This window comes from Pyrgilauda ruficollis, unplaced genomic scaffold, assembly GCF_017590135.1.
Source record: "Pyrgilauda ruficollis isolate IOZ18807 unplaced genomic scaffold, ASM1759013v1 scaffold41, whole genome shotgun sequence".
Classification (NCBI taxonomy): domain Eukaryota; kingdom Metazoa; phylum Chordata; class Aves; order Passeriformes; family Passeridae; genus Pyrgilauda; species Pyrgilauda ruficollis.
This window is the reverse complement of record NW_024525601.1, coordinates 6865897-7088555: the sequence shown is the minus strand read 5'-3', so window position 1 is coordinate 7088555 and position 222659 is coordinate 6865897. Positions and strand designations below refer to the sequence as shown.

At 41.1% G+C, this 222659-nt stretch overlaps 5 protein-coding genes across 7 annotated transcripts; 2 read left to right on the top strand and 3 right to left on the bottom strand.

The window, feature by feature from the left end:
* Positions 1–1264: 1264 nt before the first annotated feature.
* THOC1 (THO complex 1) lies at positions 1265–21832 on the bottom strand. 3 transcript variants are annotated; one of them, XM_041477802.1, is made up of 21 exons: positions 21720–21830; positions 20580–20653; positions 20412–20472; positions 19443–19509; positions 18279–18397; positions 15883–15931; positions 15251–15346; positions 14901–14983; positions 14315–14388; positions 13617–13725; positions 12050–12181; positions 11570–11670; positions 10253–10319; positions 10033–10083; positions 9311–9381; positions 7972–8067; positions 7611–7676; positions 5609–5692; positions 5238–5385; positions 3667–3745; positions 1265–1718 (listed from the first exon to the last, which is right to left on the bottom strand). In XM_041477802.1, exons 1-21 carry the CDS (start codon positions 21765–21767, stop codon positions 1423–1425), a joined length of 1971 nt encoding a protein of 656 aa, XP_041333736.1. In that variant the 5' UTR covers positions 21768–21830; the 3' UTR covers positions 1265–1422. The 3 variants fall into 3 exon arrangements, with proteins under 3 accessions (XP_041333736.1, XP_041333738.1, XP_041333737.1); XM_041477804.1 differs by lacking the exon at positions 3667–3745 and having other exon boundaries at positions 1544–1718; positions 21720–21831; XM_041477803.1 differs by lacking the exon at positions 1265–1718 and having other exon boundaries at positions 3667–3759; positions 21720–21832.
* Positions 21833–37259: 15427 nt separating this feature from the next.
* On the bottom strand, positions 37260–136158 carry COLEC12 (collectin subfamily member 12). The gene is made up of 10 exons (XM_041477682.1): positions 135957–136158; positions 124679–124729; positions 58164–58286; positions 51204–51302; positions 46486–47532; positions 44601–45089; positions 44344–44480; positions 43489–43598; positions 41666–41811; positions 37260–40488 (listed from the first exon to the last, which is right to left on the bottom strand). The coding sequence occupies exons 1-10, from the start codon at positions 135961–135963 to the stop codon at positions 40469–40471; spliced, it is 2229 nt and encodes a 742-aa protein (XP_041333616.1). The 5' UTR covers positions 135964–136158; the 3' UTR covers positions 37260–40468.
* Positions 136159–180014: 43856 nt separating this feature from the next.
* CLUL1 (clusterin like 1) lies at positions 180015–193830 on the top strand. Its single transcript, XM_041477744.1, has 8 exons — positions 180015–180101; positions 181032–181141; positions 182463–182611; positions 184274–184441; positions 186388–186838; positions 188080–188217; positions 192341–192555; positions 193663–193830. Exons 2-8 carry the CDS (start codon positions 181039–181041, stop codon positions 193828–193830), a joined length of 1392 nt encoding a protein of 463 aa, XP_041333678.1. The 5' UTR covers positions 180015–180101; positions 181032–181038.
* A 4102-nt stretch (positions 193831–197932) lies between these two features.
* Positions 197933–206647, top strand: TYMS (thymidylate synthetase). Its single transcript, XM_041477705.1, has 7 exons — positions 197933–198112; positions 198737–198810; positions 200086–200260; positions 202370–202471; positions 203699–203874; positions 205214–205285; positions 206154–206647. The coding sequence occupies exons 1-7, from the start codon at positions 197941–197943 to the stop codon at positions 206289–206291; spliced, it is 909 nt and encodes a 302-aa protein (XP_041333639.1). The 5' UTR covers positions 197933–197940; the 3' UTR covers positions 206292–206647.
* Positions 206648–208279: 1632 nt separating this feature from the next.
* ENOSF1 (enolase superfamily member 1) lies at positions 208280–221624 on the bottom strand. The gene is made up of 11 exons (XM_041477601.1): positions 221559–221624; positions 221053–221133; positions 217844–217954; positions 217379–217456; positions 215879–215960; positions 215687–215706; positions 214628–214781; positions 213989–214017; positions 209673–209822; positions 209416–209498; positions 208280–208298 (listed from the first exon to the last, which is right to left on the bottom strand). The coding sequence occupies exons 1-11, from the start codon at positions 221622–221624 to the stop codon at positions 208280–208282; spliced, it is 873 nt and encodes a 290-aa protein (XP_041333535.1).
* Positions 221625–222659: the final 1035 nt, after the last annotated feature.

Sequence of the window (222659 nt, the reverse complement as noted above, 5' to 3'; positions counted from 1 at the left end):
CTTCTGCCTTGCAATCGTTACTCCAGTGCCACCTTCCTGGCACAGCATCACCTGGGAGCACACCAAAGGCCTGGGGCTGTATTTTAAGTGGAACGATGCTTCATTGCAAGTTCTGCCCATTAAGGAAGGCCCCTGACAGTACTGGCTCTGTTCCTGCAGGCCCTGCAGAAACACTACAGCCTCCTCCAGGGTTAAATTCTTGTTCTGCATCCTGTTACAGGGGAAGGAGGGATCGTGTCCGTGCCTGGTTGCTGCGTTGTGGGACTACATCCTCCCACTGTCATCCTCGGCCTTCCCAGCACTGAAGTTGTCAGTCACACCTGCACAGCTCCACTCACAATATGCTCAAGTCCTGCTGAAACTGTTGAAGTTCATACCTTCTACAATCCCTACCTGCAGCAGGAACTAAGACCTGGGCCATTATTGCCAATAATTTTCCTGTATCTCTGCCCCTACCAACCTTCACTGAAGCACCCTAATCAAATTCCTAATCTCACTTAAGTGCGAAGTGGGGCAGCAGGCACGAAACCCTCAATGGCAGGCAGGAACTCTCTTTTGACATGGTAGCTAATCATGCTGGAAATTCACAGCTATCAGTGAATAGCTGAAGAAATACAGAAAAGAGTTCACTGACAGAAACACTACACAAACTAGCCACAGAACAAGTGGTAGCCAGCTGCCACTTAACACCACAAAAATCTCTCACAGTTTGAGGGAAAACAGCTTCTTGTACCCATCTACAGACAACCACGGCCTTAAAATGAAACCTTCACAGTAACCCGTGACAAAAAAAATTCTTTGTTTACCACTACTCAGGGGTGTTCCTACACAGGCAAAGAATGAGAAGCTAAAAATAATCACTAACAAAAATCAGTATGGAAATCTCATGATCATTGACTGAACCAGTGCTTCAGTGGGAGAGCAGGACAGGACTCCTTCCCTGGAAGCCTTGGAGCACCATCACAACCCTTTTATTTTACCTCTACCAGGTAGGTTTTGACAGTCCTCAGCTCCCATCACCTCAAAAGGTGAATCCAAAGTCCTTCACACACAGTCCTTCCCTGCTGTGAGGAACGAGCTTGCCAATTCTCTGTCCAGTGGGAGCAACCCGAGTTCTGCTGGTGCCAAACAGTCCCACAGCCTGCCCCAAAAGCTGCCAGGACTCTCCATCCTCCCCTTCATGCTCTACCACTAAAGATGAAGCTTCCTAGTTCCAGGCCAGGGCAACTAATCCTTTTCTCAGACAATCTGGACAATCCAACAGTAATATTAAAAAGCTTTATATCATTTACTGAACATAAAATACCTATCAGAAATCTGTTACCTAGTGACAAAAGTAACAATTATCAATGGCAAGCACCAGAAGAGTCACAATTACCAACATCCCGAGCCCCAAGTCAGTCAGTTGACATCTGAGGCGAGTTAGCTGCTGCCTTCGGTGTCGTTGGTGAGGCTTTCGGCCAGGTCCCCGAGCCCGGCTTTGGTCAGCGCCGTGATCAGGTTCTCGGGGGTGGCGTGAGTGCCCTCCTGATCCTGCCAGGCCACCAGCAGCTGCTTGGCTCTCATCTTCACATCCTCGCTGTCCAGCTCAATCTGCCGGATATCGGACTCCTTCATCTCCAAGTAGGGGGCCAAGGCCTTCCACTGCTCCCCCAGCCTGTTCGCGAAGGACTCGATCTGCTCGCCCGTCATGGCTTTGTCCCGTTGCACCTCTGGACCTGGGGAAAACAGAGAAGGAATCAGTGAGACACGGGGAACATCTCCAGACACTGCAAATGAATTTCCCTGATTTGTCCCATTTTAAATCCTCTGTTTATTTACTGACAGACTGACTTACACCTTTTCCGCAGCGTTCCAAACCTACCCAAGCTCCGAGAACAGATTTTTACCTGGGTTTCAAGAGCAATGTCCCTTCATACCCATAATAAGGAAAATCTTGCTTTTTATGTTATCTCCTTTTATATTGAGAGAAGTGCCCAAGTCTTAAATACATCAGAACTGTCTGCTCCAAATGAAAACAAGGATTTTGACAGACAGACTACAGTTTTCAACACAAGTCAATTATAACATTAAAATACAGAGTGATCTTTAACATTTAGCTGTGTTTTGGAATTTTTTAGTCACCTTACTCAAAGTCAACCCAGGCAAAAAAACCCAAACAAACCCAGTTTTATTCAGTTTTTTTCTCATGTTCCTATTGGCTATGACTGTAAATTTCATGTGTAGTCAGTACTTTAAGGAATTTTCTGTCATTCTGGCATTGACATACAAACCATGGAACACTAGGCTCTGCTGAGAAGCCAAGTGCTATAGGGATTACAGATGGGTTGCACATTCATAGCTTATCACGGTCTACAATCTATGGCTCACTACCCATGCTTATTTCACAATTTTAAAGAAAAAACCACCACAATTGAAATACATAGAGAAATTAATAATATTCCTAATTTTTAAATAAAATATATTTCATGAAAAAACAATCTTATTAAAAATTAGTCCCTTCTTGTGCCACCTGAAGAGACAGCTGGAATGGAGTAGAAATTTCAAGTCTCTCCAGCGCTTATCAGTCAGTCATTTATCTGAACTAAAGCCACATGGAGGGAAAGGACAAAAGATGCAGAACAACAAAGCAATAAAAGCCCTCAGATAATTTCCCTTATGTCTAAGCACAGCAGACCACAGCTCTGCCAGCACTGCTCTAAGACAAGATTTAAAGAAGGATGTAAATCCCACACAGTGACACCACAAAGGCTGTGTGAATTAGCAGTAAGCTGAAGAGGAAAGAACTTCTCTGCTATTGCAAAGGAGACTGTGGAGAAGGTCAAGTGATGGATGGAAAAGGGCAACAGGAGGGAGATCCAGAGAGGCCCACAGGTGGCTTCCCACTGACAGAAAACAGCTTGCAAGAGGTACCCTCAGCCGCCAGAGGTACCCTGCGTATCCCATCCACTCATGCTGGATCCAGGAGCTGGGACACATGGTTACAACCCACAAGGGAGAAGGTGCTGTGAGATGAAGGCATGAATGAGGATGGAAGAGGGCAGATTCACAGACAAAGGAGATGGGGCAGGACACCTAGGAGCAGGACATGCCAGGATTAAAGGCAAGAGACAAACAGACATGGATTGTGGAGAAAAATGAGCGAGATGATGTTTGTCAGGAAGGTTGCTCTTCTCCCAAAGAAACTTTTGCCTTTAAGGTATTTTAAATGAAGAGGAAGTAAAGACCTCAGAGTTGGAATATATGCATTTTTGAAAGTCCCACAGTTACCACCCCAGGATGGGCTAGGGGAAAGTGCGTATCCCAGTGATTAAAGGGCAGAGAGAACAGGAAAACGGGTGAGGAGCACTCACACAGCTTTTACACAGCTGACATTTCAGCCATGAACACCCAGTGACACTGGCAACATAGACCACATAGCAGAAAAGGTGAAAGAGGCTCCTAGTGGAAGTGCAAATCCAACAGGTTGGAAGCTTTCAGCATTGCAGGCCAGGACACTGGGAGGCTGCTCCTGGTGCCCTGTGTCCCAAAAAGGCTGTGCTTTTTGGTGCAAATGCACCGGGGTAAGCAGGACTGATGGCCCTCAGTGGAAACTATGTTAAAACACAGATTCTGCAATACACATCAAGAGAAAAACTGAAAAGACCGAGAATATGCAAATCTTACTTTCATTGTTTTCCTTTAATAAAGCATCATTATCTTCCTCATCTTCATCTTCACCTGTTTTTATTTCTTCAGAAGGAGGCTACAATGAAAGAACTAAACATCACCGGATGAATTTTGTGTGAAAAGAGAAATTCTACAGCTCTGTGCTTGTCTCTGGAATGAGTGTTAGAATGGAAAGCTTGACACAATCCCATATGAGAATTAAAAATTCCCCAGAGTCTCCTAAACACCAGTAACACCAGTAAGTTCTAATAAAATGTATTACTAACTAAAAAAACCTCATAAAAGCATCCACTGACTTATATAGGAGTCTTCCTTTTCATAGTAACAACAACTAAGTATTCCATAGGTAGCTTTATCACTTGCATAAAAAAAACGCCAGCCAACCAAATTGAAGATCACTAATGATGAACATTTAAAAAAAAAAAAATCATTATTACGTTATTCACTGATTTTATTCCACACTGGGGAATTCCCCAAAGTTTATGTACTTACAGACTTCTGGAAGGTGACACTCAAATATACAAACAACAAACTTTTCACTCCCTCATTCAGGTACTGATCAGCCAAAATGTTTAATCCTTTTCTACATTTCAGCCACGGGCCTTAGGTAGATAGTTGTTTCTTGCCATAGCCTTTGGCACATGACAGTAGTACCATCAGGAATATTGCATACAGCCATACCTTAATACATTCAACAAATTAAAATCCCCACATTTTTTCTGAACTTGCTCTTAGCATACAGTTAACTCTGATGGCTGGACAAACAAAACAGCCCTATATTAAACTCCAACTTTTAGACCTCACATTACACAACAGAAGTTCTCAGTAGAGAAGCAGGGGTTTGTATCTGCAAGACATTGCTGGGTTGTGTGCTAATTCAGAGGTGCAGAAAGTGTCCCTTCCCCATTGGCAGCCTCTCTTATCACTGTGTATAAAGCCACCTGAAAGGCCCTCCCCAGACTCAAATTTGTACTGTTGATCAAGCAAAGGGTTAATGCCTTAAATTTTACAGCTCCACAAGGTTTATTCTTGTTTTGGCTATTTTAGAAGTCAGGGAGCTGACAGAAGAACTCTGGCAAACCTTGCTGTAAAGCTCTGGTAACACTTAGCGCAGCACCATCAGCTGCACACGCTGCCTCTTTTCCTGCCATCCCTGTATATTCATGAGCCATGATTCTGACTTAGACCCTCCATAAAATTGGTCTGCACTGCAACATGGAACCCAAGCAGCTGGGTTAATGTATGTAAGTGTATATATTCACATACACATACATATAAATATACATATATACACCTGCCTACCAACAGGATTGCCACAGCTGTTGTTTTTTCAGAGGACAAGGCAGGGCTGAACAGTTACTAGGTTAATCAGTGTTACTCAGTTTATTGTTACTGGGATCTTCAGAGATTAGACCAATTTTGTTTGTAATTTTTACTTCAGTGTACAAAATTTTTTCCTGCCTATTTTTTTTTGGCCCCCTCTGTCCTCATGTACCAAATGGACTGCAGAGGGACAACCAGAAAGTGAACAAATTCAGCATTTATTATTAGAGGATAATATTACTTACAGGCAGCTCCTTGGCTAATTTGATTACCATGTTTTCTAGATATTCAGGTAAACTCTTGAATTGTTGGTTTGTTGGCTGGAAGAAGTGGGGACTTCTGCGCGCCAGAAGTCTCAGTGCTCTCCAGCCATAGTTAGAATTGTTCACAGCCCTACAATAAAACACAAGTTTGATTAGTAAAGTCTGGCATCTGTAAAAACACAGAGAAAGATTTGAGACATTTAGTAATACAATTCTGTCCAAATGTAATCAGTTTTTGTACATTTCTGGAGTCCTACACAGATACTAGTAATGCTGAGAACAGTCTGTTTTCTTTAACAATCCAAAAATGAAACAGATTAAAACCAAGTGAAACACAGCAGTGATGGACATACTTATACTTATTTTCAACCATGTTTTCAGGGTCTGCTTGTTCAATAGCTTCCTCAAAAAATTCCTCCAGTGTTGGCATATATTCCCTAAAAAAAAAATCAAATAAGGAGCTTAATATGCTTCACAAACTTCTCTAAAACAGACAGTCTTTGTTCCTTCAGACACGTCTCAAGCTCATCCACTGAAGAGAAAAATACAAATCCCAAACCAACCTACTCAAATTTAACAATTAAGCAAAGAAACTGTTTGATATATGTGGCTATAAAATTATTAACTGCATAATCACTAGAGTGTGCCAGCAGTTGCTAGCACTGCCTATTATACACATTTAAACCTCCTGCCATACCAAGAGGTGGCATCAACATCTGCCAACAGCATTTGCACAGCTCACAAACGCTCAGAAGTCTAAAATGGTTGCTAGTTTTGTGCCATTTGACAGCATCAAAACATGGCTGCCCCTGCCACCCCCCACCTCAGTTCCATCTGCTCTCAGAACTGCTTGTGGCTGGTTCTGACAGGCACTCAAAGCAGCACAAAAGGAACCCTGACCTAAAAACAGAACAGAAATGAAATTTCACACCATCAGGATGGTTTGCTGCTGAGAAGACTCTACCCAAGAAACACAGATTGTGTGAGAGCTGTAGGTTACTGAGAGCCAAGATTCACAGTGGTGCAAAGCAAGCTCATAATGATCTGTATTTCTCCTACCTAATGCCGACAGAGACACACCTGCTTCTGCAAGGGAGTCTAGTAAAGGGCTGGAGCAGGGGGTGAAGCACTGGTCTATAAATTCACTTCAATTTTGTTTTGAAAAAGGCATTTTGCCCAGGGCAGCTGTGCCCTATGCATCATCACTGACTACTGGCACCAAAGCCAGTACCTTGAAAACCCATTTGAGTCCTGTCATATTATCCCCAAAACAACCATCTACAAAGGGGCCAGCTAAGGAAGTATTACCCCATTTGAAGGGAGATGTGAAGAACCAAAGCAAAAGGCTACACTCACTTGACCATGTACAGTCACAAAACCCATAACAAAACCTTGCAACTGAATCCGGATGCTGTGGGATCTATTTCCTGTTTACCATGGCATGCATTTTCTTTGTTTATCTCCATTTAAGGGCTTTATTTATTTTTATTTAAAGACATTGCAGCACAATACAATCACACACACTGAACCAAACACAACTCCACCTTCATCCCTTGGCCTACTAAAGGCAAGTATCCTGCCAAAGGCCTTCCTGTACATCCCAGCCTCACAAGAAAGGAGGGCACTTCCTCTGCAAAGCTCTGAACCTCTAGAAAAGCAATTCCTCCACCCAGGATATCTGCACAGCTAGCACCTCTCCCCAGGCAACCAGACTTTGCAGCCACTACTAGCAGAGTTCTCTTTGGGAACTGTCCCATTCCTTCTCCAAATTTTCTTACTTTGTATCATGTTTGCACAGTAAAGAGATATTGGCATCTGTAACAAAGAAAGTTGTGCAGCAGAGTACATTTTAAGCATTTCCTACAATTGTGCAAGCATAAGGGACAACCAATAACTGTGTTTTTCTGTATCTGCCCCACGAACAGACACGGTATGTGCTGGAACAATGCCTGGTAGCCAATTTCCTCTTATCTAGCATTGTTTAAAGCACAGGCCTGCTCAAAAATCATAGCCAAGTAGCATGCTAACTTCATCAGAGCCAGACTTGGCAATCTTCCTTCATTATATAAGCTAATTAATTATACAATCATGTTCTACAAAAGGAGAGTTTTCATCTGGTTTTCAGCTTAGATTTTACTTTAAATGAAAATTACTGGCAGCATAAACACTCGAAGAAGTGAGGAAAACTGTAAAGAGATTTCAGGGCAAAGATTCATACAACCACGTTCTCTCAAGGTGTGAAATGCACACCTCCTAAGATCACCTTACACATCTTCCTTATGCCAATTTGGTAACTCTCTAATTAGAGTGCTAATTAGTTAGCTTTAAACAATGACACACCCATTTTTTACCTACCTACTCTCAGATTTACAGGCTTCCATGTTATCAGGACATAAATTCCAAAGGCGGGTTAGTTCCTCACTGAAAACAAAAGCATAAACACACATTGTTTATGTTCACCATTCTACCATGCCACACTTATGGACTGCTTTAAAGGGCTCTGTAAAAGATGGTTATAAGGAAAGAAAGCCTACTGCAAATTTTAAAAGAGTGATATATCTTTTGGCTGTTCTTTGGCAGTTCCAGAGTAAGGATGTTTGAAAACTAGTGTATAGAAAAATGAGTGGGGGGAAAAAACCACAAACACAAAATCCCCCAAACCAATTAACCAAGCCAAACCCAGAAATTTTGTAAAGGAAAAGAGAAACCAACATACTTCCCCATAAGGATTTTTTTGTTTGATCCTTTTCCTAAGAAGTCCTCTGGAGCTGGCCTCTTCCTCACAGGCCTCATTGGCTTAGAATCAGGAGGTCTAAAGAAAAAAAAAAGCTCTTTAGTATCAAACCAGTAATATCTCAAGAACAGAAAAAGCTGTTTCACCTTCACCTTTCACCGTGAGATGGTGCCAAGTTAAATCATAATGAAAGGACTGAGGGCCAGTGAGTCTAAGGGTAGAAGGAGGCAGTGGAGAAAAGGTGAGAGAAGGCAAAGTAGAGATAAAGGATTCTGCCAGACACCAAAATTAGTTCACTCAAAAATGTAAAGGTCTACCAGAGTCCCAATAAACAGAAGGAAGCAAATCACAATTGTGCCAGCAGCTTGTGATCTACCCTGCTGCTGGGATCATGGCTGCAAGGTCTCTTTCCCCAGCTGCACCTGATTTCATGGGATTAGAGAATGGAGATCCCAGAGCACTGAGGTTAGGCAAGACCTACCCAAGCTGAAACTCTGGATGAGATCTAAAGGAGACAGAATATTTATAAAAGTCAAATTTCATAATTTTACTTCCCCACAATCCCCCTGCAACAGTAATTTCTAACAGCCCCCCTCCCTTTTATTTACAAACAGCTTAAGTCATGAAGAGGTGGCTGCACCTCATCTCCCCAATAAAAGGGAATCTCCAAAGATATAATGACCCAGATGCTCCTTACCAAAAAGAGGCCACAGTATCTGTGTAAAATGAAGAAGGGTGGGAGACAAATGTCTGGTCATCCCCTCAAGACAGTCAAGCAGACACATGGAGTCAAAGTTCAAGTTTTGCCACTAGTTAGTAACACAGGAAACTTTCAGTGGTGAAAGCCATCTAATCGTCATTTCCTTTAAGGTAAGTGATCACCATCAAGTGGCAAAGTAACAAATAAATTGCGTAAGAGAACTGTTACACAAACTCCAGGTATGCTGCCCTGCCAAAGCCATTAATGCCAAAGGCTTCATTAGAGGCAGTCCAAAGGGATATATGGAAAAGTCAGGCACTAACCACTTCAAACTAGGATCCTCAGTACCACTGTATCTTCAGTACCACAAAATATTGCCCTGAGACAATGAAGAATGCTCTCCTGAGAGCCCACACACCCATAACCAGCTCTTCCCTGACACACTGCAAGCCTTACGACTTTTGGCAGAGATCTAAGAGTCTGCACTCACTGAAGGGACAGGCAACTGTACAGATCTCCAAGCTGTGTGAGTGGTTAACATACACCATGGGTACCAGATTCTGAAGTGGAACCACCATTTCAAACGAGCAGCAGAAAGCTTCTGTTTCATAACACAGTTACCTTTCTTTCACAAAGCTTGGGCAGCCCTCATTTTTCCATGAGTTCCAGTTTTCTTCAGTATTTAATATATGCTGCAGAAAGACAGAAAGTATTGCACATTATTAGGGTCATAAGCACTTTCAGAGCTGACCCCAAGGTTTTAAAGGGAGCTATTAAAATTAAGGGGAAAACTTTGTTCTAGGTTGTGTGTTTCAGTCACTATCTTGAAGATCATCAGTATAATCTTAGGCAACTGGTTTAATTTATGCAAAAATAGCGTAACTCCGCTCTTCAAAAATTGTGGGAAAAGGGAAAATTTATTTCTCCTAGACAAGAAAATAGATGTGGTCAAAGTAAAGGAAAAAAGGAAAGCAAAAATACAACTTCATAGGTTTTAATTAATTTCACTTGTATTTCATTTCCATGTCTTTGGGCACAGGACTCCTATCTGCAAAAACTTTTAAGTATTTTTTGCTTTCCAATAACACATCATCCTGTATCTGCACATGCACATAGAGGCATATCTCTGTTTCTCCCCTGAAGAAGGGAGAAAAGAGTATTAAATGAAAACATGGGATAAAATATGACTACAAAATAAAAAGACACTACAAGACCATTTTTAACTAGGATGAGGTAAAAAGTCTTCTCAGATATAATAGGTGTGTTCCAAAAGCTAGTATAAGCTGAAACTGCTTTTTTATGTGCTATATAGACTTTGTTCAGGCAGGCATCAAAATACTCACCTCTACCATTTTTGAGAATCTTTCCCCATCTGGAGGATTTTCTGAAAGAAGCTATGAATGAGAGAAAATAAGGTGAACTTTTTGCAGTGTATCTCTTGCAGAACATGTAGGAAAAGAACTCCAGAGAAAATGGTGGTTACTGCTTCAAAGGTGGCTGATACAATATCACATGCTTAATACTATTCCATGTAATTTTTATGAAAGTAGATACTGTACCAACCTGGTAGACTGCTTTTGTAGTATCTTCAATCCAAAGAGACTGTTCATCTGTTAGAACATAGTTTGAACTGGAATTGAAAAAAAACCAACAGATCAGAAAGTGTGCTGAGAAAACAGAATTTATACTACATACCTTCTGAGGGGTGTCAGAGGGGTTCTGAGGAAAGTGCTTTGAACATGATCTGCTCTGGTCCCAGGGCGTTTATTAGTTTGTGGAATTGATTAGATGTGCTTGGGGACTATACTTTCCAGGTGTAGATTCACCCAATAGGAAGCCCATTTGAGTGATTCAAGATCAAACCTCAATACTGGACCCAAAACACAGCAAGTGGGCGCAAGGAAAAGATTTACCTCAAAAACACTCACCAAGTGTTATACTACACCATTTGTATCTCATGCCATCCTTGACCACCACTAAGTGACCAATTATAATGAACATTTCAATGCAATGACATTGAAATGACTGTCACCTCAAAAGGAATGTACTGGAATTCAGAAGATCTGAATTCCATTCCTTCTCAACCACTAGACTGCCTTGATAAATGAGATGTAGAATTAGGATAATGATCCTGGTTTACAAAGTTCTTTGAGAGCTGTTTACAAAAAGCAATATATAGCAGGTGGGAAACAGCTGCCTTGTCAAGGATGTTAATTATTATGTGCACATACAGCCCAGGGCACAGGAAATGAGAGATGGGTTTTTCTTCAGAATAACATTAGAGACTAGGAACAGATGGGGCTTGGTTCTATCCCATGAATTTATAAAAGCAACAATCACCATTGTTATTTCTTGCCATTTTAGACAGAGATCTGCAGTACACTAAGAAAAAACAAATCAGCAACCAATGCCACTTTGCAAAGTCAGTGTAGACTCAAAATGATGCCACACACAAGTACCTTGAACTGGTCTTAACAAGTTGGTGCTGCCAAGGAGAGTCTCCTTCCCTCTCATGGCTAGCATTCATTGTAAGCAAGTTTTAATGGCCTCTACTTCTCTGAGGCCCCACAACTCACCAACCTGGCAAAAAACTTACTCTGCAAAGATGAGCAGATGGCATTTTTGCCTGTATAGTAAATGGCACAAGTTTGAGCAAGGCCAATCAACACTAGAGCACAGGAGGGCAAAGAATCAGGCAGAGGAACAGAGAAAAGATTGAGACCTCTGCTTTCCTGCTGTAAAATGACTTCAGCCACACCCTGTATTTACCAAGCCTTGGATGGGTTCCACAACCTCAGAATAAGTAGGAAAACTATTTTAAAATATTTTGGTTTATCTCCAAGTTCCTAGTTCCCCATCCCCAAAACATTTTCACATTACCTTTTAAATTTTACTTGTCCCTTTAGGTACTGAAAGAGTATTAGGTACTGCAACAAGATGTGACGACGGAAGTTACTGTCACTCAGCTGTAAATCCATCAGCTAAACAACAATAAAAAAGCAAAAGGTCTTTAAATATTTACTCTCTTTTAACTTATCTTTGTAAAGGCAACATTAGAAATGAAATCTAATAAACAAATGGCAGCGTTACTAAAGACTCTTATTCCAGAAACAGAAGCCCCCGAATCATTAATTAACAGAGGCAACCCACAAAGAATAAAACAGAAGAAGGAAGAGAACAAATCTATCTAAATAAAGCAGCCAAACAATGTAAAGAGATACCCAGAGAAACTGTGGAGTCTTGACTGGATATAGTGCTGATCAACTGCTCCAGCTGAGAGCTTTGAGCAGGGAAGCTGAACCAGACACAGGTTCCTTCCAACCTCAATAAGCCTGGAATTCTGGAAGGGAAACCACATACCTTTTCACTAGTCAGGAACTTAGCAAAATACACATGTTCTCCTCCTGTCTTTAGTTCTTCCAACTTTTTTCGGGAAGCCTGAGTGTCGTCCAATTTGTAACTTTTGAAAACAGCCAAAACTTCTTCTGAGTACTACAAAACAGAGTTATTTACCACATGAAAACAATACTGAACCTTTGTAGACTTAAAGCCAAGCAAGTAAAACACTTGGTAAATCTGCTATCAGCCCACTGAGACAACCCATTTGTTACCGATGTGTAGGACCGCTCTGAACACCACAAATGAAGTGAAAGCATTATCGTATCAGAACATGTAACCATACAGAATATTTAAAGTATGCTAAGAAAAACAGCGTTTTGGGTTGTGAACAGTGCTTTGTTGTTCAGACATCATGAAGAAAAATGGTTCACATGATGACAGTGCTACAGTAAAAAATTTCATCTGAAAGACTTAAGTCTGGCCTTGATCAGTTTCTGAACTGTACCTGTTGTGTTTTTTTTTTGTTTTTTTTGACTCCATTAGGCAGATGTCATAGATTTATATTAAAATGTCTGAGCAGATGTCACCTCTTACTATTAGAACACAGAGAATGAAGTCAAAAAAATAACTAAACTTCTCTGAATTAAATAAATATTGAGTGACAAATTTTGAAGAAACAGTACCTTAGCAATAAATCCTCACCAATACTCATAGTAAGCAAAACTGAAACAACTGGCTGAAGGGGACATTCAAGTCATTGCTTTTACTAAGAGATTTACTTTGTTAGAAACCGGCAATCTTTAGGATCCCACTGGAATCCATATGACTACTCAAAAATAACAACTAGGACTAGATAGAGTTATTTATGTTCTTGGGGTAAAAAAAACCACCCAAACCCACAACTTCTGCTTTTTACAGCTAAAAAAACATAAAAAAAGGTACTTCCGGCACTATTACAACATATGAAGTATTTCTGATATTGACATACATTAGAGGGTTTACTGTACATTTTAACATAATAACTAAACTTCTCTGAATTAAATAAATATTGAGTGACAAATTTTGAAGAAACAGTACCTTAGCAATAAATCCTCACCAATACTCATAGTAAGCAAAACTGAAACAACTGGCTGAAGGGGACATTCAAGTCATTGCTTTTACTAAGAGATTTACTTTGTTAGAAACCGGCAATCTTTAGGATCCCACTGGAATCCATATGACTACTCAAAAATAACAACTAGGACTAGATAGAGTTATTTATGTTCTTGGGGTAAAAAAAACCACCCAAACCCACAACTTCTGCTTTTTACAGCTAAAAAAACATAAAAAAAGGTACTTCCGGCACTATTACAACATATGAAGTATTTCTGATATTGACATACATTAGAGAGTTTATTGTACATTTAAACATAATATTCATTTACTTAAAAAGGCTCACTTTAGAAAACAGCAAAATGCATTTCCTCATGCACTATCATCTTCCAGCAGCCTGAGCCTTTGAACTGTTCCACGCTTAAGCAGTCACTGCTACTCGTGTAAACAATGACCTTTACTTAGGCTGAATGGCTGAAAGCTGAACTCAGATTACCTTAAGAAATGTTTTCCATGACACCTTCTCATAGCACTGCACAGGATTTCTAAAATAATCTTGAAGTGACCAGAATTTTCTATACAGGTTATAATCTATTGGAATGGAACTGTGGAAAAAAACAATGAGGAAAAAACCATACTGAAAAGCAATATATAATATTCAAGTTCACTCAGGAATGTACAACCCCACAAAATGTTATTCGTTTTGGAAGTAAATTAGCAAGTCAGTAGTGAGAAATCTGTAACTCAAAATTTGTCCTTGTAAGAGTTTTCCATTCAGTCTGTTGTTACTTTTGCACCATAAAAACAAAAATAATACATAAAAGGGATCTTAGGAGTTTTTCACCACCTGTGGTATTAAGAGGAACACAGCTTCTTCTCCTTAAGCATATACTCAAAATCCCTGAATACATCTTATCACAACAAGTTTTGTGAAAAGAATTTGGAAAACTGTCAAAACCAGAGTTGTTCTCAGCCAGGGTATACAACTTTTTCAATTCTCTAAATTTCTGTCTTCCAGGCAACTTAAGCAATTAAGACATTGCCAGGAGTCTTCCCTGATTAGATACATCTAATCTTCAGAGGGCAGAAGATGAGGAGAATTTGGATCACAACATGTAAAGATATTTCCCAAACAGCATTTATCCTTTCACTTTATAATGCTTTGCTTCAGCTTTTAAATTTCTGTCAACTCACCAACTTGTTGGTGCTTCATCATCTCCCATTTCACCTTCTTCTACATCCATTCCTTCTTCCCTCTCCTCGGTGTGCTAAATAGGAAAAAAATATTTAAGATTTATACAAAGGCCACTACAGTTTCCAGAGAGCTCTCACAGTGTTATTTACTGTAAACATTCAAATTACATATTAGATCAGAAAGCTTAAGCTGGTAACTCAAAAGATCTCTGAAGCATTATTACTGTAATCTGAAGTTTTATTACTGTAATATGTGCAATAAATTTCTGTCTTAATGCAATGGTAGCCTCACTTCTGAAAAAAGCTGAAGAGACAGCTCTGTCCTCTGCATACTGTGGGGAAAACTTTGCACAGTAGGTGACAGTACTCATTCATCACAATCAAATCCATCTTTTTCTCCCTCAGATGGCACAGTTTAATGTTCCAGGTACCATAATAGGCATCTGGAAATGCCTATTCCCAAAACAACATCTTAGTCTGGCAGAAGGACAACCAAATGATGAACCTATAGTCCCAAACACTTTTTGTGCAAACAATCTTAAACATTTACTGCAGAATCAATGAAAAATGACATAGGAATTTTCACCTTCTGTCCCAGAGTGCTCTCATGTTCATTGGTATTGAAAACAGTGACATTTTCCAGGTTAAACTGACTCTGTAGGTTAAGCCCTGTGAAAAACAAAGAGAAAGTCTTAAAAGCCGTGAAGTTCCCAAGTCTGTTTATGAAATACTGATACTCAATTCTCAGAGCATTCAAAACTTACATTTGAAATCAAACCAAATAAAAGTCACAACGTCAAGGACAGGCACAAGAACTAGGACGCAACTGCAAAGTGATTTGCTCCATCTGGATTTGGTCTGCAACCATCACAGACTTTAAAGATTCAGCTTATTCAGTCTTGATGTTAAGTGTGATGAAATGCAAAAAAATCTCACCTGACTTTTCTGAAAGTGGAAATAACCTAGCCAAGAACAGCTGAATTCTTCCACAGAAGACTGTGTTTTGTGACTTAGATAATCTTCTTAGGAGATCTAAATATTGTAAAAAGTAAAGAATATTAGTATTTATTCCTCTTTTCATTTCTCATGTAACAGAATTCAAGACCTGCTAATTACATGAACTACAGAGCTAATGAAAGGAAGCTCTTAATTGTAAATTTGAATGCCAGTGACTCCCTCTGACCAGACATATTTCTTCCGGATGCATTCTGCCAATTCTCCTAACACCTTCAACACCAATAAAAAAAAAATTTGAATGAATTCTACTTAAATATAGCCTTGGATACAGGCCTTGTCATTGCTGAGGAATGATATTCTTCTATAATAATCTCCAGTGATGAACAGTTACCAGTTACCTGAGGTCTGAATTACATTTACACATTCTTGCTTATTAATTAAAAGTAATGTAAAGTAAAAAGTAACGTACCTGTTGAGTGATGCACCTTTTAACTTCATTACTTATTGAATTTACACATCTGAATTTAAATCAAATTATTAAACTAATTTTCATCTGCTGAGATAGGAAGTTCTTTAATACTGCTCCACCCTCCCCAAAAATTACCACTCACCATTGCACATGCGCAGCAAGTAATTCTTCCCTGCAGAGTAAAATGTGTTCTGAAACAGAGTAAAGGTATTCAGAACATTAAGAGATCATAAAACCTTCTTGAGCAGATTTAATCCAATCACAAGATATGAGTAAGTCACTCCTACAGATAACTCTAAATTTGAGTCTTCCCTTACATAACAGGCAGGTTTCACAAAAAGGCAAGTCCCACAAATTCCAAGAAAGCATAAAATACATTTATATCCAGCCTTCATAAAATAAACCACACGTGACAATGAACTGTAAGAACACCATCCACTTTTTTTTGCTTGGAATGCACTAATTTTTACACTCATTTCCTTTATTATTCCATGCATGATTTATACAAATAAGCAAAGAGAACACACAAAAGATTTATAGTGTTCCCAATACTGGTGATCTGGAAGAAGAAATTGGTGGATACTTGAATTAACAAGTATCAACAATTATATCATGAATATATCAGGGGCCATAATGTTACCTGAAACAAACCAGCCTGAATGACTATGGGAGGAGGTTCTAGTTAGAAAATCCAGATTAGGAAAACACTGAGACAGTAGAATTCTTTCCAGGTGCTATCGCTGGAGTTCCTGACACTTATGTGTCAGCCACAAAGACAGTTAAATTCTGTTCATTAATATGGTTCTGGTAGACAAAAGCTTTGGCCAAACTGTACGACATTTTGCAAAAATACCTACCGATTTCCACGTAGCAACATTTTTCTCCACAAAAGTGAAAATTTTGTCACACTGATCCAAAGGGAGGCAATCCAGAACATCCCCCAAAAGCACAAAAGGAGTTGATGCAGTGCAGATACCTGTAAGGAACAGGGAATTTTTTATTCAACAAATCTGAACTGAAATACAAAACAAAGAGATGCACAGCACTTGAGGGACATTTTATTAGAAAAAGTAGAAGAAAGAAGTTCTTCTGAATTCCTACAAATCCTAACAGAAAACTTGGGCTAAAATGCAAGCTTTCATTAAAGCTATTTCTAAACATACTCAAATGAGATTTGCAAAAGCTTTGCACTAACATAAAACAAATATTAAAAAAATCACTGTTCTAATGACCTCAAAGTCTGAAACAATGTCACACCTTTTTGCAGACTGCAAGTGAACTCTTTCAGACTTCTCTATCCACAGTTAGTCCCACTACACACATCCATGAAGCCTGAGAGCCTTTGCAAGCCCCACTAAAACAGTGCTCCAAGTCCATCCACGCAGGCTCTGCAGGCAGTGCCCGCACTCCTCATAGCACAGCTCTTGTTATTCTACAGCTCATAAAACATACATGTAATTGACCTGCACTCACTAAAACAAACCATTTTTGATGAATAATGTGAACAAATAAACAAAAGGAAGAGAGCAAAAGCCACTTCAGAGGAGAACAGCACACTGATTTCTGACACAATCTGCTATTGAAACAGATTCAAGTATTTAAAAACCAGCCATATACTGACAGGAGATGAGCACAGATACCCAGGAGATGTTATTTCTGCCTCTGCCAAGTCATTTTACCTTCTGCCTCAGTGGTCTCATCTCTGAAATGATGATGGTTGGAAACTGCTAATCATTTTAGAGTGCTGGACAAAGAAACTGCTAATCATGCTGCAACCAAACCCATTCATCTTTCTTTATTAACAACAACAAAAAAATTCACAAAAAGACACAAATGTCACAAATATAACCAAATTCAAATATCTTATATTTAATTTCTCTTCTGAAACAAACCCAAGCTTAACCACTAGCACAAGAGCCATATATCATCAAATGTAAGCACAGTAGATGATTTACAGAAATCAAGATTTTAAAATTCCCCTACATGGCCCCCAAAACTGCCAAAAGATTTGAAACAGAGATGCTCACCCTCTGTGACTCCATTAATAGCAAGAGAAATAATTGCCAGGAGATTCTCACATGGAGCTTTGTTTATCTAAACAAAGAAAACAGTGTTGAAATTCTCCAGTCTGACTATAATGTTAATTTTTACACTCATTTCCTTTATTAGTCCATGCATGATTTATACAAATAAGCAAAGAAAACACACAAAAGATTTATAGTGTTCCCAATACTGGTGATCTGGAAGAAGAAATTGGTGGATACTTGAATTAACAAGTATCAACAATTATATCATGAATATATCAGGGGCCATAATGTTACCTGAAACAAACCAGCCTGAATGACTATGGGAGGAGGTTCTAGTTAGAAAATCCAGATTAGGAAAACACTGAGACAGTAGAATTCTTTCCAGGTGCTATCGCTGGAGTTCCTGACACTTATGTGTCAGCCACAAAGACAGTTAAATTCTGTTCATTAATATGGTTCTGGTAGACAAAAGCTTTGGCCAAACTGTACGACATTTTGCAAAAATACCTACCGATTTCCACGTAGCAACATTTTTCTCCACAAAAGTGAAAATTTTGTCACACTGATCCAAAGGGAGGCAATCCAGAACATCCCCCAAAAGCACAAAAGGAGTTGATGCAGTGCAGATACCTGTAAGGAACAGGGAATTTTTTATTCAACAAATCTGAACTGAAATACAAAACAAAGAGATGCACAGCACTTGAGGGACATTTTATTAGAAAAAGTAGAAGAAAGAAGTTCTTCTGAATTCCTACAAATCCTAACAGAAAACTTGGGCTAAAATGCAAGCTTTCATTAAAGCTATTTCTAAACATACTCAAATGAGATTTGCAAAAGCTTCGCACTAACATAAAACAAATATTAAAAAAATCACTGTTCTAATGACCTCAAAGTCTGAAACAATGTCACACCTTTTTGCAGACTGCAAGTGAACTCTTTCAGACTTCTCTATCCACAGTTAGTCCCACTACACACATCCATGAAGCCTGAGAGCCTTTGCAAGCCCCACTAAAACAGTGCTCCAAGTCCATCCACGCAGGCTCTGCAGGCAGTGCCCGCACTCCTCATAGCACAGCTCTTGTTATTCTACAGCTCATAAAACATACATGTAATTGACCTGCACTCACTAAAACAAACCATTTTTGATGAATAATGTGAACAAATAAACAAAAGGAAGAGAGCAAAAGCCACTTCAGAGGAGAACAGCACGCTGATTTCTGACACAATCTGCTATTGAAACAGATTCAAGTATTTAAAAACCAGCCATACACTGACAGGAGATGAGCACAGATACCCAGGAGATGTTATTTCTGCCTCTGCCAAGTCATTTTACCTTCTGCCTCAGTGGTCTCATCTCTGAAATGATGATGGTTGGAAACTGCTAATCATTTTAGAGTGCTGGACAAAGAAACTGCTAATCATGCTGCAACCAAATCCATTCATCTTTCTTTATTAACAACAACAAAAAAATTCCAACACAAATGTCACAAATATAACCAAATTTAAATATCTTATATTTAATTTCTCTTCTGAAACAAACCCAAGCTTAACCACTAGCACAAGAGCCATATATCATCAAATGTAAGCACAGTAGATGATTTACAGAAATCAAGATTTTAAAATTCCCCTACATGGCCCCCAAAACTGCCAAAAGATTTGAAAGAGAGATGCTCACCCTCTGTGACTCCATTAATAGCAAGAGAAATAATTGCCAGGAGATTCTCACATGGAGCTTTGTTTATCTAAACAAAGAAAACAGTGTTGAAATTCTCCAGTCTGACTATAATGTATCTAACAAAACTAAAATTCTTGTTTCCAAGTAGGCACATTTAAAACAAATACTGACATTCAATTTTCCAAAACAATCTATGAAATCTGACCTATCAGTTAACTGCAGTAAGTTTTTATTGAGAATTAAACCTTTCCTGACTGCTTCCAGCCACTAAAGACCCAAATGCACAGAGTCATTTACCTCTGAAAATTAATATCCCACATTCAGACTTCATTCAAATATTATTTGACCATACACTATTTGACTCCTTTTGTCATTCTTTTCTGCTGACAAGGCAGCTTTGTTGCATAAGTAACAAATCACAAAATAGTTTTGAGGAGGCCAAAACATCTCATTGTTCAAACCCCCTGCCAGGGGCAGAGACACCTTTCACTAGCCCAGGTTGCTAAAAGCCCCATCCAACCTGACCTTGATCCCTTCCAGGGATGGGACATCCACAATATCTCGGGGCAACTTGTTCCAGTGCCTCACCACCCTCACACTGAAGAATTTCTTTCTGACATCTACTCCAAACCTACCCTTTCCACCCACCCCTAAAGTACAGTTATTGAACAATGCATGTTTAAGAATTGTAATTTTAATATGCAGCAGACCTTCATAAACATTACAAAGAACTGCTAGAAAAGGCTCAGAAAACAGCTCTCACTACACTGTGATTCTGTAAAATACAAGATTCTACCAACCTCCTGGAATCATCTGTATTTAATCTCAATTACCTCACCATTACAAAGCTCCTGTTTTTAATAGTGTTTTCTTACATTTAAGTAAGTTGCTGTTACATTAATACACTAGCCTGCTAATAGAAATTTGAGGTTCAACAAGAGATAAGCTTCAGCAGTTTAAAATACTTACTATTTCTTCTTCTACAACAACTCTAAAAGCTTGATCCAAGGTACACTTCTTTTCATTTTCACTGCAAATGCAAACATTCCACCTTAGTTAGTAACAGCCCTCAGGCACAAGATTACTAAAACTTATCTAAACAGGCACTTTTTAAAAAATCAAGTGGCCCTTACTTACCTTCCAGGAACCTGGTTAAATGCATTCAACAACGGCTTGATGCTTTTGTTAATCAGAGCCTCTCTGGTGGACGTCTACCAAAACGGAAAGAAAGAAAAGCTGCAACACCAGTACAAAACTGAAAGGATCTTTCTCCTTCCTCTGACAGTGGACAGAAATAACAAGGAATCTTTCTGCCACACACCATGTGTTAGTTTACAGAGAGACCTTTGTAACATGAAGGGCAAACAACAAGCACACGGGATATCAGGCAGGTGAGCAGAGCATCACACCTCAAACCCGGGCTAACAGTGTGGTGAAAACACCATTTCTAAATGATACACAGAGAATCACGCTCTTGTGACCAACACTGTATCTGTCATTGTCTCTCAGGTGCTGCACTCACAGCCTCGGGTGGTTATGATGCTTTGGGACACAGATCAGAGAACACTCTGAGTCCAACTGCTGGTCCTGAAAGGTCACATCATGTGCCTGAGAGCCTCTCCCTGTCTTCAAGGGAGTTAACAGCTCCTCCCAATTATCACCTGCAAACCTGCATAGGATCCCTGCAAGTCCTGTGTTTATGAAGATATTAAAAAGCACAAGACTCCTGCTAAGAAGATGGTCTAAAAATTATTACTTCCTGTTACAAAATCGCTCTAATGGATCGAGCGCTTGTGCCTCGAGCACTTCTGTGCAAATCCCATCCTCTCGTCTGACAACCTGGGTGGCAAACGCCGGGATCCAGAGGCCTGGGAACACACGGAGCCCCCCAGCTCTGGGCGAGGAAGAGCATCCTTCAGCAGAGGCGGCAAGTGCAACACGCGGGGACCTTTTGCTGCGGGGGGCACGCTACACTTTCATTGCCTTTTACATTAATTTTCGCTGACCTGAAGACTGATGCCCCCACCCTTGGGGGAGCCGGCGTACAGCCCGCCCTCACTCCCACTCCCATTCCCACTCCCACACCGCCGCACCTCGGCCGCGCTCAGCGCTCCATAAAGGAGCGCCCGGGCCGCTCCCGGCAGCAGCCCCGGCCGGCCCGGGGGCCCGGAGGCGCCGAGGCACAGCCCGGCCCCGCAGCTTCCCGTGCGAGCGGCAGGGATGGAGGGAAGGCAGGAAGGACGGAGACAAGGCAGGAGGGAGGCGGGGGAGGCTCACCGTGAAGCGGAGCCGCGCCTCGGGCAGGCTGAAGAGCGGCGGCGACATGTTCCCGGGCGGGCGGCGCTGCGGGCGCGCGCCGATGACGCCGTGGCCCCGCCCTCCCTCCCAGCGGGAAGAGGGAGGAGCGCGCGCGCCGTCGGCTCGGGGAGCGGGACGGCCCCGGGAACACCGGGTCGTGGAGGGGTTTGGGGTGGGAAACGCCGCCGGGATGGTCGGGTCCGGCCGTTAAGCCGGCACTGCCGGCCCGCCACCAAAACACGGCCCCAAGGACCACATCCGCACGCTTGCAGGGATGGTGACTCCGCTGCTTCCCTGGACAGCCTGTTCCAATGCTTGGCAGCCCTTCCAGTGAGGCGATTGTTCCCGGTATCCGGCCGAAACCTGCCCTGGCACAACGCGAGGCCATTTGCTGGTTGCGGGGGACGAGGCCGGCCCCCAGCTGGGCACAGCCGCCTCTCGGTGGTGTGAGGGTGAGGAGGGCTCCCCGGGATGAGCCGGTGCTAGAGGGATAAACGGCGTGCCCGTGGAGTTGGCTTGTTGAAGTTTCGTGTTTGACACTGATTTTCAATGATCTCGGGCGCGGGGAGGTTCACAAAGCTTGGGGAGAAGGGGGACACAAAAGAATGCCGAATTCACAGGCCACCAGAACGTCTGGCAGAACTCCTGAGATAAGGATGGAATTTACAAAGTCAAATCTGCAGCTGTGCTGGAATGGGCTGGAGCTGGATAAAAGGTAATTCTGACAGGGAGATTGTGACTCATGGGCTCAAGAAACCCACCGACTCAGGAGAAGGCCTGCCCATACAGAATAATTAGCGTGAGAATAAAGGAATTGTTTAACCAACAGAAGACAGAATACAAATTAATTAAAGAGAACTATATAACTTGTAGCCAGTGAACATTAATACCTTTGTTTGCTAAAATGTATAAATAGTGAAACAATCAGCATGTAGGCTTTGTGGATTTGCCACTCAGCAGCCCTGTCTGCTTGGGACTGTAAATAAATAAAATTCCTCGACTCAGCTTGTGGATTGGCTTCTTGAATATCAGGTGAAATAACCTATTTTGAACAACAACCTGAGCCTCCTTTTCTCCAGGCTAAGCAACCTCAGCTCCCTCAGCCTCTCCTCATCAGACTTGTGCCCAGACCTTTCACACTTCACTATTGCCCAAGTGGAAATGACTCTACAGATGTAGCTATTGGGTTTTTTTTGTTTGTTTTTTTTTTTCCTGATAAACAACCCTCGACCACAGTCTGCCACCATTTTCAAAGTATCACTGAAGTAAAAATGACTAGGGACTTATTTATATCATCAGTAAAATCACCTCAGTGCTGACGATTTACAGGTTGAGCAATATCCTACAGCTACCTCCTGGGCGACAGAAATATTTCCAGCAGAAATTACATTTATCATGATCATAGAATGAGAATCATGGAATTGTTTGGGTTAGAAGGGACCTTGGTGTCTGGCCAAAAGCTCAGGTACTGCCAGACTCTTTTACAAAGGTGGGAAAAAGCTCAAACATCCAATATCCCGCTCACATGGGAAGAGGCGAGTAATATTAAAATCAAATGTATTATCATTATTAAATGCAAATATTTAAAAATAACGCATGAAAGGATAGATGGGAATGTGTGGGTGTTTTTTTTAAATGGTGTGGTGTGGCTGCAGTTAGCTTTTGTACCGGGAGAGGGAAGTGTTTGCCCAGCAAAGGAAGGTTTAGCGGGAGGTTTAGCTTGACCCGCGCTTGGGTGGCTGGCTCCAGGCGCTGCTCCGCTGATGGGGAGGTGGAGGCACCCTGCCAGCCCGGAGTTTGTCACCTCATCTGTCGCTGAAACCATTGTTTGACACTGTCTAAGGAATGTGGGCTGTGCCAGAGCCATGCCAGTTCATTTCAGACCATGGGGAAAGGGGCTTCATGACATGGAAAACAGGCTCCACATGATCTTTTTGAATGAGTCACCTGCGTGTGCTCTGAGACTTGCTGAATGTTCATTCAGGTTTGGAGGAAAGCCGATTTCCTCCCCCCTCCCCTGCCACTATTTCTCATCTCTTACTTTAATAAATCATATCAAGCTGAATCAAGGGCCATTCTAAATGAATAATTTGAGATTATTCTAGCCCCCATCTCTTGCTGTAAGAAAGAAAACCACAGAGCTCTCTGAATTGGTTATTAAAAAAGCTTTAAACTTTTAAAAGATGGTAAAAAATGAAAGTAGAAGTGTTCTAAGGAGATACTACTGAAGAAAATGGAGTCTTTTTTTGACTAGAAATATTCCTTAAGCCAAGGCTAATGTTTCAGACGAACATAGAGAAGAACTGCCAACACACTGAAAAAAAAGCAGTGCAGTATATTTGTTAATGAGTACAACATGACTGAGGAGTGTTTTTCGTTGATGTAGGAACAGATAAAGAGGAAGATCAATGGGATTTAATAGTGATTTATAGCCACTCTTGTTCTATACCGCATTTTTCCTGTTTGGAGCGGTGCTGGTTACTTTCTCACGGAGAGGTGGGGGTGAACGCTGGGCTGTCAGCGCTGGTGTTGGGTTGAGGCTGCAGTGCCTGAAGTTCTCGCCCCAGCAGCTGCTGCGCTCCCCGGGCAGAGCCCGCCCTTCACCGGCAGCGTGGCATTCCTGCTTGCCACGTGGTGGAGTCACCGCGCCACGTGTGACAGCATCGCTTAGGGCCATCCTCATCGCCTCCTTAACAGAGGTGCCCAGCTCTGCTCTGGGCTGCCAGGCAAAATCTGGTTTTGGGGATCAGAAACTCAATCAGAGGAGTAGTGCTGCGTACCTGTAAATTAAAATGCCGCAATTATCCTGCGTATAAAGAGGAGTCAGTGATATTATTAACGTAGCTAATTATGAATTAGATAGCAGTCTGTTACGTGGGAAGCTAAGGGGGGGAAAAATACGTAAATATTGCTTTCTGTAAAAGTATTGTAAGCAAAATAAGTTTTCAACCCAGATTTAAAGCTATCAGCAGCTGAAAGCTCAGATGGGTGAAAGCAATCAGCAGCAACAGTATCTGAGGACACCTCTGTAGTCAGAGGTCAGTTGATAGAACAACTGTGTTCTGTCATCTTATGTCAAGAGGCTGTGTAGCTGGAATTACAAAAAACTTCACCCAGATGCTGTCTTTTGGAGTAAAATCCTGTTCCAAGACCAATCTGAGTTTCCATTTTAATTTCTGTTATCATTCCTGCAGAAGGGTGTGTCTGGAGACTCTGAAGCCTCTCATCTCTTATGGCACGAGGGCTTAGTGGTTTGCTCTCCCTCCTTGCTGCCAGCCCTCATGCTTAACTGCTTTTCTTCTCAACCCACTTCCTTCCCCACCACCTTGTACACCCTCCAGTGTAGAACTACAGGCATGAAAGGTGGATAAATTGCCGTAGGAACCTGGTTTAAATAGCTTACCTGTTATTTCCACACCAGTCATGGGAAGTTGCACGAGGCAGTTTTATCTTTTAAACATTGATGAAGTCAAGGTGTCCTACCTTAGGCACACAATTTTAAGGTGGCATCCTGCCAGCCACTGCAGCTTGTTACTGACTGTGAGATACAATTAATAACGTGTGGACTGATGAAGGAGAAGCTAGATTAACACAAAGCACAGCCCTTCAGGAAAACTTAAATAACATTTTTGTAAAGTGAGTAATAGAGAATCTTTCTGCATTTTATTAGTGTATTACACTTTTCACCAGAATATACATATAACTTTTATGTTTGTTGAATCTCATGATGATGTTCTGGTGCATTTAATACTTTCAGGGTTTCCTCTTGATTTATTGAATAAATTGCTGGGGATTACATACCATATGATCCCATTTTCTCATACCAGTTACAGCAGAAATATTTTACTGATCTATTTTGTATTTTGGCGGCATGTCACTGTGATATTCTATGGAAAATCCCTTCTCCCAGGATTTTTCTCCTGAAAAGCCTCAGAGGAATAGAAAAACAATAATTATCTGCTGCTGTGGAATGCAACAGGTGCATCTTTGATTGGTCCATGTGAGATGTTTCTACTTAATGACCAATCATGGTCTAGTTGTGTTAACTTTTATGTTTGTTGAATCTCATGATGATGTTCTGGTGCATTTAATACTTTCAGGGTTTCCTCTTGATTTATTGAATAAATTGCTGGGGATTACATACCATATGATCCCATTTTCTCATACCAGTTACAGCAGAAATATTTTACTGATCTATTTTGTATTTTGGCGGCATGTCACTGTGATATTCTATGGAAAATCCCTTCTCCCAGGATTTTTCTCCTGAAAAGCCTCAGAGGAATAGAAAAACAATAATTATCTGCTGCTGTGGAATGCAACAGGTGCATCTTTGATTGGTCCATGTGAGATGTTTCTACTTAATGACCAATCATGGTCCAGTTGTGTGGACTCTCTGAGAGCCATGAGCTTTTGCTCTCCTCTCCTCTCCTCTCAAGGATCTTTTCTCTCTATTCTTTTTAGTATAGCATTTTAATATAATGTAATAAATCAGCCTTCTGAAACATGGAGTCAAGATTCTCATCTCTTCCCTCAAACATAACCAGAGTGGCATTTTTCAAATAATTTGGTAAGAGTGGCTTGGAGAGGTTAATTTACCTGGATTCACCTAGAAGACTGCTTCACATGTGTATGTGAGAATGACTGGTATTTCTACTCCTCATCTTTTATCTGGGACATGGGACTTGCTGGCATAGAACACCTGGAATACTGCCAGGTATTATACTTTATTTATATCAATTTATATCTGCAGATAGGTGGAAATAGGATCACAAACAGCTATAATTGTCAAATGGCCCACTAAGGACTTCAATGATCACGACCAGGGATTTGACCTTAGTGTCAAAACCTTGCAAAAGTGTTTACCATAAATTGTTTTATCACAGTGTAGAGAATGTCGGGTTTTTTTTGCCAAAAGAATTTACTAAAATTCATACCTGTGTGCTATGAAGACTATGGAAATCTGTTTTTTTTTTCAGAAGTGAAGTCTCACAATCTGGATGCTACTCACAAAAACCATGCTATCCACAGCTCTTCCCCTCACATAGCAATATTTTTTGGATTCTAACCTAACAATACTACTGTGATTTCAGCAGAGAACTTGGATTAGTTGGACATTTCTTTAGCTAGAATTTCTTTACAATGTGCCTCTCATTTTGAGCATGCTCTGACATGGAACCCCTTTAATTTAATTTGAGTACATTATAATGTCAAACTTAGTTATTAAAGAATGCAGGAAGGCGTCTTCTGGACCAGATACCTATGCTTCTATACCACAAGTGCCTGGGGTTACTTTCACCACTTTCTGCCAGTGGTATGAATTCTGAATGAATTCTGATATGAATATTGTTGTTTTGTGATTATGCTACTGAAAAATCATACAATTTTTGCAAATTCAGTTCCTTTGGATTGCACTACTGAAGCTCATTCCTTCCTCCTTGTCTTCTTTTTGATCTTCCTTGTCAATATTCAGGAAAAATACAGCTCTGCCCCAAAGAACTTCTAGTTCAAATATACACATAAAAAAACTATACAAAAGCCAGTGGAAGAGGTAGACAACTAATTCTGATCATAAGCTTTTGAAAACAAGCTTTTCTCTGACTATAAATTTGAAATGAGAGAGAAAAGACCCAGCAATCCAGGACTAGGGTAATAAGGAAGAAGTCAAGAAAGTTAGAATGACAAGAGAGGGAGAATCCCAGAAAGACACATGTGAATGGAAGGAGTGTCATGACCCACCTTCAAGGGGAAGGAAGTGGGAGTAAAGGGTAAGAAAGGCTTGGAGTTATGAGTGCTGGAGGGTGAGCTTGGGCTCAGTGGAGAGGGAGAGAAGGAACCCTTGGAGGAATAAAAGAAGCTAAAGCATGGAGAGCCCATCTTAACTCAAATATTTAGCCTGCTTTGGAAGAAATCCACCATGCTGCAAATGTTTTAATTTGGGTGCCCAACAGTTCTCTCTGTGGGGCTTGGTTAATGAGGAAATGGTCCCCACCAGTGTTTAGCCCAGTCCAAATAACATCTGACGTGCATAGGAAAGAGGAAAAGAAGGAATCAACTCTTGTATTTCAAGCTACAGAAATGCAATCAGAAGTCCTGCTGAGGCTGCATAGCAGGAATTCATCCAGAAATCTCCCCAAACAAGGAAAACTATCTAGGTGAAGTGGTTATGTCAGAAGTTGTTGCACTGTTCACTGCTGTATCTCTTCTGTACTTCAGCACAGGGTATAATTTACAAGAGGGGATCCTCTAGGACAATTATTACATGATCACTATGTGCTGTTCTCACATGTTGGTTCTCCTTAACAAAGAGTGAAGAAAGAATGGGAAAATATTTTAAAAATGGTAGTGAAATTCAGTATAGTATCTCAAAGCATGTAAGGCCTACAGCTAGCAATTTTATTAAAATACTTGGAAAAAAAACCCAAAAAGCATATTAAGAACCAGCAGCACACTGTACATGTCACATCTCCCAGCTCACTTTATGAATATGTTCCTTTCTACTAAATCTCTGGGTTTTGTTTTGGCTTGTTTTTTTTTCAATGCTGCAAAACCCATAAGTTCTCCATTCCCAAATGGAAGTTTGTAAAGTACCTTGCTCTTTGGGGACTTGTGTTTCACCTCAACCTCCTGCTCTCTAAATGTCATTCTAGATTGGCCATGCATGGGGGTTTTGTGTTCCCCTCTCAGATGGATTGTGGCTGGAAACTGCCAGCTTATGGCAACTGATGACATTCTTTAAGAGCCATCTGAAGACAAAGTGAAAAAATCCAGCCATGTTCGTGTGTAAATTCTAACTAAGGCATGTGTCATTGATAAACTTTGCTATTGGGGCTCTCTGTTATACTTTATTTATATCAACTTAAAGCCTGAAAGAATGTTGCTTTGGCTGGCTTTCAAAACCTGAGAACTGAGCATATGTGGATTCATTGAAAGGGAAATTAGTCACTCTTACTGCTTTAGAGAAACCAATCACTTTAAGATCCCTGCAATATCAATAAGCCTCCCCATGATATAAATGCCCCAGAGGTTTTCTTGTTTTGACAATTTCCTTAGTGCGACTGTCTAACTACTAAAACACAGTTCACTTACTGAAGTATGGAAAGGCATTTGGAAGTATAGCTTGTTCAATCAAAACATCTGAACAGACTTGGAATCTGCAGAGTGTTTACATTTTTGTCAGTTATCTCCAAGTGCTTGCTGCTATTAGAAACTGTCTTTTTCCAGGCTGGTTCCTCAGACTCTCACAAGTCTGGATTCTTTGAATATTCACAATTATTAACAATTTCAGTTTCCTCACTACACTGCATTTGGTATTGAATTCTTCATAATGAGACTTGAATTCTCTAACTATTCTAATAGTTTGGCATAGTTACTGGCCACTGGCCTTTTTATTGTTGAGGAATTTCACAATTATGTAATTAAAACAAGAGTGTTTGTATGACAGCATAGGAAACTGAGCCCCTGAGCTATGGTTTTGGATTTTAAACCAGTTGTTGGAGCTTGTGCTCAGAGGTGTGACAGCAACAGATTTGTAAAAAAAATTCAGAAACAAGGTTTCGCTAGATCATTGTTAGTAATACAGTCTGCTAGCATATATTTGAAGCATGGAGGTAGCTCCAAAGAAAAATTCCTAGACAAATTCCTGTGTTTTGCCGAACCTTGGGATCTGGGCAAACAGCTGAAGAAGAACATTGGCTACTACACAATAAAGTTCCCCTGGCTCTTGGAGAAGAAGTTGAAGGGGAAGGAGACACTGCAATTAGTCTCACTTTCTTTACTTTCCCTTGACTCTAAGTGCCAACTTAAGTGACATTGTGGTATATTTTCTCCTTGTTTTCATGTTGTTTTGCACTCCTTCAGAGCAGGTGGGAGAAAAAAAAAAAGAGAACTCATTGCATGGAGAAATATGTGCAAAGAGTTGCCTAATACAAAGTCAGTCCACCAAACAAAATATATTTCCCCCTGAATTTTTAGGTAGGATTAGTAATCTGAGGTGCTCCTGTGCTTCACAGCAGTAGGGGTGCTCAGGTAAGAGTGTGGTTTCTAACCTGAAGATAAAATACCCAAATGTCAAAATATAACACCTGACTACAGCTTTCAATCAATCACATTGTTTCATGTTATATATAACTCACCTACTTAAGTTTCACATATAAATTACTTCCCTGGGTTACCCAAGGGAACAGCAATCATTTTCCAAAGTATTCACCTGAAGGTTCCTAAGATTATTCAGGTATCTATTAGACTCTAGGGAGCCTAAATATAACCACATGGAGCCTTCCTTTAAAATCCAGGTCTGGAAGAGTAATTTCTGTAATAGCAGCAGGGCTATTTTCTTGGTGAAGCTGTGGATCTAAAAGTGTTTTAAAATCTCTGTGGCTTCTTCACAGGAGTAAAGTGTGAATCAGAGGAAGAGGTGTTGCAAGAAAGGCCATCTGAAGCGCAGAGCAAGGAGTACACACAAATCTTATCCCAGCTTTTTGAGCTGGAGGCATTTGGCAAAGGGGAAATTGGGAGGTGCTGGTGGTGGGATCAATCTTCCTGGAGCAGTGGTGATGCTGTTTGCAGCCAGTCAGTGTTGCCATATCTCACTGCTTCTGTTTCCCAGTTCTCACAGGCAGGGACTGGTAGACATTAGTTTTGCAGTATATATGGCAACAATGCAAGTTCATGTTTTTCTCTACAAATATAGCACAACATTTGTGCTGCTTTTACAAAAGGAGGGATAGAGTCAACATCAGAGAGTCTTGTTCTTAATTCCAACCTCCTAAATTCTGTCTACCTAGTCAGTATAGGCCTTTCATGTAAGGAGAAGCTGCTGTCTGTTTTGTAAATGAGGCAAAGGGTGGTTTTCCTTAGTCAGTTACAAATATCTTGTGAATTAGTGCATTTTTTCTGTGTGTTTATATTTCTACTCCACCTTTCAGCCAACTTCCTTAAAATATTTTGCAGGTGTTTCTGTGGGAATACTCACAAAACTGTTCTTTGGTTGAAAAAATGTATCAGCATCTGTAGTGCATAGTGAGAGAAACTGGGGTGAAGGGTCTTTTAGGCATTGATGAATAGGACCAGCGATCTGTTTAAAACCAAGCAAAAATTTGAGTGATTTACCACACCAGACCTTTAGATCTTTGCCAAACATCATCAAGAAAACTGATGGTAGTACTCATATCTCCTACAACTCTGCCAGCCTCTGACTAATTATTACAGCAAACTACTGTTTTATTTGGTAAAAATGAGATCTGACAAGCAAGGAGGAAAAATGAACTGGTTTCGTGACAGACTGCTACAAATAGAAATCTTGCGTGACAGTGGCAGGATTTAATCTGGTTGAGTCCCCTGGAGAAAGGACTCTATAGACTGAGTGTATTTGCAGAGAATCTGTGAATAGAGGGATGGACATCTGCTGGGTAAATCCTCTGTTATCAGGCTATAGAGAGTTTTCAAAACACAGGGCAAATTTCACCTGATTTCCTGGAAAAATATTGAGATACCTCTAACTTCTGTTGCCTAAACTACAATGGCATTGAGTTGGGGGCATGGAACAGTCTCTTTTAAAACTCATAATGATGGTATGAGCACTACTTCAAAAAACTGTTGCTCCATTAAATTTAAATTCTGAAGTTAAGTGTTATACTCACTACAATGCTTTCTAAGTTTTTTTCCCTTCTCCCTTTGGTTGGCATATAAATGACATAATTTGCTCTGATATATATATTTGATCTGCAACTATATATAGTTGCATGATTAGAAGGCAACTCAAAAGTCCTCTAGCTGATGTTTCAATTAGTATATATTTTCAAGTGCACACACTTCATGCACTAGAATTTTATGTTTATGCTATTATAGTTGTTATTATACGAACCACACCAAATGAGGTCCAGGTTGTATGTGGTGCTGCATGGCATTAGTGGTGTGTTTGGTGAGCACTTTTTGCTGTCACCTAATGATGCCGCAGGTTCTGTGGGGTGGCTGAGATGTTCACACAGCGTGGCATACCTGACACAGCTGGCGACCATGCCCTTGGCAGTGGGAGAAGATAGCCCTGAGCAGTAAAGCACCAAGGAGTAAATGTCTGAATAAATCCCTTCCTCTTGGTTTTTCATTCTCAGGCAGCAATCCCTTTTGAACAGAAGCAATGGGTCTGATTCTGTCCTCCCACAGGTATTATACTTTGTGTCCTCTCAGATGTGTCATCTCATGTGAAGGACAAGCATGTGGTGTGCACTCTCTCCCAGTGCTTGACAGCCCTGGTCACACTGACAATAAATGACAACAAATACTTTCTTTTCCCTAAGCTCTACTTAACACATGTTTTAGCTAATGATCAAAGAATTTACCTGTTCTAAGTTTGGTGTAGTTTCTGTTTTTGTTTTTGTTTTCCCAACAGAGCTTCAGCTTCTTCACCTGATTTCTTCAACTTCTTTTTCAAAATGTTCAAAAATTAGGGCTGTACCTTGCAAGATGCTGCATGTGCATTGGAAAAAAGATGACCCACTGTTATCTGGGGACTTTGAGCATGGGAACACCTCTGGCTGCAGCATCAGCAGTAAAGGGGGAGAGCTGCCTCCATCACCTGTGGTACAAGAGGCATGCACTTCTCAAATGGTGATTAAACTGTCAAAACAAGGCTTGCCTGGGCTCCAGGAAGCTTGTTCTTGGCGCTCCATGTGGAAGGACTGTCATTCCTCATCCCGTACCCATGGCTTGAGTAGCCCAGAGCATGGCCTGAGTGCTGTGGGAGTCAGTTCCAGATGGGTTTGTGCAGCCTATTACATGGTGTACACTCATTTTCACTGTCTCTCTGTGCTTGGAAAAAGAGCAGTGTTCCTGGCTCTTTTTTCTGCTTTCGCAGCCATATATTCCTACAAGGTTTTTACCCTGGCTGGTATGATCACAAAGGAAATAGTGCAGTAGCTTCTCAAATTAAGGGAAAAGAGCAAATCAAAACACATCAGTCTCCTGAGCCAGAGTCCCAATTACCACAGGGTTGGGAAAAATGCCACGCGCATGATTTTGCTGCATGCTAAAATAAAGGGAAGGGAAATGAAAAAATATATCACCATGTCCTTTAAAAATTTGTACCTACAGAGTTGAAGCAACCACAAGCTATGCTGTACAGATGGTTTTTCTCTTGCCAGGGAGAAGTGCAGTGAGGCCAGAGTCTTTTAATCTGTCATATATATAACTGAAGATTTGCAGTTGGAATCAGACTTGAAAATGTAAATGGCTTTTCAATTGCAGAGTCTGGTCCATCATAATGGCTTTAATTCAAAGCTTTGTCTGGGTACAGCAACAGCTGTTCTGCCTGTGGTTTTTCTTGCCTTATTTTTAGAATTTCCTCATATGTGAGATGCCGCAAGATGGACACAGACTGGGAGACCTTGTGAGACCTGAAATAAATAAAGTGCTCTCCTTATCCACAAAAAGAGTTAATTCAGCTAGTGAAGGGTCCTGACCTGGAGTTTTGACCACCTTGGCCACTCTCCCAACACGGCCACTCTCCCAACATGGCTAATCTGGATAAAATGGTATCCAGAGATCCAATCTGCCTTTGAAATTAGTTTTTTTCCCCCATGAAATGATCAGCTGGTGACTGCTGAGAGTCCCCAACTTTTGCATCTTAAAAATTGGGGAAAATCAGTGATTGGTCATTTAAAAATGCTACTATTAAAGCAAGTTCAAGGGTATTTAGAATTGAAGTGTCTCTGGTGTTCAAATTCAACAACTGTCTGTTTTTAAAAGCGAAGGTACCTCCTCTTTATATCCCCTTTTTCAGCATGTGTGCATTTCTGCAGTTCTTGTTTATTAAGGATCCATGTTTGACTTCATAAAGTGCACCTGTTCAAATGTTGATACCAATGAGAATTTAGTATAAAAATGGGAGCTGCAAGTCCAAATACTGCTGTGGACATATTTTCCACCGCAGACAGTGTTTTGTTGCTTGGAGACCTACTGTATGTTCTTGCTTTTGTTCTTTCTTCCAAAGTTGAGTTTTGTACTTCTAATACAGATGGAAAACTAGAAAATATTATGTGTTTCAAAACTTGTGTAGGAGGAAAAGGACATGTAGGAAAAACCAACCAACCACCAAAACAAAATCGTCAACTCAGCTCCCAGAAGACCTGGAGCCATCAGGAATCTTTGTTTGTGCTGGGAAAGTATTACATGACTTCAGGCACCAACTGAATGACATGCCTTTCTCGCAAGGCAGGGATGTGTTCTTTTCACAACTGAGAATGGGAATTACGAGAACCACGACACTGCCCCTGTTATGTTGTTTCTGACAAGAGAGCTCCTCTGTGGTTGATCTTACTAGAAACCACGATGAGGACATCAGGGTTCATTATGCTCCTCAATCATTCTCTGTGTTTCTTTCTTCTACTCCCTGAGCTGTCCCTTTCTATTTTTCTTTGCTCCCCTTCTGTCGTCAGCTCTTCTCACTTGACCTTTTCTCTTCCTTATCTCCTACAGTTTCTTTGAAACACAGCAGGAAAGCAGGGTTACCCCAGTCTGTCAGATGATGGGCCAGTGACAAGGCTGTGCCTATAGGTAAATTTGCTTCTGCAAGCAGATAGCATGAAGCTGTCTGTTGTTCAGATAGCAGTTTGTGCTGTTCTTCCAGGCAATAATCCAGGAACATTATTTGCCTGCTAGAGTGGGACACTGCAATGCCAAGAATGCTTTGTCTGATTTTAATTTCCAGGCTTTTATTTTGACAAAATAAACCAAAGTGTACAAAAATACATTGTTGCCATTCAGAAAAATAATTCATCATCTGTTTTATATGAGTGTGGGTAATAGAGATGGAATTAAAGAAATGTCATCTTTGCAATATGCCCAGACTTCTGAATGAGAAGGATTCCTAAACAAAATCCTTCCAAAGTCACATTTCAGACTTGTAGCTCTCATCAGCAGGATCTCTGGCAGGGCTGGCAGGAGCATGACTGCAAACACGGGAAGTTTGGAAGCAATCCTTTGAGCTTGGAATCACAATGATGCCTGAGCTGTGGATTTGTGCCTTGACAGATTGAAAAAGTAGAAGCCACACACTAATCTCTGAATTGGAGATTTTAATCTCTTGAAGAACAAGGACCTAGGTATAACTTGAACTTAGATTCTGCTCTGGTGTAAACCCAGAATAAGTGTGCTTAAGCTCAGATACACAGACTGATTTTTCAAATGCCTTATGAAAAGCCAGGCACTTTTAACCTGCTCTAATTCAGCGGGAAACCACCCTTTTTACCCATGTTGCTTTCTGCTCTCTTGCAGTACTAACAAAAAAAGAGTATGGAAACTTCCACCATTCATCAAGATGCCCAGAGTGTCCTCAGATAATCCCTTGTGGGCCTGGATGGTGGGATCAGAACCAGGCTTTGTCATCAGGGTTCCCCAGCTGGTCAGAGGGATGTGTTTGTTCCCAACCACCCCTTACTGTGTCTCAAGATGAATGGCTCCACACTGACCACTACAATTACTTGACAGTCCCAGGAGAAATGCTGTTTAAGCTAAAGGAGAGCACTGGAACCAGAACAAATGTGTCTAAACTGGACATAATTGCATTCACACTGGTTATTAAAAGAAGATTCCTAATAAAGTTTCCTAAAATTTTTAAAGTATAAGTTGGTATGTTTTTGGGAAGATTTGTTGAAGTTGAGCTGCAGAGGAGTCAAGGGGCTCAGCAGTCCTTTAACCTTCTTGTTTCTGACCAAGGGGTCTCTTGGTAATTTAGTGTCAGGTGTTAACTCTTACCTACACAGGACATTGCTCTATTCTGCTGGTGTTCCTCTGCTGTGATCACACTGAGCTCTGCTCTCCAAAAAGCAGCAGAAATGGCTGCCTCCTGTATGCAGGGTGATGGGGGAAGGACACTGCTCTGTTTAATTTAGCATTGGAAAGCTCACTCCCCTAACTAAGGTGTATGAAAAATAATTTGCTCTATGTCAATGTTGGTTTCACTGGAGAAAGTCACTTCTAGAAATCACCTCCCTGATAAACAAAAACAAAATCTCTAAAACGAGACATCAAAATGAATCACATTCTTGAAAATCTCCTTTTTCTTCCAGTCACAAAATGGGACTGGCAATACTTCCATGCCTCTGGGAAGTTCTCTGGGTAAGAAAATCATCATGGCATGCAAGATCTTCTCCAAAAAGGGCATTTTTTGCCTGATAATTTGCTTTTATTGTTTTGGTCTAAAAAATACCCAAAACATCTCCACACAAACTTCATAGCATTACACTGAGTTTATTTTGAAAAAGAAATCAAAGAATGTTTTTTTCATCTCTGAGCCAGATGGGAAGAAAAAACAAACGTATTCCACTATATGAAAGAAAGCAGATGAGAACTTTCAAAAAAATGTTTAGCCAAGTTTTTTTTTTTTAATTTAATTTTTTTTTTCCACTGAACAGCATGGAAAAAATGAAGTGGAGATGGTGAATGAACAAATAGGCTCTGGTTTTAGGAAGGCCTGGTTTCTCGGGAGCAAGGGCTTTGTCTGTAAGGCAGTTTACTATCCCATTTATAGATGCCCAAGGTATCTCTGATTGTGGGTAAGCACTGGGAACTTCCTTCTCCAGCTCCTGCCCAAGCCCTGGGGAGCCCAGGGTGTCCCAGCTGTGGGCAGTGCCAGGCATGGGCAGCGGTCACACTGCTGGCCTCTCACCTGGGTGAGCCCCAGCACCTGCACAGGGCAGTGCCGAGCCTGCTCTGGAGACAGCTCATGGAAGAGCCAACATCTCTGGGGAACACAGACACCTGCAGAAGTGAGGGAGGAAAAACAAAACAAGGCTGCAGACTGCTTGTTCCCTTTGGATGCTACAGATGTGTGAGCTGCTGTGCTCTTGGGCAGTGCAGAGCCTGCACTGGGGAAAAGTGGTTTTGTTTTCTCACGTGTGAATCAACTCAGCCACCTTTCCCCTGCTCCTTGCAGATCAGTTTCTTCCCACAGCCAGTGGCCGCCCTCCGACCAGCTCCTTGCCTTGCCACTGATCAGACACCAGTTCCTGCTACTTGCTAAAAGCAGAGTAGCTACTTGCCAGGAACAGAAAATTAAAAGAGGAGGTCAGCCGTCAGAGAGAGAGGAATAGCAAGACCAGATCAGCCATTATAAACAGACAATTTAAGCCATCATAATGGCTAATGTGGGGACTGATGCAACATAGTTCAGGACATCCCTCACCTGGAGGCCCATCTGAGGTGTTTGGTGTGCTAGGACAGTAAGCAGCAAAGGGCTCCAGCCCTTCTTAAAGGTCTTGTTCAGATCAGACCTTCAAATCCATGTTCCTATCCCCTACGTACTGCAAGAACAAGGCACTAAACCTGCAATTACAGGATAAGATAGCCCCAGTCATGCTCAGAACCAGGGTGGAGTAAGTGAAAAAGAAGGCTTTAATGGAAAAAAGCTTCATCAGTTTGATTTTTAATACCGATGAATGTTCTGGGTCCACATACCTCTGATTTCCACATCCCTCTCGGTAAGACACACATGCACAGAGTTAACAACATTCATTTCTGTGTCTCCACGTAGTGATTTCTTTATTGGAACATTTGCAAGTATTAATTATAGACAACAAAGGAAATGAGAGTTGAGATTTATAAGCTCTAATCAGCTGAAGGCATTTCCAAATAAATTAATGAAACAAGTCAGAAATGACATTAAGAAATCCAGAACTTAATGTAAATCACAATAACTTTGTACCTTCTCTGCCTTTCCCTCTTTTTTTTCCAACAGTCCCAGTGCTTACCAGGGTATATCAACTTGCATTTAATGTTATGTAAAACAAGAAGGATGATGAGAATGTGTGCTCAATATGACAAGCTACAAAACTCATGTATAAGAAGGAAAGCAAAATCAAGCTTGGACAAAATAATTTGCTATCACTCAAAACTTTCCATACAACCTGCATTATTACTCAAACCGTACAGAAAGATTTGATGGGGATTTTTTCCCATTATGGAATGGCAGGTGTGACTTTCATGACAATTTATTGGCCCATGCTGGTGTCCTGCTTGCGCTCCTGCCAATCATCTGTCCTTTCTGTGACATGTTCCTGAGCTGTCTTAACACTCTTGGTCCTCTCAGTGATTTCAATTCTTGTTGCCATTGGACACCTCTGTTTCCTTCCTGCAGGAATACTAGGTCAAAAGGAGGTCTGCCTCAACACGCCTGGCTGCTCAGGCCATATTTTAAGGATGACCGGACACGTCAGGCACGCAACTGCAGCATCCCTCTTCATCCAGTTTTGTCTAACAGCTGCAGTGTTTGATTCAAGTGTGTGAACAGAGGGTGTGAGCCCAGTCACGTCTCATTTCTCAGTGTCCTCAGCTTGTAATTCCTCTGGCTGGGGGGACACTAGATAACTCTTGGATAATCTGATCTCGTGTATGTACCATCACTGCTGTTGCTGAATGAAGAGAAGGATGAAATCTGGGCAAGGAAGCAATATAGCTTGGGCTTAAACAGATGTTTCTCATTCACTTCTTTTTGTGACACAAGTTGTGTGACATCAATAAAAAGCATGAAGAACGTAATTTTATGTGGTAGATGCTCAAAACAGGCTTATTTCACCTAAATAAGCCAACATTCAAAACAAAGGTAGCAGTGCTTTCACTTCAGTGTGGCTCTTCAAGGTTCCACTCACCAGGGTTTGTGAGGCTCTCGGGGCACACAAAATACTAGTTTTGTACCTCATTATCCAAAAATAGCAGTTTAACATTCTCTCCACAGACAATGTGTAAATATAGATGTAAACATTACAGCATGTGTCTACACACAACTCCTCAGTACAGCATGACAGTGCATGGCAGAATCAAGTTGTATTCAAAACTTTATGAAAAAGCCAAAAGAAAAGGCTCATGAAATCCAGACTGTCTGAAGACAAGCCCTGCCTCCATGATGGTGACACAGGGTTTCTGCAGCTGTAATACATAAACTTTTCACTTTTAATTAAGCAGATGCAATTTTCATGTTGTTCCTGTCTCATATCTAATGAGACACAGGACAGATTCCCAAATGTAACATTTTGTGTATTTTGAAAAAAAATTATAATTGAAATTTAAAATTTAAAAAAACCGGAGGGAGATGTAGGGAAACAGCAGTTTTTAACTGATTGATCTTAGGAGCAATACTTCAAAATCTGAAGTATAAAATCTTGTCTCTTTCCAACAGAGCTGGAGTATTTCAACAAACTTATCTGCATTCAGCCAAGGTAAATGGCAGGTCAGGAGGCAATGAAAAAACAGCTCTCCTTCCCAAAAAGCCAAAACAACTTCCTTCATTGTAGAGCATGTGGCCATGAGAAGGGTATAAAAACTGGAAACGAATACCAAGGTTTCTGTTAATGAATTAACCTACCAATTTTTTGAATTCCTGATAAGCAATATTGCTGCCAAGACAACAGCTCATGGGACTGTGGAGGGAACTGGCTGGGTAATGGTATAATCTCTTTCTGCTTTGCAGCATATTTTATTTTCTGTTTTGTTTGGGAGGGAAGTACCAGTCCAAGAAAAACAGAGAGATCGATTTACAAAGCACTTTGGAGAAGTGCAAGTTTATTAGACTTTTCTGAGTATGGCATGTTTTTCTCACCAAATCTTAAAATCTGTCTTAAAAACAAACATATTTCAGTGTATGCAGCTTCTTTGTTTCTCTTTTCATAAAGTCTCTCATCTGGGCTTGACCTGCAGTATGTGTGGCAACCACTGGGGTAGAATTCCTTACAAGAAGGGAGAAGGAATGAAAACATTTCAAAATGATTATTGAAAATTGGAGATTTACTTCCATGGACTTTTCTTCTGAGTGGAAGGAATAGGAGGGGAGGGAGGGAGGGAGGAAGGAAGGAAGGGAGGAAGGGAGGAAGGGCTTTTATTAAAATGGTCTTTCCATAGTACCCCAATGAAACACTGGCTGTGATCAGAGCTATAATGAGTATCTAGTCCTTAGTCAACTTAATTGTTACACATGCAGACTAGACTGCATACAGTAAGGAAAACACTATCTAAAATCTGCTTTAAAAGTTATTTAACCAGAACAAATCATCTGGGAAAGTAAAAATATTTCTAACTGGAAAAATATTTCTCTACAGCTGAGCTAGGCCTGACAGCAAACCTTAATGAATTATTAGTACCTTTATTGTTTTCTTTGGCCCCTGTGCACTATATTTGTAAAAAAAGTCAGTAAAAAAGAGAACAATTGTAAAAAGCAAATATTTTGTACAAAAATACAAAGTTTTAAAAGCTCTTAAAAGTATATTCCATATTACTGATAAGAGTTGGACTATATATATATATTTATATAAAATCTATATATTCGTGTATCTGTATAATTTTCCTACATTTGGGATTTTAGCAAATTAAGCAACTGTTTACACAGTTGCTTTATATGTTTTTCTATATGAGTGACCAACAGTCTTACTCAGATTGATAGAATGTCTTTTCTCAGAAGACACGAGCTGCTTATGGATGTGGTTACTGGTTGGGAAGAAAATCTAAAACAGAGTTAGTCCAACATTTCCTGATGCTGAGGGTCGAAAGGCCTTAAATAATTACAGGATGCTGGAGAAGAGTTATTGCTGAATTCCTTGATGCTTTTAAATCAGTTTTCAGTGCTTGCTTTTTTCTGTTTTCATATTTTTTTTCAATTTTGGAAGTCAGTGTTGCGCTTTCCCAGGATTTTCTTCTTCTTTACATAAATTTCCTTAATACAAAGGTATCTGTAAAGTTACAGCCTATTACACTCCAAGAATTTGCCCTGCAGTATGAGAGAAAACAAGAAAAACAAAGAGATAAAGAAATCCTGTAAAAAGCTTGCGAAGATTAAACAAATTTCCAAAAAGAAAACGTACAGAGGTCAAGGTATGGAAAAAATTTGAGCAGACTCGTATTCAGATCCTGTAAGTCCTGGAGGATAAATATTTGTAAACCTTTAAGTTTTCTTAAAATAACAAATGTATGTAGGAAAACCAGAGTAAATCATATTGTTGCTTACACATGGTCCTTCACTCTGGACATCCAAACAGAATTATACACGCAAAGCTTGTTCAGCACTTAGTTTTGACTTAGGGGACTATGGATGGGATGTAATTTTGGCTCTAGCTGACATTTATGTCTGCCTTCACTGAAATTCAACCAACAAGTTTCCAGCTGGAGAAGCCCGGCACCCTTGGCAAAGCAATGTTTAAACAGGTTGTATGGAGGAGATAACGTTTCAGGCAGAGCCCCAGCATGAACACAAACACCAGCTTTGACCACGTTCTCTGACGATGGGGCCGGGCTCTAAGCAGCCATGGGAACCACCTGCCCTCTGCTCCTGCAGAAATGCCTGTGTCAACAGAAAGAGATGCCCTGTGGCAAACTCCTGCCTGACTGCTGGCCACACCAGCAGCTTATGAGTCCTTCACTCCAGCTGCAAGGGATGGGATGCTTATGGCCTATGGACCCAGCTTCTCAGTCCCATGGGACGTCTCCTGGCAGCGTTGGGAATTTTAAGATCTCCTTAGCAGTCACCAAGTGCCTCCTATTGCACAAACTTTCAAAACAAAGACTTTCTGGTGTTTGAAGGCTGGTTCCTGAGCCACCCTAAGGCCAGTTTTCCCTGTTGTGTGGCCACTGACCCTATAAAGGCAGCTTCCAGTGTGGTAGGAGCTGGAGCATGTGCCAAATCATGCCCAAAATTTTAGACATGTGTAAAGCCTACAGGAAATGGTCAAGATTCTGGGCATTCCATGGCTATAGCCAGCTTCGAGGCTGCTTTTTCCACATGCAATAAATCCAGCACTTGCATCTGGATCTGAGTAGAAGTGTCCCACATGTGATTCCCCCTATTCCTCAACAAGGCACTGCTGCAGCATTTAGCCAAGATCTCACCTCTAGCTGCGGGACATTTACTATGGGCAAGATGGAATAATCAAACCAAGGGCCTTGCTTACCTTTGTCCATGTCTTTTTCACAAATGAAATTGTTAATATCTTCACAGTAGAAGTCATTCCAGAGCCCAGCATAGATCAGCCCAGCGCAATCTTCCCCTGGCCCGTGCTCGTGATCCCAGTTATCAGGCTGCCCAGGTTTCCAGTTACTTTCCACAAAAAAGCAAGAGATATGATTGCACAACACAGCACACATGGCAGGTTTTCACCACAAGAAATTAACGAAAACATCATGAGATCTGTTCTGAATGGGAAACACACATTGAAACAAACAATACATGACTCTTGCTGAAAATGGAAAACAGATGTATCACAGAGAAGGGAATCTATTCGGCCTCAGGCTGCCAAAACTCAGAGACCTAAATTTAGACCAATGAACTTTATTTTAGTTTCTGAGTGTACATGCACACACAGTGGGAGTGCTCCGTGCTCCAAGTGCATTGCTCCAAGCCTGTGAAACCTGCACACCGCATTCCCACTGGCAGATGGGACTCAGAAGAGCCCACGGGCTCAGAGGTAATGCCAAGATGGCAACAGCCTGCCCTTGCTCACTGCAAAGCTCTCTGACTGCACCAGAGGTGGGCATCTTGGGAGGAGCAGCAAAGATCCATGTGTTTTAGGGACACATGCTCAGATGGGAAGGGAATTCTATTGACTTTTAAGAAATGCACACAGTATATTTACACACGTCTTTCGAGATTGTTGTCTTTGATGGTGAAATTGAACGTAGCAAGTAAAAAATCTTGCAGCGTTTCCTCATCCTGTTTTTGTTTAATGAGTGAGAAATGCTTCCAAACTCAGGATTTAAATGCTCAATTTTCCTGAAGAAACAGGTTGTTGAAGGGAGCTTGTGATTGCTGGCTGACACAGTCCATGCTCAGCTAAAAAACATGCCTGCCTGACATAGAGCATCCAACCAGGCACCTGGGAGGACACACAGCTTTCCAGAAGTAATGAAATACTCCAAAAATCTGTAACCAACAGCTCTGAGGTTATGACAAAGCACCTAAAACCATGGTGCAGTGGAAATCTACTAAAAGCAGCACCTTAAGTAGGATCAGTCACAGTGCTGCCATGAAGAGGAAGAAAGATGAAAATGGGAAAGGAGAAAAAGGGGAAAATATTACAGCGTATTTGAAATGAATCTGACTTTTCCCATGTTTTTCATCTAAATGAACACCAATGAGATCACAGCTAATCATTTCGTAACATCTGACTGACTGTGTAGCCTGTTTTTCTGAAGCACAGCATGTTCAGATCTATAAACTCTTTAGTCTATTCCTCAGTATTAAAAATTTGGGTGGTTGCAATCTGCTCCATTAAGGAGAAATTAGGTGTAGCCCTAGGATTCCTGGAAAGCTGCCAATTCAGTTCTCAGCTGGCCAAAGCATAGACAACCTAATTTCATGCATTTTCCTTATGTTGAATGCTTTCCGCTTGGATTTGGGTTTTATCTAAAGACTGGTCATTTTGTATTAGAATGAGTACTCTATTTATAGCCAGTTGTAATGCAAATAAGGAAAATTCAAACCAAAACAGTAAAACTGTGCTTTCCATCTCAACTTTGTAATAAAAGTCAGAAGCAAAAGTTTTGGCAAGAAACACTGTGCTGCATAGTTATGTGATTCTTTCATTCAACATTCAGCTTTCTTTCTGGCAAGGAAAGGAATCCTTGTGCATGGAGAAGGCAGAGAGAAAGAACCCCAGCACCCTCAGTAACAAATTAAATTATTGGCATCTACAGCCATCTGGATTCATTAGATAATTTCTAGATGCTGCTTTTAGAAGTGCCAGCAAGAGTGAAAGCATTGCTTTTATTTACGTACGTGTAAACTGGTAAGGATCCATCCAACCATCTCCATTCATTTTCCTTCTCTGAATCTGTTAGTCCAATCCAGAAGCTGCCTTTCCCAACAATCTGCCTTTTTATCCATTGCTGTGAAAGAAAGATCTTAGTCCATAACAAGGACAACGTTTTTTGGGGTCAATAAACCCACACTGGTTTCATAAGCCTCTTGTTATTAGAATATGGTGGGCCAGAGAAATTTTTCTAAGCTGAAGGTATGTTTCAGCAGTTGGCCTTGGGACCCCTTGCCTAGACTAGAATCCCTTTCATTGTTTGCAATGAGGTAGAGAGAGCTAGGCATGAAAATTGGGTTGACATACAGCCACAGCTAATATCTTACAGACACAAATTGAAAAAACCCCTAAGAGTAAGGAATTGTGTCTTGACACCTCCACTGCCATGTTGAATAGTATTAAAAATATAGTTAGATTAAAGATACTTTTGGGTCATACTAGTCCTAGTATGGACTATTTTTATTAAATCAGCTATTTTAAAATTAAATTATATTCACTGCTGCAAAAAGTACTTTGATAGTACACAAGGCGTAATGGATTCCATCTTTAAAGGTTCAAAACTCCTACAATTCTCAGCAGCTTTTCTGACTGCTCTGCCCCACAACATTCAGGGTCAGCATCAGTTCTGCTCACACTACCCTTCTGCACAGGGAGAAGCTGCTGATCAGGCACAGGATGGACAAAATTCTAATGAGTCAATCAAGGTGTTTACTTCTAGTCTATGAATTCATGGTGCTCTCAGCTTCCCACCATCTTGTGGTTTCTACATGTTAAACAGCTTCAAACTTCCTCCTTGAAAAACAGCAAGAGAAGGTAATTACCTGCTCCTCTTTGTTGTTGATGATAACCAAGCGCGATGCTTTCTCTTCACAGAATAACTTGGCGTCTTCAAAAATTTCTCTTTCGACGGAAAAGTAGTAGCACTTTTCTGTATAGTTCTTCCAGCGGGGTGAACAACCTGTGATGTGAATTTTTTTGTGTTAAGCCTGTTATTGGTAATTCAACAGAGCAGTAATAGGGCCAGCAATAAAGGAGGAGCCCACACCCATCCACAGCATGCAGTGTGTTGATGGCTTACCATTAGCCTCGGGTACGGGCGTAGGCTGACTCTGGAGTGCCATGGGCATCCCTGGACCTGGTGGCCCTGGTGGGCCAGGTGGGCCCTTCGGACCAGGCAGCCCAGGGACTCCAGGGAGTCCAGTTATTCCTCGCGGTCCTGGTAGCCCTGGGCTTCCCACAGTTCCTTGCAGGCCTTGAAATCCAGGTGGGCCCTGGGGCCCTGGTGGGCCATCCTTGCCAGGTGGCCCTGGTGGCCCTGGGTCTCCGTTTGGTCCAGGCAGACCGGTCTTGCCAGGAGAACCTCTCTGACCTTTGGAGCCAGGCGATCCTCTTGAACCTTTCCCTCCTTTTTCTCCTGGTGGCCCGGCTGGCCCAGGTGGGCCCTTCTCACCTGCAGGTCCTGGTGGTCCAGGCTCTCCTTTCTCTCCTTTTGGTCCTTTTAGACCAGCAGGGCCAAGAGGACCCTGAGGGCCTCTGTCACCTTTAGGTCCCCTTGGACCAGGAGGACCTGAAACAATGTAAGCATGCAAAGTGGGGATATGCACAGAAAACAAAACAAAAAGCCCACGTGGGGTGGGCTTGTTTAATACATCTCAGACCAGCGCCACTGGATATTTAACAACACAGAAACTGAGCTTTCATCAGTGCTTGTAACAGTGCAGCTGCTTTCCTATATACTGTTGTCCTTTCCTTGACGTCCACAAAATACAGGATACAGAAAACACCCTGATACACCCAGCCATGTGAACTGGACATGCAGTGACACTGCGCCCCAGGTGACCAGCCAAGGTGCCAGTCCCTGCAAAACTCTGTGCTACTAGTTTATGCACTAGTGCTGTGTGTTGGTGGTACCATTCCCTCACTCTGCTACGCTTCCTTCTCCTTCTAACCTCATCTCTCTGCATGTAGTCCCAGGACTTTTTCTCCTGATCCTGGTTGCTGCTCTGTCAATAACAGGCTGTCAAAAAGAGACAAAATGATGGATAGTGAGCAAAAGGCCAACTGTGGGAAAGACCAGAAGCTGCAAATTGGCCAGCTCTAACAAGACAGGGAACAATAACCCACAACTGGAAATGGCAGTACTGTGATGGCAATAAACAACAAAACAATTTGGGATTCTGTTCATGGATGAGCAAATCCCTTGTCAATACCTTCCCACTCCCGGCACTAATCTATATAATTCAAACTCCTCCAGAGATAGATTTCCAAGCTGGAATCATTTAGACTGGTTGAAATGAGAATGGTTAAGGTTACTGACATGTAATCTTGGCTCTAATGCAGCCTTAGTTTATTTGGAGCGATGGATTTATATTTGTGATTAGAAGTTTAGGCTGGTTCACATCTGATTGGAAATATGAGTGTTCTTTTCATTTGGGATAATATTTGGCTGGGAGAAACCTCCTAAACCTGATGCTATTTATTTCTGGAGAAAATAAAGTATCCCAGGATTAAAAACTAAGCAAAGTAGGATGTTTTCTGGCAGACTAACAATTGGCTTAAAGTGAAATAGCAACTTGTTTTTCAGTAAGGGTGGACCTTTCTGGGAATAGTCCAACATATATTTTTTAGCCATTTCCTCCTTACTGAGGATTGGTTTCTTGAGGTTCCACACCTTCACTCACTTATTTTAGAAACTAAATCAAAAGCAGATCCAGTCAGTCAGTCAGACAGAATAAAATTCTGCTAAGTCAGAACCTTCTTTCATAACATCCCCATTTCAGCTATGTAAAAAAGGCATAGAAAAATTAGTACGGAAAATTCAAGCTACGTGTACATTTCCAAAGTTTAGGATTAGATAATGGAAAACCCCAGGACTCTGTACAGCATGCACTAACTTCCACAGAACTAAAGAAGTAATGCAAGCAGGAATTCAGCACACACTCATCGTTAGCGAAGCTGCATACCTTGCAGGATAGTGAAGTTCTTGATGAGCTGGCCGTGTTTGGAATCCACCAGCTTCATTTCTTCCATGATTACTGACAAATTGGCAACTTCAACATCTAACCTTGACCTCATCAAATCCTGTTGCACCTTGAGAGATGCAGAGTCTATGCGAATATTGGCTAGCGTGCTGTTCATAAAAATCAGCTCATCTGAGTGTTTACTTAAGGTGTCTGTGCAAGTTGTCCTGACTTCATTGAGATTGCTTGTCAGTGTCCGTAGGTGATGAGCAGTGTAGCTGATGTTGCTGATGATATTGACTATATCGGTTTCAAAGACTTGGAACCTTTCTTCTAGATGGCTGATTTTGGCAGCAGTTCTGTTTTCATCTCCTTTATGCTGTTCCTGGAGATCCTTTAGACTTTGTTCATTGGCTTGGGCAATTGTGGTGATGTTCTCCATCTGCCCACTGAAGGAGCTGAGCTGACTGTTCATGTCTTCAAGGGTATCATTGTTGGCTTTTGCCATTGCTGAGTTGTTGGCAGCCAAAGCCTGTAAATTGTGTACTTTCTCCTTAAGCCAGTCAGTGTCCTTCCGGGCCTGAAGGACAACCTGCTGCAGATTTTGGAAGTCATTCTTGATTCTTAGAATAGCTGAGCTTGTATCTTCCATTGACTTCTGTAAGACACTGATAAGATTTCTTTGCTGTATTTGAGTCAGGTTTAAGTTGTTAAGGCTCATGATGATCACATTTTGAGAATGCTCTTGGCTTTGCAGGTTTGCTTGTATATTACTTGTGTCTTGTTGGAGATCGTTGATATAGCCAGTATATGCCTGAAGAGTCTTATTAACACTGATGATTGTGAAAGAGTTACTATCTAAGGCACTTTTCATTTGATTCTGTCTATCATCTAATAATTTCCCAGACTCTTGCAGCTTCTCCAGTGTGTCTTTGTTTCTGCTAGTTTTCTCTGAAATGTCATGAAGTTGCTGACGAAGAGCCAGAATGTCAGATCTGAAGCTGGACAGTTCAGTGTTAGTATTCAAGGCTTTTTGTCCAGCTTGGTCATCTGTTGTACAGGGAGAAAAAAAAAAAGGAAAGGCTTTAGGGTTTTTTTTAAACACAGTATAAAACAGCACAGTGTATTTTAAGAACAGTCAGGTTGTCAAACTGTTCAGTAGAACTTCAATGCTATCTTTTCCAGAAAAGAGAAATCACTAAGCAAAGTTCTGGCTCTAGACAGAGGAAAAAAAGCAAAGAGGAATTGATGGAGACCTTGTGTCTTGCTGAGGAGAACAAAACAGTGATTCTGTCAACACAAATGGGAAAAACTGTGGTTAGAAACTGATGAGTATATGCAGTCAAGAATGCTGTGCTCTGAATGAAAACTGAATGGGAAAGAGAACTCAAAACATTAAACAGGTACCAGCAAGTATAGGTTTTGAAGTTACAACTGGATTTTGCTGAAAGATCAAAAGTTTATTTTATCTGTTCATGTTTTCTTCTTTCTTTTCATTGCAAGTGGAATACCGTCATTGTGATTTAGTACATATAGTTCCAATTTTTAAAATCTTTGGTTTAGCTTTAAGTAAGTTCTCATACTTTTTTTAAAGCAATCTGGGTTAGAGACAAAAGCTTTGCCAACAGGCTACTTCAGATATGTCAGGATAAGATATATTTCTGGTTGTCTCTCTAATACATTACTATTGCTTTTAATCACATTTATTTTGCCATTATTGTTTCCTCATGTTCTGAGTTTGAGGGAGGCAAAACCTGTAATCTTTGAGGAACATCTCTGCCTGTGCTTACATTGCCCTACGGAATACTTCTGAAAGCTTGTCCAAGTATGATAAAGCATTTGAGATTGCACAGCCTATCATCCAGGACACAGAAACCAAGGAAATAAGCAGTCAACACTTGCTCTCAGGGAAGACTCCCTTGCTTGACCTCAGTCACTCCACTATCCTGCTCACAGTCCATATATTTTTGTCCTCATCTACGTGTAGCTATACTTATGAATTAGACAGTCTCAAGTTCATAATTTCAGATGATGCCAAGAGAGAGCAGTATGGTTTTCATAAATTATAGTGAATACAGCTGTGTATGGTGCTTTTGTCCGGTGTGATTGAATGAGTCATGATGGCAAATGTCAAATAATGGCTTGTGAGACTTCAGCCTGAAGTGTTTATGGAATCTTTTGCGGATGGACATCTTCCTGAGCACAGTTCCTCTCCCTGCCACTTCTCTCACTCCCAGATCTTCTCAGCTCTGACTCTCTGTTTACCTCTTGGCTATAGCTCAAATTATACTGTGTTCCTCACACAGCTGCAACAACTGCCAGGTTCACATACAGCTAATCCCTGAAGGCCTGTATTCCATTCACCACACCCTTTTATCCTTCTGGCCCTACAGCACTTCTCTTACTTTTATGTCTCCTACTCAAACTGCTCCAGAACTTTCCTAACTTCCTCCACGGCAAGTCCACTTAAATGGGCATGGATGATCCTGAGCATCTCACTGAGCATCCATCCAGCAGTGTGTAAAAATGTGTGGCCATGAAAGAAGCAAAGGTGCTCCAAGTCGTGAAAATTTAATCAGCATAATATAATAACCCAAATAGAATCCAAAAGGTTGCATGAGCAACCTTTACAGAAGTGTAACATTTACCAGTAAATTTTTACAGTAAAAATTTTTTACAGTAAAAGAACGTATCACTGAATTGCCCCACGTCTTTGAACTAAATGTAGTGTGCGAATACTTTAGAAGCCAGCTCCTTTTTGAGGGAAAAAAGTTGTAAAAATTTACAATGAAGCTGCAAGCAAGGAAGTTTTCCTAGAAATATTTCTCAATATATGGTTTAAAAACTAGACAAAATTTATTTCAAGAATCACATGCATGTATGTGTATTAATACTTCTACAATAAAAGCTATATGTATAGGAAGAAAAGTAAACATGTACACATAGAGAGTAGAATCTTTATCCATGATTTTTTTTACATCTTCCTGAAAACGAAGAACTTTGATGGCACTTGGGAGACCCAAAGAGATATCAATCTTACGTCCTGTATTCTATGAGATGATCAGGAAACAATTATGGAAGTAATACACTTGCCTCAGACATAAGAATTTTGAATAGCTGATTATTTGTGCACCTTGCAAAGTGGTCTTCAGTTTTGAATCTTAATTGCTAAAACAGCATCAAGACAACTGGGTGACAGGTGCTCATTTTAAGTAGAATCTTTTGTGCTGTAGAACAACTTCTGTTATGTTTTAGATCTCTACCTCAGAGAAAATTCTCTCCTGAGGATAACATTTAAGTCTGTTTATTTAAGTATAAATGCTTTCAGAGTGAATTCAGTGGGAGCTGTAAATTTTGAAGTATTCTTAAAATGCTCTTCTAAGTAGAGCTGATCTGAACTATTTTTAAGTACTTTCCCAAGTGCTTGAGAAACTGGAATGGAAGTGCTGTATCTTGTCATTGGCAGGGATTTTCCAGACAAATTTCCTGCCTCAATCTGCCAGGAGAACATCCCAGGTCCATAATACAAAGGGGCTTTGCTTGTGTGTATATTACCTAATTTCTTCAGATCACTCTCCACTTCTGTGAGCTTTTCTGTGTATCTTCTGTGGGATGTTTCCAGGCCACCTGTCACATTGTCCATTTTTTCTACAACTAGGGGAGAGAGAACAGTGTGTTATGAAAAGAAGAAAAGAGAAATTATGAAAAAAGACTAGTAAACAATAAAGAAAACAAAACCCTTTCCCTACCAAACAGTAAAAAAAGAAAACACCTTAAAATTGCCTTGCTTGCCATTACACACTGCTGTTGCTCTGTGAAATGTTGGAAGGGTGAGCTCCTATTTGCTGGTGGACCCAAAATTCTTCTACTTCTTCAGTCTGCCAGCAGTCCCTAATGATTTTTTTGCTCATGAGTAATCTCTGTCCTGAATGAGGAAATCCCTTGTTGTGGGTTTTCCTCACAAACTAAGTAATTTTCTTTTAACAGTAGTTCCATGCTTCCAGCACAGTGCTGTGTGGCAAAGGAAAATGGATTGCTAAAGGCTCAGATGTGTGAAAGAAGTCTTCCTTTAATTTTGGTATGAGCCATTTCTCCTTAAAAAATAATTTTTTTTTAACTTTTGCCTTTTCATCATTAAAAGTTTCCACCTGGATAGCAAACTTAGGACTGAGATAGTAATTACTAAATGTTTTGGGGGGTTTAAACATATTGATAATGGTACAGATCACTCAAAGCAGTCTTGAAATGATTCTGCCTCATTAAGATTGAAAGGATGGTCATTCAGGAAGTGCAGACTTCAGAATTTATGACTGATGTGCCCTTCCTTTTGTAATGCCTGAGCACTTTTCTTGACACTGAAACATTCAATTATTTGATGAAATTAATATGGGAATGGAAAAAGCAGAGCAACAAATAAACAGCCCCGGGTGGCTTCCAGTGGCAAACATGCAAAATGCTTGCAAGGTTAGACGTGGCCTACAGCTTTCACACTAGACTTTGTCTAATTCAAGCCACAACTAGGGGTAGAAATTTTTTCTCATCATGAGATTATTTAGTCCTTTTGCTACACTGGGAGCAGAATGGGTCTGTAACAACACTGGGACTGGAAGTGCTGTATCTTGTCATTGGCAGGGATTTTCCAGGCAAATTTCCTGCCTCAATCTGCCAGGAGAACATCCCAGGTCCATAATACAAAGGGGCTTTGCTTGTGTGTATATTACCTAATTTCTTCAGATCACTCTCCACTTCTGTGAGCTTTTCTGTGTATCTTCTGTGGGATGTTTCCAGGCCACCTGTCACATTGTCCATTTTTTCTACAACTAGGGGAGAGAGAACAGTGTGTTATGAAAAGAAGAAAAGAGAAATTATGAAAAAAGACTAGTAAACAATAAAGAAAACAAAACCCTTTCCCTACCAAACAGTAAAAAAAGAAAACACCTTAAAATTGCCTTGCTTGCCATTACACACTGCTGTTGCTCTGTGAAATGTTGGAAGGGTGAGCTCCTATTTGCTGGTGGACCCAGAATTCTTCTACTTCTTCAGTCTGCCAGCAGTCCCTAATGATTTTTTTGCTCATGAGTAATCTCTGTCCTGAATGAGGAAATCCCTTGTTGTGGGTTTTCCTCACAAACTAAGTAATTTTCTTTTAACAGTAGTTCCATGCTTCCAGCACAGTGCTGTGTGGCAAAGGAAAATGGATTGCTAAAGGCTCAGATGTGTGAAAGAAGTCTTCCTTTAATTTTGGTATGAGCCATTTCTCCTTAAAAAATAATTTTTTTTTAACTTTTGCCTTTTCATCATTAAAAGTTTCCACCTGGATAGCAAACTTAGGACTGAGATAGTAATTACTAAATGTTTTGGGGGGTTTAAACATATTGATAATGGTACAGATCACTCAAAGCAGTCTTGAAATGATTCTGCCTCATTAAGATTGAAAGGATGGTCATTCAGGAAGTGCAGACTTCAGAATTTATGACTGATGTGCCCTTCCTTTTGTAATGCCTGAGCACTTTTCTTGACACTGAAACATTCAATTATTTGATGAAATTAATATGGGAATGGAAAAAGCAGAGCAACAAATAAACAGCCCGGGGTGGCTTCCAGTGGCAAAAATGCAAAATGCTTGCGAGGTTAGAGGTGGCCTACAGCTTTCACACTAGACTTTGTCTAATTCAAGCCACAACTAGGGGTAGAAATTTTTTCTCATCATGAGATTATTTAGTCCTTTTGCTACACTGGGAGCAGAATGGGTCTGTAACAACGCTGGGAGAGGCTACATGAGTTATTGTGCCAGCTGCTTTTTTCAAACAGAAGAAATAAAGTGTTTCCCATCTTTTGAGGTTCTGTAAACCTGTCTGGGGTAGGGGTACCTCTAACTTTCTGTCTGTGAAATGATCTGCAGCTAGAAAAGAGTCTCATAAAAATTGTTGCTATGCAAAGGTTTGGGTTTTCACAAGAAGTGAAATTTAGGGATCTTTTGCTGTGAGCAACCACACAAATCCCAGACCTTTCAAGTGTAGTCCATCAGGTGCTCCTTCTTTATTAATGTTTGCATTTGTTTTTCTGATTCTGGATACCACAGTTACACTGGAGGCTTTTACTGCTTCCCCAAACCCCAAAACCAACATGAGAAAAACAGACCAAGACTATCTGATGGAACATCACTGAGGAGTTACAACACAGAAAAAGTCTCAGGATCTTCAGAGACCATACACCCTTTGGTGAGTTGTCTGCCTGCTCCTTTCTAGGCTGCTAACAAGCCAGTAAAACAGACTCTACTGTATGTGCAGTCAGGGGGTGGCTTTTGGTATTTGAGATGATGACAGATTGCTTGCTAAACACCAGACCCAGGCTACAATAATGGCTTTTCATTTTCAGAGGCACAGTTGCTCAATATCTTCTGCTTTAGAAAGCATTTTCCTCCCCATTATAGCACTAATTTTTCACTGGTTGTTCTGCCCATTAAAATTGTCAAAATGCTATATGCAATTTTTCCTAAATGAAACCAGAGTTGATTCTCTGTTTGTCCTGCCCTGCTGTCTTCCAGGCTGGAGCCCAGATCAACAAAGGTCCTTCAGCTACTTCTGACACTCCACCACTGCATGTATATGCCCATGCATCACTCGCAGAGAGTGAGGACTTGGCTTTTCCTTCTGGCTCTAGGCTGCTCCTTGTTCAGTCTGTGGTGTTCTCCTTTGTCTACAGAGAGTCACTGCCAGGGCATGGCTCACTCTGGGCACTTGGATTATGAAATCATCTATATTTAAAAAGCAGGCCTAATTCAAGTGTTTTTGCTAAACCTATGCCTTGACTAGCAATGTCACGTCACCTACAGTTCTTGTTAATTCAGTTTTAGTGCGATATTCAACTGCTTCCCCAGTTATATAACACATTTGGAGTTAGCAAATGAATATATATTATCAGTAATTAAAAGAAAAATGTAATTTCTTCCTTTTGCTGTCCAAATGAATGCCAATTTGTACTTCAGATCTGAAGTCTGTAAAACTAAACTATCATGTAACAAGTATGTTTTCATGGTTGAATGAAATCTAACACTGGAAGCTTGAGTTAAAATTTAACCCTGAAGAGTCCAAAGCAAATGTAAACACAACAGTAGTAATCCTATCAATAAGTAGTTTTCTGGCAGTTAAATGAGACAACAGAAGTAATTATACCACAGCATATGGTATTTTCATTGTTCAAAGTGGAAAAAAAAACCCCAAACCACTGAACACCAGCAGCAGAAACAAACCTGCTGGTCTCTGCAAACCTGACTGCAGGGTTAGCTCAAGGGCTAAGCTGCCATCCCATAGATGAACCAATGCATGTATTTGCTTTACATTGGGATGGGATTTTAGCCTCCATGGTCAAATAAATCATGGGTTTGGGGAACTTGATCCCCTGACCAAACTCCTTCCCAAAGTAAGTTGTAGCTTATTTACTTTTATTGCTATTGCCCTGCAAGTGGAAAGGATGAATCTGGGAGAGAATGAGTAGCAAGAGGCCAGTGTTGGGTTTTGTTGCTCTTGATGTCAAAAGAGGTCATATAGACTGATGTCCTGTTATTGGGAATATCTTTCCTTCCCTGGTGGTAGCTCCCACCACCATCTCTGGATGGTGGTAGGTGAGCACATGGAACACTCTCAGAAGTGGAAGTCAGCCTCTAGCGAGTGCCCCAGAACTGAACAGCCCCTTTCCACCTTCTCCAGAAAAAGGCAAACAGGCAGATCAGCTGTAATATCCCACACAAAAGGCCACTGTGCTGCTCCCAACAATCTGCCTGCTCTTAAACAGACAAAGTTGTGTATGTCTTAACTTGCTTTTGGTTAACTTCATCTTAATTCACAGCTTGGTCTCTCTGCATTGTCATCTCAATTCCTGACAAGATCACAGTGGAAAATGTGGTAAAGATCCTCTAAAGGAAGCCCAGATTTCAAGTAGTTGCTGATCACAACAGTGAGGACTGTTTGCATCTAAGCCACTATGACAAAATGTGCCATTTCACCAGCATGTATTGGCCACAGGTAATGGCAGGCAAACTGTGTCTGGAAGACAGATAAAAGAAGCAGATGAAAGTCATGGTGGGCATTACTCAAGAAACTTAAAAACAAGGACTGACTAGAGAATAAAAACTACCAGAAATTCAAGCTGCAAGCATTCCCTTACTGGAATGAGCCACAGGAAGATCATTCATCTTCAACAGACTAATCTGACACCGGCTGGTACCAGAAAAATAATAACTTTGTATTTTTCATTTAATTTCATAAAGTATGTGCAAAAATTGCAGATTGCTTTATTAGTGTTTTAAAAAACAATTTGTCTTCTCAAAGCAGAAGAATACGAAACTTGCCTTGTTATTCCTTCATGTTGTTTCCTAGTTATTCATTCATGTTTTGGTTTCAGGGTTCTCCAACATACTATGTCATTTTTACCACTAGTTTGGAGGTTTGTGCTGTGTTGACTTTGCCTCCCATTGAGTTACTTCTTTGCTTGCCATATTTAATCCACTGATTAGTAGTTTTAACATTTTAAATCACAAAGGATATTTAAATGCGACGTAGGAAATTAAAGTTTTAAAAGTAGTTTTGGGCTTTATAAACACAAGTGTGGGAGGCAAATTTAATAGAAACTTAGCTAACAGACTGAAAGAATCCCTGATGCCAGCAGAATTCCTTCTTCCAGTGTAATATTGCAGTAAAAAAGAGAAGCCAAATTCTGATGCAGAGAGGAGAGTTCAGGAATAATATACTTTTATTCTGAGTTTTCTTCTTCCTTTAAGGCTGAATCCCTTCTAACAATCAAAACTGTTGCAGTAATTAATTTGAATATGTACTGTCAGCTGGGGTTTTATCTAACTTATGTTTTCCCTGCAAATTAGCACAGAGGTACCCTGAAGACAAAGCTCTTAAAATGCAGGTACAAAGGGCAGAATTAATGCCTGACATATTTGCTGCTTGGTGTTACAGAAGGAATACTTGGATTCAACAAGACTTTTTCTCTTTGCCTCTTTCCCTTGGCATTCAACTGTTGCAATCACCAAGTTGGTGAGCAGTGGGGCAGTGGTCACCAAAATGTCTTAGGGTCTGCGAGCAAGATATGCATTATCCACCTTCCTACAATCCCTTTTACATTTATTTTTGGAAGAGGGAATTCTTTTGTTCTTGTCCTGGATAGCTGTGATTTGGTACTGCTGTGACAGAAAGACTCATCCCTGATGAGTGACTGCTCATTCAAAGAAAAAAAGTTTAGAAATGAGTGAAGCAAAGTTGGAGCCTCAAGAAGAGAGCAAAGCCTGGGGAAAAGATGGGGGTCCCCATAGAGAAAGAAGCTTGGAAACTAGATTGAAATGAGGAACACGAACTCCTTCTCCCAAAGTCTTCTGGACAGCTTCCTTATTGCTACTGCTTCCTCCACACATGCAAATCATTTGCCAAAGCAAGATAAAGAGCAGTAAAAAAGAGAAGCCAAATTCTGATGCAGAGAGGAGAGTTCAGGAATAATATACTTTTATTCTGAGTTTTCTTCTTCCTTTAAGGCTGAATCCCTTCTAACAATCAAAACTGTTGCAGTAATTAATTTGAATATGTACTGTCAGCTGGGGTTTTATCTAACTTATGTTTTCCCTGCAAATTAGCACAGAGGTACCCTGAAGACAAAGCTCTTAAAATGCAGGTACAAAGGGCAGAATTAATGCCTGACATATTTGCTGCTTGGTGTTACAGAAGGAATACTTGGATTCAACAAGACTTTTTCTCTTTGCCTCTTTCCCTTGGCATTCAACTGTTGCAATCACCAAGTTGGTGAGCAGTGGGGCAGTGGTCACCAAAATGTCTTAGGGTCTGCGAGCAAGATATGCATTATCCACCTTCCTACAATCCCTTTTACATTTATTTTTGGAAGAGGGAATTCTTTTGTTCTTGTCCTGGATAGCTGTGATTTGGTACTGCTGTGACAGAAAGACTCATCCCTGATGAGTGACTGCTCATTCAAAGAAAAAAAGTTTAGAAATGAGTGAAGCAAAGTTGGAGCCTCAAGAAGAGAGCAAAGCCTGGGGAAACGATGGTGCTGGGGTCCCCATAGAGAAAGAAGCTTGGAAACTAGATTGAAATGAGGAACACAAACTCCTTCTCCCAAAGTCTTCTGGCCAGCTTCCTTATTGCTACTGCTTCCTCCACACATGCAAATCATTTGCCAAAGCAAGATAAAGAGCAGTAGTCTTTCCAACTTGATATGCTGCACCTGATGCTGAGTGAGGGCTCAGTCTCCTGGGAAGCCCCAGAACTGACAGTTCTATATAAAACTCTTGAGGGAAATTGTGCTAAATCCCAGTCATTTAGTGGCTGGGTTAAGTCTGGAAAGATCCCATTCTCATCTGATATAAGCAGATCTCTGCAGATTTATATCTGCAAAAGGCCTTTCCTAATCCATTTGACCAAATGATCTTATATTTATAGATCAAGAATAAGTTTTTGAATCCTGGAAGGCTTTTTGTCCCTCAAAATCTGACTTCCAGAGACCAGTTACTTCAGGAGATGCATTCACATAGATGTACTGCATTTTTTTTCACATTTGATGTAAATTTGCCACCTTCTGTCTGCTTTATCATGAAACAAGATTACCTAAGTCTCTCTATCTGTTCCTCACATTCTCTCTTCTCCCTGGATAAATCTTCCATCTAAACAAAACAGTTTTAATTGTCTCCCACTCAAAACTGTGCCAAATCCTCTTAAATAATTATTTATCCTTTCTATTTCTACAATTTCCTTTTCTTTCCCTGGCAAAGGACCAGAGGTGATGTCAGCTCTGCTATGAGTGCAGCTGTTGGCAGCACAGGATGCACTGCATGCTAATCACATGAATATTTACTCAGCTTCTTGGAGGGGTTTTGAAGCTACTCTCTGAGCCATACTCAGACAGGTAGTTTAGAACTAGCATGGTTTTCTCTGCAACAAACTGTGATGCCCTGTTTTAATGCTCACAACGATGTTGTTCACTTTCCTTTTCGTGCCAGAAATTCACATCTTATTTAACTTATTAGAGTTGTAACTGCACAAGAGGCAGGTATTTGCATCAAAACATTTTTATAAATGCCTAAGTGGCTACAGTTAATTAGTGATAAGGATTTGTGGGAATTTTAAGCCATGTTTCCCAACGTGCCCAACTAATGATTTGCACAAATGAAATTCTCTCCCTTCCAGGGTTGCTCAACTACCAGAATCTTTGAAATCTTTAAAAAGCATTGCTAAGTGTCTTTGCTCATCACAGTTATTGTGGATAGTCAATACACTGGTATCTCCTGGTTTAATTTTTCTTCTTCCTGATATTTCAATATAATATTGATACTACATTTTGTTCTTGTGATAAATATTATATTAGCAAGATATTCCTGGCTGTTGCACATGTTACACAGCTTTGTGTGTTCCAGTACTCCTTCTTGGTGGAGGAATGATCATTTTGTTTTAACTTCCCTTTCAAATGTCCAATCTGGTTTCAAAATTTCATAGTTATTTGAAAGTGAAATTCTAAGGTTGCAGTTTGTTGTTATGTACATACAAAAAGCCAACATTGCCCAAGTACTGATATTTAGGCTAAAATGTGACAAATTTCCTGGCTAGCTAATAAGTGAAAATGTGTTTGGACACTTGTCTGAAAGTGAAATGTTGGTCTCAATGCATACATACCTTTGTATCCCAGAATGGCTACTGTGATTGTTAACAGGGCACATAAAATGTATAATAAGATGATGGAGAACTTCAGTGCCCAGTTATTTTTACACTTGGTACATTGGCTCCCTTCCTGAATACCTGCAACAGAAGATAAAGAAATTTAAAACAATTTCAAAGAACATGTTGCTGGGTTTGTCTCCCCACCACCTTTCCTATGTTTTCTAAAGAGCAAATTATTTATCTAAGTAGAAGATTTACATATGGGGTGCCTATTTGCCTATGCTGCCAGGATAAAAAATCACAGTGGTTAGAACATCTGCTTAGTGAAACAATCACTTTGGGATTTTAGCATGTGTAAGAGAAGTAGGTTCTGCTTCACTGGATGACCTCTGGCTTTCCTGGGAGGTGGCTGTTTTCTGATTGTGCTAACAAGACTATGGTGAGTTTTGGAAATAAAACCTTTATTAGCATCTCCTCGGTCAGGCATCACACCACAGCAGCTCTTTCTTAGCATTTGGCATCCCTGTGGGGGCAATAGGAAACAACAAATGTTCTAGCAGAAAAAAACCACAGAAATAAAAGAGCATTGTGAAAAACTGGTAGGAGTAGTTCTGCTTTGTAACAATCACCACAGACAGTTACCATGCAAACACTTTCTTTCCACAATGAGACTTTTTGTATATTTTTGGGGGGTTTTGGAGAATGCAATTTCCACAGAAAAGAAGGGGTGCTTTAATGATACAGTGATCTGTTCATCCACAGAAAAAGTGCTGGTGAATTTCTCTTTGTGGACAAGCTTAAGAAAAACGGCCTCAAATTGATGAAAGAAAACAGAGCTTTACTATTCTATATTTAAACTTTTTTCCAGAACAGGCTGATATCTTTTAGTCTACTAGGGAAGCAATTTTCCTCTTTTGTGCTCCTTGGGAATAGCTCAAGAGCGTTGGGAGCATGGATTATTAATCAGAAGCACAAATGTGTAAAAACCTGAAAACTGGACCGACGTGCTGGAAGAAACAGATGGGATTTATCCATCTTTCTAAGGTGCGTTAAGCAGGCCAGGATTAATGTAACTTTGTGTCTGTCAGAAAATGCATTTCTTTGATATTTCACTCTATTTGTGTACTATTAGGGGAGTCCCACAGGAAAGCTTTAAGCTCTAATAAATTCTATGTACCAGATTACTTAACTAATCAAAACTTGCTCTGTAGCTTTTTATGAGTAACTTATATTTCCCCCGAGGCCTAACACACAGATGATTTTACTTTTCCAAACTCACAACCTTCTGGAGAGTGATTTTTTATTTTTAATTTTTTTTAAGAGAAAAGCACAGACCACTTCCCCTGGGTTCAAGAAGGATGGGTGACCAACACAATGAGTTAAGTCAACTGCATTTCTCTCCAGTGACATTTTCCAATGGCTTCCTTTAAACCTAAGGTACTTGAAGAAGGAAGGATTACCACATTGGAGCAACTGAGGAAGAGGATTTATACAAAGTTTATTTGACAAGACATTTTCTTCAATCCTCTCTGCACATATACTCACTGTGGGTAAGGCAGAAATGCGTCTTTTTCAGGTCTTTTCCACATTACCTCATCACATGTTTTTTCTAAACTTTTCAGGTGTGACACTGCACATTCTGTTGCCATGTGATGAAAGTGACGTCATAGATTTGGGTTCCTTGTGGTTTAGGCATAAGACCAGCTGGGAATATCTGGTTCTTTTTTCAAGAACATTATGGGAAAATGAGACAAAGGCTTGTAAGCATAAACTAAAGAACAGAAATTCCAGAGGGTAAAGGCTTCTCTTCTAGCTGTGGGGTGGGAAGGGAGGGAGCTGGCACAGCGACAGGCAGCTCCATAGCCCATTTATTGATGACTTGGATTTGGAAGGGTGGTAACTCCTGCACCACAAAAGAAAAGGTGAAGGGTCCATAATTCAGCAGTCAGGTTTGCTTATGGATCCTGATGCATGGGCTGACTTGCATTCTTTGGTTTGCAGTCTCAAGGAGTTTGCTGGTGAGGAAGCTCTAACTGCTGAAAAAGCAGGAAAGGGAAAGTGCAGTTTTCTAAAGGTCTGCAATAGGTATTTAGAGACTGAAATGATTTCACATGGGAACTTGGTGGTGTCTGGAGCACCATATTGCTGGTCTTAGCCAGTACTAATGGGCTCATTGAGCCCCTGTGCCCTAAATGCAAGGCTCCTTCTCACTGAAGGGCTTAAAATTCAGATTCCAATTTGGTTGTCTTTGAAAGTCCCACATATCCAAAAACAAACCTGGAACAAAATTCACATCACATTCACTTTCTAAATACAAGACAAATAGAAAGCTTGATCCTCCTTATTTTAATGTTAATTGAAGCAGACCTAGATCCTTATCTGGGAAAATAATGGACTGCAGAGGTACAAAACACAGAGGCAGAAGTAAAAACAAAGCCTTTGGCAGCAATTGCACAATGAAAAGTTTCATTTGATAAGTGTCTCATAGTCAGATTACTCATTTTATGACATGACCTGCTTTCTGTCACTGTACTCCGGCTTCCTGGGTAAACGTGTAAGACCTGAAACTTCACCGATGTCAGTGGGTGTATTGCAGTTCAGCATCAAGCATCATGTATGTTCCAGTGCTTCACAGGGATCTAGTTTCACTTGTACCCCTGGTTCAATAAAGCAGCACTTTGGCTTTTCGGAACTTTTCGTTTCAGTGTATTTCAAACTGACATCAGAACAGTACCCCAACAAAAGCCAGACCTCTCCATCCTTTTACAGCCCAGCACGGTTGGTATCAATAACACAGGCACATCATACTAAAACAATCATACAGGCTGGAGTGATTCCATTAACAAACTGGCCTGGAACTGTGTGCTGCATTCCTTACTGGGGCTTTCTGCCTGTCAGCCTAAAACTACTTCTGATTGCCAATGAACCCCTGCTACCCTCATCTAAACATCATAACAGGTCCAGGGCTGGAGTGAAAAGCTGGGGAGCTGCCTGTCAGCCTAAAACTACTTCTGATTGCCAATGAATCCCTGCTACCCTCATCTAACATGACCGAGATCCAGGGCTGGAGTGAAAAGCCAGGGAGTTCTAACAGGCTCCTTTGTTTTCTTTTACCTAAGATACAGTAAAGTCTTTCAGAGCAATTATATTTGCTCTTTATTACAAACATGTAGAGCTTTACTCAGCTGCTAGTAACACGTGACTTTCCAGTTTACTAAACATATAAAAACTACTAAAAAATACCAATACCCCTTGAAGAAATTATTTGGAAGACTCATTCTGATGTCTTTCTGAGCAATTAAATACATCAGGCTATATGCAAAAGCCAGGAATGCAACCCTCTCTGTATAGGGATGAACTACAGCATAATCAGAGCTCCCCAAATTCCCCAGCACACTCCTTCACTTCAGCTTGCCCTGTTATTCTTCCACACTACCTCGCTTAAGGATCATGCCCAAATAAGATAGTTCTGATATAAGAGATGCATTTAGTCCATGTTGTGAGTTCAAAGGTTGTTCTCAAAAGATGTGATAGCCAAAATATTAAGCAACAACAAATGGGAGACAATTAAAAATGCTTACTGTGATTACACAAAACCCAGCAGGTTGGCATAAATTCATGCACGTTTACCACAAAAGCTGTGAGTTGAGGCTTAAAGGAGCCCATGCTCAGGCTTTAATTTGGCAGAAGTTCCCCAATTTTATCCACTAGACTGCTTGCTGTTCAAACTGACATAAAATGCAGAATTCTTCCAGGAGATGTATCACATTTCTTCTAGAAACCTGCAGACTAAATGGAAAGGGAAAGACCCTACACACACATCCCATTGACAGAACAAATGTAAAACCTGCAAAAGGGTGTTCTCAGCTAAGTCAGCTCTTCTCCATTTGTTAATGATGCTGCTAGTGCAGCACGCTCCTCTCTGTGTCCTCTACACGTGTTTTCAATGCTGGTCTGCTCCCAGACATTTCTCACTGCCTTCCAAATCCTGGGAGCTGGGGTCACTTCCGCATGACGTGCATTTCTCACTGCTGATTTGATCAATGTTTAATAAATATCAGATGGGACACAATGTGCCTCGTTTCACTGGACATATGCTTTTTTCCATTCCTTTCCATTCCTTTCTCTAATAAGAGCTCTGGTTTTTCTGCCTCACTGTTGGGAAGACATCTGGCCAAACAGACAGCAACCTAGTACAAAGAGATCCTGCTGGCTCACATGCTTTGGGGACCCCCTTCTCTGCAAACCAAAATGCTCACAAAAAATATGCAAGTGAGACATCCCCCTGTTACCAGGCTTTGTAGTATTTGTTTTTATAGCATTGCATTCCAGTGACTGAAGACTTTGTTCTCACTCAGGGGGTATACATCTGCAGATTCCTTTTGGGCTTCAAGAAGAGGTTTTGTTGAAGGAGGACCTGGGCTTTTTGGGTTGTATTTGTTTGTGGGATTTTTGTTGTTGTTTTGTTCCATGGTTTTAATGGGAGACTAAATAGTTTTGCTCTTTGTAACCACCTTACAAAATGCCTAACTCCTCAACTGTATTACACTTCAGGAGCACATCTTTGAACACTGGAATAAGACATGCACACACTTTTTTTTTTTTTCCCCCTGAATAATTCTCTTACAAGTATTTGACTCTCTGTTCTTTTCTTGGCTCTGGCTGCAGGATCATAGGTGGCCTCATGACATTTCTGCTAGCAAATCAATTTTGACAAAGATGCAAGGTTTCCTTCATAACCCTGACAAGAAATAAGAATAATAATAATGATAAGATAAAGAAATGTAGAGCAGGAAACGAAAATACATTAGTTTGGAGGGGGTTTCCCCAGTGTGTTTCATTGAAAAGAGATAACATCCCTTGAATTTCAAAAGGAAGACTGCAAGACTACTTTGCACCCTTCAAATGATTGCTTTCTCAAGCTTAATGTTTTCAAAACAGTAGTGGATCTAATACCTATATTTAAAGGGACCTGAGCAAACAATATACATCTAATTCAGGCCTCCTGCCCTGGAAGGTACCACTGCCCATAGCAGGGAAGCAGAAACTACATGATCTTTGGGTTCCCTTCCAACAAGAACCATTCTGTGATTCAGTGTGTGACTAGGAGTCAAACACTGAGAGGTAATTAACGTTTCAGAGTTGCTACAAGCTCCCAGTGGTGTCTATCTCACTAGCAAAAGTAGGTAATCCCACGAGGAATCCATCTCTAGGTTTAAATATCTAAATGTTTTGAAAAACCTGGTTTAAAGTGTTTAAATTCAGGCACCCAAGTGTAAAATGGTAGGTGTTTACTAATATGCAAGACTAGCAACTTATTAGAAAGTAAGTTTGTCTCAAAGGACAGAGAGGATTTTAAAGTTCAGGCATATAAGTGTTTTCATATATACATACACACAAACACATTTATGCTCAAATATATGGAAAAATGTGTATATATTTTTTTTTTTTACAGAGAAGCTTTGGTAATAACAAAACCCCAGCACATTAAATCAGCACCCTAAGAAAAAGCAGGCAACAGCATCTTTGACAACAGTAACTTTGTATAGGTTTGAGATTACTGGATCCAGCCAGCCACAAAATTCACAGTGAGATTTTTGTCTTCTCTTTTGTATTGTGTCACAGGTTATTAACCTACCCCTCACAAAAACAATTCCCATGATCCTTCAGGAATGGTTTTGTTGCAGTGAACAATGCTGATGATTCGATTGTTCCATATGCTGGCCTACTTCAGAAAGCAATTGTTCTTTATAATGGCAAAAATTGAAACTGCTTCATGCCTTTTTAAATTATTGTTTTGAGATAAAACTAATTTCTTCAGTTTAGAGTCCATTCTCACACTGTAAGAGCCACATGTAAATAGATGCCCTACATATTTCCTAGCTAACGCGTAAAGGTCCACACCTCCTCCCGTTCCACAGTTTTGGCCAGCCCTGTCTCCACAATGGCAATGGTCCTGCTCACCCAAATAGTGCAGTGCTGGCTTGTGGGCAGGTGGATTGCAACAGCCTGCTTAACTTAATCGTCAGATTTTTACAATGCCATTGGAAAAAATATTTAGCACAAACATGCTGTCATTTGTTCCGGAATGTGCTAGTTTTGCTTCTGGTTTTGTAATCAAATAGGGATCAATGCAAGCATGCTTGCTTTGGAAAAGTTTCTGGTTATTTATTAGGAAGCAATTAAAGCAGCTAAAATTGAAATCTAAGCAGTGGGTATGTACCCACCTAACTCGTGCCAGTTTTCCTATGCCAAGTGGAAAATCATGGGGCATGGCAGCAAGACACAGGCTGAAACAGTCTATATTTCAAGTAAACACTGCAAGACACAGAGCTTCTTTCTTCCAAAATTAATAAATAAATGGACACAACCCAAACCACTCCATCTCCACAGGTTTCTACAGTGTTCAGCATAATCTGATTGCCCTGCTACCCAGCTGGCAGCTTGTGCCAATAACCTCTGGAGAGAAGAAAACACACCTCAGAAGCCCAGTCTGAGAATTTCTGCCTTGCAAGGCTGGACAACCCCTGCCAGGGCCAGTGGTACCAGTTCCTGTGGTTTTATCCTGAACTTCACATTCAAGATTTCTTATTCACCTGGTGCCCTTTTCTTTCCAAGTACAAGGTTGGGGCAATCCCTGGTATTAGTATAGGTTGGGGCATGAACAGATCAAGAGCAGCACTGCCAAGAAGGACTTGGGGATGCTGGTGTACAAAAGCTGGACTTGGGTTGGCAATGGGCTCTTGCAGCCCAGGCTCCTGGGCTGAGTCAAAAGCAGTGTGGCTAGCATTGGAGGGAGGCAATCTGCCCCTCTATTCTGCTCTGGTGAGACCCCACCTTTGTACAGTTCTGGGGTCCCCAGCAGAGGAAAGACATGGACCTGCTGGGATGGGTCCAGAGGAGGAACATGATGATCAGAAGGGCTGGAGCATCTCCTCTATGAAGACAGGATGACAGAGTTGGGACTATTCAACCTGGAGAAGAGAAGGCTTCAAAGGAACTTTATTGTGGCCTTTCAATACTTAAAGGGGGCTGATAAGAAAGATGAGGACAAACTTTTTAGCAGGCCTCTTATGATAGGATAAGAAGAAATGGCTTTATACCAAAAGAAGGTAGATTCAGGTTAGATAAAAGGAAGATTTTTTACAATGAGTGTGGTGGAACAGGTTGCTCAGAGAGGTGGTAGATATCCCATCCCTGGTAACATTCAAGGTCAGGGTGAACAGGGCTCTGAGCAAACTGATCTTGATGAACATGTATGTCCTTGATCACTGAAGAGCATTTGGACTAGATGATTAACTTTAAGGGTCCCTTGCAACCTAAACTGTTCTATGATTCTTGCAGCTATGTAATTATGTGGGACTTTCAGCTTGCATTCTAGGAGAACAACAGATTCCTAGACTCCTAAAAAATGGAAGTTGGGAGGAGTTGTTCCTTAAGGCTTAAGAGAATCAAAGACTCCACCAGGACTTTCATAATGCCACCTCTGGAAAGCCAGTCTCAACACAGAGCAGGCAATGCTGGGGCTGGGCTGGCAGGGCTCACTCTGTCCCCACACCCCTGGAAGAGAAGGGGTGCACTTTTCCCAAAAGCCCAGGGTATTTCAGTAAACATGAGGGATTTCCTTCTCTGGGACACCTTGGAAAAACCCAGCTCTTAATGATCTGCACACTGCAGCCCAAAGCTCTGCACAAAGGGGCCATCAAGCAAATTCTCCTCCACACACCAGACTGAGCCTGTTGGAGGCAGCGGCCACTTCCCATAAATCAGAATCCCACATCTGACATAATAAAGAGTCTCAGAGGGCCAACACTATTATCTCTGGAAAGCTTTCAGCCTAAGAAATACTTTATTCTATGTAATGTACACAAACCCTTTCATTAAAGGAGGGGAGAACCCTCATTTTCAGCCTGACCATCATCTCTCACTTATTTATATAACCCAGCCAGCGTTTTCTCTCTGGCTTTGTTCTTCTTTGCAGCAGTCCAGAGAATCACAATGAATTGTCAGAAATCCTAATTATACACTTCAACAACCACCACCATTTAATTATATAGTATTACCAAACAATGTCCTACTGTGATTAAACACTAAATATTTTAATTGAAAGGATACAAAAAGCCCAACCACAACACAGGGTAAGCAAAGACTGCTGAGTATCTGAACTGTATGTTAGCAAATATTACAAACAGAGCTGAAGAACCAGTGTGGTAAATTTTATGAAAAATCACGGATTTACAATAGCTTAAGGTCCAGCCATAACAATGTGGTACGAATATCACACCAGCAGAGGGTCCAGCATCCCATAGGCTATTAGATTTAAAGACAAACTCAAACCAGAACAAACCTCAGAAAGTGCTGGTGCTTTTAAATAACTGTCTGGAATAAGAGAGATGTGTCTGTCCTCAGTTATTGAAAATGAAGTAATGGATCACTCAGTGCATGTCTCTAGAACTAAAACCAAAAATCTAATTAGGCTGTTCAAAAGATGAGAGAAAAACTAGAACAGTTAAAAGAAGATAGAAATTATGTATGAATTGAAGACCTGTTCAATGACTGGCAAGAAAGCCATGATACATGACAATAAAGAGCCTCTCTCAAACTCTGTCTCAGTACAGAAGAATTTAGACTGACTTGCAAGAAGAAATATAGCCAGATCCATAGGGAGATCAAAGCCAGGTTTTTGGTTTGTGAAACAGTTTCCTAAGACAACCTGAAGATATTCCATTCAATGATTTAAATAAAACCATAGGTAACTAAGAATTAGCAAAGTCAAGGAAGAGATCTGTCCCTCAGAGTTGTGACAGATGGCAAAGTAATGCCATTTTTGTCAAAGTCCAGGCCTTCCATTCTGAAATAACTATGCTTCCTAATGAAACATAGATCCTAATTGAGATTGTATAATTTGATGACTGATGTACATGATTTTCCACCTTAATTCAATTTACATTCGACTGAAAGGATGAGAAGAGTTAAAACACTCAAAGTGTATATTTTCCCTAAGATTCTCTAATTTTATAACAGAGTATTCAGGTGTTAGTGACCCTAGTAATGGTGCTAAATAGCAGGGAGAAAAAGTGGTTAACTCCATGCTTTGTGGCTTTTGATACATTTCTTGAAGAGGGCAACATGATCCCCTCCATGGCTGTGAGTGTGGTAGGTGCCAAAACCATGGCAGTGCCACCTGTGCTGCAGGGCCACTCACCAAGGACATGATGAAGTCATCCAGGGCACAGATGCAAAAATGGTGCTCTTCACAGAAGGCTTTCACCTGTTCTCTTACCAGTTCTGCAACTTTTAAATTTAAGGGCAATGCTAAAAACACTGGATCACTGTTTTAAAGAACAAGAAACAATGGGAACTCCAGCCATGCACAACAAAGCAACATCTCAGTATCTACTGATGTTGCCACAAAAGCTATTCCATTTAACTACAGAAATGAAATTTTTTATGCGCCTTTGCAAGTTAAGTGGAAGTATTTGGCAGCCATCTGTTCCATGTAAGTTTCTGTGCACACGTGCACCCCTGACACGGCTGAGGCAGGTCATTCATTTAAGAGCATTGTAAAATACCATGTGTTACAGCAAAGTGTGCTTTTAAACTCTTGTAGCTCATATGAATCTAAACCAATTTTCACTCAGTAGTCAGAAGCACAACCAGCATGCACTTCTCACCAGGATTTTTTCTCTCATCTGCTACCCAGTGGAACTGAACAAAATAGAGTTTCAACCATATTTGATAGCATAAAAACCATATTTACAGTTTGTGGTTTTTTTTTGGTGTTTTGTTTTTTGGTTTTTTTGTTAGGGAAAAATACAGAGACACTTTTGATGAGGTTTTCAGTGGGAAAAAAATTGTTGCCTGAGACTGAACAAGTATACCCAGAAAACCAAACCTGCAGATGTATCTGTAACTACAGGTTTTGTTATGTTCCAGCTGAAATGCTGCAATAAATGCTGACATTAACAGAATTGAAAAAAAATTAACCAAGATTTGACACCTCAAATTAATATATATACCTTTATACATACTTTTCTGGATTTAGTGGTAATGGTCCTGTTGCCTTCATTAGGAACCACTCTAATATAAAAAGAACATCTTTTCCAAATGGAAAATCTCTCTGAGGACATTATTTGGAATTTAAAAGATTCATGTGCATGAAAAAAGGAGAGGCAAAAGTGTTTCTATCCATGCTGGGTGCTCAGCAGTTACATAGACCTGTTATCTGGAAGGTCACCTCAATAATGAAGAGGGCCACAAAGAACAACGCAGTAGGACCTCAAAAAAAGTGAGTTCTGAACAGAGTAGGTATAAAGAAGGTTGCTCTACTCTTTTAATTATGCAGATTGCCACTTCTGATTAGCCTTTTCCCTGTGATAGCAAGAATGTTTGGCTGAGATACCAATACTGAACTGAGAAGAAAGGATCCCCATAGGCACTGCACTGAACATAGCTCATGGTCACAAATCCACTGGCTGTAAATTCATTCCTAATCTCCTGAGGCTACATGCTCAACTACAGGAGAGAAATTATGTCTAGGTAGAAGCGCTGCTCCTCTGGAAGTGTGCTGCCTTACTCCCCTCAGCTGAATTGAGACTCGGCATTAAATCACCTCCAAAGGAGAGGAGCTGTCAGAGCCTGGATTTATTTTCCACCTCACTGCCCTTCTAAAACCACTTTCTAAAGGTAGGGCTTTTTCCACAGAAATATTGCAGGCTTGATGGCAGACACAATAAATCTTGTTTCCACCCTCCAATATAACCAATCTCCCCCGCTGCCTCCTTTTCCAGAATCTTATCTTTTCAAAGTGGAAGTTTTCCTCTGTGAAGCTGGATCTCTAGGTTAAGGAATGATTGTGTCCCAATGCAGCTTCCATCTTTCAGTTTTCTCATTCTGTTTTTCCCTTTTCCCCTTCTCCTGTCTCCTCGTGTCCTGTAGTTTCTCTGACTTCTGAGGTCTCCCTAACCCTGGTTCATTCACACCTCACTAACATCCAATTTCCTGGATAAAAAGCAGACTTAGAATGAATTCCTCAGGCAACCAGAACATTTTTTTTCAAATGCCTGTGCCAATGTGTAATGACTGTGCAATGAAAGGAGCAAACAGCCCTGATAAATGGATTTTTTCCACCTAATACCACCACAATTTCTGGGATTTTTCCCTGGTTAATATTCACCCTTATCTAGAGAGGAAATTTTTGTTCTGTAAACTACTACAAGAAGTTTTCTGTACAGAGTTGGGAGTGTGGTTGGTGAACATAATTCGTGTTTTCCCTCCTAATAAAACAATAAGCAAATCTGCCCTTTCTTGACAAATGCTGGGAAATGATGAATTAAATCTGCTTGTTACAAGTGAGGTAAAGCCATGCAGAAGGACATCCAGAGCACTGCAGTCACAAAGATAAGGAATTAGCCAACAATTAGACAACAAACATATTACTGCCTACATAGCACCTACCCTGCTGCCTTCCTAATGTTGATGCAATCTTTGTGGTAAGTAGGTGAAAACTACTGCAATCATGAAAATACAGAAGCTGACAAATCTATTAAAACCGAAAAATTTGCTCACTTTCAACAGCAACAACAACAACAACAATAATACCTGCAAAAAAATTATCTTCCTGAAACATATATAATCCTTGCTATAATCCTTTCCCTGACAGCTTATGAAATTATGGAGAACCAAGTCTTTGAACAATATTTTTTAACAGAGCCTGGCAGTTTTAGGGTCCCTGTACTCAGAGCAGTACAAGGGGAAGGCAGTTGTTACGAGGCCAGGGTCTCCTGGGATTCCACATCTGCAGATGGATGACTAAGAATCTCAGAATCCCAGAATCATTTTGGTTGGAAAAGACCTCCAAGTTCATTGAGTCCAGCCTTTGACCCATCTCCACTTTGTCACCTACACCGTGGCACTGAGTGCCACATCCAGTTGTTTCTTGAGGACCTCCAGGGATGGTGACTCCACCACCTCCCTTGGCAGTCCATTCCAATACTCGACAACCCTTTCCATGAAGAAATTCCTCCTGATGTCCAGCCTAAGCCTCCTTTGGCAGAGGACATAGCTTGAGGTTATGTCTTCTTGTCCTGTAACTTGTTGCCTGGGAGAAGAGGCCAAGAGAGGAGCTGGTCATAGCTCCTTTCAGATGGTTCTAGAGAGCAGTAAGGTCACCCCTGAGCTTCCTTTTCTCCAGGATAAACACCCCCAGCTCCCTCAGCCACGCCTCATAGGACTTACAAGTGTTTTAAGTTTGATTTAAAGTCTGACTTAAGTACAACTTACTAGTCTTTAGTCTGGTAAGACTCAAATCTTATAATGCATTTAAGGCTCATTGCTACAAGCTTTATCAGGGGATTTAGGCTGACAGTAAAAGGCTTAAATTGAGCAAAATAATTTTCTTACCCAAAAGACTAAATAAAAAACTTAGAAATTTTCACTATAAAATGTATGTGCTTGAATGGAGAGAAAATCCCAGGGCACTTTAATTAAGAGGCAGAAGGCATAATATAAATCTATAGTTACAAGTGGGAATTGGTAAATTTTAATTCAGACTAAAAATTGTAAAAGAGACCTTGGGGTTTTTTTTTTTTTTCCCTAGCTGACACATAAATATATTATTAAAAGTTCTTGTGAAAGGTACAACCCTATGCAATAAAAAACCCCAAACCCAAATATTAGCTTGTGTTTCAGTGAAAGCCATCCCAAGGCAACTAAAAATTGGGAGAACAACTATTCAGGGAAGAGGGAAGAAGGAAACTGAGTGAACTCAAACAGTCAAGATGTCTAAGCTCATTTTGAAAAATTATTCTGCCTGAAGTTAAAGCCAAAGACTTTTGGACTGCAAACCTACATATCTGCTATAGAACTTTCTCACAGATTTCCAATGTTCTTCTACACTTGTAGCTTTATCACACTTTTAACTCTCTGAGGAATGTTGAAGTTCTCAAATAATGGCTGTGATAATAAGTTTCCTTGTTTTGATATGATATATCACTAAAAATACAAAGAAAATAGTCCCTTTCTGTACTTTCTGTAAAAGATGACAAGAACTTAGAAAGCTAATAGAATTGACCATATTTGTGCCCAGCCTGAATTTGCATTTCCACTCTTGGGTTTTTTGCCAAATACCAAGATTTATTGGTCCTTGAAGGAAAAAAAAAAAGAGTGAAACAAATCTGGGGTCAATATTTGACTTCAGGTTCTATATATCTTGCCTTTTCACTCTCAAAGGGGTCAATATCTGCTGTTATTTATGCCATACTCTGCAGCTGCTCTTTTGAACTCCAGCAGAGAAATACATCACACCCTTGACCCACAGCCTTTCCAACTAAGTGTGGAGACACTGTAATTTATTTGTTCAAAGCAAGTGTCAAATGTTTTTTGCACTAAACTGCACTAAACACTCTTGTTCCTTATCACAGCTTCAGTTACACAAGTACAACCTCTCTGGCCTCCACAGACTTACATGCAATTTACACCAGTGCAGGTGTATCATTCAGTCAGGGAGCTGGAAAATGTTTTTTCTTCCATGTCAAGCTAAAAGCATAAAACAGAAGAGCAGGTGAAGCAGCCAAACTGGCAGCTCAGTGGAAACTTTGTATTAAAAAAATTAACACACGGTACTATTACCTATTTAGGGAAAATCCAATAAAATACAAAATAACTCTTCCTTGTGTCTTTGGAATCCACAGGCACTTAGTCCCAGTAGGGCTCTGAGGTTTATATGTAATAGGCTGAAGAATAATTTTCACATATTAAGAGTAAAAATATTTTCTAAAAATTCTGTTTCTCCGCAGCTTTATTTGACTTAGTACATTTATTTCTTGGCTAGTTCCTTGTATGGTAAGTTTCAGTCCAGTACAATTTTTTTCCATGGCTGAACTACATCCTCCTGAAAAGCAGAGCTAGGAATGTCGAAAACCATGAACTATAGCTAAAGGCACACATCACAAAAAGCAGACTTCTCAGTGTGAGCAGAACCTTCTTTTTGAATGAAATATGGACTTTGTAAAGCACACTTTGTACCTCCTCACACTTTGAATCTTACTCCAGTCTCCACAAGGAAGAATTATCTGAACACATTTGCTGTAGCCTTTTCACTTAAGAGACTGAGAGTTTTCACTACTTTTCATGTTCCTCTTGTTCTGCACTTATTTCCTGATCCACAAGAAAAGATGGCATCTTGTTTGCCATCTCATTTGAACAATGCATCACTCTATTTTAATAGCTTTGACAGACTTTAAAGCTGTGAAAACTAAGAGTTCAAAAAATATTTTTAAGGAGAATTAATGTATTCAGTTTCTTCATATCCTCCTATATGAATACTATTTTTTACTGGTGAGCTCAATGTCTGTAAATTTTTAGATTAAATGTGTTGCACAGTTAAAATAGATTAAACTGCTTAATAAATGTCCTGGTAGTTCTTGTGCCAAAAGATGAGAGAGGATATGCCCAGCAAAAAGTGTTACAGTCCTGTAGAAATTAGGTAGTATAATTTGTTATGCAGGTTCTTCTCTCTTCCACTCCTTGTTTTGCTGAGTGCTTTGTTAAAGAAATTTAAATGCACTCACAGAAATTTCCTCTAAGTGTTCTGCCAAGGTGCATGAGCAAACTCAGGTCAAAATTTTACTGTACATGGACAGAAGCCAGAGGACAGAAAAGCACTTTATTTTTAATCATTATTTCATTAGTTAGTAAACTGCTTAGCTGCTCCATAATATTTTGGATTGTCTGAAAATGGCACACAGCTTTGCAGGAAATCCTTCTTTGGCCTCTCTCAGTCGCAGACACCAAACTTATAGGTTTCCCAAGGGAGCACGAAACTTAGTGCATAACTAAACAGTATGATGAGTACAGGGCAGCCATTCAGGCAATCTGAGTCACAGAATAAACTTGACCACATACAGGAAAAGGAATATCAGGGTATCTAGGAGAACGGCAGAAACAAAATCACAAATCCTGTGTGCTGTGTGTGGAAAGCAGTGGCTCTGAAGGAGATAAGGAGTGAGATGACAAGAAGGCCACCAAAGCGTTCCTGCTGTGATGTTGAGGACAAAAGGGCAGAGCCAGCTTCTTGGCTTGCTGCAGTGAGCTGGCAGCTGGACCAGCCTCGGGCATCGCAGCACCGATGAGAACTCAGCTCAACGCAGCCACTGGCAAAGCCCAACTCCCTGCTGCGGCTTCCAGCCTTCTCGTGCTGGAGACAGCACTTGGCTGGACAACCTTGGACCAGCTCTACAGCTCCAGGGCCACACCAGTCATGCAAAGACTGAGAGAAAAGGTCTCCTGGAGCTGGTGGCCAAGGGCAGCTTCTGATGGGGTGGGGAGTCTGGCTCCAAAGCAGCACATACCAGAGGGAGCTGCTCTTGAGCTCATGACCCTAGTGTCCCTTTGTGGGGAGGCTGCAAGTCACACCAGGTGTTTCCACCACTATGAGTCTTACCAGGAGTCTGGGGTTTACAGTGAGAGGCTTAAATTGAGCCAGATGCTTTTCATACTTGGAAGAAAACAGTAATTAAAAGAAAACCAGAAGACTTGGCTGCAAACTTGGGTGCTTTAATGGAGCACTGTCACTAAAGGGCACTCTTATGTAGAGGTAGGAGTAACATATGGTCCTGGCTAGAAGTTGGAGGTAGAGACTCTTCTTGGAGAAAAAGCAAAAATTGAAGCAGTGGGGGTGATTACAACTGGAACAAATTACCATCACAGGGGATTCCCTGTACTTTAATGCCTTTAGATCAAGCTCAACTCCTCATTTAAAAGATATGCTTCAGCCAAAAACAAATTCATTGGACTTTGTACAGGAGTAACTGGATAGAATTGCACAGCCTATCACACACAAGAGGTCAGAGCAGTTAAGTGCCTTGGCTCTAATCCCTACAGATGGAAATACGTGTGGCTGTGCTCTGGCCTGCTGCACAGAAAAGATGTCTCTGGGGGAAGTTCATGGTGATGACAAGATGCCTCACTGCCCCAAGGGGGATGTGTCTTTCAGATCCAGCTGAGCTCAGAATTAAAACAGACAACCCTCCCAGATGTTTTATGGCACTGGATGGAGACAGCAGGTGATAAGGTTCAGTGTATGCTGGAACATGAGGGGGTTTGGTTTTTTCCTTATAAAGCAGGTAAAAAGTCTGTTCAAGAAGCAAAATAAAATGAATCCAAAGGAATAAAGGCTAGAAGCTAATTAAAAACCTACTTCTATTAATAGAGAGGGAGAAACTGCTCCAGGATAGTTCATTATGTTGAATAATGGCCCTCTAATACTGCCAGAAAATGCTAAGAGCTTTGGTGAGTTACCTTTGACCCGGTTTGTTAGACAAAACTGGTTTTTTTGCTGGTTTTTGCCAGAGTGGGCACAGACATCCACCTTGGGAGGCAACAACCAAGTCAAGTATATGTCTCTTATGTAGGGATGAAAAGACTCATTTCTCATCTTGACCTTTTTTTTTTTTTTTTTTCTCCTTTAAAGCTGGTTCTTCCAGTCTGCCAGACTTTCTTCAGAGCTCTCAGCCAAATTCTGGAGGAAAATTTTTGCCGAAGTCCAGCTTTTTCCTTGAAGAGTATAGAAGTGAGTATGGAAAAGTACAAAGGAACAAAAGTATTTCAGTCAATTAATACAGTCTTGGAAAACATAATTACATTAAATTTTTACTACTTTTACTAGTATGATTTACTATTTAAACCAGCAAAAATTTGCTGATAATGCTAGTGACTACTAAAACAACACAGTAGGGAAAGTAAGGACCATTATATGAAACAGAAGAATTATCTAGAAAACTGAAAAGGGCTGGACAGGCTTGTAGAAGCTGTTTACTGAAGTACTACATAAGATGAAGTTCACTTGACGTTCACAGAAAACTTCTTAGATGCAGTCCCTGCCGTCCCTATCCCGAGTACCCCTTCTGTTGTTTTTGCACCATTACTTTGAGAAATAAATTAAATGCTGCATTTTGGGACAATTTAGTTACAACCAGAAAAGGATGATGAATGATACAATAAATCAAACACTGGAAGATTGCTAGAAGTGCTGGACAACCGTGCACAAAAGCTTAAGCATTAAAACTTGTTTCCTTGCAAACTTTCCTTAATCCACAAGTGCTGGGAAGGCTCCCGTAACTTGCAAGAAAACAGAAATGGGGAACTTTTGTCAGCTTTTCATGGCATAACAGGTAATCAACACATCAGCCTTTTACCGCCAAGAAAACTGCCTCCCTGTGTGCTGAGACTTGAATCATTCCCCGTGTTAGTCACAGCTGGGGGCGGCTTGCACTCTGCTTCCAGCCACCACTGCCACGCTGGGAAGGAGTGAGGGAATCTCTAGAGGAGCTTTTGGGAATCTGCAGAGACTCGTCTCACGGAAGGGGTACAGCAATTGCAGAGAATGTGTGGCCACCTTCATGTCAGGGCACTGCTTGAGGGATGCTCACTCACTCACGCTGAGTTTTCCTGCAGCCTGTAGGTGTGTTAGTGTTCTAGCACCTTTATCCAGCAGGCAGCAAATTGGGGAAGGCTGAGCCCCCAGATATCCTATATTGTCCATATCCTATATTGCCCAGTCTGACACTTATTAACAAAGAAAATGCCACTGCTTCTTAAATAAACACTGCTACATTTCAACAAGGATGCTTAATGTATTGCAAAAAGGAAGACTGAGGGCCTGTGTCTTCTTAATTCATCTGAACAGTACCTGGCAATCTTACAAAGTGAAAAAAAACCCCATTGCCTTGAATTTTCATTAAGGCTCAGTGTTTGGATTCAGTGCCAGTTCTCATTGGCTCACCCCGTCTTCAAGATAAGTTGCAGACTAATCTATTTTACTTTCATAGAGCAGTGAGGCCAAATAACCCTTGCACCCACTCCGGTGGAGCCTCACAGAGTTAATGTCACTACACAGATAAAACTCAGCCCAAAATCTGATGTGCTGACTGATGTCCATTCCCTGGTTTTGCACCCTTTAGCAAAGAAAAACAGCCCATCCTTCAGCTGTGTGTGAAAACTAGCAAAGACACAAGTTCCAAAATTTATATTTTTTACTTAGCTTGACTGAGACTCTTTAGTGAATGTACATTTATTTTAACAGATTGAATTTGCTTAGCAGCTCTTACAGACTGAAATTCGGCTCTAAAAGATTACTATAAATTAAGACAATTTTCTGTAGTGGAAATTCACCTCATAAATCAAGTCTGGTATTCATATGGCAGCACAGATGCGCCAATTCAACTTGCAGCTGTAGGCACTCAGAAAGCAGCACAATTTGTCCCTAAATCTGCAATTGTTTGATGACAAAATGAATATATTTTGACTTTCAAGTGAACAGACTATTGGAAGATAGTTTTCTAATACAGAATTTCAGGATATCTAGTCCAAAACACCACTGCTGGTGAAAATTAGGAGACTGGAAATTAAAGGGTTTTCCTAGTTCTGCCTGTATTGCAGTTTTTCAAATATATGTTCCTCTGCCTCCAACATGCTGGCCAGCAGGACAAGCATTTCTTCAGTATTGACATGCCATTCAGCTCTATGTCAAACATGGAAAAGGGTTGGTTTTGCCCCACAGGAATGCAAAGCACTTCCAGGTCCAGGGGAGTTACTAAATAAACAGCCTACATTTCAAAATTACCTGGGAACTCCTGCTGAAATTGGGGCCATTCATTAAAGAGAGAGTTTAAAATTAAATACCTGGGTAGGAGGTTAACTGAAGTTGCTGGTGGTTCAGCTCTTCTGAAATTTGGTTTATTATTACTATAAAGCCAAAGGTCCCTGTTTTGAAGACTCTAGACTAATCCCACTTAGTTATTTTTGTCAATCAAAAAGTGGCTGAGATCCTGATTTTGGCTGACCAGACAGAATAAAACCAAAAACTCTAGAAAAAGAAGTTTGTCCCCTATGTGTCTGGGACGAACACAGAACTCACAAGAAAAAAAAAATTCTGTGATTCAGCAAGCACAGAAAACAGAAGATTTTTTTCCTATAATTACGACATTTTTTCCCAACTGAAAATTCTTTGTTCACAATAACGTTTCCCCTCAGATTTAGATATTTAGCATGATCCAATTTTCAGCCATAAAATTTGCCACATTGGCCATTCTTTTAAGCTTGAAATTTTGACTATACTATTTTGTATTTACACTTTTGTCCTTAAATACAGACAGCCAGTCATGTTGTCCATCATAAATAGCACAAAACCAAAATTTTACTCCCATCAGGTAATAATTTGAAATATGTGATCCCTCCAGTTCTGAACCAAAATTTCAACTCTTACATCAATGTGAATACAGGATAAGTTCAGTGTACTAACTCTAGATCTAAGTTAGTACAAGTGAGAACAGAACAGCACTAGAATATGATACTGCAATTAAAATGTTATTTGTTGAAATAGATTGTAGCAGTCATGCCCAAAATTTCTGGTTTTGTTGCTTTAATGTATTTTGTGGGATATTCAAAAGGACTTCAAAAAAGGGGTCACCAATTCAGAACAAGAACTGTGTTAAAAATCAGCTTATATCTTCCCAGTACCCAGTCTTTCTTGTAGCCCTTTCTGCTTCCCTGTTAAGGCAGTGCTTCCAGGAACACCCTAAGAAACTCTGAACAATAACGTTTCCCCTCAGATTTAGATATTTAGCATGATCCAATTTTCAGCCATAAAATTTGCCACATTGGCCATTCTTTTAAGCTTAAAATTTTGACTATACTATTTTGTATTTACACTTTTGTCCTTAAATACAGCCAGTCATGTTGTCCATCACAAATAGCACAAAACCAAAATTTGACTCCCATCAGGTAATAATTTGAAATATGTGGTCCCTCCAGTGCTGAGATACACTGAACAAAGTCCTAATAGCAGATTTTCCATGGAATTTGCTGTCTTCCTGAGCAAATTTCTTTTACTTCTGAACCAAAATTTCAACTCTTACATCAATGTGAATCCAGGATAAGTTCAGTGTAGTAACTCTAGATCTAAGTTAGTACAAGTGAGAACAGAACAGCACTAGAATATGATACTGCAATTAAAATGTTATTTGTTGAAATAGATTGTAGCAGTCATGCCCAAAATTTCTGGTTTTGTTGCTTTAATATATTTTGTGGGATATTCAAAAGGACTTCAAAAAAGGGGTCACCAATTCAGAACAAGAACTGTGTTAAAAATCAGCTTACATCTTCCCAGTACCCAGTCTTTCTTGTAGCCCTTTCTGCTTCCCTGTTAAGGCAGTGCTTCCAGGAACACCCTAAGAAACTCTGAAGACATCAGTATAAAGCCTGGGTTGTGGGGAATAATATCATTAGAAGAAACTAATGCAAAATAGTGTCTTTTTGCAAATTCAACATGCACAACTGGAATATCTCCGGTACATAAAATTCCTGCTTTATGAAGTTGTATATACCCAGTACCCAGTCTTTCTTGTAGCCCTTTCTGCTTCCCTTTCAAGGCAGTGCTTCCAGGAACACCCTAACAAACTCTGAAGACATCAATATAAAGCCTGGACTGTGGGGAATAATATCATTAGAAGAAACTAATGCAAAATAGTGTCTTTTTGTAAATTCAACATGCACAGCTGGAATATCTCCTGTACATAAAATTCCTGCTTTATGAAAGTTGTATATGAGGAAAATCTAAAAGCTCATTTAACAATTTTAGGAAGTGATATGCATTCAGAACATCTCATAATTAACACCACATCATTTACCCAAGTGAGGTTGAAGAATAATGGGATTCTGGCTCACAGGCCTCCATCCTGACTCAGCTTCGCTGCTTCTCCTGTCCCAGGCCTCTCTTCTAATTTAGCTAGTCAGCTTGGTAGATACTAAACACTTAGGAACCAGGCTGGGACAAATTAGTCCTCTGAAACCAATTTGAATTTTAGCCAGATGAGGAAAAAAGTGCGTGACATGTATTGTTCAATAACTCACTATTCAGTTCTCTCCAGTCTTCTCCACACATCCCTATCTCCCCTCTCACAAACACCTTGAGAGCTTTGCAGGTCTCTGACACTTTACCTGCTGTGCCTATCACACACCAAAGCTCCCCTGGATGCACACATACACAGCTGGATATTACACAGTTCCTGCTGGTATCCCACCTGCTCAGCTGTTCCAGCTGTCCCTGTGACAACTTGTGGAATGTTAAATGTGGAGGTTAAAACTGCCAGAAAGCCTTCCTACAGGCATTTACAACAAAGGGTTAATTTCCCACGTGGTTTCAAAGGGGTGCATATCAACAGTTCATTCCTTGCTGGTTTATAAAAACATCTTAAATTTGTAACTCAGGCTGACTCATTGAGTCGCACAGGTTCTTTCTTTAGAAGTTTCTACAGTTAGATTTCTCCACATTTTTACTACTGCAATTTTGGACCCGAGGTTGGCCACCCCTAGACCCAGTGATTAAAATCCCTTTGCCCCTGGATTCCTTACATTTTTTTTTCTGACCTCTTCCAGAAGAGCTCCAAAGCAGCTGCTACCTCCCTTTCCCCCACATGACTCCATATTTCCTGCATCCCTCTGCTATGCCCCTCTTCCCCATCTCCACAACACACACATGGGTCTGTCAGTAACTCCAGATGTCCTGGGGAGTCATCCTCCCCTAATGTCTCTCTTTTCACACCCTGGTCTTCCCCTCCCTCCTCTCACTTTTAAAACTTATGCACAAGGGAATCTCTCCGTTTCTCAAGAGCCAAGCAGCACCTGGTCCTTGTGTGAAGAGCCCCGGACTGCTCCATCACATCCTTCTCCTTCTGACGCCCCTGCAGAAATCCCTGGTGGCCTCAGGATTCAGTGGCTGCACCACATATGAGTTTGCACCTTGTTGCCTGCTGGGTCAGCTCATGTCATATACAGCCCTGTCCTTAACCTGGAAGTGATTCTGGACAGGAACTGCACTGAATATGTTACTGTTTGAATGGTGTGACCTAAAATATACTACAAATGACTTGGTAGTACAATATTTATAGCTGCTTTGCCTGGAGTCTGGCAGTGAGGGCTGTTGAAACACTACTGAGCAAAGTTTGCAAAAAACCCACCCCTCTAAACTTCCTCCTCTCTCAATCCCCCCAAAAGCAGGAGATACAGCTAATCCACCCACTTTCACGGCAATACCACTTCAACAAAGGTTCAGAGGAGTATCTGCCTTCCTCACATAACACCATGTCATATAAGGAGGCTGTGACAGAAAGAGATGTTGACTGTATATCCAAAGGAGGTTACCACCATGCTGATACACTTATCTGAAGGCTGCAGTTGTCAGAAGTTTTGTGCAGACTGCAAGCCCACCTGGCTATTGATTGAGGACACTTCAAAGAGGCGCCGAGCCAGAAACAGCCTGACATCAATCCTGTATTCAGCACCACATCCTTGCAAACGGCAATATAATCTTTATATGTGGCACAAGGATATGGAGAATATGTCTATACAGCATAAAATATCTGGCAATTGTAGTGTGTTCACCAGTCTGTGGATCATGGCTGAAAACCCCACCAGAGGATACAAACTTTGAAAAACACAAAGGAGTCAGAACTACAAAACAGTTGTGATGCAATTGGATTTGCTCACCCTTCTTCATTCCTCTCTTCTTTTAAAATATTGCAAACTAAATATAAAAGGCAAGAGCCCAGCCACATAGGAGGGATAGGTGACTGTGCTTTAGCAAGCAGGGAAGGCGGTGTGGGTAACCACCAGAGCCTGACAGTAGGAAACCCTGTAACTGAGGAGAGAGTAAATGAGGAGAGAGAAAATGCAATGGCTAAGTCTGTAAGCAAAATTAGAGATGTGGTATAACTGTGTCTGGTGATGGTACTGGAATAGTTTATGCTGTTTCTGCATCCATTTATTGAGCAACTGAAATGCAATAGAGAATTGGACAGTACAGATGAAAGGATGACAAAAACTTTCCTTAAAATGAGGGGTTAAAGAAAACATAATTTTACTGAGTTTATCGAAGTGAGACTAAGCTGACTTATTTTGTTCATAAATTAAAACCTTTTTGACAGTGCATGGCTTTCAAATAAACAAAACATGATAAAAGCCAATGTGGTAGACAGTGAAGTTAAATGTATTCCAAGTAGACACAAGCTGATAATTCTTGTAAGAGATGATGATTAACAATGGGAAACAATGAAAAATACATAAAAGGGATTTTCTGCTGCATGAAATGTTAAAATTAGGTCTCATGTCTTTTATTAAGATATGTTTTAGCTACAGGAAAAAAGAATGATGGGCACTGTTCAGCAATTCAGCTGTCTTGTATTTTGTAAAAGGTCAGGTTTCCTTATCATGATGGTCCACTCTAACTGTAAAATTCTGAACCTCTGCATTTTTAAAACATTCTATGCTCTTGAAAACCACTAATTGCACCAAACTATATGACCATAAAAAGAAGTTTTGATGAACAGGCTGAAGAGGGTAGCTCACAACAGCCAGTAACCAGCTGCTTGTGCTTATGGAAACCAACCCAACAGCAAAGAGCAAACATAAGATGCCCCATGGAACTTTCTGAATACACAGAGGCTGCCCAAGATCCCATGCTGGGACCTCCTTTGTGTAGAAGATCAGTGAGGAAAGTGGTAATAATATGCCATGCTTGTTCCCTTAATGCATTTGAAGAGATGTTTATCGGAATTCAGATTTCCTGTTGCACCGGAAAATCACCCCAGGCACCTCCCTCTCACTTGTAGTACCTGTGCTTCAGCTGGGACTTGTGCCTGCAAAATGAGGGGTGTCAGGCCAGTCATGTCCAAACCACGCCCCACAGTGCCAAGACTGGCTCCTTCCACCCTCAGACAAGGGGTGAGCTCCCACATGGGCATGTGCATCCCCAGAGTGCGCCTTCAGCTTGGGAGCTCACATCACAGGAAGAACAAGTGCATTTCTGCTGGGAAATCTGGGACACAGCAGAACACACACAGGAACTGAAGAGGCACCAAACATGTATAGCAACTGATGAGCCCCAGTACGCTTTGGTGATCTCTTTTCATTTCTCTCCCTCTTTGGCTCCTCAAGGAAGGGTAGGGAGAAACTTTTCCTCTTCTACTGCTGTTTCAGGAAAAAAAATGGGGTTTTAAAGTATTGTGAACCATTTAAAAGGAAGCTCCTAAACATACAGAAAAAAAGAGTTTTTAAAAAAATCCATCCTGACAACTATTCCAACATGTTTCAAAGAAGTGACTGTGGATTAATGATGTCTGCAAACGCTTTTCTAACTAAATAGTTCACTCTCTCCTTGAACATTGAAACAGCTTTCATCTCACCTTTCAGTTTGCTGTGAACTCTTGTAATTAAGGAAAGAATATTGACATGGTCTTTGGCTTCTTAAATAATGCCAAGAGATGCAGTTTCTTTATATTACTCCACTTGTGCAGAATTAGCAAAACTCCAAACCTCCCTGAGAAAAAATGGAAAACCTGACTGGGTAGACTGGCAGATTTCCTTTGATGCCTCACAAAGGCACTGTTCTAGTGCTCATGTATCCCTGCTGGTAATGTGAAACACAGGGCTGGGTGCCCCAGGTTAGTACGGAGCCTCTCCCTGCACTCCCAGCACCACAGCATTACTGCACCTGCCCCACTGAGTACAGGCACATCAGCTCAGCACCTTTGTTTAGTGTCCTCCTACCTGGTATGATGAAATACATTCTTCAACACTTAGGCACCCTCAAAAAAAAAAAAAACAAAAAAAACCCAAACAAAACAAAACAAAAAAAAAAAAAAAAACCCAAAAAAACCCAAAAAAAAAAACCAAAAAAAAAAAAAAAAGACTTATCCATATGGAAGTTTTGAAAAAGCTTTCAGAGAGGCACTGGCAAAATGTAAAATAGATTTTGAAATTATACAACATTCCTAATCCTCAAAGGTGAGGTGCCACTTTTGTCTTTAGGTTTAAACTCAGAGAAAGTTTTGTCTACAGTTATCCCACTAGCCCTGACAAGACCTGGTTTAAAACAGCATTACCTTCATCAGATACAACTGAGTTCTTCCTCTGAGAAGACAAAAAAAAAAAAAAAAGCTTTAATGATGTTCAAATATCAGGCTTTCTGATGTCCATAAGCCAAAATCTACTTGACTTTCCCCCTCAGCCTCCTGGTCTTGAAAAGCAAACTTCACATCTGCTTGTTATCAGTAGTTATCTCACAGCATGCCTCTGAATCATTTAGAAAACTCAAAGCACATGTTTATCCCTGCTGAGGAACCAGTCATTATGATGCTATTTACAGGCCCTTGGTGACCCAAGCTCACTACATGGTGTAGAAAACTGCCAAAGATTTTGTCTCAGGGGTTCTCACTGCTGCTAGGTTTAATTACTTACCATCAGCTTTCAGCCAGGAGCCTGCACTCCCTCCTTTCAAGCTGCATTGAGGCATGCCTGTGTGAGGACATGTGGGAAAGCTAAGATAAATCAATTAGACATATGAAGCATGTTGCATGTGACTTAAAGCACATTAAGTCCTCATGTGGTTACTCTTATTCAGAGGAATAAAAAGGCTTTCACTTTCCTGTGCAGGCAACTTCAAAGCTGCATCGTTTTACAATTGTGGAGCGTAGTTAAAAGCAATGAGGGGCTAGGAAGAGATGCCAACAGTCTTGGGAAAATGCATTTAAATCTAAAAATGAAAACACTGATTGTTTAGTAATGTGGAAGGATGATATGTCCTTCTGAGACCTAATGTGCTTCTCCCAAGACATTGTGCACACAAACCTCTCCAGAGCCTTTCTGCTTAGATGGCCAGGCAAACCTTACATTTGAGTTAGCACAAGGATAAATAACTATTTCACTACAAGATAAGCCTACTTTTTTCGTGGGACATGAAGGTTCATGCAAGTCTGCACTTCCTCTGAGTGTTCAGAGTCAGCAGTTTTGCTCACTATTTTCACTATTCAAGAAAACCATTTAAAGATCTGATCCTACAGCCAGTGTCTAGTTTGCAAGTTCTCCTTACTACACCAGAGGGAAAATCTGCAACATCATACCCAGACTTTTGCCACTCTGGTACAAAAGGCTAAGAATATTGGTTCCTCCTTGTGCAAAGAGCAGAAATTTCTTCATACAATTCTTCCTAACTCTCTTGAAAATCTGTGCAGGGCTAGTCCCACATGTAATTTTTCACGATTTTGAATCAAAACAGAGACTTATGTTTTTTGATTTTCATTTAGTAATTTCAGCAGTGAGCCATATTTTTAATTTTTTTTGGCTAGAGCTGTTTCAACAAGTTAAAAAAGTTCTTTCTACAGCCTTTGCAGCACTTCAGAAACAGAAGAATCTCAAGACCACCTCATCATCTCATTTTGCTAAAGAATCTTTTGGAAAGGTAACAACATCAGACAAGGATGTTCGAGCTTTGGCTGCTTTCAGAGAATGTCTCTGTGAAGGGACACACAGAGAAGTGACCTACAATGCCAAACTCCAAATCTTGCATGTGACAACTTGTCTGAAGCTACTTGCTGTGGCATATCTGTGTGAAGTACCAAGTACGGACAGAGCCATCCACTATAAATTCCGTGCAGAAATTGTGTATGTCATCTTCTCAATTAAACTAAACCCATAATTAAACTAAACTAATAATAAAATACCCCAACCCCAAACAAAAATACTTCAGTAGACCAAAACCAGCTGAATGCCACCAGTATTTCCATTCCTGCATGTGGGTAAGTATCTGCAGCTGACAACTTCAACCACACGTTCTGCAGGCTGCCTTGTTCCACACTGTTGGGGGGATGTTTATATATCCACTCACATGTCTTATGTTCTTTAATAACATAATATAGAGAACTGGGAAAATTTAAAGAGAAAGCACTTGGCTACAGCTAGGTCGAAACCAAAGCTATGTCTAACCTAACTATGCCTTGATTCCTTGTGTTCCTGTCACCAAACTAGTATAAAATTTGACCAGACTTAACATTTCTGGCTTTATCTTGAGAAAACCATGGAAACTTGGGGTTGTATTGAAAAAAAAAAAAAGCTTCAAATGCACTGCAATGTGACTCTGGAAAAAAAATCTAGAGGCTATAAGGGTATACAAAATATCTGTTCTGCCCTTTAAATAGATTTTAAAAGCTTAGTTAATATTTCATAGTGGTTTGACAGAATCTTTGAAGAAATCAAATCAGAAGTGAAAAATATGTATGCCATTTATTTTGAACATCCTAGTGCCACAGTTCACTAAGTGTGAGGAGCCAGCTACATTATTCAGAAGTGAAATGTGTATTTCAAATCTGCCTTCATTTAAGCAGTGCAGTTCAGTTTCCTCTGTTTCTCCACTTTCTGGATCACATTTGGACTGGACTGACTCTTTTTGCTGAAGCGTAGCTTGACTTGGGATTCAACTCCAGATGTCTACATCACTGACACACACAGGAGGGGAAGACAGTGATGCACTGGAGGGATTGTTTCTGCTGTTGTTGAAGACTGCCATTCTCTTCTCATGCAAGAAGCTCATGATTTTGAGGCGACACTAATCTCCTGGTTAGTATTTGCAACACAGTATTTGCTTCACTGAAGGCTTTAGAACCTTTTGTTCAGGCCTGGCACAGTTAGCCAAAGCTTTCCACTTCCATTTAATTTTTCTTCAAGATGTAATTACTGCAATGCACTCAGGCTTGGAGCTACCCTTGAAGATCAGTCAGAGGCAACAGCTGCCACACACTGTGGCTTCCCACTTGCTAGGAATTGCTCACCACAGGCGACATGTCACAACAACTCTTTCAACACACTGTACAGATTTGCATTTCTCATGTTCAAAGTTGCATTCATCTGGATTAGCAGAGACATGGGGAAGCTGGCACCACTGTGCTAGCTTGCTGAGGCTGGAAAACCAAAGGCTTGGCTCACACAAAGATTAGGCACTTTTGGGCCCAATGTATTTCCAAGCCTTTTAAAGGCAGACCTCACTGCTTTTGTCCTGTCCTTTGCTGGTTCTTTACTCCAGGATCATCTTGGTGTCACCACCTGCACTGACCTCATCAGCAAGCTCCTCTGGTACCCCTGTGCCTTGCCCCTGTGTGCCTTGCTGTATCCCTGTCGCACCAGGATGAACTACAAGCTAATGCCCCTGCAGAGCTGGCTATCCGTGCAGTGCTCTGCTTGCTGCCGTGCCTCGTTGGACTGGGCAGGAGCCCAGTCCTGGAACTCAGGCTGGGTATGGTACTCACCTTGGAAAATCGGGATACAGCTCGCAGAAGGCACTGGACTGAGCAGTGTTTCAGGTATTCAGTTACCACCTCAAGAGGCGGGATGTGGTTATCTGTAAGGTGCTCTGCCAGAACCAGAGAGCCAAAGCAGAGCCACAGCTTCTCAGGGCTGTACTCTAACCTCCAGTTCACCTTAACTGCAGCTCCCAACAGTAAACACCACAATGGAAAGCCTGGCATAGCCACGCAGGGATAGGGTCATTCAGACTACAAACCAACCTCTTTTGCATAAGGATGCAACCATAACTGAATTTAGCTAGCCCTTGTTTTGATCAGGATGCAGCCTGTTTATACTGCTTAATTGTAGTCATTCCTGTGGCTTTGTTTATTTGTTTACAGCAGTACTCCAAAGTTTGGGAAAATGTTGCAAAAGTTTCAAATAGCAAACATGGCAGTCATTCTTTAACCTAATGTTTATAGTTTCTAGGAGGACTTCAACATGCATTATAATATTGCAAAACCCCAGCAAGTCTTTGCATAGTTTGTCAGTACAAATCTGGGGACAATTTCTGCAGTGCTGAGAAACAGCTACTTCTTGTACAGCTGTAAGTTTTTGCTGACACACAAGACAAATCACCTACTCAAAGATGATGGAAACACTCCCAGGAGTTTCAAACAAGTTCACAATTAATTAATATCTACCATCATAAAAAAATCCGTAAAAACAATTCCGAAAATAAATTTAAAAAAAGAAAAGGATGTGACGCACCCTCCTGTTATGTCCCTACACAGAATTTGCATCAATGAAGGACTTACAGCAGCATTACATCCTCTTTTTTTACCCAACACAAATGGCTTTTCTGAAAATGCCCTGAGCTGAGTCCATATGTTATGTTTCTCATGCTTTAGTACATATATTCCAAAAGTGTCCCTTTTCCCAGGATTTGTCAGTCTTACCGATACATCAAGATAAAGAATTTCAACCTTTTCCTAGTCTGGTTGGCACTAGACCTGTACACTTGAAGAAGCAAAGGTCTGGCACCTTATTTAGCAAGGATCAGTAAGACAGTTTAGGAACAGGGCGTTTGAGGAATTCTATGATAGTCAGGAACTCCAGCCCAGCAGAATTTGAAGAGTGTATTTTGCTTCTACATTCACTAGGTACACACACTTGACAATTTTCCTTGCCTTCTGGTGCAGGGCCCTAAAGGTACACTTCTGGTACCACAAAACTGAAACAGTTCTTGAACATGTTTCTTTTAACAGCAGATAAGTGCTCTGAGACATACCAAACCACAGGATTTTTCTAAATAACTTTGTGAATTCTTTCAGGTGAGATGCTCTCTCCATACTCTTTGATCCAGCCTAAATTCTATATTTACACAGTGCAGACAACTTTTTGCTGTGACACTGATAATATTAACTTAGTGTGCATGGTTTATTTTCTACAAGGCATGAATATTTAATTTAAGATATCTGTTCTCTGTTGCCTGAACCTGGAAGTGCACAGGGCTTTGCCTTGCTTCCTTTTGCCCTTTATTTTTTGGAACCTCAGCATGTTGAGATTCGCAACTTTGTGTTCCCCCTCAGTATTGAGGATTTCACTGGCTTGTGGTGAAATATCCATCTTATACTTTCTTTCCTCTCTGCTCACATCTGGAGCGAGGCATGATGTCATCAGTATAGTATGTCATCTGCCTCATCTCCCCTGGTAAAAATGAGAAAATTTGCTTGATTTTCAAGCATTCATTGAGGAGTCCGAACGCAACATGAAGCTGCTCGGAGTGGCCTACCCATTCTGGCCAGTCTGATTAATCTGCACCATCACACAGCTCTCTGGGAGGATCTGAACAGCCATTGCCTTGTTCTTAGGAAAAAAATAACTCACAAGTTCTTATTCCTCTCTGCCCTTCCCCTAGCCCTGAATCCCATTTCTGTGCCTTTAAAGGTGAATTATTTTTTTGTTTCCCTTTCATTCCAGCAGAAAGATGGCCCCTTTTCTGTTTCAATGGGACCCGGGCCTTCCTGCCGCAGCTGTTCCCTCCTGGCCAGCGGCCGACTGCCTCATCTGAGCTCAGTCTTAATGTAGTTTATTTTTCTCTGTCTCAGTTGTTTTGTTCTTTGCCTTTTCTTTGGGTTGGATCTCTCTTAATCAATCTCAGTCTTAGCCCTTTTCCCTTTCAATTCAGCCTTTTTTGCTCTGCTGGGTTTGGGGTAAAAGAAACAAGGCTTCCTTAGAGTGATTTGCTTACTCTCTTTTTTCCTGATTTCCTTACCCTTCTCTTCCTCTGCCAGGGAGGTCAGGTGAGCTCTGACCTTGGGTAACAGTGCAAACAGGAACATTTGCAATTGCAACAGAAACAATTTTTTAATTAATTAAACGATCCAGCAGTTGCAGAAGGAAGCCAGCAGGGTTCTCCTGCCTGCTGGGACCTGCTACACGATGTCTTACATCGTCTTCCATGCTGAAGTTCCCTCTCATGGAATGAAGTCACGACTCTGATACATCCCTCCTTGTCAGTCAGCAGCAATACAAGTCAAACATCTTTATTTATGTATATTTGTTTTTACCTCTAAACAACTCCAAAATTAAAACTACCACTTAAAACTAAAGTTGTGTTGTTGTGAACCCTTACTTTGCTTCTTGTGGCTTTTGTTTATACAGCTGAAGAGTCACAAAGTTGATGAACTTGAAATATCTGAAGAATTCTGTAAGAAACTATTATATGAAATCCTAATTGGAAAGAAGTAGTGTGTTTGCTTGCTGCTACGGATGGCAGCAGGGCACATACCACTGAGTCCTATGAAACAGAATGCAGCCCTACAGTTTTCAGCTGGAATGTTTAAAACCAAACAGGCCTGAATGGGGTCTGAAAGTTACTCCCATGCATAAGAGAAGGAAATTGTCTTTAGGAGGCTTTTTCATCTGTTTAACAGATGTTCATAGAGATCAAGCCATGCTTTCTAGGAGGGTCGGGGCCACTGAACCAAGTAAATATGGGGATAAGGGGAAAATACAGGACAATGTCAAAACACCATTTCGTCGGTGGAGGGTTATTCACCAGCTCTCAAGCACCTAAGCCAACATTTTCAGCAATGCCAGCTGCCATAAAATTTAGGGCTGACCATTCTGATATAAAAACATAGTGACTGGAAATCGTGAATAATCCATGGAGAAATCCATGTCCTTAACTCATAATCACATTGCTTTAGATCCTCAAGTTTGCCATGTGGTGTTCAGTAGTCTCCTTTTATGAGTAGCCACACTTCATCATGCCATCTGCAGTAGAAAATAACTGCATTTAACAGAAGCCTCTCTTTATTTAGAGCTGCAGGGGGAACTAATTAAAGGTAACTGAAACCACAGCTGCTAAAATAATTATATGGCATGTAAACTATTTTGGAAAGCTCTCATTGTTTCTCAGTGCGACAAAGCAGAGTAAGATTGAAAACCTACCATCACCTTAAACGATACATTTGTGGCAAATGATGTACCTAGAACTCCACAGAATACTCCCTAACATAGGCATGTGTAACAGCCATGCATGTTTTAGGGGTATGTATACACAAACACACACACATATTGAATAAATGGACCTTTTTTCGTACTCTTACTAGCTGCATATAGTCTTCAAGACTTAGGAAAGAAACAGGTACTGGCATTATAAAACTGTAATAAAGAGATGCCCATATTGTTTTGCAAAGAAATCATTTTATAATCACACATGGAACTGATTGTTTGGAATTAAATACACTAAACATTATTCAACCAGTCATCAGTGAAAAAACATTTCTTTCAATCATTTTCATGTAAGAAAAAGACTTGAACTTCATATACACACACACACACACACAGAGTGGCAGTACTGAAGCTTAGAAAAAGAGTTTCAGATGAGGTTTGAATTATTCCAAACTCAGGGCTCAGTGGGGAGCTCAGATTTTACATTTGCACAGGGATGCAGCTGTCAAAAAGAAGTAAAATCAATTGACAAAAAGCCCCAGCAAACGAATCTGATTGATTGTGTAATTTGGAACTTTTTAATAAGTTCTTTAAAATGAAGAAGAGAGAAGAGGAAGGATGTGCATTTGAACTCCCTTCTACTTTTAATTTGTTTCTCTCCAAATGATGTTCATCATCATGGCATTTCAGCCTCTTGAAGCTGATTAATACAAACAAGCCTGAAAAAGGCAGGCATTATCATAGAGTGACTCAAAGCTGGACCTGGCTTTAATTTTACAAGCACATTCTTCTAACACCCTTTACAATGTTTATTACAGATCACACTAAATGTTTTGGGACAACAGTGTTTCCCCAAAAAAGCCATGACAAAATGCAAAGCACAGCGCACTCCCCTGATGGTGCACGCACTCCCTAGCCCTCCTAAAACCCAGATCCTTTAGTCTTTCTAGAGCAAAATCCCCACATCCATCTCCATTTGTTGACTTGCACTCAGTTTTCAGGAAAGAGAAATGTGGTGGTCTACCATAAAGTTACCACAAAGTTTATCACAATTAAGCTCAGTTTGCTGATAGTCCTGCTCTTCTAAGTGATAGCCCAGCCAATATGCAAATGAAGCATTCAGCTTCCCAAAACCAAAGTACTAATAGTCTGTTATAAAAAAAAACCCAACAAAGTAATGATATCCTCAGTGACATTTTAGTGCCAATACTGCTTGGAAATAAGCATGAATACCAGATATTAAATAATTTCCATAACTTGGAAACAACATATTATCCCTCTGTAGATGCAGAAAAGGAGATGAAGCCAACTTCTTTGACAGGATATCAAATGACAGGGCAACAGCCACATTTACCATCTCAAATAATATTTTGTCAGCAAACATCTATTACTAAATGACCAGAGTACAAATCTCTAACTCAGACATTACTTTTGTCATCATATGTGGATGTGCAGGAGGGAAATCTATCAAAATCACAGGCAGCCTCTGAATGATTTAAAGAAAAATGCTTCAAAAATACTAGGCACTAAATGGATTTCAAGGATAATATATAACAAGATATACCAGAGCATCCAACAATTGGTTATGTCTTGAGTGAACTAGAAAAAGCCCCTAATGAACAATGACAGGAAAATGGTGAGGAAGTACGTAAAGAATGAAGCTGATTTGTTTGCCATAACAGACATTGCATAGGCCAGTGGGTAAACCCTCAGAAGGCCTGACTGAAAGAATTCCCTTCTTCAAGCCTGAAGGAAAGGGATTGCACTTAGGAATGTGCTGAGCATGAAAGCAGGAATTTCAGTTAGTCAGGGGCTGCAACTACTCTTAAGTGCCCTAAGAAATGTTGGGTGTCTTAAGAAAGGATTGAGACCCAGGTGTGACAATTTTCACAAAGTCACATGCCTCATTAATTTTTTTCATAAAAAATTTAAATTGTCCCACTGACCTCTTGTACCTTACCTATTTTCCTTGACATAGTCAAGGAAAAAGAGCCCAGCAGCCAGGATGCTGGCCTGGAATGGACAATGTCCTTTCACTGGGGCTCAGAGTAAGTCATGCAGGCATAGGCTGCTTTAGGGCATGATATGATCTAAAGATGCAGGGGCAAACCTCCTGTGACTTTAAAAAGTGCCTTAGCAACTAAATAGTGTTGAACTCAAAGAGGGACTAAAGGGCAAACAAAAACCACCACCTTGTGACTTTGAAAGCAAGCATGAATTAAAAATGAAAAATTTCTTCAGGTCCTGTAGTCAAATAGTCTGTCAAAGCAAAATGTATTCTGCACATTTTCTTTATTTTCTCCCAAACTTCTCTCTTGCTGCTATTCTAATGGACCCCGTGTGACAGCAGGAAGCACACAGGCCCAAAAGTATATGGAAGCTATAGATAGACTGCATGAGGCTGCTCTCAATTACAGCCAAGCTGGAAGGAGCACAAATGAAAACCAGACTGACAGTCTGGCTATTTTATGTCTCAATGAGACCTGAAAATTTAGATAGTTTCAAGAATATCACAAATGAAGAATACAATATACTTGATTGATAGACAGCTCGGAGACAGAATGGTCCCAGCTTGTAGTCATCTTCATTTTGACCTGATTGAAAACATCCTTCCCTCTCTTGGATGGTATGTGGGTCACATCAGTGGAAGGATATTAAGTTCACCCTGCTGGTGCCCTTTCACATCTCATGTGTTAAGAATGACCCTGACATGCCAGAAGTGTTGACTGACAGTCGCTTTTGGGCGGATGCTGGAGAGGTTATGCAAATCATGGTGTTTATGAGCTGCTACACAAGACCCGAGCCAAGTTTGGTAGAAACCACCCCTTCATTTTGCTGGCTCGTGAGCCCACCCAGAGTCGCTGAAAACCTCAGACAGTGTTCCTTTCTTATGGAATGAGAAAATGCCACACTGAACTGAGAAACTAAGATTGACTTGGACTTCTGTGCCAAGATCTTTATGTTTGTTTCAATTGCCTTTTTAATGGAACAGCAGATAGTTTCCATTTTCCTCAAAGCCATTTGCAAACAGGAGAAAGGGTCTGAAGAGTGAGTTACAGCCTGTGCCAGCAGAGAAGATTACAGTTGTCAAGATACTATGATAGAAATTATGTTTCTTTTACACTAGGATTTGGAATTGAAAGCATTAAAAGAAGGCCCTTACAGAGAAACTTGGGGCCTACTCTCATTTTCCCTGCTACACACTGTACAGAGCTGCCCCCTTTGTAATACAATAATGATTAGACTAGAGAAGCTGTTGGTTTTAGTTTGGAAAACAAACAAATATCAATAAAATACCAAGAAGATGTAGTTGAATATGTTCTCTAAAGTCCTAAATGTGGAGAAAAATTTCCAGTAAGAGTGATAGCACTGAAATGAATGCATACCACTTGTGCAGAGGTAAGGACTGGCACTGCTCAGAAAATGTCTGGCAGAGGACACGTTTGTTGTACAAAATATTTCATTGCTCAGCTCTGCACTCTCTCCACCTCATCTCATCTCATCTCATCTCATCTCATCTCATCTCATCTCATCTCAATCTCATGACACCCATCTTTGCTTGTCTTTCAGCTACAGCCATACCAATGCTGATCAGCGTAAATTCTCACTTCAAGTGATAGAGTGATAGCAAACAGTCCTATTTATGTGTCACTATGTGAGATTGACACGGAACTATCTGGGCATTCTCCATGCTACATCAGCCATGCCCACAGGCTAATGGACAAACAAACTGAGGCACTGGAACAGACTCTGGCCCCAACCAAACTCAGACCCTATGAATTACAGTAGGCAAGAATGCTTCTAAACTATCCAAATGACAAAACAATTTTGAAGTCTTTAGAAAATCATCTACCAACAAAAAGACATTTTCCTGCTGAATATCAAACTATGAAGCTCGGATCCTGCATGTGTGGGTAAATGATTACAACAATCAAAAGGAACTGAACAATTCAATTATGTGGTCAATCATACAGCTGGTGGAGTAACAAATGTATTATGAGAGAAATATTTCTGAATAAGGAGTAAAAATGTTGTCAATATTTCGGAGTAAAGAATATCTAATGACTAACTTAATCTGCAAATTAATACCATTAAAAAAGTGACTTGGATAAGCTTGGAAGTCAAAGGAAGTAAAAGAAGTTTGGCATTTAAGCAGATTCATGAATGGAAGACATGTGGCCTTAGATGAACAACAAACTCCCTTAACATGCTGGTTTTCTAAAGAGAAAATAGCTGCAAGTATTTTAGATGATTTCAGGACAGGCTGCTCTGCTTAGGGTCTTCATTTTTGCAAAGTAAAAAAAAAAAAAAAAAAAAAGAGCAGGACATTGTCCATAAACACTACATTATGCAGATTTAGGATGAGTGAAAATTCCTCTTGCTACTAAAACTATTAGTGTCTTGAACACCAAGGAGAATATAATGTCAAAAAGCATAAACCTCCCTGCAATGCAAAAGGTGCAAAACAGCTGGCAGGATGTGCCAGGCTTATGTGCCCCCCTGGGCTCCACACCCTGACCCTCAGGCCAGAAGCACCAATAAGCCAAATCCTGGGCCCCTCAGGATGGCATCACCTTGCACTGAGCCTTGCACTGACAACTTCCAGGCTGGCTCTTCCCAGTGCCTGGTCTGTAGCCATGGGCTTGCTGGAGAGCAGAGTCAGTACTTCCTGCACATGTGCTGAGCCTTACAGGCCCAAGGAAGATGGGTCTTGCCCAGCCAGATGAGCAGGAGGGCTAGAATGGGAATCTTGAAAACTTGGCCCTTCCCAGCTTAAATAAGAGAGCTAATGAAGAAAGCAATGGTGGCTCTAATGTATGGTAATAATTAAAATGTATTCAAATGGTGGCAAATGAAAAGGGTTGTTGAAGAAGACTAAAAAAGTAAAATTGTAATTGTAAGTAGCTGAGCTTCCACTTCATACAAAAACAAGAGAGACACTGTGAAGGATGCCATATTGCACTTGGCTCCTGTCCTAAAATAATTCCACATTATAAATATTTGACACAGCACTTAAGACTATTGCCTCTACAGGATTTAATGCAGTATAATGTAACACATCTGTTAGCTACCCACATGGCATGAAAAGAGTGAATGGGGAAGATAGGAACAAAAAGTTCAAAAAGATATTGTACACTATTACTTCTGTGTTGGCGCTGATCATGCTGCATTCATTACCTATTGAACCAGGACGACAGAAAATGTTTCACAATACCTAAACAGCACAATCTTGTCCATTGTTTTTTTGATCTGTGAGACTACATCAATGCAATTTCTGACTTAACTTTCTGCACTCCTGTAAAGTACCATGAGAAGTCATGACTTGCATGGATACTAGATACAATGTGAAAAATTGGAGTACCTGTATGAAAATGCAGCAGCACAAGACACATAAGGTCAAGTAACCTGGGGAAATGCACCTGCTTTTTATGTCTTCAATTTATATACTAAAAATCTATTGCCATCAGTTTACACTGCCTGAAAAATTGTAAATTGAAAAGATGTGTTAACCAAGTTAATAAACCTTTTTGCAAACCACATGGTAGCTAAGTAACACTTTCTTGCTCTACTTTGAAGAGTTGCAGGATTGCCATTTGACAGTTACCTCCTGTGTGAGTTCCTCTGCTCAGCATCCTTCCTGCTTGCAGGGAAACTTTTCTTAAGGGTATCTTTCTCAGGAGAAACTCACAGAGTATCTTCTTAAACTGTAAGTGCTGTGGCCAAAGAAAAATGTTAAAAGCCACAGGTCATATTAACAAGCAAACAAACTAATGTGCAAACAACACTTAAGGGCTGGCATGCACTTTCATCACTGCAGGTCTGTCAGTCTGCTGGTAACAAACTCCACACCAGCTTTTTGTTCCCCTGAGAGCAGCTTAGATTGATTTTGGAGTGACCATGCACTAGAACAGATTGTCTTGAAAGGTTGTGGAGTCTCCCTGCCTGGAGATATTCAAGAATCATATGGATGCAATACTGTGTCATGTGCTCTGGGATGGCCCTGCTTGAGCAGGGAGGTTGGACCAGATGTGGTCCTTTCCAACCTTACCCATCCTGTAATTCTGTGAAAAGAAAGCTACACTGAAAAAGTAATTACAGAACAAATGTTTGGTTTTCTCATGGTTCCATAATAGAAGTGCCAATCTCTGCTCTGTTCCTAAATTTAACAGTTAAAAAACAAAACAGAACAAAACAAACAAAAAACCCCAACAAACAAACAAACAAAAAAACCTCAGAGAAAGTCTTACTGTGGGATAGAGTTTAAAATCTTTCCAGAGGATGGAGTCTTTTCTTTATTCAGGTTTTACTTTCATCAAAGCATTTTCATGCGGTGGTAGACCCAACCAGGATTTTCAAAGCTGTAAACCAGCTTAGACGTCCTTTGTTCATTTGAAAAGGTCAGTGTTGAGCTGCAGAGAGACCACGCACAGTCTGGGCACTGCTTTATGTGCCCGTGCTCCAGCAGTACCTGCTGGGGGCAGCCAGAAAGCAGGAGGTGGCCAGGAGACAGGGTTCAGCCAGGAGCTACAACTGTGCCAGGCTCCCAGGTGCCACCAACACCGAGTGACCTCTTTCTGAGGGCTCTGAGAACTCACAATGGGTGCACTTTGGTGAGCTCAGTATCTCTGTGACCATCTTTTCCCACGTCTAAACCACAACATTTTGTTTTCTCTGAAAGCTGCTGATGAAGCAAACAGCTTTTTTGGGAAATTGCTTTGGCATTTGTCAGAATATCAAAATGAGTAAATCATTTAGCAGAGCAAAACAAATCTAGGCACAATTTTGCATACCATTATCTTGACTCCTCTACTGTATAACTTTTCGTAACTGTGCCTCATCTGGGAAAAGTCACAAATCTGTTGTTTGTGGGAAGCTAGATAATTAGACACTCTAAATGATAACTTTCAAAGTATAGCTAAAAGCTAACCAGACTGGTAAACAGGAAGCGCAAGACTGATTTTTGCTTCTTTACCCAGAGATTCACACAGATTAAATAAATGCTTAATTCAGCCCTTCTCTAGCAGCAGTTCACAAACGAGGGGTGGCTTGTGAAACCACAGAGCTTGCTTGTGGAGCCACGTTAAATCGTAACACTTCCCAGTTTTGATTGCCTGCAATAGTCATCCCTCCCAGAAACTTGCTATGTGCTGGTTCATTCATCCACAGCTTGGAGATCCATAGGTTTCAGTCAGGTCTAATAACCAGAAATGTAGCCAGTTGTTCATAAACAATTTCCCACTCAAAAGCACAAGAACCTGACTAGGCAGCCCCTTGAGCCAACAGCAAACGTTCTAAAAAAGCTAAGAAATCAAGGGAACAGCATCTTGAATAAAGAATTAATTTTTTTACACTGGTAAATGTTTACATTTTCCCTAACAAATAACTCATGCATATGTAATTAGCTATCAATTTCTGATTTCACAAACACTGTGGGCAAACCCCATGGTCAGAAGTTGCTAGGAGCATAAATGTGTATAGCTGTCTGTCACCATGTCCTCCTGCCTCTGTAGAGGACAAAATTAAGAGTATATCATTGAACTCTTTTGTTTGAATTATGGCAGGACCTGGCTGAGAGCAGCAGGAATGAACTCAAAACTTGGGTCACGAATGTGAATGATTAGAAGAAGGATCTCAGCTAGTATATTTGATCTCCTGAGCTTGGAGGACAATTAGAGCAAAACTGAACAGCTAAAGTTTTTCTTTAATTAGCCTCCAGTCTGCAGCGTATGGAGGTTCAGAGCTTAAATAAATTCTTACATAACTCAAGGTCCTCTTTTCTTTTTCCATCAATATTACTATTTCCATTGAAAAATATTTAGGTTTTAGAAAGGAGGGAAATGTGATAGTCATTTATTGCCCCCACACTGCTAAGAAATTCCATGCTTTTATGTGCAGGAAGCATTGTGTTGATGTTGGCTTCCCCATGAGTTAAAAATCTTGTTTAAATGTTGCAGAATCTAAATGCTCTTTGAGGTTTTTCTGTGTTGTTTTATGGAAAGGCTTCTGCCTGATTATTTACAGATGCTGTCTCTGAGAAAGCCAAAAATAGTTATTTACTAATTCAAATTTTAAACTAGCATTTTTATTATTTTATTGTGTAACCAAGGAACTCTGCTCTGGGGTCCTCAGTTCAAAGAGGAGAACGAGCCCTTCGGCTCTGCGTTGGCATTCCCGTTCAGCCAGCAGCAGAGCCGAGCCTTGGCAGACCACAGGGTCCTCTCCAGAAGAAATGCAGCCTCCAGAACATTTTGCAGCACAGACTCCCTAGGTAACATGACCATGAGGGACTCGCATTATTTCAAAAGTTACTTCTCCCACAGTAGCACAGGGTGTTTAAAGCAATTTTAGGAATTACGACAGCCCTTCAAGCCATGCTGCTTTTCCATGGCCACCTTGGCTGAGAATCAGTAAGGGATTTTTTTTTTTTCAGCAGTTCATGAAGTGCTAAGATGTATCTTGAGCTTAACAAGCAAGAAATATTGCTCAGCCAACTCAGCAAGCAAACATTTTGTCAGATGGAACACTCATTCAAAGTTTCTCTTCACTTCTCCAAGGCTAAGGAGAATCATGAACACCAAAAAATAGAGGGAGTACCCTTGTTAAAGAGAAGCCAAGGAGCTTGGATCTCATCCTTGCAAGTCTGAAGACAGATTTTACTCTATACTCTCTCAGCAATCAGGGCCAGAAGAGTTGCACTTCCCTTGCTGCCTGAAGCGATGGCTTTTCAATCCTCAGTCCTGTATATACCTTCTTGGTGGGTGGTTTCACTGATCTGGAGACCATGTGCCAGACTACTCCCATCCTACGGATATGGCAGTCTCAGCAATCCTGGGAAAGGGCTGGGGATCAGCACAAACTAGCAATATGAGAGAGAGGTGGGTTACCAGACATTATTTCTGCCTCACCAAGAGCATGGTTCAAAATAGCTTTCCTGACCCATGTGAACTCAGCTTCTCCAAATCCATGAATTGTGATACGGTTAGGAGGGAGAGTGATGTATCAAAAACTCAGCATTGCAGTAAACAAGAAGATATATTACTGTTTTAATTACAAAAGGTTCTACATAAAATATTGTTGATAAAACATTTGCAAATGTAATTTTCTGCCTGTCAGCAGGTACTCATACCAGCTGAAAGTTGCTCCTAACTCAGTTTGCACAAACACTTGCTTACTACCATGTGGCTTTGAAACAAAACAGGAGCTGTTTGTGAGCCACTACTTGTCTCAACCCCAAGTAAAGTACCACACAGACACAGGAAAAATCTGCGAGCTTCCATAGTAGATTTGTCTTCTAACAGATTGACCTTCAATTTGGATACCTCTCAAACACATGGCTTGGGAGGTTTGTGTTTATCTCCTATAGTTTAACTTCTTATCTAAAAATAGCATTACAAATTTTGTGAAAACAACAGCAAACACCCCTCGGGTGATTTCTTTACAGACTTCTGTAGTTGGTGCAGCATTTGTATTTAGCTGTTCTGCAGTTTCATTAAAAAAAATGAAAAGCAAAAGAAGACTCAGCTACATTTACTTCCTCCAGTAGAAAATTTCCTTCATCTCAGAGAGACACAGCTACCAGAGGAGATTGGAGAACTTGACACTATGACAAATAAATTAGGTTCTTATTTACATGCACCAAAATATTCTCATTTACTTTGAATGGAAGAAACCACAATTACCATTCGAAGGTGTTAACTTTTTACAAACTATAGATTTGTCCCAGACATGAAACCACTTGAGAACCAAGATCTCATTGTCAAATTTGACCTAAAATTGAGTTCTCATCTTTCTTTCCTGAAACACATTGGAGCTTGCATTCCTACTGGTTCTGGCTGGATGCAACTCATCCCTGGCACTGATAACAACTGGCATCTGCTCCTTCTAAATGTGGAATTCTTCTACAGGGAAGGCCTATATGATATGTTTAGTTATGTCAAGTTTCTTAGCCATACCACAACCTGGCCACATAGTTACTTCTCTCATCCCTTACACCTACACATAGAAAAACAACTTATACCACTGATAATTTGCACTTGCAACTGAGTTTGCATGGCCTTGCTACTTTTTATCCAATAATTTTATGGTGCTCTAGAAATGTCTATAAATTTTCCTAACAGTGCCTTTTCCTACCATTGCTGCAATTTAAGAATCTCCCACAGTAACACTAAGCTTTTAATAAGTGTAAAAAAAAATTCTGGCACTTACGTCTTCAATTATAAATCACTTGTTCAATGGATTTTGCATTTTCTTTCCATGCTGGGATCATGGATCTTAAATGTGGCTGGGTAAAGTTACCTGGGTGCCCCCCACCAACCTTGCTTTATGTCCAGCTCCCTCGCTTCTCCTGACATCTGTGCTCTGCTGTTCTCAGAGGAAAAGACACAATCTGTAAAGCATTTTCTCCTTACTTTTTCAAATGCAGACAATGTGAATTTTCCAGCACAACACAGGCATTTGCACTAGAGCTGGAAGACCATTAGGACTTTCCTCCTGTCTCGTATCAGAGAACAAATTAATTGCTAATTGCTCTACATGTTCCTCAGAAATGCTGATCTGCCATGACTGCAAGCAAATTTCTTACCTGGTGTCAGTCTCACCTCCTGTACCAAAAGGATGATGACACACATTTCCCTGGTTGAAAAGATCAGTGATGGCTGAGAAGTAACCAGTGAATTCCTACTGTTGTTAAGGAAAAACTTCCATAAAAACTCTTCACCTCTCCTCACTTTGTTGATGGATATGCAGCTTATCCATGACATGATACACAAGAAACCAACATAATTGTGCTGAAGAGAGTGAGATTTCTCTTTTTCTAATAAAAAAGAGGAGTGACTAGCAAAATTTTCCTTTGGCCTCAGATGTCTTTATTAAGTCAAATGGATGTACAAGACGTAACTGAGCATCTTCCTCTGGTGAGAATTTTCTGAAATATGGTTGGATAAAGAAAATTCTTTAATCAGTTTTGAAATCCAGTTCCAAAAGAAAAATCGTAGGATAATGGCCTCTGATGAAACAGTAATAACAAAAATAATAATAATCTGTATATTTCCCTAATTCTACCAGTATTATTTCCATCATCATTGCATTCAGTACTTGTGCCTGTTGGCTTTAATTTCTACAACATTTCGCTGTGTTGGAACACATGAGGTCTAAACTAAAGTCCACAGCTGTTTCTGGCTTATTGTGCTGGTTTGCAATGGGGCAGAGTTAATTTTCCTCCTAGTAGCTGATATGGGGCTATGGTGTGGGTTGGTGCAGGAGACAGTGTTGATAACACAAGGACATTTTCATTATTGCTGAACAGCTCTTATGCAGAGTCAAGGCCTTTTCTGCTCCTCATATCCCCCCAGCAGTGAGCAGGCTGGGGGTGCACAAAGGAGCTGGGAGAGAACACAGCCAGGAGAGCTGATCCAAACTGACCACTGGGATGTTCCATAACATGTGGCATAATGCTCAGCATACAGAGTTGGGGGAAGACAGGGGCATTCAGAGTGATGGTGCTTGTCTTCCCAAGTCACTGTTTCACGTGATGGAGCTCAGCTTTTCTGGAGATGGGTTGTCTGACTAGGGGAAATAAATTGCCTGACTAGAGGAAATAAATTATCTCCCAGATATTTCACAGAATATTCCAAGTTGGAAAGCACCTGCAAGGATCACTGAGTCCAACTCTCAAGTGAATGGCCTGGACAGTGATCAAACATGCAACGTTGGTGTTATCAGCACCATGCTCTTACCTACTGACGTAGTATCAGGTGGTGAATGAAATCCTGGTTTTGCTTTGCTTATGCAGAGCTTCTGCTTTTCCTATTAAACTGTCTTTAGACTCCACCCACAAGTCTTCCCACTTTTACTTTTCTGGTTCTCTACCTCATCCTGCTGGAGGGGAAATGAATGAGTTGCTGTGTGGGGCTTAGCTGCCACCTGGGGTTAAGCCACAACACTTACTAAAAAGAAAAGGAAGCTTCTTTAACAACCATATCAACAAGGAAAGCTCACACAATTGACTGAAAGAAACCTGAAAACTGCATCCTTTTCATCATTTTTATGGTGGAATAAAACTGCTACATTTGACCCAGTGCATTGCACTGATATCAAGAACATTAAGTGCCAAATGTAGTGCTGAGTTTCTGAGGTATTTTCTCTTCCTGCTATCAACTTACACATTTATAGGTTTCCAGGTGCTAAGAGGAAATCTGTCCAAAATTAAGTACTTGAGCATGGTTACGTTGGCAAGACTCGCACCTAGCTAGAGCCTAAAAACTGATCCCTTATTAGAGCACCTCAGCAGGCTGAATTTATTAGCAATCTGAGCCAGAGTGCAAGCCACACACTGGATGCAAGTCAGTCAGAAAATGGGCTTGCTGCTTGGTAGGGTTGGGGACTACCCAGCTTGCCTTGGGCTCTGCTGCAAAAACTGAGCATCTCTACCCTGGATGCTGATGGTGTTTACTGTGTGTTCATGTGTCCCTGCACTGCACCACAGTTATCTGAGTAGACTTGTGAGTGCAACATCAGCTACCTGCAGGGCAAGGAGGTCCTGCTGGGGTCTGCTAATAGTGGTCTGTCTGGCTCCTATTGTTTTGTTACACAGGCCAGCGGATTCACCAGGACTTCACATCTATTCCTGTTACAAAGCGGAAGCACCACCCTGAAATATTTTCTGTCTTCTCTTATATTGGGCATGTGCTCATATAGATTGCAAAAATCTCCTGTTCTTCTGTGCCAGGCCAGGTTTTAGTTGTCATTAGTCAACACCTGTATAAACTCAGCATTTCCCTCTCATATCTGGAGAATGTTAAGCCAGAATTAATGACACATGGCTAACAGGCATCATGGCTAATATGTCACCAAGACTGTATCTCCCAGAGCAGCAGTGTCTGTCAAGCATCAGTCCTTGCCTTTGTGACTCTGCTGTACTCCTCCATGCAGTTTACTAATTCAGATTACGTGTAACATCTTTTGTTATTTAACACTAATAGGATTCAGTTGAACAATGCTTAATTACATCCAGGTCTCCTTCAATGGATGGCTTGTTCCCCCTGTCAATGATCTAATAAGTACTGAGACATACCATAAAATGGAGAATGAGTAATGCACACAGAGGTGATTAGTATGCTGTGGTGCTCATGATAACAGCTGGAACAGATCACTGGATTACTGAAGCTACATGGACTTTGGGATAGCCCCTGCCAAACATTTTCAAGAATCCAGAGTTTCTTTCAGTGCACAGGTTAACATATCCATCCAGGCTGCTCTATCCTTCTTACCAAATGACCATTTCCTTTACACCATTTACTGCACCCTGATTTAATGTCATCATGGATTTCTCCTCATGAAAACTGGGGAAGACAGGAAGAAGTCTGCAGCTCACAGTCATTCTTAAGTAATAGTTAATGGTAGATCCAGGACACCAAATTCTCTTCTATCAATACCTACTTAGTTTGGCTAGCCATGACAGAAGTTGTCAATAGGCATAAAAAGCGTGATACCTTTTAGATTGGTGAGATGGATCAAGTGAAAATTCCCCAGTTTGACAGAGCTGGGGTCAAATGTGGGGGCAGCCCCAAAAGCACAGCTTTGAGGCTGCTGCTGTTGAACCCAGGCATGGGAGACACTCAGTCTGCTGCCCACCCTATCCCCACACTGTCCTGAGCAGAAAATGGTGGGCCATAAGTCAGGATGCCTGAGGTATACACAGTGTAAGTCTCTGAAGTGCTATCACCACCCCAGAAATGGTCTGGATAGAAAATGAAATGGTGTTCCATACCCCCCAAACCCATGAGGTGTCAAAATGGGTTTAATTTACACAGAATTGGACCATGGGCTACATAACTCAGTATCACCCTTCGGCATGAACAGCCAAGGACAGCTTCGCTTCACTGGTGCTCAGCAGTGAGCACACACTAAACTCCACTATCCTTCCTTATGATTCAATCCCTGATTCCCTTGGTGATTCCCTAGCTCCTCTAAGTCATCCAAAAGATTTTGGAGAGGAGCACAACAGGCCAGCCAGACTCCTTCCACACTCGACCAGAAAAAGCAAAACACTCATCCTGTTTACATCACATGTTTTGGAAGCTGGGGTGCACACCACCTCAGCCAGAACACTGCAGCTCATCGACAGTTTGCAGCCAATTCCTGGACCATTCTCCAATGTGGAACCGTCAGTGCTGAGAGAAAGTGAGTGCAGTCAGCTTCCACCTGAAAACACCCAGCAGGGTGGACTGCAATTCTCAAAAAGCCTTCTGAATAACAGTATGAAAAATTCTGTTTCTTCCTGAAGCACCCCAAACTAGGCAGAGCTGATGGATTCAGCTGCCTGACTAATCCAAGGGAAAACTTTCATCAGATTGAGTGGGCAGCCTGCCTTTCTCCACAGTGACAAGACAAAGATTTAATTGCTTATCATGGATTTCTGTCAGGAAAATCTCACTTGCTCCTTTCGTTTGCTTATTTCTACTGAAAACAGTCTAATTACATGAGACTTGGAAAAGTACTACAGCAATAAAAAATTGTCTGTTCTATCATTTCAGATAACAAACAGAACAACCGTTAAATATCAGAACACGCAATAACTTCAAGGTCATTTTTTGTCAAAAATACGTTTTCAGCAGATTTGTTCTTCCTTGCCTTTCAGGAAGAAATAGTATCCCTCTGTTCTGGACACGTCACACAGCTGTGAGCACTGGTTCCACCCCTGGAATTTGTACAACCTGAGCCAGCCTGTTTATATTTGCTTATAAGGAACTGAGTTAACTCTCACAAATGCTGGTGTGGAAGCACAGTGATACCACAGAAGCCTCAAACTTGCCTAACTCCTGCCAGAGACATGTTGAATTAGCTGTAATACCTTCCGTGATGCTGCTGTAGCAAGGAGTCTGTCAACAACTCCTCTTTCAGGACAGAACACTCCAGGCAAATACAGCCCTGATCTGTGTGGGACACTGAGCAGTTTTATAGCCACAACACATCACTTGATGATAAACCTCTGCTGAACTGATCAAAGAATGGGAGTGTTACATCCCTCCCCATCCTTCATCTCTGTGCCCTATTCTGCACGGATTAGAGAGGTTTTTATTCTCTAAAGCACAATTTGGATGCATCTAGAAATCATAATTTGAGCGCTACTACATATTCTCTTGGTGATTTTTTTTTAGGCTGTGTCCATTAAACTCACATTGCATTCTGATAGTCAAAGTGGAAAAAAACCCAATGAGCTGGAAATTCCTTAGTAAAATGTCCCTGTGGTAGTTCCAGATTAAGAAGTTTAAATGAGATAAAGATGATCAACACATAAAGACCCTCCCTGCCCTGTACTAAAAGATCCAGAGGTGTTAAGATGAAATAACTTTAAAAAGTAAAAAAAAAAGCATTTATGAATTGGAGAATAGTTCAGCCTCATGTTTACTAGCTGGTTATAAACAGGGCTAGAAACCCTTGCCTGTTCTCAATAACTTTTGTGGATGGCAATATAGATGAAAATATGCTTTTATATGACAGCTAACAGATGAACTAATTTATTTATTGCTCATAAAGATTTGAGGGCTTAGCCATCCAGTGGGGAAGTCTCTCCTGGAATCACAGATGCTCCTAAAATGCTACTAATATCTATTATTTTTACTCTTTGGAACTCAAGCCTAGAAGCCAACAGAGCAGATGTGTGAATTCCTGCTGTCACATCCTTCCCTTGGCCTGCAGGTTTTTACCCACTCTATGCTCATCTCACCTGCTGAGACCACAAGATCTTGCACGATTCTTACGATGAATTTTTTGTTGATGAATTTCAGATGCTATGAAATAAGCACCACGAGGAACAGCAACAGCCCATCATTTAGGCACTGGAAAAGGAACAGTTGTTCACTGCAAGCATGAAACATTTTAGTCAGATCTTCTCAGATTTTCTGCAGATAATAAATGCATAGATTCTATAAATGGAGGAGTAGTCTGCAATATATTTTTGTAGGGCACTGCTGAAGAAACCACAGTGAAGAATGTGACACTTTTTTTTTTGGAAATTAAACCCAGTGGAAGTTTTTACTAGAATAATGTGTCTATGGAAGAAGGCAGTTCCATTTGAAAGATTTAATATTTACAAACACTTTCAGATTTTTCTGTAATGAAAGCTAAAATGAGCTGTGGGTAATGTTTAGATTCTGGACAAAGCATAATGAACAAGCATGAAAACATTCTGCAAAAGTGAAAAATTGCACTACTCAATTGAAATGTGTTTATTTTGAGGTAGCAAAAAGGAAACACTGGACAGTATTCCCAAATAAACCGCTGTGATACCCGATGCATTTCTGGCTTGGGAGTGAAAACTGAGATTAATTAATCTGATCTATTTTTTCCCATAAAACAAAAAAACAAAATTAAAAATCACACCAGAATAAAGTAGAATAGCTCAGCTGCTCAGGAATTCTAAAGCTGCTCTTCAGCTGAAGACCTCAAAATAAAGCTGTATAAACTTTTCCAAGATGATCCTTTCTGCAACTGTCCCTTGTTGGTGGGGGAAGGTGGGTGGGAATCATATGGTGCCTTTATTCAGAGCAACTAAACAAAAAAATGAAATGCTAGCACTTTTTTCCGGGACAAAAGAGTCAAAAGTTTTTTTTTGACAAGTTCTAATATTAGAGCAATACATCAGCATTGCACTAATTCTGAACACAGGTATTTCCATATCAAAACAAACTTATATATTTGGAATTTAACACCAAATTCAGCCTCGTGCAATGCAGTCCTACTTGCAGTATGTAATCCCACATATGAAATCTAAATGAAAGAAGCATTTCATGTTTTGAAACTTCCATATCACAAATAGACGGGCCACGAATCACGGTGACAACAGACAGAGAAAATATATTTTCTTCCCGGTCTTTCAATAAATTCCTAATTCACTGCTAGAAGTGATTACCAGCCAGTCAGCCTCACCTCCATGCCTGGTAAGATCACAGAACTGATCATCCTGGAAGTTATGTTGAAATATATGGAAGAGAGGGAGGTGTTTAGAGACAGCCAGCATGTCTTCACCAAGGGGAAACTATGCCTGAGTAATTAGTGGAATTCTATGATGGAATGACTGCATTGGTGGTCCTTCATAGGGAAGGGATGCCATCCAGAGGGACCTTGACAAAGGCTAAGGAACAGACCCACGTGAACTTCATGAATTTCAGAAAGATCAAGTGCAAGGTCCTGCATGGAGGTCTGGGCAATCCCCAGTGGATTGGCAGAAAACAGACTGGGACGTGAATGGATAGGAGAGCAGCCCTGCAGAGAAGGATTTGGGGATAGCGGTGCATGAAAAATCTGGCACAGGCCACCAAGAACCACACCCTGGGCTGCATTAAAGGCACATGGCCAGCAGGTTGGGGGTGGGGGTCACTCTCCCAGCTACTCCTCTCTTGTGAAACCCCATCTGCAATGCTGCATCCAGTTCCGTATGTCCATCCAGTTTCCACAGTACCAAAAGACATGGACCTGTTGGAGCAGGTCCAGAGGAGGGCTAAAAAAGTGGTCAGAGGACTGGAGCACCTCTCCTATGAAGACAGACTGAGAGAGCTGGAGTTGTTCAGCCTGGAGAGAAGATGCTGGGGACTCATTATAGAAACATTCCAGTACTTACAGAGGGCTTACAAGAAAGATGGAAAGAGAATTTTTAGCAGGGTCTGTAGTGAAAGGACAAGGGGAAACACTTTTAAACTGTCAGAGGGCAGATATAGATTGGACACCAGGAAGAAATTTTTTATTATGAAGGTGGTGAGACATTGGGACAGGTTGCCCAGAAACAACATAGATTTCTCATTATGGGATGTGTTCCAAGTCAGGTTGGACAGAGCTTTGAGCAACCTGATCTAGTGAAAAATGTCCTTGCCCAGGGCATGGGGGTTCAACTAGATGATCTTTAATGTATCTTCCAACCCAAACCATTCTTTGATTCTGTTTCTATGATTTCAGACATCCAAAATGGAATCTAAGCCCTGAGAGAATCCAGAGGGATTTTCATTACTTGGATGTTTTGTGCCATCATGGATGTAGATTTAGCTTTTGGGTGCAAACCTCCTTCAAATCATCAATCACTGTCCATTTACAGTTTTCCTCATGTATTTGATTAGTCAGTCAAGAAGAATCTCTCATTTCCCCAGCTTTACCAGAAGCCACAAGATTGCTTTAGTCAGGCTTTGGAAAAACAAGATCCAAGCATGTAATGAACAAAGATGAGGGTTACTGCACAGATGACAGGAATAATGCACATCAACATCTGGGTAAGGCAAGTGGTATGTGAGAAGGAAGAGCATGATATTTTATTATTTAAATGTGAATACTGCATTTGTGAAAATATTTTCAAAGTAGAAGCTAATAAGAAGTAAAGACCTCTGATTCTGTCTGCTTTCTCTAGAACATGTTGTAAATATATGCACTTTGTTTACATATAGACAGAGAGAGTACAGACCCTCCAAAACAAGACCTGAGTTCCTGATGGGTGACTGATGAAGACATCAGCCTATATGCCTTTATTTGTGAAGCCCTGATGACAACAAAGTAAAAAATGCAAATCTCCTTGGAGAAACTAAAAGAATTTATCAGCAGTTGCCTCTGAAAAGCTTATGCACTTACAAGCACAGTTTTCCCATTTGTTACAGTACTCTCTACCACAGTTCGCTGACCCCCAGTTGTGCTCGAATGGCCCGATTGTAAAAAATGTGTGGTGTTTATGAGAAAAACTTGGTAGAGGATTCATTTTAGTTGCATGTTACGAATAGAGGCTAATAAAGACTCCAGTTTGTAGGCATGCACGAATATGGAGCTGTCTTCCCACAGGTACGGTGTGGCAAAGGCATCCACAGAGCAGTGGGCATGAGGGGCTCTCTGCTGGGTAGGCAGCAGGACGAGCAAGTTGACACGGAATCTTCTTTGCCCCTTCTCACCAACCACTTGCAGGTCTTGCTCTGGGGTCCTGAATTTAGGCCAAAACAAATGGGGAGAAAAAAAGTAATCCACATTTTGGGATGGGGGATAAGGGAGATAAAATTTCCCCAGACATTTTCTCTTTTCATTGGCAGGCACTGGACACTGCTCACAGGTTTGGTATGCCAGACATGGTCCCAGCAGAGACCGCCCAGCACAGAGGCTGCAGGTGAGGCAGCTGTTTCAGCCAGAGCTGCTACCACTACAAACATGTTTCTCTTTTGCAATCTATTTGGTACTTGTCCTTGTCTCACCAAACACAGGAAATATTACAAAAAAACCCAAACAAAATCCTATTATTATTATTATTATATTTTCCAAACCCAGTGATTTATTGTGACCAAAGGCCTGTGACAAAGAGTCTATTTGGCCATTCCTATCTTCATAGTTTCTTTAATTGCACTAGAGGAAAGTACATCACACTTCCTATATTCTTGACTTCTTACATAATAGAGGAAAACAAGCTCAGGCCCAAAATAACCCAAAAACCCCATACTAGGAGGGGGGGAAGAAACCAACAGAAAAATTAACATTCCACATGTTTCAAGAATGTAAACAATGTCATCACACAGACATGCAGAAAACTGGTGTTACTCAAACCAGGCACTGCCAATTCTCCATTTAATGAGTTGTTGAGTCCTGAGACAATCAGAAACCGCTCACGAGAGCTTAGTGAATAACAGCATTTGTTTCCCCTTCTAATTTCTCCTTATTAAAAGCTGTGGGGAAAGCACTGGGCTAGAAAGACTACCTCAATTACTCTGAATTGCTGTCCATTCTGATTAGTCCAGGCACGGTGATGCTGCAGCAACCAGCACAAGATACAAAGCAGGTGCTCTGTCTCCTCCTGGTCACTCCCTCCGCCTGCAGTGGAAATGCCATTCAGGGGATGCACAGGAGCTCACCCTCCACAGAGGCTGGTCATACCCATGACTGTGTTTGGTGTTCAAAGGAAGGATTGGACTTCCTGTTTTGCTCAGCTGTCTTGGTGGTTTTTTTTTTTTGGTCTCTATGTTTTAGGCAGTGTTCCAAGTAATCTCATAATCTCATGAATGAAACCCCACCACTCATAGCAAGAGGGCTGCTACAGTTTGGATGGGAGGGTGAACAGGGCTGTGGCAGGCAGCTCATCTCAGAGCATGGCCCAGTGGGCCAGATACATAAAAACAGCAAGAAACACTTTTCCAGAATCAAGATGAGGACAGAGGACTGCCTCAAGGGAGCTGAGTGAACACTGAAGCTTTTTTGAACAAAACAGAGGAAATAAGATATTGCTTATTCCTGCTCCTTGCTATTTCTCCTTTGGCATAAATCTGTATGACAGCTGGGGTACGCCTCTGAGTTTTCAATCTGCTTCTGACAAGGTTTTCCCCATTAAAAGCTAAGAAAATATCAGAAACACACATAGTGGGATGATATATATTCTATAAATGGAGGAGATGGTCATGGCTTCAGAACATAAATTATCCTAAAATCAAATTCAAGTATCAGCTGTTTTATCACCCAGTCATCTAAGACCACATTCAACATCTCTATGGCTCACCAAAAATTAAGAATACAGCAATGAGAATGTTGGAATGTCCATCTCTAATCACCCTGTAGTAAAGACCAACTTACTAGTTAAGTAGAAGAAAACTAAGAGTCTCTTAATACTATCAGTCAGTGAGGAGACCAAGTACTGAACAAAATGTTATTTTTATAAATCCCATACCAACCTGTTGCAAAACTTCATGGCAGGACTAACTTTCCTACTGCAAAACTTTAAAAACTTCACAGTGAGATGCAACAATTCTTTGATGTTAACAAACTTTCTTATGCTCCTCTGACAAGTGTTAAAGGACTGCACGGTGCAAGCAACTACAGAGGAAACTAGTCTTGCTCACTGAGATCCTGGCTCTAATTCACTAAATACAATGAAAATAAATGATGGATTTTATTGTGATTTAAAGCAACATACTTATTTAGGCCTTTCAGCTGCCTGCACAAGTATTGTTTAACTCTCTGCCTTCTAACAGTGGGATGACACAAATCTACCCAAATCATTTCACATTTCAACACTGTCAGGGACAACATTGCTTTAATCAGTGGAGCTGTACTTATTTGAAACAGAATTGTCTGTGACCTAAGAATACAACTCCTGAGAGGTAGTCACAAAATTCTCCACTCTCCTCAGATTTCTAAAAGACATTTAAAATTATTATGAGAAACTTACTTTACAGATAGCTTCCATGAATTTCAAAAAGAGCCCGAAGCAAGAAATTCCAGGAAAAAAACCACACAATGTTTTGCTTGCTGTACTACAGCTGTAATGAATAATCAGAATTTTAAGGCCTGGGAAACCAGCACGGATAATCCCAAATCCTTGTAACAAACCTGACGAGAATGATGGTCTGCTGTGGGTATCTCATCTGCACCAGGCAGAGCTGCAGACAAACTACAGATCATCCTCCTCCCAGCTCGGCCTTTCACCTAAGCTTTCCCCATGCTACTGTTCAAATATTTCAAATAAGCTGCTTTGACTTAAATGTCTAATTTACTGGAAATCTGCTGGCAACATCTTATGAGTTGGCTGAAAAAAAGAAAGCAAAGTAATCTGCAAAGCTTTAAAACCAGCACAGTTTTAAATGGGGATGTTTGCTGACTGCTTTTTCTCTCTCTTAGTAGTGGTCAGCTCTGGCAGCAAAATGCTTCAACAAAACATACAGCCCGTGCTACAAAAAGCTCACAAGCGGATCAGATGTCAGCACCAGCTCATGTCAGTCGTGCAAGAAAGAGGGAAAAATAAAGTGAGAAGATGATTTTTCCTTGCAATGCATCACTCTATGTTCCCCATCTGCACACAAGGGCTCCTGGGCACAGCACAGCATTTCTGCCAGGAGACCTGGACCCACAGCACGACTGGGATCGTGCTGTCCAGCACTGCCCCACTCCTCTCCCCAAAGAACTGATCAGCCTTTATTCTGGCAGCACCAGGACTTTCCTCCCAGTGCTCTTCCTCATTGAGCTGGCAGTCCTGGAGAAGGCAAAGAAGCCTGGGTGCTGGTTTGACTTGACATCGAACAGCGAAAGGGTTCAGGGTGAGGGCAGCCCTGCTCACAGGCAGGCAGTGGCTGCCCACGCAGGGCCTGGCTCTCTCTGGGAGTGGGAGGTGAAACCCCCTGAATTTGTGAGCAGTGGCAGGTCCCGGCACCGCTCTCCTTCCCTGCCCTCGCTACACTACATCCCATTTTACCTGTTTGCATTTGCAAGATTACACACACTGTGCTGGGCTAAAAATGTGCAGATAGCGCTCTATTTTCTTTAAGAACATAAAGACTTTTAAATATTTTGTAGGTCGACATGAAAGAAGAGTCCCCACCCAAGAGTCTTAAATGCCACACTCATTTTCTATGGGATTTTCCTAATGGGCTGTGTTGGGACCCATATAAGAGCAGTGAGTTGGGTTTATAGCCCTGTATATCCCTTCTAGACAGGCACAAAACAGCAGCTGACCGGGGAGCACCCCTGCACCCTGCCCACCTCCTCTCTGCTCTGTTGGATGCTTGTGGTGAAGGTGGTGAGCACCCACTGATTTTGGGGCAGGATCAACCTGAAAACCTGTCAGGGATTTTGGAGGCTTGCTGTGCTGACGTGAGGTGAGTGGCAGCAGTCCATGCCCTGCTGACTCAGCTGGCTGGGCTCGCTCAGGCTGGTTGGTGGGCGAGATTGGGTTACATGGCAGAAATCATAACAAAGGCAGGAAACAGAACAGTACTCCCTGGGTTTAACTCCCTCTCTGGAGACCCTGCGGGTTTCCACACTGCAGATGGTTTTAACCCTGTCCTGAAATGTGTCTGTGTGGCATGCTCTGCTCTGCTGAAGTCAAGCCTGGTACATAAAATAAAAGCAAATCAAGGCAGCAGAGGAATGGTCCCAACAAGCACGAGCCAGAGAGGTCCAAAGGGCTTTGCATTGCTTTTTATGAATGGACACAGAAATATGAACCCTGCTGAGCAGTGGTCAAATCAGAGTAACCAGACTGCAACAGTAGAGTCCCTTGGCAGAGTTTTGGGATGACCCCCTCCCTGTTGCTCCCTGCCAGCTCTGTGTGGCTTTGCCTCCCCACAACCGCAGAGCATCTCTGTCGTCTTGGAGCCTGGCTCTCCTGTTCTTCCTCTCAGCACTGCACTTCCAGCACAGGACAGGAGGAAAACCCCATCTGAGTTCATGCAGCTTTAGTAATTCCAGTACCAAAAAAATAGTTGTGCCCTCAACTGCGTAGTTTTGGCAGCTGAGTTGATGCAATGTGTCCATCAGAAAGGGGATGTCTTTCATAAAACCAGTCAACTCTGCAGGACTGTATTGCATTTTAAAAAGCTGAAAGGAAATTATATTAACAAATTACTCATTCTCTCAAGTACTGATTTGATTTCAGGTGGTGTTTTTTTTTGAGGCAGGATGCTTAGGAACAAGTCCTACCTGTGATGTGAAGTGTTGCTCAGAGTGGAGGAGCAGGGGAACAAGCTTTGCAATCTCCTTACTGAAGGTGTTTGGGGGCAAAGAAGACATTTCTCATGAGATCATAATGATCACAGCACTACCTTTGGTTCCCTCTGAGAACTCTGATGTTCTAGAAACAGCAATCTTGAAAGGTGAAGCATGGTCACCTGGAGGCTATGAAAACTTTTCATATACAGACCTGATAGCAAAAGGACAGAGAAGTGACTACCAAAAAACCCTTGCTAGGAATTTGCCTGAGTGAAGGTTGCAGGACTAGGCTGGTATCATGGCTTCCCTCCATGAGGACTTCAAAGAGGGTAATAGTCCCATAACACATCATTCTGCAAAGCTCCCAAAACTGGTGGAATAAGGAAGAGTTTCCCCTATATTAAAAGCTTATGAAAACTATTAAAAAAATACATAGGGGTAGAGTATTACGAAAACCCAAACAAACCTCAAAACACACCCACCCTGGAAATGTCTCCCATTCACAGCTTCACCAAGTATTTTCTTTTAACTCACCACAAGACTTCCCAGAAGAACAACTGAAAAGACATTAGACATTATTTATTTTTCTTTTAAAAATATTGTTTTAGAAACCTCCCAGAAGGGAGAAAAATAAAGTAAATTATTATAGTGCCACATCAGCACAATCGCCAAGCTCAAAATGAAGAAGGCTACAGTGATCTAAGTATTCCTTTGACGTAAAATGCTTTTTAATTTCACAGTCAGCTGTTCTGCTTCCTTTTACAAAGACACTTCCACTTAATGTCTTCTAAGTCACCTTGAATACCCACTGGACATATACAAATTCTTGGTAGCTCTTTTGCTTATTTGGTAGGTTTGTTTTGGTAATCTGGTTTAATGCATGGGAAAGTTCATTCTTTGTAGTAAATGAAAGGCTTTCATAAGGGGTCTTCTTTCCATTGGAGACACGATTAGAGGCCAACTGCTATTCAAACCAGCTGTAATAAAAAGGGCTTCTTGTGAAGAACACAGCTCTATTTCTTTTTATTAAAGCACAGAACTACTCACAGTAACCTTTTGCAAGACAACTGAGAATAAAAACAGCTTCACCATGTTGTGTTTCACACAGCAGCTTGCCAAGAACACGAGTTTCTCAGGAGTCAGAGCTGCAGCGGAGGAGCAGATGTGGCTATTGCTGCAGAGGTGGCCCCCCCCCAGCACCCTCCCGTCCTGTGGGTCAGCCTGCACGGTGGTCACACGCTGGGCAGAGGGGCTCAAACTCATGCTGTGTCTCATCTGCTCCTGGCCCAGAGTCAAGGCCTGCTGAAGCAAGAGGCAGCTGTGAAGTTTACGGGGTTTATGGGGTGCCGATCGCCCTCTGACAAGGGCAGGCATTTCCTGCAGCTACCACATTTCCCTCCTGCATCCTCCTCTTGATGGGCTCAGTACTGAAATGAGCTTTCTACCTTCTGCTGGACTACTCCAGACCTAACTGATATGGGCAGGGGGAATAATGGACAGACATGCAGCTAAACATGGAAAGGACAAGAGCCACCTCTGCTGTGCTCCTATTACCTCTTAAAAAGCAAAAGCAGACCACAGCACCACAAACCAGCATCTCCACAGAGCCTGCAGCTTTCTGAACCATGACGAACTTGAGCTGTGAGCACCACACAAATCACAGAGATCTTTCACAGATGTGGCTTCATGTGCTGCTTTGGACCCTGCAGAAAGGATGGTTCTGATCTGAGACCAGCAGAGATGATCTCAGAGGGTTGAATGACAGGTCTTTGAAAAATGATCTTTACTTTGGTTCTCTTTGATGAGGCAAGAGAAAGACAATGAAGATGTGTTTACTCTTCTTGTTCGTCCTATAATATTTCAGCTGATTCAGACCCTCACAAATACCAAACTCATTACTTTGAGCCTCCCAAGTTTTCTCCTAATTTTAGCTAACCTTGATTAACTATTTAAACCCATATTAGTATTAAAATTGTCAATATTCTGGAAAGTTTTTTAGCTCCTGTGTAACATGAGCAGAACATGATGCTGGTTTATTTGCCTTCCCTTAAAATCGAGCTATGCTGCTGCTTTCTGCAAGGCACCTAAAGAAATTTTGTATAACACTGAAATCTGCACATGGTTATTTTTATAAATTTGTAAAAGAGGTTAAACATGTAGTATCATTAAACAAGAAGGAACACGTTTTCTTAAGGAGACAAGTTACTTTGTTTGAGGCAGCCAGAAGACTTATGACTGGGGCCTTGGAATACAGCGAGCACAAGAACCACCTCTCAGATTTTTGGCTTTCCAGACCCAGGAAACAATGTTTGGAGCACGAATTTCCAGATGGAACCTACATGCAATCTAGTCCTATAGGTCTGTTTCTGAAGTTGTGCTGTTAGGTAGTCCTACACACTGAGCCAAATCCAGTTTGGACGTATTCACACAGAGCACACAGGTTTAAATATAAACATCTGTGCATGCAAGAAGGGATGTGTGGTAACTTCTGGGGACAAGTGAGTTTAGCTGTGCACAGCTGCTGTGCTGAAACATGGACAGTGTGTGTTTGGATTAATTGGCTTCAGACTGTGCAGTCTTAATTAAAGACAAGATCTCCCACTCCCAACTTGAGACTCACAGATCAGATTTAAAATGAAATCACCAGTTATGTGGGGCATTATACATCAGATTTCCATCTGAAGCAAATAACTTCTAGAAACAAATGAAGAAGGAAGAAAAATATCTTTTGGCTCTGTGTATTATTATTTCTTGTAACTAGACTGTCCCTTATCATATGATAAAGCAGAAATATATGTAAGGAATCTTTCAGTCAATGGTTGCCATTACATACACAGATGGTCTGAAATCATACCTTCACCCCCTAACAAAACACGAAAGCGAAGGGTTTTTTCTGCCATTGAGCACTACCAAATGTAGGGTATATTCATCATAACAAGCCTGGCAAGTAAAAGCTTCCATGTCCATTCCTGGACTAATTAAAAATATAAAATTTGGTAGAATTCTCCATCTTCCCTGACCAAGATCTTGAAAAACAAGCTCACAGACACATGTTATGTAATGCAAATCAATAACCATTTTCCAAATGTTTAAAATTTCAGGTTTTGAAAAATATGCAGTGAAGCCCTGTTAAGCAGACCCTCATGCCCAGATATCCTTAAAGGAAAATAATTCTGCTCTGCCTCTTTGTGGTATTACGAAACAGCTGCCAGAGAAGACAGAAAGTCCTGCTATGCTAGGCCTGAATGTCTGCACACAACTTCAAATACAAAATCTCCTTACAAGCCTCAGCTGGGCAGAAGTGAAGTGGATCCCTGGGTCTCACACTCCACCTACTACAGAAAGTTCAGCTGCTTCTATTAAGAGCTGCAAGCTGAATCACAAAAACACATTCACATCTTATTTATTTAAGGCATCAATCTCTCTCCCTGGCTGAGTGGGTGGATTTTCCAGATGCATTCCTGACCGAGCAGAAAAGCGCCTGCAGGACACAAACCTCTGCACACATCCACTGCACAACTCCTGTCTGTGCCGGCTCCGGGCACTGAGCAAGACTCCTTCCCACTCACACCTCTCTCCCAACCTCTCTCCACTTTCCAGAGTCTCAGCCCACTCACTGAACCCAGGCTGGAACAGGACAAATGGAAATTTCATGGCTCTTGGCTGCTTCGCCTAAGGTTTACCCATATACAGAAGGCTAATTGAGACTGGGTAAAATTTTAATCCAAGCTTTATTTTGGCTAATCTTCTGTAGTGCAGTGCAGTGGAGTTTGGATTGGTTTTGACTTAGCAAAGCAGCAAGAATACTATTTCCTTGTTAGTGTCTGCAACAGGACAAATCATCCTAAAATACTTACCCTGCTCTTCATTTCTGCTGTCCCTTATACTGTTCTGTCTCACAGGCTTCTTTAGGCTTTCCCCAGCTTTTATATAAGACAAATTACAGAGATCTGGAGTTGACAATATTATATATGTAGTAACTCGAAATTATCAGGATGGTGATGCTCTTGCTCAGCATGGAAGTCCTTTCCTGCAACACTGGCTTCTCCTTGCTATTGCTATTTTAGACAGGTGTCTTTAAAGAGGTAGTTGCCCCAGACCCCTAAAAGTAGATGATATGACTCTTACCCTAAGTCCTATATTCAGATTTCATGTGGAAATCAATCTTCAGACAGAAAACTTTCTCTCTGAAAATTATCAAGAAATTTGTCAAGTACAACAATGGGATGTACCTGCATTTAGAGTGTTACCTTGCCAGGGCACTGGCCAGGCTCAGGGCTGCTGAGTGTGATGGTAGAGGACAGCAGAGATATTTCAGTCTGGGTCTAGGTCCAGGTGCCACATTCAGGTCTGGGTGAAGCTGGTTAAGTTTCACACCTTCCCTGCAGTGGCTCCCCCAGGAGCCTGGAAAACCAGGCACCAACCATGCACAGAGATACAGTACAGGTTGAGAAAATTCCTAAGAAATAAAAAGAATCCAGGATATCAAAGTAAGCAGCACATGACAGGTACGAGTTTAATCTGTGTGTGTTGTTAGGTTCATCCAAAAAAATAGCCTCAAGGGAATACAGCACTCCCTTTCTCATGGAAAGACCAGTGTCCCTGTGTCACTTTCAGATAAAATCATTATGAAGAAGGTACAGAAAAGCCAAAGCTAAACTGCAGACATTTGAGCACTTGAAAGCACAGAGTTCAGCTGGCTATAGTAGCAGCTGGCTACAAATGCAGATTTGTATTTGGAATAAAGCTTAAGAGGAGCTCAAGAGTAATGCTGGTGAATTCTACAATCCCACAGCCGTGCTGGAAGAGTCCATTAATGTGTATTTTCCATTATTTTTTCCTTCCATCTCGTGATGGCTTCATATCTGAAGTTTTCATTTCTGCCACAGTTTTCCTGTGTTACTCCTTTGCATGGAAACATAATGGTACCAAGTGCTGAAAACGCAGTGCAGTTTCTTTCCAAGACAGTAATTTCACAGGTAATTTTGCTACAAAGTTCAACAGCCCAGAATGCAGCCTAGGTGTTCTGGCAGCAAGCTGATGTTACCAAACATCATTATTTGTCCAGCTAGTTTACAGGGAAATAAAAACAAAATCCCCAGGTGTCACTTACAGTGTAGCCAATGTTTTTCATTCCTCTCGTAAATACAACGTGCTGTTCAGCCCACACACCTATTTTATAGCTCTAATGAAAAAGACAGAGCAAAATTCACACATCATGGTGACCACACTGCCTTTCAATTCACCCCTGTAAAAGACAGAGATTGATCAAACAGGTATTGCTCCAAGCACGCGAATGCAATATATGAAGAAGCATGTCAAGAATTTTAATTGTACTAAATAGGAAAAACCCGTAACTAAGAGAAAATAGATTGCCTACATAACAACACACAGCTGGAATGACTTTAGTCCCCACGGCACTGCTAAGAGGCCTCTTTATGGGCTTGGATTAGAAGTGCCTTTAGGCAGGCACAGCAGGACAGGTTGGAGAGGGGCAGCCTCAAACCCACAGACCCGAAGGTCTCGGCTCTTTCAGCTCCTGACTAAGTTAGCACAGGGCACAGAGTCCTGATAACTTTCTGGATCTTGCTATTACTGCCTGACACTGATGGATTTCTCAGGGTCCACCAACTATTCTCTATCTTTATGAAGACAGGTGGTTTCAAATTTGTTGTTTGGATATCCCATCTATCACATGTGCCGTTACATTGCAAAAGGCAGAAGGTACTGACAGAGGAGGGACACACACTGGTGGCACAGGGGCACCTTGACAGTTCCTGAGCACATTCCTCTGCAATGGCAATACATGTCAGCATTCTTTATTTATTTATTGAGACTTCAATTCCCTGCCAACTGCTCCAGTACTGGGAGTATCTACAGGAAAACAAAAGAAAGACAAAGAAACCGTGCAGAGGTGGTCCCTCCCCGTGGAGCCCCTGATGCTGGGATTGAAGCCCCAACACAAACCCAGGACCCCTGAGGGTGCTGGATTCTCTCAGCTGCTCAGGTCTCACCCTAGGAGAGGGCAGGCTCAACCCCCTTCCACCTTACTGGCCATGGCAATTAAAAGGGTCATTTCAAATGAAATTTCTTGGCCTAAAATGAACAGCCACACGGGCACCGCCATTCAGTGGGGATTTCATACCCCAGGACACATGCAGGCAAAATCCTCATCTGTCAAATATGGCCAGATCAGTGAACTGGAAGCAACAGTGCCTGACTTTCCTCTGGCTTTGTGAGTGTGAGTGACCCTGTGACTTTTTATTAAGCCATATGATTACACACTGCAGGCATACAAGTGAAAGAATGCCCAGGGAGGTATGTGGTTGTGGCACCTGAATTCCCTCACTGGTCGTTTACAAACCATAAAGAAAAGTTGACAAATTCCTAAAGCTTAGAATTAATTTCTTTTTGTAGGGGCTTAAGGTTTCTGTGGATATAGCACACCACCAGGCTGATGCCAGACATTGTTTTGGTGCTTGTTATTAGAGATATAAACAATGGCCTGGATTTATTCAGAGACAAGGACTAAAATTACTCCATCTGTGCAGTGTTAATGAAAAAATGCTATTCCTGAACTATCGCAGAGATTCTGAGCCACGAATTTCGATCATGTTTGAACAGTTATTTATAGGCACAAACTTCCCTGTATTTTTTGAAATCCTTCTCAGAAAAAGCTTTGTATCTTAGAGTTTTCATTTTTGCTGCAACCCATTCACAACGCTTTTATCAGCTGTACACTCCTAAAACTCCCTAGTTATATGTTATCAAAGGTGAAGAAAGAATCTTCTTACTCTGCAAAATACTATAAAAAGTGCACCACAAGAAAACAGTTAAATGGATCCTGTTCAGCTGTTTCCAGGCCACTCATCAAGGAAAAAAACTCTTATTTTAAAAATATGTTTTAAACATATTTTTCCCCCTCATCTTTTTTTGGTATAGCAGATTTCATTACTGCACGGCAGAATGGTTCATCCATTCCTGGTCCACAAATTCCTAGACTTTATTCTTACACCTGGAATCATGCTTAGGAGCTAGATTGTTGTAACTGCACGGAAGAGGTATCCTAACCCAGTCATAGCTCATATACCCTACAAAAGATACCCAATGAAGTACCTGCCTTCATTGAGGGGGCCCCCTGGTAATTTTTATCCCTCCTTTCCTGGCAGCCCTTGACCTAAGGGGTGTGAGGAAGGCTGCAGGATCACAGTGCCTTGGTGTGCACTGGACCTCCCTGGGGACATGAGGGACTGTCCCCTACTGACAGCTCAGCAGGGAAGAGGGGAGGTGATGGTGAGGAGTATCCTGACTATCTAGAGCATGGAGGTGGCCAAGATGGGTGTTTCTGCGGAGAACAGGCTCACAGTCTGTAATTCTGGCTGAGTTTGTCAAGGGCAAAGGGTCATTATCTTGCACAAGCTATTTAGTCTTCCACTTATCTATAGTGTACTGGTCCTATCTTCTGATTCCTTGGGAAGCTTCTCTTCATCAGCAGGGCTTTCAGCTCATTTATTTGAAGTCTGCTTTCTGAAACACTACAAGTGTGCTTCACAACAAGTCAAAGACCATCTTCTCTGCTTTCAGCAATTCCATATTGTACCATAGCTTCATATTATGCAATCAATAATTTAACAGGAAATTTTTACTTAAAAGACTATTAAAGTGAAGATATTAAGTTCTTAAACATTAACAAAAGGAAAAAAATGCACAATGAATTCTACATCTATTACCTCAAAATGCCATGAGTTAGGAAGATGAGATATTCTACCTTGGAGTCCAATTGATCCCTTCAATTCCCTTGCCTGTGGAGAGAGAGGCCCAGAGCCCGAATCTCAGAGGAAAGAGTCAAACCCTGCCAGAAAGAGATCTCATCCTTCTGTCTACCATTTAGAAGCTAGTCTTAGCTCTCATGCTTGAGATTTAGCATCCCCAAAGTGTATCATATTGGAAAGGAAGTTTTGCCCTTTCCTCATCCATTCTTTCCCAAAGTGAGTTGTGCATGAGGTGGTACAAATCAGTGACATTGATTGATGAAAGAGTTAACATTGGTGGCAATCTGGTAGAGGAAAACCAGTGGAGAGGCTTAGCTTGCCATCTGGAGCAGATAACTTTAAAACAGCCTGAGAAATGGGATTGAAGATGAAGTAACTGGAATAAGAAACACACTTCCTCACTTTTTCAGTGCAGCAATCTGGAGGCATTGCAGCTGAGCTACTTCTGGCAGCATCCCTGCACATCTGTAGCATTCATTGAAAAGAAGTAAACAGCCATCAGTGAGCTGGAAAGACTGTTTTCCTTACTGACCCCCTGCAGCAAATCTGTCCCAAGCTCAAAGGAGAAAAAAATCCGATGTGTATTTTCCTAGGACTTGTCTGCATCTGTATTCATTATTCTTTAATATGTTAGTGTGTTATGCTTAGCATGTTTGGCTTACTATGACCAGTTAATGCTCTATTGAATAAAAAATACAGTAGCTTGACAAATTCTCAGAAATTAACTTATTTGAGAAGGAAGGACAGAAAGATTCAGAAAAAGGGGAAGTGGTGCAAGACAGTGCGTATTCAGTCATCTTTTCAAAAACTTCTTCCCCAAAATGACAATTTCTGGAGAATGCCTCCCTCCTTCCCTCTTTCTGCTGATCTCTTCCTTCCCTGAACCAAACTACAGGCTCTGGGAACAAGACAGCTAATAATAAACTCCTCAGCTGAACTCTAGGAAAGCAGCTTGGTCAAGGCTTTGCCTGCCAAATTCTGACCAGCACATGTTCCCAGCTGCCAGCAGTGACTGACTGCTAGCTACGTTTTTTAAACTAGTTATACTTTAGCCTTCTGCCCCTCAGAGCACATTTTGCTCCAAACAAGACCTTCCAATTCCAAATGACGGAGTCAAACGTACTTGACTCATGGTCCATCTGCTATGTCTCGTGTCTATGGAGCAGGGACTTCTCCAATCACAATATATTAACACAACTGCTCTTGCACTGTGACTCCTGAAACAAAAACCCCAGTGCTGTTTTTATCCCTGCCCACACCAAAAGACTGTACAGGAACAGTGCTGGCATTTCTACAGTGCCAGCCAGCAGGCAGACAGCACTTCTTTCAAAATTACCTTTTATATAGGTTTGTGTAATAAAACTTGGTTCTTGCCTCGGGATTCCCCCTTATTGCTTTCTTTTACCAAGAAGGACACAGGGCCAAGACAGCAGGCGTAACATTTCCTACTGGTCAGGCAGGAGCTCAGCTGCATCTTGGCCCCAAGAGCAACCTCTGGCGCTTCACTTGAAATGCTGACCCAACTGTCCACTGAGTCTGGAGTCTTTAAAAGTCTTGCAGGTCACCTTTCTGTCTGGAGGAGCCCAGTGCCAGGTGAGGAAGCAGCCAGCCCTGCTGAAGGCATGAGGCTCCCATTCTCTCCAGAGGCTGCTCAGAGGCTACCTGGAAATGCAGCAGAGGCTGTAGAGGTGGGAACTCACTGAGTCAGGTTTTCTGATGAAGGGGAAATAAACCCTTTAAGGGACACAAAAGCATGAGCACCTACCGTCAAAGAGCATGTATGCTGATGCAGGGATGTGTGGAAACCAAGCCAGCCTACCTCCTCCCTAAGCTGCCCCGTAATGCTGGGAAAGATGGGGAGGGTATGGGAGGAAGTTTGGGCTCCAAAATAGTATGGACAAAGGCAGCTCCTTGGATTGGCACCCTACTGAATTAGACAGCTCTCACCAGTGCCAATGCTATGGCTTCATGATCCCATTTCCCCAAGGCTCTTCTGTACTGCAGATATTTGGGATACCTTCCTGACCACAGCAATGTTACTTTCCTGAGGCATAAGGCACTTATGGGTGGTTCCTAAGGGTGGAACTACCCTGACTCCTCCTCTTGTGGTGAAATCTCGTCCTATCACGTCCAGGCTGCAAGTCCTCTCCTCCCTCCATGCTGCCCCACCAAGCACAACAGCACAGGCATTTCTGGAAATGGTCTGCCTTTCTAAGGGGAGAAATAACTCACCTTGGTAGCATCACAATACCCAGAAGAAAGAAAAAAATGACAGCAAGTTAGTAGGCAAAAATCCCATCACGTCACAACAGCGGACTTACTATTGGCACAGTAAGGATAATGTAGTACTCACGCCTCCCTAAAATCTTGTTCTCTGCAAGAGTGCTGACCAGGGATAGCTAAGTAGAGGATGACACCAAAGGAACCTATTTTTATAGCTCTTAATCAATACCAATATTTTTTACTTATTTGGAGGTGACAGAAATGAACAGTTAGCATTTCTTCCTATTTCTCAAGATTTGTTTTGCTTTTTTTGCTATTCCAGAGCTTAATGCAGAACAACAACAACAACAACAAAAGGAAACAAACAAAAGGAAAACAACAAACAAAAAAGGAAAAAAAACCTGCGTGCAGCCGTATGGAGGACTTTCCAAGCCACAGATGCTGGCTCTGTGGTTGGCTGATCTATCCAAAATAAAGCTCAACAGCAGGGAGCAGTGGAGTAGTTCAGGGGGTAGAAAAGGTCATGCGAATGTGATCCCCACCTCCCAAACTCATCTCCTTATGCTGCCTCCCCCTGCTCCTTTTGGGATGGAAGGAATTTTTTACTTTTCATTTTTATTTTCAGCCTGCCTTTTCTATCCACTTGCCAGCTGGGGTCATTGAAAGCGAGTCTTGCTGCAGCTGCTTTCCCAGGACAGGAAAAATGAGGTGAACTACTATTCTGATGGCTTATAGGTGAAAAGGCACCAGCAGCTCTGAAGATGAGCCCCTTTGGCTGTGCCAAGACAGAGCTGGCACTGTGGGAGCTCGGTGGCCACCATGTCACCTTCCCCTTGCCACAGGGACAGGCATTCTCCTGCCCTGGGTGAAACTGTTGATTGCAGAGACTGAAATGTCTTCCCAACAGAAAGAGATCACAAGAGCATTGAACACAGGGGTCTTGAAGGCTGCTAACCCCTGTGCACAGATGCGTGGTACTACCCTCCTCATGAGAAGGCCATTTTAGGTAAACAAACATAAAAAAAAGAGGAAAGTGGAAAAAGGAAAGAAAGTAAGCAACCTCATTTTAATAATTTTTGACATCAGAATGCATTCATACCATATACTTTTCCTTTGAGAGGAGTGCACAGCCTGTGTCGTGGCTCAGCTGCCGGTACAACTGAGCCATGTCTACAGGAGATGCCATGAAACCACTCTGGGGAAAACCTACAAACTCTGCTGCACATCTGTCTGGGGGCTGAAGCTGGGCAGAGGACATGTAAGAGGCATGGCCCCTTTTTTTCACAGCCAGCACATTAATTTCTCTTCAGGTGTGGGCTTCAATTTCCTAATGAAAGAACTGTTTCGGAAGCCTTATGTTTGCCAAGAAAATAAACCAAGTCTAAACATCACACCTTCCTCTGGGAGGACACTGGATATGGATGATGGGACTTTACTTGTATGTTTCGATGCTGTGAGCAAGAAAGTTTTTCATTGTAAGTGTTTGATTTACCCTAAGCAAGCTGAAAGACTGCTTTTGGTAAGGTCACTTACCAAACCTCTTGTAGCCGAAGGACTGCACCTCCTCCTCCTCTGCAAAGTCGTCTGGAGAAAGAAAGACACAGCAGCAGATTATTACAACTACCATTGGAAAAAGATGAGAAAAAGTTTTTACAGGTGTATGTTCAAATAATGTAAGTTGACTTGGTTTGTTAGGCATGCTACTGCTCTTCCCCTCTGCTGCTCCTATCCCACCTCTGTCTCCAATAGCAGAAGGCAGTTCAGAGCCTTTCCCCCAGTGAGAATCCCTAGCAGAACTCCAGATTACAAACGGTGCAGATCTATCACCTGGCAGCCATCCTGAGGCCTGCTTGGCCAGCTAAGTGCAGACCAGAGCAGAGATGTCCCCCATCACAATGACAACCACAAGTGTCACCAGTGTGCCACCTGATAAAGCTTGCCTGGGCCACAGGAGTCAGAGGGGATGGTTGTCCATCCGTCCACCACCTCCCATGCACACTAGCTTGGCCTGAAAATCTCAGATCCGATAAAACATGGGAAACAGAACTGAGAAACTCAGATGAGAAAAATAAAAACTGAGATGGTGAAGATTGCGAAAGGTCTAGAGGGGAATGGCTGAGGTCACTTGGTTTGTTCAGCCTGAAGAAGAGGAGACTGAGGGGACACCTCACGACAATCTACAACTTCCTCGTGAGGGGAAGTGTAGGGCTGAACACTGATAATGGGAGCAGAAGAAGGGAAGTTGTGGGGAGGTTTAGGTTGGCTGTTAGGAGAATATCAGGCTCCCCAGGGAAGTGGTCACAGCACCAGCCAGCCTGAGTTCTAGAAGTGTTAGGACAATGTGTTCACATACACGGTGTGATTCTTGGGGAGGGACAGGAGTTGGATTTGATGATCCTTGAGGGTCACTTCCAACTCAGGGTATTCTATCATTTGATGATTCCATCCTGCCTTTTGTTCTCATCTTTACAAGCAAGCAGTAATATGCTAATAATCACAAGGTTATTTTCTCTCCATTTCCTTCCGTCAGCAAAGGAAAAGGCTGGTGTCAGCAAAAAAAAATACACCCATGACTTTTTTTAAAAAAAGAATATGTTTGTGTTCATGTGTTCAGCCTCCTTCCACCAAGCAACCGTCATTCTGCTGAGCCAGGAAAGGCAAAAGCTCTGCCTTGTCACCAGCACCAGCCTCTGCATCAACTGCTGGGAGGGCAGCACAGCCCAGGCTGCTCTTCTCCTGCCTCTGTATTTCCCAGAGGGAACATTTAATGCCTGGTGGAGGAAAAGCAAGCTGAAAGCAGATAAATACGTGTGATGGAGTGAGAAGTCTGTGTTTAGTTAGATCTTTTTTGCCCACAGACTTATTGCACATGATTGGGCTGCTCTACATCACGAAATTGGGCTAACTGGTGCCACAGCTAACTTGGGACAGCACAGATCCCTGGGGGGATGAATTCAAAGGCAAAGATACAGTCTGCATCCAGGCTCAACAAAGCCTAAAGGATTTGCGTGCATGTCTCCAGCAGGAAATCTGACTTGTTCTTCTTTCTGACCTGTGAAGTGCCACACACAGAAGTCTCTGAAGGAGACTTTGCCTGAAGCAGCAGCAGAGTCCATGAAATGCATAATTTTGCAGATCATCACCCTTTACTCAGACAGCACAATTGATTAAACAGCTAAAAACATTCTTCACCAGGTAAGACATTTTGCTTACTGCCAGCAGTGCTCCTATCCATATCTTTAGCTAGACCCCCAATTCAGATGTGCACTTAAGAAGCAAAAGAGTCAGCAGATGCTCCTTAGGCAAAACAAACACATCCTTGTTTTGGAGACAGAAAGAAATCTTTAAAAAACCAAGCCAAACAAACCCTCACAATTGTCCCAAATGTTATCTGAAGACAAGGCCCCCCAACCAAACATGACAAATACCAATAAACCATAAACAGTCTAAAACCAACGTCTCATCCCAGCAGTGAGCTACTCAGGAAAGATCTTCCCCTATTGCACAAAAGATAAAATGCTGCACAAAATAAGATAACAGCTCCAGAGACCTTAGCTTCCTGCCCACTCCTGCTATCAGGCTGCAACAGAATTGCCTCCTTTGTTTCTCAGGAGTGTAACGTGACTTATCCGATCTGGAGCTGGTGTGTACAGCCAGGCCACCTTTAAATCCTACAGCTTCATCCCACACCACATCTCCAAGTCCGTCCTCCCAGGCTGATAGCCCCTTCCCTAGTTTTCTTGTTTTTCATGCTTAAACAAACAACATTGGCTTTTACAGTTTTAATCAAATTTTTGTTTCTTTGGCCATTTCATCATATGCAACATGTTTATATATGTACATATTATAGATTTCTATACACACATACACTTTTCTGTTATTCTTTCTAGGGATGGGCTTTTTCCTTAAGCTTTGGTTACATTATAATTATTCATTCACCTCCTAATTTTGAAGAGCACTTGTGATATTTGAAACAAAGAAGTGGAAATGGGCAAGGACAGTTATGTTAAGTGGTGATTTGTCTTCCTGATCAGTAAAATCTCAAACATCATCTCTGTGAGTTGATCTTGTAAGGGGCAGTCAATGTAATTTTAGGATAAGTCTATAAAAATTATTTAACAGATAATGTTCTTTCAGTCACATCTGAAACTCTGCTGAAATCATGTGCAAATATAGTACTTTAAAATATTAACTGTAATGTAACAAGTTTAAGGAAAAAAAAAAAGATGGAGGAAATTAATGAAGCAAGCTTAGACTAAACATTCAGAAATTACAACACTTTGGAAAAAGAGACTAAGATGGGTTGAAAGTCCGACCTCAGAAAAAGTCTGTGTTTGAAATATTAAAAATTAAGTTGACAAACAAGCCTATAAATTTTAATCCAAAGGCAAAGCCCTGCACCCAGCCTGCTCCTCCCATGTCTGTTGGGCAGTATTGTCCACACTGGAGGCAGCAGAAACTTGATCCTCAGCTCCCTGTTTCAGTGCTGGAAATATTAAAATTTTGTCACGAGTTCTACAAAAATCTCAGAGCTCCCAGATATCTTCAAATCAGCAAAATACAGGAGAACCTAAGTTTTCATTTAAAAGGTAACAGCTTTTCTAGTGAAAACTATGAAAATGTGATCATGAAAATGAATTACAGAGGTTAAGAAAATATACACCAAGTAAGAAGTCAAATACTCTGAACACCTCCAGTGTGTTTTAATGACTTATGCTTTTAAAGACAATATCAGAAATCGTGGCAGAAATTAATGAGCTTTGAGCACCAGTGATTGATCTTAGAAATTGAAATTCTGCCTTTTCACATCAGTGGTGCCCACACTTGAGTGAGGTTGGAGGGGTTTGTTGGACATTGTGAAAGCCTTAAGTTAGAAATATTTTTCTTTAGTTACAAAGGGGACTGCAATGAACACAGTATTTCTGTTACACACACATGCATTAATATGCAGGCAAGGCTTATTTTTATAGGTGAAAAATGTGAAGGGCAGACTCCTCCTTAAAGCAGACAATCAAGTAGAATTTGTTGTTATGTCCTGGTGACAAGAATTAACTCTTTAGTATGGGGAAGACCAGCCCTAACTCAATTATAAGACACTCATCTGTGAACCAAAATCCAGAATAAGAAAGATGAAGAAAAATGAAAAGCTTGTCTCTTAGTCCACTGACTTGTACAGAACTCTGGCAGCAGGAAGGTCCATAAAAGAGGTGAACTTTGGGCAGAACAGAAACATATGTGAGCAACCAGTTATATTTAACCATGTAAGGGAAGGGCCACCAGAGATCTCCTGTTTTATTGAGTTTACAAGAGCTTCCTTGGATGCTAGAACAGATTGTCATGGGGAGCTTACAGCAAACTGCTACAAATCACTGTCTCACTGTGGCTGAACAGCAGTACATCAAATGTGTTAAGGAGTCACTGCAAAAGTAAGAGTTGTGGTCCAAAAAAGTGAAAAAAACCCCTTTGAGATATTTTGGCAATATCCATGCCCCACTGAGCACCAATGCCAAATTCCACTTGCCCTCCAGCTATAAGCTATTACTGCAACACCTCTAGTAAATACAGTTGTAGAGTTAAATAAGTTACAGTACAATGCTTCAAGGGAGTGGGAATCATGAAAAAGCAGTTCAGCTGGGGATTAGCGCAGCGAACAGAGGGAATTCATTTAATCTAAAACAAATTAGACTCTCATTTGATTAATTTGCTAGTGGCAAAGCAAATCTGTGGAGTAGAACTGTTTAATTTCTTGTTCTTAAACCTTAAATAAATTAATCATGGATCACTTATGAGTCACTCTGAGGTCAAGTAAGAAAGAGCTGGCCTGGAGCCAAAATGGATGCTAAATTTGCCCCTGAGACAATACAGGGCATAAAACCACAGGACCAGATCTGAGGAGCCTTTTGTGCAAGGTGATTTTAGAGAAGTTGTTTCCATTTTAGCCCCTTCCTTTCATGGGTGTCATTGTTGGCATGCAGAAGGTGTTAAAGAAAGCTGCTAATGTACATGTCCAGCTGTCTCCTTTTAACAGTACACCTTGCTCAGCCATTTAAACCTAATTAACTAACAAGGCAAACAAGACCTCCGAACCATTAGAGATGCTGGGTCATATGGTGGCTGCAGACACGTGGTATCCAATAATTTAGAGAGCACTTGTGTGCTGCAAACATGGATCCAAAGTCCTTATTTAAAAACCTCACCTGAAGTCTTACATGAAGAAAACAAACCAATATTCTACATTGATTTCAAAATCTGGGAACATCTATTCCAGGAGAGAATGAGGCATTTGGGCTGAAAATTTTCATGCCAAGTTTCACCTCAGATTTTAGAAGTTCCTTTATAACCCCCTGAAAACTCAAATTACAGTACATTAGGACTTACCCCTAAGTATCAGGCTGGGAACTCAGACTGTAAGATTAATTTGTAGTAAAAATGACATCTAGTGTAAGAGTTCCCTCTAAAATCAATCTCTCTTTCAAAGGGCTTTAATGATGAGAGCTCTGCCTTTTCTGCTGACTTAATGGGAGCTCTAGAGCTATATCTCAGTGCAACTCTGTAAAGCTTATTCTAATATTATCAAGGAGAGATTTTTACTCATACCTTTTGGAAGGAAGCTGTGCCCATTAGTTGAAAATCACAATATTCCACTCTTTAACCGATCAGCACGGAAGAAGAACTCTACTCAGAACTGTGTAACAAGTGCCTCTCCTTCATGAGAGACCACTTGCAGTGTCAAAAAGCTGCTTCTGCCTGCTCTCTCCATCTCAGCACTTTCACTGAACAGCAAAACTCGTCCACTTGTGAGGTTTCTGCAATATTAACAACTGTTCAGGCAGACAAGAACAGCAACACCAATATCTTTCTCATATCACATTTCAAAAGCTTTTTGAGCTGCCACCAGATTTATATGCATTTCTGCTCACTGTTAACTGGGTCTACATTCAAAGTGCTGACCTAGAGGTGAAATGGAGCCAGCAGAAGCACAGCAAGCAGCTGTGGCCTTCAGATGTTGATGACTTCATCAGTCTAATTGGTTTCCACTGGTTTTCATAGCTTTTATTCTGGACAGTCTCCTGCTTGTGCTAATGGGCTGCTCATTCCCAGTTCTCTTCACAGATGCTTTATTTCACTTGTCCTCTTGTTCTGCCTTTCTCCACTACTTTTTCTTTATAGGCCCTTTTCATAGTCAAGTCTCTCTCTCTGCCTCTATTTTGATAAACCCTCCCTCACAAAATCCTACCCCACACTTAAAGCACTTCCTGATTGACAGGATCCCAAGCTGACATGCCACACTAACAGTCACTGTTGTTGGCTGAGTGTGTTGTGCCCATATTATCCAACCCTTCCTTTGTCTGGCTTGTCACGCAGCAAACTCCTTTGGACAGGGATTACACAGATTCTGCACTTGCAGAGTACCTGGTCTTTAGGACAGCCATGGCAGAGGTTCAGCTGAGGCAGTCCTGGAAGAGAGACCACCTCCCTGCATCCCAAAGCATCCTTTGGGATTCTGTTTGAGCTTGGATTCTGGCAGCAAAACTGAGGCTTTTCCTCAGCTCTGTCCAACTGAGACTGCTGATCTGGGAATTTGTCTGCTTATCTTAGTGACTGAAAGAGGCAATGCCCTAGATCAGAGATCCTCCCCTGGTACTATCCTATGACTTGGATGGTGTCTCCCATCACTTAACACATGCATAAAACAAACAAAACCAATACTCGTGACAAATGGGTGCACTTTAGTATCTTGGTCTTCATCTATTCCCCTACTGCTGTGCTCAAAAAATGTGAGCACTTACATTAGGAACACACACAAAAAGACAGAAGATTGTGAAATTTAGAGCTATAACAACAATCGCTCTAGTTTTGCTTTTTAGGCAAGATGAAGACAGTAAATAGGGAGTTTTGAACAAAACTTATTAGCCCATAAGTGCTCCATTACCAAACTGGGGTCAGGAGCAGCTGCATGGCGTGGAGGACCAACCTTAGAAGTTAAAAGTTTAAATCATATCGTATTTCAGAATAATGATTTAAGAGCAAACAGATATGTTCTCATTAGTGCACTGAAAAATCGTGCCTCCCTGTCTGTATGTCAGAGGAGGCAATTAACAGCAGTATTAAAATGGCATGCACATTCCTAACAACACATGTCTCTATTACCTCCCATAACTCATTCACTTTGTTCCCCAGTGATGTCCCAGTCTGCACCTTAAATTTATGCACCAAAAGGGATTGCAGTTTTAGGTGGAAGCGGTCAAACTCCAAAGACAATTCATCTTAGGCTGCTCCTTCACTTGCACAGACCACACTCACATTATGAGGAGGATCAGGTTCACTTTCCATGCCTTGTAAAAAGTGTCTTTATTTTGCTTTCCAAGGGGGAGGGCTGGAAGGAGACATTCTCTGTTCTGACATACAGAACCTCAGGATAAGGAAGGTTTTGTGAAGCTGAAGATAACTGGGTATGCATCCTTTGCAGTACTGAGCTGCTTTCATCCTTGACATTTGTCCCAGCTCTCTTTATTTTACTCTGTTTTATCTCTGCAAGGCCTGATCAGCTCTATCTCTCTGCAAGATTACCTTTCCCTCCTTATCCTAGCAGCCAGAAGTGTCTGAACCTCTGAGCACAACAGTCTTTCAGTGTGGATCTAAATAAACTGTTTAGTGGTTGTGACAAAAAAAGGGCTCTGTTCAGACCTCAGCTGTAGAAAAATCAGTCTAAAATGAATCTATGTTATCCAAAGTAAGAGAAAAAGGAGTCACAGGAGATTTTAAACAACTCCCTTCTTCATAGGGAGGTTTGCTCTGCAATTCTTAGTACTGTGTGGCTTGGAAAAGTAGAATTGAAGCAATAACAAACAATTACAAGTTTTTCCTGAAAACGCTCCTGTTATAAATCACTTATATGCTAATTCTGCTCAATATCCTTTGGGGTTGTATAGTAATATGTGTGCAAGAACAGATTTCTCTTATAATTCCATAGCTCTGCTTTCCTCTGTATTAATAAGAACATACTTTGACACACACTTGCATCTTTCTAATCTATATCTTTAAAATCCTCTGTGCTACCAATCAATTCAGGACACACACTGACTGTATAGTAGCGTTGCTCAGGATTTGTTCTGTGTTTTATCACACATTTATTATAACTGCTTGTGCCTTTGAACTTCTGCTGTAGGGTCCTGTGACATGTCCAACACACACCACTCAGACCTCCTGCACATGTTTCATGTTTATGTCACTATATTCATAGAAGCTTTGTTATAAATGGACTAAGGAAAGGTTACTGGATCACTCGGCTTCTAATCCTTGGTTTTCAGATGCTTTCTGGCTTCTGCAAAATGCTCTGGACTGGATTTTTAAAAAATTCTTGGTTTGAAGTTTCTATCCAGGAAAGACTTATTTGCAGATGATTGTTCATTTGATTTTGTGCACACAAAGAAGAGAGAGAGAGAGAGTATTTTCTCCAGTATTACAAAATTATAACTTTTATTTCTTTATTCTTTGAAATTAGCAATGGGATCAAAACTGAGAGAAAGACAAAACCTGCCAAGAAGTTAACCATCATATAAATAGATTATTTAAAATTTTTCAAGGTAGTCAAGAAAGAACAAGTGAACTTGCATACACAGTCAACTTTTGCTATTGTAGGCATTATTTGCAAATTACATCCAGGCTCTAAGTCCCTCAGAAGGGACAATTTTAGCAATACAGGCTGATATGTTAGTTAATTGTCTGCTAAAGTGTTCAGTGTGTAAGGCAAAGTTGGGCTGAACTGAACTGGCGTGTCCTTGAGAGCTCGGCGTGCTCTCGCACGGTGCACGGAGCGCGCCGAGCGCCTCTGAGGAAAAGGGGTCGAGGCTGAGCAAGGCAGGCGTTCAGGCCAGGCTGATCCCGAGGCACTGCGGGCTTCACTGCTCCGGTGGAACACAACCTGTTTCTCCCCCGTGCATCCTTTTGTATCAAAGGAGAGGAACGGCACGAGACAGAAAATATTTGGTCCTGTTCCAGCTCTCAAGCGCACCCCAGCACTCAAGCACAGGATCCCAGATGATTTGTCCTCCAGCACCATTGCTACACAAGTGGTACACAGCAAGGTGCTTGTGATGGCAGAGAGGGAGGAGAAGGAGGCAGAGGAATGAAAAGAAGCAGCTAAGCTACTTTAAGTATCATTATTTAAGAGCTTCTCTGTCATCCTGGAGCAACAGTCCCAAAATGACCACCTTGACTTTATCATTGCCTGATTTTGGGCATTAGTATTAAGTGGTTATCCAAACAGTATCCTTATTTCAGAGGAAAATACTTATCACCAGCACTGCCATGACAGTAGTGATTACAGATAGAGTTTAAAGTAGCAATTACAAAATATATTGCAGCTACATGGGAAGAAGCTCTCAGTTTTAACAATGCTTGTCCCTGTCTTAAATTAGGGCCAATGTTGTTGAACATGTGGTGGTGCTTGACTATGAGGAAGTTGTTTTCATTGGTTTCCCAGACAACGAGTGCTCCTTCATACCCCAATAAATAACTATAACTTAGAAGTATCATTTGATAAAGATATATCTGACCCTAAAGCAGACAAATCTCTATATAAATCACATGAATTATTGCTAAAAAATATGACAAAGTTTGTGAGCTCAGTGTTGTTTGCTGGAAAAAAAACTGCCAGCATATTGAACATAAACTTCAATTTGTTTTACTGATTTAAAACATAACACATTACAAACACCAGCAATGGAAAATATAATTTATTCCTTACAGATATTTAGTGATGTAATTATTTAGATATTCCTCCATTCTCTAGAGAGGGTAGATACAGAGAGACAGCTGCAATCAACAGATCTTTTCGTTTTTATTGAGAAATATGTGTAACTATACAAAGTTCTACAGTCCTACAATTATCACTACCATCAAGTTTAAAGAGAAAACATAAAAAGCCAAGTCCATACCCAGAAAAGGAAATCACCAAGTCAAAATTTGGTTTGACTCTCTGACTTCTCTAACACTGGCAGAAGCACTTGATGTGATGATTTGTTTGATGCTTTTCTTTTGCTATTAGCACAGTCATTCAAGTGTTCTTCTTTGCATGTTTTATTACTGATTTCTGTAACTCTCTGGGGAAAAGAAATAAAATGGCTGTGATCACTCTTAGGGAAGCCAAATGGTAAGGACTAGCACTCCCTCTTGATGGGGTGTGGGGCACCAGCGAGTGCTCCCAGGAGCAGAAATTACATCCTCCCTTTGAATGCTCTGCTTTGCAAAGAGCGGTGGAAGCAAAATGCAGAATGGAAGGAGACACAAGTTGCATTATATGTTATTCCCATCCCTGGTCCTTTGCATCCCACCTCTCCCCAAAACCCCCAAGAATGGAGTGTAAGGCTTTCAGTGGTAACAGGTTTGCTCTACCTACTACCAGATCCCCATTGTTGTGGTTTGTTCCTGCTCTTACACTTATGCTGATAATGATAAGCTGATGACAAAATTTTTGGCATGAGCAGCCTATAAATAAAGAACATTGTAAATATATTATTTGTCATATGTTGCATGGCCCTGGAAAGGCATCATGCCACAGTGTCAGAAGTAACTTAAATAGTGTGTGGGCTTGCAAAATAAATGCCCCCCAAAAGTTTCCCCTCCCTTCAGGCAGCTACTCTGGCAAATGAATAAATGATCACATCATTCGGTGTCCTAGACTCTGGAAACTCAGTGTAACTATCATGATGTTTACTGGCCTCCTGGCATCTGGAATAAAACTCTGCAGTCCAAGAACAGGCACAGTGGTGCCCAAAAGCAATTTTCATATATGTCTTTTCCTTAAGCTTATTTTTGCCTCTGAAGAAAAACGGAATTCAACTCTCACAATGTCCCAACTAACTCCTAAACTTTCCATAATGTCCTTTGATGTTTTCATTGTAAGTATTCCCCAGTGTGTAAAGCCTCTGCTTTTTGCTGTAAGGCTATCAATTTTCATAAACAGAAGGCTTTCTTGCACCCCAGATATATCTTTACTAGGTTACAGAGGAGCAATTTGGCAATCCGCTTCTTTATTTCATTTTAAAGTATGTGATACCTCTCAGTCACAGCTATGTAGGACAGGGTCAAATGTTCCACCCATTTAAAACAAAAAGAGGAGGAAGGAAGGAAAAGAGAGAAAAAGGAAAAGAAACAAAGTTTAAGTTTGAACGGATGCAAAGTAAAGACCAAAAATTTTCCAGTCGGTGGATGCAGAGGAGAAATACGCCAAATACATTTCACAAGCCAGTTAAGCTTCTACTGGCACCTAATCACTGCCAGATGTTTAGAAGCAACACCAAGAACATCGCAAAACGCTGGCAAAAAATAAACAAATCAACCAGGGAGAAACACAACTCTTCTTCTCGGGGCACCGGCGAGGGGGAAGATAAAAGTTGGGTGCCGAGAGAAACCGTGCTGGGGGAAGAGCACACATGCCGCGACACGCTCACACACTCCCAGGGACAGCCCGCTGCCGGACCGGGACTGACCCACACACGCCGAGCCGCGGCGCAGAGCCCGCACTCCGGGGTCGCGGTGACAGCCCCGCTCTGCCTCTCCCGGCACCGGCTGCCCGTGCCCTGCCCGCCACCTGCCCGCGCCGTGTCCCGCCAGCACCCTGCGGCTGGCTTCGGCTCATCCCGCGGGCACCGTCCCCAGAGCGCCCTGCCCGCAATGTCCCCTTGCAGAGACTGTGGGCGCTGCCCGTGCCCGCACAGCGCTCCCGCACGCCGCCGATCCCGCCCTGCCCGCTGTGCCCGGTGCACGTGTGCGGGCGGCGGAGCGCCCCGCTCCCGTCCGTCCCTACCTTTCATCTTGGCGCCGGGGCGGCTCTCATAGGACGGTCGGGGCGCGGCGGGGCTGCCGCCGGGAGCGGCGGGCGGCGGAGCGCTCCCTGCCTACAGCCGGGCCATGACCCGCCGCGGGCCCTGCTGCGCAGCCCCGGCCGCTGCCGCTCGCCCTCGCTGCTCGGCTGAGCGGCACCCAGCTCTCGCCGCCAGCCCCGCGGAGCCCGGCCCGGCCCCGCCTCCCTCCCCCCGCCCCGGGGAAGGGGCCGCGGCCGGGGCCGGGCAGCGGGGGCGGGCTCGGGGTCCCGCCGGAGGATGGGGCTGGGGGTGTCGCGCCCCGCGGGTGTCACTCCCCGTCCCGCCGCGTCCTGCGGGACCGCGGGGTTCCCGGGTTGCGGGTGGGGAGCCCGGGCTGTCGGCGGGGAGCAGCCCGGGACGGGAGTTACGGGGCACCCGTCAGTGAGCGGGGGAGCTCCAGCGGGATGTGGTGTTCCCGGCAGGAGAGCGGTCCTGGCTCTGCGCTCCCCACGCCCGTGCAGGCACCCGGGGGATTCCTCGTGAGAGTGATCTCTCCGGGCTCCCCGCAGAAGCGAGCCTCACGCCGATGGAGGGAGCCTGGAGCGGGGGCGCATAGCTGACTGCTGGGAAGAAGCTGCAGGATGTGCGAATTCACCCTGGTGCTGAATGAAGGGCCACGAGTAGTCCTGTTGGATTCAATGGGACTGCGTGCACTACAGGCACTGGAGAGTGTGTGTAAATATTTGTGGGATTAGGGATATACAGGCCAGTCATCTTTTATTTTTCAAGTTCTGGATGTTGCCAGGAATAAGGGATCGTTTCCAGGCTCCTGTTTTCATGAAAAGCATGGTTTGTTTTTCTGCAAAGCTACCAGTTTTTAGGCAATTGAAGACGGTGATAAATGTTTATGATCCAGCTTTGAGTGTTAACATCAGTGCTGATGAGGCACGGCAGGTGCAATGTGCCCCAGTTCATTCTGGGGAGGAATGAAGTAGTGGAGGCACCGGAGAGTCCCTCCTGATGCAGTGAGAAGATGCTCATGATTTTGCCTTTGCAGTTAGAGGTACCACAGCCTGTTGAATGTAGGGATACCAAAAGAAATTATTGTACTACGTGGTCTTTCCAGAGGGTCTATAGCTCCATTAAGGTCACAGTGTACCAGAAAGGTCATGGCTCAGGGTAACAGCATTAATTTAACACCAGGTCAAAAAGCATTGGAAACCGATCAAGTATGATCTCATATCAGCAAGGAATGGAGGATTAAATCCACCAAAAATAGTCATTCTAGAGCAAAAATGAATTAACAGGTTCAGAAATCTGAATTCCTTCAGTTGGTCTGATTATTTGAGTTGACATCAGCTTGAGGATGTTTTACTGACTTGGAGGCAGTACCTTTAGTTTGGGACTGATGAAAATATTGGAATACCAGCTGCAGTAGCCATTTGCTGCTTTAAAGCAGGGCTCAGATATCAAAGAGACTTGACTCAGCTTTTAGTTTACACTCTAGCAGTTGACTGGAATATCATGAGTAAAACACTTAAATCTGAATACAGTCATCAGGTAATTACTGGGTCCCTGTAGTGCTGTGTTGGATTAGGACTGCAGTGTATATGAGACACACTCATGCTTACTTGGTGGTGTGAGGATCCTAAGTTAATTTACAATTTTTATTTTAAAGAATCAATAAAATTCTGTTTTCAAAACTGAAAGCCATCGAAACTCTGATCCAAAGCCCATGAGTATGCTTCCAAAAAGAAACCTTTCCATCACTTTTTATTGACTATATGAAAGCAGTAAATGAAGCCCCATTTCTCCATGTGAGGGTACCTCTGTTTGAAAACACAGTGCAGAAGGAATGCTTTGAAAAAAGATGGGGAAAGAAGAATATCGCCTTAAACCTGTGTCATCAGATGATGTGCAAGGAGCAGGACTGTGCAGGAATTTAGAAAATTCCTCAAAAGCAGTAAAAGATAACACTTTCCTAATTTTTTATACAGTAACCTTAATGAACTGAAGGGTAGCAACCAAAGCTGCAGAGCCTGATGAGTGAATTGCTGCATCTGAGGAAAATATGTTCCTTATTAATTGAAAGAAAAATTATTAGTATTTTGAATTCATATAGAGCTTATAATTGATTCAGTAGGCCTGGGGTCTACCTTCATTCTTGTGACTTGAAAATATTTATTAATTTGTGAACACAGTGGGACACTTCATATTTCTAGAGTAAGCTTCCATATTGGCTTTTAGTCATGTAAGTTGTATTCCACACTGGATTTCTTATACATATGTTAGGAATGTGCAAGAAAGTATAGGTAAAATTATGTTAATTTAAATGGCTGATGAGCTTGCTAACACTGCTATAAAAATCTAGTGTTAGTAAAGAAATGCAGGAAACTCATAAACTGTTTCACATGTCAAATCTTTCCTTTAAACCCAAGTATTTTATGATTTAGTTTCTAAAGTGAGCATTCTTCTTTCCTTCCCACTGATCTATGTCTGTCTACCAGAGGAGGGTGTAGGTGTTAGACATCATCACCACCCTTAGCAATCCTGGGATTAACAAAGGGGAAGACAGATTGTTGATGGATCATGGAGATGGGGTAATTGATCAAGCACGCTTAACAAACATCAGTGGATAATTGATATTATGGAGCAAACACTTTATTGTGTATGTTCAGCTGAATACATACATATTTAGGGTGCAGTGCACTACATAATACAGGTTTGTATTATGCTAGGAAACATAACAGTGTGTTGCCCAGTCACAGGCCTTCACAAACTTTAGCTTTTTATACACTCTTTCATATTTTTCAAGTTTCATTTAAATTTATAGTGAAATTTGCCAAACACGGTTACTTTGCCTTTCCACAGAAAACCACTGATCTTCTCAGAAAAAGTTTCAAGTATATTTTCATATTCTTTTATTTTTAGGGAACTTTAGGAAACCACGTTCTAGGGAAACTAATTTCACAGAAATGCTTTATTTTAGGGGCTTCTTTGTTACCCTAGTTCAGGACATAAATTATGAGGCCTGTTTTTTCATCCAACAATAACAATATAACAGCAGCGTACTACCACAACGGGCTGCCTGTCACAAAGCGAACCCATGTTGCAGCCAGATTCAGACTCAGAGAAGGACTAAAGGATCTAAACAAATCATCCTTCTTTAGAAACGTTTACATATTGCCTTAATATGGCTTGTTTATATGGAACTATTACAATTTATTCTTCAAATGCTGAAATAAGGTACCCAAGTGAGTGCTTTGCAGTTGCTGTGGCACGGTGTGACTTTAAGCACTTACCAACCACATGTGCGTTGTTTGTTTTTTTGCTTGCTACAGTCTCCTCTTGAATATAAAGGAAGTTTGTTTATAATGGGTCTCACTCACTTTTACTCTGCAAAATGTGTTGAAATTCAGCAGTAATCCAAAAGAGAAAGATGTCAGTGTTTAATCTCCCCGTGTGCACTTTAGAATTAATTGTGCAGGCTGTGCTCGAGTGATTTCAACCCAAGGTAATGGGCTCAGTCCTTGTTCACTTTGATTCCACTTCATAACGGACCATTACGCTCACCTGGCTCATTCCCAGAGCCTAACCTACAAAATCTGTGCTCTTTGGCAAGTCTTGGACATCCTGGAAGTATTGGTCCTTGCATGTGTGGAAGCATGTGTGGCATTCTCTTTTGATCGGCAGCTTTCTCGTAGCCTGAACTCACACACAATACAAAGGGCAGCAATTTAATTTAAAAATGTCTCAAAAAAAAAAAAATGCATGCATCATTGAGGAGAACTGCATGTGACACAGGCACCATATGTGGAAGATCATTTGTCTGAAGTAAGTACCATTTGGGTTCCATACAAAATGTGCATTTGAAAAGTAAGAGTTGAGTATTATAACATATTTTAATGATAAATCTTTTTCTGCACAACAATTTCATATTGTTGTTAATGACCATTTTGGAGCTGTGCCCAGAGTGAAGACATTATCCTTGGATCTGGGTAATGAGTTTGTAAATGATCCTGAACAAATGGTGAAGTTATTTGCTAAAAATTTTGTTAAATCTGCCGATGAGCCTTTTCTTAATCTGGGTAATTAGCATCATAATTTGAAAGTATTTAGTTATCTAGACTTGTCCCTGGCAAGTGAGATTGGTCTTTGTTTTTCCTTTCCTATTTTTTTATTAACTGTGAGACTGAGAGGGATTCTGAAAGCAGCAAAACACCTGGTTGTCTTTTTGGTATGCCAGAATTACTCAGAGCTACAGACTTGTTCTAGCCGTGGTTTGGATGTTGATCATGCAAAGGCTCATGTGCCAGTTCTCTTGTCTTTCAGTTGCTGTGAACTTTTTGTCTTGGAAGGAAAAAAGGAAAGATAGCTCTAGAACAGGCTGGACAGTCACATTGCACTAAATTTAAATAAAAGCAAAATGCTGGAATGCAAGTAAAAGTACAGCTATCACTGCATGTGAGAGTGAAGGACCGCTGTTTCATATTTGTGATATTTGGTAAAACACATCACTGTGGTGTTTTTTCATATTTGGAATGAAGAGAGATTGTTTACAGTTCAGAAAGTTTGTGAAATTTACAGACCAATTTCCTTGCACAGTTTTTTGTCAAAATTGTCTAAAACAATTGTAGCCACTGTATCTGCTGAATATCCAAACCAATGAAATATTTGACATTTGCACTCCAGAATTTCCATAATGAAAAGTAATTCCATTACTGCTAGAGTGCTAAAATGTTGAAGACACTAAAACTAAGACCAAATAACTAGTGCCAATTTTATTAGGATCCTTGCAGAAGCAGATTTTTATACATTACTTATGACATTTTGTTTGCTCATAGTATGTGTTTCTTTCAACACACAGAAAAATAACTCTGATTGCCTCAGGAATAGATTCTTATTGCCTGAGGTCTAACCAGGTCAGCTCTCTCTTCAGCTGGAGTACATAAAAATGATACCGGCCAGAGTTTGATTTATGTTGATAGAAAGCAGCAAAGATCTCTCCATGTTTTGAGATGTCCAAATGCCAGTGACATTCAGCTTATGGCTATCTTTAGTGGGAGCAAGCCAGCAGGAACCCAGAATTAGGCTGTGTCAGCCCAGAGAAGCATCAGTCTGCTGTCATTACATGCTACACATCTGGGCTTGAGCTGGGTGTGTTCTGCATGCTCCAGTCTGGCTGTGGAACTTCTCCCAGAGGTAAAGTGGTGCACAGAGCTGTCTCTGTAAGGGCACCTGGCACTAAGAGGGAGTGGAAGCCGGTGCAAACTGCTTACAGACACCAGCATAGTGTGGCTCAGCCGTGTCCACTGCCCGGATTTGCTGGTTAGGTCAATAGAGACTCACATGGTCAGTCCAAATGCATGATACAATTATAGAATGGCTTGGGTTGGAAGGAACTTCCAAGATAATCTAGTTCCACCCCTCTGCTGTGGACAAGGACATCTTCCACTTGACCAGATTGCTCAGAGCTCTATCCAGCATGGCCTTAAACACTTCCAGGGATGGGACATCCACAATTTCTCTGGGAAATCTGTTGCAGTGGCTCACCACCCTCACAGTAAGGAATTATTTCCTAATATTTAATCTAAACCTATTGTCTTTCATTTTGAACCCATTCCTCCTTGTCCTGTCACTGTGTGCTCCTGTAAAAAGTCCCTCTCCATCTTTCTTGTAGGATCTCTTCAGGTACTGGAATATCCTGACCACTTGCCTGGCAGTGCAGACCTCAGAGTCAAACAGGGACTGAGTGTGGCTTGTATATTCCTGCTTGGTCATAGGAGAGGATCCTAGCAAGAAAAGCAAATAAAAATACAGTGAATTCTCCCTATATTAAGTTAACATTATTGCAATGCATTTTGGCTCCTCAGCCCGTGAGTTCCACCCATTAGGACTCCCTGACGCTTCAACAAGTGGGTGTAAGTAGGTCCAGGGGAATATTAAATTACAACTCTTCAGCTCTGACTTTGGCCCAAAAAGAACAGAAAAAAACCCTTTGAAAATCAGGGAACATCATGACTGCAGTTGTGAAGTATTTAGTACATTATGTAGAACACATCTGTAAATTATGTAAATTAATATTTATGGAGAATATTGACCCTTTGAAGTTTTGCTTTTTGGAACATACTGAAAATAAAAGATGGCCATTCTGATTAGTATTTTTAGTAGAATTTACCAGGTTTACATAGATATTTTTTAAACAGCAAATGGACTTCAAAAGGAACAAATGTACCAAAAGGTAGGAAGTGATTGCTTCTGAGACCATATTATCAACAGTTACTTCTGGTGCAACTGATGTTCTGCTTCTGTCTTCTTTCAGGTAGATTACAGAGCATGAGATATTCACTGGAAATATTAATGAAGGCTATGAAGAGATACTGTGTTTTTTTTCATTTTGTAAGGCATGCATAAATAGTTGTGGTCAAAAAACATTATTGACGTGGTGAAATCGAGCACTCACGAGATAGGAAATGCCAGGAAAAATATTTCCCACAGGACTTCAGTTTACCTGCCTATGTTTGGAATTATTGACAAGACATATAAAGGTATCAATATGGATACTAGTTTATAATGGTGTATTAATTTTTTTCCTCTGTTAATTCCATTTATTAGGTACAGAGGACTGAACTCATTCAGGGAGCACCCATTCAATATTTTATCTTTTCTTCATTGTTCTCATAGGACCCATTCACTGCAATGTTCATGCTCCTCTCTGAAGAGAAAATTATTGATTTCCTCTATGTCTGTCATCAGGGTAGCATTTCACAAATCTTAATTAAACTTTTCAAGCAATAAGGAGTATTAATACCTCCATTTTATAGAACTGAGACATAGTGAGATTAAAGCTATTCTCTCCTAAGAAGTGAATACCTTGAGGTGTAATAATTTCTCGAGGTACCCAGTGTTGTTGTCGATGTTTACATTATGTACCTGAGGGCACCTTCCACTTTCCACTTTCCAAGCCTGGCTGAAAGTCCTAGTGACAGCCCCACAAGGCTCAGCTACACACAATGCTGCCTCTGACCTTTCTCTCCCATCTTTCCATGCATGTGAAACCTGCAAAGAGCAACGCTGGCAGGCACTGAGTGAAACCCCATGAGTGGATGGGACATGAGGACATGAGGGGTGCTGCTGATTGCAGAAGAGCAGCAATCCAGCTTCAGTCATACAGTGTTTCCAAGCTTGAAGGCTACATCCCGTTGACTTCCATGTCAGGGGGCAGTTCTCAGCCCTTCTGCAAATGAAGCCAGAGGGTTCCTGTCAGGATTGTTGAGAAAAACATGGGTAGTGACAGACTGGGATGAGCTGGATGTTGGTGAGTTGCTGGGATGGGTCAAGGCCAGCTGGTGGCAGCTCAGCCCCCACCCAGTTGCTCACTCACTTGAGAGAGTTGGAAAGCCGAAAGTGAGAAAAACTCATGGGTCAAGATGAAGGCAATTTAATAAGTGAATGGGGAAAAGAAGATCCCAACTGATGCAAAGGCAATCACTCATCACCTCCCACCAGCAGTCCTATGCCCAGTCAGTCTTCAAGCAGCAGCGAAGCACAAAAAGTCCCTGTTTTATTGATGAGCATGCTGTACATGGTGTGAAATATCCCTGGGCACTTTGGGTCAGCTGTCCCCTCCCAGCCTCTTGCCTACTCCCAGCCTACTCATGGGGCAGCAGAGCTAGAAACAGAGAGGGCCTAGGTGATGTGAAAGGACTGCTCAGCAACAGCAAAAACATGGATGTGTTACCTGCACTCTTTTGGTCACAAATCTAAACCACAGCACTGTGCTGGCCAATTGAAGAAAGTCACTTCCATCCCACCCAGTGTAGCTGTTCCCATCACATGGGCACTGCCTGGCAGAGTCAAGAGTCTTGTTCTCTAGTTTCAGCTTTGGAAATCAGAAATTTCTTTTTCCCTGTCTTTTCTCTGGCCTTTACAATAAGTGAGGTAGAACTCTTAAAAGATTTAAAGTTTTCTTCACTGTACAAATCTGGGGTTGACATCTTGCTTCTACGCTGTGCAGACTCCCCCTGGGAAAGAGAAAATGTTATTTCAGGCATAAAGATCACCTACCCACCAGATTTCAGGATTGTGATGCAAAGCCTGGGAAATGAGAGTTTTTAAAAGAAAACATCTACAAGCTTTTGACATAGACAACAATATATACATTTTCCCTTATGTTTCTTTCTTGGAAGTGACTGAAAGTTTTCCAAAAAAATTATCAAAAGAAGTCCAAACAAAATCAGCCAGAGGCATCCAGCCAGTAGGAGAAATTACAGCTAGGATGACTGAATTTTGGCAAGGCTATTACATCCTTATAATGGAAAGTATTGGGTAACTTTAGGAAAGGCCAAAACCAGTTCAGGAATGAAGAAAGAATGACCATGGTTGCCAGTGATTTTAATCTTTCATCTACCATGCAAGCCTATAAAGGGAAGACATAACCTAAAATGTGTTTGGAGATATCTGTGGAGAGGACACAGGGGAACAAGCTGATTTTCATCTTTCTTCTGTCAATCCAGGCTGTCAGGTCTCTTGAAAGCTCTACAAAGCTTTCTCCCACAATAGAAAAGTCAATTTGTCTACTTGAGATATTTGTGAGGAATGAAACACTTGCATCCATGCCTCTCTCAGATCCACATAAAACTACCTACAAGCCCAGCTGAGCAATGACTTACAGCCTTCAGCTTCCAGGCTCAGCATCACCACTCAGACATCCCCAGGTAGAGTATAGACCTCTTTTCTCTACTTTAAAGATGACTGCTCAGCATGCAGCTGGCTTCCAGAGTCTTGTGTAAAGGGAATTCCAAACATTTCAGGAATGTTTGGAAGTTCAGCAAGTAAGTGCTGTTATTAGCCCATTTCAGTGCAGGTGCTAGAGCAGAGTACTGAGATTGGAAAAAACTCCCTCCTGCTCTAGCAGAAGCACATCTGCTGTGGCTGACAGAGCTCAGTGAGGTCTCCAGCTCTGCCTCCCAGAAAGGGAGCAGCACAGAGATCAGGAGCAAAGCTCTGTACCATTCACCAGCTTTGTTGTTCCTGCAGGGGCACTTGGGATGGAGAGGAAAGAATTCTGTCACACATTTATAAAATAACCCTTTGAAGTGCAGAGTTTTCATGCTGTCATTTGTCATGCTGTTTTCTTCATGGACAGAGATCAGGCATGCCTGTTGACAGTCAAAATCTGTCAAAATCAGCATGAACTGCAGAACAAGTATATACATACACCTGTTTGTTCAAACTTTTCCCTTAGAACCTGGAGAACTCTGGGGTTTCTTGGGCAATGGATAACTGCAAGGGCAGGGAGAACTGTGAAGCATGGAGCAGCACTGTGTTCAGTCCATGTGCCACATAGAATACATGCAAAAAAAAATTTCATGGGGAATGAAAATGAAGCAAGGCACCAGAGGCACCACCTGACCATGGTTCCTGGGGGATGTTCATAAGTTTAAGTATGGAAGAGTTTGCTTCTTCTGTTACCAAGTATTTTTCTCAGTTTTGGAGTCTTACTGGTTTTGCTTTGTATTAGATTTCAGAAAATAGACTTCAAAATTGGTAACAGGCAGCTGGTCTGCTCATAATGTTCCTTTTTTCCCCCTTGAGATATTTGCCTGTGTAATACATTCCATTTTTTAATTTATTAAATGAACATCATCAAGGCACTTGCAAAGAAATATCCAAATATATGCAGAAGTATCAGAGAACAAAATTCACTAGAACAGCAAAATTGCAACATGGAGTCATTTATACTGGAGAGAACCATGAGGAGGTCTCTGGTCCAGCCTCCTGTTCCAAGTAGGATCAGCTGTGAGACCAGACCAGGTTGCTCAGTGCTTTTCCCATCTGGATCTTGAAAGCTCCAAAGGCAGAGACTGCACAGCCTCTCTGGGCAACCTGCATCCCTGCCTGGCTGTGACTCAGGCTGATCGCTCAGGCTGAAAGAGTTTCTTTTTGCATCATGTCTGAACCTGCCTTGTTTTCAATGCATGCTTGTCTCTCATCTCCCAGTGCAGAGCACTGTGCAGAGCCCAGCTCCAGCTCCTCCCCAGCCTCCCAGCAGGAAGCTGCTGTCACCTGCTGGGATGCACCGCTGGTTCATGTTCAGCTTGCTGTCCTCCACAGCCCCCACAGCCCTTCCTGAGGAGCTGTTCCCCATGCTCCCAGTCCCCAGCCTGTCCCATTCCAGTAAGTTGGTCCATCCCAGGAACAGAAAACTGTACTTGCTCTTCAATTTTAAAACATTTCTGATGGCCCAGTCCTCCAGCCTGCCTAGATCCAGGACTGCTTCCTAGCCCAGTGAATGCACTCCCCAGTTTTGTTTCTTCTGCAGACCTAATTAAAGTGCACCCCATCCCCACCTTCAGATCAAGAATAAAAGTGTAAGACAGGACAGATCTTGCTTGTAACTAGTCACCAGACAAGGTGGCAGGAATCATTAACCACTATCCTTTGAACCTTTTGGAACCCTTGCACAAACCCTATCTAGTTCCATCGACATAGATCAAAGTTTCCCAAGGAACCTCTGACTCAGTTCTTTTTCCTTTTCTTTTTTTTTTTTTTAGTTTCTCTCTCCCTGACCACCACTTCTAGGCATAAAGGTCTGAGACACCTTGTTGCTGAAGACCAAGGCAAAGAAGCCATTTCTCAGCCTCGCAGCTGCTGGTGCTGCTGCATTCAGCAGTGGAGAGTACAAGCTGCTCCTGGCAGTGGCCTTCTCTCCCTTGACCTTTCCAGACAAGTCCCCAGAAGAACCTGATGGAGATATGGCCAGGAGTGGGGTGTTTGTGGCAAACAAGGATGCTTTGAGACAGTTTGCCTTTGCCCAGCTCATAGGAGCAGTAGTGTATGTTGTCCTAAAGGCAGGACATCTGCCGTGGAGCCACTTTTTGTCCACCCCTGCAAGCCTCCATCGACCCAACCAAGCAGCCTAATTTTATGTTATTATATTTTATTTTACATAAATAAATTATAATATATAATATTATAATTATAATAAATTGATAATATTTGTGTTTGAAATTAAAGAAACCTGAACTTGTAACCAATTTTCCTGTTATTTTGGCCCAGATACTACTTTTTTCACAGAACTAAAATGCAGAGTGCAAAATTTTGCTGGTGGTTGATGTGGCCCCTCAGTCTCACAGGAAAAGGGAGGGAAAAGTTTTGAGTCATTCAGCAACAACCACAGGGAAATATAGTCCCATCCACGTTCATTTCCAGAGAGGAATTTGAGGTTTGGATGACACAGAAGAGGAATTACTGTGGGGAAAGGACTTCTCAGGCTTTGCTGGTAGAAGGACGTTCCAGAGTGCAGAGGATTTTTATAGTTTCTGTAATTCTTCTAACTCTGTGTTTCTCATTTTATGAGTGTGAGCTGTCTCCATTTCCCTGCCCTTTCCCGTTGGGCTCGTTCGTCTTTGTGTAGCCCTGATTCAGCAGCAGCTCGGTGCCTCGCGGGATGAGGGTGAGAACTGGCTGCATTTGCTGGCTACAGGAAAAGCATTACCTTGCCTGAGAGAGGCTGACTGAGCTGCTGCCAGAAAACAGACTCAGCTAGCAGAGCCTTGGCCATAACTTAGCCACCTCTCACTTCCCCCTCCTACAGGGAATGAGCTCCTTGTGACTAAGAGTGTTTTCTGGTAACTCTTCATAACCTTTTAGCAGCCATGGGGTGAAGAAAAGGGATGTGAAAGTGCAGCCTCCAATCTCAGAAAAAGTGTTCAACATAGCGTCATAGAATACACAGAATGGTCTGGGTTGGAGGGGACATTAAAGATCATCCCGTTCCAACCACCCTGCCATGGGCAGGGACAGCTTCCACTAGACCAGGCTGCCCAAAGCCCCATCCAACTGGCCTTGAACACTGCCAGGGATGGGACATGCACAGCTTCTCTAGGCAAGCTGTTCCAGTGCCTCACCCCCCTCACAGTAAAGAATTTATTCCTAATATTTAATACAAACTTACCCTCTGTCAGTTTAAAACCGTTCCCCTTTCTCCTGTGCCTACATGTGCATGTAGAAAGTCCCTCTCCATCTCTCCTGTAGCCCCCTTTAGGCTCTGGAAGGCTGCTATAAGGTCATCCCAGAGCTTTCTCTTTTCCAGGCTGAACTACTCCAATTCAACCTGTCTTCATAAGAGACGTGCTTCAGCTCTGTGGTCTTTGTTATCACTCTCCTCTTGTGCCTGTGGTGAATTACTGGGGCAAAACTAAATCACAAACATGAATTTTACATAAGTTATATGGGAAAATATGTAGTCTATAAACCTCATTATGTCTTCTCAAAATGTATTCCAGTTCCAATTCAACTTTGAATCCATGAAATATGAAAGTCTTCCACACAGATAGGAGGTACAATACATGGTCCTGTGTTAAATGGCATGGCCATGATCAAGCTTCTTTCATCTGGTTGGAAGCAGAGTGCTCCTGCGAGTCCTTCATTTACTGGACTTTGGAGCTTCTTTTCTGACTTTGGTAGTTGCCCCAGAAAAACAATTGCTGTAGAAGGTGATAATGCAGCAGATTAATTCATCCACTGCCATAGCTATGTGGGCATCTGGTCACCAGACAAGAAATCTTGAAATGGATTTCTTTTATGGTGGGGTTGAAATGTGAAGAATGAAACCTGGGACATGGTCTGCTCTGCTAACTAAGTAGGCAACAGCATTTCATACCACTGGAAGCTTTTTTAAGAGTGATGGCAGGTCTTGTAATGGATTGCTCTCACCAAAACTTTGACTTTTAAGAGTCAGAAATAAGACTGCAACTAATAATTGCACAGAATGAATGAGAAAGCTGAAAGTTCATAACCTGTATGTGTACAGGTGAGCCCTATTGAGTGGATTGTTTTGTGACATTTTAAACCCAGGGAACTGGTGGAATCACCATCCCTGAAGGTATTTAAAAGTTGTGGCTCTTGGGGACGTGGATTAGTGGTGGTCTTGGCAGTGCTGGGTTAATGGCTGGACACAATGATCTTAAAGGTCTTTTCCAACCAAAGCGATTCCTTATAAAAGTAAATTATAAATTATTCATTAAGGTCTCTGTTGCTTGTTTTATGACAAGTTCATTCTGGTCAGGCAAAACACTGTTACAAACGATACATTCAGGTGTGTTCACTCAGTGGTAGACCCCTGTATTACCAAATATTGCAGGTACAACCTCGTGCACGGCCCGACACTCTCAGCCTTCGGCAGGAATTAATTGGTCATGCAGACAACACTTCTGTTGATGTTTTTTTCTTGGCTGTTTTTCATGAGCTGAAATGGTTTGTATACAATTGCAGAGCTTTACTTGGACTTGTGCTTCCTGGTTATGCTGACGGGCAGCATTTTTGGCTAATAAGAAACCTATATATAATCTTACACTGTACATGGTGATGGTCTAGGGATTGATATTGGAACAATGACTGAATTCATTCATGGATTATTAATACCACTCCAAATTTAAACAGTTTTGATTAAATGCTCGCTTGAGCTCATGCTGTTCTATAACATGTGGCACTTTTTGGAAAGAGGAATTTTCTTCTAACTTGTTTGTCTAAATATCAGTCCTGATCAAAACATGGGATGTATCTGTTCAGGAAATTTTGCTGTTGAATATTTGGTTTTATTCTGAATTAAAGGAGAAATGACATTTGAACCTATTTTTCCTACATTCCACAATGCAAAAAAAATTTTTTTAAATGCTATCTACTTGAAAGACTGTAAATGATGTATTAGAGTTTGAAATTCTGGGTTAAAAATTTTTAAATGTTTGCTGTATTTATTTTTTTATGTTTTTACATTTTGATATTACTTTATGCCACTTTCATTGCTTTGAAATCAGTTTATGACATCAGAGCTATATTTCATTATATTACTTTAAATAATTGTTAAGTGTGGCTTCTGTTTATTGCACATTAAAGCATTTTATCTTCTCAATGTAGCTGTCTCCAATTTCTGTTGTGTTGAAAGAATTTATCAGACTCTTTAGTTCCAAAACAAACAGGAAATACTTGGATGGGAGTGACATACCAGATCTTTCAAAAAACAGGAGACACTGGGATCAAGGAAAGAGGTTTCATTCAGTGATAGAAAGCAGCACACAGTAATGATTTTAAAAGATAGTAAAAAGCAGTAAGGGAATAAAATATTTCAGCTGTGTTGATAGTTTTTATTGCATTGTGCTATGTTGTCATCTGCTAACTGCAGTGTTGTGTAAATTGCCATAAGTTATAAAATTTATTTTAAAATTAACACAAGACAAATAGAAACATAATTTCAGAATGCTGAAATGAAGTTTCATAATGTACGCTGAAATCTATTTTCTTGAAATTGTGCTTTTCTTGAAACATTTGTGCTGAAAAACTTTGGGGGGGGAGTTGAATTGTATCAACATATTTTAAAATGTTTCAAAGTTTGATGAAAAGAGCACTACTGCATTGGCAAATAATTTGATGAAAAAGCCAGCCTGTGTTTTAGGTAGTGTTCTAAGACAGGATGGTAGTTTATTAAAACTTTCATAGGATGGAAATGAACACATTTCAAGGACATGTGCAGACATGGATGCAAATATTGCTGCTAGTTTCCTGCGGGATGGACCAAGATGCCATTAGCCTTAATGGGAAAGATGCTATTTACTTTTCATCTCGTACAGGGGTAGGTATTGTTTAGTTCTTTAAAAGCCATTAAATATCTGATTGAACTTCAGATGATCATTGGATATGCTCATTTTAGAGTAGTCCTACTGCTTTTGCTCTTTCTGATGGTGCTAACTCTAGAGAGCCTGGTAAGGAGGAACCTTTACAGATGTCCTTTGCCTTCAGCTTTCACATTCAACAGCTTGGAAGACCAGAAGCCGTCGCTGAAAACTTGGCCTTCCTGAAATCAATGGGATACGTGCCACTGGCTTCAGCAGAGTCAGGATTTCACTGCATGTTGAGATTACCTTTATTTATTTACTTATTTTATTGGCAGAAAGGAAAGCCGTGCAAATCCAATCCAGTTAAACAAACATCTGATGGGTTTGGATGTGTAACTCCTGCTTGATGCTATTAGAGGCAAATTGTGCTGGAACCTGCCCGTGCTCACTGCAAGCAGGCGGCAGAGCAATCACTGGTTCATAACAACACACAAAGTTCTTTGAAAGCCAGAATTTCCCATACATCTGTGGGAAATAATGTTGCAACACTACACTACTTTGATCTATCAAAGATCACTTTATAGAGGGGAAGGTGATTTTATTGGTAAAATTGAGTAAATTTCATTCACACCCTTGTGCCCATATGCCGATGCTGACAAGCACCAGGAGGGGTCTGTACCCAAATAAATGCATTCAGGCATCCAGATATGAGTATCCATGTAGTCTGCCTGGGACTCCTTCGCAGGTAGGACAAGGGATGCCACCTATGAAGTCCTCCCCACATGTCCTGGTTTCTTGTTAGATTGATGGCAGTGATGTGGGTTTGTATGTGCCTCTTTTATACCATTTAGAAATCAGGTAATCAGTTATTCAGCCTGGGCACCTCTGTGTCTCCCAGTCTGGGTGTCCTGGGAAGCTGCACACAGACCATCTGGGTTCTTCAGGTGCCAGCAATCCAGGTATTGTCAGCAGATATTGCACTCATAAACCTTCCCCTGCTGCTTCTTTGGGTGGTTGCCCACCCTGACTTTTCCACTCATGCTCCACTCGTAAGACTCCTAAGGTTTTTACTGCAGTTCTCTACATTCAAAATTCAAACTCTGAAAATTCAACAGACTTTTTTTTTGTTTGCAATTTTTTCAAGGTCTATACAAAATTGAACAACTTGTGAACAGATACAACCCCCTTTCACTTACTTTACTTTGAAAGTGGGTCTGTTCTGCAGCTAAGAATAACTTTCCCTTTCAGGGAAAAGATCCATCTTTTAATGGGTCATTTGTCAAGATTGCAAAACCTCTCTGAATAATTCCTATGTTTATATATATTTTTTATATTACATCATATTGAGAGGTCTCAACAAGACATATTTTTGTGAGTTTATGCTATAAAGAATCATCTCTTTGAACATAAATGCTTGGCTTTGTGATTAAGAGACACACATTTGATGAGGCCCCTGGTGCTAAGCCCTCCAAGATGACTAAAAGTCATTACTTTTTGCCAAACTGTAAATATCACATACTTTTAAAAAATATATTGGATAAAGAAACAAGACAGTAAAGAGGAATCTTATATCTGCTGCATTTGAAAAACTGTGTGAAGTTGACCAAATTAAAAACAAAACAGATAGCATTCTATTGCAGGAATGAATGAAGGCTTTAAAAATGAAATATAAGAACAACCTTCCACCCACAGAACCCAGTCCAAAAGCAAGATTTTGATTTATTTGATTCTACACATATTTTTGTCATTAAGCTTTGTAGCATATTCTAAACTTTTGCCGTGCTGTTATGCATGTTAAGACACTGATTCCCACATGGTGAGCTAATGGCAAAGAAAACACTTGTGTCACCAGGAAAAAGAGAAAGTCTTCAGAATGGACACAGAAGATTTAAATGCTCTCTCTGACACTTTCTCCTACATGAAGATGACACCACAGAGGATTTCTGAACTCTTCTCCCTGTCTTAGGACACCTAAATGAGCTCCTTTCAGTCATAACAGCAGAAAGGAGGACAGATTGTAATGAAACCACATTAAAAGAAGAAAGGAGGCAAAAAAAAAAAAAAAAGGAAAAGCGAGCTAAGATCTTTAATTTTAGAGAGCTGGGCAGACTTAGCTGCACAGTATTGGAATAAATGAGTCAAAACCACAGATGGTCATGAAAAAGAAGAAGAAAATCTGTTGATAGTATCAGCAGAGTTGCATTGGCTGAGCATGTGCATGTGTGCATGCAGACATCAGGATTTCCAGGAAAAGAGCCCATACCCTGCTACAGACCCCGTTCACGTCTGCTGGAGTCCCACCACTGCTGGTGCCTGCCGCAGCTCCTCTCTTGGAAGGCAAGAAGCTCCTTGGACTTCTTTTTTTTAGAAACAGAAAAAACATAATGCAATTTCTAATGAATATGCCAAACTGTTGTCATCTTTTGAGAGGCACAAATGATAATTTTGCGTGCTATATAGAAATTAGGAGTTAATCATATCAACATTTAATTAAATAATGTATTTATTTATCTCACTTAAAGCTTGGCCATCCTATGGATTTGCTTACTCAGCTGTGCATGTCCTGGGCCTGAAGAGGGGCACAGATCAAGACAGCCACCTTACAGGAGCTCTTTTGAATTTTCTTCCATCTGGCACCTGCAGTTTCCTTCAGTGGTGAGAGTGGTGGGACAAAGGGATCTGCAGCAGCACAAGTCCTTGGTCATTGCCCATCTCTTCTGTGCCCCAAGAGGGAGAGTTCCTTGTATAATATACCAGACAGGTACCAGCTTCTGGAGCAGAATCCAAGAGAGATGCAATTCCCTCCTAACCTAAATAAGTTGCAGCTACAGAGACACCCAAGCAGACCTTGGAAGCACCACTTCACTTCCAAGCAGACCTATTTCATCAAATCTGTCCTACTTCCTTGTGGTGGAAGGGCTAGAGTTGTTGTGTTGGCCTATGGCTTTACAGAAAGGAGCATGAAAATAAACACTCCAAACTTACAGGCTTGTCCATACAAACTCTGTATCTATTTGTGAGGTTTTTCTATGAAGTCCTTTTACTGTGTGAGCAAAAACTCCCTTCATTGGTGAAATTTGTGCCTTCACTAAAGGTGTTTGCCAGTGTTATCACTCCTCCTTACTGAAGTACCACCTAATGGGTTGAGGGAGGAAAAAAGAAATCCAAGGATCACCTTGCCGAGGTAGTTTTTATTATGGTCAAATAGTATGACTAGACTCCATACAGGATTTTTTCTGTTCTCCTGCTTTGACTGCTTGCTTGTTTGATTCTGTGGGAATGTGTGTGCGTGTGTGTGTTTTTTAATTTCTTTCGCAATCATTTCACAGTCTCCCTTCTGATGTCTTGGAGACCACACATTAGGGAAGACTGGGTGTAGACTAATTATAAGACTTTCCTAGTAGCATGAATCTAAGCTTGAAATCCCTTCTGCTCTTTTATTTTTCTTCCCACAAACAATATCAAAATGCCAACAGGCAGGGAATAATTTCTAATATTTTCATTTTTCATATTTATCTTGCATCATCCAATACACTCACATGCTGGAAGCAAAAACCCATTAGGGTATGGGACAAGCCAATGAGTTACTCTGAAGTGACCTAAGGGCTGAATCCTGGTAATAATCTTGCAGTTGCCTCCTATTTTCCTGCAAGGGCTGCAAGGTAGGAGCCCACACCGAGTGGAACAGCAAGATCATGGCTTTGAGAATTTTTTCTGATTTTTTAAGGTGCACCACATTGGAGGCAAGATCACTGAAACACAGGCAAGGAAGGAATGAAATTCCATGGGAAAGAGAAAGGAAGATGTATGTGTTTGGTTTAATAAATGCATCTTTGCGTTATGCTCCTTCAAAGTGCAGTAAATGAACACGGCACAGAAATAGTGCTTCATGTTTCCTTTAGATGTGGGATACTTGTTAACATTGTTAGATGGACACAAAGCCAGATGGCTTCATTTTGAATTGTTATATGGTGTTCTTTTTCCACTGTGCCTAACAAAAAATCATTTATGAAGCAAAAGCAAAAAAAACCCTCCTTATATTACGTAACTGTTAATTCAGCCTCAAAAAGAAGAAAAGAAAAAAAAAAAAAGAAGACATTTGGGATCCCAGGGAAATATTATTGGATTGTTGCTGAAAATTTATTGCTTAAGACAAACATTGGATGAAATGACAACTATTATAATGGCACCTTCGTGGCCAGTACATGTATTAATGGGAAAGTGGTTAATATTCCCTGAATATTAACCACTGAACTTTTCAGAGGGACAAAAAAATGTACAGTTTTTTTTTCAGAGGCAGTTGATGTTTTCTGAAAATTCACACTGCCGTATGTGCCGAAGAGTTCCGTGAACATCTTCTGCTACCAGAGCTTTCCCAATGGTCCCCAGCACCAAGAGCACAGCCCAGAGTCCATCAGGAGCAGCGCTGTTGTGTGGGAAATAATGAAAACGAAGCAGAGAGGAGCTGTGCATCATGTAATGTGATGTGATGGTGGCAGGGCCAGGAATAAACCTAGACCTCCTGGCTCCCTACCTTGTGATTTCCCTGCTAGACATCTTCCTGTTTTCCTTTGAAAATGTTGACAGCTTACTGGAGAGGAAAATCTACAAACATTACACATTCCACTGTGAAAAAAGGGGCTTTGTTATTTGATATAGGAACTCTTTTAATTATTGAGGTAACTTCACAGCATGAGGTCACAAAGGGCAAATTTGTTAGCAGCATTTATGAGTGATCTGTCCATGAGCAGCACACAAGTCCAGAAGAAATGGCTTGGCATGCTGGAGTTTTTAATGCTGTCCCATTCAAGAATATTTTAAGAACAAGTATCATAACTTTGACTGGAAACAGTGAAGTTGGTACTGATCCAGTAAGGAAACTGACCTGAATTCTCATGCACCACTTGAATCAACACCAAAAACTGTTCCAGCTCCTGATTCTTTGGATTTTAGTTTCAGACAGAAACAGATGCACACAAATCCAAAGAGACAGTTTTCCCTGTAGGAGCCAAAAATTTAAACAAAACTTTGTACACTTCCATCACACTGACTGTACTTCAACAGTTTAACTTTTCAGACAAATACAAACTTGTTATTAGCAGGACCTTTTAGACAACGGGATAGTTAATTTGAATGCTTCATTAGTCACAGAACATTTTTGTTGTTTCTTATGAATATTTCTATTGAGTTAGTTCACAATAAGCCAGTTTTGTCTCTTCATTATAATGGGAATATTAAAGGGGTTAGAACTAAAATATGTCACAGGCTAAAACTCTTCACTCCATGTACACCAAACAGTAAAAAGAAAAAGTATTCAGCCATGTAAAAAACAGGATATGAAGACCTGATTGCTCTTGACCTGTCACCTTTTTGTCTTATAACACTTAATGGTACAAAGCACTTTGAATTCAGTGCAGTGACACACTGGGAGAACCTGGAAAGTGTTCTTAAAAAAACCTCCAACATCAGCCTTCACCTAACAAGCCAAAGCACACATCTTTGGGAATTCTGCATCACACTCACAATTTGGTTGGGGCCTCAGTGAGGCTGATGGGTTTAAATGGGTTATGGTGCTGGGGTAACTCTGGAATCACTGGAACTTGTAATGAGCTCTGCACCCATTTTCAAGCAGGTTATACAGTGACTGTGATACTACAGTGGCTGTGCTACAAAAAGATGCATTTTTTTCCATAGCTATATTAAACAAGGGCTACAGTAAGCAGTGCTGATACAAATGAAAACAGCAGCTACAATGATGACACTATAAATATAATCTCTTAAAGAATTCCACAAAGGGAGGTATAGATCTGTATCTTCATACTGGTGATGGAAAAACCCCCAACACACCATGTAGCTTCTTATGTTCAATCAAAGAGTGAAAGATGGAAATTCAGTCCAGCATCCTTCCCATTTCTGGCTACAATATTCAATATATGCATGTGAATATGTAATTCCTGGGGGTGATCCTGTACTTCAGATTCTCCTCATCATCTGCCTTGTCCTGGATATTTGTAGCTGCTGGGAAAGGCTCTGAGGCTGGCAGGGTTGGGGCTCCCAGGCACCAGGCCATACAGTCTGCTGTGCCCATGTTGCTGCTGCGGTGTCATCATCCAAGATCATGATGAGCTCTTCAGAGCTTGCTCATATGCCAAGTTGCTAGGTCCTGGCTTGTATGGCCAGAGAAAGAGAGTTGTGACATCTCAGCCAAGAAAACCCTTCTCTACAGGCACTTGTGGTAGTGTCACCACTACAGCTATGGCATTGCATTCAAGAGCATTGGGGCATTGGTGCTCGAGTCCCTGTGTTATCCCAGCCTGCCTTGAAAGGGTCTCGGAAGAGCAATGGTGGGACACGCTCAAGCTGATCATTCCAGGTTTTTAAACTAGATTTCATAGCTTCATCTTCCCTTGAATATGCTAGGATTTGGCAGCTTCAGGTTGTAGGTGGTCCACAGGACTCATGAGGCTCTTGAACTTTGACATCACAGTGGCACCAGTGTCCCTCTTTAGCATTTTACGGCAGCTCTGAACGTGGCCAGCATGTCCTTTCCTAGCAACATGATCTGTAAGGCTAGACCTTTATAATCAACTTTAGACATTCCCAAAGATGGTATGGGGGGCTGCACATGAGCCTAAGAACCTGAGATTGAAATATCTCACCCTTGTAAACCTTCACGGTCCTGGCGGATGTTTGTGTGAACATAACACCACACCTTCAGAAGCAGGGCTTGTTTTCTGCCTTCACTGACCTGAACCTGTGAAATACTTTGGATCTTCTATATCATATAGCAGGGTCAAGCATTTTAATTTATAGAGGGTCACAGTTGCTACTCCCCTTAAACACCAATGGAATTTTTCAATATCCTTGAAGTAAATCCCTTTTGCAAAACAGTAAATGCTAGTATGACAGTATGTCAAACACGGATTTGTTCCGAGATTATTTACTTACAATTAGACAACTGTGCTGGCTCTCAGAGAGACTAGTCAGCAAAACCAACATTATTTGAAAGAGCAGCGGGATGGCCAGTGTTTTAGAATCCAAGGAATGTGGTTTTCATAAATTCCACAGCCTGGTGAGATGCCACAGCACCAGCTAATTTGTTCTTCAAAGTTTTTTGGGGAGGATATTTTACACATATCTACATTTTAAACGGTTTCCATTTTGTGAGGAAAAAAGCTCTCCATTTTAAACCTTGTGAGATGGATATTTTCCTATTAAGAACAAAGTATTTTCCATCCTTATTTTTTTTTCTTTGACATATGTGTATGTATACACCTACACAGCTCTTGGCAGGGCAGGGCAGGGCAGAACATGGAATCAGCTGTAGCTGTAGCAGCTGCCAGGAGTGAAATTACTGAACACAAAAGGACAGTCTGTTTGCACCTCCAACCTGCTTCAGGTCACCACGAGCAATTTTGCATCTCACACTTCAGACTCTTCTTTGAAACTGCTTTTCTTAATAGGCATTCCTTGTAAATCCTAGCTGTGTGGTTTGTTCATTCCTCAGCTGAAAACAAAAGGTACAGCCTATAGTTACATGCAGGGAGGCAGCTTTTAAGCAGACAATCTTCCTGGTGTATGTTTTCAATAAAACTTTAATTATCTTTGCTAAAATGGCATGTTTGTCTTTGTGGACACAGTGTAGTTCAGCACATACTTGTAAAGAAGGGCAGGGACAGCAGAGAAGCTGCAAAGCCCACTTGGGAGTTAAAAAATGGGTTTTTGGACATCTTTTACACATGCATTGAGGGGCTGGCTTTTGATTTAGTACAACCCAACAGAGCAAAGGCAAAGCAGACATAGAGAGCTCTTTTCTGCTGCCAGGGAGAGCAGCAGACAGCAAACGGAGAGCTACTGGGGCAGAGCATCTGGATGGGAAAATGACAGTGACCTGGGTGCCTCCCTCACCTGGGTCACTGCTCAGGACACAGACTCTCTGCTGCTTCTGCTACAGTCTGCTGTCCCCTTGCTCCCCACAGGAGCCCTTCTTCTCCTGCCTCCTCTTTGAGACCATCCCTGGTTTGGTTTTTTTTGGTTTTTTTTGGTTTTTTTTTTTTGGTTGGTTGGTTGTTTTTTTTTGTTTTGTTTTTTTTTGGGTTTTTTTTTTGTGTAGTCACCTTGCAAATCCCTCAGTGCCTCTGCTTATCTACCCATACCATTATTCTTTTTCTCTGCAGAGTCAGGAGTCTATTTGTTGTATGAGAGGCTCCGTATATAACTAATATTCTGGGCATTTCAGCTTCATTAAAAATACTCCTTGAAACCCCCCAAGTCTGATTACAATATCCCAGTAAGTTTTACTTGGTCTTTTCAAAATTTGCCTGACACTTAAAATCTAACTTCAAGATAGCTTCAGTATTTCTCATTTACCTCTTAGTGATGAATTCTGTGAGGAACCCTCCCTTTCTATATCCATCCCTTTCTATGTCCATCACAATCAGTGAGGACTTGGCTCCAAATGGAGGAGAGCAGATGAATGTATCAGACAGCAATGCTTCACATCAGGTGTGTCAGGTAAGGAAGTACAAAAGGGAGAGGAAATCAGAATTTTTTTCATGTATGTTACAAAGTGCTTTTCAAGTTGATCCTAAAGGGTAAAAGGGTGGGTGAAAAAGACAGCAGATTTTCTTACCGATTTACACATTTGTATTCACTTAATAAACTAGGTACAGTCTTGCTGAAACATTAAAGACATTTTTTGCACTCTGTGTTCGCATAATGATGTGGAAACGCATGCCAGAAATAGTCTCAAGGGAGGAAAAAGAAACAGTGAACTAGGAAAGCAGGCTCCTGTTAGGGCAGATAATTAGAATATCTGAAGAGTGACAAGATTCCGGTGCCAAAAGAGCTTCATTTCACATCACGGAGGAGGTTTCAGGAAGATGGAGTATAACAAAGGCCTAAGAGAATTTCTCCTAGTTCCTGTTAAGCTTTTTGCAAAGAGCCCGCGTGCTATGAACTTTGCTTCACCAGCATGCTCCCTCCCTTGCTAGTCTTCCTCATTTACATGGTTTGTGCCTCTGCTACTTTATTATCTATTCTTCAGAATTTGCTAGTACACATTGGCTACCACCTTGAGCATGTGAAATTTCAGGTGCATGCACCAGAACCAAACCACACACAAGACCCAGACCCAGACCAGCACCAGAGCTGGCTGTAGATGAGAAGGGTTCAACAGTGCTGCCTGAAATCCACTCACACGAGCCAGCTCTATTTCATGAGGAGATCTGGGGGTACAATAACCATCAGGACTTATTTTCCCTTCAGGAAAGGAGAAGCCTCTTAGTACAGATCTCTTCTTTACACTTGGTTGTGTAAGGGAAGGGGGAGAAAGCAGCAGCGGGCAGCAAGGAGCTGAAGAGCAGGAAAGTACAGGGGGTGTGTTTTGCTCTGCTCCATCATGTAGCCCTGCCCTGGTCCATTTGTTGTGCAATTTAAAACTGCCTGTCAGCAACATTATTTATGGGACTGCACAGGCTGAGTCTCAGAATCAGGAAGCCAAATCCAGTTTCCCTGATATCATTCTCCACCCAGGCTATTACATTGTTAGCCTTATTTCTTAAGAAAACGATTCCTACGTGACTTTTGCAGCCTGTTTGTACAAGAATCTGTGTGTCAACTCTCAAGACCAGTGTGTCATCTTTTCTTAGAACTTTGCCCTGCAATTCACCCATTTCAATCAGATTTAGCTGAAAGACACAGGCTCAAAGTCGCTCGGCTCCCAAACATTTGATTGAACCATTTGTCCACATAGGAAAACAAGAGCCAGAGGAGCATCTGTTCCTGATGGGAATGCAGACAGAGCTCAGCCTTTGTTCAGCCTGGAAGTGGCCATCCAACCCATGCCCACATGCACGTTAGGCTGGCCAGCTGGCATGCAGGCATGTCCCAGCCAGCCACAACTTCTGCTGCCCAGAAGGTTTAGGGACACTGAAACATCCTGGAGGGGGTATCCGTATTGCAGTGGTGGAAGCATGTGGGATGTGAGTGGAACGGAAAGCATGGGACAGAAGGGCCTGTTTTTGAAGACACGAAGAATTAGGATGATTCACCAAGAGGCATAGAGGCTGTGGGGTGCAAATCTGAGTTGAGGCATTTCCAGAGTGTGCAAATCTGAGGTGAGGCTCCCTACAGAGCACCTCAGTCATTCCATGGCTCCTGGGCTCAGCATCACCTGACACACATCCAGCTCAAGTGTGAGACCAGTAGTGATACCTCTAGAGCAGAAGTGAGCACATTTTTTGCTATTTTGTGTCAAAATGGCCTGGACAGCACACTGGAGATAAACCAGACGATGCATAAATTCACAGATCATAGTTCAAGAAGACTTAGGAAACAGGACTTTTGATAAAACAAGGACCCAAAGGAACCTTCAAATTGGAAATAGTAATAGGAAGGGTCCAGAGACATGTTGATAGCAGTAAGGGCTGCATTCCTTATAATAAACCAAGGGGCTCTGATTTAATCTATGGAATGACCAGACTTAAAAGGAATTCAAGAGGAATTTTCTGCCTGCAGAGCAGTGGACAGAGCATGCAGGAAAAACAGGGAAAGAAGAAAGAGGTGTAGTATGCAAGTATGGACTGAAAACTGTTGTGGAATTTATCTAGAGACTCAGAAAAAGACACATTAATTAGAAAGGACTCCTAGCTTCCTTCTGTCCCAAAATGTCTCTCATTTGCCATTAGCAGCTCAGCAGGCGCTGTATGATACAATTACTCATTAAGTAAAGGAATTTCAAACCTTTGCCCTAAGAGGAGGCTAAACTTGTCACTCAAACTCAATCCTGCATCTTTTGGTGAGCCTGAGCAATACTCAAACAAGGATCACAGAGCTGGGCTTTATTTTTGTTTTGTTGCAAGTGCCCAGGGATTGAAATGGAGAGTTTGCTCCTGGTTGTAAGTCTGTGTTACACTGCAGCTGTCCTGCACACACCATCCTCCTGCCTGCTCCGTGGGCTGACAGGCTACTCTGATCTGCCTGAACTCATTTCCCTCATGAAATACATCAAATACAGCCTTCCCTTTCCTAACAAAACCATTAGCTCTGAGTGTGATAACCATATTTTATATTTGGGCAGAAGGGAGGATGTGGACAATGAGGTTACAGAGGTTTGTGGCCATGTCTGCACAAATGATTCATCTTTTGTATTATCATACTGGTGTTGCTGTAACTTTTTTGGTTTAAAGGTACTGTTTTATTTTATTAGGCTGAAGGACCTAATTAGAAAAATGAGTAGAGCTTTTAGATTTCTCTCCTTTTGCCCCCACTCTGGAAGCTAGGCTAATAAAAGATACTTCCTCCCTCTACAAATCTAACTTTTCTGATTAAATCTCTACAAGCTAAATACTACACTGATTTACAGCACATTCAACATTATCCCTGTGTGCCACTCTTTTCAATAATTAATAAATAAAAATACCAAGTTAATGTACAATCCAAGGCATTTAGAATAAAATCTTGGGATTAAACAGGAACACATGTAGCTCACATATCTTTATTTGAATAAAGTATATGGAAAAACTAACAAAGGTTACAATTTCAACTGATCTGTTTTCCTCAGAAAACTTTGCTGAGTAAGACACTGAAATGTTAAACTTTGTTTCTCTTTCCACTTCTGTTGCTTAAGGAATTTTCTACAATACTGTGGGGTGTGTGTGTTGGGGAAAAAAATTGCTGCTTTAACATTTCTTTGTAAGTCACTTTGATTCTCTTTTGTTATGCCAGAGATTTACTGTTTCTTTTGACATCACAGTGGCTGTTTTTGCAAGGACTGCCTGGGACAGCAGCAAAGCAATCCTGCTCACTTCCATCCCTATGGAACAAAAAGCTGAGAGACACCCAGTAGTTTTGACAATTGTTTGGTGAATAACAAGGAATTAGCAAAATCCTACACAATTCTCAGGAAGGGATTTAAAAAAAAATAAAAAAGAAGGAGCAAAGTTATCCCGGCAAAACACAGCTTAAGTTTGTGACCAAACCTAAAAGCAGCATCTTGGGTTTCTTTGGGACGCCGCTGCCTGGGATCAGGTGCTCCTACAGGATGTACTCTGCAAGTCAAGCTTTCTCCACAAGGCTTGTCAGTGGGGGTGTTTGCTTTCCCCAGTGGGAATACCACCCAAATCATCCAAAAACAGACGGAACTTACCACATCTGATTTTTCCTAGGATCCCTTAGTGGGCAGAAGTACTATCTCCCCTAGCAAAGCAGGTTATCTGTCAGGAGGCAAGCCATCACTCTGCAAACACCTGCCCTTTTACAGCAGGGCTACTTTTGTGCAACTCCATGGTTTCAGACAAATCCCACAGAAATCTCCATCAGGCGGTTCCCCAGACACTGAACTAATAATGTTCATTGCTCAATATATTGAAACCCAAGCCTGAGCCTGGAGAATGGATACTTTCCATCTCTAAATGGCCTTTTTGTACAAGTGGTTACAGAGGCACTAGTATTAGAGTCCTTGAGACTTCCCTAAGAGGTTAGTTAGGCTCTAGTTAATGAGACATACACTGAAAAAATGGAAAAGCAGATCCTAGTTTTTGGAAAAGCAGCCCAAAAGCTTTCAGAAAACATATATTACCTCCACAACCTAAATAGATAGAAAGAAAGCGCATTCAGAAAATATGATGAGGAAAGCAGTGAAGCAGGTGGCCTTAGACTTGGAGTTATGGAAAATGTGACAATGAGCAGAAATGCCTTTATTTCTGGCATGTTAGGCAATGTAAATTTTCCTGTCCTGACTAACTGGGAAGAAGCTAAAATTAAGTGTGAGCTGGGTGTACTAAGCAGTTATTGCTATATTAGAGCCAATAGCCCAGGGAAAGCAAAGCAGGCCTCATCTCTGCAAATATTCTGGGTTACTTGAAGAAGAAACTAGAGAATACAGTGAATGTCTCTGTTCTTCTCCAGTTTAGGCTTGGTATGTCATCAGATAGGAGGAGGCATTTACTTAGAATAGGCAATTCCTGGTGGGGTAAATTGCTCTAGTCCACTCTCAGATTTGTTGTGCTCAGTGTTTTGATGGTGTAGGATTAAATAAAAATAAAATGCAAGATAATGCACCATATACCAAGAGCTCCCAAGGAATAAAAAGCATCTACCTTATTTTGATCCCATTGACAACATGCAGACATTGACTGCAGTTTGCTATTATCAACACAAAAGAATTTAAAGACAGGATGGTGAACAAAACACACTGTTTTGTGAAAGAAACCCAAAGAGCTAGGCAAGAGGGATGGGTTTGTGGCATGTGGTCAAAACTCTTTACCCTGTGTGAAGACAGAGTGCTCCTTCAGGGGTGGGAGCGTGGCAGTGTCTCAGCAGTGGGCAATGTCGCTATTGCAGCCCAATGCCATTCAATACCTTGACCCAAAGCATTCTAAAAGAGATAGAAAAGGTAGAAAATCCCATGAGAAGACAGAGTGCTCCTTCAGGGGTGGGAGCGTGGCAGTGTCTCAGCAGTGGGCAATGTCGCTATTGCAGCCCAATGCCATTCAATACCATGCTGCCACCTTGACTCAAAGCATTCTAAAGGAATTTCTAAATTTCTAAAAGAAAAGGTAGAAAAACCCATGGACACTTCTCCCAGCCCTAGGATTTCCCCAGGGAAATCTTCCTCCCTGGGCAGTTCCATCTTTGCCATACAGACAGGGCCAGCACAGCTTCCTCTGGCATGGAGGGGTTAGCTGCAGCTCTTGGGGTGAATAATCCTGCCAGTGAAACTGCAAGATGATCATTAGAAAACATTTGTAAAAAGCTTTTGATTGCAGAGGCTCTGCAGATATCTTGGAAAACTTGGAGTGAAAAAAGCAGCCACATAACTGGGTTCCTAATATAAATGCCCTCAGCTGCATATGCAAATAGGGTTTTCATATAATCACAAAATGGGAGCTGTCTGGCAATAATTCTCTTTCATTTTACTGTCAGTTTCTTGGCTACTTGGAACACAATGAATAAGAAATGGAAGAGCAAGACCTTGGAAGATCCAGTTACAAAGTAAGAAATAAAAAAATTATGTGCTAAGGGTATACACTTGGTATTTCTGACAAATGTCCTCATTTAAGTGGACTTTTCATGTGATATGAATAAATGTTGTGAGCTGTTGACTAAAGTAATTTTTTCTGTTTTATCCATGACATGAAAATCCCTTTTCTATTTCTGCAGGAAGTCCAAACACCAAGGATAGCAGATGCTCTTTAACCACAAGAAACAATACAAACATTGAGTAAAGTACACTGCTTTGTTTGTTTGGGGTTTTTTTGTGCAAAGAGCAACTACCTTAAGTGCACATAACAGAGTGACTACAACTCCTTGGTTGTTTCCACTTGGAAGACTGTTGCTATTAGTTTCTCTTTAATATTGACTAGTGTTGAAATAAGTAGATCCTAAGGCTTTATCCTCTAAACTGCTTCCTGCTCTAACAACAGGTGTAAGTCAAGATGTATGAGGGATAAGAGACCGCTTTCCATGGCTATTTCAGTCCTTGATGTTTGCTGGATTGCCAGAAGAGGATGCTTCTGATGAGGTTACACGTGTGAAGATTCTTCTGGCAACCACTCATATTGGTTCCTCACAGCAGAAGTGAAAGCATTTCATTGAAGAAGTTTCAGTTGAAATGTATCTATACTCATGTCTCTGAACAAAAAAGGAAATATCATGTATTAGCTCTGAAGCTAGAATAGGAAGGAAGCACTTGCTTGAGCTGAAAGGAATGGAAAGAGTACTTCCTCATGTAAAATTACAAGGAGGGAATATAGACAGTAGCTATCAGCAAAATTGAGCACATCTCGTTCATTTCCAAATCCACTTCCGTTCTTCAAGAAAACTGGAAGTGGGTTTTGGACACAATCTGACAATTAAAACAACCACTATTTTCTAATGCTGCTGTGTCACAGAACAGGACTTTTTATCACCATTTATTTGGAAGCTGTTCCTTTCTGAATTACATGGGAGTGTGTGAACCTCCCAAGTGACAAAAAGTCCTAAATCTGTTTGCATATGTGAGAACTGAAGCCTGACTTAGACACCACAATCCTTGTCATGTGTAGCAAGAACAGAGATTAGCTGTGATTTCAGTAGCGTAAACCCTTTGTTAACACAAAGATTTGTAGGAAAAGTAGGGAGCCCCTGCTACTTACATACAGGAGAGCATCTTATTAATCTGCTGTGCCCTTCCCATGCAGCTCTTTTAACACAACATTTCAGGCAGGTGGGGAATTGCAGTGTATTTTTTTCTCATTAATGCCCCCATAAATTATGGGACAGATTTGATTTTCTCCAGGTCTCAAGTCATGGCTATTTACAGCTGTAAGAAACCATTGCAGTAGAAGATTATACTTCTAATGAGAAAGTATAGATGCCATGAGATGTCCACACAGAACTGTGGCAACTCTATTGAATGATATTATTGAAACAGGGAGATCTGAGTGCCCTGTAACTCCACAGTATTATGACAGTTGTTGAGGAAATAGGGATCATTTGTCCATTTGCTGCTTCCACATTCCTAACATGAGAAAAATGTTTCAGTGATATTGTTAATATTTTGGAGGTATGCAAGATAAACCACAGGTTTTTCTCTTAGACCCTTGTACTCTGGGTGGCTCACACAGCTCTTATCTAAAATCCAAATACTTGGGACCTTGGGAATGCTTCTCTTAGTTGCTTATCTGTATGGTTCCAGCAGGATACAGATAGCAGCTTTCAGCTGCAGTTTGTTGCTTTGGCTGGTAGCTAAAAGCATTATCTAAAATTAATGTTAAGCCTTTTCTCTTAGGTAAAGATTTTGTTGCATTTTTGTTTGTTGGGCTAAAGATTCAGAGATGGAAACAGTTTCTTAGGAGAGCTCAGAGGTAGAAACTTCTGCTAGGGAAACTTTCATGAAAAAGTGCCTGGATTTCTCAGTACTGCTATCTCCTGGAGAAACTATATGCAGAAATATCTAAATTGACTCCCTCTTGGAGCCATTGATGCCTTGTCAAGGCTGACCTGGTACAGAGGCTAGACAGAGTTAAAGAACAAAGTAGGTATTTATTAAAAGACCTCAATGGATACACCTTGGGCAGTGCCAGAGCCCAGCCAGGGCTACACCCAAGATGATCCCAAAATGGTCACAAAATGGATGAGCGGTCACAAGGTTTCTCACTTATAAGTTCTGGTCCATTTGCAAATTTGAGTTAATTGTTGAATTATAGCTTTAGGTCGTGAAGTCCCATCCTTTTTGTTTTTCTCTCGTCAATCCACAATGTTTATGCTTGTGGGGCTGAAATTTGGGTCAGTTGTCCTTGGTCCCAAACTAGAAAAGTAATTGTTTTGTCTACCTACTCCGTGAAGAGAGCTTACTATCCCCTAATATGAAGCTCAGAATTACACATTAAAGAAGTACAGAATCTGAAAAATATAGAAGCTAAAACTTAAGGCATCACCATAGACAAACATCCATTAGAGCTGAAGAGGAATCCATCACAAAAAAAGAAAATGACATGCAAATGCTGTCAGTGGATGCCTTAAGTGGACTTAGCTTCTTTACACAAGGCACTGTAAGATTAAGAGACTCATTTTATGGAAATGGTGAATAACGGCAAAGTGGGAGTTCCCATCAATCATGGATGAGGCTGATAAATTTACATTTAGTCAACCTATGTTAGTGTAACACCTGATTGTACCTCTTTTGCAATTTTATATCCTACCACAGGACTGACAGAAATCAAAAGTGCATCTGTGTTTCCCAGTAATCTTAATTGCGTCAGATTGCATTTAATGTCACCACTGGCAGATAGTTTAACTACAGTTCTGGCCATATTCCATGAGAATGTCAACATCACTTCAAACTCCACCTAATCAATCCATAATGAAGCTTTCTTAAAAAGTCTCAATTTCATTTATTCTGACTTTTTTTAACCAGGCACAATACTCCTTCCCAGACTGAAGAAATAGAGAGTAAATGACCACTACTGTATTTTCATTTTGGAAAGATTAATCTGATTTAATGTCTTCTGTATGGATATATGTACCTGCCCCCAATATTCCAGACAACATTTAATGGAATAATGATGCCACCTTGGCTATTAAGAGAATGAGTTCAGTTGATTAGTCAAGCTTAACCTACTTGTTTTGACAAGGTCTTCGAGTTCTGTTTAAACAAGCATAGAAAGCTTCTCACTGATTGAGTATAAACCCATATTTTTCTGTAATAGCAGTGAAAAGAAATAAATAGTTCAAAGGAGCAGAGTAAATATTTTAAAGTATACTTTGCAAAGCAGGTGACCCCTGTTTGGTTTGTTTCCTCAGATGTTGTGAAAATATTCAACCCATTTAATAACAGGAGACAATCCAGCACCAAATTCCTTTATTGTGAGCAAGAAATACTATTTTATATATTTATAGGTAAAAGGATGGGTGTTATTTAGTCTTAAAAATGCAATTTAGTGGAAGGAGCTGCATTTCTATAGGAAACAATGAGCTGCAACTCTATATAATAAACTTAATTAAATTCTAGATAGTAAATTCAGTTAAATTGATCTTGAAGAAACTGAAAGTCTAAATGTTAGCCCAGGTCAGATGCACAGAAGACATTTAAGAAATCCAACCCTACTGAATTTACCTACTGAATTAAATGTGCTGTCTAGATACTTTGTTTTCCACCAGTTTTCCTGTTTCTCTGCTGTATCCCCTCCCTCGGACAGTGACAGCCAAGGAGACAATTAAGCCCTTAATGGAGGAATGTCACTGAGGCAGGAGAGGACAGGAGCCCTTTTATTTGGTAATGCATAACAGTGGCTGGCAGAACAACAGTTTCCCTGGAGCTATGGCTCTTAAAAAAGCTGCAGATGAGTTCCTGTACAGCTCCTACAGCTGTTCCTCATCTCTCTTGGTCTCATCACCCAATTAGTGAAAGATTCATCAAGTCATGCTTCCCCATGTGTGTTTGAGGTTGCACCTATGCCTGGATCCTCAGAGCCAGTACCTTGTCTGTGTAGGCTGTGCAGGCATGTCAAGGTTGGGTGGACAGGGGAGATAGCTGGCTGGTGCACATCAGTGCCTAACATCAATCTGGAAACAGAGCACAGCCCGGACACAGAAACTGGAAGTGAAGACAGCTCTGATAACTTACACATTGCCTAAGCATCCTCATCTGCAATGAAATCATTAGTTATGAGTCTGAAAGACATACAGCTCCTTAATGATCCAGTGGTCTTTCAGCCACAGCTCTGAACTGTCAGACTGAATCTTACCTGTCCTGACTTGTAACAACAACCAGCCCTGTGAGGTGGCACAGAGGAGCAGGGGGTGACACTGACCATCTTTCAGGTCTGCTGGTATGGAGAGGAGGGCAGAGGAGGAGATGTCTGTGCAGTCACCCACAGGCAGCTCAGCTCCTGGGAGAAGCTTGCTGGAGGCAGTTTCTAACATCTGGATTGAGAAACAGCTGTGATTTGCTGATCTACATAATTGAGATGCCTCCCTGGAACTAACTGTCTCCAGAGGAAACTCAGCATCTGAGCGAATAAGACAACAAGGAAGGATGTGGTATTGAGATATATGGAAGTCAGGTCTCCTGTCTCTCTGTCCATGTGCTAAACATCTTTCTCATCATTCTTGGGTACCCTGCTCCTTCACAGGGGTTTATAACAGGCAGTGTGAGTGCTGCAGCCTTGTGGTATCACCATGTGGAAGCTGCTAGCTCATGACCAGTCCTGTGTCTCTGGTTCTGGTATTTGAGCTGATGGACATACATCCATTTCTCTGTCAGTGAAGTGTTCTTGCCCAGGAAGCATTTCAGCATTTCTATGTCCAGTCTCAGTCTTCAAACACCAAACTTGCCCTTTGAACTTTATTCCAGTCCAACAGTGCCATGATATTATATTTAGGCTACTTTTTTTTGTTATTTTGACCTCTTTTTGGTACCCCACGCTGTTCTGCTCTGTCCTTGGCTGCCAGCCCCTATGGCCATGGTCCAGCATTTCTCTCCACACTCCTGTATCAAATGCTCAATTTCCCCTGCTAAGCCAGTTCTTGAAAAAGCCTGCTGCCCCTGTCCTCTAATCAATATCTATTTTCTGTGAAACTCCATGGGAATGCCTGTAAATTCCTGATAAATGTCTCTCCCCTCCCAAGTGTTACTTTGAGTGGTGAGGGGGAAAGAAGAGACAGAGGAGGCAGGGATAAGCAGGAAAACAAGAAATGATAATGGAAATATTTTACATTCCTCCAAATGCATGAAAGTGTGCCTATCATTTCACAATTAAAAGTGGGATTCAGCTGTCGTTCCCCAGAGTGTTGTGAAATGACAGGCAGCATTTTTGCAGTTTAGAGAATTCTAAGACATTTCTAAAATGTATCGTATAGCAAAGGCAGCCTTCACTGGATTTTTTTTTTGCCAACATAATTTTCATCTGTATGCACCAAAGTTATAACTTTTCAGGAAAATGCAACAATTACAAATAATAGAATTGAAAACAAATGCAAACAAAGCAGAGGAAAAAAAATCCCTCTCTTATGAAAACAGGTTATTTTATCAGCCATAAGTAAATTTTCCAGGTTAGTCATCTCTCTCAAAGACACACAGTCCTGACCAGCTACCACATTTTTTGCTCACATGTACATAATTAGTGCTTCATGTTTTCTAATGCTTCTCTATCACACCCAGCGTCCAGGAATGTAGTCTCCTCTGCTTGACAGTGCTTGAGGCTGAGCCAGAAGTCCTTGGGCTCTCACTTGTGCTCTGCAAGGGGTCTTTGTTATCATGCCTGGCTAGCCATCCACCTCCCTAATTTAATATACCTACTTTGAGTAAACACACCCTAATCTTTATACTCTTTAAAATTTTTGGTCTCATATGGGAATTTTGAATTGCCAAGTAGAACAGGGTTAAGTCTCAAATTACCTTTGCCTCATAAAGTCCTGAGCTTTTATATTCCACAGATGGAAGGTGTAGAAGGCAAATCTACCCACAAGGACACAAACCCACCATATGCAAATCTCCCTTACTGTGACTATAGATAAAGATAATAATAATGCCAAGCTGAAAAGGTGTGTTATTGTAACTTGTACAAAATGAAATATTCCTTATTATCCAACTAACATTCCAAAATATTTTATTATATAAGTGAGGTTATTTTAATGGCACACAGATAACTGCTTTATAAACACTCTCTTAAGACAATGATGACTTCCATTTATCTGCAAAGATGCTTCTATCTCTCAGTGGTTCTATATCACTGCATAAAGAACAGGAAAATCACAGCTCAGTATTTAACAAAAAACCCAACATTTAAACTGGGATCACCTCTGTTCTCTGCCATGAGAGATGTAGGCATATTTAACTTTGGTATTTAGGGTAAAAGTGCACAGTTAATTGCTCCCAGCACTCTGCCATATCTTAGGTCTAAAGCTGAGAGCCTTCATAGTGAAACCTGCAGAAGCTCTGGCTTAAAACTGCAGAAAAATATTACTGCTATGAACTAGATCCTTAGGGCTATGCCAGATGTGCTTCTGGCCTAAAGCATGAGTCTTTTCTCATTTAAAACCCTTTAAATTATGGGGGTTGATGCCGGTTTCATTCTGGGAAATGCACAAACGGTGGTGAAACAGCTTTTTTCCAGTGACTGAGTCCTGTAGGGCCCAATTGTACACCCTAAATTTTTCCCCCATAAATAACTATAAATACTTTTAACTTCAGCAGGCCTTTCATAAAGAAAGCTGAGAAGAATATCTCCTGCTGATATCTATAGCTAATTGAGCTTTCACACATTTAATTTCTGCGAGGATGCTGTTACTAGTCCTTTCTGAATAGCTCTGCTTGTGGTCATTTAGGTGCATGTATTTACTGCAAGCTGAGCCACATTCTTTTTGGACCCCTGTTGACTCGGGTATAGTCTGTACATTGAGTTGAAGTCTTGTTCATGCAGAGCGAAGTCAATACAAGTATTTCCAGGGTCTCAGATGGGCTTTGATGGGCCCTAGCCCAGGACAAGAGTTTACAGCATTTGGAGCCAGAAAAAACTGAGTGAGGTCATCTGGTCTGGTCTCTAGCTAACCACAGGATATGCAAGTTTAATCCAGATATGACAGTATTGAAATAACATTTTTTTTTTTGCCTTAGGAGATTAGAAATTCTCTGTGTGCCATGGAGAGGAGAAATGGAGGTCCCTCTGTCACAGTGTGGCACCCTGGCTGCTGGGACTTGCTCAGGAGAGAAGCATCCAGCTGGATGACTCCAGCTCCATTGACAGCCACGGAGTCACAGATGACTGTGCAGCACAGTACTCACTTCCTTCCCAAACCCTGAAGGAAGCTCAGGATTGCCAAACAGCAGCAGGAAATTTAATCAATGCTGTTTCCTATCAAACTCATGAACAAGGAGGGTAAGCACAAGTCAGGCTGACATACTGTAGAGCCAGAAAAGACTGCAAATACCAGCCAGCTTCATCCTCTCGTGATGTGTGTGTATGTATAGTACAGTATTGAAAAGAAATATGGATGTACTAGGTTAAATCAGAAATATGTCCAGCCAAGTAGTACTTCCAAAAGCAGCAGATGCTTACAAGAGATACAAAAAGCAGAGCAATATAAAATCATCTGTCTCATAATCAGTGGTTTAGGAATCTTTTTAGCCTGGAGGTTGGATGTGGACCAGTAAGCTGAAATAAACTGGTGGAGGTGTCTCTTCTCCAGGAACTGCGCAATTTAATTTTTTTTTTTAACTCCTTGAGTTTACTCTCAGAATCTGGATTAATCCCCTTTTTCTTTTAATATGTTTAACCCCATCGTAAAAACTCTGTGTGAGGGTAAATCCACACCCTTCTCGTAAGTTGTCTCAGTATTTTCCTCACCGCTACAAGGAAATGTCTTATTTCAAGGCTGAATTTTTCCAATTCAAACTTCCTAGTGCTAGATCTTATCATGCCTTTGTCAGTACACTTGAAACTGAGGATGGAAAAGAGATTTTTCTCCTTTCCTTCCTCTGTTGTACTGTATCCATTTTTAAGTAATAGCCATGCAGATTTTTAAAATCCCAATCCACTGGACCACTTAATCTCAAGATACGCTTAAGCACATAAGTAATCCCATTGACTTCCATGGGACTGCTCTCAGGTTAAAAGTTAAATGCATGGTTAAGTGCTTTGCTTGAATAGCATTTCTTTCTAATTTCTCCTTTACCTTCTTTCCTTGCTCATGCTACTTGATCTGCAGTGTTGGAAGCACAGTGTTTCAAATAAATTATTCAGTATGGGATCACATAGGTTACAACACAGCAATTTCCATTGCAGCTTTTGTCTAGCACTGAAGGAATTCTGACTGAGGAATACCAAGGGCTTTTCTTGATGTTATTTTCTCTGAGGATCTAATGCTCTTCATTCCTGCTAATTCCCTCTGCTGCCTAGTTTATTTGTTCAGCAGTGCCCTAAACAAGAAAGGTTTCCTTCAAACAATAGGCTGCTTTGCACTCTGCGTGTGTGTGGTTTACTGAATCCAGACCTAGTGAAAATGTACTGGTCTTCAGCTGGTATGAATCAGAGCTGTCTGCAGAGACCAGGGAGCTTTGCTTATTTACATCAGCTAACGATCTGACCTGTTGTCTACTGTTTTAATATATAAATGTGTCTATGTGTGCACTTAAATATGCCCAGGCAGAGGAACAGCCCTTCAAACATCTGCTCTTGGAATATGAGAGATAATATTGGAGGCACAAGGGCAAAGGCTGGAGTGAAAGTTCATTTCTTTCTGAGGTCAGGTATGGAAATGCATAGTGTGGTATTTTCCCCCAGTATCAATAGCAAAATACTTCTGAATAATATTTGCAACATAATTATGCCAGTACCGTGGACATTTGAAAGTTTTCTAGCACCTAAGGTGTTTAAAATGCAAATGCATTATTGATGAATTTTTAGTAATAGTCACTGACCATTCTTGTGCCCTACATACACGTGACCAGAGGTTCTGTCTGCTTTTGCAAACATTGTGAAGCAGCCATTTCAGATCAGTCAGGCTTGGAAGTTAAGTATTACCCAGCTCATGGTTTCAATTATTTTCTGGAGATTTCTGTATCTGTTCTGTTGACAAGATTCAGGGCCAAATCCCTTCTATAAGGTGGTGAGAATATACAGTGAGATTACTCCTTAAAATATAGTACTACCCCAATACTCCAGATTTGCATACCCCAAATATCCTTCCAGCAGGTGAAATTTCATGGATTTCTTCATTTGGATAGAGCATTTTGTCCATTGTGCTAAATATTCAAAACATACTTTATCTGCAGAAACAAAATTAAAACATAAGGAATAAGAACAAGCAATCCCCACTAACCACTGTCCACAAGGTAGGATGCGTGATATTGTGCTGGATGCTATAATGTAGCTGACCCAAAACCTAAGTGAAAATCTAGCACGGCTTTGAAGCGTTAACAGCTTAATGCTAAGTATATTATTGTGCTCTGTAGGAGTTTGCTTTCATCTTTTATAGGTTTAACACTTTAAGTTTTCAAAAAGATGATGATATAAACGTGGTGGCTGCCATCTCAGCTGACTGCAAGTTGTGCTGGAAAATGGCAGACTGGATTTTTTACAACTTGAAATAATTTCTATATTTGTTGTGCTGTAAGTATGAATGATCAGACCCTGCCAGCTTCCATGCATGATAGATATTGCACAAATCCATATTCAGCAGGATATCCAAGTCTCCCATTTTGGCCTGTATCATGCATGTCAGAGAATCATAGAATCACAGAATGGTTTGGGTTGGAAGGGACCCTAAAAAATCATCTAATTGAACCTCCCTGTCACAGGTAGGGGATATCTCCCTATAGATCACGTTGCTTCCTGCCAGCTGAGGCGCACACACTCACTGTGCACACACAAATCTGGACTGGTGAATTCCACAATTCTTTTCTTGCTGTTTAGCATTTTACTGTACCTGAAAATGTATTGAAGTGTGGGCAAGTCCCCCCATCTTTCCCAGAATGGCTTCACACTAGAGCTGAAGGAAATATGAGGAACAATAAAAGATTTCAAGAGTTATCCTCTTCTGCCACATGTGTGTCTTCATGGGATTCCTACATTATTTTTGCGTGCAATAACGATTTGGCTGTTGGTAGAGGACATAGATGTGAATTCATATACATCCAATTGGAAACATTATTTACTTCATTCATAATTCTCATTTGCTCTGAACTCAATTTTTGGTTTGTTTTTTTTTTTTTTTTTAATTCTCCTCCTATTTGTCAGGTCTCTGTCACTACTGGGGTTTTTTTCACAATGCTTTAAAACGCTTTGAGTACCGAGGCAGATGCACAGGGCAGGGTACCAGTTATATAAAAGGACAGCTGTAAAAACATGTGCAACGGCAATTAAGCAACAACTCTTAGAAGCATGAGGTCATTAATCGTAATTGCAATAAGGGTCTTCCTAGAAATTGTCCTTAATATTTGAAATGGAGAAAATGTCAGCTTCAGGAAGCATTCCAGCTTTGCTGGAATCCACTTCGGTGCTACTGCAAGGAAGGGGACTGTGTGTATCTGATTGTCAACTACATGGGGAAGCTTTATATTCAGACATCCTTCTTTGGGCTTGCTGTCCCATAGGCACTGGAGCATGGTCCACTTTAAATGCAGCAGAAAAAAGAAGCCAAGCTACCAGGCAGAGGATTATTCCCCAACAAAGCAATTTCCAGTTTCTTCATTGAATATTACCGAGGCCCTATCCTGAGTGCCTTCAATCCCTTTCCAGCAGGTTAGGGCAGCTGCCATCTTCAGGAGTTGTTCTGCACCTCACAAACTGGTAGCTCTGTCCTCCCCATTTCAATAAACTCTGGAGTTGTTTTCAATAATCAGTCACTCTTTTAACTAGGTGATACAAGGTGAATGACAAAAATATGCTTAAACAAACCAGATGAATACACAGAAGGAACCCTGTTCCTTTCAGTTGCAGGCTGAAAGCTGATATATTACATGTCTGTGTGCAATAAAACATTTTTGTTTTAATGTTCCTAGGGAAGCTTGAAACTAGACCCTTGCAAAACATCTGGTTCAAAACTTCAGCATTTTAATATTAAATGCTTCCTGAAATCTGTTTGTGTAACTGTACCATGCAGGTTTACTTCATAGCCTTCTAATAAATTGTTTCTAGCTCATTTTGTTATCTTTGCAATGACTTTGATATCTCCTGCTGATAATATAGCGTCAGTAACAGTGCTTCTCCAAGTTTAATAGCTAGCTGATATCCTTAGCACAGATTCTGAAGACAACTGCGAAGTTTTTAGCTTTCAGCTTCATATTGTCTTTCATTCAACCCTAAGGTTTTAACTTTTTGCTTCATAAAGTGAAATAAATTTTTGTTACAGTTTTGTCTTCCCACACATTGTCTTCAGTATCACCACAAGTCCCTTCTGCAATGCCTCTGGATAAGGTGGGAAAAAATTTGCATGGCCCTGTGAAACAAGAGTTGTCATGTTACTGCTGGGACTGGTATTCAGAACTTTGTGTCAAAACCCTGAAGGGCTTGGAAAACAAAAAATTTCAGCAGTGAAGTGGATGATTTTTTTTCCACACCAAATTGTCATCCTTTTCATCCATGGATAGACGAGCAAAAGGAATTCAGAAGAGGCTCATGCATTTTAAAGCATGCTAAGCCTTGTGAAGTTGGTCTTGCTGACCCCAAAAGCTGTAGCTTAATAATTTCAGCTAAAGCCACCTTAACTCTCAGTGTGATGCTCTAAGTTTTGCAGACTAATTTCTGCCTTCTGCTGGTTTCATGTTTGTGCTGAGCACAGTGCAGCGTCCTGACCTGGCATTGCCTGACCCTCCTCCAGACAGGGTAATTGTGTCAGCCTGACTCTGAGCTTCAGGGCTTGTGAACTTTGGGATCCTGTCGCTAACACAGCTGTGCTACACTGGGGGCCTGAGCTGGTATTTTTGCAAGATGCGTAGTTTAGACTGATGGAGCTGTGCAGCTCAATGCAGCCTCAGCTCCTCTGTCTGAGGCCTTCCAGCATGACTGAGAGCACCTCAGGAGCATGCCTCTCCCTCTGGGACAAAGAAGGAGCCTTGGTTCCTAACTTCAGGTAACCAGGTAGAGCTCAAAGACAATGCAGAACTTCAGGAGGCCTTCGAGAGCCTTTGAAATACAGGAGAAAGCAGAAGCCATTCAGGGGCTCCTGAAGCACTGGGAAGGAACAAAACAAAACAAAACAAAACAAACTTTTACAGCACAGAAGTTCAATTCTGTACCCTTAAAACCTGTATCAACTTTTAGCAAAGCTTTATGCATGCTTTAGATTAGCCATGTAATTACACCACAAACCCCCACAAGGATTTCATTTCAATTGAAAGCAGTAGAAGTAATAGTGTGCTTACAAATAAAGCTAATTAAGATTTCGTAGAAGTAGGGACTTTTTCATACAGGTACCAAGAGATTTAATGCCAGCATATAGCACTTTCCATGACTCATAGTGTCTATAAATATGTACAGGTATTTTCAGCCTGATCATTATATGCCTGGCCTGGCTCAGAAAGAAATACTTAGGAAATGTGTCTCTTACAAACAGAAAATAATTTTGTAAATATCTAACTGGAACAAAATCCTATAGCTGATGTACCACACAGGAAATTCCATTTCAACATATTTCTTGATGCTTAATCCTGCCAGGTGGAATGGATCAACAAAAAGGCAGAAGTCACAGTACATGGTGAAAAAATGTTGCACATTTGTGGAGGTCATCCAACGGGACCTAAGAAAAATCCACAAAGCAGCTACAATTCTCATTGCTCAAGTTCAGCTTGGTTCAAGTTCAATGTCTATATATCTTGCTACAATTATTTACTTTTCAATTTATGAGTATCTTGCAAAAAAAAAATAAATCTATTTTAACTGAAACTCCTTTTCAAGTTATTTTCCAATTTTTTTTCAATGGATAAATATATTATTTCAATTAAAATAGAGTAGTAGTGGAATAACAGGGGTAGGAAGTTGTGGTAGGAGAGAAGACACTTTCTACAGTTAGCTCCCAACAGCTTCTTCAGACTGTCTCTAGTATGATTCAATATTAGAGGAGTACCTTATTAATTTCAGCAGCATCAATAAGCACTGAATCATCTGCTTGTTTGACAGTGGGAAAAATTGAAAATGTCAGCACAATGTCATGACATGACACGCTATACTATAACTGATCAAAGCACTCAAATTCAGAGGAAAATAAAATATTAAGAGGAAACTGTTGAACATGGCAGCTGAGATGAAAAATGGAGATCTCCATAATAGGTCACTGCAAATCAGATTCAAAATGTTAAAAGAAAAGAGAGTGGATATTTCACATGAAACCTGAAGGTATTATTGATGAGATTTTTGTTTAATTAAATTCAAAACAGAAATGGGAGAGGAAAAACTTTTCAGAGTAAGCAAGAGCTGCCTTTCAGGAACAAGGTGTTGGTTTCTTAAATGCTCTTCTAAGGTTAAATTTAAGCCCAAGATTAAATTTAACAGACATACTAGCTCAATCAGTTTTGTCTTTGGGTTCCTTACACCTCCTCTTTCAGCCATTAGATATATATGAAATAACAGGAGAGCAAAGAACTAGGATTTTGTAAAAAAAAAATAGATAGATACAGTAGTGCCTACTTCCATGTGGTTACAATAAGTAAGTAAGAGGAGTAGCACCTAAGATGATGCAAGACACTGCAATGTTCAAAATCAGCTGAATTGAGAACAGGAGCTCAACACACACCAGGACTCTCTGTCTCAGCATCAGCTTAAGGACTGGCTTTGCAAGGTGCAAGTGTGTGCTGGACCAGAGACTCTGCAGGAGACCTTCAAAAAGCAGACAATTCTGGGAGTAAGTGGTGGGATCTGTGCCAGAGGCATTCTCCAGCCTCTTCCCCTGGGCCAGGAGTGCTGCCCTCCCTCCCCACAGGGCTGGGGCTGCCTGCTTTCTCACAAACTTCTGTGAAGTACGAGTGATGTGTTGAAACCACCCCTTTCACTCTAGGCTGAGTGATGTTTTCTCTATACAGAGTCAGATTTAGAAAGACCAGAAAATGAATGCTGCTAGTAAATGAATATTAGCAAAGGGAAATGTCAAAAATGACTGGACAGTGAAAGATTACAGTCTTTGTTAGGATTCATTATACATGTAGGCTAATGGCACACGTTTCACAAGTGTCTGTAATAGATTGTGTTCTTTTGTGCAAATGTATTTTCCAGTTTCACTCTCTCCTGAGCTGAGTGTGAGGTTCAGAGGGGGAGAGAGAGAGGGGGAGACCCACTTCTGCTTCAGCCCAAGACCCAGGGATCCTTAACAAACAGGCACCGGGGCATTGCAAGGTCTGCAAGGGTGCTTGCTTGGTTTTTCCACAGAAGAGAACTTGGTATGTTTTGGGTAGTGATGAGTCTTGGTCAAGGAGTAAGCAGAAACTCAATGAGACAGCAATTCATACAGATTACAACAAACTACACATTCCATTCCATCCATAATTTTCAGAGAAAAGTGGAGCTATCCTAATTTTTAATGCAAACTGGGGACTTGCAGTTCCCATTAGAGCCAATAGATTCTCCACTCTTTCTGGTAATGTGTTTAAAACTAAATCCCTGAAATCTCTTGCCTAAGCAGCATTAATCATGCTAGATCTTAGCCATCAATCATCAATTGGCTTTTATGATGATTTGAATGATTAGGTAAACAAAATAGAACAGAATGTCTTAAAGTTGTTGTTACAGACTGTGGGCTAAAAACACCTACTCTCCCCATCTCCTCTTTGACTACAATGGAGTAATATTGCTGAATAACACAAGGTGGGATATGATTTGCTAACAGTACCTGTCCATATGTTATATTGAGCACCTGTTAGTATTTAAATATCTCATTTCAAAGTATCCAAAACTTTGTACAAGTCAGATCTTAGACATATTTCACAGATATGGAGAAACTGAATAGCATTAGGTGTTATTAACCCCCAAAACTTTGGTAAGTACAATGACATACAAAATGCTAAAAATTGCTTATCTCATTCCAGAATCTGCTCATATGCCAGCCTGCATGTGGGTTCCTAATTTTTTTCAACTCCTGTACCTTCAGAAGGTGTACAAAGAAGGCCCTTACATAATGAAGTGGTTTTTATAGCAAGCTAAAACCATGCTGAAGAGATTAAATGTTGAAAGCTATTTTTAGCCAAACCAATGGTATCAATTTCACTAATAACATAAGCTGCAGGTGTCTCCTAAAGTAAGAAGTAAGACGGTGGAAAACCTAAAAAGACAAGAGGCTACTGACTACAGAAAAGTAGCAGTTCCAAATTGCATTAAATCAGTCAATTCTGCCCAACACTCCCCCTGGTGGTTTTGCTCACAGTCATGAACGTGAAGTCGCATACATGCAAAATCCTCCAGCCTAATGACTAAACGTCCAGTTAATAGGATTAAGTACCTTCTCATCAGATAAGCAGAACATGGCAAAATCCCTGACACTCCCAGAAATAAGTTCAGAACACAGCCCAGCCCCTTCCTGACGCAGGGAGCAATTTTGCAGAAGAGGTGCAAAATATTAATGGTAAATATACTTGCTTTTTTTTACTTTTCTTTGGTTGCGTGTTTGTATTTCTTGGCAGTTAATTGGTCTTTCGCTGTAACCATAAAGGCACAATATGCAAGTAACTGTAGAAGTAAATCCAGGCTATAAATAAATCCAGGTTTTTAATTTACATATGCTCTTGTGGCTGATAATTGCATGTCCAAGAAGGCTATATTGGCTAGCTACAAAGCATCTGAATACTGTGTTCACTTAATCAGATGAGAACCATAAAGTGCAGTTGCACAGTTTCTGAAAAATAAACCTTTTGCCTCTGCTCTTAGGAGGGAAATAAAGCAAATGGCATTTCTTTCCCTTATTTTGTAGGGATTTCTTTCATTTGCTGATCTGTTTGTTTACAAAATTGATCTAATTGCTGATTTTTTGGCATACCTATTGTTAGTCTCTTATATTAAGTCTTATTCTGAAGGACACTGAAAGGAATTGCATGTTTACAAGAAAGGGATCAACATTCCAGAAACCTCCCTCTTTAAAACTGGCAATAGTGTTTAGCATGAATGTATTTATAATATGAACTAAGGACACGATATGAGATCAGCAATTCGTGTGTTTCACAAAGTAGAAAAGGGACAGACTGGACACCATAAGCTTTTGATTTTATATATATATGTCCTGATTCTGTTAACCACTGTGCAAACTCAGTGGAACCCATCTAATTAATCTAAATAAGTAATTACAAATGAGGTCAAGCTTCTTACTCATGTATTTTCACAAAGAGCAGCACCTAGGTGCATGCTATACATATCAGAAACCATAGTTAGAGACAAAATTAATGGGATCTTGTAAAACACTTGGTATTATAGTCAGTATTTATATTTACTTAGTAGAACTAGACATCTGAGCTTCCTGACAATGTTCACATGTTACTGCACCGAACTTTTTCTTGAACAGAAAGAATATGAGGTCCTCCTGGATATTTATAATACATGTGCTGTGTCTGAGTGGCCACCAGTGCGCACCGACGAAGCAGGAGGAGATGAATCTCCGGGACAACCTCAAGCGTACGTATGCTTTTCCTGCCGGGATGTGCTGGAATCCCCCAGGCCCAGGTCTCCAGCTGGGTAGAGCATCTTGACTTCCACACTCACTGGCATCAACAACTCCCACTTGCATGTGTGGAGCTTAGAAACCATAATAAAGTTGACTGCATGCCTACACACAGACAATAGGAAGATAAGAACAAGCAGGATGAGAAATTAAAGGGATTAACAGATAAGCATCACCTGCCATAAGAAAAAAATTATTTACAGGATTTTTATAGGTTATTTGGTTCCTTGTAGATCATCAGAATAGAAACCAAACCCAAAATTCAGTTCAACAGATTTTGAACTATTTTGTTTGTTCAAATAATCTTTGAAAATATTTCCTCTACACTTACATACTTCACTGAAAAAGGTGGCTTTTACAAACAACTGAAAAGAAAATTACTTAATTTAGAAAGTAGCAGCTATTGTGCACACACACACGCACACACCCCTCTCAAAGCATGGCTTTATTTTGTGGAGAGAAAGAGGATCAGCCATCAAAAAATCCTGTGCTTCAGTCTAGGTTGACAAGATTTCTGTAATAAACAAAGAAAAAGTTAGGGGTGAGGAAGAAAGATATAAAGGAAGAAGTAATCAATGTGTTTTTGGCAGTCTCAAGGTGAGATGGTTTTACTAATTTTCTATAGTTGCAGTGATAGTCAGGGTATTTCCACAAAGAAAACAAACAGATAAAGGACAGGCAATCATGCAGAGCCTGAAGGTGCAATGCATGGGCCAGGCCAGGTTTTCACCAAAACTCTACGGTCATTACTTCACAAGTCTAGAAATTGTATTTTTATGAAAACAGGTTGAATGCACTTGTATTCTACATTTTCAAAATGTAGAGGGAACCTGTCACAGGCTTCTACCAGATCAAGGATAAATATAAAGGTTATGTTATTAGAAAACTGATGAGCGATCCTTGGGGATATTAAAAACCCAGGGTGATGTCCTGTGCAACCTGATGTAGTTGACCCTGCTTTGAAAGGGGCAGAGGGGGGCAGACTCAATGATCTCCAGAGGTACCAGCCTCAATTGTTCTGGGATTCAGTATTCAGCAGTGGGACAGTTGAATATATCTTTTGAGTTACATACAGCTGATCCTTGCAAAAGCTCTGGGCTAGATGCTTATCTGATGGAAATTGTTGGCTCAGTGTCATTCAGCGTTCGTTATCTCAGATTTGGCTCTGCCACTGTAGGGAAACATAGAGCTATTTCATTCTCCATCATCAGTGCATGACAATTTGCAATAGTGTTAAAATCTGATTAAGTCACTGTATAATTTGGCTTTTTTTAGAATTATCTGAAGTTGGAGAGAAGTATGTGGATGAAGAGGTAAAGAAAGCTTTGATTGGTATTAAGCAGATGAAAATTATGATGGAAAGAAATGAAGATAAGCACATAGATCTGATGAAAACCTTGAAGAAGAGCAGTGAAGAAAAACAGGTAACATAAATGCATTTGTGGGGGTTTTATGTTTATTCTGGGAAGAAGGTAAACCAAACTGTATGTAGAAAACAAGCAGTGTACATCTTTTCACGCAGTCACAGGATTGAGACAAAATCTGCTTCTACCCCTTTGTCTCACTAGCAGAGGAAAATTGCAATACTGCTTGTTTCTAAAATCCTCTGCTTCACTGAATTCACACCAAGGCAACTGCTGGCCACACAGAACAGTGTTTTGTGCACAAGGTCCAGCAGCTCTGCCCTCCATATTTCTATACTCCTGGGGCCACAAGATGTTCTCCAGCTTGCTCTGCAAACTTCAGACCTGCAGGAGAGTATCAAAGCCACAAATGATAATGTGCTCTAAACAAAGTAAAGTGAATCAGGGAAATTTCCAATGCCTTAGTGCAATGACTAGGCTCAGAGCCATGTGCTCAGATGATCTGAAGAAACTCTATATTTAAAAAAACACAAATATCCTAACTTAATTTCAATAAAGTTGAAGGAAAATTCTCTCCTGGCCCAACATCTGGTAGTTAGTTTAAACTAAAACAGTACCTGATAGCTTTCTAACATCTTAAGGAACACCAGTGCACTCCCACAGTCAACATTCTTGTTAGATCTTACTGGATGATTTAATTTACACAGGACTTACATCCACAGTGAGAGTTCATAAAACACTGAATAAATGTATTAGAAAGATCAGAAAATAACTGAACATAGATTATGAAAACTGCAGTCATTTTCTCCATCAAGCACATTCTGACGCAAGTTTTCTTTTATGTGAGTCTCTTCCCTATTGGAATGCTGACAAAGAGGAATAAGCCCCATCAGTTAAAAGGTTTCTGTCATACTTAGAGAGAACTTGGAACATTGTTTGGAAACCAAAACTATTGAAATATGTTGCAACTGGAGAGAGAAATTGATGATGTGTAATCTACTCCAATAGGAAGAACTTTTCTCTTTCCATTGCCAGGTCTATTCCAAAAATACTGCTTCTGATCTACTCAGCTTTGTGCCCTAACTGATGAAGCAAATAGAAGCAGCATTGTAAAATGCATCTTATTGCCCTTCAGTATGGAAGGAGTGCCTCACACTTCCACAAGAGCAGGAAAAAATCCCCTTACTACAGCCTTTTGATTAGTACACTCACAAACAGCAGAGATGCTATACTGTTATATATTTCTGCATAGGACAGACTTTATGGCAAGGACCTACCCTAATGAAATATCAATCCCTTAAAGGTAGAGAAATGCAACAGAAAAGGACTATTTGTGGGACAGATGAATACTGTTCAGATGATACAGAGAAAAAATAACAGAAGTTGAACACATGACCATGTGGGAGGCTGAATTCTTACACAGAATGATGTGTGAGTTTTTTTCTTAACATCAAAAATCCTGTTAGACTGAAGAGATCCATTTGTTTCTGTAGGCTGTGCCCCCTGAGAGAACAACATCAGAAAAACCCTATAAGGAAAAGGTTTTCAATTTTCAGTCCCCTCCATATGTGACTGCAGCTGAGAAGGCAACCTAGCCTAGTGGTTAGGGATTAGCAAAAAAAAAAGAGCCATAAAGAGCCAAAATGAGTGATGAACACCGGGGTAAGTACTTAGAATACTAATCTGAAAATTGCCCTCAACTGAATCTTTTTCCTTATTTAGCAAGCTTTGCGACTTATGGATGAAGTAAAGGCAAGACTGGAAGAAGAGGAAAGACAATGTCAAGTATCCTTGAAAAATCTATGGGATGAATGTGAATCTTGTTTAGAAAGTACCTGCATGAGATATTACACAACTTGCAAACATGGTGTGTCAACCTTTAAGAGAAAGGTAGGAAGAAACTTTTCATCTGGAGAACACTATTGAGTTCACCCAAAGAGACAGCACATCTTATTTTCTCAATACCTAGGTCTGCCAGTTACATCAGCTTACTAAAATTAATCTGATTTGGAGGGTCTGGAAATATGAAATTATATGGTAGAGATTACATGTGATTATGGTCATGGAATGCTGAGCCAAAATGAGTTCAGTTGCACCCTGGCAAGATTCCATGGAAACTGATGACTCCCCTAACTCCAACAGATTCATTCCAGATATAAAATGTGTTCTGTCACAGTGGGACTTGCATTAAGATGCTCAATAACTATTTGTGAAAAATACCATATAGATTCTTTACGGTCCATCCGAAAATCAGCAAAGTTAAAAGTGTAGATGTAGTTAGCATAATTACATGTGGGGAAAAAAATCACCTACTTATTACACCATTCTTTCCTATATTTATCTTAAATAAACTCTTTAAGTAACAAACAAAACTTTAAAATGCTTAACCTCTTATAATAAAGGAACCTCTCAGAAAAGGAGATCCCCCTAACTCTACTAGAAAGAAAATACGGCTTCTTGACTGGCCCATTATTACTACAAAATTTAACAATTGTAATCACATTTTTTTGTTTGGGCATACATTTTAAGTGCAACAAACTTCTGAAGCAAAACTGTAATTGCTTCTACTAAAATGTTAGACACATTCCCTAGCTTTCACCCCTCCCATGTACTGAAAAATACAAAAACATTAAACATAGTGTTTCAGACAGGACTTAGAGCACAGGTGTTTAATATTTGTGCATATTCTTAAAATAATTCAGGTTAAAATGTGGAAGATATTAAATTTAAAACTATTTGTGATACTTTTAGCTTTTTAGGTATCACTAATGGGTAGCTCATATAAATGTTTTGGATTTTCAAGAGTCTGCAGATGCTGTAACTACTGCAGTAAAAGTTATATATTGCATTGTCCCTGTCTTTGACCCTCTTGGTAATGTCCCCCATCAATTTGGTTTACTTGAAGCATTCAAAGTAAGAGCTGTGTTATGACATAAGTTATTATTAAAAAAAAAAAAAAGAAAGAAAAGAAAAGAAGACAAAGATGATAGCTGTAGCTGAGGACATACAGACAGCAGGAGCAATACTTGCTTAGGCTGTTCCTGCAGTTTCACACTTCACCTTCCCTCTAAGCTGCACTAGTGGTCAGATCAAGCTGATGATTTGGGTTTTTGTTTTTTTTTTAAATTGATATATATAACTGTCTTTATGCATATCTGTCTGTATCTATCTATATCTATATATGTGTGTTTTAGCAAGGTGCTTCTTAACCCTTGCCCATTTTCTAATGCCATGGAGTGTGGCTGAAAAAGCCACTCCATTGGCTCAGGCCAAAGCAGTGCCTTAGAGTGGGGAGCAGGGAACCAGTGGCCGAGACCCAGGAACTGGAACTCTGTAATAGCAGAATTGACACTTGGCCTCCTACATGGTAAAACCACGGACTCAGATCCACTGCTTTACTGATTTTGCTGGTTTCCATTCACACAGGACATGAGGATTTGCCCAGGGGTGAGAGAGGGGAGGCTTTTTACAAATCAAGGTGAGAACAATCACCTTCTGCTCACTACACCACACATAAGCAGACAGAAATGCATCTCACATCTTTACAACACGAAGTCCAAGGTGCCTGTTGGAAGAAATCCAAATGCTGACAATAACTTTGAGCCCCCACAGGTTAAAGGGCACCTGGCAGAATTTTTACTCCAGATCTGATTTGTAACTAATGATTTAGATTGAATGCACATCTTAAATTATTTCAGAGAATACACTGGGCTGGCAGCTATTAAGAGAGCATTGTTTCTGTGAGTATTTGAAAGACAAAAATTAGAGACACTTACCTGAGAGATGAGAAACTGATAACTTGTCTGTCTCCTGATCTGTCTCCTTCTTATACACAGGTTGAAGACTTTTTGAGGAAAATACCTCCACTCATATTTACTTTTCATGAGGAGCAAGGAAGAGACATCCAGTCTAATGAAAAGCCTGAGAAAGAGGATACCCAGCTATTAAAGATGGAAGATTTATTTAGCCAGCTATTATCAGATGTGGGCTCAATATTTGACAGAAGTTTCATTTTTTTCAAGCACATGCAAAAAGAATTTGACCAGTCTTTTCAGACTTATTTCATGTCTGACCTGGAGTTCAGTGAGTCTCCCAGCATGCCAGCTTTACCCGAGGTCACCACCAGAAGTGAAGGCTCCCAGAGAGGCTGGGGCATGCCAGGCTTCTTACAGATCGTTTTTGATTTCAGCAGGACAGTGTTCGAAGGTGTCAGTGAGGTGATCACCGATGTGTTTGATGAATACAGAGATTACAGAAGAGATGTGCCAGAACAAACCAAAGGCAAGTGTTAGAAGATGAAAATTGACTGCACTGTCAATGACATCAACCCCCTTGGGATGGCTAAACTACAGCGAATTACTCAGTTTCCAGTATGTGAGTGTGAGATATGTAAGGAAACTCTGGAGGCTATGGGTCAAGGATAGCTGTCAGTTAAATGAACAAATAGAAGTCACCTAGAAATCTCAGAGAAATGTTGCAGGGGGACTTAGGGGTCCTACACAGCCTGATTTTAATGGCAATTCTCAAAGCATTTGCAGGAGCTCCTCAGGAGGACTTAAATTCAGAGTGGATGCAGGTTTTCATAAGGCTGACTGACAGACTTAATCTCAGCATTTGTCAGGATATGATTTGTATCATCTCTTATTGAGATGATACACCAATTCTAAAAAGTTAGGGTAATTCTGTGAGATGTCAAGGCATATCCCTGCCCTTGCCAAATGATGTTAAGTTCAGCTTGACAGCTGCAAGTCCCGTTGGAGGCTACAGCAGCAATGTAATTTGACAATCAAATACCAGCTAATCAAAGACCAGCCATCAGGTTTTCCAGTGACCAGAAAATTCTGGGCATACCATTGGCGATGACACTCAGTGAAGGGAAAGGACCCTGGCCGACTTTTAGAATACAAATAAGTCTCATATTTGACTATTACAAACAGGACAAATATATGCTGGTCCTTGTCTACAGGGAAATCACAGTGAGCACATGCCATAACTCTGAGTGGCAGGTGCATAAACATTACGTGATCATCAGGAAATACAAAGTTAAGTGACTCTTGAACAGTGTTTTTTAATTTTTCTCTATATCATAAGCCATGTTATCTCAGAAACAGACTTGGGTACTGTGTTCTCATGTAACTGTATGTGATTATGAAACGTCTTGACTTCTAAGGGTCAAAAAGATCTTACCAGAACTCACATGTTATAGAAATATTGTGTAATAATATTAGCAGTTGTTTGGTTATGTCTGGAGAATACACTCCTAAGTCTTTATAAAGGAATATACTACAACATGAATTCCTTGAAAGAAACACGATTTGAATCTTCTCCTGACTTCTACTTTTTAATAATTTATTCCTTTTATTTTTGGGGAGGGAGGGGAAATGGAGGGGTAGGGAAGCGAATTTATGCAAAATACTTTGGATTAAGGACAAGAAATTGTATTCTAGCACTCAGGCTCGGTAATGAATGCATACTTATAAAGACTCTAAGTTTAACAACAGTCTAAAAATACTATGACTTCATTCTAGATCCTGACAGAAGTGGCATGTTTTCAAAAATTGTGTCAGGGCGCCAGAGACTTCAGTGCAGGGAGCTCCGGGAGAACTCCTCTGGATGCCCACAGTTTCATGAGAGATGCCAGAAATGTCAAGACAATCTTTTGCACGGTAAATAACTATTTTCCTTTTTTTTCTTTTTCTTTCTGTAATGCATTGATGACTGGTTTATAGATTTTGAGGTATTAATTTTCTACTGGAATTAACATTTAACATCGTCACTGAGTTTTTACTGTAACCACGGCTACAATAACCATTCCTCATTCCAGATTATTTCAATTTAGCTTTCCCCACTGTCTCCACAGAGTGTCAGTATAGTTCAGTTCTTAACATACCGTTGGTGCTCGAGACGTCCCACAGCCTATAACAAAATATATAGGTATTTTGTTAGAGCTGCAGTCCTGCAGAGAAGCAAGATGTCAGGCAGCAGTCGATCCTGCCTGGGTGCAGCAGTGCTGAGCAGAAAGCGAGGAGAAGCTCAAACTCCTGACAGTCGCTTCTCCGGCTGACAAGCAGGTGTAACCTCAGGTTATTCAGCTCCTCGCAATGAAAGCAAGTGCTGAAGAGCCTGTAATTACTTTTTGTTGAACCCTGTCTGCAAATAGAACTGACATGAAGGACAAAAAGGGGACTTCATGTCAGTATAGAAGGAGATGGCAGAGCTCTGTCGGCACCATCCGTGGGCACCTGAAAAACCTTCAGATCACCTAGAACTGCTGTCAGGACTCCCGCTGCAGCATAGCATATCTGCCTTTCCAGAATTATTTAGATCTTAAAATCCAAGGAATATGCTTAAACATAAATGTCTTCAGAATATTTCCAATGTGGCAAAGAAACATATCTCCAATGTGGCAAACATCAATGAACAATGAAACCCTTTTAAAAGAATATCCGACCACTTATCTTTTTATCTACACCCATGTACTACAGATACTAGTTTGTTACTGTACCATCACCTTGAAGGTGCCCCTTGATAATCCAGTTTGACAGCAAAAAAATTGAATTTTTACAGAGCAATTATTGTATAGAAATTTTTTTGTTTAAAATCCATATTTTAGTAAAGAAGAAGACCAGCAATCCTCCATTCTGAATTTGTGGCAGATGGTTCTAGTCTCATACTACTGTCTAGCTATTGTAAGATAACTATTAGGTCCTAACACTCAATACAAATACAGGTTTTCTTGTAATAACCTCTATCACAGAATCATATAATAATTTGGGGTTAAAGAGACCTTGGTCTAGATGACAAACCCCCCAGAAATCAGCAGGGACATCTTCATCAAGATCATGTTGCTCAGAGCTCCACACAACCTGACCTTAAATGTTTCCAAGGATGGGACATCTATCTGCTCTCTAGGCAACTTGTTTCAGTGTTTCACCACCCTTACTGTAAAAACTTCTTGCTTACATGTAATCTAAATCCACCCTCTTTCAATTCAAAATCATTACCTCTTGTTCCCATCTTTCTTACAGGCAATAAGTGTCCCCAGAGACCTCTCCAGGCTGAATAACCCCAGTTCTCTCGATCCATCCTAATAAATAGGAAAGGTGCTCCCAGCCTCTAACAGTTTTTGTGGCTCTCCTCTGGACTTGCTCCAACAGGTCCATGTCATTCTGTGCTGAGGAGGTTTGACACTGGCCCAATGCCAGACATCCACGAGAGTTGCTTGCTCACCCTCCCCTGCCACAGCTGGGCAAAGGAGGAAAAAGAAAAAAATTAATGAAGGCTTCATGAGTGAGATAAGGACTGGGATAAATATTTAAAGGCCAAAAAAGGCTCAAATTTTGTTGCGAAGTGAAATTTATTACTAACAGAATCGGAGGAGGGTAATGAGAAGTAAAATAAACCCTTAAAACACCTTCTCCCCCCAGCCCCTCCCTCCTTCCCACCAACAGCGCAGGGCATGGGGCTTTGTTCAGTTCATCACCGAGATTTTCTTTGTGCTCTGGGAGAGGAGTCCTTCCCCTGTGAGGCCTGGAGTCCCTCCCATGGCAGACAGTTCTCGGTGGACTTCTCCAGCGTGGGTCCACTCTCACGAGCAGCAGCCATACCGCACCTGCTGCAATGTGAACTCCCCCCACGGGCAGACAGTCCCCCCAAAACTGCTGTGGTGTGGCTCTCTTCCCACGGGGTGCAGTCCTCCAAGGACAGGCTGCTCCAGCCCAGGAGCAGGGGCCTTCTCTCTCCACTGGGTCTCCCACTGGATCACAGCCTCCTCCAGGCACCCACCTGCTCCAGCATGGGCACATCCTCCACGGGCTGAGGGTGGATCTCTGCATCCCCCATGGATCCCCACGGGCTGAGGGTGGATCTCTGCATCCCCCATGGATCCCCACGGGCTGAGGGTGGATCTCTGCATCCCCCATGGATCCCCAAGGGCTGCAGAGGCACAGCTGCTTCACCATGGCCTCACCATGGCCTGCAGAGGAATCTTGGCTCCAGTGCCTGGAGCAGCTCCTCCCCCTCCTTCTCCACTGACCTGGGTGTCTCCATGTTGTTTCCCTCACATGTTCTCACCTCCTCCTCTTCTCTGACAAGAAGAAAAACCCTGTGATTTTTTTATTTTCTTCTTAAGTATGTCATCACAGAGCCATCACCAACCTCACTCACTGGCCCAGTTTTGGCCATCTTCAGAGCCATCAACCATTGGATCTGCCAGACATGGTAGGAAGCTTCCAGCAGCTTCTCACAGGAGCCATCTTTGTGGCCCCCTGTTACCTAAAACCAGGCTTGCCACACCCATACAGGAATCCAGACCTGGATTAAGTACTTTAGGGGTCTTATGAGAGAAGAGTAAGGGGGCAAAATCACCTCCCTCAACCTGCTGGCCACAATTCTTTTGATGCAGCCCAGGATGTGTTTGGCTTTCTGGGGTGTGAGCAAACACGGCCAGTTCATGTCCAGCTTTTCATCCACCAGCACCCTCAAGTCCTTCTTGGCAGGGCTGCTCTCAATCTGTTCATCTTCCAGCCTGGGTTGATAGCAGGAGTTGCCAAAGCCAGGTGCAGCACCTTGCACATGGCCTTGCTGAACCTCATGAGGTTCGCCTGGGCCCACTTCATGAGCTTGTCCAGGTCCCTCTGCATGGCATCCCATCCCCTGGGTGTGTCAACCACACCACTCAGCTTGGTGTCATCTGTGAGACTGCCAAGAGTGCACTCCATCTCCCTGTCCATGCCATTGATGAAGACAATAAACAGTACTGGACACAATACAGACTCCTAAGGGACACCAATTGTCCATTATGCCTTTCTGGGCATGAAGCCATAGACCACTACCCTCTGGGTATGACCATCCACACAATTCCTCATCCACCAAACATTCCACCCATCAAATCCTTATCTCTGCAATTTAGGGAGAAGGATGTTGTGGGGGACCGTGTCAGTGGCCTTACAGAAGTACAGATAAATGACTTCTCCAACCCTTTCCTTCTCCACTCCTTCTCCATGGAATCATTCCATCATAGGAGGCCACTGACTGGTCAGGCAGGACTTGCCCTTGCTGGTTGTCCTGAATTGCCTCCCTATTTTTCATGTTCCTAAGCAGAGCTTCTTGAGGATCTGTTCCATGATCTTTCCAGGCACAGAGGTGAGGCTGAGGGAGTGTAGTCCTCAGGGTCCTTCTTACAACTCTTTTTTAAAAAATCAGTGAAATATTTCCATTTTCCATGTCACCAGAGACTTCACCTCTCTTCCATGACTTTTCAAATATCATGGAGTGTGGCTACATCAGCCAATTCCCACTGGACTCATCAGGACCCACAGACTTAAATATGTTAAGCTTCCTCATGTGGACTTAAAACTTCTCTTACAGTGGAAGGAACTTTACTGCCTCAGCCCCTGCCTTGCAGTCTATATACCTGGGATAGTTTCATAATAGAATATGAGCCAATAAAAGAAAACAATGCATAAGAAGACTATGAAGTTGCTATATGTAAAATTTACCAGATTTTATTTAGCATTAACAGAAAACCTATTGCCATGAAATATTATATAAACCTTGTATTATATAAACTTGCTAAATTACTTTAATACAACAAATGGGATAATGCACTCATTTAGTCATTGACTCTAAACTAAATCTACCATAATCAGTAAGTAAAAATTATTCTCCTTTTTCAGCATTATTTAAAGACGCATCCAAACCATGCCCCCTCACTAGGCTTTTTTACAGTTTTCATTTCTTCAGACAGAAAAGACGAAGTACAAGACATAACACTGTCTTTTCTAACAGATTGTCCAAACGTTCCTGAGCTGCACATAAAGTTTGATGAAGCCTTTAAGCTGGTTAATCTCTCAGGGGAGCAGTACGAGCAGATTCTCCAGGTGGTTCGGCATCACACGGAGGACACTTCCTACTTGCTGAACAAAATGAAAGAAAGGTTTGGGTGGGTGTCTGAGTTATCCAACATGACCATTGGACCAGAAAACATTTTCAACATAGTTAAGGTAAGGGTTGTCTTCTGAAGGGAGCTATTGCTGCCTTTAAACTGCATTTTGCTCGTGTTTACACTCCTGGAGGCTGTGGATGTTGATACATGTGTAATATTTGGCTCTACAACATGACTTCCCTACTCATCTTGAATTTGTGTGTGCTTGGTAATCCCTCAATGAGCTGAAACTCCTGAGATTAGAAACTATTTTCCTCTAAATCCTTTTAGTCTGATGGATTGCTGACAAGCTAACCTGAATCACTGTCTGATAAGAGTAAATTGACACTAGCAGCTTTGACTGGCCTCAGATTACCTTCACAGATAAATTGCACTGCACCAGTGACTAACACATCCACAGTGGATCGATGAATGTCTAGCTGTCCGTGTCTGTACTTACATATTCCAAAGTTCAAAGAAGGCAAATATTATACAGATTTTTGCAATGGAAGCTGCACACGCTTGACAGCATCGGTCAATATTTCAGTAAATACATAATTATTGATTGTGTCTCACACACAAAGATACATCCAAGGTAAATTCAATCCATTTTCCTCGGCAAGGGACAAATCTTATTCTCTCTTCTAACTCAGAAATCCACTCATATATAGCCAATTACTACTATTACTACCAGAACTTTACAGAAAATGATGGTACAATCCACTGAAAAAAAAAGCACAAAATAGGAACAGGAGACAGGCACACTTTCCCAGCTGAGTCTGAGATGAGATATCTTTTTTAGGAAAATAAAGCTACAGAACTAAGTCTGGTTTAGAAAAACACACAGGAATGAATAAATTCAATCACACAAATGTATTGAATTTAGTAGGACAGCTGAGAAGTTTTCATTAGGAGAACAGAAGTTCTTTATAGGTGTAGCTCATGATATAAATATTAACATGCAGGTCTTTAATATGGTCTTGGCAGTGCCATGTCAGCTCTTTCCACCACCTACATAAATTCAGACACCCACTGTCTTTTCAGAAGAAAGCAACTTAAAGAAAGTAGACAAGTCTAAAATATTCCCCTTTAATTTTCCCCTATTAACGAGAGTGGGCACAGCAGGTATAAACAAAACTGAAAGCACACAGCAGTTTGTGGTGTCTAAAGTACTGATCTCTTCTAGGTGGTACCTGGAGATCCCTCCAGTAAAGTCGAAACTGTGGTAGATGTGAATGTTCTGACTTCACCTACTTTCACCATTAAAGTTCCTCCCAACTTAGATCCCAAGAGTCCTGAGTTCATTGAATACATAGCTGGGAAAGCACTCCAATTGTATAAGCAGAATTTTTAAGTGGTAAGTTCATTCTTTCTGCTTTCACAGAGAACACACTTCTTCATAAGAGGTGTTTACATTGCAATAAACTTCAGCTGGAACAAGATTCATTCATGGTGTATACAAGACTGCCTTCTCAGAAAGTACACATTGAGAAAAACACAAGTGTTATGGAAAACACAAACAAACAATCAATGTTCTAGCCTGCAAAACACATACACGATGATATTAAATTATTTGACTTATTTAACTGTGAAACCCCCAATCTTTAAGTAACAGCTGGGATGAGGTAATGTGATAATAAATATTTCTTCACAAAAGAATTGCCTCACAACCACAGTCCAGTGTCTTGGCATCGAAAACCAAGTCTTTGTGTTCACTCATCATGAATGGACTGGAATTACCACTATTCATTATGTTTTTGGGTTTTTTTTTTTTTTTGTTTTTTTTGGTTTTTTTTTTAATTTTCAGCAGTGTTTGACAGCATGCTCATATTATTGTTGATGATAAAGGAGGGCAAAGTGAGAATCACCACCAGGGCTTGGAAGAGTTGCCTTGCCATAACATTTCTGAATTAGCAGCAGTCTGCTCAGATTAACAGTGTTTATTAATAGAGGCTGCAGTTCAACTTGCAGGACCATGCACAGAAAGATCCTGCTCATGGGCTTCAACCAGTTTTGTAAAAAGGACCCATAAGAAGGCGCTCTCCTTGTTTAAAACATTTCAAGAAGGGGAAGGAAGAACCAGGCAGAGGGGCAGGGAGGACAAATGCTTTATGTTCTCTAATCCCAGTGGGAATTTCCAGGAAAGATGGCATGGTTTTAGGTGGCATCACACTACTGTGAAACTTGTAAACCACCCTTCCCTGTGCTTCCCTTCAAGGAGACTCTGAAATGCACAGCTTTAGTGGCCTCTGACTCTCAGAGTTGTCTCTCCCAGGGGAATACAGCCAGAAGACACTTGAAACTTTCAGGCAAATCACTGCAGTGTCCCCAGATCTTCTGAGAAGGATGAGATTTGGACATAGCTTCTCTTTAGTTCAGAGGTGATTTCCTCAACTGAGCAATTGAAGCATGACCTGCACACAAACAGAAGTCTCAGGAAGCAGGGAAAGAGCATTCGATGTTAACAAAGATGACTTTGTAGCATTTTCTATTATATCTGCTTATTCTTTTGAGGTCAGAGGCACACTTTTTGAGCAGATGAAAGAAATCACTCCCACCAGAGAGGCTGAGGTGGGCTGCAGAATTTACACAGAATAGAATAAACCATGTACTTTGCTTAGGTAAATGCTGGTGAAATTACATATTGATATTTATAAATATTTGAAATAAAATGTTCCAACACTTTCTCTACAATTTTCTTCAAAATTCTCTGTAATTTATATGTAGTTATAAATATAAATGATAAATACTCTTTCAGATTACGGAATACTAATCTTCAGGGCCTAATGAGGCAACAATTATTTCTGTAGTTTGATGATGATTTTTAGCCTGAATCTTAATCTGATTTTCCTGTGGACATATCTTGTGTAGCCATTTAATACCTGGAAAAAGTAAGCAACGTTGATTTCAAAATCACACCACCATTCAAGTTTGCACAAGGCTTAGAGTACATGAAAATGTAATAGATAAAAAAGAGTTAAAACTTTACAAGAAAACTGGACAGATCTATAAGAACAGAAAGGGAGAGAAAAAGAAAAGTTTCTGTCTCATTTTTATGTTATGCATGTTTCTATAGCAAGACACTGGTACATTCCACATATACTTACTTTTCTAACATATTTTTCTCCATTCAAAATGAAAATGTATAATCTTTCTTCTTTTTTTTTCCCTCCTAGGGAAGAAGAAGTGTGAATTCTTTCTTCCTGAAATAAAGTATATGCTCCTTAGTTGAACTACCCCTATGCTCAACATAGCTAACTGTTAAATTTCTATGGTTAAAATAGCTGCATATAAATAAAATGTTGCTTAGTAAATACTGTGACATATAAGCTATCAACCAAAGACTGTAGAAATCATTAAACTGAAACCCAAAACCAAATCCATTTCAATATTAGTTTATTTAAATAAAATGTTATTTATGTTGTCAGTAAGTAATCTTTGATAACAAACTATGGCTCTGGTTATGCAAAGATTTAAGGACATAATCAGCTGTAAGCATAAAAGTAATTTCTATTTGCATACTTACATTCAAGCACATTCTCAAGCCTTTTCAAGACTGATCCCTACAGATGTTGCACATTCAGCTAAGTCTGAATGAACCAGATTTCCATCTGCATGTAGCATATTATTTTGCAATGAAAATATTCAATTTTTCTTCCAGCTGCTTTTGAAGCTTATTGTGTACATTAAATGACTTATCTGAATATGCACTAATGAGTAAGTCTTCTGCCTTTGGCATTTCTTACAAACAGTAGTCTGCCTCTGGACTTTATTTCTTAATTAATTAAAAGCCTTTATCAGCAAAGAAGCTTGTTTCTCCCTAAATTATACACATCAGCTTTCAATGGTATTTGTAAATTATAATAAAGGTTAAGAACTGACATATCTCTCAGCTAGAAGCAGAGCTCTAAGTGATTTGGTATCATTTGCCATGCAAAGCTTTTCTAAGCATTTTTTGCACACAGGTATATGCACTATTTCCATCCGTAGCATGCTAATTTCAAAGTGTACAAAAACATCTATATCGGATATGAGCACTGAAAAATACCCACACCCTTCTTACACTTTATGTTTTCCTTTACTTCTATACATACACATTAAGTATATGAGAAAAAAAAAGCTATTTCATATTTTAATTATGGAAAATATTATTTTCTGCCTGCTGCAAAGAAAGGCAGTGTTTTCTAATCCACAGTCCTCTGTGCTCCTTAATTTCCATCATATATACCTGTATTTCAGGCTCCTAATCATGAGAGATTATCAATCATAACTCCTATAAACACCTCACTTGTCAGAAAGCTGGGCTTTATCTCAGAGATAAGTGACTCTTACACAATTCTTGACTTCCAAGAGATACTAAGAAAGAAATATTCAGAGAAGAATCAGTTTCTTCTGACTAGCAGAGATTATACCTAGAAAATGTTCAGAGGACACCATGTTGGGAACATTTACAATCAGACACTGGTCGGAATCCAAAATGACACAGGGACATGGGAGAAAGCTGAGATCAACACGATGAGACCCAATAAACCCAAGTGAGTACTACCCTTAGTGAGCAGCAAATGTGCCCATAAAATATGAAACAAGAGGCTGACGACACGGCATGGCATGAAGGGAACCTGGCTTTGGAAGCTCAGGTCAGGGTGGCACTGCTGGATATGGAAGGTGAGCTGTGCAGGGCCACTTGCAGCACGGCAGACAAGGGAGGCTGGCACAGGGCTTTGGCCCTTTGGGATATCCCGGCTGGGAGGATCTAGTGCCAGATGTGTGCAGCCTGCCACGCCCAGATGAAGCCTTTGGTCTTGTTCAGCTCCGAAATGGCATGCCTGAGGCTGCAGAGAGAGGCAGAAAGATGACAAACGTCCACAGCACGTTCCAGCACGGGATAAACCTGGAGAGTGCTTATGGTGTCACTAGAGCAGAATAAAGTCACAGAATCACACAAGCAATTAAGCACAAAAAGACTGGAGTTCCTCTGAGCTCATTGGGTGCAGCCTTTGACGGAACACCACCATGTCTACTAGACCATGGCCAACATGCCACCACGTCTTTCCTCAAACACCTCCAGAGACGGTGGCTCCACCACCTCCCTGGGCAGCCCATTCCGATATGTGATGAACCTTTCTGTGAAGAAACTCTTCCTAATATCCAGCCTAAACGAGCCGGTATGGTTCGGGGCACTGGCTCAGGCCAGCCCTCCCTCAGGGGGAACAGCTCCGTGCGGTACCACAGCGGGCGGCGGCGGAAGCGACGGCGCTGAGGACGCCCGGCTACTGGAAGAGGAAGGGGACGGGGATAGAGGAGGGGGATAGGAAAGGGGACGGGCGAGGGAGGAGGTGGAGGTGGTGCCGCTCCGCCCCGCCCGCCCCTCGGCGCCGTTTGGCGGGAAAGCGGGGCTTTGGCGGGAACTCCGGGCTTTGGCGGGCTCGGGAGCCCAGCGCGCAGCCGGAGCCCCTCGCCCGCCATGCCCGCCGACGGGCAGCTGCTGAGCGCCCCCGCCGCCTGCCCGGAGCCCGGCGAGCAGCAGTACCTGCAGCAGGTGCGGCACATCCTGCAGCACGGCCACCGGCGGCAGGATCGCACCGGCACCGGCACCATCTCCGTGTTCGGCATGCAGGCGCGGTACAGCCTCAGAGGTGGGCACCGCCGGGACCCCCGGCCCCTGAGCTTCCTCCCCGTCCCTGCTCCGCCCCTGCTCCCTGTCCCTGCTCCCTGTTTCTGCTCCTGCCCCTCTCCCTGAGCCGGGCTGAGTGTGGGGGTCTCACACGCCGGGGCTGTCCCGCTCCCTCCCTCCCAAGGGATCTGACACTGGGAGCTACACATCCTCTCGCAACTCCTTATTTCATATCCCAACCTCACAATGTCCGGTGGTGGCATTGCCCTTTGTGTGTGGGGAAAAGCCGAAGTCTGCTCACCCTGGCCGGTACAGCCTCAGAGGTGGGCACCGCCGGGACCCCCGGCCCCTGAGCTTCCTCCCCGTCCCTGCTCCGCCCCTGCTCCCTGTCCCTGCTCCCTGTTTCTGCTCCTGCCCCTCTCCCTGAGCCGGGCTGAGTGTGGGGGTCTCACACGCCGGGGCTGTCCCGCTCCCTCCCTCCCAAGGGATCTGACACTGGGAGCTACACATCCTCTCGCAACTCCTTATTTCATATCCCAACCTCACAATGTCCGGTGGTGGCATTGCCCTTTGTGTGGGGAAAAGCCGAAGTCCGCTCACCCTGGTGATGGCTGGTCCCCGCTGACACTCTGGAACTCTTTTCCAGATCAGTTTCCACTGCTGACAACGAAGAGGGTGTTCTGGAAGGGAGTGCTGGAGGAGCTGCTGTGGTTCATCAAGGTTCGGTATTGGGGTGTCTCTGTGGGTGGTGGGCCCGAGAGTGGCACAAACAGAACCAGCTGCTGGGCACTGGATGAAGGCATTGGATAACTGCAGATGCTTCTGTTCCTGTTACAGAAGTGCCATCTCCTAATAATGTGACCATACATGGAAGACCATTATCTCCAAGATATTCTGCATTTTAGTGCAGACTATTGCTAACAGTGCAATCAGAACAGCTTATCTTCTATTTCTTCTTAAGGGAGAAAATTTGAAATAGTGAAGTCTTGGACTAATTTGAAGATACTCCACAGCTATAAGGCCTAATGCAGTCTCTTTTCTTTGTGTTTTAACCAGAAATAATAATATGAGACAGATAATAGGCAATTTAATGATCTGCTTTTTAATATTGAGGTAGCTTGATTTGAACAGAGACAAGCAGTGTGGAACCACAGGTGAAGTAAGACTGATGTAAATAATAGACTTTTTAGTAGCAAAAAAAATGAGATCTAATAGAGCTAATAGCTGCACCTAGTATAATAAAATTCAACTATAGTTAGTTCATTACAATGTAAGTGTTCCTTTCTATGTTGTGATATTGAGCAAGTATGGGAGAATCTACATAAGCATTTGCTAGATAGCAGGACTCAAATGCAAATTGAATTTTTAAAAGCTTTTGGTTTTGTTTGATTTTTTTTTTTTGTTTTGGTTTGGTTTTTTGTTTGTTTGTTTGGTTGGTTGGTTTTGGGGGTTTTTCTTTAATGTAAAAGACTAGACACTCCCCAAAACAGCATAATTTCTGTGTTGGATTTTTGAGTGTGCTGATTTGGACATCTTGCAGGATTAGTAACATTTTTCAGGGTTATTTAGTCATTTTTGTCATTTTAACAAAAGGATTTTTAAGACCTTAAGCTTATTATAGGTGGCTCGGAAAAGACTGTGCCTAGGCCATACATTTTTTATTAGTCTATTTTCATCAGTCTGTAAAGTAACATCTTGTTCTCTGCAAATATGAAATGACATTCCACAGTTGACCTTGAGGCTGTTTGTGCATTCACAAAGTGTGAGAATCCTGAGTTAAACAACAGCAGTGTTTAACTCAGCAACTTCAAACTCCATCCCAGTGTGCTGCTCACGAGTTTTGTTTGTCCATGTGCAAGAACCTTACGCAGTACATTAATTAATTTCTCCTTTATTAGTGGAGAAATACTGCGCACTAGCAAACTTAATACAAGTGTTTTAAATCATGCTCTCTGTGTTGGGACTAGGATGCAAACTTCTCACTGTGTTTCGTAGGGTTCTACAAATGCCAAAGAGCTCTCTGCAAAAGGTGTGAAGATTTGGGATGCTAATGGGTCGCGTGAGTTCCTGGATAAGCAGGGTTTCAGCACCAGAGAGGAGGGTGATTTGGGACCAGTGTATGGTTTCCAGTGGAGGCATTTTGGAGCAGAATACAAAGATATGCACACAGGTAATCACATCCAAATACAGTCTTGAGTGCTCAGTGGGACAGCTGTGACACATCACTTCCAGAAGCCTGTGTGGAATGGAATGTTCTTAAAGAACCATTCACAGCAAGCTGACAGCCAGAATAAGGAGTCTTTGAGAGAGTTAATTTAACTTTTTTTTCCTTACTCAATCTTAATTATCCTGAAAGATGTAGCTTTGCATACTAAAGTTTGGTATTTGTGGAACAGATGAGTCATAAGGCACACACTGTTACTCTTTTACCTAGAGCAGATGTGGTTGCTCATAGCTGGAAGGATGTGTGTGCTGCAGTCCAGAAACCTGAGCTAGCTCCATTTGATAACAGAACACAGGCTGCCATCTCTGTATACCAGTGCAGAGTCCATGAAATTGTTGTGCTGGAAAGAGCTGGCATCAGTACACTACATTCACTGGAGGCAGTGAAGAGAAAAATGTTTCCATTCTGCATCTGGAACCAAGTTGGGTGTTTCCACAGCTGATGATGCTGTGGTGTGGACAGAACAGCTGTGACAAGTTGTGATGTGATGCAGAACCTGTTGGTATTTTCAGTGGAACTGGTTTATTAAACTGACTCTCAAATGTATTGATTCCTCTTTTCCAAGTCACTGAAGGAGAGGTTATAGAAAGTGCTTAGAGGACTGCCATTAAGAAAAAAGTGTCAAAAACCAGATCTGGTGTGATTTTTTTTTAACTTGGATTAACAACATGGTTAGTTATCTAGGTGAGGTTTCTTGTTTGTTTTTTTGTTTCCAGTACAGCCTCAAATTGCAGCTCACATTAATTACTGATATTAGACTTAGTATTGGCATGTTGGCCACTAGCTGAATACAGTTTTATGGTGACACAAATGATGCAAATTGTGAACTGTCACATCTGAAAACTTACAGTTTCTCATCTTAAAAAGTCTAAGGCACAACATAGCATGGAAAAAAAGAACAAGATAAATTCATATAGTTTTCCTTACGAATGTATTTTCTTAAGTTGCATTACTAATGGATAGGTAAGTAGCTTCAGGAACTAACATAACTATTTGACAAGGCTTCTGGTAGTGCTGGAGAAGAGTTCCCTGAGATGCTAATTGTGTATTACTACCTTGTTTGCCAGCTTGGGTCTCCCTGTAACCATAATTTGGTGTTGCTGCAATAAGAGTTACTAGAAAAAAGTAGTTACCGGCCATGCTGATTAACTGGCATGAGTCAGAACTATGATTAACAACTAAAGACTTTTTTATTCTGAAATCCATTCTAATGGTCAGTTCATTTCAGAAAATTTCTTACACAACTGGTATTGAGCCTAAAATTCAGCCTGTGTCATTGGGTGAAATGTAATATCCTGTGCTACACATGATTAAAGTTTCTTTCTGGAGCTAAATGCTATAAAAATTTAGTTTTCATACATGACCTTGAAAGTGCTAGATGGATGCATTTATTCATCTGTAAAAAACTCTCTACTTTTGAGTGTGTAAAGAATGCTGGCACCTGGCACACTGGTCTGGGCATAATTTTTTAAATATATATAAGAAGGAGCACAGTAGCATGCAAATTGAATGTTTAGAAAGGCATTTTAATCCAGAAATGCAATAAGAAAATCAGTCTAAATACCATGACTGACTAGGTGGTAAAATCTTGTCCATTCCAGTACAGCTCTTGTCCTATTTAGGTAACAAGTCATCATGAGTCATAAAATATCATGCTTTCTCCAGCTAGTTTTTTTGTATTGCAACTTCTGTGTCTTGGGGTTTAGTGATTATACAGACTTTTTAGTTGGTCTTAAAATAAATCAAGTGGTTGAAAATGGAATAAATAGGAATGGTCCTGTTTCATTGGGTGCTAAAGGTACTCAAAGGACACAGAAGAATTGGGGGGACATACAGAAATATCATGAGAATTTTACAAGGTCTGGACCATCCTAAGAAAGACCAAGAACAGATATGTTTGGATGGTGCCAACTTATTAATAATTTCAAAGTTGCAATAAAATCTTCAGGGGTTGTCGTTTGGGTATCACTTTTCAGTGGGACATGGGCTGGCTGTTAAAAAAATACCATGATTTGAATCTGTTCGGTTTAGATCTTATTTGTTCTATTTCTTCAGATTACTCCAACCAAGGAGTTGATCAGTTGCAAAAAGTGATTGAAACGATCAAAACCAATCCAGATGACAGAAGAATCATTATGTGTGCTTGGAATCCCAAAGGTATTGAACAGCTGGCATAAAGTGAATGCAGTTGCACATTATATTGCTGTGTGCTAATTACTAAATTATGTTCTGTTCCTGTGTCAACAGTCAGTTCCATGCAGTGTCCTTGTTCATTCTTTATAAAACTACCAGGAGTGCAGTAAAAAATGGCCAGGGGTTATAATCTTGATTCTCTTTCTACTTTATCCTCATGTTCAGACCTCAAAAATAATGAACAGTTTCTTCAAAGTTTTTCTCTCCAAAGGTTAAAGTGAGGGATACACCAGTGTCTTTGACATACAGTTTATTCAAAGACAGTAACTCTTATTTTAAAAAGGTAAAAAAACCCCAAACCATAAAAACTATATTAAAGCAATGTGTCTGGCTTTTAGCCATGTATATATACTATTGTAAACTTAACTCTTAAAACTAGGGAACAAAAATATTATTTTTGTTGTAATCTTCTCCTTGAACATGGGTTCATATGAAGAACCTATATCATACAAATGATAGGGTCTATTTATACATAGATATCCATTCACTCTGTAGGGATTTCTAAACAAGAGCTACTGCAAGAGAATGTTTAACTTTCACCAGTGATAGACCTGTACTCCAAAAACATCACACACAATTTTTCACTGTTCTCTGAAGCAGTATGCCATATGCTGTTGCTGTTATTTTCAAGGGTAAACATTCTCAGAAAATACCTGGTGAAAGTTTTCTTTGCCAAGCTGTAATTTTACTCTCTGCACTTTTTAAGCATAGAAAAACACTCAAAAAAATCTTCTGGTTTCCGATTTTTTTTTTAAATGAACATTACTTTTGTACCTCAACAAGCACATTGCAATGGGAAGAGAGTAAGATGAAGCAGTTGGAATTTGCTTTAGGGTATATGCTTAATTTTACTCTTAATGTCTTCCTTTAGGGAATTCAACTGTCTCACCAAAGTGAGTGGAAATAAACTGCTGTGCAACATTATGGCATAAGTCTGTTCTGTGGAATATGTTAATGACTTTCTGGTCATACAATCCAGGGAGACAGCTTGTCATGACCTGGACTTAATTGCTGGGGCAGCATGTGCTTACAAACAAGAGAAAAAGCAACAGAATGACAGTGCAGTTGGCTCTCTACTGTATCTCATTACATGCTTGTTTAGGTTTTGCATCTTCTGCATTTATCATTTATAACACACTAATGCTGTTACTGTTTTCTTCCCCCCCCCACCTTCTGTACCTCAATTCCTAGATATTTCCCTGATGGCTTTGCCTCCGTGCCATGCCCTTTGCCAGTTCTATGTTCTAAATGGTGAATTGTCTTGCCAACTCTATCAGAGGTCTGGAGACATGGGACTAGGAGTGCCTTTTAATATTGCCAGCTATTCACTGCTCACGTACATGATTGCTCATGTCACGGGGCTGAAGGTAGGCTATTTAATAATTTTATTTATTCTTGTCTGAGAAATGAGGGACTAAAAGATAAGGCTCTTCATGTCATGCCCAAGAAAAATTGAAATGAGCATACTGTTTGAAATCTTGCTGAAATACGTGTAAAAAAGGGCCCTGTGAAATGATGTGAATTGCCACTGGTTTGTATGGGCAAATCAGCAATGTAAGAATTTTAAAATTCAGGTTAAGCAGAATATTCTTTCATGCCTTGACTGTGTCAAGACTGCCTGTTCACTACTCTTAGAAATCTGAACTGAGTGCTTGTCCTCATGGGATAGTAATGTCCAAGTGATTAGATTGTGTAGTATGGGTTTATTGGAAGTGAACAGTAGCTCAGCACTTTCTGTCAAGGTTCTAATTTGGATATTCTGCCCATCTAACTTCCAGCTATAATTTCAGCTGTGTATTTCTTTGGTTTCCTACTGTAGATGATTATGTAGAGTGTAGTATGTGCTGAAGTAGCTCCTGCTCTGACTTCAGACCTGTATTGTGTAATTTGGCAGAGAAACTTAAATGCACGACGGTCTTGTACAAGGAAAAACCCCTTTTCTTTAGGGCATGTAAAAAATTATACTAGAAAGGCCTTCAGTGCCTAATCCTCCTTCCATCAGCAACATGATGTGGAACTCCTTAAAATAGGCCAATAGGGAAGAATCAGACTTCACAGCAATCGCAGAAATTAGTGCAAGGTACTAAAGAAAGTGAAGTTTAATGTTACGTCCAGCTGTTGCCTCTCAGCCACTTCCTCTCATGGCTTTGGTGGTTGTCAGTGTAACACATCGGAGAGCTGATCAGCATTGGTCAGAGGCCAGTAAAAGAGCTGATGTAACTTCCCCATGTGAAATTCCATTGCTCAGGAGCTGCTAAGTCACAGAACTGCAAGCTCTGGGTGCTTGCCTGTGCCTTACACCTCCACTGCTGTTTGGTAGTGGCTGAGGCAGCTGCTCTGAAGCCAGCTTTGGTGAGTTGTACTTACTAGAAGTGGAGTGGAAAAGCTGGATGTCACTGCTGCACCTTCTTTCTGTCTCAGTGAGCAGATCAGTATTGCCCCATTCATTTACCAAAGCTACTGTCATAGCAGGATTTGAAAGATAAGTTTTTTGGTAAGCTAGTGGAAATTTCATTATATTTTCCATTAATTATGCATTAGTCAGAGAAGCTTGTGCCCTTCACAAATTTCAAGGATACAATCCTGTACAGCAGCTGCAATTCCACACAAGCCAGATGCTGAGAATCAGTGCTGTAAGCATTGTAATGTTTTGCTTTCTTGGAACCTGACTGTTTGAAAACCACATGTATTCTTCATTCTTTTCAGCCTGGGGAGTTCATACACACCTTGGGAGATGCTCACATATATCTGAACCATGTGGAACCTCTAAAAGTCCAAGTAAGTACTTATTCTGTACTCTGTCCTTTTATCTTCCACAGTGCTTATTCAATGCAAAATTACCTTGATATTTTAAATGTCCTTTTGCAGATACTAATTTTTGTGGCCTTTTTTTTCTCATTTCTATCCGAATAACTGTAACATCTTAATATCTGTTCAGGTTGCAAACAGAAATACAAGCATGATTGAAATATACATCTGTGTACTACTCTAAAACCAAGTTAGAGAGCCAGAATCTGCACTTTTAACTTCGAAAATAATTCCACCTAGTCCCAATAATACAAAATAAAATGTCTTTGTAATGTATCAGAAAAGGATCACTTAAAATTCATGGAGTTAATCAGTAATACTAATTGGCTGAGAAAGGCTACATTTTCTTCAGGAAGTAATTTGTTGCAGTAGGATAAAATCAGTGTTTGATTTGATTAGACTAAGCTTGGACTGAATGTCCTCATTATTAATATGGTTCAAAACCATCCAGAAAAACAGTTATTGATTCAGACCCTAACGATGAAAAGTGAGAAGCTGTAGAATATTTGATGCATGTTTGGGTCAGATTTTCCAATTTAATTTCCTCTGAAAGGAATGTAATGTGTAACCACCAGAACTGATCTGCCATCTGAAAGTACTTGCAGTGCATTTGGATGATCAGGGAATTCACCTGAAAATTATGCTACTGCTCTCTGTGAAAGTGCTAAGGTAGATTCTCCCTGTCTTGGGATTTTCTTCAATTTTTTTTTTTTTTTTTAGTGTAAATCTTCTTGGTGGGAAGGGAAAGCCTACATAGTGTAATCTGATTTGAGATTGTGAACACAAAGTCTCTGCTTTCAGTTATTAGCTTTATACAGTAAGCTTGCTTTTATTTCAGCTTCAGAGGGAGCCAAGACCTTTCCCCAAACTCAGAATTCTTCGTGAGATTAAAGACATCAGCGACTTCAAGGCAGAAGATTTTCAAATTGAAGATTATAATCCTCATCCACCTATTAAAATGGAGATGGCTGTCTAATGCTATAAACCATCATTAAATATTAATGTGGAAATGTACCTAAGCTACTTAGTTTCTCTAAAGCAGTGGAGCTTTTGTATACTTCAAAAGGTATTTTCTTTATTATTAAACAGTCACAGACCAGATTTGCCTTCAGTGCTACTACCTTGTAGTTGTACAGGACAGTATGCTTATTCCTGATATACCATGCAGATGTTTAACCCAGTTTTAAGTTGTTAGAGAGCTGCTTTTCTACACATTGTTTCAGTTGCCAGTGGCCATTTCTGTTACCATTCAGTTACTGTGTGTGAGTAGCACGGGTTTACATAGCACAGCTTGATTTGGTACTGAAAATAAGAACTTGTATGTGTGATAGAGGATTCCTTCAGGGCAGGAGAAATTGTTAAATATATTCTAAAGAGTGTATGTTTAATAAAGTTTTTTTAAAAAATCTTCTGGAAGGCATGATGCATATTTAATTCTGGTGTGGTTTTTTATAGTTAGTAATAAAAAAGGGTTGGAAAGCAAAATGTCTTGGAGGGTAACATCTGGCAATAAAAAACACACTTCCCATAGTCTTCACAGATGAACCATCAGGAAGGCAAAAGATTTTAATGGAACCTTGCTGGAACTGCAATCTCTGCATAATGTTGCTGGGGTTTTTTTATTCCTCAACCCTAAATTACTAAGTTGATATAAATCAAAGAGAATTGCAGTTAAACAGAGGTTACCAGATAATATTAGTAATCAGCTGTCTGTCATCATTTAAAACCAGATCCCACAAATATATGGACTAATTTTGCAGCCTGAAGCAGTAAAACCTATAGTTCATAGTATTTTTAGGAATGGAGTTCATTAATTAAATTCTAGCAGAATTCAGCTTTCAAGTCTCCTTATCCTTGTACCTTCTGCAGTAACACATTAAATTCCTCTTCAGCAATTTAATTGTGAGTAGATATGTGGTTAATATTCATAGGATAGGCAATACATATTTGAACATGTAGAAAAACGCATAGTAATTTTTTGAATTAAATTTTAAAGTCAATAAACTGGTAAATATTGGAAAAGTGTACAATTTCAGATAATTCTAAGAATTTAATAATCAGTGTGCTTTCATTCAGGGTCCTGCATAAGAGGACCATTGAAACTTTCTTAAACCAAACTGATCATAACTTTGAAAATCATACTTTGTATAAAATTTTTTTGCATATGTCATTATGCTGATTTTCCTTCTACTGATCACTTATATTGAGACTAATTTTTTTGTAGCACAAAAAGTTATTTTCCTTTCCTGACATTTAGCCCAACACAAGAAGATTGCACCAAAAAATAATCTCTGCCTGTTGTAAGCACACCAAATGTAAAGAGACCACTGCTCATTAGAAGGGTTCTTAATAATTTTCACTGTGGTGCATTATTTGTGAAGAGAGATGATCAGACAGCTCTTTCAGCTTAGATCCTGTGAGAAGCCTGGAATGGTCAAACCTCATCCTCTTCTGGGGCTGCATTAAATGGACGCTCAATAGCCAGCCTGCAGTTGAACACACTTGGGTCTTCTCTCAAATCATCAAACTCACAGGTAGTAGCAGCATTCTTCTTACCACACCTGAGAGCTTTGTCACATGCTTCTCCTAATAAATTTCATCTCAGCTCTACTAGTCTGATATTCTAAAGTCACTTACTTCAGATGGTCCAGGTGTTATCTTTTCATTAATGGTATGTCCCAGGTGTAGTTGTCAGCCACTTCTTACCATGTGCATACTTTTATAAATTAAAGGTTCTTCAGTGTTCCTACAGCCCTTTAAAGTACAAGGAAACAGATTAAGCTGCACATTCACTTAACAGTTCTGCCTACACTTAGCAAGTAAAGTTCCTTCTGCTGGAATCCACTTTATGTAACACTGCAGATAAGGTGGATTCTGCAGGACATTTTAGCAAGTGTAGCCAGACAGGATGTGACATAAAGCTGGCCTCAGGGCTTTACTAGTGGGAATTAGCAGTCTCAGTGGTTATCCAGGACAGGAATACCTAGCCAAGAGAAGAATTCAGAATGGGAATCATTTACTTCATAAATTGCAGAGGAGTTAGGTCTATGGACATACATAGCATACATAAGCAGACCAGTCTCTATAGCTCGGGAAGAGTTCCTAGTTTTTAGTATAGGAATTAATTACAACTTCACTGTTTTTCCTTTATCAGTGCAATTGACTACCAACAGCAGTTGGAGTGAAGCTTGTACCTTGAAGACCAAGAAGGTTTATGGTGCTCAAAAGATCAGAAAGATGTAAAAAGCATTTCAACAGCACACTTTAATGTGAGTAAAAATAATAATACATTTTAAAATTCGTAGGTATGAGAATTCTAGGAGCTTTCATGAAAAAATATGAATATTCAAAGAATTTTAATATATAGAGCTAAACAGGAGGTACTCTAGGAATTTTGATTTGCAGAATCAAATTTGAATGATTTGCAGAATTGCTCATGCTGCAAAGATGATTACTATGACCGCAGGCCATATTCAGAGCAGTATTTTAGACAAAACATGGGACATTGCTTGATACTTTCAAGAGATGTATCCTTGTATCGTTTCTCCACTTTCCAAGGGCCATTCAACAACTCAGAGATAGCAATGAAATTTCTTACCACTTTGGTCAAATATCTACTCTACTCCACTTTCTTAGACAAGTTTTGTAACCCATTCTATTTCTGACATGTTATGGTATGTTGCAAAATTTGCCTTACTGCAGTACCACAAAGAATATTAGTTATCTGATTATGGTAGATGAGGGGTCAAAAAAGAAAGAACTGCTGAATTTTTGAGACAAACATTCAGCCATCAGAATCAAGTCTTCTAATGAGCCTGACTTGGTGAGTTTGTCACCATAGTGACTGACACCTGTGAAGTCTGAATGTGGAATGCAGCCCAGGCTTCAATGCCTTTATTAAAACCACAAACAGTTCACATCCACCTGCTTGAAGTTTAACCCACCCTCCTAACTTCCCTTTGCAACCCACAGGAAGGTGAGCTTGTGGGGTAACAACACCAATACATGCTGTGGCCACCATGTAGCAACATGTTTTTTAAGGGAAAAAAAAGAGCGATCACCATAGTCAGCTGTGACTGGAATTTTTTTATATAACTAACCTGTTTTCAAGCCTTTCAGATACTTGGATATGATCAAACATGATCAAGTGCTGGACTAATAGACAGAGGCCCCCAAATCCAGACTAGAGATGACTGCCACACTGGGACATGCAAAACCTTTCAGTGCATAACATGAAACAAAAAAAGTTACAACAGTGATGCAAGCTTATGCTCAGAAATCACAATCATGAGAGCTGAAGAAACTAATCAGACTGCCTTGAAGGATGGGGAGAGAAAGATTTTCTCATTGCTGCTGCATTTTGCAGAGCCTTTCTCTGGAACTTTTTGGCCATCAGCAGCACAGACAAGCTTTCATTCACACTTCCCAGCCTGCATCTGTCAATTTGGAGACAACTCAAGGCCCTGGCTTGTAGAAGATGTTTAAATATCACTCTGTTGTGGCAGTGGAAGGGAGAAAATGGAAAGTTAAGATCTGGAGACTCCCAAATTAACATATTAGGAGAGCTGCTGGCAACTCATACAAAAGCATTTGTACAGTGTCCCTCCTGTGTGTGTGTCTCTATAAATCCAAATAATTTACATTTAAATGAGAGATCACATGAGAATTTGAATGAACTTCAAGGATGTTGTCAGTATTAAAAATCAGCTTATACTTGTAATATCAAGAACACTACACCTGACACAATAAACTGAGATACACTGAATAAAAATCAGTGTGTGCCAAAGGGCATAGTTGTACTGGACTGAGTTTGGAAATTACTGCCACTTAACTGGATGTTGAATCCTGCAAGTGAAAGTGAAGTGAAAATGCCAAGTGAAAATGGCTGCTCCATTCCAGGCCACAGACATTGGCTTAATGTGCACAAAGGCACACAGAGCCTGTAGTGAGACAAATATATTGTCTCAAATATTATGTAATGCTCACACAAACTGATTGGGTAGCTCTCCCAGATAATTGCTTCACACACTCCCTCAAAATCTTTTTAGCATGTAGGCTCCTTTGGGAGCCAACTAACACCCCTCTGGTCATCTAACTGTGTCCAGAGGCAGGAACCAGGGGCACTCTGGGGACAGGATTCAGCATGCCTGGGACTGCACAGCTTTGGGATATGAATGCTTGCCTATGTGAATGAGCAGCTATTCCCATTTTGAGGCACCTAAAGTGAAAATAGCAGTGATTCTGCTGTAGGAAATCATTCTTCCTCCTGGAGACCAGTCCAGCCAGATGAGACATGGCCTTGTAGCTGAGATACAGTTGGATAAGAGTCAGGATTCAATTTCTAGCTGTGCTACAGATTTCCTGTCTGGAGCTGGACTAAGTTGTTCTGTCATTTCAGGCCTCATATTAATTTCCTGTGTTTGTAGTACAGATAATTGTATTCCCCTTATTCACATGGGAATTCTGTGGATAAATACATTAAATGCTTATGTGGTTCTCTATGCTATGGTGAATGCTATGGTGAAAAGAGAAAGGCTATATAAAACATCCAGTAAAGCAAAAAATCAGGACTGGCCTTTAATTTGTAAAGCAAGGCAATACTAATGGGTCATTCAAACCCATCCTACTAGATATTCATTATAAAACACTCCCCTTTGCAAATAAAGTGCCCTATCTACTGGTAGACAACAGCTGAGAGTGAGAAGTAAAATTAAATATTTTAATAGCAGGGCTTGGCATGAGAAACTGGCAGCAGAGAAATTATGCTAATGTCATCACTGTTGTTTCCAGTTGCTGCAGAGAACCAAGAATTTGTTAATTCACATTGTTTGGCTCTGTAGATTTGGTGTCAATACTTGGCAAAAAGTTGGGGGAAAAAAAACTAATTTCCTTTAATCTGGAGACTGGTATTCTGAAAGGTATCAGCCTGTCTGCTGACACCTTGCTATTCGTGATAGATCTGGGAGTTAGTTCTGGTCTTTGGACTCATTAAAAATATTTCATGCAAAAAGTATTTAAATATAGCTGATGGCAGTGATTTACTACTAATGCTAGCAATGAGTTTCCTTAGGGGAAAGGACAGGTTGCACCCTTTTAAAATAGCTGCAAATGTACCAGACAAGTTCCTCTTGAGCCCAGACAAGGCACCAAGTGCACTGACAGACCTCACTGTGACCAGTCTCACCTGGGGCTCACACCTTCTGCCCACGGGCCTTAGTTTCTACCTGGGTTGCATGGCAGGTGTACCTGCCTCCAGCTGTGCTACAGCTGTGGACGTGTCTGGCCATGGAACAACACCCCATCCTGGCTGGACACACACCCTGGGCCCTGTCTGACCATGGTTCTCCTCACTCCTAGCCTCTGCTCATCCCCATCCCCGGGGAGATGAGGCTGGGGCCACCTCATTGCCCCCTGCCACTCCTGGGAGGACTCTGCCCTGCTGCCCCCATGGGGCTTCCCGACAGCTCCCAGTCCTTGGGAGCAGCTGGTCCCATGGCATCCTGCCTGCCAGGCATCTCAGGCTGCCTCAAGGCCTGAGCCAGCCGTGCAGAGCCAGGCCTGCAGCTGCACAAGAGCTCTGCACAAGCAGAGTTTGCCCTACAAACCTGGCCTGACTCTGGGCTCTGACCCTCTCTTGTGGTTTAACCCCAGCCAGCAACCCAGCCCCAAGCAGCCGATCGGGGTCAGGGCTGGGCTTGGAAGGGGAAAAGCTGGAAAATTCATGGTTTGAGATATAGACAGTTTAATGGGGAAAGCAAAAACTGTGTACACAAACAAAGCAAAACAATGAATGAATGAATTCACTGCTTCCCATGGGCAGGCAGGTGTTCAGGACAGCAGGGACCCATTACACATAATGATTACTTGGAAAGGCAATCGTCACCACTCCAAATATTCCCCTTCGTCCTTCTTCCCCCGGCTTTATACACTGAGCATGACACCACATGGTCTGGAATATCCCTTTGGTCAGTTTGGGTCACCTGTCCCAGCTGTGTCTCTTCCCAAACTCCCAGGCACACCCAACTTCCTTGCCAGCATGGCAGTATGAAAAGCAGAAAAGGCCTTGGCTTTGCACAAGCCCTGCTCAGCAATAACAAAAACATTTCTATTTTATCAACCCTGTGTTCAGCACAAACCCAAAACGTATCCCTTCCCTAGCCACTGTGAAAAAATGAACTCTAGCCCAGCCAAAACCAGCACACCCTCCCACAGCACAGGCCTTGCCCAAACGCTGAGCCTGACTGACGCCCTCACAAGGGGCACTTGATCTTCAGGGGCCATCTGAGAATCCCCACTTTGACCCCCATCCATAAGCCTGCCAGGGGCTATGCAGGGTCTGCCTGAGCCCTCACCTGGCTCCAACAATCCTTATCTCTTTCCCATTTCTGTGTCCCTGTCCTGATTCTGTGTCCCCTGAAATATCCCCTACACCCCACAGCAAGTAAATTCCCCTTCAGAGGAATCCCATCGGAGCCCACTCTGCTTCTCTGTTGGGTGAGGGGATACATCTGTCTTGGAGGGAGCTCCAGGCAGGAGCAGCCCTGCTGGCCCTGCCCGGCCTCACTGAAAGCCCTCCCCCATCATCCCTGCCCTCGGACCCATCTCAGCTCAGGACACAGCCCCAGTCCCTGCCTGAGCTACCCCAGGGGTGATCACAGCTGAGCAGAGCCATGGATCTCACTGGTCCGCACCTGAACCACAGGCTGAGCCCTGCTTGACCTGGCCTTCACTTCATCACCATGGGCAGGCTGGCAGTCCCTGGCAGGGCTCTGTCTGACCCTGGTCTCTGTCACTGGGACAGAGCTTGCCCTCAGAACTGTCTTGGCACCATAATCTTGGTAACCTTCCCAGTTCTGGCTGTTCCCTCAGACCTGCCCTGCCAGCCATGCTCCTGGCTCCCCAGCCCTCCTGCACCCCTGGCAGTGCCTCTGGTACCACTGAGAGGATGACTTGAAGCTTGCTAACAGCACGATTTCCTGGAATGTTGATATTTACAGCTGAGTTAGGGCAGCACAAATAGAGCTGGTGCAATTAGAGGAGCCTAAACCCCGCTCCTGCATATAGCCACTGCAAAGTCATGTCTACACATGCACTGCTGTGCTGAGCAAAACACTGGCTGAAGCACCAAACCCAGAGAGCAAAATGAAAATGGGAGCTGGGTAATCATCCTGGGCTACAGGGGATATCAGCTTCATCAGCCCCTCAGTGCTCTACAGACCACATTGTCCAGCCTGCACTGTTCTGCACAGGTGTTATCCAGGCTGTCTCTTGCACCTGCAGTGTGCTCCACAGAGCAGCATGGACTTCATCTTTGCACCTTGCTTCTCTACCCTTCCTATGGGCAATCACAACCACAGGATGCATGCTTTCATATTTCTCACTGATGTAGGAAGATGAAACTTTAGCAATTGCTTTCATAATAATAGTGAAAAAAACCCTAGATATTTCCAGGTTGTTCACAGAAATTGTATGTGGGAAGAATGAACTAGGGAGATAAGGTGAAGAAAGGCAACCTTGGAAGGGAATAGCTGAAATAGAGACAAAGTCATTTTCAGCTTTATTGTTTAACTTCACAAAGAAGTTTTGGCACATGCTCCAAGGGTTATGCAGTAGATTCATTAAGCAAACAGTAATTAGGAAAAAGCCCAAAGCACTTCTACATATATTCACATGTTCTCTGGTTGCTGCACCAATTCGTAGCACTGTTAAGGCCTGCAAGGAAATAAATATTCAAGACTTGCTTCTGGTTTACCGAATTCCCAGTGGAGTTACTCAGTAACACAGAGGATGGAATAACAGCGCACGGTTTTCTATGTGTTTTATAGAAAATGTTACACATGTTCTAAAACTTTTTATTGATTTTTTTTTCTGCTTTATCCTGTCCACAACCAATGTAAAGAATTATATAACAGGGTGTGTGCAGCAGTATAGAAATACACACACAGTAGATCTGGGGTTTAACAGTGCTGCTAAGTATAGCATGTTGGGAACACAAATTCTGAACCAAACTTCCAATTTCACTGGAAACCACACATTTAAAAACAAAAGAAGTCCATTCCCATTTCATACTAAATGTTGGCTGCCTTCCTTATGCAAGCATTGCAGTCCTTTTACATATTTTTCTAGAAAGGAGCTATTTATTTAAACTTAAGGGAATACAGATGCAGAATATGTATTAAGATCCTGTAGCAAATACATTTAATAGTATTCTGAATCACTAGTTCAAACTGAACTCTGAATATGTGAAGGAACAGTATCAGCATTACATCAGTACTGGAGTCACTGTAGTATTATTGAAATAAAATATTAAACCCTCAAGCTTTGAAATAGTTGCATGTCCCATCTGGATATGTATATCCTCATCTGGAAAAGTTGGCTCCTTAATACATGAGGGTTTAAACTCAGCTGGTTCAGTGACCCACTGTATTGCTTCCTTTATTTCCCATTTCTGCTTTGCATTCAGCATCTGGGATAAGAAAAATAAGAATCAAACACAGTGAGGGTTTCTAGAGAGTTATTTTTCCTGACAAACTGCAAAATTTTTATGAAGTGGTAGAAATTCTGGAAATAGAAAGGAAATGAAAAGTTGGAATTGCTGTTCTGCCTGTATTGTACTTTTGGCTATGCTTATGCAGTGTTGCAATCACTATGTCAATAATCCAGACTAGGTTCAAACTAAGCAGATCAGGACCTGTAGGAGGTAAAGCATTCTTCTATGGGAATGAGTATATCTTTGGCAGCATATATTTAAGTAAAGCACCCTAAAACATGGATATGGTTGCCTGAAATTTTCTGCAGAAAGGTTTCCTGACAAAAAAAAAAAGTGCAATAGTTTAAATAAGATGAGTTTTTGAGGCAGCATTTCTCTCCCACACAAGAGAAATTTTTTTTCTACAAAAAATGAATCATCTGAAAATTACATCATAATTCCTCTGCAGGCTCTTCAGGTCTTTGCCATTCTATCTTGACAGAGTTCCTGGTTCAGCATTCCATGATTTATGGCATCCCATGAAAGCTTTGTGCTGCACTGCAGCACCCAGAGTAGCTCAGCAGCTGTAGTGTGTCAGTGAAAATGTGGGGCAAAGAATCTGACACATAGCAGTCAACAGAGTAACCTTTCAAAATAAAAATTAGTGACTTCCATCTACTTTTTCATTTTCACTCAAATATTTTAGTTTGAATAACTTCTTTTCCAGCTTATTTTTGGCCAAATATCCATTAAAAATTATTAACAGGCTTTATTCTGGAAGTCTCTCTGAGTACAAAAGGCACTTTAAATCTTCTAGAAGACAATCCTGGTAGTGGGGCTCCCCCGCAGACTCAAATTTCTGGCACAGAAATACAGGTTAAAATTCTTAGTAATAAATCTACTTCAGCCTCATCCAATACTCCTGTTCGTGGAAATATATCAATGTTTGTTGATATCGTTATTCAGGATTTGAAGAAGGAAAAACTCAATATTTGTCAATAAATGCATATAAGAGATATTTCACCTAATGGTTTTAAATAAAAAATAACATAGTATAGCAGCAAAAAGTTATATTCACAGTTATTTTGTCTGGCCAAGCATTTCTTGTATAGATCTCAATCTGTAAATATCATCCTGTAGATAATCACTCACTTTTACTTTGAACGTATATGCATGCTTGGAACATGAAATAGATCACTTCTGAATGATTAATGGGGCCATAAACTGGAATCCATAAAGTAGATTTTACAATTATAGCATGACTGTCTTACAGAAGGAACTTCCTTGTTACTTCTCCTCCCTTGTGAGTAAGCTTCATCCTCCTCTGAAAATGAAGCGGCGATGGCGTTTTGTAAGTCAGTGGAAACACGTAAATCTTCACTTGTGACCAGCCCTCAGCTTTCCTGTGCCACTCCTGTTTTCCTGCAATGCAGCATTATGCAGTAGTGGAAGGGGGGAGTGTCTGGGAGAGATACAGAAGCAAAGTCATCACTGCCCATGTCACAGACCTGCAAGAGTTAGACTAAGCCCAGTGTGTCCTTTCAAAGCATAAAACACAAAAGTAGAACACTCAATTCAAGCATTTACTGTACATTATCCAGCCTTCTCTCAAAGCCTGTGTGTGCAACTGCAAGAAAAGTTAGATCAATTAATTATACATCTCCAAATAGCTCCACCACACTGCATCTAGAATAATATTAATTTACATGTAATTAGAATACGCTTTTTATTGCTTCCTCACAAGTAGCTAGAAAAAAACATCAGAAAATGAGATCAGATGTATCAGTAACAAACTCCTCATCCCAGCTAACTGTAACAAATAATATTTTTTTCTAATCCAGGTATGAACATCCCATAACTTGGCAACAGTATTTCAAGGTATACCTTTATGAAGGAAAAATACCAGCTATATTAACTTGATCTGACACCAATGAACTGAGACAGGGAGTCAAGCACATGCAGCTCTCTCTGGCAATAGGGATGCTGTTTATGAAGGAAGCCAAGCTCCTCTGCTCCTGACAGTTCCAGAGTATCCCTCAAAGTGATGGCAACCAGAATTTCTAGATTAAACCAGAATTTATTAAATTTTGAAGTTCATGTTGACTCTGAAGTAGATATCCCCTTTTCTCATCCATAAAGTTACCACAGGATAAGGGTACTGTCCTTCTCAATGTATCTATCCAAGCATGGATTTCATGTACTTTCATTAACACTCCTAATGATCATACTTTTGGTTAGTTCAGAGCACTCCCCTGAGAATCCCTATGTGCATAAACCCCTCACATAAACCAACAACAGCTGTAGCCATGCAAACTCACTGTTACACAGAATATACCAACAAAGAAATTTCCATTTCTATGTTAGTTCCATGGATATATCTTCGTTCATAAACACTCTGCCTAACTGGGAAAATCACTGAAATGCTATTAAGCCCACTTTTTTACCTCCCCAAATGGTAATGATAGATTTTCAGTCAATCCAGCAAAACTTGTAAGTGTTTAGGAGCAAGCAGTGAGAACTGATCATCATCTGTTAGCATTTCCCACATCACATACTATTTAAAATCTTATGGCTGTAAAATTGAACATTCAGGCCTGTTTTAACTGCTGGTCTGAGTTGCCCAGCCAGGAATAGGATCCTGAATAAGCCAGATATCCATTCTTTAACACTTTCTGTTTTGAAGCAGATAATAATTATAAGTCAGGCTGTGTTTAGTCAACAGTGTATTATTTTGTTAAATAATGCATCAAAAAATGTTATTTGGGTAAACTGAATTGGAGATGTTTTTACTACTTTATTTTTCCCAAAACCTGACATTTTAATCAAATAGATCAATTGGGCCAAATAAGCCCTTCCCTCTTCTCCCTAGCTATTTTATTGCAAGAGAACTGCAAAGCAGATAAATCCTTGGAAGAAGCAGAGATCGGCACAAGCTCATTGCTAACCCAGTGCAAAGAGTTATATGGCAAAACATCACCACTATGGCACAAACCTGATGTTTGACATTGCACTCCTGGGACACACAAGAAGATGCCAGCACACAGCAGGCTTCATCTCACACAGTCCCCTTCCCACTCTCTAAGAGATGCGAAGTAACTGTTTTCATCAGGTACAGATGTATTTAAGCTCACACCTTTCTCTTTTCCCAAGCAGACCATTTTGGAGTATTTCTGTAGGGGAACAAGAATGAATATCAAATTACACTGAACTGGATCAAATTCTCCTCCCACTCCAGGTTTCATCATTACTGTTGTTCCTCCAGCCTGTCAGTCTCACAGACTGATGGTGTGTTCCTGACAGAGTTACTCCCATCAAAACTGACGAGACAAATCCAGGATTAGGAAAATGGAGGGTACAAAACTCCAGCTTTGAAGGAAAGATGACTTACCGCAAGCTTCCTTCTCTGGTAGCACGCCAATAATCTATATGTATTCCCTGCAGAATAGCAAATGCTGGCAGCCTCCTTCAAGCATGACATATAAAAAAACCCAAAAAAACAAACCCATAGCATGATAAAACAGTATGATGAAAAAAAGATTAAGTAATGCTAGTCATTTGAAGATTGGCTATCAATCTTTTCCCCATTTTTCTGAAGCAAGCAGGGAGTTGAAACAGCAGATATTCTAAACCTTCACACCCCCCTCCCTCATCAGCTTGTGTTGCACTGCCAAATGTGTGTTTGCCTAATTTCATGGCTGTGAGTAGTTGATAATAAGCCCTTTTCAGCTTCTTTTTAAACTCTATCCAAGCAGGAGTAAAAGATTAAACAGGAAAGCCAAGTCACACTATTTTAGCTGTCAAATTAAAACAGGGAAGCACCCCTATTCTCATAGCTCCTGTTCTCAGAAAAGGAAATACCTAGTTATTTTAGAGCAGGATCCTTTAGATCTTAATACTGAAGGGAATTCCCCCCCAAAATGACTGATCACTTCAGCAAACAGATCAACACATGAAGGCCAAGCGTTTACTAGCAGACCATGGTAGCACAGGCAATTAAATTACCAAGTTTGTAGTTTTCAGCAAGGAGTTGTTTTTGTGAAAAAGCCCCCAGCCATTAAAAAAATGAAAACAAACTCCCAATTATCCAGACTTAAAGAAAAGCAGCTTCTTGTCCAAACCCCAAACAAAGACCTACAGATTAAAGCACATTCTTTAAGTACACAGCTTCCTGTCGCTGGAGACATCAGCCCCCACTGCTGGCTGTGACTCGAGAGAGGGCAAAGACCAGCTGTAGAGCTTCCCCAGGAGAGGGGCTAGTTTGCATCTCTGCTCGAGAGCAGACACTGGAAAAGGGCATGTTGGGAGGGAAGGACTTCTCTGGGCAGAAAGCAGCACTCCCTGCCAGTGACACAGCTTCTGTCTGAAATGAGCTCTAAGACCATTTTAGTTTCGACACCAACTAAAACAGGTACTCTTCTAATAGGGGCCAGTTCCTTTAGACTTTCTGACCATGTCAACCTTTCACATAAACTAGAAAACAAAACAAATTAAATAACTGGAACCACAGTGATGCCATAACACACAGATGCTTTTTTCTTTACGATGAAATGTCACAAAATGCAAGTAACATTTACATTTGGCATGCAAAGTTAATTCCTGACACCAAAGCAAAATGGTTCTCAACACCAAGCAGGAACATTTGACACTTTCTCCTGAAAATCATTGAGGATTGAGCATCCTTCTTAGCCTTGTTTCATTATGGAAGCAATGTTGGTAGAGTGATTGTTAAAAAAGGTGTGGAGAGATAATGACTGTGGGTTTGTGGGAGTCTGTAATTCATGAGGACATGAAAGCTTTGCCCACTGAATTTCTTTCCTTTATTACAGATTACCACAAATACAACAAAAATTGCCACTGGAAAACATATCTATGATTAATAAAATCAATATGACTGAATATATATAAAGTTATTACAAATTAATATCTGCCATCCATAATATACATTATCAAACAAGAGCGTGGTACAATTAATTAATAACGACATGAATCAGTACTGTGGTACAACCAACGGCAGCAGCAGCCAAGTACTTACATACTATTTTAGATTACTATTTTAGGTTACTGTTTATCATACATGAAGCAGATTTATCAATTATATAACAGCAGATATTTTTATGATTACTTATACTAATATTTATGCTATTGATATAAAGTCAATTCACCAGATTTCAAAAGTAGCAAAACCATCTCAAAAGGTGGGAACAGCCTGGGGGACCAATCCTTCCTGAAAGAGAGGAGGAGAGACCTAGACAGTAAGAGAGCTGGTAGAGTCCCATTTCCAAAATAATCCATATAACAGACTTTTTTTAGCCAGGTGTCCCTGGGGAGAGCCCAAGTGTTCATAGAAACGTTGTGTGGGATTCAAGAAAGAAGTTCTCAGGCTCATTTCTGGATAAACATAGAGTGATTTAATAGCACATAATCATAAGAGGGAGTGGGGCATTCAGCAGCCAATAGATCCTGTTTAATTTCTATTTTTTCGCAGACAGCTGGGGATGCTGGTTTCAGTTCCTTCAGAGCTATTCTTTTTTTCAGACTGTTTTCCACCTTCACATGAGAAATTGTTGTTACAGTCTCCTTGTTTGGTTCTTATCAGTGGTATCTGTGGATGTTTCTGGTTTCTAGGTACCTCAGCTGCACTTCAGAGAGGCCAGCTGCCCTTTTCAAGGATGTTTTTCTCTAGTTCACAGGGCTGGTCTCCAGGCTCGTAATTCCAGGCAGCTCTTTCTATATCAGTTTTTTTGGAGCAGACATATACTTTGTTCACTAATTTTCCTTTCTAACCATTCTGTCTTTATGGCACATCACTGCCTAAAAAAGCTATTTTTAATAAATAGTAACATGTCAAGTATGAAAGATTTGGCTCCCAGATCAACAGCACATTCAGTAGGGAAGCAGCTAAAAGGTGAAAATCTCAGATTATAATATGTGAGTAAGAAAGATGAAATCAAGAGAAGGGTATATGAAGAAACAGAACTCAGCAGAAAGATTTTCTTTCAGAAATGCCAGAGCTCCACAAAATTACTCTATAATGTTCCGACCAATTCCACCACTAAGCACTGTGCAATGGCTGCAATTTTCCGTCCTGCAAAAATGAAGCATGGGCATAGTCTCCAAAAACTCAGCTCAAATGACTGTAAGTAATTTGATATTTTAGGGCCAATCATATGCATAGATTATTTCAAAATCAAGACCACATGGAAATGAGGGCAATCAGGATCTCTCTGAGTTAATGAGCATTCTTACACTGAAGTCCCATGGGTGTCACCTTTTCCTCTTGTTTGGCCCACAGAGCTTTCAGGACAGCAGCTATAGCCAAGTGGACAGTGCCCTTCTCTGGTCCAATTAACTGAGCAAAAAAATGTAGAGCCCTTAGTGTCATCCACAGTGGTTTGATACTCACAGTTTCTGTTAAATGATATTTTGTTCCCCATGGTTTAAAAGACTGCACTGTTGATAACACAGCAAGGGGGAAAGTCACTGATACTGGGGAAAAAAAAACAACAACAAAAAAAACCCAAGAAAAACAACCAAAACAATTCATACTGGTTAAAAATTACAAAAAAAGAGAGAAGGTGCAGAAATGTGCAATTTGCATCAAATACCCCCCTGAATTCTGACCAGTTGCTTTCACACTGGCTTGCCTGAGAACCACGTGTTCCTAATTTCCAAGAATGCAAATGGAACTATTTTGTGGAAGTTCACAACTTACGTGTTTGTTACCATCCTTTTCACCTAAATGGCACCCTAAAATGTGTCTTACGGCAGAGTTGCCTGTTGCTGGTAAGTTGCCTGTTGCTCTCTGGAGAAGCCTTCAAAGTTGTTGACAATTTCTCCCATGTCTCTATTGATCACATGAATAAAGAAAGCCTTGACAGCACACATGACTGCCAAGCATAGCCAAATTTACTGCCTCATTACATCCAAATGCCTATAACAGAAGGGCTGTAGGCCCTTTCCTCAGCTGCTACTTTGAGAATTAACCTTTTCAGACAGTATGTGAATTTGAAGTAGCAGCGTGGAACCATTCATTTTGTGCCCAGACCTGGGTGGCCACTGTCAGTTTGGCTGAGTGGCCATGTTTTATCTTATACTTCCTGTTTCCAGATGCTTACCCCTTCCTCAAAAAAAGTAATAGTCGCAAAGGGCTTTCAAGATGAAAGTTATTTTGTATCACCTCCCACTCCACAGCAGAAGAAAACAGCCACTGCGGACTGGCAAAACACTGTTAAGGGGACAGAAGCCATCAGAGCCCCTTATCCTGTGAGGAAAACAGCATTTCTTCAAATTATGCAGCCTTTACCTACCATCTCTTTCCAGCCACTGCTGCATCTCCCTGAGTTGTTTTGGTACTTGCAGTCACATTCAAATTCTGATTTCCTCATAAGGCATTCCGTTTCTGGCAGTGAGGTAGTGGCAGTTGTGCTCCAGCTGCTTCAAGTCCCCAAGACTCAGGGCTATACCAGAATTGGTTTTTTTCCAGTCCCACATACCACTAATCAATGTCAACATTTATTCTGAGCAAAGGGTTTTGCCAGGGTAAACCACATGCCAATCTTCTTCAGCAAACTGCAGAGTGTCAAAGCAAGGACAGACAGCACATAAGCCTTGTGCCAGCCATCATTTTCTTCAGCAGCATGGAATAAACAGTCTTGAGAGGTAAGATGCAGTGATTCCAGTTCTGTGAGTTGTCCCCTGCTTAGGATACTTGCTTGAGGTATGAGCAACTGATGTCTGAAACAGTTTTGTGAGAACTTCTTCGTGTGACTCTGGCTAAGACACTTTCCTTGCCTGTGTCTCTGTTCCTCTGCTGTTCCCACTTGCATTGTGGGAACAATCCCATGCCACTTCTCGTGGATGTGGTGAATCATGTAC

Coding starts and splice junctions, on each gene's coding strand:
- THOC1 (XM_041477802.1), bottom strand. CDS start 21,767: ATGTCGCCGCCGCTCTTCAGCCTGCCCGAGGCGCGGCTCCGCTTCACG. Junction 15,932..18,278: donor ATGTTGCTACGTGGAAATCG/GTAGGTATTTTT, acceptor ACTCTGTTTCAG/AACACATTTTACTCTGCAGG. Junction 13,726..14,314: donor GATGAAGCACCAACAAGTTG/GTGAGTTGACAG, acceptor TTTTTTCCACAG/TTCCATTCCAATAGATTATA.
- COLEC12 (XM_041477682.1), bottom strand. Junction 58,287..124,678: donor CTTCGGCTACAAGAGGTTTG/GTAAGTGACCTT, acceptor CTTCTGTTGCAG/GTATTCAGGAAGGGAGCCAA. Junction 41,812..43,488: donor GGATCCTTACCAGTTTACAC/GTACGTAAATAA, acceptor TTTTGTGGAAAG/TAACTGGAAACCTGGGCAGC.
- CLUL1 (XM_041477744.1), top strand. CDS start 181,039: ATGAGGTCCTCCTGGATATTTATAATACATGTGCTGTGTCTGAGTGGC. Junction 188,218..192,340: donor TCAAGACAATCTTTTGCACG/GTAAATAACTAT, acceptor CTTTTCTAACAG/ATTGTCCAAACGTTCCTGAG. Junction 192,556..193,662: donor ACATTTTCAACATAGTTAAG/GTAAGGGTTGTC, acceptor GATCTCTTCTAG/GTGGTACCTGGAGATCCCTC.
- TYMS (XM_041477705.1), top strand. CDS start 197,941: ATGCCCGCCGACGGGCAGCTGCTGAGCGCCCCCGCCGCCTGCCCGGAG. Junction 200,261..202,369: donor ATACAAAGATATGCACACAG/GTAATCACATCC, acceptor CTATTTCTTCAG/ATTACTCCAACCAAGGAGTT. Junction 205,286..206,153: donor TGGAACCTCTAAAAGTCCAA/GTAAGTACTTAT, acceptor CTTTTATTTCAG/CTTCAGAGGGAGCCAAGACC.
- ENOSF1 (XM_041477601.1), bottom strand. CDS start 221,624: ATGGGAGAAATTGTCAACAACTTTGAAGGCTTCTCCAGAGAGCAACAG. Junction 217,457..217,843: donor GAGAGTGGGAAGGGGACTGT/GTGAGATGAAGC, acceptor GCTTCAAAACAG/AAAGTGTTAAAGAATGGATA. Junction 215,961..217,378: donor CAGACCAGCAGTTAAAACAG/GCCTGAATGTTC, acceptor TCATGTTCCAAG/CATGCATATACGTTCAAAGT.